The sequence below is a fragment of the Ctenocephalides felis genome, unplaced genomic scaffold (genome assembly GCF_003426905.1).
Source record: "Ctenocephalides felis isolate EL2017-DRISC unplaced genomic scaffold, ASM342690v1 CF-g0.4_SCAFFOLD_01604, whole genome shotgun sequence".
Lineage (NCBI taxonomy): Eukaryota > Metazoa > Arthropoda > Insecta > Siphonaptera > Pulicidae > Ctenocephalides > Ctenocephalides felis.
This window is the reverse complement of record NW_020537758.1, coordinates 24,446,590-24,686,555: the sequence shown is the minus strand read 5'-3', so window position 1 is coordinate 24,686,555 and position 239,966 is coordinate 24,446,590. Positions and strand designations below refer to the sequence as shown.

The 239,966-nt window shown below is 29.0% G+C and overlaps 5 protein-coding genes across 6 annotated transcripts; 3 read left to right on the top strand and 2 right to left on the bottom strand.

The window, feature by feature from the left end:
* Positions 1-9,616: 9,616 nt before the first annotated feature.
* On the bottom strand, positions 9,617-131,227 carry LOC113373546 (trissin receptor). The gene is made up of 7 exons (XM_026613837.1): positions 130,996-131,227; positions 43,564-43,708; positions 39,673-39,832; positions 24,491-24,688; positions 21,198-21,254; positions 12,668-12,962; positions 9,617-9,859 (listed from the first exon to the last, which is right to left on the bottom strand). Exons 1-7 carry the CDS (start codon positions 131,225-131,227, stop codon positions 9,648-9,650), a joined length of 1,299 nt encoding a protein of 432 aa, XP_026469622.1. The 3' UTR covers positions 9,617-9,647.
* A 20,735-nt stretch (positions 131,228-151,962) lies between these two features.
* Positions 151,963-155,226, top strand: LOC113372159 (transmembrane 9 superfamily member 2). Its single transcript, XM_026612489.1, is given in 10 exon segments — positions 151,963-152,287; positions 152,348-152,609; positions 152,878-153,161; positions 153,254-153,468; positions 153,544-153,670; positions 153,745-153,837; positions 153,923-154,128; positions 154,203-154,362; positions 154,431-154,524; positions 154,527-155,226. Coding segments are annotated over 10 exon segments (1,980 nt in total). The 5' UTR covers positions 151,963-152,155; the 3' UTR covers positions 154,934-155,226.
* A 542-nt stretch (positions 155,227-155,768) lies between these two features.
* Positions 155,769-160,825, top strand: LOC113372963 (importin subunit beta). Of its 2 annotated transcripts, XM_026613293.1 has the most exons (6): positions 155,769-155,928; positions 156,592-156,833; positions 157,118-157,298; positions 157,381-157,827; positions 158,575-160,306; positions 160,610-160,825. In XM_026613293.1, coding segments are annotated over exons 1-6 (2,643 nt in total). In that variant the 5' UTR covers positions 155,769-155,888; the 3' UTR covers positions 160,611-160,825. The 2 variants fall into 2 exon arrangements, with proteins under 2 accessions (XP_026469078.1, XP_026469077.1); XM_026613292.1 differs by lacking the exon at positions 160,610-160,825 and having other exon boundaries at positions 158,575-160,310.
* Positions 160,826-164,299: 3,474 nt separating this feature from the next.
* Positions 164,300-172,814, top strand: LOC113373545 (carcinine transporter). The gene is made up of 8 exons (XM_026613835.1): positions 164,300-164,443; positions 169,654-169,872; positions 170,959-171,129; positions 171,201-171,459; positions 171,525-172,142; positions 172,201-172,382; positions 172,459-172,637; positions 172,715-172,814. Exons 1-8 carry the CDS (start codon positions 164,387-164,389, stop codon positions 172,812-172,814), a joined length of 1,785 nt encoding a protein of 594 aa, XP_026469620.1. The 5' UTR covers positions 164,300-164,386.
* A 5,633-nt stretch (positions 172,815-178,447) lies between these two features.
* Positions 178,448-182,526, bottom strand: LOC113373544 (probable nuclear hormone receptor HR38). The gene is made up of 4 exons (XM_026613834.1): positions 182,517-182,526; positions 182,302-182,432; positions 178,822-180,262; positions 178,448-178,704 (listed from the first exon to the last, which is right to left on the bottom strand). Exons 1-4 carry the CDS (start codon positions 182,524-182,526, stop codon positions 178,448-178,450), a joined length of 1,839 nt encoding a protein of 612 aa, XP_026469619.1.
* Between the last annotated feature and the right edge of the window lie 57,440 nt (positions 182,527-239,966).

The following is a 239,966-nucleotide window of genomic DNA, read 5'->3' as shown; positions in this document are numbered from 1 at the left end:
CTTCTTTATACTTGATGCTATACTGTTCAAGATTTTTCTATTCATATATACATGTAGATATATATTTGATCTTTTTGCAATACTTTTTAAAGGTAAACATAAGTGAAATCAATTGAATTTCCAAATTGCCTAACTCTGGTAAGGAAATGTATTGATAAGAAATTTTTTTAAAAAAAGTATTCTAAATTAATTGATTTTCCAAATACACTAACTTTGGTTTCTATTTGATAATTAGATAGGATCCTGATTTTTGCCACCTGAATCACTGTATATTCGGCATAATTTGATTTAAAAAGTAAAATACAAATAAACTTTCAACAAATGCGCAATTACGTTTAAAATCCTAAAAGCGCACTCCATATTTTCCTTTAGAATTTATGATTCACGCAAATGCATCGCATGCCAACGTCATTATTATCATTTTATTCAGCAGCGCCTTTCATTTCATAAATTCTTATCCTTATGAAAACCTTAACTCAATTTTCGAAATAATCGCCCAGATGAAAATATTCGACTGCACTTGGCTGAGGTATTAGGAATCGTGATATTTCTGATATAAATTGCTCTTAACGAACTCCAAGAAAATCTTCGCAGTTTCGCAATCATGTCAACAATTGTCCTTGCAATGAGAATTCCTTTTATTGAGAACGAATATCCGACGTATTTGAAAAATATGAAAATAATTGACATATAGAAGTTTTCCATTACGTTAAATCTAAACGAATGTAATAAGGATAGCTTTCTTGTGGATGGTGATTAATAAAAAAAATGATTAGATATAGTAAATAAAGACTGTAATAACATGATACTTGAAGATGCATGGAAGTTACACATAGAATATGTAATTTATTTTCAACATATATGAATTATAATTGAGAATTCTCATCTTAGTACTTATTTTTAAGTTAAAATCAGATTAATAATTATACAGGTCTTTCACAGTATTTCAAAAAGACTAAATATATAATCCCCAGGCAGGCCCGTGAGCTGAGTTAAACCCCAACTCTATTCAGGAAAGAATAGTTTGAGAGATTTCCCGTAGCCATTTCACATATTTTTAATCTTTATTTTCAAGTGAAAAAGGACATAGCTGCTGCATGATGTAAGTTGTCATTCGCCCTCGATGAGATCATTACTATACGGGACGATTGTGATTAGTCGTCGTGTATGTGAATGGAGATCTGTCGTTGTATGCGTACCGGCATCAACATTGTATGCGTACTGATATCAACAAGGAAATCGGCCTAGATAAATAAACATTTTAATGTTACATCGTAGTACAAAATCTTGATTTCATAAAAAATGCCTAAATCATAAGAATATTTTATCCTGTTCCTTGAAAATAATAGAACAAATTAAACATTTGTACTAAACGTAAGTTTATTGATTAGAAATTATTTCTATATTATTCGTAGTTTCTATACATCTCTAAAGTTATTAAAATAGAAAATATTTCTTAGTAAGACAGATATTTCAGCTGTTCAAAGAAAGAATGACAGCTAAAAAGTAAACAAGATACAATCAGTCAATGAATGTATGTTAATTTTCATTACATGAAGTTTTTCAAACACAATTACATGATTAGTGAAGTTGCGAAAACAATATTATAGAATTTATTAATCAGCAATTACTTTATTTCTCTAATGAAGGTTCATTTCTAAATGCTATTTACAATGACAAACCGATCATGTCATATTTGAAGTATGACTTTAATTACACTATTGTTTTTAAATATTTTACATATTTTTAATACCATTATAAATATATAATTTATAATTTATTATTATATAAATGTGTACAATGGTTTACGCTAATAAATGTGTGCATCACGAATGTTACCATATTACTATTTTTTACTTAAATGCCATCTTGTAGCAAATAAGTTTTACTTCCAATCGCGTATGAACCTTATGCGCACTCTTTTTTTTGTATTTTAATTAAAGAGAGTTGAATATTGCAATAGCAATAACCAAAACAGTGATGTCACTGTGACTTGCAAACTTTTGTAATAATTACTTGGATATTTAATTTATTTTATGCATATAAAAAATTATACCATACAATAAGTTTTATCAATATCCTTGGAATAATATTCAGTCAATTTTACTTAATTTATTTGAGCATTTAGTTGAGAAATCCCCATCGTTCGTAAAACGCGAAATTGATCGAGAATCTCGAGTTTCTCGGCAAAACACTTCACGAAGCCGTCAAGACCTATGAAGCTTCTCTCATCTCTTATTACACTTTTTTAATATAATATGAACGCATTTCAATTATTAAACGATATAAAATAAATTGTAATATTTTCATCATCTCTAATAGAATTATGGACATGGCTGATTAGAAAATTGTGAAGTTGAGATACCAATATATTTAATTTTAATATCGATTCTTAAATTAAAAAATATAACATATATAACAATCTGACCTACGACATTTTTATAAAAACATTGAATGTTTATAATATAGAACAGTATTACTTATCGAAAATACAATGTAATAGCATGAGTACATAATTTATTACAATTGCGTAGTTTGTATTTTGACCATTGTATAGTAGTTTATAATATTACTTATAATTATTACAAATAGGTGGATACCCCTAACACAGTATTATTGATGATTAATATTTCACTTACAATTCGTGCAAAACTAATTCTTGTCTCCATTGTCAATTGTAAATATAGTAGAACCCCGTTAAAGCGATCATGCTTAATACGATTTCTTGCATGAAACATATGGTATTCGTCTTGAATAATGTATGTGATACCATCAATAATAAAGTTTATGTATGTAATACCACGGTTTGATGTTAAGTTTTGCAATATGTAACAAACTTAAAACCCTTAAATTGTTTTACTCTTATCGCATCACTTGCTTATGGCAAGAGACCCATAATTTTCGATACCCATTACCAGTAGTAATAGCCTTTCTGAGTATATATTCCTGCGAGTACCACCTTTTGTTTCGGGGGTCTATTGATGCGTTTTAATAATTGAATTAGAAATCTCGTCCATTGTTATAAGAGTTATTAATTGCAACGAAGAGGTTCTCATATAATGAAAGCAACGACATGCGATTGTCATTTTGTTAATTTAATTAAACAGTGCTCCGAGTGAATAGAATCAGCACACAAGCGTTTTGCAATGTACTTGTCTATTAATATGCGTCTGCGGTTGAAGCGACCATCGTGCAAAGGAATTAATATTAATAAGGTTTTGGAAATTGATTTCATTAGTAAAATAAATATGATACCAACTTTGGAAACTCTTATTCGGTTTATTTCTATGACGATGTCTACAGCAATTTCAACTAAATGAGTGTTTAACATACTTATGGTAGAGCAGGGCTTAAAATTCCGTGGGTAAAAAGGTCCACCACCGATATCTCAATAACAAGTTAGGAATTTTTTAATAATAATATTTGAAAGCAGAGATCCATAACAAAAGTATTTTTTCCGTTGTTAGTTTCTTTGGTTGTAAGCACTGTTTAGTTTACTAGACCTTGATATAACGTTATTTATTTGTTATAAGATGTATTATTTTTTAAAGTTACATTCAACAGTTTTTTTTATTTTAAAGTTACATTCAACAGTTTTTTAACTCCTATAAAAGCTTACATGTGGGTGGGCTATAAAGGGATCAACTGAATCTTTACCCTGGAAAAGATGTAAACAATAAATAAAAAAAATAGTGAATACAAAATTAAATCAAGTTAAAAAAAGCAATTTTACAAGAGTTATATTAAATAAATAGTTATTCCAACTCGGTTGGTGAATATTTCCAACGAAATACCACATCAAGTTTGTATACTGTGTTGTCTCTTTAAAAATATACCTATATTTTTGCAAATTTATATTTTTCATTGGCTGAATAATGTAGCTAGTATTGTATTGTATATAAACAAATGTATTGTATATATATATATATATATATATACATACATATATATATATATATATATATATATATATATATATGTAAATTATTTTATAAATATGAAAGTGCTTTTCGAGGAAACCGTCTAAATAAAATGTGTAGTCGAATTTGTTTTTGTAAGACATAATATGGCTAAAGAAAATCCAATTTGTTTCGACTTGTTTTGACAAATATAATCAGACGAATTCAAACATTCAATGTCACGTAGCGTATTTTTATCAAAGGCATGAAAACATTACTTAAAAGTTACACACGAAGAATTAGAAACAGACGAATAAAATTATGAATAATAAATAAATATATGATAATAAATAAATGTATTTTTTATAAAGGTATGTTTGCTGATTTGAATGTATTTTATATCAGTAATAACATGTTAAACAAGGTGTTAGTGTCATTTTTCCTCAAGGAAAATTTAATGAATAATAACTTAATCAATAAAAATCGAATTCATCATTTAGATAACATTTTCAATTGTTTATATCGAAAATAAAGTTTTCAAAGCTAATCAATGTGATTAGCAATTAATGTTTTCTTAGTAATATATACATATAGATCTTTAGATATATTAATTAAAACAAACTGTTACAACAATTATAGGGTAGTTATAGGGTAGCCCGTCGCTACCCTATAACTTTCTTTGAAATTATTCAAAAATATTCAAAATAGCAGTGAGAAATATAAAATATCCCTAAAAATATGAACCGACGTGTCATAGACATAAATATAATTAGAGTACTAATCAATAATTTATTCAGAAACACAAAAGCTCAACTTTCCCTAGACATTTAATATTTATAAACCCTAAGCGAAACATAATTGGCGAATGATACCCATAAAAAGTTTAATGTTTCATCATGGAATGATTAAAATTAAGAAAATTGTCTTAAAAAGAATATTAGACGTTTAATCCGTAATAACGTTAATGAATAATTATAAAAAAAGCCTTGCTCTCATAAAAAACACGCTCAAAATTATAATATAATATAATCTAATAAAAAATCGTACCTTTTACTTCAGATCCTGTGTTAAGCATGAAAGCATAGAATTTGTTGGACAAAAGTAAATCTGCAAAAAACATAATAAAAATTAAAAATTCAATAAAATCCTTTTTTTACATGATAATAAATCTTTATTTTATGGCCAAAATTCAACAATCTGTTATAATTAATGTGTATCCCAAACTTTTACTCATACGTTTATCATTATAAATACTAAATATAATATAAAATGAATATATAAATATGATAATTGAGTACCTTGTATAATTATTAGACTTATGATTAGAAATATATTTACTATGATTTGTTTTTTATTATTAGACGCAAAAATATGTTTATTTTCTCTTGATTGGTAAGTATATATGGAGTTTATCACATAAAGCTACTTTTAAATATTTACATCCATAGTTTTAACAATCTGTAAATCTTTTACTCAATAAAAAATTAGAAAAACTTTCATAAATTATTTCATACTACAACTACTCAATAATATTTAAGAAACCGTAAATATACTTTAACTCTACACTAATAAAATATTAATCTCCAATTCGACATAGAAATTATTAATTATCATTTTGTAATAAAAACAATAAATATGTATATACAGTTATGCAGATGATTTTGACATCGATTATTAGAAAATATTCAATTTTGGGTTTTTAGTGTTAAAAATAATTATTTGGAGATATTTGGAGTTTTAGGAATCTTTTAGATTAGTGGACAAAGAGAATCCCAATGGCAATACATTACAAGCTATTATATTCTGACATACATACATACATAAATATGTAGATATATTCATATTTATGTATAGATATATATGGTTATTGTATATATGACAATATATAAAATCATTAATAAAAAAATGTGATATTTATAGATGTTCCATATTCATCAACGTTGTAATCTTATATTTTATCTAAAACTTTAACCTAATTTGAAACAGTTTTACATGTATAATAATGCTGATAAATTGATAATAAAGAAAAAGCTCATCAAAGCTCAATAATATATATACAATTATTTACAATTAATTTATATTCACATTTGATAGCTATATATATGTAATATAATTATATAAGTATATAAATATATTTTGTTTTAAAATACCATTTAAAAAAAGTGTTTTAAACATACATGCGCCTATAATTTACTCTATAATATCGATAAATAAAATACATTTTTGAAATCGTCTATCACATATACTAGTTCAAATATATAATATTCAAATATTAGTCTGTGCGTCGTGATTATATTTGATAGAAATTATTCGAGCGGAAAATGATTGACACATCTTCTAAGTTTATATTTTCAATTTATTTCTCAGTACAAACGACGGAGTACGTGTCTGAATCTATAAAACACTTTTGCTGGATATGAAGTGCTCAAAAATGTGTTTACATAAATAAAATACAAATATATTGCAATATAAAGGTAATTTTATAACACACCCCCATAGGTGTATATGGAAAATGATCTTCAAAAATGGGAAAAATATCTGTGTTAATCAGTAAATTTAATAGATTCTAGTTGAATTTTCTTCAATTTAATTATTTAAATTTTCTTTAATTTAATATCAGAGTGGTAAAAGGTTAGATTAAATATCTATACCTAAAATTTCTATATTCAGTAGCTTTTCAAGGGTGTAAGATTTTTTTTTGATGAAATAGAGAGTACATATACATTTCATGTTGAAAATAGTTGGAATGGGATTAATATTATATATTAATTCCGAAAACAGAAAGAGATTATTATTTATTCAGGAAACAATTGTCTTACTTGGATTCATTAGTCCCTTTATTCAAACAATGAATATGTAAGTTTCTGTTAAATAAGATATGAAATTACAGAAGATATTGAAAACTATGATTTTTTGTAGGCGGCTATAATTCATTGACATAAAACTTATTGAAAAGTTTGTTTGCTCATTATTTTACTTTTATTTTTGTTTTGTGTGATGTAAATTCAATTATTTAGTCATTATGCTCATATTGATTTCTTTGTATTATGTAAATAATAATCTACTCGATTGAAATTAAATATGAAAGCAAATGTTAGAGATAAAAAGGTAAATCTAAAACTGCAACACAATATTATATACAATATTTAATCCAATCAAAAAATCTTTAGATATATCTTGAGAACAACATCTTGAGACAACATCCAGTGTGTCAACTTTTGCTTCAATATTCAATATCATTTTGAATAAAATTATTGAGAGTTCTAATTTATCATTGTATTATTAAGATCATCAGAAATGTAATTTTTAAATATATTTTTATTAATAAGTGGAATATCTTCAAATATATTGTGTAACAAATTCTTGGGTTCGTGCAGATGGTGTGGAATACACCATCGAAGCAAAAGAGTTTGTAAACTTGTGATTTTATTTATGATATCTATTATTATTTCGGCTGATTTAAACGCTTTTATTTTTTCAATTATTCCTACGCAAACTTTATTCTATATAAAAATATCGTAAGTTCTAAAAACAACTTGAGTAAGTCTCTATATAATCCACTTTCGCTTTATGGAAAATTTTCACAACGAGTTGTAACGAGTAATATCTTCGAAGGAAACGGAAAGTTCCAAAATATGCTGTTTTAGGTTAGAACTTTTGGGATCGTTGAAGATACTCATAGAATTCAAGAACTTGTCTTATGACAGTTTGAACGACTATTTTTGCGTGTAAAACAAGAGCCACAGCAAAGGGTAATAGAATTCAATTCCATTCGGTATCGAAACAAAATACTCCAGAAGGAAATAACTTCTTCTTCTTTGTGTATATCTTCTATAACTTCTTCTTCTTTGTGTATACAGATTATGAGGTATAAATAAATTCAATAGAACATGTGTAAGTTAGTAACAAAACAAAAAACTGTAATTATATATATCTGCAGCACATTTTTTTCAAGGGTACACATATTATACACAGTTCTAAGTATTTTCCAAGATTAGTATTCCGGTAATAGCAGCAGCTGAAAGGAATTTGCATTAGAGTAAATGCATTTACGTTTCCTTCGAACGTGCCTTTGCATAAATATAACCCGGAATAGAAAGTATTAAACAATATTTAATTTAAAGAGTTTTCCACGGTCGTGCGCAAATTTAGAATGTCAGAAACCAAAATTAAATACTAAACATGCCACGTGGAACAAGTACTTAAAAAACCTTTTTAATAAAAGGCTAAATCAAACACTCGCCTAGTTGCTATTTACGTTTGTGAAAATATATTGCAGTTACATAGGCACTAAAGTAGTCTTTAATTACCGATTTTTCACGCTAAATAAATATTCATGACAAAGTTTGGGGTAATGCCTACGTGTTTCATCTGATGCTCATTTTATTCAAATCCAGTCAAAACAAATAAAAGTTATTCGCCTTCAGAATATTTGATGGACTCAATGTCTCGAGTGGACTTGAAGAAAGTAAAAAGAGACGATCAAGAAAAAAACACTTTTTAAATACATAAAAAATATATAATGATCCAATATTCCATTACAGGTTGGCAAATTTTAGAGCCTATTATGTTACGATCGATATCTTTATTAGAATGCTATTTTACCCTATATTGATGATACGTACTAGATTATGAGGTATAAATAGATTTAATGGAATAAATAGAATAGAAAGAATACAACCAGACCATTCTATTATAAAAAAATATTTTTCATGGGTAATACATAATACTAAACTCATCGAATGTTCCATTAAAGGATTGAACTTATTGTACGCCGTAAAAACAAAGTAGTATTTTCGATAAATAAAAATATGATTTATCATTTATATAAAACGCAAGCAAGGGCATTTCGTTCCTCAGAATGAAAAATGCTTATAGATTCAGTTACGATATTTCTTAAAAAATTTCTATACAAATCAGGAATGTGTTTAATATTATTTTTAAAAAAAATTATAATAGCAATTTCTAATATAATTGTTCTCTTATGGAATACTAAATTGGTTTCCCATTATAACTAATTATTAGACACTCTCATGTAATTCAAGAATTATCCAGAAAACAGTTTCAAAGAAAATGCTATTTAAATTTTCGCATCAAAGAATGCAACTGGAAATAAAAATTATAACTATTCATACATACATGATTTTCATATAAAGTGGTACTAAAAACTTTTCAAATCCTATGTGGTTGTTGTGCAGTCAGGTTATTATAATAATAAGTTGCATTTTGTATGTAAAACGCGTGATCGCACAGCAAATACATGGCATTTAGTAACGTTTTGTATGAAAACTGGAACGTGACATAACCTTGCCATAACATTGGTCTATTTTACGGCGGAATTATCCCATGTCTTTGCTAAATAGTAAGTATAACTTTTGTATACATACATGAGATAAAATTAAAATTAAAGTCTTTGCTAAATACTAGTGGTTGCACAGTCAATAAGATCTTCAAATTAATTTGAACATGTCGCTTCGCCATTTTTTTACAATTTTCAATCCGTGCAAGCTCGCATCATGTTCTTATATTCAGCATTCGTTGATCATTTAAATAAAACGTTCCCTTGCAGGCCAAAACAAGGGATATTATAAATAAAATGATCAACTCACGCACATAAGAACATTAAGAAGTTCTTAAATCTAATATAAAACTCTGTAATATATAATAATTAAATAGAAAATCTTTTACATTTACGTACATTGTTGAGTATTGTCCTTAAACGCAACTTTCCTCAGGCGGGACCTCGTCTCAGCTGTCGCAGCCGTCGTCGATGTTTGTAAGGGAGGTGCAGTTCGGATGTTTGGTCGTGCAGGAGCGCAGGGCGAACGAGCTGGTCTGCGGGGTTGCCCGCCTGGACAGCGCGCGGTGCGCGTGCAGGAGACGCTGGGACGAGGTGCCACATCCGTTTTTGTTTCTGTTTCTAGATGTTCCACACGAACAGAATAACACTTCTCGCATACCTGAAAAAAATGTTAACAAATATAATCATAAAAGATTTCAATTTGAAATTATACAATTATGTTAGATATTGAAATATTTATTGATTGGTAATGAATATGATGCTATATTTTCAAATAAATTATATTTAATACCTTATTATTTTAAACTTTTGTTATACTTTGTTTCAAATTCAATCATATTGTTATATTGTTGTCACTGAATCGAAATAAAATAATAGTTGAGCACTTTTATAATCATTAATGCTACGTCATTAAATAAATATATTTGTGTGTAATATATGTATATTACACATACACACACACACACACATATATATATATATATATATACAGTGGCGTCGGAAGCAAATTTTTGATGGGTTTTCGTCGTTTTTTTGGTAGGCAGCCAGTGGGTTCGTTTTTTTTAGTTATTAGGCCCTATCATATTTTGATATTGAAGGGTGGACCCATCAAATTTCATGGGTGGGCTCAATCCCACACAGCCCACACGGTTCCGACGCCACTGTATATATATATATATATATATATATATATATATATGTATTTATTAGATTATTGCCTCGAAAATGTACGCATAAACTACTTTTTCCGTGTAAAATATATTATATTTCACAAATAATGCTCTGTTCAACAAAAACAAAAAAACAAGTTAGTGTATATATGATAGTGCAAAAATATGTGCCATACGTTAGTTACTGATTTAGGACCTTATTTATATCCACTGATGATGACATAAAATCCTATGTCGAAACGTTTGGAACAAATTAAAGATTAACTTCTAAATCTTTGCCTTTTGTTTGATGTATTGCCCTTGAAGAACTTACTCATATTTCTCAACATCAAAACTAACTTCTTTAACACACACACACACACACACACACACATATATATATATATATATATATATATATATATATATATATAATTAATTAATTAAATGACTACGCAGCAAAAATTCTAGACGCATATCAAAATCGTACTCATTTTATCTAAAGCAAAGTTATGGAAAGAAAATTATATAAAATGTATTCTGTAAGCTTATTGAATGATACTTCGATGCACTTCAAAAGACGAATGTTTTGATTTATTCAGGAGATGTTTTTGAATTACTACATTAAAATAAAATTTAGAAAATAGTTTGAAATCATTTAAAAATATAAAATGTTTTACTTAACTGTTTTAAAACGAATGGAAATAATGTGAGAATAGATAATGGTATCTTCAAAGAACTATATTTATTTTGATCGTAATACAAATAAAATAATACAAATAAAATACCCCGGTGTAATTTAGAGGTCACATTCTAAATTTTTCGATAATTTACCAAATAATATTTAATTTTGATATTTTATATAACAATTACAATATTTATGAGCTTTCGCTAGGCTTTTCAACCTGAAATAACATTTTCAAACACAGAATAGCAAACATTATAGACCGGTGTGACTTGAGAGTTACATAATTCATTAATACCGACAAAATTTCTTATTTGTATATACAGGCTGGGCTCGCCCGTAGGTAAGCGGTTAAGAGCGACGGGACTTGTTTCAGAGGTCCCGGGTTCGATACCCACTTTGAGCAGTCTGTTGTCAGGCAGCAGTGACAACGATTTGCACTTGGAAATATAGATAGCAATATGTTTCCAAGTGAAAATAGCCCTTGCCCGGCATTGCTGCACCAATAAAAAGTCAGCCATATTACATTAATTCTAATAACAAAAATCATCAAATATGGATGGATTAACCATTGGGTTACCATCTAAAAATAAGAAGTAAAGAGAAATTTCAGCCCAACAGCTCATAGGACGTAAGGTTTTGATTGCTGTTAAAAATATAATATAATAATAATAAAGTTATTATTTATATATTAATAAAACAGGCATTAATAACTGATTTTTTGTTCTCCTATTTTTCTATGTAAAACAAAAAGCCCACAGAACGTCAATTATAAACTTATCTACGAACTAATTTATTACACAAATATTTTAAATGATTCAATTTAATATTACGGTAGGTATTAAGGGGCACAACTAGTGTAACCGCCTAAAAAAAAGGTTATTTTTGGAAATTTATATTGAAAAAACTACTTCATCAATCATTTCAAAATTTTAGAAATATATTTATATATGTTTTAAAAATACATAGTAAAATTTTTGAAGAAAAAAATTAACTATTTTTCAAGTTATCGTCGATCTCCAACGGCGCGACAAAAAAGAGGCCCTTAATTGCTGCAGTAATTCTGGCCTTCTACGTGGATGAAATAAAAAAAAAAATTCTCGTTAAACTAGATAATATTATCTGTAAAATAAACTACGATAAAAAAATGAATCAAAAACTGACAAAATGGCGGCGTTTTTTTTTTAAAAAAGTCGAATCTTACCCAAAATTTTGGTCGTTTTTCGACTGCCAAATTTCGATTTTTGATCCGATCAAAAAATCGATAGTTCATTTTACTGAGAACTATATACAGAACATGTAAAAAAATGATAGTGATCGGATCATTCGTTTTTGAGTAATCACTGCAGCAAATTCGGAAAATGCTGTTTCGAGAAAAACGCGTTTAAAGATAAAATGATTGTTGTACTATATACTATATGTATACTTTTTAAATGGCTGTAACTGAAAAACTATTTGAGATATCGATTTGAAATTTTAATATGTTATTTTTAAAGGTGTAATCTAGCGAAATATAAAAAAAAACAAAATTCGATTTTTTCAAAATTTCACACTAGTTGTGCCCCTTAAAGCCTAAATTGAAAAACCAAATATATATATATATATATATATATATATATATATATATAACTACCTTTTCTAAAATTTCTCGACAGAAACGCGTACAACAATGGATTGACCCCGCTGTTGAAATACGACACCAAGAACGTGAGTGGCGTGAACAGAGTACTAAAATCGCTGTCTCCTTTATAATCTGCGGACCAATGCTGCCACATTTTGCGAGCATGCAGAGGAAGATTGCACAGGGCGAATGCTAAAACAACAGCAATCAGCATTCGGATGACACCTCGTCTGGCACGGAGAACATTTTGCGAAGAGGCGGACATCGTGTAGGCCGCGGCGGTCGGCTGAGTACCGTAGGCCGCTGGCTGCTGGTAGTGACGCGGTCCACGCCAACTCGCGCCGCGCAGGGGCCCGTGGCTGCTGGAGAGCATGGGGGTACTCGAACCGTCTAGGGGCTGAACAAAAATATTGTTATCAATGTCCTGATTAATTGTGATATCTTTGTTTTATATATATGTTAAGGTTTTGTTGAATATTTTACATTTATAATTTAATTTTTAGTATGTGAATATAAATTTTTGTTGTTTGATTTAACAAGTTCTAGAGAAGAGTACATTTCATGTACGCAAAATATAAAAATAATTATAAATGAAAAATTACATCATATAATTAAATTTTATGATGTATATACGAGGTGTGTTCAAAAAGTACCCGGAATTACTAATAATTAAATTTCGCGGGTCTGGAGTGTCTGATTGTCAAAATTTTTTTTTTATTGTGTTGGTATACATGCCCCTAAAGTATGATGAAATTTTCAGCTATATTCACTGTTTACTTTGTCTGTGGTAGTCGCTAAGGTTCGACGTGTTTTTCTGAGCTCGGCGATTTTTACAATGGAAGAATTGAAAAGTCAAAGAATTTGTATTAAATTTTGCGTAAAAAATGAAATAAAGTGTTGCAAAGTGCAAAAATTCACCAGATATGGCTCCGTGTGACTTTTTCCTATTCCCAAAGTTGAAGAGACCCATGAAAGGACGGCGGTTTTCCTCGATTGAAGAAAATCGCTGAGAGTGCTCAAGGACATATCAAAAAGTGAATATCAAGGGTGCTTCGAAAATTGGAAAAAACGCTGGCATAAGTGTATTATATCTGGAGGGGACTACTTTGAAGGGGACCACATTAATGTAGACGAATAAATAAATATTTTTTTGAAAAAACGAAAATTCCGGGTACTTTTTGAACAGACCTCGTATAATGCCGAGAATGATATACTGTAAAACTGTAATATACATGAATTTAGTGCTTTTGAACTAATCAGCCCATATGAATTTTTTACTCAAGAATATCAGTATACATATAAACATACTACATGACCCGACAGACGTTGTCCTGTACCCACGCATACAATTTTTTAATATAATGTACTAATATTTACCGCTTATCTAAAAACAGTAATTATTGTCTTGTAGACATGCAGATATTTCATATTTTTGAATTTGTTATACATATTCAAATATTGTCTAGGTTCATAAGTAAATTGAAATTTTTGGCAGATGATAGTATGCATTTATTTTCAATGCAAACAATGACATGTCGTTTTTTGCAATTTTTTTCCATTTATTTCTACAATATTGCACATACATCCCAGAACTTTATAATCACATACATCTTAGAAAATTTCCTTAACACACTTCAGAAAGATTTATCAAAATTTGAATAATCGTTTAGAAGGAGTATACAGTGAATGCTTGTAATTTAATATAAAAGTTATATAATAGCAATAAAGCTCAAATTGATTTTACGTTTTAGTTAGAAAACGATTGTATGAGAAAAAGTAAAGGGCTGTTTTTAGGGGTTTTCCGCAATTATTCGATTTTTTCTTGCCGTAAGAACCATCCTTGTACATCAACGAACATTTTAAAACAAGAATTGGCCAAATTGGTCCAGGCGTTGTTGAGTTATGCGCTTACCAACACATTTTGCGATTCATTTTTATATTATATATATTATATATATATATATATATATATATATATATATATATATATATATATTAGTGATGTGCCAAGTCGAATCAAGTGATTCGAATCATTCGAATCAAGCCTTTATCGACTTGATTCGAATCAGATTTTACTTGATTCGAATCAACTCGCATCAAGTCGCGAAATATTTACTGTGATAAAATATGTATTAACACAAATTTTTCATGAATATAAAATTTTTCATAAATATAAATATAAAAAAATGTTTTTATTTTATTCAATATTATAATAATATAAAAAATAAATATCATAAATATAAAAAATAAATAATGAATTAAATAATGCGAGCCACCCGACTTTAATATGCTTAAATGTATCAGCCAACTCCAATCGTCTTTGTGTGACTTTAACCGCATTCATCGACTAACTATATCATCCGACTTCATATGAGCCAACTCGAATCAAGCGGCGATATGAGTTATTCCGATTTCATGACTCAAACCGAATCAAACGGCGATATGAGTTGTTCCGACTTCATATGAGCCAACTCGAATCAAGCGGCGATATGAGTTATTCCGATTTCATGACTCAAACCGAATCAAACGGCGTTATGAGTTGTTCCGACTTCATGAGCCAAACCGAATCAAGCGGCGTTACGAGTTATTCCGACTTCAATTCTGATTCGAATCATCCCGACTTCAAGCCGTTCGAGCGATATGAGTTCAAGCGATATGAGTTAACCGTATGGGCGATACAATGCGTCGTCGTTCTTGCGTGTTTATTTATTTTACGGAGCGCTGAGAGCGATTTTATTCGTGAAATATCAATACCCAATTTTGATAATAATTAAGTGTTTTAGATTTTAAATGTTATCAGAATAAACCACTCGAAATTATGAAACGAGTTTCGGGAATCTTTCAATATAATTCTCTTTTGAAACAATTACTAAACACCAGAAAGTCAGTAAATAATATGTTAACTTCTGATTATGTAAGTAAAGGCAAATTCACATTAATGAAATTAACTTTCAGCTCTCAGTTTAGATGCGATCCTTTACTGATTACATAGTAAAATAAACAATCGACCCATGATTCCAAATATTATTTTATATGCTTTAGTGATGCACAATTGTTTGGTAATCTATTATTGTAAATTAATTTGAAGATATGTTTTAGCCGTCCTCAAAATTACATCATTTTTAATAATTTTCAGAATATACTTTTTGATAGTGATTTATGTTTACAATTTCTACTTTGTCGGTTATATTGGTTAAACTGACAATTTTGATTATAAATTTGGATCACTTTTACTAAATTAATACATCCATCATTTTTTTTGTCCATATATATACTTGATTCGAGTTGATTCGAATCATGATTCGAATCAGGTTTTTTTCTGATTCGAATCATTCGAATCGGGAATTTTTCGAGTCGGCACATCACTAATATATATATATATATATATATATATATATATATATAATATTATGAAACCATTAAATTAAGTGCATATTAATATTTTTTATAAAGAAATTAAGAACACGTGTTCGTTCTAACTCATTTTGTTCTAGCTTACTAAAAGCATCTATTTACATAATGTCCTAATTAAATATCCATAGCACAAAGGATACTTAAAATCATAATCATATCAAAAGTATTATTCATGCAAGAGGAAAGCACTTTAACCTTTTGACATTATGAAAAATATATTAATAGAAAATTAGGTATGTTAACATATTTATAAGAACGTAATGTTATCAAAAATATAGATAAAAGGTTAAATGCTGATAGAAAAGGAACATGTCTATATCAGGTGCAAGCATCTTAAAGTGATGGCATCAGGAATATGAATTTTGATAATGCATTCGCAGATATATTTGCGTAGATTTGCAAAAATAATAATTTTGCATTAGTTATGTACAATAATTATACTCTATAATTATTTTTTTCCAAAAATGCGTGAAGTATATCACATTTTTTACGTGTGTAAAATAAGTAGAAAAAGTAAATTAAATTATTCACTCTTTTATCATTTTGCTGATTCTATTTAAACTAATCCTCCTACGTGATTTGCTTTTTACATTCCATCTTGTTCCCGAGAAGACGAGATAGAAACTTTGTCTCCAAAACTTTTGATAAGTTTTTGTGCTAACCCAGACGTTACATGAAATATTCGTAAAATTTTTGCAGTATATATTATAAACGATAATGTTTAATATTATATATTTAATCTTTTTCTAATTAAAAAGTTTTTCTTGAAGAACCTTCATAAGCCGCTGAAATACTAAGAGAAAAAGATTGTTGGAAATTATTTTTATTTTACTAGAGTACTTAACAACACCTTGAGCTAACCAGCGCAGAGATTTTAATGAAAATTTTTATTTTGGACAAAACTAATTTTGTGGTTTGTAATAATAAAAAAATGAAATGTTTAATATATATAGATATTGTATCACAAATATAAAAATAACTGGACAAAGAATAAATGCATGTTTTTAAAATGTCGATTATTTTTTCGAGGTTGAAACATATTTAATATAATGATTATTATTAATAATTATTTTAATAATCATTCTTTATTTGACACTTTATATGTCATCATTCAGTAAATATAAATGACTAAAAATTGTTTTAAACAATGAATACAATCTCAACTAAATATTAAAAATAATTGAGTTAAAATAAACATACAAAAATAATTGTTTGCTGAATCAAAATTCAAAAACATAAAGCTAATTTTAAAAACAAACAAACATTTTTTTAATAAATCCGTGCAAACAATCCTTGATTTATGTACGCTTTATACGTTCATTATGCCAGTTTCCGTATCTAATCTTTCTGAAAATTTATGCCACATTTTGCAACAGAGTTTGAAATGAATTTCTCGGAGGCGACGAGACGCAATGCAGCAGCAGCAGCAGCAGCAAAACAACAGTTTCCTCCAGTATTAACTCCCCAGAGTGCCATATCATGAAACTAATAACGGTGTTATACTTGTCCGACGTTATTACTGTTTGTTTCCACTCTTACGATATATAATAAGGGATATACAATAAAACTGATAAAATGCTATATTTTTATTACGGAGTATCTGCACGAACCATGGCTCTAAGTAAGTAAAGTACACCAAAACTATTTTGAATGCTTGAAGATGTGCAGCTAGAGTTGAACCGAAAAGGTAATAAATGAAGAGTACTTAACAGATTCGAACAGAAAAAAACTCTACTGAGCGAAAGAAACCGAATCAGAGTTATATTAGGTAAAAAGAGCTTTCTGCTCGACAAAGTCAAAAATAGAGCTAATGTTAGTGGAAGGCTAATCGACTTTATGAGATGTGTAAATAATGTGAGGTAATCATTAAGAAATCAGAAATTGTCGTATAGCATTATAATGTGAAAATCTCTTGCAGGTTATCCAATAAATTCAATAAATTTTTCACAAATAAGTTATTTTCAAATAGTGGTTTGAATATTACACCTCATTTAATTGGTGGATATGAAAGAAAAACATAACTAAAATGATTCGATTAGAAAATTAATTCATTATTAAAATTAATTTCTTTTATAGCGTATATATATAGTAAAAATTTCAGTATTATATATTATTATATAATTATTTTTATTTAATTGAACGTTATAGTGGAAATATTATTTATAATATATAATATATAATTATTCTTCATACACAAAAAATATTTGGAATTTTACTATCTTGACATGATATGGGTTGAAATGCTCAACATGTCATATCAATTTGATAGGTTGGTATGCGATATATATTACTTTATATATATATATATATATATATATATATATATATATTCATGTGTGTGTAAGTATATAAATTCTGTTGTTAATGGTGAACCAACAATGTAAACATAATCACTTACATAACATCAACCGTCAAATAAGCAAGTTTTGTCACCGTTTCTATCATTCGCATTTAAATAGACTGACAACGTGCTCACTGGCTTGTAGAAGCTTTCTTAAAGTCAGATTATCCTATTATACCAGTCTGCTGAATACTTATGTATTTCAACTCGGATAATATTACGTCCTAGCAAAACACAAAGTTTTTGAGTGTCGTACAGCCGCTATTGTATATTCAGGGGTCGTTGGAAACCCACATTAACAAACAAACCGTTGGTTGCCCGATGATGCTATCCTATGCAAATAGAGTCTAAGACTATAAGAATTAGATACGCCAATCACTCAGATGAATAGCTCTAATTATTTAAACCAAGTTCGCAGGACGAAGGCGAACAGTCCAATGATATGTCAGGGATCGTCTGGAGTTAATAAAAGAATTATAGGAAAGGAGATGAACGAAATCATGCTAAATAAATCATAGTAAACAAAAAAGAAAATTAAGTTAAAATAGTAATTTTACAAGAAATATATTAAATTAATAGTTATTCCAACACTTCTCATGAATATTTTTGAAATACTAGATCTAGGTTATATACAGTGTTATCTCTGTAAAAAATGTACCCATGAAATTAATATTTTGCATTTCTTAAATAATGTAGCTATTATTTCGTTCAATTATTTTAAAATTAAATGTGAGATATTGGATCTGTTTGCCCCCAAGCCGTTCCATTTTACCAAGCCCATGGGGTAAATAAGACAAGGTGACAAATTTTTGAGAAAAAAACACGTTTTCACAATGATGAATTATCTGGGAGTTTTACTGAATACAGTCAGATCTTCAGATATATTTGGTTCGGTTTTCACAATATAATTGCTGAAAGCCAAATTGGACCTTTGTGCCACGCCCTATCCTATGTATATGTGCGTGTGCAAGTGTGTGTCGCCATTAAACAAGGTATGTACTTCTTCTATTCAAGTAATATAATATCTATACGTTTCGATACCTCATTTTACTTTTTTTCAGTGGACAAAACGCAGAAGTTATTTTGACTCATAACACTAAAGAACTAACAATAAAAACATAAAACAATAAAATAAACATTACAACAACAAATATGTTACTAAAAAATAATGAATATTCGATTCGAAAAAACTAAATGAAGATAATAATTTTGACCATTTTGCAACGAAAGGTTGATTGTGACAGTCCTATATATATTTAATATGTTGAATATATGTATATATATATATATATATATATATATATATACAGGGTCGGTTCTACCTTGCATGCAATGCATGCGAAAAATGCGGGTGCAAGCCTTAGGGGCGCCAAAATATGGTTCGGAAATAAAATTTATGATATATTATTTATTTTTTTCAATATAAAATCAAGAATACATACTAGATTATAATAGTCTATCTAACTAGTTGAAACGGAACTTATTAAAATAATAGATACAAATTAAATCAGAGAAAATGGAAAATGGGGAGTCAGTGCTTCGAAAATGGCTTATTTATTCTGAGAAATTGAATTGTAACTTTTGTTTTTATAGCAAAAGCTTCGCATCTGATAAACTTTAAATTTTGAAGTCATGGAAATGAAGAAAATATGAAAAATGGAAGCAAAATTTACATTGGAACAAAAATCTTTGAGCTTTTTTATACATAGTGGTGTTCATACTCTAAATTTGATTATTAACTATGCGAAAATAATACAGATACAAATATAATTAGTTTTTTTTTGTTTCGATATAGTTCAAGAAATATGTAATTTTTCGCATTTTTTACTAATCTTTGGACAATACCTTTGAAAAACGTTAAAAACTTAACTTCAAAACAACAATCTGATACTCTGAATTTAATGGCAAAGTAAACATGAATACAGTTGGGCCTTTACGATATCAATTATTTTAATTAAATTAAAATTTTAAAAATCCTACATGAAATACGAGTGTTATGTTCAAAAATGAAAGGCTAGTTTTTTTGCCCTCTTATCATGATTTGCTCAATAGGATATATGGCAAACTAAATAAGTAAAATGTTTCAAAACCCAAATATTAATATTACACTTACGATAGAAATAAATGAAAATCTAAAAATTTGATTATGATCAACCCGCAAATGAATTTTACACGGTTTTAGATTATATTTTTAGATTATTTTTTATGTACTAAATCCGGAATGATTATTTAAATTAAATACAAAAAAATACGTTAATATTTATACTATTTTAACAATAAACTATTAAAACAGTTAACATTATTAGGGGGTAGGGCGCTAGAAAAAAATTGCATGCGTTCGCTGAGGACCCCAGGACCGGCCCTGTATATATATATATATATATATATATATATTTTATTTATAATATAAATCTACTTATATTAAAGAAATATCATAAAAAATAATATTTATTACGATTATATTTATCACAAAACTGAATAATTATAAAATTTATAAAAAAAAAATTAAAATCTAAAATAAAATCATCTTTAACCGGCTCTGCCGTTATTTTAATTACCCATGTCAGACTTTTAACTTTTCAACACTTTAACACAGCACGAATCTACAAATTATCATAGTTATAATACCTAATTAAATTTATACTACATATAGAACAGCGTCGCTAATATAGTTAATCTCACCTGGGGCCCGTTGACCATTCTGGAGTCGTACCTCCCCGACCTCGTCCTGTAGAGGGCCGCGTGATAGGCGGCCCCGTTGTTGGTGGCCGCTTTGCTCGCAGCAGCCCGCTGCAGGCCGCGGGAGCTGCGCCAGAGACCGACCGCTATACGAGTGTAGAGCACCTGATAAGAACAAATCGATACCTGAGAGAGATACATTAACGCGGAAGTGTAATTACCACGTCGAAGGCTTAACGGATATCTTATTGGCAGTAGTTAATGGGTAAGTATTATGTTATGTATCGATATTGAAGATTTTATTTCACGTTTTTATTTACAGATAATATATTACTACATGTTGACATTTATGTTATTGAATAATAAATTGAAACTAGTGGGGTGGGTGGCATCGTGCCTTAAGGCAAATTGCTGGAACTTTCCGTACCGTAACGAAATGTTCGAGGAATACTGAATGTTTTCAAATAGGTTTTTATTAATATTGTAACATTGTCTAATATTTATAAGAATTATATAAACTGAATTGCAAAGTTAAAATTATTTGTTTAAAGTATATTAGAATTTTAGTCAGAATACAATACAGAGAAAAAACTAAAAAAAAAAGAAAAAAAATTATACAATTTTTTTTCCAAAATCAATTATTTTGTTAAAACAAGCTGAAAGTTTTTTGAATCATTTAAATTGGATGCTTAGTTCTGCACATTTAGCTCTGTATCTTGGAAATGGCCATTGCCAAAAACTAATAATCACTTCTCCCAATCATTACTAATTGAATGTTTTTTAGATCATTCAAATCGGATGCTCCGTTCACTCCAAAAGTCGATTTCTATTTTCTGCGCTCTTTGCTCTTTATCTCTGTAACTACTGGACCTGCCTTTGCCAAAAACTAATCAGCTCTTCTCCCTATCGATAGGAATCGAATGTTTTTTGAACCATTCAAATCGGTTGATCCGTGCGCCCGAAAACGTGACTGGAAATTTGTATCCATACATACATGCACACACACACACACACATCCATTTTTTCTGAGGTATACCAAAATGTTCAGAAACCTTGAAAACGTCGAGAAATGTAAAAATTTTCAATTCTGATTTTCGGTCCATTACAATTACCCTACGGGAAGTTAAAAAATGCAAATTGCAATTTATAGATGTTATAACACGAAAATAAATGTTATTTTTTTAAGCCAGGTTATATTCTACGTTACATATAAATTTATTCATATTTTATCAAACAATCCTAATAACTATAAAAACAGACAAATTTTACTTATTGTTTAAATTTTTTTCAAGTAAATAAACTATTATAAGTTAAATATAAGCAAATATCGGACAATTTTTTAAAAAAAAACTGTCGTATTAGTAATATATTAGTATATCTGTATGATTTTTCAACTATAAAGTTGCTAATTGTGGATATTTTATACATTCTAACTTATTTAACTAGAGTCTCCACTATAGACCATATTTTTATACCGTATCCTGGGGAGTAGGTTGACAATGAGTATTATATTTTATATTTTTTGATTTATAATTGATTTGCTTCTAATTTTCTGCATAATTAACTTTAATAAAAAGAATAGGTTTAAGGGTGTTTTAGGCAAAATTTATTCAGTATAATTTTTGCTAATTTTCGTGAATTTAAAAATGATAGTTCCAAATTACTCAAGAAGAGGCTTTAGCTTTTAAAATTTGGGTTAATTTAGTTGATTTATTCTGATGCGTTGATGTAATTTCATTAACAAGTAATAGAACAGATTTAATTCCTATCTAAACTTTTTAAAAATCCTGAAAATTTGGAACAAAAATTAGAATTTGGGACATATGTTTATAGAAAAATCCTGGACGCAAAAGGTAGAAATCCGAGACCGTTCCGGCCAATCCTGGGCCTTCCATTAGAATCAAGTTTGTAACATTCTTATTTTAAAATAAATACTTAATTCTTCTACGTTTTCATATTCACTTTTACAAAGCCGTACCCAGACAGACAATATTCATAAAGAAAAATCTTATTACGATCTTTCACTCTTAAATTCTATTTACGGCACTTTTTTATATTTGAGTTCTTTCTATAACTTTTATGAAATTACATCTATTTTATAATATGATAACAAAACACGCCAGCAATAACTCTTGCGATATAATAATATACAAAGTAGACGAATTATAATTTTATTATCATGTTTTATGGGATCAAGTTTATCTGTCTGATGAAACTGTGAATGTTCCATGACGTCGCGAAAAATCGAAAGCTTTATGAAGAAAGGTCATATAATTTAATATTGAATCGTATATAATATATATACATATATACCTACACACACACACACACACACACATATATATATATATATATATATATATATATATATATATATGTATATATATATATGTATTTATATAGAATGTATTTCATTTAAAAAAACTGTAGTGAATCGAATAAAGTTTAACAGGATTGTTAAATTTTATTTATGCGGGAAAATAGCAATTTCCAAAGTAATATAATATTGTTAAAAGTATTTTTATTCTAACCATAGTACATAAAATTGTTGAAACTTAGATAACTCGCTGATATTTTTATAGATTATTAAAATTGATTAAATATAAAGTTTTCAATGACTTTGTGAGAACTAAATCTTTGTGAAATCTTTTGTTTGCTTGTATGGAACTTTCCTTTCCCTTTCTATTTCGTATTTTGTCTCATTTTGATCGAAAAGGACAAGAAATACAGGTCACAACATATACATTTCACATAAAACAAAACAAATTGCTAGTAATTAACTACTAATGTTCAACTTATAGCAAATTAACGAACAAAGCGATCTATCTGTAAACAAGTAAGGGATCGTTCAAGCATTACGTAAGCAGATTTATTACAATTATTTACCCCCCATCCCCCTTGTCAGCAAAAGTAAGCAAAGCTCTTATCCCCTACCCCCATGCTTACGTAAACATTTTGCAATTAATGTAAAAATAAAAATACTACCTACGACGTAATCATCATCCAGACTCCCTTGCCCCCCATGTAAACCCAAAACAAGCAAATCAACAAACCCCCGCCCCCCTATGGTGCTTACGTAATACTTGAACGGTCCCTAACACTTATTAAAAGAAATCGTACAAAAAAAATTTTTTTTTGACTCTCTGTTAAATGAATCGTGTTATTGTAGGGTGCTGATTCAATGCAATAATGGAAACTTGTTCGAACGAACATACTTCTCTTTTTAGACTCTACCTCAAAATCAGTATATGTACTCGTAGTTTAGCTGTTATGACGACTGTCCTACCATACCATAATAAAACAAAATTGGGAAAAATATGACTCATTAAGTTTCGCAAACATAATCTTTTGATAGATCTCAAGATCTAACACACAAATGTAATTAGTCATCATCTACTCACCGTCATGACACACAAGGGGGTGACATAGAGCAGAGCAAAGTTGACAACATCGAACAACTCTGCGTTGTACCTTTTCCTGTGCTGAATGCATATCGTTTCGCTCCGTCCGTCGGGAAGGACATTAGTTATAGTCTGCACCCAGATGAACTTGGGGGAACTGTAGGCGGCCGACGTTATCCACACCGCGACGATCACCAGCTGAAAGCAAAAAATATGAGTCAGATCGCGGGTCAACGCGTTTCAATGCAGCCGGAAAAGACGGCAAGATTATAAAGGATGGCGTAGAACTTTATTTAGGGCGAAGAGTGAATAATGGAATCAGATGTGACATCGATACAATATGGTGACGCCACAATGAATATTTACATGTGTCGATAATAATATAGTCGCCAACTTGGGTTTAAAATATGTCAACCGAATTATTCCGTTCTAATCAAGACTACATGTCTCTTTCCTTCCAAAACTTTTGACCTAGGTTTCAGATATGAGGTCAGTTTGGGTCTAGTGCGTTTTCAGTTCGCTTCCAGTTTCCTTCCGAGTCAGTCGAGTTTAGCAGTTTTGCTGAGTTTCCATTTATTATTTGAAGTGAGGTCATTTTTTTAGTTTATTATTATCAGAGAAGAAGAACGTTTTAGTTTTCAAATACAGTCCATTATTCAAGAATAACCAGCGATTCCGGAGGTCATTCTTTTAATCAAGGCCACATAACAATAGCGTAATAAAAATAGTAAAATTAGTAGTATTGAGATATTGGTGTAGATGTGCACCTCGTATATATATTCACAGCTTTACAAATAGTCTTATTTCTAGAATACTTGAGGCAATTGGGTTATTAATTTTGACTGAAATTACAGAAATGTTAATTACGGTTACGGATCTAGTATTTAAATAAACAGAATTAATAAAAATTAAACACAGTAACAAACTCGCTAGGGGCCGTTCAAGTATTACGTAAGCACTATAGGGGGGCGGGGGGGTTGTTGATTTGCTTATTTTGGGTTGACATGGAGGCAGGGGAGTCTGGATGATGATTACGTCATAGGTAGTATTTTTATTTTTTTACATTAATTGCAAAATGTTTACGTAAGCATGGGGGTAGGGGATAAGAGCTTTGCTTACTTTTGCTGACAAGGGGGATGGGGGGGGGTAAATAATTGTAATAAATCTGCTTACGTAATGCTTGAACGATCCCCTACCAAAAGTTTACATTATTATCTATAATATTTATTAAATAATTTGTTGTAAACATTTTGAAACTAGATTTGTCTCCTCTTCAATGTGATGTACATTAATAAATTCATTAATTTCATAAAATATTTATTAAAAATGAAATTTTTTCAACAAATATATAGGCAACAATGACAATTACACAAAGACAAAGGAAAAAATAATTGTTGATTTTTTTTATATTTAGAGAAAAAAGATATTTATGCTATCTTTTTCTCCAAATTTAAAAAAAATCAACTATTATTTTTAGTACTAACAGACGACATTTTTATTATTATGTTGCTATTATTAATTTTAATAAAAAAATCTACAAATGTTTTAATATTCTAGACAATATAGTAAAAATACTAGATGTTACGCTCAATAACAAATTATCCAAGGTAATTTAATATAAAGTCCATGAATATTATGATTGTTTAATTAATGTAAAATACTTTATCATTACTTTTTAACTACTGGTAGATCTTTATCAAAAATCAGCATGATATCAACCAACATCTTTGGAATGGCTTTTAAATTTTCAAAATCGTCTGAATTTTTTTGGAAAACATCGAATATTTTTTGCGTTTTTCTGCTAATTCTAAAGACATGGTTTGGCCGATTGTGTAAAACCAATCAACACTTACTTTTTGAGTTTTATCAAATGGTTCTTTATTATTAAAATCGGTTCAGTCATTTTTGAGAAAAACACTACAAAGTAAAAAATTGGCTTATATATACACACTTTCATACACACATACCTATTTTTTCCAAATTTGAGGTCAAATACTTCAGAATCACTTGAAACGTTGAAATGATAATAAATTAGAAAATTGGATTCTCTGCCGAAAACATTTATTAAAATAATTGGAGTATCCGTGCAATTAAGCTGCTCCAGTTGTGAGAAATTTTGCACTGATTCTACAAATTTACTCTTACTCATAAAAAATGTTATAATGTACTTTACATTAAATTTCACTACCAGATATTAATTTTAAAATCTTGTATCCGTAGTCCACTGCGCAGAAATCGGATCAATTCCGTGGCACGTGGAAGTCCATAAACGAAATACTTGTGCAAATAACAGACGTCGCATATGAAAATCGCTCTGGCACGACTGCAATATATTTCCTAGTGAACTAAAGACAAGTAATAACTAAAGTTTATTGTCAACTAAAGTATATACGTATGCTAAACGAACGACTGGGAATCGCGCTTCTGCATATTGCGACTGAGAATGGGCTACTTGTTGAAGCCGAATCGCATGCACGGATTTCGTGCTGGCGATGGCAAAATAACTGTCATTTATTTAAATAGAAATTGATCCGTAGGGTTCCTTAAATATCGAGAATTGTAAAGTCAGTTATTAATAGTTTCGTAATGCAGAGCAAAGTAATTTACTAAAAATACAAAAAATCGTAAAAGACAATTCATATCTTTCCCTTTCAAATTTCCTGATTATTTTCGGGTACTTTAGAAATTGCACCCTAAAACCTAAACTTGGTTTAAATTGCTTACTTTCAGTTTATTATAGCAACTTTTATTCTTACGTTTCATACGGCATCCAATTCTGGGGTTTTTCATCCGAACTAATTAAAATATAATATTTAAGCTTCAGAAAAAAGCTATTCGAATAATTTTTTCCTTGCCCAGTAAAGCCTCCTGCAGACCCATATTTAAAAAACACAATATTCTAACTGCCCCATGCATTTTTCTGCTGGTAACATTACGTTTCATCAAAAACAATTCGAAACTTTTTGATATGGCTTCGTCCTCCTCAAACTACAACACTAGACACAAATTTATTAAGGCGCGCACATATAAATTAGCCAGCTCTTTCAATACGATCGACGGCCTAGGTATTCAGCTTATGAATAAACTTCCACTCAACATCCGAAACTTAGACAGCAAAAAATTTCATGCTTCCCTAGTCAAACTTTTTAAAGAATTAGCTTTTTATGACATTACTGAATTTTCTCAATTTGATATCAATAACTATTTTCTTGCATAATCCTTATCCTTTATCTATGTAGTCTGAGCATTTGATCGCCTGTACAACCATGTTTTTTTTTATTTTATTGCTATTTTATTAATTTAATTTTTTTACGGTTTTAAATGAGTATAACTTTTAACCTTGTGCAAGAATTTTGAGCTTGACTGGTGGTCAAATAGACTTTAATATGATGAACTTGATGATGAACATTGTATTTAATGTTCGAATGCTTTTTTTTCAGCTCTTTTTTCAGAAGCGAAATTTGTGCATCTACTATGATTATTATAAAATTACTATCCTTTTAATATTAATTATGAATAAGCTTGACAAGAGCCTGAAATATCTATTATTATTGATTGCGGCTCAGGAGCTCAGGTTATCTACACAAATGAGTATGCTTAATCGTTACGCTATGAAACACAGGTTTTTGGCACTAACATACATTCTACACAATGTTTTATAGATCGAATTTATGTATAATAATATTATTATTCATCACATAATATATATTTGTGTAAATATTTTTTTTATTTTTTATAATTCTGGCATCTGGGAATCTGAGCGTAAATATTTACATTATATGTTCACACAAATAACAATATTATTCTTATACAAAATAAATATTGTTGTATTTTATTATCGATTTTTAATAAAACATGCTTTTATTATTCTAAGAGCTGATTTCAAGTACCAGGTCTTTTGTAAATGTTAAACCAGTTTTTGATTGTAGGAAAACAAGTTGTTTTCCACGTTGTCAGAAAGCGGTGTTTTTGAATGCCATGTGTATATAGAAACAGGAAAATTGAATTCGCAAAAGATATAAATTGAATTTTTAGAATATTGTAATCAATAATTCCACAGTCGCCGAGAGCATCCTCGAAATTTGCAATATTGAACTAGTTCACACAACGAGCGATACAAAGTAAATATTTCGTGTTTTGTTTGAACAAATAATATATATGGTATATTGTGATCGTATCTGATGAAAATTTTACGCACTTTTTTTACGAATGTGATGCCTGGCAGAAATTTAGACGTGAAATATTTACTAGTTTATATTTATTTAAAAACCAGTTGCATATTATTTTACAGATGCAAAATGAATCTCTTGAAAAAGAGTACATACATATAAGTATTCGTAAAAATACAAAATAACAGAGAGTAAGTATTAAGACGGAACTATGTATTTCATATTTTGATGAATATTGTATGTTTATAATTATAGATTTTTCCATGGGCTATGAGTTTCCATGCGTAGTTTGACTCATATTTCATGTGTCTTCATTCAGTCGGAACGCTGAATAAAGTTTAAAATAAATATAAAAATATCACCCGAGACATGATATTATGTGGATGCTTATATATATATATATATATATATATATAAATATACGAATATATATATATATTTCATATGTCAAATTTCCAAAGAGTATTTCTACGCGATCTACTTTTCTATAAATCTCTGTAAACGAGCAGGATATAAGTACTTTTGAATCTATTTCCAAATGCATATGTAATATTGCAAACGAAAAATCGAAATTCGTAGAAGCAGAGGTATCTGTCGAATATCATAATATTACGGATACAGAACAGATTTTCTGTAAATGTTTACCATCTATGATTTGAAACGAATAAGTAATTTTATCGATTTATCAAGGATTCGTAAATAATGAAATGGAAAATTTTTCTGTCATGGAACTTTTTGCATACACTTGTACATGTCTTATATATATACATTTAATTCTAAAATGCAATTATTTTTAGTTTAGTTTTATTGTTATGTCTGTACATGGAAATATGTAAGGGAGAGAGTAGAAAAGTCCATTATCGGCATCTCAAAAACAAGTAAAGTTAAGAATTTTTCAATGAAAATATTTGAAAGTAGAGGGAGAAATATGTAAATAATAAACATCTTGATTCTTACGACATTGCTATCGGGAGATAAATGGCAATATTTTAAAATCTATAATAAAAGTATTTTATTTCATTGTTAGTTTTTTGAGTTGTAAGCACTGTTGTTTAGTTCACGAGACCTTAATATTGTTTTAGAAAGTTTGATTCAAGTTTTTTATATAAACTTCTATGTAAGCTTAAACGTTAATGGAAAAAAGAACCAACTGAACCTTTACTTTGGCAAAGGTGTAAACTACAAAAAATGGACAATAAAAATGTAAATTAAGTTAAGAAAAGCAAAGCAAGGGAGATAATGAATTTTTCTAGCAAAATACCAGATCAATTGCAGTGTTGTCCCTGTTGAATAAATTAGCTCATATTTCGTAAAAACATTTCAAAATTAAAAATGAGATATTGGATTTATTTGCCTTCTGGCTGTACCTTCTTACACTGCTTATAAGGCAAAAAGGAACCAGATGACAAACTTTAGAAAAATAGTACAAAGTATATTTCTCTAATTAGGAATTAACTAGGATTTCTATTGAACATAGCTCGATAGTTGTTTGTTTCATATGCGTCATGTGATGTAGTTCATTTGGTTTCGACAGTATAATTATTACTGTAAATCAAATTGGACCTTCGTGCCCCCCTCCACGTTACATTATGTGACTCTACACAATTCTAATAAAATATATGGGTGTTTTTATATGGATAATGGACCTTTGCAATATCGGACCTTTAAACCCCGCTCTATCCTAACATCTGCTGCGCACACTTTTAGATTTTATCCGACTGATATCTCGTGACGGAGACGCGGAGTCTTCGGAGTCACAGGAGGAGCACTGACTGCGCGGTTTTGTATTCAATTCATATATTATTGCATTCCCAAGGATTGCTCTCTCGTCCGTTTCATGTCTTACGTTGAATTCTGATATATGGTACCTTCTATTTTATTTGTCGTACGCTTTACATAAACTTTGTGCTTGCATGTCGTGAATAACCTTCAAGTCGGGACGGTTTTGCAATTTGTATAAATGTACATTGGGAAAATAATTTTCTCACTAAACCGTGTGCATATATAAGCATACAATGGTATGTCTATGAATATGTTTTGAATCACATAAGATTTAATACTTTATGTCTTAATAATAATATTACTTCTCTCAATGAAAATCTAATATAAATAAATTCCAAATTTGTGTAGTAGTAGGATGTGGGATCCTTACAACTTATAATTTGAACATGTAGCAGATTTCAAAAAATCGGGATTATTTATTATATTAATTATATAGAATAAAAAGTGCAGTCAAAACTTTTAATTTAGTTAATTTAGTGTCATATATTGAATATTATAAAATTATATCTAGTTTTGTGGTTAAATGTAAAATTAGCATTTAAATGTAAGAAACTCTGTATATGGCTAGTTTATAAATAAGAGGCCAAATAAAATAAAAAAAAATGAAAATCTAAATTCAATTTATCACAATCAAGAATAGATACACATATGTACGTACATAAATATATATATATATATATATATATATATATATATATATATATATACATATTGTTTAACTTTTCTGGATAACCTATTTTCTCAAAACACTATTTATTTAATTTTGCTTATATCTCATTTTATGGTATGTTAAAAATTCCTTTGAAATCTTTACATATTAATTTTATTTTGAATAACCTAAGTAAAGAATTATGTTTACTATTTCTTGACGCCTAAGGCTCTACCCTGGTCTAATGAAATTATATAAATATATTGTAATAATCTTCATACAGTATGGCAAAAATAAAACTTAATGCCTTCTATTTCACTATTTTATAGTATAAAATAATTCCTTATTTTGTAATACTTTCTGTCTATAAAGCGACCCTGAATCATTAATCAGTTCTAAGAAATTTAGATTCTATAAACTCCGTATCCCCGAGACCACCTACAGGTCAATACGAGTATATAATTGTTTACGAAATGTAATGGGAACTCGCTGAAACCCAAAATTGATCCAATCACATAACTTATATAAAATTATTTCAAAACATTTCAAACTTATAAATTAGTATACATGGAGTCGTGATACTAGACACAAATTAAAAAACTAGCGTCAATTAATTAAAATTTAATTTTTTTATGTAGATCTTTGTTAGCATTCAACCTTTATTTATAGATCTCATCAGTTTGTTTATTAATAGTAGTAAATGTAACGGGAGTGAACGACGAAGTCTTTAAGGTAATTATTTCCTTAACTTGGCAAAGTCACTAATTGCAAAATAAAATGAATCGAATTTTATTATTCACTAAATAAACGTACAACTAATGAATTATAAATTTTATTTGTTACTATGGCAAATAATTTTTTTTATTAAATCACAAATAGAGCTTTATATGCAATTAATTCTATATATGTTTGATGACGCAGCTTTTGGATTTTGCTAATTACAGACTGCATGCAAATTTACAGGCATGGTAAAAAATCACGAAATACAAAATAAAAATGATTCGAATGGCATTATTTTCTAAATAGTCGTTCAAAATGCTCGATGATTACGCGTAACAAAACGTTGATTGCAACCGGACCTTCCGTGATCGTGTTAATGGCAAATGCGCGTCGCCTGCGACCAAACGGGGGAAATGTATTGTGTAATGTAATTACTGCGACAGAGTATGGAACACGAAGGCTACAAATAGATAATGACTCAATTACACCCAAAATTTACGGACAAATGCCGGCACACATTTATCAATATTGGTCCAAAGTAGGTACAACAGACACTATGAATTTTACAACATCTAAATCATTTGTTTCAAATATTTTCGTCTAATTTACAACTTGTAGAATGTTCATAAAAATGAGCTGTATTTTTTTCTTGCTAAGTAGAAATATATATATTTCACTAAAAAAATATATATATATAATTTACTATATATTTTCTACTATAGCATTTCTAATACATTTTCTTAATTTTTCATAGTTATTTTCAAAAACCTTTTCAACAAGTTTTATGGCTTTGGTGCGACTTTTTCAAATAACTACCAAATATTCAGAAATAAAAACCGCAATAATTTTTTTTTGTCATATTATGTAAGATCAAAGGATCTCCTATAAATCTTAATATTTGAATTTTAACATAGAAACTACTTACAACTAATCATAGGTACAACAGATACCATACGGTTTTGATGCAACTTTTCTAAATATCCACCTTTATATATTTAAATATAAAATGATAATAAAAACTGAAATAAAATCGATAAATTCCTGTCAAAATATATAAAATCAATGACCCTTTTATAAATCTCAATATTAAAAATTTAACATAGAAATTAGTTACAATTAATCATAGATATCATAAATATCATCACAATTAAATCATCAGTAATTGTTATCTTTCAATTTATAATTATTCAAAATGTTCACAAAAATAAGCTGTATTAATTTTTCCTTTGCTATCATATACTTGTAAAAATTTAGCATTTCTATTACATTTTTAGAAACAAAAATAACTCTGAATATTTCATTGATTTTCTTAACTATAAAAGTAAAAATTTTGAAACAACTTTTGAACACGTTTAACGGCTTTGGTGCAACTTTTCTTGAATAACTACCCTCATATAATAAAAAATAAAATAATAATAAAAACTGCAATAAAATCGATTCATATTTGTCAAAATATATGAAATCAAAGGCTCTTTTATAAATCTCAATATTAGAACTTTAACATAAAAACTACTTACAACTAATCGTAGGTACAACAGATACCATAAATATAATCACTATTAAATCATCAGCAATTGTTATATTTCAATTTACAATTTTTCAAAATGTTCACAAAAATGAGCTGTAATTATTTTTTCCTTGCTATCATACACTTGTAAAAATTTAGCATTTCTATTACATTTTTGCAAACAAAAATAACTCTGAACATTTTATTGCATTTTCATAACTATAAAAGTAAAAATTTTCAAACACTTCAAACACAAGTCTCAGGGCAACTTTTCTAAAATAATTACCCTTATATATTCAAAAATAAAATAATAATAAAAACCAAAATAAAAACAATTTATTTCTGCCAAAATATGTGAAATCACACAATTTAAAACTTGCAAAACGTTCACAAAAACCAGCTGTAACACTTTTGTCCTTGCTATCAACCACTGGTGAAAATTTAGCGTTTATATTAATAGGTTATTAATAGCCATGAGCTTTAGTGCAACTTGTTTAAATAACTACCCTTATATATTCAAAAATAAAATAATAGTAAAAACCGCAATAGAATCGATTTTTTTTGTCCAAATATGTAAGATCTAAAGCTCTTCTATAAATCTCGATAGTCAAATTTTAACATAAAAAACTAGTACAAGTATGATGATGAGTTTAATATCGAAGAAAGCAGATTAATAAAAAACCACTGTATATTACAGCAGACATATGATTTTTCAAAAATCACATTCTTATCCCTTCAGAACTGTTTTTATTCTGTATCATCATTCATAACATTACCAAATGTTATAAATCTTATTATATTGCAATACGTTGCGTTTGAGATTTGCTATAAGAGACAATTGACGAAGAGATTTTCGGATGAAGAGAATTTAATTTTAGACGTAACCACATATTGATCGTTGTCTAATATATCTATTAGATATAGATATAATTTATCTACATTAATAGCGAGAGACGGATATTGAACTCACATAAGACCATAGGATTAACTAAATTATTATATACAGGGCGTCCCAGAACTTAATGTCAAGCCGAAACGTGGAGATAGTATCGACCTTAACATTTCTGATAAAAAATAGATAAAAATTATCTCACAATGCTTGGAATTTTAGAAAAAAATATATAAAAAAATATCTCAGAGCTTTAATTTGAACTTAGAGCTTTGATGAAATTATGACCATTTTTTAATGTAGTACACGCAAACTTTGAAACCATAGCCGTGAATAACACTAATTACTCCAAGTTTTCAAGCTTTAAGACTTTTTATTTAAAAATAATTTGGTATAATAATAATGTCTTTGGAGCACCAATGCAAAATAAATAGAATAAAATCTTATCATTTTAATTACTATGTAGTACGCAAAACTTTAACCTTTTAAAACCACGTAACATATTTTATAAAAGCTGAAGCAAGCATTTTGAAGTACCTGATCCAGTTTACTTCTAGGAATTTTAAATGTTATTGGCTGCTTATAAACATTAAACAGCCATGTTCCTCACAAAGGCACTTCGGAACACATTTACCACCAATTTGTGGCAGCTTTAACCACTTAACGGTCGGGTTTTTTTTCGTGAAAAGTGATCTAAAAGAGCAGGTTTTTTTATTGTGGATTTTCAAAGTTTAATTAATGTAATATGTGTTTCTGATAACATTTTCTTTTTATTTATTTTATTTTTGTTTAAAATTAACAATATATATTATAATACTGATGACCGCTTTGATGGTTTTTGGACTACCTTTATGTTCTATTTATAAACTATTGTGTTATAATATGATAAATAATACGAAATTTTTATTTAATAACTTTTAAATTTTAATAATATCTATTTCTCTGAAAATAATATAACAAATTTATAAACAAATAAGAAAATTCAAGTAAATCAGTCATTCAGGTGAAAAATTCATGTACAATCACTAATATATCTCAAGGACAAAAAGTATTACTTATTTAATTATTTATATTATAATAATAAAAAAAATATTGTCATATGATGGATTTCGAAATATTTTTCCACTGCCCGTTTTTTAGGCGGTTTTTACATGTTTATTTCTATTCTCAAAAGTCGTTAAAGATTGATTTATTATATATACAATTATTAATTGATCTGTACTTATCATATCTAAACTAAACATATCTCAACAACGGGCCATTGTAAGCCTTTTATCGCATAAAACATAAACATTAACTTTGGCGAGCAGCGCTCGGGTTAGCCCGCTAGGATACGACATCGAGGCGCGAGCAGCGTTCGTGCGTACCCGTTAAGTTAAGTTTCTGTTCACTAATATAATACACGGTTACGTTAACTTTAGATTGATAGTATAAATTTAAAAATGCAATTTGTGTGCATACTAAACATTCCACTCATATTATCTGCGTTTTACGAGTAGTAGAGTATAAAATTGTACGGTAATTAAGGCACAAAATAAATAAAGAGTAGTTGCTAAGAGGTATTAGATATTTAAATTAGAAAATGGTTTGTTTAACCAATTTCACAAAATTTATTCAAAAGTATTGTATACCCCCATAAACAATATATGGTAATTTTGCATACCCCTCTTTCAATATAAGGTAAAAAAATAAAATTATCGATACTTTTTTGCTATATCATAACAATTTCCAGGAGATTAAAAACACAAAATACAAAGCCTCATAAAATAATAAATTTATAGTTTTGAATTCTGCATTACCATCAGATCGAATTCATAGTTATAACGATAAATTAAATTTTATCATTTTGTTAGCAGAGACTAGTGTGACAATTCAGTATTCATCGATTCATCAATAATTTGTCCAGAGTGTCAAATACTGAATCTGAAAAGTTTGGTGAAATGCTTTATTTAATATCAACAATAGTTTCGAATATCGTGTCACGATCTGGTCGAAATATATAAATTTGAAACCGGCGAGAGGAAACAAATGAAGATAGATAGATTTATAAATAAAATATTCAGTTCGGAACGAAATGGCATGAAATGAAGAAACTTCCACTCAATATCCGAAACCTAGACAGCAAAAAATTTCATGCTTCCCTAGTTAAACTTTTTAAAGACTTAGCTTTTTATGACATTACTGAATTTTCTCAATTTGATTTCAATAACTATTTTCTTGCATAATCCTTATCCTTTATCTATGTAGTCTGACCATTTGATCGCCTGTACAACCATATATATTTTTCATATATTGCTATTTTATTAATTTAAATTTTTTACGGTTTTTAATGAGTATAACTTTCAAACTTGTGCAAGAATTTTGAGCTTGACTGGTGGTCAAATAGACTTCAATATGATGAACTTGATGATGAACGTTGTATTTAATGTTCGAATGCTTTTTTTTTTCAGCTCTTTTTTTTCAGAAGCGAAATTTGTGCAGCTACTATGATTATTATAAAATTACTATCCTTTTAATATTAACTATGAATAAGCTTGACAAGAGCCTGAAATAATATCTATTATTATTGATTACGGCTTGCTTATGAATAAATAAAATAAATAAATAAATAAATGCACATTCATCACATCTTTTGCACAAAATACCAGCTCGGTCTAATTGATTTTTGAAATATTCATATTTATCTATGTACATGAACGTATGAATTCAATATCTAAAGAGCACAATGTTATTACCAATTAAATTTTAATTTTTTGCACAAAAGCTGGACAAATATATTTACAATATATTTGATAATATTTACCTATATTTACTGTACAAACTACCCTATATTTTTCATTATATAATTTATAATATATTAATAAATACATAATGATCATAGTGAAGGCAAAGATAATATTTGCTAATAATTATTACATATTTATATGAGTTGTTATATATATATATATATATATATATATATATATATATATATATATATAATATATGATTTCATCAAAAGACAACACCCAAGAATTCTCATACAATTATTCCCTTCGCAACATTCGCTCGCCTTTTCTGATTATGAGAATATTATTAATACATAATAATTGAATGAATCCGATCACTAATACCCAATATAGGTAATGGTTTTCTCATCATAATGCAATTAAGATGGAAGACGTGGATTAAAACGTCCATTTGGCTCTCAGTTCTAAGACAAGGGTAAGATTCAAAATAAATTATTCACCGCAAATACCAGCCATCGATTTAATACCTCAGAACCATTATAAATAAATAATTGCAAGATCGAGAATATAGCCTAACGTTCATTATTTATTCGAAATGTCACAGTAATAATAGGATGCTCAAATATAACCATTAGAAATTTTGCTACTTTTAGAAATCGCGAATGAAAGTACAGATAATATTATTAATAAATAATTGAGATATGTGGGTGTGAAACACAACCAACTTGTATAAAACTTAGAATATAGTTCACAACCTTGACTCATTTTCGAAGTAAAATATTTGTAACCAATCCATCAATAAGTACCTCCAAATTTAACTAAAATTGCTTGGTTTTCAAATATTAACTTAACATTTTGAATAAAAAGTTTGTTTGGATGTACGGGATTGTTGTATTATTTTAATTTACTCTGGATTTATTATTCACTTTGGTCATTTATTTTGTTATATAGATTCAAGAGGCCAATAATTTTAGTTTTTTATAAATGTTATTAACCTAGCATAGAGTCCTGCCCTTGAACGTAAAGTAAAAAAACTAATACTATCAAAAATAGCTGTAAAATAGCTAAATATGAAACACATAATAAATAATTATTTTCCTTACTTTAGATTCTTACGACCCGCTGGAGTTACCTGGCAGGACTGACTTGCTGAATGATATTTTGAGGTCTGATTTGGACAAAAAAAAGAATAGTAATGATTCGAAAATACTTAAATTTTATTAAATACGTTTTTATTAAAATAAACATTCAATTTTAGAAAGTGAGAATAAATGTATAAAAAAAATAATGTTGGATCAAGAGGTAAAGTGTAGTGCTCCATTGCTATTCACGGATTACTCTTCGAGTAGAACTGTACTGGCAGATTATATATATATATATATATATATATAATTCAGACTTTTTTCAGTGAATTCAAAAAAATTCATTAAATTTTAACTACCCTTTCATAATCAACAAATGCATCTTTTTTAATCCAATAGAGACGTTAGTTAAGCTTCAGCCGTTCAGCTTTATTTTAATCCTATTATATCCGCCGGTTCGCAAATATGAGAAATTTTGCATTAGGTAAATTTTCTAGCACAGATCGTGTAACATACTGATTGGATTAAATTTATATTGGCTTAGCACTTTCTTAGCAAAGTTTTCGTATGAGTTGCAATCTTACTTCGTCGGAGTGCAGATGAAATATTCCCTGACAAGATCTATCAGTAAAGCGACATTAATTGGAGAAATCAAGAATTGGGTGGAAATATATGGATATTGGAGGAAAACTACCACAACATCTATAGGAAAAATCTGTTAAAGAATTGTAGTATAATATATATTTTCGTATATCAATCAGTGAAATTGCGACCTAAACCTCGATTGTCTTAATACTGCAACAAAAAGGTATACATAAGTATACAAAAATATTATATATGTATATATATATATATATGTATATATATATATATATTTATGTATATATAAAGTAGGGCGGGGCACAAAAGTCCAATTTGACTTTAATTAATCAAATAACACATTTTAATTTTGAAGAGATATTATTTTAACAGTTGTTATAATTCAGTAAACGTGACTTATAGAATTTGATAAATGTTTCAAGTATATTCTAAGTTGGACTCCTGCACTATTACCCCAATTTACTAGCATTTTATTCCAAAATCCGTTTTTCATAAACATTTTACTTTACCTCCATCTGATTTCAGCATATTGCAGCTTACATTTTATTTAAGACCGTCGCTGAGTTTGAAGTCTTTCTAAATAAATACTTGGATTTTGAATCTCATACAACGATGTACATATAAACCTTCATGATATTATCAAATGAGATGATCATTAGATTGTTTTCATGAGATTCTACGCTTGTTTGCTACATTTGTTTACAAAGCAAGAAATGTAATCATCAATGCGTTAAATATGCCAAAGCGGTGGATTGTATATTTCTTCAAAATTGAAGACGAAATTTTATTTGAAACGCATATTGTTTACCCTGAGTAATATCGAGAAAAATACATATTAAATGTTAGTGCGACGTTTCTTATTCTATATGAACTAGCATTTTGATTTAAGGCAAGGCAATATCAAACGGCAGAAATAACAAAAAAAGCATGAGTCACAGGAATTGTATTGATTAATTTTCAGATTAAAAATGTATATATTTATATAATTACTATTATATGTATCTTAATCAAACTAGATGTATATTACCCAAAAAACTAGATGAATTTTAACTTACCCTGAGTCTCGTCGGCGTCAGTATTTGCTTGCAAGTGATAGGATGTATGATGGCAAAATATCTTTCCGTACAAATTACGACCAGGATAAAAATCGAAGCCGTGTAACTCAGGGAATGCACGAACTGGTACATCTTGCACAGGAAATCTCCAAGCACCCAGCTGAAATAGAAAATGATATATTGATACAAAACTGTATTTTCAAATAATCCGCAAATAGTTAAAAACTAGTTTGATATTGCGCTAAATCTACCACAACAGAAATCCAAGAAACCTCAGCATCAAAGCGCATTTGTTAGCAAATTAATATCTTTGTTTGTTTATTTTTTTTTTGATAAATTATATCAAATGTCTGAATAAATTGGAGTTTTATTATATGAATACTTAATATACGTTTGAAAATAATTTGGCCGACGAGTAGTCGGCCTTTGGCACCTCGAATTTATATCGCTTCAGGTAACGGTATTGAAAGATTGTCACCTATTCAGGGATGCACTTTACACAGGGCTGTATTTGGTCGCCTTATATCTATAATATAAAAATGAATCTTCAATAAATTAGGACAATTCTTTCTTTGAAATGTTCGTTGAAGTCCAAAGATGGTTCTTACGGCGAGAAAAAATCGAATTATTGCCGGGAAATCCCTATAAACAGCCCTTTTCTAAATACAAACGTTTTCTAACTAAAACGTAGAATCAATTTGAGCTTTATTTCTATTATATAAAGTTCATATTAAATTACAAGTACTCACTGATTACAAGTACTCCTCCTGAACGATTATACGGATTTTGATAAATCTTTCTGAAGTTTGTTACGAAAATTTTCTAGTATGTATGTGATTATAAAGTACATACTGGGATGTATGTGCAATATTGTAGAATTAAATGAAAAAAACATGTTATTGTTTAAAGCAGTTTTACATTTAACATAGCTCATATTATAAACCTATATGCATTTTGGCGTAACAATAATTATTATTTTTAGGTAAACGGTGAATGTTAGTACTTTATATTAAAAAAATTGTAGACATGGGTACAGGAAATCGTCTGTCGGGTCATCTAGTATATATATATATATATATATATATATTCATGACACACGTTATAATAATTGACACAAAATTTTACACGATCCTTAAAATATAAATATAAAGCTTGCTTTACGGTTATCTATCAAATCGCATCTTTAACAATTTATTCATTTAATTTCAGAATTTTTTTATGCATGCATACCTATTGTATTATGTGTATTTTATATATAATATAATATTTTACTCATTTAAATTTTAAATCGAGTTGAAGAGTTCATAAAATTCGCAGCAATGGTATTAGCGAATATTTGAAACTGCATAACACGCTCTCGAGTTCTGAGCGGAACAAACAAATTAATGCACTTTTCAGCAAAAAATACACGAATTCTGTTTCTGAATTTTAAATTGCTTTCTGAAAAATATTTGTTGAAAAGCTTACACGTATATTCATATTCTCGGATTTAATAACGCGTTTGAAATGTAACTACATAAATGAATTGTTACACAAATGAATGTACAATCTACATGAATACGAGATTGCCAATAGCAGTAATAATTAGTATAGATCTATAGACTATAGGTAGTCTAATAATAAAATTATGTGGTTTGCAAAGTTTTGTCTTTTTTTTTAATTATAAATATCTTGTGACAATTTAATTGGGGTTGAGAGGCATCTTTGGGGGCGATGCTGCTACATGTCCAATTGTCGCCCGCTAAAGTACCTGTAATTACCTATGGGGGTTTGTAGCTACTATCTGAATTAAACCCAGATTACTTATTATCTTATATATTACTGATTATCTTCACAATATTCTACATTATAGTTGTGATAATAAACAGGAAAACTGTGCTATAATTTCAAAGATTTATGTGAAGAACTTTTCTTCATAATTGATTTTTATCTTGTTTAAATACATGCAATATTTAATAAATTGCATAACTTATTACGGATTCATAATGATTCGAGTAATATTCTAAATTATTTAAAAAATCTCTAGTCCAGCAGAGCGTGTAAAAGTCGGAGCTCGTTAAAAACTATTTACGTTCACTTTGCTGATAAGAAAGAACGTAATTTTGTGTTCTATTAATTAAGTACTAACTTGCAGATCTCGTAGAAACTATTTTCTATTTTAGCTTTAGCCAGCAGGAAGGATCCATTATCTTGCAATACATTATTTAAGTACCTACTCTAGAAAGCACATCTGTAACGATGAAAAGTTTTCTCATTTTGTATTTCAAATTAGTTTTTCTTACAATTACTGGTTTTGACCAATGGGGAGTGTTCACTTGAAAATATCAATACTAAAAATATTTTCTACTAATAAATATGTAGTATATATTAGCCAAGTTAGCGTCAGAAAGATGTGCTGTGTTTCAAAAAATATGTTGTGAAGTTGATAAATCTCATTTTGATTACTACGCTCTGTTATTCTTGTTTTCAATTTCTTTGCCACTTTTCTTACAATTTATCATACATCTAGCTGAAGAAATTAAAATAAAAGAGCGATATTTTGTAAATTAAAAGATTTCACTTAAAGTTGTTTTATAATTAAAATATTAAAATTGCTATATAAAAGAAATTTTAAAGTAACATTAGTGCAACAATAGTTTTGAACTGATATCAGCATCAAAACTCTAATCGCGGTAACCGCAAAATTCTATTTACGACGTCAGCAAATTTCTATTTACAGCAACAGCTTTTCAGTAATGGAAATTTCCATTTCATGAGAAATTTCTTTTTAGAGCCGGGGTAATTTTTTATTTAAAGCACCGGCAAATTTTTATTTAAGGCAACAGCAATTTTCTATTTACAGCAACGGCAACATTGTATAGTGATAAAACACAGATAAAGTTTTAAATATTTCATATTCTCTCTATATACAAATTGCCGAAAAGTAATAGGAATGCTGCATTTTAGTTAGCAATAAAAATATAATATTAACATAATGATTTCTTGCTAATATTAATATACTAAATCGATTAGTATCTAATATACATAGTTCATCAAATTACATCTGAAACATTAAGTAGCAATCACTGCATCGCAAATGAGCTCCATGAGCTGAAGTAATCCTAATTGTTACAAATTCGATATAATGGATAACCGTGATTTCAAATATGATTCTGTTTGACAACTATGCAATATCTAACATATAATATTTGCAATTTAGTACAGATATAATTATTCGAGTGAAGTTTCGGCTTGGCAAGTCAAGTCTAATAAATCGCTCTCTCTCGGTTCGGAATTGTCAAATATCTTTGAACCATGTATGTCACATGAGGCATTGTAAGGGGGTACCATGATATATTAGCACTTGACAAAGTTGCGAACTTTATATAAAATGCACAAAGTTCTCTCAACCGAAGGTTCGACTATAAATAGTACGCAATAGTTGTATTTTGAGAATTAATTCCATTCCCTTGATGTATAAATAGAGGCATGTCGATAGATCATAACGAAAATCAATAGGTTACAGCAAATTAAATATTAAATTACCTAATAGTGTTTGTTTTTTTTAGTATTATTTAATCTGCGATCAGAATTTAAGGGACCGGGAAACTGTTGTGATAATTTGGCTCAACTATCTACAACGATATTTATAGATGACAATATTAACAGTTGTCCTATCTGCATGTGAAAAGTTAATTATTAGAATTTTTGCAATACTGACGAAATTATGCAACAATTTTGTGAAAGGGTTATTTTCACTTGGTAACAAATTTCCACCTAAATTTCCAAGTGAAAACAGTTGTCACTACTGCTCCTTTTCCTGAAGCTTTCTTGCGATGATTGAACATATAAAATAATAGTTTTCCCATATTTTTTAGTCTGAATCTAACCTTAATTTATGCAATTATTTACCTTGGTATGAGATAAATAGATAGATTTTGCAGAACACAAAATATTCCAACGCACAAATCTGCCACTGCCAAATTTGCCAGGAAAAAATTCGTGATCGAACGTAAACGTCTTGATAGAGTAACCACCAAAATCACCATCAAGTTTCCTGAAATTAAAAGAAAATATTACTAGTACAAAAAGATTTACAATGTAAAAATACTTGAATTCGTATTTCACAGAATTTTTTTTTGGTAAACGCAATATAATTTTGTATTAAATTTATATTAGAAAAATATATTAGAAAATATTATAAAATAGAAAATATAGCTAGTAGTTTCGAACAGACATTAATTCAACATATTTAATTACAACGCTCAAAGTTACAGCAACATTAATAATAATTTCGTTTCCAATTTGTATATCCGCACGTTACTTTTCATTATTTTATTATAAAGCAATTTTCTCGTTTCAAACATATTGCATCAGGAACTGTTATTTTACTCTGACATGATTTGGCAAACAATTACGTTGATTTATAACTATATATATTTTGATGTTTTGTATTAGATTGAATTATGTTTGGTACAATTAGCAACCAATTCATCAACTTGCAAAAATTAACAATATTTTCATTACTTTAAAAAATATTGATACTTTATTCATGATTGTACATATGTAATATATATATATATATATATATATATATATATATATATGATTTAGTAGTTAATTTTGATGTTGAAATATATGAGTGAGTTCTTGAGGGCGATACATCAAACAAAGAAAAGCCAAAGATTTATAAAATAATCTTTATTTCCAAACGTTTCGACATTCAATTTAATGTCATCATCAGTGGATATTACGTTGGTTAGTTACATATAGAGAAATGTACACAGCACTAGAGATTTGGCACTAACATTTATACAACTAACTTGTCAGCACTATGCATTTTTTTATATAATTTTTTTGTATGATGTAAACAGAAAAATGATAGTTTTATTGAACAAAAATGTAAGTAGAATTATGTAATTTCTGCCACGACTTCTGTACTTTGCTAGTACCGAGGCATGTATCTTATTAAAAATTATATAAAAAAATGCATAGTGCTGACAAGTTAGTTGTATAAATGTTAGTGCCAAATCTCTAGTGCTGTGTACATTTCTCTATATGTAACTAACCAACGTAATATCCACTGATGATGACATTAAATTGAATGTCGAAACGTTTGGAAATAAAGATTATTTTATAAATCTTTGGCTTTTCTTTGTTTGATGTATCGCCCTCAAGAACTCACTCATATATATATATATATATATATATATATATATATATATATATATATATATATATATATATATATATATATATATATATCTAACTTGATAAAAACTTTAACAAACGACAACACATTGCCCATAAGCCTCTGGCTCAAACTTTGTTTATACTTATCGATTATTTACTCTTTGTTGTATCATACTAGAAATAATTATTACAAGAATTCTCAGTAAGTATCATTATTACACAAATAACAATGAGAGAACAACAGTCACAATAAAGCAACATCTTATAAAACAACCCTGTTATTAGTCTGCCAATTAAAATTCATTCATTCAGTCTATTGTAAAGGGCCAGACTTCTTTAGTACCGGAAAGTTTTCGAGTTTTATATTACTTCTTTATAATCTTAAAAAGTACTTATGTTAGCAAATTTCGTAATTTGTAGAACTCCAACAAAAGTTTATCATTTTAATGACCATTTGTTGAAGACGGAAGTGTAAATGTTAAATGGTTTATGATAAAAGAGCCTAATTAGAAAAGATTTTTCCATGCCTTTTGAAATGAAAAGAAATTTAATCTGAATCGTTGTATTGATGATGAATTCAAAAGTCTGGTAAACGGTATCATAATTAATTCAATAATAGGAAAGGATTTATAATTAATATTTGTAATAATATAAAGAAAAAGCAATCAGATAGTTAAATAAAATTTTTATTGGCAGGGGATCAATTTTAGAAACTACGATCATTCTGCCGCAGGCAAGCTGCTGATCTGAAAGTGCTATACTTTTCTCGCTTTTTTTATCAAAATGTCTGCTGCCTCAATTTGCACATCTACTATTAATACTATTAATACACTACTAATGAAATTAATTCTTGAATCAGTTTTCCCCATTTAGGATTTAGCTGGTAACTTCCTAATGTCAAAGTTGAATAAAATAGTACCATGAGATGCCAATTTGCCTTCACAACTTGCATAACAAGTTCACGTAAAAACTGATGGAAACAAGAAAGATTTAAGCGCATTCTAGTAAATCGATTTTTCTTAGCTTTAGATACATGTATAAATTGAGGAAAATAATTGGATAGCACAAGAATATTTTCTAGATAGAGGGAAAAGGAGAAAACTCATCATTGTTGACTTCTTGTAATGAGGTAGGACTCTACGTATTCTCGGCATTCAATTTAAGTTCGAACAGCGATTTAAAATAAGTTCCGACAGTGCAAAATCGATGAAAAATTCCAACTGTAAAAAAGTAATCTCATGATACTTGACAAATGTTCTTGAAGAAACTTCTGTGCACTCGGACAGAAGAAATTACTTTAATTATGCACATTGATTTTTGCAGAAATAACCTTGAACCAGATGAGTTGCAATAATAGATCAAATAATTAACGTTGAATATTGATTTCATATGCATATATATATATATATATATGCATTATATATATATATATATATATATGAGTGCGTACACTATTACCATCTTTTCATAAAATACAAAAAGCTTTATGCAATTTTGGTTCATACTTGTTGAAGTGCATAAGTGAAAAATATGCTAAATGAACTGGAAGAGATAATACAACTCTGTGAATGTTTGAACAAAAACATATTTCTGCATATATATATATATATATATATATATATATATATACATTTTAAATATGTGTATCTATATACATATGTTATATGATATTATTATTGATATTATTGAAAAGTGATATTTTTAGAAATAAGATAAAAAACTTCAATTACTAGATTACTACAAATTTCAATTAGACAACTTATTATCAAATCTCATTCTGAATAATAAATGGTTTCATAAATTTTCACAAATGCTGTGATAACCGAACTTTGAAACTGCTATCTCGTAAAACAAAAGAGTTACATATATTGTGTATATAGTATTGTATTTGATATGAACAGTTGAATATTTCTTGAATGTTGAGACATACCTTGTGTAGTAGAATAAACAATCAAATAAAGCTTTGAAATGGGGATATATATATATATATATATATATATATATATATATATAAAGTTCATGTATAAATAAATATCAGAAGATCTGTTTCTTCTTCAATCTGCGGATTTTCATAAGCTTTTTAGAGACTTCCAAAAGCATTCATGTTTAATTTATTCGAGAGAGTGAATCTAAGCCGTGTGTATATTCAGGGGCACGAGTGCGTAAAATAAGTTTAATAAAATAAGCGATTTTTCGATTCACGACGATGTCAATTTCTCTTATCATTGGATGATTTTAATATACGATTACATATTTTTGTGTGCTTGAATAATATAATTAGCAATCACATCTCAAAGAGCACATAGTTCTCATCTCTGCCAAAAAACTTGTTTCTAAGTAATTTTGATTGGAGAATGGAAACCTATTTTTAACTCCCGTAGGGTAAGTTATAGTAATCGCAAAAAAATCGAAAATTAAAATTTTTATATATCTTTACGTTTCAGAGGTTTCTGAATATTTTGGCATACCTTAGAAAAAATGGATGTATGTGTGTGTGTGTATGTGTGTGTGTGTGCGTGTGTGTAAGCGATTTGAATAATTCAAAAAACATTCGATTCGTATTGATAAGGAGACGTGCTGATTAGTTTTTGGCGAAGGCAGGTCTAGCCGTTCCGAAGATATGGGGCAAAAAGTGCCAAAAACGGTAACTCAGTTTTTAAGAGGACGGAGCGTCTGATTTGAATAATTCGAAAAACATTTTACTTGTATTAAGAAGATGAAGAACTGATCAAATTTTCATGAAGGCAGGTCAGGAAAAGTGAAAAAGATTGCCATCTGGCGCTCAAAAATGATCATTAGACATATGCAAATCAAATTATCAGATATTTTATAGAGATTTTAACAATAAGTATAAATTTTGTTTACATTCCTATGGGTTCCGCACGCAGTACGATTGCTTTGAAAAAAAGCTCAGAATTTCCAAAATATTTCAAAATACACTTTTTTTCAAAAAGTCTTTCTTTCAAAAAAACGTAATTTTTTTAAACATTTATAGTTTTTCAAAAATCTAATTTTTCAGAGTAAATTTTTTTCAAAAATGTTTTCTTTTAAAATAAAAATAATTTTTGGTACGGGAAATTCCAGCAATTTGCCTTAAGGCCCCACTAGTTCTGCTAATCAATTTAACATAGCAGGGAATAAAGTGGTAACAACATGAATGACGTTCGATTACAAGCTCAAAATTTATCTCATTGATAAGATTTTGCCTTAACAATATTACCAAAACCTTTAAGTCGAATGCGTGTAATACATATACATCGTCCTACAGATTGTACAGATATTTAATGTACGAAACCCAGGTTCCATTATGGGGTTTTAGCACAACAATGCGAATCAATCGCGATACTCGAAAGACAAATACGCCGACGTGGTGCCGATTGCGGCGAACGACCGCTGGTGAATTGCCCGATTCGCATAGGGCCATATTATACGGCCAAAGGGCAATGAATCCAGAAAAGCAGCGTAGGCTGCGACTGTAAAGAGGTGTCTTGTTTTTGTTGTGCAGGCTAGACCCACGCATTTTTACACCCCTATGTCTAGAAACTAATTGACTTTCACATTCATTGTTTTATGTATATTTCAATATTATACAAATCTTAATAACTCTTGTAAAATCTGTATAAAGTTGAAATCAAAATTTTTTAATGAAACCCAAATTTAATGGACCCAAAAGTAATCACAAAAATTATTTAAAATTATTTAAAATTTGCTAAACTTGCATAAATGGAGTCATGATGCTAGACACACATTGAAAAACTAGCGCGCAAGTGATGCTCAAATTATGTATTTTAATAAATAACCGTTATTTACAGATTTACAGATTTTCATTTATTAAAGGGTCGTAAATGTAACGTGAGACAACGACGAGGACTTAATTAAGGTAATTATTGCCTTAACATGACAAAGTCACTAAATGTAAAATAAAATGATTCGAATTGTATTATTTACTTAAGGGGCACAACTAGTGTGAAATTTTCAAAAAATCGAATTTTCAATTTTTCCATATTTCGATAGGTTATACCTTTAAAAATAACATACCAAAATTTTATACCGATATCTTAAATATTTTTGAGTTACAGCTATTTAAAGAGTATATAGTATATAGTATATAGTATAACCATCATTTTATCTATAAACGCGTTTTTCTCGAAACAACATTTTCCGAATTTACTGCAGCGATTACTCAAAAACAAATGACCCGATCACTATCAAATTTTTTTTACATGTTCTATATATAGTTCTCCAAAATGAACTATTGATTTCTTGATCGGACAACAAATCGAATTTTGGCAGTCCAAAAACGACCAAAATTTTGGGTAAAATTCGACTTTTTTTTAAAAAAAACGCTTTTTTTTTCAAAACTTTTACTATGTATTCTTAAAACTGTATAAATATATTCCAATAATTTTGAAATGATTGATGAAGTAGTTTTTTTAATATAAATTCCCAAAAATCACCTTTTTTAGGCGGTTACACTAGTGTGCCCCTTAAAATATGCATCACATTGAAATAGTTGAAGATAGTGATGTGCCAAGTCGAATCAAGTGATTCGAATCATTCGAATCAAGCCTTTAACGACTTGATTCGAATCAGATTTTACTTGATTCGAATCAACTCGCATCAAGTCGCGAAATATTTACTGTGATAAAATATGTATTAACACAAATTTTTCATGAATATAAAATTTTTCATAAATATAAATATAAAAAAATGTTTTTATTTTATTCAATATTATAATAATATAAAAAATAAATATCATAAATATAAAAAATAAATAATGAATTAAATAATGCGAGCCACCCGACTTTAATATGCTTAAATGTATCAGCCAACTCCAATCGTCTTTGTGTGACTTTAACCGCATTCATCGACTAACTATATCATCCGACTTCATATGAGCCAACTCGAATCAAGCGGCGATATGAGTTATTCCGATTTCATGACTCAAACCGAATCAAACTGCGATATGAGTTGTTCCGACTTCATATGAGCCAACTCGAATCAAGCGGCGATATGAGTTATTCCGATTTCATGACTCAAACCGAATCAAACGGCGTTATGAGTTGTTCCGACTTCATGAGCCAAACCGAATCAAGCGGCGTTACGAGTTATTCCGACTTCAATTCTGATTCGAATCATCCCGACTTCAAGCCGTTCGAGCGATATGAGTTCAAGCGATATGAGTTAACCGTATGGGCGATACAATGCGTCGTCGTTCTTGCGTGTTTATTTATTTTACGGAGCGCTGAGAGCGATTTTATTCGTGAAATATCAATACCCAATTTTGATAATAATTAAGTGTTTTAGATTTTAAATGTTATCAGAATAAACCACTCGAAATTATGAAACGAGTTTCGGGAATCTTTCAATATAATTCTCTTTTGAAACAATTACTAAACACCAGAAAGTCAGTAAATAATATGTTAACTTCTGATTATGTAAGTAAAGGCAAATTCACATTAATGAAATTAACTTTCAGCTCTCAGTTTAGATGCGATCCTTTACTGATTACATAGTAAAATAAACAATCGACCCATGATTCCAAATATTATTTTATATGCTTTAGTGATGCACAATTGTTTGGTAATCTATTATTGTAAATTAATTTGAAGATATGTTTTAGCCGTCCTCAAAATTACATCATTTTTAATAATTTTCAGAATATACTTTTTGATAGTGATTTATGTTTACAATTTCTACTTTGTCGGTTATATTGGTTAAACTGACAATTTTGATTATAAATTTGGATCACTTTTACTAAATTAATACATCCATCATTTTTTTTGTCCATATATATACTTGATTCGAGTTGATTCGAATCATGATTCGAATCAGGTTTTTTTCTGATTCGAATCATTCGAATCGGGAATTTTTCGAGTCGGCACATCACTAGTTGAAGATAACTGCATTTTAATATATAAAAGTGTGTAGTTAACGTAAAGTAAATGAATTTAATTTTTTTTTTAAATATGTAATACTTTTTTTTAAAATATGTAATACGTTTCAAATTTTGTTTTTCCTCGTTTCGTATGCATGACTTAATTTAATAAATTTCAGAGATAATATTTTAATATTTAAAAAAAATAGTTTTTATTGTTTAAAATAGTTTTTTGAAATTTAGATTAATATGTTTGTTATTATTTACACCTTTGCCAGTATAAAAATTTAGTTTAGACCTATTTACCCCAAATACATTTTTGGAAGATATATGAAGAAAACTGTTGAATTTAATTTGAAAATAATAATGATGTCATAAGATCAGCAGAGATCAAAACTCAAAAAATCTGCCTTACCAAAAAAAAAAAAAAAATTTTCACAATTATGATCTATGACTTTTTGTCTCCTGATAGCGCACAAATTAATGTGATGCGTAATTGCTTTTTACTTTAAAATTGTATTGTTTAAATGATGAAATCATATAAATTCATTCAAATTACACTCACTGATATTATTTCTTATAATATTTCTGAAGATTTTATTATATATTCCTGTATTTTTAATCATATATAATTGAGTATATAAAAATGTTATAGTAATAATTTTAATGAGTATAAAAAGTATTTAATCAAAATAAATAACAACAAATCTATATATTCAATCCATGTAGTGAAATTTTAAAATCTATACTATTTCATGAAATCAAGTTCACGATATAAAATAAAACATAGTGATATATGCAAAACTATAATCAATAAATTTACCTATATTTTGTTTAGCTAATTCAATAATGAAATCAATGTAGAAAATAAGAATGATATTAAAAATTTTAATGATAAAATTGGTTAAATATAGTTTTACAAGTAATCAATATCGTAAAATGCAGATTCTTTACAAAGTTTGACTAAGGTAGCGTGGAATTTCTTATTATATAAGTTTCGGATATTAATCGAAAGTTTAACAAAAGTTGAATACCAAAATCGTCAATTTTATAGGGAAACTATAAGTGTATATGTATATGAGTATTATATCTTGCTCAATTGAGCAAGATTAAAAAAAATAAATTGTTCTCTAAAAGATAACGCTTGTAACAAAGAATCATTTTTCTTTTCTATTCATATCATCAACTGCACCCTTTTCAATTACGCCCAGTTTTTTTTAAATTTAAGGTCAAGTTCGTTCAAAGCATCACAACACTAGGAAAGTGTTTAGATAATAAATTGATTTAATATATAATGTTGATTTTATTTATTTATCTTTATATAATATATATATATATATATATATATATATATATATAATTTATAATACAATCAACATTGATATATTAAATATAAACACAACTAATGGATTTGCAAATAGATAACATTACATTATGAATATTTCATATTACTCCAATTATAACCTTGACATTTTGCCTTTATACAAGTGTAAATTCAATTGCAATTATGTAAATTGAGTACTAATTAAATTAAACGCCAATCAGGGTATAAAGCTCTATTGATATCGTTATCTCAAAAAATAATGGATTCTTCGGTAGTTCTAATTAACGTTCCATTTCATAAAAAGTCATATATTTGTGCACAACGATATAAATAAAAATTATTAAAGCCTTTGCAGGATTAAACTAATTAATTTTCACAGAGTTTTACATTATAATCCGTCGAGAGCTTTAATTAAATTTATAGTTTTCAAACTTTACCAATCTCTAAAAAATCGATTGGCGCAGATGCAATTATAAATTTCTAGTGCATAATAATTAATAGTTTTTGATGTGATTTACAATATCGGGAAAAATACGTATTCAAGTTCAAGTATAAATATTTGGCGTCTTCATACACTAAATATATATGTACTTATTCCAATATAAAACGTTTTCAAAATATGTCCTAAGTAAATAATTGTTTCATAGCATTTTTTTGTATGTTTGTAAATTTATCAAAATTATACAGTTTACTAAACTTTCAGAGAACAAGACCTCCTAAAAATATTATATAAAGCTAATCCAAATATGTAAAACCCTCTGATCTTGACCTCGTAATTTATATAAAAAAGGTATCATTTTGCTGTTTTATTTCTATTTATAGCGAAAAAGATATGGTTTGGTTCCGACTTCTCGATGTCATGGGCAGTTCTGAAATGATTTGATTATTCTTCATAATTTGAATAATGAGAGACACGTGGATTATTTTCCTGATTGCTTGTAATTTAAATATATTATTCGTTTTGTAAAAGTGAAACGTGTAATACAAATATAAGTAGACATAAAATTATTTATCAAAATAGCTGATTTTGAATAATGTATTTTATTTAATGACCACAATTTGATAAATATTGTTATAGACGAAATCTATAATTTATCCCTACTAGGTTTGTATCGACGCATTTCTATATGTACAATATACGACTGATTTTCAAAAATGTAAAAATTCCACGTTGCACATAATGCTATAAGATGGTTTTCGGAGGCAAGCATGAGGATAATGCAAAGCCGATTTTTCATATAATATTCCTAAACCTGCTGCCGAAACTACTAGTAATATATCTTACATATTGGAAGCACGTCATATTATAAAAATAAGCTCTTTGTGTGTAATATACGAGATATTGAAAATTCATACATCAGTGATGCTATAAATAATTCGGATCTTTTCATATATTATTGTACATTGTACTTATAAGGTTTTCAAAGTTGTGAGTGTTTGGACTCAAATAATACAAATATTATAAGTATTTATAGATTTGTTAAAAATAACAAATTCTTGCTTACTCATAGGAAAAAATTAATTTTATACAATTTATCCAAACCCACTTTCTGATATCTCTGACAAAATACTATAAGTGCAAGGTTAAAAAGGTAGTACATACATTAATCCCAGTTAATCTCTATATAAATAGAAATATAAAATCAATACTGTTGATTAGATAAATCTGTCTTTTTAAAGTCTATTTTATATTTAAAGTCTTACTTGATATTCTTTCAGGATAGGTAAAAAATTGTAGTATAATAATAAAAAAAATATCAAGATATTGTAGGGTCATTTAATAATTGTTGAGTTTATACAGCCTTCGCACAATTTAGAGCACCATCAAAGTTTTCATGATGAATACAAAACAAGTAATTCGCTATAAGGAATCGTTCAAGTATTACGTAAGCAGATTTATTACAATTATGTACCCCCCCCCATCCCCTTTGTTAGCAAAAATAAGCAAAGCTCTTACCCCCTACCCCCATGCTTACGTAAACATTTTGCAATAAATGTATTATTTTTTTAAATATTGTAATTATTAGGTTATAATTATAATTTTAAAAATAAGAAAATAGGTTTAGGATGTAGAGATTTTACTGATATGGTATTCAACATAGAGTAACAAAATTATTATAATCTTATGAACATAACAAACTTATTTTAAATTTTTGATACTGGCAAAGACAATGTAAGGTTGACATTCGGTAAAAAAATAAAAATGCTATTTATGACGTAATCATCATCCAGACTCCTCTGCCCTTTATGTCAACCCAAAATAAGCAAATCAACAAACTCCCCTATAGTGCTTACGTAATACTTGAACGGCCCCTAAAATAGTACTCTTATCAAGGAGTTGTTTTCTTACCATAAGTGCGATTTCAATAGATGTTTTAAAAATCATCTATTTGCAGTTGCCGATTTGTTAAAATTTCTAATTTCTTTCTAATTATTTAACAAGAGCGCTAAATTTTCACTATCGAGAAATTCCGCGCGTCTTAGGCAGTATGTGGTTCGTAACCGCTCTCAACGGGGTAAATGAGGACAAGGGACTCTGTCGCACGTGCTGCGCCCCACCTGGGATTTCTGAAACATAATGCAATAATATTGCTACATATTGTCACATATGACGACCTTCGCCTAGATCGAAACGCACACGGCATCGACAAGAGAATATTCAGAAAGATACCAGAAGGGTAAAATAAAATGCGACTAATTATGCGACTACTCTGCTTCTTGATGAGCACAAATTCATAACCTTACTGACAAAAAAGCTGCAGCAAATTCGTTGGCCAAATTTTGTTCTCATAATTATTTACTCAAAGATGACAAAGGCTCTGGTCGTCCAGTAGAAGTTGATTGAAAGGGAATTGTCTACTTTGAGCTGTTATCAGCAATAACCAACCATCAATCAGCAAACCAACGATCAATTCTGATGTCAACATTAAACAACTAACAAAATTAAGCAATGCAGTTGAAAAAAGTGGCCTGAATTCGCAAATGGAGATGGTGATTTATTCGATCATTGTCATCACATTTCTTTGGCCACTTGGCAAAAATGATTTGCCGATGGTTTGAAAAGGGAGATTGGTTGACGTTGGTATGTTTTGCCACGTCCACTATATAGTCCTGAACTCAAACCATCTGATTACTTTTAGTTTCAAACTTTGCAAAACTTCTTAAATTTAAAAAAAATCAATAATAATAATGGTGTCAAATGAAAACCAGAAGTTTTATAAAAGATAATGATGCTGCTTTAAGAATTCCAAAAAGTCAGTGACCAAAATAGACTATGCATTTCACAATATAGTTATTTGGTTTCATAACAAAAATGTTTTAAAACCATGGTTGATATTTAGACTCGAAACACAGTCACACAAATGATTCTCTTATTTAATATTATTAATATCGAATTTTCATCATTTGCTCATACAACGGCTGATGTACTCGGTTTAATCAACGTGTAGCTTTGCACGAATGTTGCGCCCGTAATTCCATTTGATGTGGTGTCAATGCGACACCATGACTGACGAACTAGATGTTCTGTTAATAACATACATTGGCAAATAGTAGACTATAGTAATAATATATCAACAACACCAGACAAATACACGACACCTGGAGAGAAAAGATAATTTTATGTAAATATAAATATGTTTTCTGCTCGTGTTTGATTAAAGCTTAAAGTTTGTGCTGCGAGTAATCTGCCAGTTTTTGTATCTTTGGGAGGCATTGTAAAGACTCTATCAAAATAAAATAAAATATGAAAATTATAATTTTACGGTCCGATGACTTAAAAATAATACTTAATGACTTGCTGAGCATATAAATCTTATGAATAAAATTATTCCTCATACAGGCATTAAGCGTTTTTTTACAAACTTCTGCTTCCATGTTTCCTGATCCTACGCTTTGGCTTTCAGTTTCCTGTATTTTCTCTTCTCACGTAAATTATTAATCATCTACATTCTTCTTCTTTTCTAACTCTTTTGTCCTATTTTATCTTTTTGAAAGCACTCTTATTTCAGAATGGGTCCGATCCAGTTTCCTTTTTTTATAATCATGCTCAGTAAGTCCTTTCTTTACCGACTCTCAGAAGTTCTCCATACGTCTCCAGTATCACATTTCAAAATCGTCAAGATAAGAAAATAAAATCGTTAAAGGTTTGTCAGATATTTCACTGAGCTTGGTGCTCAGTATATTATATTTTATTTTACCTCCACATAAAAATTAGTATTCTAATTCTTGCAAAAATATAAGTTTTATTAGTATGATTCAGAATATCAAAAATCCTTTTACACACGGTTGAGATTTTATATGTAGGATATATTCTCGTCTGTATATCACATATTACCTATTTTGTTTAGAATCGTTACCTGTTGTGTAAAACCAGGATGCCAAAATTGTGATTTGTACGAAACGAGTATTTCCACGAGCCATTTCATATAATAGAGATACATTCGGGATAGAGTTACATATGAAATTGCCGCAAGTATATTGCTACATAAAAAGTGCGGGAAATAAAGCGCAGAAGCAAAAAACAGCAAATCTGTTACACCGAGCGTGTTATGAATTTTACACAAGTTATCTCATGAGTCACAAAAAATCTTATATGTGAAAACATTTAATCAAGAAATGATTTCAGTTTGTTTCTACATTATTTTCTCTACACATGAAACTAATAATGATAAAAAATATATTATATAATTTTCAATACTTTTCAATTTATGGAAATTATATAGAAGCATATCAATTTTATGAAATTATCAAATTAATTATATTAAATTTGCAAGGTACTGCTAAATTTATTTGCCTTAGAAAATTTCACTAAGAAATCCGCCAGACAGTATGCGGTTTTGTTACGGCTGTAAGCATATAGAATATTTAAACTTTATTCTGTGTATATTGTTCGAGCACAAGAAATTGAACCTGAATACAAGAGTCAAATGTTTCTTCAGCAAATAAGACATCGTAGTATCAACCGAATTACCAAACCGAAAGGAGACTAAACACGTCTCTTGTAATAGACCGAGGTTCTAGCAAAATATGGTAAAAAATAAGTTATTGACGATTTAAAAGATGAGAGATAGACTAATACGTTTACCATGAATACCGAAATAATACGTTCCACGGTATCAATTTTTTAAATAAAATTAGCCTTGGTAGAATGATTATTTAGGGATCATCATAATCGATTATTAACTCTGATTGAGAAATGCATTAAAAATCCGATAAATTATCGGAGCATAATGCATTATGCAAACATGTAACATTCTTGTAATAGACTGAGGTTCTAGCAAAATATGGTAAAAAAAAAATATTGACGATTTAAATGTTTTGGATAAAAAAGATGAGAGATAGACTAATACGTTTACAGTAAATACCGAAATAATACGTTCCACGGTAAATAAAATTAGCCTTGGTACAATAAATATTTAGGTATCATCATAATCGAGTTGTTTTATTAACTCTGATTGAGAATGATTTAAAAATCTGATAAATTATCGGAGCACAATGCATTACGTAAACATGAAGCATTCATAATAAAAAAAAAATTTATAACTCTATGTAACATTTCTGTAGCCTTGTAATATGCCTTCGTACTTTTCGTAACCAGGAGTTTCAGTTTCAAGTCTTCGTTTTGGACACTCTGATATAGAACAGTAGTTATATTAGTTTTCAAAAGATAACATGGTAAGCGGCTAGAGCGTTTAGACCAGTATCAGAGGTCTCAGAATAGATCTCGCTTCGAGGAGCCTGATGTCAAGCAGTAGTGACATTAGTCTATACTTGGAAATATAGATAGCAATATGTTCGCAAGTGAAAATAGACTGCATCAATAAATATATTCGCCCTAGTATAAAAAATGTTGATAATAAAAAGTATCACACAGAGATGAGACATTTGTCCGGATTGCCATCTGTATTAAGTCTAATTTGACTCGCTCAACAGCTTGTAAGGCCTGATTGTTAATTGAAAATTGTCAGGTATTATGCGTTCAGTATAGTGGCTTTCAAGTATATGGAATACTTCAGCTTTATTACACAGCGACCTTAGTTGCAAAGAAGTAAGTTCTCCCCGAATCCACCAGCTGTCGGTCTATTCCTCCTGTCTGGTGTAGTGTGCTACTTAGCAAATACTATTGTGCAGAAGAACATCGCCTCTAATTGCTGTCGTATATTAAACTGCGCCTGTGTACACCTTGACGGGAATTTACTACTATCACTCGTAGTATTAACCGGGATTAGGCCACAATGACGGCTACGTCTTCGAGACGTGCTCGGGGACGGACACGGGCGCGCCGATTGAAATATTAACACTAGACACACAAACGCTTCGTGTGTGGAGTATTTTGTGTAATTGGAGCAAGTGTAAACCTGGGAAAGTGGAAAATAATTCAATTCAGATAGAAAATTGTGTTGAAAGATACACGAAGATTATCACGAAGATCGATATTGTATATATTTTATTTATAAAGACCTCAACATATTTTTTCATACTTACACACATGTATATATATGTATATATATATATATATATATATATATATATATATAATTGAAAAGTATTTACAATTCTTGGCTTACTTAAGAAGCATAACATTTGAGTACTTCACACATTGAATGAAATTTATTTAGCACACAAAATGACCTCTGTGCGTCCAAAATGAAATGAGGAGTGAAACCTATGCTTTATAAAATACAAGTTATTTGTGGTTGTTAAGGGGGGCGATACATGTAATCGCCTTAATTTTTACCATTTTTTGAGGACTGGGAAGGAATGACTGAATCTTTTTGAACTTTTTTAGGGTTATTTATTATATATTAGAATACACAAAAAAAATTTTTTTTTATTTATTTTTTTTTAAATGGCTGCCGTAAAAATAAATCTGCCAAGACCCTCTCGGAAAACGCCATCAATTTGCGGGCGTTCTCACTTTTCGTATGGTGATCTGAATTTAAAAAAATTACTTTGTACGTGTTCATAAAACATATATCTTCTAGTTAAACCAAAAAAAAAAATTAAAAAAGTCACAAAATCGTAAATTGGCACACCTTAGAAAAAAAAGTTCGATTTTTCACCTTTTTTTCAATGGTTTTTTTTGGTAAAAGGGTTAATTTTTGAAAATTTTTTTGGAATGTTTGAGGTTTAACTAGAAGCTATTACTGTAAAGTAGATGTGTGCAAAATTTCATTGGAATCGGTTGAGAACTTTTTGAGTTATCGCGCCCGCAAATTTCAAAAATGTCGTTTTGAGAAAAACGCGTTTAAAGTTTTGACACAGAAACAGATAAGAGTACAATAGCACTTAAGCGTCGAGTTCAGGCGTGGCACTTAAATGAGTTTTTATTGTATAAATAATGATAATTTTGTTTTGAATATTTACAGGCATATTTTTGAGATGTTATTGTAACGATTTATGAAAAAAAAAATCGATTTTTTTTTTCTTGTTACATGTATCGCCTCCTTAAGGATTGGAAACCACATTAAAATCTTTAAGCTCAAAAAAGATCTTGCTCTCATATTCGTGGCAGATGGTAAAGTGGTACCTCGCACAACGTACGCCTCGCACAATGGACACTACGAACTTTACTTTACTCAACAAAGCGATTGACATTTGTATTCATAAATAAGCTGCCCAAGTATATGTTAAGGATTAATAACATACACACCCAAAAGATCTTAAACATTTTTTAGAACAGTATTATCAAAAACCGAGTTAGAGGAAACCAATCAGACGATTTCTAGTGCCTTCATAAGGATATTTTGATCGAATGAAAAAAAAAAGCAAGATGAATGTTCACTTTACAAACGTGACTGATTGTGAGGCTAAGAAGATCAGATATTTGGTAGGTTTTCGGTAAGGAAGAGAGTAAAACGAACAGTTTCTACATTCATGAGTTACAAGGAGCACTACACTTTTTTTTTGTTTTTTCTTTTATTGGCCTCAGATAACATTTAGCCACATACATAATATACAATATATAGGTAGCATATATATTATATTAATCACTTACATCTTAATTTTACGATCATTAACAAACCTAATTATGTAAGGATAACAACTCAAATTTTGTAATATTGATGTCAAATTGAAAGGTTTAATCAGTGTTTTCATAGAATGCAGTTTCTCTAACAATTTAGCTCTGCTTGCTTCAAATATACTACATTCTAGTATGATGTGTTCAGATGTTCCATTTTTGCTGCTCCACTAGGACATGATTCTGACACTATTATTCCCAGCCTTTTCAGATATGCTGGGATGTTGCCATGATTAAATATCAGTCTTGTTATTATTACGATAGTACCTCTGTTTTCATCTGCATATTTCCAAAACCACAGTTTCATCTTCAGTTTGGGGTTGACTACCTTGTAGTATCGTACCTTTATCTTCGACGATCTGTTCCATTCCTCTTGCCATTTGTCCAATATTTTTGTTTTAAATTAGTCATATAATCCTTCCTAGTGGCTAGGTTGATCATCGTTTCATATTCTGTAGTCCTTTTTGCTATTGAGTTCTTCTTCGTTTCCTCCAGAGTGCAATCTAGTCCATAATAGTTTAACTATATACCCGGATCACTACACTTATTCTGGATACAACTTATAATTAATTTATTTTGAATATTAGTAACATTTTTGTAAAATAGTTTAATTGAATGTATAATATAATGTATTTTCTATGGTTATAGTTCAAACTACAAAACGAATTAATTTTAGATGTACTTATATGAAAGACCATATATATATATATATATATATATATATATATATATTTATATGTATATGTATATTTTACCAAGCATTTATTTAAGTGTAACTGATACAAAAACAAAATATCCTTCGCAAAAAAAAATTCCAAGCATCGCCTATTCCAATAACCCTTTTCTTCGCAAGTCTCGTTTGTGAATTCGAGTGTTAACGCAGACGCCACTAGAGAGCTATGAACTGATAGGAAGATTCATTTGGACTCGTGCGTCGAGTGCCGACTGCGGAGGCCGTGACGATACGCAAACCCGATCCGAACCCCAACCCCAACCCCAACCCCGTGTCAACACGGAGTCTGTCATGAAAATTCCGCACGGACGACGCTAACGCGGGATTGAAAAATGTCTTATTGCGGATGAATTTTTCATGGTGCAGAAATAATAGGAAGAAAGCTGGGAGTGGAAAGTTTGAGTAAATTTACGGTTTGATTTTAATAAATGAAATATGTTATTTCCATGTAAAAATTAATATCACTACTGCATGAAATCCCGGTAGCCAGAGCGGGCGATATAAGTCACGACCCTGTCCACTCATGGCAATGCGGTTAACCGTCACTCCATGAACCACCGTATATAGGGTAAATTATGGTTCAATTTGACTTTCAGCGATTATATTGTGAAAACTAAATCAATTAAAACACAACAAATAATACATTTCAAACAAACAACTATCTGACTATGCTTACTATCTGACTATGTCCAGTAATACTCCCTATAAAGCTAATTCATCATTGTAGAATTGTGTTTTTTGCTGTTTTTTAAAAATTTGTTACCTGTCCCATTGGCGGAGAAAAATGGGATAGCCAGGAAGCTAACAGATCCAATGTCTTATTTTCATTTTTAAAGAAATTTTACGAAGTAATAGCCACAAATTATTTTATATTTAAATATTTAATCATTAAATTTTAAAGCTTGTAAATATAGCCTCATTCTTTTTTACAAAAATCTACTATAATTAGTATTTTATATCTATTATCAGTAATATCAATTCAAATATATAACTTACTAAGCAAAACATTTTAAACTAGCTCTTCGCTCATAAAATCTCGACTTTCTTACAAAGGATAGTAACTCTGGTGACTCCGGAAAGGACGCCTTGGGAAATATGCTTTTCTTTAAAATACGAAGTACAGTCTTCAGTTGATATCTTGTGCTCGTTATTCCATATATTATTCAGGATATTTTATGATACTGGTTTATTAATAAATCTTTCTTAAAAATATTCACTGTTAATAGGATAAAATCCAAGCGCTTAATAAATTATATATCTCTCAGCGCTATAATTTCATTCTACAAATTAATATTTTTATCAAAACAAGTTAATTTAAAAATACATTATCTCAAATGTGTGTTTCGCAAATAGACTTCTAAATGAGATGTGCATAATTGCTACTCAAAATTATCATGCAAAAGCTTTTTTAGTACGGCGCGTCATAATTAAAATATAAAAAGTAAGTATAATGCTACCTTTAATTACGTTATAAAAGTGAAGCCAGGAGACAAAAAAAGCAACAAATGAATATAATTGAATCATTTTTTAGATTTTTCACTTTGTTTTTAAGCTTAAATGTAGTAAAGAGAATATTTCATGAGATACGTTAAAAACTGGAATGCAATATTACCATATATATATATATATATAAATATATATATATATATATATATATATATAATTATGTATATATATATATATATATATTTCCATATCAATACGTTACAAATATCAATATATCGAATTACATTGATTGGATTTAAATTTTTCAAATCGGTTCAGCTGTTTTTGAGAAAACCATCAAAAGTCCAAAAATCGCCCGTATACAGACTTTTCCAAATTTGGTCTCATTTGAGAAATGACTTGAAACGTCGAGAAAACATAAATTTATCTACCAAATTGGATTTTTTCGCAAAACGTAACTTTCTTCTTTGGAAAGTTAAAAAACTGTTAAAGATGAATAAAAATAACAATACACCTTATAATAAAGTTAAATAACTTATAAACAAAAGAATAACGACAAAAAATAATTCTTTCGTTAATTTGAAAGTGCGGCCGTTTATCTCCAGAAAAAATTCTCTGATGTCACCGGATTTGAGGCGATGGTTGGTTTACACTTATACTTCAAATAGTACCTCTCGAAACTTCTGTACTTCACCTGTTTTAGAGATTAGAGCTCTGTTCTACCCAATATATGTTCGACTCAATACTGAAAGAAGTTGCTCAACAACATTTCTTCCCACATTTCTAGTCTACATTCTAAACACGATAACCTGGCACAATGTCAAGGTATAACTTTGCAAACGCATACAACAACGGGAAGAACATCGTGTAAGTAAAGAACGCTATCGTGGCGTTTTTGATGACAAAAAGATGTCATTGAGAATCTCGAAGACGCCATCCGAGGATGCTGTCGACAATCTAGAACATCTCCGCCTTTTTCGCGAAATAAACCGTGCGTTAAATGAGCCCTGAGCGATTTTTTATTACAAACGCTTTATACAAGAATTGCCGTGCTCACGCGCCGGGAAATAAAATACGACGCAACGCGGATTTTGGATGTAGTCACCTAATTTGGGGAAGAGCAAGATCCCAAGAAAATGGCATTGCTTAAATAATTTGAAATATGGTTACTTCTTATTTTATACAATGCTTTAAATAAAAACGTCTAAAACACGCAATCTTAGTTCGCAATCGTTTTACACGCTTGTTTAGGACATCAGGACAGAATTTTTTTTCAAAGAATTTTTATTGAAGCTTCCAAATACACACACTGCTTTTGACTCTTCTCAATAATTTGCTAAAATTTGCCAACTTATCAACCATGACTGATAACTGATAGTTTTAGTATTACACGATAGTACCAGCTACGCAAATTATATTTATCACTAATTTGCACAACAATTTGTTCATATCCACTGATGATGGAAAATGTCAATTTCCATATGAAATTATATGAAAACGTTTGAAGAAAAGAATCTCTGTTTTTTCTTTTCATTTCTTATTTGATGCTGATGCCTTTCAAAATTTTACACACACACACATATATATTATATATATATATATATACATATACACACACACACATATATATATATTATATATATATATACATATACACACACATATATATATATATATATATATATATATATATATATATAATTGTTTTTTCGGCATTGAAATATGTTTGATGTAAATAGCAACCAATTCGTCGAATTAAAAATTTGATTATTACCGTCGAATTTTTTTTTACAAAAAATACATGCATAAATTGTACAAGTTATTGACTAATAACTGAAGCAACAATTGATATTAATAATCTTTATGAATTCAACTTCGATTGAAATAAATATATTTCATACAAAGCTACAATATCCAGTGTCAGTAAACACGTAAACACGTGCGCACTTGAAGTTATTGAACTTTTTATTTTCCGTTTCTTCTCATAAAAAAATAAACAGGAAATGTAGAAAAAGTTTGTCACGTTATACAACAAAGGGCGCGATTTTCACCATTTAAATTTAATTATTTCAAAGCCTGGAAAATGAGCTTTCGTGATGTCAATATTTGAGATGGATAATATAATCCTTATACTGATATAAGAAAACAAGTGCTTAACGATGTTGTAATGAGTCATTCGTTGTGTAGTGCAATGCATTATAAAAATGGTAAAACGTAGGTGAAAGATCTCATGGAAAGATCATCCTATGATTAGTCAGATTGTTAGGTTATCAGTAACTGTAAACTGTATAAGACACTGAATTGTTGGTATGATTTATGTATTTATTGCAAGTTCTTAGTATAATTATTGAGTTGTCACTAAGTTATTGTTGATCGAAATTTGTATAAATTCACTCAAGTTACACATGGAAAAAAATCTCGATCCAAGCATGTGCTGCCCACATCCATCAGGGGTAACTACTTTCCAGTACAAAGCTCAATGCCATAAACATCAATTTCTTCATCAATAATATCTAAATAAGTCCGAACAAAAATTGATTCAATAAATTAATGCTGCTTAAATTAATTCTGCCAAATGATATGTGCAGGATATAAGTTATTTATATGAGAATTTAAAAGCATGGCACAAAACAAAAGATTCAAAGCAAGAAAATAGAAACAAAATGAGTCCATGAATTCATGAAAGAATGAAAGCTTTCTTTTTAAGTTTTAATAATGCAATAAAGCTTGCTCGGTCAAAAGTCCCTGATGTCTAGCAGTAGTAACATCGGTTTTAATTAAAAATATTAATAGCAAAATTTGTTGCCAATTGAAAATAACCGTTACGCATAGAAATGGGACAACTGTTTGGACTATCATCTATAAAAAATTGACGTAGCTTTGAAGAAAATTATTCGAAAAGCTCATATAACCCTTAAGTGCTTATCGTTTTTTACATAAAAAATACAATAACATTAAAATATATACCAGCTATTGAAATGAACCATTTCTATCCTTGGACATTTCAAAGATTTCAAAGACAAAGTACAAACAAAAGATTTCAAAGACAAAGTAGTTAAACATATTAAAGGAGTCAAATATTTAATAATAGAATTTCTTAAACCGGTTGTAATTTTTTTTTGGTTTATTTTTCAAAGTAGTTAAACATATTAAAGGAGTCAAATATTTAATAATAGAATTTCTTAAACCGGTTGTAATTTTTTTTTTGGTTTATTTTTCATAGCAAACTGTATATATATATATATATATATATATATATATATATACGAGGTGTGTTCAAAAAGTACCCGGAATTACTAATAATTAAATTTCGCGGGTCTGGAGTGTCTGATTGTCAAAATTTTTTTTTATTGTGTTGGTATACATGCCCCTAAAGTATGATGAAATTTTCAGCTATATTCACTGTTTACTTTGTCTGTGGTAGTCGCTAAGGTTCGACGTGTTTTTCTGAGCTCGGCGATTTTTACAATGGAAGAATTGAAAAGTCAAAGAATTTGTATTAAATTTTGCGTAAAAAATGAAATAAAGTGTTGCAAAGTGCAAAAATTCACCAGATATGGCTCCGTGTGACTTTTTCCTATTCCCAAAGTTGAAGAGACCCATGAAAGGACGGCGGTTTTCCTCGATTGAAGAAAATCGCTGAGAGTGCTCAAGGACATATCAAAAAGTGAATATCAAGGGTGCTTCGAAAATTGGAAAAAACGCTGGCATAAGTGTATTATATCTGGGGGGGACTACTTTGAAGGGGACCACATTAATGTAGACGAATAAATAAATATTTTTTTGAAAAAACGAAAATTCCGGGTACTTTTTGAACAGACCTCGTATATATATTATTTGACTGCGTGAGAAGGATCGCTATCCTGCGATAGCACCTTCTTAAATGTTATGTGATATTTTGTAGTAAATCATTGCCGATTTTTTGGTCACCTCACATAAACATCAATTTCTTCATTAATAATATCAAAATAAGTCCGCCGGTTGTAAATTTAATGTCAAATACATAAATTTTCTATTTAAGTGTGTTCAAACATCTAAGACTGGTCTTTTCTCATTCACAAAACGCTTTTGAAATTTCTCAATAAACGCAAGTCTGTAAACACTTTGTTATCGAACCGCTCCGGGCGCCATTATTAATAATTACCGAGCAATGTTAATTTATACCTTGTTAGCAGATTATTAGCCCGGCGGCGGAGTTCAAAGCGTCCAGAGGAGCCCCCGGAGTCCCGGAGTGTCGCGGGCGTGATACCGGCAGACATTCAATTTGCGAATTCGGAATTTAAGGTTCTATTAGATTGTAGGATACCCGAGAGAATTGAATGTAACCTTAAATTAATCGAAGGAAATCTTAAACCAAAGGAATTATTTTGAAGAATAGAGTAAAGGATTTATATATCCAAAAGGTAATCTGGTTGAATGTTAATATTGTTATTGGACAATAAATAAATGAAATTAAAATTGTGATTCTGATTCACAGACATGTCTTCAGGTAATAGAAAGAAAACTAATTGATGTCTAACAAAATTCTAATTTTTGGTAGATCGGAAATCTATCTCTATTTATCAAATATCTCTATCTCTATCTATCTATCAAATTTTCATGATCATTTTAATTTAATTATTTTTCTAATAATGAGTGATACAAATATTAACGGTATGGATAAAACTAACATATTATTTAGTATTAGTAGTAACTTGATTAATGAGATCACTTTTTAGAATACAAAATATTGAGCCGTCACAAGTAATTGCCGAAAATATAAACGTCGATATAGGCAACCAGTTCATTTTTCAAGTACTTTACCTGTCGCTTTTATAATCGCACATTAATAACACCACGTTTTTACTGTTTTCTCCATTTTAACGGTATCTTATTCGTCTTTTCGTCTGCAGGCCGTAACTAAAATCAAATTTCGAGCCATGAGACAAAGTGGTTTTCTCATCTATCTAAAAAATAATACATCGGTATCTTGTTCGAGGACGTATATATCACCCGTTCGTTCGAAACGATAAAAATACTTACAATATGTTGCTTGGAAAATAATGAAAATCCATTTATTTTCTTCTATATTAGATAGGAGAAATCTATACGTGAATTCTTAGACAGCGCTAGGCAAACGTAGAGATAAAAAATTGATAGAGCAGTTACAATATTTCTAATTCGCATTCAAGGAGTATAATATTATTTTTTAATAAGACTTATTTTGTTTTTTATTTTTTAGAATAATAATATAATAATTTCTTCATCGTTATTTCCTGATAGAATATTTTTTTTTTTTAAACATGTGCTTGTTCTCAATTCGGTTGCTAATAGTTCATGGTATTTGTTTAAACTTTGTATTTGTATTTATTTAATTATTTATTAATTTTACTATATGTTATTGAAAACAATGAGCATAGATTGTATTTTTGAATCAGAAATAAATTTATAGCTGAGGTTCAAATGCAAACTTTCATTCAATTCGATAATGAACTTATTTTTAATACTCTTACTTTACAATGTATTTATCAATCAAAACTAAAACAACTTCGAAAAAAAACAAAAATAATAAAAAAAATATTGAACATAAAAAACAACCACAATTTATACTTAAGATTATATCATTATCAATAAAATATTGTTAATATTATAACGTATGGGAAAACAACTATTGAGTTGTTTTTCCAACATGTCAATTCAGTATACAATGTCCCTTTACGGCTGACAATTAAAATTCCCTAAATTTATTAAATGTCCTTAACTGGACAGTTGTAAATGAAATAAAAATTAAAAAAAAAAGATATAGTGATATAGTGATTTTTAATAAAACAATAGAATTTATTATAATAATGGCCATCGAGGTATTTAATCTAGATTCCTTGCTTGTTTCAAAGAACCATCGACTTTGTTCTCATGTATCGATGTCTTGAATGAATAAAATATTATCAAAACTTTTAGAAACCCGACAAAATAATCGGTTGCCGGTTTTATCGTCGTCGAAAATAGATCAAGCCAATACCTGGGGATAATGCGTTAAGTGCCATTGGGGATTTCGTTGGCGCTTTACTTAAGATCTGCCGTCTCGCCGATGAGCATTGATAATGTCATCGTAAGTATGATAAAGTGTCCATATAAACACACACGGGCTCCTGGTCCAATCTAATCGACTGTATTTAGAACTAATTCTTGTGCATCTGAGTGGATTATCCAAGCATACAGAGACCAGTACCAGAGATCGAGGAGGTGGGAGCACGTCATTACCAAATGAGCCACAAGAATTGCCAGAATTTACGTTTTGCACACTTCGACGTGGGCGTATCACTTGACATGTTAGTTCAAGAGTAGTGAGGGATCATTGGTGCTCATTTTTTCATTGGTATTAAAAGAGCAATCATAAATTTATAAGCTTTCATGATTGTTTAAATATGGTTAAGGCAGGTCCATAGTCCAACATTCGTTGAGTTATCTTATTTGGTACATTGAGAACTGGTCTTAACTCATTTGGTTGGTCCTCAATTTTTGGAGGCTGCTTCTCTTCTTCTTCATCTTTTATTATTAACTATGTTTGAAGTCATTATGTATTGGCGTACCAAGGTGCGACTATAGAATTTCTTAAAATCTGATTGTATTCTCAATTACTTTATTGAGTGATTTTTTAATTAAAGCTAAGATAGATCCTAGACCAACATTTTTTTAAGCCTTGTTATCGACTGATACATTGAAAACCGGTCTTATTAACTCATTTGAATAATCATCATTTTTTATATATAAGTTTGAATCAAATTATTTCATTTGTATAAGGTATTCGAGTCCTTATGTTTTTGTAAAATTTTTCATTGTATTCTCTGTATATCAATAATATTGGACTTACTTGCGCTAGATGGCATCAAAATTTAGTTTTTTAAGATTCTGCAAACATTATTATTTTTTTTTATTTATTGCTTCTACAGCAATCCGAACTCTTACTTTTTTAATGTTCCATAAGCTGTTTTTGTGTATGACTTATCGCCTAAGGTATTGTTTATGAGAGGCAACCCATCGGTTCACCATTCTCCTATGTGTGAGGTTTTATATATAGATCTATAACCCCAAGTGGGAATTTGACATCAAAGTTGCCTGATGTCAGGCTTGGCGGTAGCGGGAATCGAACCAACGAACCTGGGTCTAGTTGGTGCTAGCCCACGCTCTAACCGATATCGCCACCGCTGGCACCTGCAAAAATTAAAACTTGATTTATATTATTGTAATAAAAATACTGTAAGCTGATTCTCACCAGCTCCTTGTTTACCTGTGCAACACTGTATGAAATATATGTAGACAAAAAAATTGAGGCGGAGTGAATACTTCTTATGCAAGGTTCTTATGTAAGATAGATTTAATTGATGTTCGATAGTTTTTGTGATTTTACGTAGCCTAATGTAGTAGTACTTATATTAATTCGAAACAAACTATTTGTGAGACAAGATATATGAAGAAACTAAATCACATTGAGTCGATCTCGTGCCGTGGAATAGTTTAATGTCTATTAATTATCTATTATCTTGCAATGCGTCAAAAAATCTATAAAGTTATAAGAAAAATCTCAAATTATTTTTTATAACATAGTATCATGATGCCAATCATATAAAATCTTAGTTTACGATCACTATGCTACCGGTATGGATCCATCGGGATTTCGTGATGCACGTAAGTTATCTATTTTATGTGGCAATTTCTCTAGTAAATCTCATGATGCCCTTGATATCGAGACAATGGATTTCCGATTTTATGTGCGCCGAAAGAGTATTTCATGAGTGAAAATATTACCGATATGTTATATGCGAGAAAAAGGTATAATGATAATAGGTATTTTTCAAGGGCGAGATTTGCACCGTACGCTGGCTTATCTCACTACGTTTCTCATATAAATTTTACATGTGAAAATAAATGCGTAGAAACATTTAAACAATCAAGTAACACTATTAGGTCTATCAGAAAATTTGTAGCCCTTTTCACATCGTTTTTCTCTAATGACGTCAAGCAGAAGGCAATATCTTTTGATTATAAGTCCTTTTCAAATCTCTTGAGACAGTAGAGTTCTTTCTTTCCCCGATCCATTACCTTGTCGGTTCCCACTTTGCCTTGTCAGTTTATTTTATCTTCTCTTAGCTCTGGTCTAATTTTCCCAGGTTCCATATCTCTCATCCGAACAGAACTCTCAATATATCACTTCATGAGTTTTTGTACGTTGTACGTGTCAACCAAATCGTGCAAAAATTGCGATATGATTTCTTATCCTAGACACCTAGTAAATAATAGATAAATATTTCGATCATTTTTTATTACCCAAGACGTAACTTCTGCCTACCTAAATTTCAAGAATCCATCTATGTACCTTCGCAAATTTCATATTGCTCTGACAAAAAGTCACCGGGTGTTATTTATTAAACACGTCGGTCTATATATTACTCAAGTCAGACACCAGACTTGACCATGCTCCAAGTTATATGTTACGCATCTCGCATATACAATTGTCCATAGAACCCCCTTCTCGTCGAAATAAATCAAACCTGCCCTCGGGACATTTTTATTCTCGCCGTAAGTTCTTGTTTGAGTTGGAGAAAATTCACGTCCATCTCCTCAAGAAAAAGGACCCACCATATGTCGACTTCGCCGAAAACAAGAGGCGATTTATGTCACTATCATCCTTATCGCTTTATAGTGTTGCACGGATTTGAGCCCATGGTGTTTTAAAACTTTGCAGACTTTGAAGGGAATGTAAATATTGACGAACCATTTTTGCATATCACATAGAAGATGATGAATTAATAGACATTTCAGTGATGCGTGAAAATATTCAGCGTAAATAGTTTTGTAAACATACATGGTGGGATTTTATGATAACAAGTTTGATAGTTGAAAGTTCTAAGACATGGGTGCTATTTTTTGTATATACCAATATGCCTTATAGAAATTCCTGAGAATTTTCAATTTGTTTATTTTTGTTCAAGTCTTAAACTTTAATAAAAGTTTATTTAAAATTCTTATCAGCTGTAGCACAACTAATTTAAAACCAAATGACTAACACATTATTTCAAGTAAAAAATAATTAATCAAAAATAATTACAGTGTCATGTTCAGCTAATATTCTGAAGCCAACACTATAAATCCATAGTTTAAATATAAGTAAAAAATTGTGCTGTAAAGTTACGAGAATAAATAAAAACAATTATAAATCCCGGCTATCCGTAGAAGAGCACGATTTATTCTGTAAAAATTCTATTTGTCATGATATTAATTTAAGAATTGCAATAATAGTTTAGAGGAAAGATAAAATGAAGGAATTGTTTTTTTTATTGATTAATACTCTATAATGACCTATCGAAAAGGCTATATAAATGTATGAAACATATAAATATATAGATAAAAAAACATTAAAAGCTCAACTTAATTAACAATAATTGACTGTTAGCTTGTACATTATTTAGATGGATCATAATCATGATATTGATGCTATTTTGATATTAATTTGAAAATTATAAGGGCAATTGAAACAAAGGATAAACATGTACAGAACTAATTTCTAAAGCATATCTCTCATGGCAATATTTTTTTATTGATTAATAATCAATATTGACTTATCAAAAACCTTTACTCATATATAAAATATTCAAACATGAAAAGTAATTTAAAAAAAAAGTAACAATTATTTAGATGGATCAAAATTTGCTTATGAATAAACTAGTAAATATCTACTGTGATTTTACAGGCAGATCATTCTCTCAGAATAAGATAAAAAATTATAAAGATGCCACAAAAAACTATCTTTTTTCTAGAAATGTCTTGAAATAAACAAAAACAGAATTCGCGCATCAACGATCCAAGCGCAGAGAGATCATTGAAATGCGTTCGAGCATTCCCAAGTGTTCCATAAAACACGAGACAAGGGACATCAAAGAATTTATGGCTGGTAATATTTGTGAATGAAACGATTGCTGGCAAAATACACTAAAGTGTTTCTGAATGTATTACATTTCGAAAATAGAAGACCATATGTCTGTCTGTCACCCGCAAATTCGAAATATAATATGCAAGGGAAGAAGTCATTCATTCACTTATATTGATGGAACAATTTGTAGACACTATTCAGAGTCAATAAATTTCTTCAAATTAAATTATTTTAGAATTTAATTAGGTCTATTTTAACCGATGAAACAGCAAAAAATCAAAAAGTACTACAAAGATTAAGAGCTAAAAGATTTGTATTGAATATGATTGTGAAAAAGAAAGGAAAATTGAGCCCATATGGGAGGCAAAAAGTTTTTTGCACAATGCCACCAAAAAACTTGATGATTAAAAAAAACGGCCGTTGATTGAAAATTTCTATGCGAGCAGAGAAAATACAGGTATTTTAAGGCCTGGACATTGAATCATAAAAGCAGAAATTTGAAAAGTTAGAAAACAAGGTGAAAGATGAATAAAATATGACGTGCTAACACTATTATATAATTTAAATATAGAACACACATGATATAATATAATGATAAAACCGCTTTATAACACATCAATTCCTCCTCATCCAAGGAATTTGCGTATATTCGCAAACCACGAGAGCGCCTAGTGGCATTAATATCGCTTATTAATTTCCGCACCAAAATAGTGATTTTGCTAAGCTTAATCCCGGATATTGTTATACGATAACTTGAGCATTACAATCCTTCAGAATTCGGTCGTATTATACAAATTGCAATATTACTACACCGGTTTGCCCATGGAACATATGCAAATTATCGCATTCAATAACATGATGGAGAAGGGAATTGTTGATTTTAGTTTTCGCTTTAAAGCTCAAGATAACGATATTTCATTACCACGACGTAATTCAGAGGAATATAAAGTAGTGTAGTAGATTCATATAAAGCAAATAGTTTATTACATCATAAAATTCTTTTTTTATATATTTAATGAAATTGGGAAAAAAAATTACTTATATATGCGTACATTGATATTTTGTGGAGTATTTATAATTGGCAACTGCACTTCCAACTTAACCATAATAGGTCCTGAGCTGACATCCGCAATTCGGATAACCCGATATCAAGCAGAAGTAGCAATCATTTTCAAAATATGGATCAAAATATATTTCCAAACAAAACATCATCACTATGAGAAAAAACGATCACAAGAATACCATCCAAAATCGCGACTTTGGATCATGACCTTCAGTTATGATGACTATTAAAAAAAAATCATGTGAAGAGTTGAAATTACTAATTTATCTCCTATAAAATTGCTTCTATAAATGTTTTAAACTAAATTTATTTTCCTGTTTACAGTTTTTGTTCACCAGGTTGAAAAATCAGTTAACCCTTTTTACCTCTCCCACCTCTAAGTTTTTATAGAAGTTATTTAAAAAAAAACTTTAAGAGGTTATATAAAAATAATACATTCTGTAGAATCATTTAAATAAAGTAGACTTAAAAATTATATTGAGATCTTGTAAACTAAACAACAGTGTTCACAAACAAAAAAAACTAACAAAGAAAGGAATTACTTTTTTTATGAATTTTCAAATTTTGGTAAGATGATGGTAGGTTATAAATCTTTTTCCCTCTTGTTTTTGGTTTTGTTCTTTTTCCCACTTTACTTTCTTGTCAGATATCGGTGATGGACCTTTTTATTTGCTGATCTTCAAGCCCCGATCTACCCTATTACAAGTTCTCATAAGTATTCTTTATATTTATTTATATGATACATTTTGCTACAAACATTTATTGGTTTTCTTTACCAAATATTTGATTTTCATACACGTTTCGACATGTGTTACTAAGCATGAATAAAAATCATGTGTTTCTGACCGAACTTTCATATATCAAAATGATATCAAAACTAAAGCAAAACTCGGACGAGTCTAATACAAATAAAAGTTTTGCAATCAACTAAATCTAAAAGTTCAGGATTTTTTCTGCGACTGGTTTTGATATCTAATTAATCGGTTAAACAGGCAAAAGCTAGAAATAACGATGATATTAATGAATCTACGTATATATAAATACGTACTCACAATAATGTTGAAATACATTTTAAATTACAATCAATTAGCTTTTGAATATATATTGTATGTGTATCAAATAGAATATGAAACATTAATCTAAATATTTGAAGAAATAATGAAGTATCTTAAATTTGTATCTTGGTGAAGCATAGTTTTTTATATTAATAATGAGGTTTTTATGATCAAATTTTTGAATTTTGATACGCACGTACATATGCACACACTTAGATGTATGTGTATATATATATCATATATATACAGGGTGGCTGATATGTATTGCAACAAAGTAAAGCGCTATAACTTTGTCATTTTCATTTTAAATTTCATTGTTCAAAAGCAAAAACGTCAGAAATAACATCAAATTTTAGAATTAGTTCATATTTGTTCCAATTGGCCACTTTTGGCACGAATTATGGCCTTCAAACGGCAGAAAAACCATAACACGCTGCACGAAAGTGGCTCTGGGGTATTTTGGCCCATTCCCGGCGAGGCGCCTTCTTGGGATGATCGACACTTTGGTATTTTTTAGTGCGAACCTTACTCTTCAAAATGTCCAAGACACAAAAGTCCAGCAAATTTAGATCCAGAGATTTTGGTGGCTATTATGCGATGGAAATGAAGCGAAAAACCTCTTTTATAGGCCATTTTTGGTAGACGCGTGCTGAGTTTGATTGTGCTGAGTCCTGTTGGAATGACCATGGTCTGCGATCAAAATTTTTGTCTACCCAGGACTTCAATACTGCCTTTAAGACATTTTCCCGATAATTTCGGCAGTTATTTTGATCCCACGGTCGATGAATAAGAGTGGAATGTCACTATCGGCCGTTACGGTGGTTCACACCATTACCGTCGGCGGCGCTCGAGTTCTGGTGGCCAATCGAAGGTGTAAATTTTTAGCTGACCTTTTTGGCAAGTAAACCCTATCATTTTGTTTGTTCACAAACTGCTCGATTTGGAAGGACTTCCCATCTGAGAAAACCAAATTCGGTAACTAGCCACTTTCGTGCAAGCGAAGCAACCCCTTCGCTTCTTTCCGTCTAACTTTTTTTTGTGCATCAATGAGCTCTTGCACTTTTTGGATCTTCAATGGTTTTAGTTCAAGCTCATTTTTCAATATGTGTTGCATCCGTTTTTGCGATATGTTCAGCTCACGGGCCATTTTTTACCACTGCGACACGAATTTCGATTGATTTTTGCCTATACTTTTTGGATCATTTCTGGGGTTGTTAGTGTTTTTTTTCGTCCACTTTTTGGACGCGGTGCAACACTGAGTGTATCACGGTTACGAGATATGGTACGAAAAACAAACTATTTGTTCGCATTTAAATACTAGAGGGCTCGAAATATAGCCACCTAAGGTTTTTCAGCCAAGTATGAAGCAATCGTACTACCACGCTTGACTTCCATCACGAATAACTTTTTTTCTGAATGCAATAGATCAAAATGCTTTTGTACGCTTGTAAACAATTAAATAAACAATCACTGCAATAAATCTGTCATCTGTTTGATAAGCGGTTTAGAAATGATAGCGGTCTGAAATTGGTTGCAATACATATCAGCCACCCTGTATATATATTCATATATATCATTATATATATATATATATCAAATATATATATATATATATATATTTATATATATATATATATATATATATATATATATATATACGTATATATATATATATATAAAATGACTTTATTTTTTACGATTGTAATACCCACCTGTGAATATTTCACAATGAATTATATTTAAAAATGATTTTACCTAATTTCCCAAAATAGAAAAACTTTTCCATAATACTAGCCAAGTGAAACACACTATGCGTGCTTAGGGAAGATATTCGTCGTGCGAGATCAAGTTTATTGTGACACAGAGGTAAATAAATGAGCCACTGTATTACTATTTATATATAAACAGTGAAAGACCTACCTAATAAAATTTGTGTTAATGCCCCATCACGACCTATTCTGATTTCCACACACTATGTTTATGGTACATGGAAATTTAATAATACAATTCACCAAACATGGGGAAAAAACTAAGTCAGTCGCAGCAAAGTTTTAACAAAATTTTCTAGGGAATAATTTTATATCTGAGATAATGCAAATCAATCAAAACTCATAACTAAAATTGATCAACTAAACTAACGAACAACTAAAGATGATCCATAACTAAAACCATGCAAAGCATTAAAATTACTGAAGGCGTCATGTATAAATAATAGATGTATATATAATATGTAATATGTATTCAAATAAGCCAAAAGAAAGAAAAAGAAATATCACTGATGCCAATAGTCAAACCTTCACCATGACGAGTTTATTCCTCAATCATAGTTATCGCGTTATTCAAAACAATAAAAATACTGAAGACTATGGGTGATAGTATAAAACGTAACTGTATTAATAAATGTATTAATGTATACATATATATATATATATATATATATATATATATATATATATACAAGGTGAAAATTAACAAAATTAATAAAGATTATCCACGTCTACTTAAAAATGGTCACAACTAAACTCTAGGTTACTTCAAAAGCTCATAATTTCCAAAAAACGTGAACCTTTTTTTCAGGATAGTTACGGTTTATACTATCATCCCGTTTAAAGTTGAGTTCTGGGACACCATGTATGTATATACATATTTATACTATCATCCCGTTTAAAGTTGAGTTCTGGGACACCATGTATATATATATATATATATATATGTATATATATATATATGTATATATATATATATATATATATATATATATATATATGTACTATGTGTATACTTATACATACATTACCTCTAACAATAAGTTCAACCCGTATATTTGTACAAGATTTCGGTACCATCCATCCATCGCGGGAGCTTTGAGCTTTGCGATAACACGAAGTCAGGCTCAGCCCGAGCCAAGCTTTTCGATTGTAGGCTTAATCCAATAATTCTGATCAATGTATACAAACAAGAGCTTCCCTGCTATTCATCAATATATATTCGCTGGATAGATGAATGCATTATGAACAGATTATCCAGTGGAAATTCAGAGATAATATCAGTTAATTAAAACTAAAATATCGCTTTAGGATAATATATACGTATACTATATCCCATTATATCATTATATAATGATAGCATTAATTATAAGTTAATTATAAAACTCATAGAACTCATTTATTTTTAATATTTTTTAAATTAGATTGATAACAGTATAATAGAAAGTATTTAGTACATATTATTTATTTTTATTAATAATAAAGTTTTATTATTATTTTGAAGTGTATATATATATGGGGTAGAACAGAGCACAAAGGTCCAATTTGACTTTGAGCAATTAGATTGTGAAAATAAACTCATATATTACAACAAATAACACATATCAAGCAAACAACTATCTGACTATGTTTAGTGAAACTCCCATGTAATTTATTTTTGCAGAAAATAATTTGTAACCTAGTCTTGTATACCCCATAGGCGGGATAAATTGGGTCGGTCGATGGGATCTATTTGCCTCCAAATATCTTACCTCAATTTTACAGAACAAATGCAAAATATAAGTTTCATGAATGCATTTTTCACAGATATAACCTTGATCTGGTATTTTGTCAAAAAATTTATTAGCAGAGTTAGAATAACTATTTATTTAATTTATTCCTTTTTTAACCTAATTCACTTTTTTATTTCCTATTTTTTATTGTTCACACGATTGCCAGGATGAAGGTTTAGTTAGTCTTTTTCACACCACCCACATGTGAGATTTCATAGAGGTTTTAATTAAAATACTGTTGAATCTAACTCAAAATTAACAATATATCCTTAGCGTATTTAAATAACGTACACTCAAAAAATACATTTAGTTTTCGTAATCTAAATAACAGTGCTCGCAACCAAAAAAACTAACAAGGAAAAAAATACGTTTGTTATGGATTTTCAATCAATGTCGTATTTTTCCCGATATCAATAGCGTAAAAATCAAGGTAATGGCTGGTTATACATTTTTCTTTTACTTTCATATATTGTTGTTAGAAAACTCTCATCTTTACATATTTTGGAGATATTGGTGGTGTACCTTCGAGTCTCGCCCTATCCTAAAGTAATTGATTTTATAGTTAAATTTTTTGGTCTAATTGTACAGAAATGTAGTAATTCTTTTTAATCACCCATATCTACCGTAATGTTTGTCGTGCCGGTAGATCGAATGCTGGTTTGGGTTGTAAAATGCCGATTAACGTTAATTGGTGAGATGTTGCATTAGAGGTACTTGACCCAGTTGAACGCGCTTCGCCGCGACGGCGGCGGGAAGATAATTCTCCGGGCGCGGCACATGCGACACATATTCACAGCGATATAATTTTTATGTACTAATATTCTTGTAAACAAATCGGTGATAAAATATTACTCTAACTCTCCTTAAACCGGTAAATGACAAAAAATCTAAAATTTATAGACTCAAATAATTATTATGAATTTTGTAAATTCATATGATGAATATTTAACTTCCCGTAGGGCAAGTTATAATAATAGCAAAAAAAAATAAAATATGAAAAGTTGTATATATTTTATACCGATCAACCGATTTGAATAATTCATAAAACATTCGATTCGTATTGATAAGGAAACGTGCTGATTAGTTTTTAGCGAAGGCAGGTCTAGCCATTCCGAAGATACGGGACAAAAAGTGCCAAAAACCCTTACTCAGTTCTTAAGAGAACCGAGCGACCAATTTTAATAATTCAAAGAATTTTACTTGTATTGACAAAATGAAGAACTGATTAAATTTTTGGGAAGGCAGGTCCAGCGGTTATGGACTCAATAAAAATAAGTTAAAAAAATGTCATTTGGCGTCAAAAATGTTTATCGGACATCAAATTATCAGATATTTTATAGAGATTTTAATAATGTGTACACATTTGGGGTACTTTTTTTTGAGTTCCGTACAAAAATTTCTAATTACGGTACGGGAAGTTCCAGCAATTTTCCTTAAGACACGATGCCATGCACCCCACTAGCTATAAGTTCAGATTTTATCCATGGCATGCTGATGTACTACAGTGTAATATTGGTGCTGTGTTATTAATACAAATACAACAAACAGCAGAAATCGAGAAAAAATATATTTCAAATTCAAATCGATTCAGTGAAGAATAGTGTCAAAAATTTCCCATTCTCATTTTACACTGTAGTGCCCGAAATGGGCTATTTTCACGTTTTTGATCTATATTTTCAAGTGAAAATGGACATCACCGCTGCCCGATATCAGGCTGTACTAAATTGGATTTTACTTCATCTGTTTTGATACTGAGTCTATAAAATACACATTTCAAAGGTAAATATCTGCATATAGTCGTTCCACAAAATTTATATATCATCCCCTCGAAAGTGGAACAAATTTGACGGGTAGACAAAGCAGAAGACTGCCATGGCAAAATAATAGCCAGCCAAAGTATTCAGCATGCCAATGTGACATGTCATTTTATTTTTGGAATGAAGGTATTGAAATGTCTAGCCTTTTCAGCAGTATCTACTTCACCGTTTTCAGACATTTAAAAAATATAAATTACATCGCATGTCAGAGGAGTTAACGTTCATGCTTCGTGATGCAGAATGTTCTTAATTGGGAGGCATAAAAGAGATACGTGTATACTTTGAAAAATGGCCTTTCATGTAAATAATCATAATATCATATTTATTATTTACAAAATGTGAAGGATTGAAATAATTGGATCTGCGAATGCATAAATGCACTGATGTTGCACGAATTAATTTGATTTCTAATTAATGAAAAATTCCATTATGCATATTTATTATGAAAAAAAGGTAGAGACAAATTAGGTGTTAAGTGACATGAAATCACCACCTTTATTACAAAAAACACATTACTTTGCATAATATTTTTGTGACCCAGCCGACTGTAGTAATGATAATGATTAGTATTTAGCGACAAGATTAAATTTTTAGAATAAGCCTCTTAGGTGTCGCCTATAGACGTCATTCAGTGTGTCGACTTTTGCTTTTTTTAACAGCCAGAGTTAAATTATTGAGAGTTCTAATTTGTTATTGCAATTTTTAGCTGTTTGAAATGTAAGTTGTTAGAAATGTAAGTTTTAATTTTTAAATACATTTCTGTCGATTAATATTAGAAAACTTTAAAATATTTTGTGTAACGACTTCATAGGCGGCTTGTTGGCTCCTAAATAAGAAATAAATTGTCTTTTTTATAGCTCCTTTTCAAATAAATGCAGCATTGTTATCCACGAGCCCACTGAATGAAGATTCAGAAAATGCGAAAGATTAGTTTTTTATTTATGATCATTGACACAACTTATTATTAGTCTAGCCGAGTCAGGAAATAAATAAAAGAACTGTGAAAAACATGTTAACCATTTACTAACTTTGAGAAGTCTATTAACCATCAACCTTTTTTGAAACAATGTGGCCAACAAATTTAGTTAAATATTTAGAATAAATACGCTAACTGTGTAATTAAAAAAAAATTTTTTTGGATGTAAATATATAAATATTGTCTGAGAATTCAACTAGTTCAAATTCAGTTCATAACTCCAATTGAGCTTCAATGTAAACTTATACATGCATTATAAATTTCATCTGCACTCCCTGTAACAATGCATTCTAAAAAACTATCACCGCCCACAAAAATATTCGATCACATATTTCTACCAAAAAAAATGTCATCAACGCTCCAATATGAGATTCATTCCAAATCTGGAAAACTCATCACGTTAACCGAACGACCATATTTCAACACTTTGCTGGAGAATTCTCTCTCCTGGAGCAGATTATAAACTCAATTATGGTCGCAAATCAGCCCCAGGATCCAGGATCACGTAATTAATCCGCGTTTTATAGTTAATTACTAAATCATTGAGGATTCGAATCTTGTCTGGAATATTAATTCGTAACCAGCCTATAGACTGAGGTAAAGGTTTCATGGTAATAATTGCGTAGGCAAATGACGATTTTTACGTGCACGGAATAATTGATAGTTTATTAAAGAAACTCCAAATATTCTGAATTTAATAAAAATGTTAGATAAGTAGCAACCGCTAACACCAGTTTAGTTTCTCAAGTTTCTGTTATCATAGTTGTTCAAGTTTTGTGTTTTCAGTAAGAAATTCAATGAACTTCCCTGATAATTCAAATAGTTAAAATAGAAAATGCACAAAGCGTTTTGTTTTGCGCATCTAATTAATTCTGTTTGTCTTAGTAACTCATTGTACATACTTTGCAAAAGTTCCATTTAAATTTTCTTAGTTGGCTCGGCGTTTTCCGTTTTCTTTGAGCGACATGATTAAATTCCTAGGTATGTGTTCATTTCACTTCAGCTCCTTTAATCTAGTTTGCTTTGAAATAAAATTCAGATTTCAAGCTTCTGGAGAGCATGTCGAGAAACTGTGTCTGAATACGAGAAAAAAGAGATTTGTAAATATATATTAACTGCAGTATGTTTATAAAACTTACGACTCACGACACCGTGGAATTGTCATGATAGTAATTTTATCATAATATTTTCCTTCGAAACATACGAATCGGAGACATCTACTTTAAGAAAGGGTGTTAATAGTTTCGAGTTGTGGCGTTGGAGAAAGTAAATTGACTTTCTAGGTGACAAATGAAGAGGTACTTGGAAGAGTTGCGGGCAAAAGAACTGTTCTGGTACGATTGTGAAAAGAAATGAAAACTGGATCCAACCCATACTATGAAAAATGTGCTTTTTGCACGATTTTGCCATTTGCAACGATACCTTTTACAGATAAAAGAATGTAACTATAGGTCAAACGGCACCCAAATCATGTAAGCAGAAGTTTCATATACCATAAATATTTTTAGGTATAGCGAATCGTGATCGTTAGTAAAAATAACACATTTTTTATGAATTTTATCTACTATTTATACCTACTATAATCCGATGTTTTATAGTATTAGTGCGAATCAGAACTTTATGGTCACAATTTTGTTGTGAAGACTTCCTAGAAGGCAACTCCTCGGTTGATCTAACTTTTATTATTAGAATAACCCAAACAGTGATAATTTTTTATTGAAAACAACTACACCTTTAAGGGCTATTTTCACTTGGAAATATATTGCTAATTCAAATAAAAACTGATGTCACGACTGCTTTACTACAGGCTGTCTTAGGCGCATATCGCATTGGACTATATAAGTAAAAACCCTTAGATCTATTTTGCATTGATCTAGGGAGAAGCCCAAATCTTTTATAATGATTTCAAATATCTATACTATGAGTATTTCTCAAAGTCAACCAGTGCATACAAAATTGTACATTGTTAGAACGCAAACTTTCATTCTGACACATATCCTCAGTTGCTAGACGATATGTTTTAGCAACTTATTGTCAAACAAAGTTTAAACTTTCAAGACTCATACTTCTCACATGAATAGAGCAAATCTGGCAGGCAATATAATTTATGGATTTAGAAACTGTGCTACTTGTTAGTAGACGTAGCCACGAGTATAATATATAATCCTATATACTCGGAAGTATCCTATATACCCCTCTGAGATAAGACGAAATTGTAAGTGTTTAACGCTCTTATAATATATATGAAAATTTAAAGTAAACATAATTACTTATTAACTTTGGACTAAATGTACTTTAAAGGATTTGAAACTTGGAACGGGATGGGAAAGAACAATGTTGTAATAAAGGGTAGATTAATTATTATCTCACTTTTATTATGCTGTATTCAACATAAATTGAGTTGCTAAAATAAGTACCAAATTGTTTTGTATACACTTGAAAGTAAGGGTAAGTTATAGTAATTGCAAGAAAATCTAAAATGAAAATTTTTATATATCTTTACGTTTCAAAGGTTTCTGAACATTTTGGCATACCTTAGAACAAATGGATGTATGTGTGCGTGTGCGGATACAAATTTTCGTCGACGATTTCGGGAACACCGATTAACTGATTTAAATAATTCAAAAAACATTCGATTTGTATTGATAAGGAGACGTGCTGATTGGTTTTTGGCGCAGATTGGTTAGACGGCGACGTCTAACGATATTTCGTCTCTATGCAGTTAAAGCAGTACGATTGCTTTGATAAAAGTTCAGAACTTCCAAAATATTTCATAATGAAGAAAACATTTTTATTTCAAAACGTTTTTTTTTCAAAAATATTTTTTTTCAAAAATTTATAATTTCTCAAAAATCCAGTTTTGTTAAAGTAATTTTTTTTTCAAAAATGTTAATCTTTTTTAAAAAAATATTTTTTGATACGTGAAGTTCCAGCAATTTTCCTTAAGGCACGATGCCATGCGCCCCACTAGTTTATATGAAATAATTATGTATATTTACTATTTATGTACTGTATTACATATTGTACTATTGTTGGGATGTTTATTGAAATCAATCGCAGGCAACATTCATGTTAATTGGAGCTTAACTTTATTTATACTCTCTCAAGTATGTTTTTTCATAAATAGATTAAACTGTTTATTTCGTATTTCCTAGAATAAATATTTCACTAATGTTTGTTGCAAACATATAAATGTGCACCGAGCATTTCCTCGGAGTCTGACAGGGATGCGGGTGTTCCTATCTCTTTTGAGGCAAACAGAGCGTAGCTCACGGGACAGGTGGAAAACTGCTCTTTATCTCAAAATAGATTTATTACACAACAGACTCGGATTCTCTTAATCCTCGAACCGACCGCGTTTTCATTGCAGTATAAATTATAATAGGACCTATATTACTTGGTTACTAATATTGAAATAGACCGACACGGTAGCAAATGAAATAGTCCTGCAAATAGTTGGGTAAAAATATGCTAAAAATGACTAGGAAAGAAAAGCAAGCAGGTTCAGGCTTGAATCAGGAAAAAAATATTTTTTGTTTAATGTCGTAGAAGAAGTGGTAAGAGAATTGAAAAGCCAATAGAATAGAAATAAATTACAACTTTCACGAGAAGAAAATTGTTAGCTTAGACACAGGAGAATGAAAGCAGACGTCTGAAAAGTATGCAGTTAATTATTAATGAAATAGGAAATGGGTATGATGAAATTTTTGAGAAGAGCTGCAGTACTAATAATCAAAGGTTATTGTGAAAATAAAGTTATATATGATAATACAAGTGATCATAAGTTAGTTAATGTGGGGCCAGCCGTAGCAACCTCGACCAAGCTCGATATCAAGCAGTATGATATAAAATTTTCACGTGAGTTCATGGATCTAGAATATAATTTTAAGTGAAAATCGCCTTCTTCGGCCCTTGCTGTATCGCAAACAAGTCAATACTACTAGATATACATTTTAAATTCATTGTACATATATTAAACACTGGATTGCCTTCTTGTACGAAATAACAGATTAGGAATGAAAGTTAGCAATTAAAGGTCAAACAATATACAGTTCTGATCGCTCTAAAAAAATAAGTTATGTAATACGTTTATAAAAATACAGTACTTTATCCTGCGTGAAATTGTCCTATTTGAAGCTTGTGTACAAAATGTAGAGTAAACCAAAACAAAATATTTATTTTCTGCCTTTGAGCATGTCACATCCTACTCGATGTTTGAAGAATTCACGATACGATATATTTGTATATTAACAACAACATCAAAATATTGTAAAGAGCACGAAGATGATAAAAATAAAGATTTATTTCCACTCAACGCGTGATCTTATCCATTTTTAGATTCAACACGTATTTTAATAAAAGTATACGTAATATAAAATAGCAAAAATTTAAAATAGTAGTATGTGATATACACACACAATAAAATTTCAAAAATTTATGTACGCGAGATTATATAAAAAAACTCGATATTCAAGATCACATAATACATGCACATTATACCTTATACCAACTACCTTGTGTACGTAGTAGTATAAATATACTGTGTAGTTTATTTTGTGCCTAAAAGTTCTAGAAATTTATTATGTTGGCTAAGTTATTGAAATTTGGTTAAATTTAATAATTTGTCGAATTACAATTACACGCTTCATAAAAAAAATATGACAAAATATAGAGCATCTAGAATCAATTTATTATACTTATTGTTAGCGTGTATTTTGTGTTTAACGAAGGAAATGTTCATCAAATCGAATTATTTCTATCTTTTAAATCTGCAATGCAATGAGTACAATTTCTGTAATCCTTAGAAGTTTACTCGAATGCGTTTTCTCGTAGTATCTGTTTGAGTTGATGTCATTGGATTCATTCCTTTGACTGCAACTTAGATGACTGCCGTTTCATTTTGCTTGTTGCATGTTGAAAATACTAAAGAAGAAGTCATTTATCTAGGTAATCCAAATTATACTAATGCTTTTCTACACGTACATCTATTACAGATGCTAGGTTAATTAGATCAAATCTCTAGATGCATTTTCTGGTAAATTTGTGACATGGAATGTTACCTAATCTGATGTTAAAAATTCTAGTTTTATTTTTTAACTTTTAAATACTATCAACGTAATAATAATGAAAAAAATTGTAAAATTATCAATGAAAAATGAAACAAATTCTTGGGCGGATTGCTGGTTCGTACAGCAGTGTTACTATTGGGGAAAACTGCCGCAACGAAAGGGTTGAGAATTATGATCCATTTCAAAAAAAAAGATTTTTAACTGAAATAATGCATTCACTTCACAATAAAAAACTGAAAAACATACATTTCACTTTAAATATAGAATTTTTCAAAACAGCTTTTTCAGCAGTACTTGTTCTGTCATATTGACCAAAAAGCGTGTACTAGAATTCCAACAATGTTTAGTATTATTTACAAAACAATCAAATAATTGTTTTCAATTATTTGCCGCTTGCAATCAAAAGAACATAAACAATCATGAAATTAATTTCATTTAGCAAAATGCAATTGTATGATGTTGATTAATTTTATATAAATTGGGGAAAGAATATAAAATAAATATACAACAAATTGTTATTCATATCGCAAAAATTGCCTAATAGTAATCGGACGTAGAAATATATATATATATATATATATATATATATATATATATATATATATATCGTGCTCGACGTTCATAAATTATTTATTTTTCACTAATACTACTGAGATATTTTTTGCTGTAAAAGTATTATATTTTTATTTCTGGCACAATAAGTTCATGAAAACGACGATCATATTTTTCATAAAAGAATATGCGGGGTTTCCTATATATCCGTAATATGTAACGAAAATTATATATCCGTAATATATAATTTCAAATCTATTTATTCGACTGTTTACATAAGTTATGTAAAAAAATGAATAAATTTAATCTGCAGTCTTTTTTTTTCGAGCCAATATTATATCTAAAAAGTTAATGATCCTAAAATTTGGTATGGTAATAAAAGTATGTAAGAAAATTAATTATCGTACCTGTTATTAGTAATTTAATTTTTGATAAATTAATTTATAATTATTTGGTTTTTAGGAATTGAGATAACCTCGAGATTAATGCAGTGGGTTTTAATTAGTTGGAATCTGAAAGTTTTTTTTTAACTTATTATATTATATTGTTTTTATATTCACTGTAATTATGTTTTCAAATTGAATGGAATCTCTATATAAAACCCTTCTAAGTAATTACTCGCACAAAATCCGAGTAGATGTTTTTATTTTGAAAAATCTTTCTCTTCTTGTTTTGAATACAGAATTATTTATCAAAATTATAAACCGCGTCTGGTTTTAATTTTCTTAAAAGGTTGCTGCTTAAGAAATGAAAATTATAAAATGTTGAACATAGTTCCTTTTATATTCATTGCTTGAAAAAATTAAATCACGCTATATTACAATCTGTCAACTTTAGAAATCTCTGGCAAAAGTCAGAGAAGTTTGTATTTCTAAAGTCGTTTCTTTAATATCACGGGCCATTTTCGAACAGATGCAAAAATTTCTATATAATAAAAAAATAGTGCTATTCGATAACTGTTTGAACCCAGAAATTTAGATAGTATTTCTGAATATGCATTTTACATTTTCAAACTGTAGTTTACTAAAAAACTTTACGTCTTCACATCGTTCTAGAATTTTTTAAAGTAGACCTCCGTCAACAGCATAGATCATTCTGGATTTTACGCAGCGCTCTTTTTTAGAATAAAAGTCTCCATCATCTTAATTATTACAACACATCTGAGTAATTATTTAATATTTCAACTTAAATTATCACTTAAAAATATCTCTACCACATGTAGTATTTCTATGTTTGTTTAATATCGTGCTCGTTTCTGAACAAGGATCCAAAAACTTGTCATCTATTCTGATGTAGGATACATTATCTTTAGTCCACTTAATATTTTACAGGTCTAAGCAAACGTAAATCTCTATCTTAGTCTCTTATTTTATCTTTGCTCTTAGTTTCGTACCTGTATAACATGTTATATTTGGTCATTCGAAGTTTATCCACAAACAGCCCGAACTAATTAATTTCACATGGTATCACCAACCAACTGCCAACATTGAATTGAATTTATATGGCCTTTGCGTTTAGCGAAATTATTCAACGAAAGTGGTTATAGGGTTTCCTCTGGTACCCTTAACTGATTAAATAATAATAGTTTTAAACATTATTTGATTATTTTTAGCAACTGGACTATTCTAGCTAGTAACTATTCAACTTGGCCGAAAATGTTTTCGATACATTTATTCTCGCATTTTATTAGATTTTCACCAAATGCTATTGAAAACTATCTAACACCCCATAGGGTTGGTTAGATTAATCGCAAAAAATCGAAAATGGATTTTTTTGCATATCTTAACGTTTTAAAGCCCTCTGAACATTTTGGTTTACCTTAGAAACAATTTATGTATGTGTGTGTGGTATGTATGTTTGGATACGATTTTTTGTTCACGATTTTGAGAGCACTGATCAACTATTTTGAATGATTCAAAGAACATAAGATGCCTATTGATGAGAAGACGTTGCTTCTGAGTTTTTGGCAAAGGCAGGTTCAGCCGATTCTGAGATAAAAAGCCGGGGCATTAATGGCAACAAATGGCAATTTACTTTTTCAGAAAACCGAGCGGATTTTATCTCTAATACAGACACATCGCGATCGCTTTGTGTGTAAGAAATTCAAAATTTTCAAGAAATTTAAAAATTTTACGGTACGAGAAGTTTTAGCAATTTGCTTTCACTATGACATGTTCGATTAGTTGACTCAAATTTGCTACGAAATTTAAGCGAATTAGTTGATTGAATTTACTGAAATTTTATACGAAAAAATAAACGTTATATTCATCTATAAAATTTATTTAACTATTTCCCGTAACGTAACAAAATGTTCAAGGAATACTGAATATTTTCAAATAGATTATTATAAATATTGTAACATTGTCTAATATTTATAAAAATTATATAAACTGAATTGCAAAGTTGAAATTATTTGTTTAAAGTATATTAGAAGTATAGTCAGAATTAAAAATAAAATCTGCATTATTTTCGATACACAAATAAAATTTTTTGAAAAAAAAAAGTTGAAACAAAAATTTTTTTTCCAAAATCAGTTATTTTGTTAAGACAAGTAGAAAGTTCTTTGAATCATTTAAATCGGACACTTAGTTCTCTCAAAAAAAAATTCAATTTTGATTTTCGGCCCATTACAATAACTTACCCTACGGGAAGTTAATTAACAAATATTGTTTTTCTAAAAAATAAAAACATATTTAAGAATATTATTACAACTTTGAATTTATTCGACAAATTTAATTATTTTTTTCATATGAAAGGAAGTAAAAACTCAAATAATTTGTGTATTTATAAAAAATAGAAGTAAATTATGTGTTCATGAACTAAAAATATAAACTATATTTTCATTTTTCTTAAAATTTAATTAAACTAGAAACTAATTGTAAGTGCTTAATTTACACAGGAAGATTAAGACTATACGATTGAGAAAAGATCCTAGTACTTCTAGACTATCTGCTAATAGCTGATTATTAACTCTTGTTGGAGAAGGAATTATGTCACAATCAAAGTTACTAACGACTGGTGAAGTTATCTCCAACGAGTATTTAATTACACAGTGCATGCAGCAGCGCGTTTCCGTATTTGCCAGAAAACCAGGAACTCCGACTGAATCGCAGAGTGCGGTCTCCGGCGCGATCGCTTATGGCGCATCGGCGGCAATTCTAGCGTGCTATGCGGTTGCGGTCGAAAGTTACGAACTCGCCCAGAGATTGGATCCGTATAATGGACGGAAAAATTGATAACGGATTAGATCTATTGGAATTAGCCGTTGAAGATCGCTTTATGAGAATGCTAGTAGTCGATTTCAATATTCATAATAGAACAAATTTGATGTACCTATTTTAAAACAAAACACACACACATACACACACATATATATATATATATATATATATATATATATATATATATCAAATGTTAAATATGAACAATACAACAAAATCAAATACTATTACATTATTTAATATTTTATTTCAATTATATTTAATTTCTTGAAAAACAATGACAACTTAACCAACCAACTTAACCAAACAACTTATTTAGTACTGTTTTAGTAGTGTTTAGTACTTAGTGTTTACTTCACTTAATTTACCGTAGTGTTTTAGTAGTGTTAGTATTTAGTAATGTTTAGTACTGTGTCAAGCATTGAAATAGATAGTTTTTTTTTGTTTTTTTTTGGTATTGGTATTTCGCCTTGAGGCAACTTACATGAACTTCCCGATATGTGTAAATAATCGACTTAATCAATAAAAAATAAATTAATTTATGAGTGATTAAAAGTATTCCGAGTGGATGTATTACACATAATTGAAAACGAACGAACACGTTAACTCGAGTATTTTCTAAAAGCAAATTTTCAATAATCAATCATTTTTTTTCAATTGTTTCCGTAAGACTTTAAGGCTTTAGTATGTACATTAAAACCAAGTACTCTATCGTTATACCAAGCAAATCATCTAATTTTAATTTTATAAAAACTACTCATTTGCTCAAACTTTTTTAAAATCAAACTACTTGTTGTAAGGCCGTAATATTTTAGTAAGTTCTATAAAACCATGATATATATCGCCAAAAAAGTCATAAAAATCGTCTGATTATTTATTTTTAAGTGTTAATTACAAGAAAACGTTTCGGTAAATAATTCTTTTTAAGTAAATACTAAACACTTTTATATATATATCAACCGTACTCCCTGACCTCGCAATTTTAAAATGAATTCCACGTGTGATGAAAAACCGATTCTAAATAAACCCAGTTTCGTGCACAATAATCTGTTGGAGATAGTGCAGTATTTTCTCTATAGCATCGGAGAATCCGAAGGCGCTTCTTTGTGAGTCTCTAAGTGAATCCAGAAGGGATGATGGCGAAGACGGAACAGATCATTGCGACTTAAGAAAATATTTTTAAAACTTGTATTGATTTAAGGTTAATAGGAGGTTTTTTCTAGGATTGGACTGAAACATAGAAAATTAAAATTTACCAGGGCAAATCGAAGATCATCGTATTCTCGCCGAGGAAAAAAAACCTATCCGCTAACTTATACTTAACGATGACAATTCCTCAAAACTTTCAAATACCTTAATATTTGAGCTTTTTTGAGGTCAAAATACAATAGTTTAAACTTAAAACTCGAGAAATCAATTGGCTCCCGGGTATAAAGTTGAAGCCTTTACTGGACAACAAGGTTCTGTTGATTAGCTAGAATGTTGCTAGTATTTTATATAAGAAGTATATTAATTCTGTAATTATGAACGCACTGCACTCTGTTTGTATAATTTCATTAAATTATTTTAAAAATAATATATCTTAAGTTTAAGGCTTTTTATTCAAGGCCGTATAATTTTAGATTCAATTTATTCTGAAACCAATATAGGTTTTAGCCGCACAAAGTATTCTTATATTATTTTCTAGACGCCTTAATATCAGTTTTGAAGTTTAGGAACATACATTTAATACCTACATCGTTCTTTGAAGTAACTTGTTGCAAGTTTTTGTATCGTGAATATAAAAAATTACATTCAATATTTTTGTTTTGATAATGCTGTACAACATGGGGGATAAAACTTAAAAAATATTTGAGGAATATAAATAAAAATAAAGATTTTTTATTCATTAGGGCTTGAAATAACAAATATACCAAATTAATTTTTTTATAATAATTTTACAGTCACAACAGCAAAGTATAATATAATGATCGTAACTTAATATATGTTATCAACCCAAATGATTCTAATTTACTGTGAAATATAATAAGGATGTAATAAATCTTAAAAGACGCCGGAGTTGCAAAAACGTAGTCGATGTTGGAAAATAACGACGCAAATTGAGAAAACAAGATTAAAACCAAAACGAGTTTCTTTTGATTAGTGCTTAATGTATTTTTTATTTGATTTAATAAAAATCTCAAAAATTGTTATTAAAAGACATTTTGTAACATGCAATTCATGTTGAATGAAAATAATTATCTAAATAGTTAAATATATTTGTAAATTTATTTGTTTGAGGGTGCTTTATTTTTATGCGTATTATTTTCAGCGTTCTACCAATAAGTTATTAATTGGTAAATACAAATTTGTATATTTATATAAATTAACAAATTAAATTATATCAGTTACTATTATAATAGTAATTGTAATAATAATAGTAACAAGCAACCACAGAAGGAATTAAAATCATTTAACATCAATTAGTATATTAAAAACTAAATAATCTACCAAAACACAATTTCAAAATTGATATTTTCTCTGACTGAAAATGATTAGCTTCCATTAGGTAAAATTATTTCAATACCATTGGTAACTGTGATTACGTTGTATTGATAATGTGCAACCAATTTGCAATTGAACATATAAATGTGCTCAATGAATAGGGGATTATGCTGAATAAACTGTAATTAGGTCCTTGATACTACATATAACTGAATGTAACAGAATCTAATCAGGTCAATACAAATCAAAATAAACATTTGTTATATATGCAACTAGAGAAATCCATTGCGACTTCGAATAGGAAACCGAAGTCTATCAGACCAATTTCGAAATAGATATATAAAATGTATATATTGTTATAATCAATTTTACTTTACTAGCTTGCTATGAAAAAAGAGCAAAAATAAATAAATCTATTTTTATAATGCATCTATCTAAAGATTTTTAAATAGGAGAAATTAAGAATGTTAGGTATTACAAACTTTTAAAGGCTTTAGGTTTAAAGGGTTGCATTCGATTTTTAACATGAATAGTGAATTTAAGTTTTTCAGAAATAATTATTGATTTTATAAACAAATTTACTGTGATTGACAAGTATACTCGTTAAAAAAATGAAAAAAACTGTTTTGCTAAATATACTCTTCAAGCTTAAGAATCAGTGACCCTTGGCTCTTTTTGTTATTTTTATGGGTTATTTTCTTTCCCTTCTATAAGTTATTTTGATCTACATGAAATAAATATATTTATAGATAGTAGCTATCCTAGTGAGTAATTACTATTAAATTCAATTTATTGGATCAAGTTAATAGACCATATTTGTTTAAATCTCGTAAGGAGCAGCAGTGCAGCGAGTGAATTGTGGTGATTTTTTAATTTAAGATAATGAATAATGAATGTTGTTTGTATAAAGTCTTGGTAACATACCAAGGGTGCTCCTGTATTTATTCTAAGTAGTTTTGATTATGTGCTATTAGATTTGCTTGAGCCAGCCCCAAAGCTCTATTCCGTATGACCAGATTAAAATTATAATCATTTCATAAACCAATATTTTATTATCGAATGTTGATTTTGTCTGATAAGCAAATAAAGTTACCTAATTCTGGATTTGATCATTTTGATTTTTGTTGTGATGTGATCTAGATACCTAGGTATTTAAGATAATCAGCACTTGGTATTACCAAGCCAGAAAATACACTCTTGGATTTGCTATTTCAATTGCATTTAAAGAAAATACATACTCAAATTTTCAAGATGATTAGATTATATACCGGAATAAAACAAATAAATAAAAAATATTCCTAGTTTGAGATATAATGCATCCTGGTTGCACTGGTTGAAAAACTTTCTTAGTTCGCATAAGACTTGATTTATGTACCATGACAACTTTTTTAGATGCTAACCAGAAAGCATGAAACTGCAAAAACTCAATTGGCAAAGTACCATTGTATATAATACTCTGCTACGTTGAACATCACTTGATAGAAAGAGTAATACTTTTAGATGAATAATTTTCAATTGAATTTTTTGCGTTTTTAGTATAGTATAGAGCAAAAAAGTAAATACTGGAATTAAAATTTTCAATTTTATAAAATAAATACATCTTCCGCATTCAATATCTTAACTGCGCAACTTATTCTGTTATTGATGAATTTACTAGATCGTATATAGTATTATAGATCTTCCGTAATCGAATAATTGTGATTATTTTTCTTTTCTACAGTTTTTTGCAATGACTGTGTATAGTAATATAATAATTATGGTTTTATTTATAACATTAGAATAATATACAATTTTTACTATTTTGTTGTATAATGAAGCTATGACTTCAATCTAAGCTTATGTACATCTAAAAAAAAAATTAGAAACGGTCCGAAGGTTCATATTGACTTCAAGTAATTATACTGTATAAACCAAATGGACTACATCTCAACACATAATACGTATCAAACAAAAAAACTGTCGATGTATTTATAGAAAGATGTGCTTTTACCATTTTTCTAAAATTTGTCGTCCGTTACCTCAAACCGCAAGGGCAGGTTAATTAAGACAATTTATTCTATCAATTTATTACTTGCTAATTTAATCACCATATATCATTACTTAAGTTAATGAATCTTCTTTTACCTTAGAAAACTTATCACCTGAAAAAGAGATAGACTAGAAAGGCGCAAAATAAAAACGGCACGACGAGACACTCTCACGACCATCGGAATCGCATGAATAAACCCCTAGAGCTCCTTTTGGGAGTCGGGGAGCCCCTTCGGTTTAATATAATTGTGTCTGCTACCAGATTAATGGCATTTCTTTGCATCACCAGCGAAAATGGTTAATTACAACATAATATCCACATATGGCTATTATAAATTGGATACATGTGTCGCATATAACAAAAGCTTTCAATAAATTAGCATCAAATGAAATATCGTTTCAATTAATTTAAAACAATAAAAATATGCAAAATCTTTTTACAACAATTTATGTTTACAGCAACCTCACGAATTTAATAACTTTCGGCCAGTGCACATAGTATCAAGACCGTCGTATCGTATCAAGACCACAAATAATACACGAATTTACATGTATATTGTTTTGCAAATAGAAACGACGAAAATTTATTTGCCACATCGCAGTGCGGTCGCAATTTACATGAAATTATATGAAATTACATGGGAGCACACGATTCCAGACGATTTACCAATTACACCCATGTTGCGGCAAAAGAAATTATGGTTACTTAATATTAGAACTAAATTAAAAACTTTTTATAGTACTATAATGTATTAGGTAGAATAGGATTATGATTTTTAAAAAAGGTCTTCAAAATAATTCGTAGAAGTTGACTAAAACATCAGACCCCGTCCAATTTTTATGGTAATGCGTCGAAGCCCCTTGTTAACTTTAACATTTCTAAAATACAATTGATTTCAAGTGAATTGAAACCAAATTCCAAAAAATGTGGTATCATTTAGATACTACATTTTCCTACAAATTTTGCATCAAATATTTATTCTACTTAATTTATTTATTTCTCCATTTCTCTATTGAATTTTCAATAGGTGTCTTTAATATCAATCCTCTCTAAAAACTTTCCCAGAGTCTTTTACCATCAATGATTTTCTGATGTGTATTTAATTACATACAAATCTTGTTACAAACTGTTCAATTGTATACCATCAATAAATCTTTTACATTGTTTCCATCATTCAGAATCAAAATACATTGGATGCAGATAATTAATTTTGATAGTCTGGAATCTGTGTATATGTTTCTATCTGTGCATTCGTTTAATTCAATCAATAAAACAAATTACTAAAATATCTCTTGTGAAATAAAACATAGCATGTGAAATGCATAAATGGAATTAATGGATATACAAACAGAGGCACATAATATTCAGTAGAAAGGAAAAAGACACAGGAAATTAACTACGTAATGGAATTTTTTTTATTACACATTATGGTAATAGATTTTTCTTGTTTTAGATATAAAATCGACGCAATATTATACTATATGTATATATATATATATAACTTCATCGTAATTTGTTTTACTCATTCACACGGCAAAACCTTGATTTTTTTTAAATAAAATCTTTACATTGAACCTATCTACTTCTAGAGATTACTGCATCCAGCGATCTTAATTTTAAAGGGATATATTTTTTTATTCAATATAACTTCTGGCAATTTTAGAGATAAAATCTATTTACAAATGCTAATGTTCATATTCAATATAATATTGAAATAATCTATTTTATTTCATTCTTTCAAGAAATTAAAGATTATTTTATAAATCTTTGTTTTTTTCGTTGTTTGATGTATGGCCCTTAAAGAACTCATGTATCTCAACATCAAAATTAATTACTAAATCATATATATACACACACACACACACATATATATATATATATATATATTCAAATTCTCAATGCCAATGTTTTTTCACCATCAATGATTCCTCGCATTTGGTAATTCAGTATACATCTTATTATTTATCTGGTAGCATAAACCACGATATGTACCTATGTTTTATGCAAAAGGTTCTCAGCAAAAAGCGTGTAAAAAAGACCGAAGGGGGCAAAACAAGCACCTGAAACTCAAAGTTCGACTTTCGGGCTTTGCAGACGAATAACGATAGAATTCAAGACGAGGGAAATCAGAGACACTCATCTAGACCATTTATAAGCAGACACATTCTAGAATTTCAATATTCTCGAATTTTCGATTTCTTTCTTCGGATATAAAAACATTTATCGGGAAATTTACGCTGGAGGTGCATTCAAGTGGTTACAAGTTTTATTTTTTACATAATTTATAATTTTCAGTTCAGCCTAACAGCATAGAATTAGATGAAGTTGTAAATCACTTAGAAGAACCTTAATTTTTGGACCCCCCTTCCCCTTGGTGATACATGGTGATATTTAAAATTACTCACCCTTCCCCTCCAAACATCACGTGCATTTTTAGTTATGTGAAAAAATTGTAAAATTTGATTTTTTTGCAAATAGTTTTTAAAAAAATCAGTTAAAAAATAAATACACGTGATATCTAGTGTTTTAAAAAAATCAGTTAAAAAATAAATACACGTGATATCTTACTTTACCTCTCCCTCCCCCACATGATATTTCGAGATTTGTTGTCTAACCCCCCCTCGATTTTTTAATCTAGAATTTATTTTATTTATTTACCTCTATTTCTATATTAAGTTTCCAATACGTGCCTTTCCATAGAGTCGCAGTACGACACCCGCAAACGGTTCGGTAAGCATTATTGCAGAAATAGTAATATCCTACGAACACAAACTACAATTGACAATTCTCACGTTTTGTGGAAGTATTTTCGAGAATCTTTCAGAAATATATATATTTGCCGTTCGTCGTTTGTCGCAAGTTTCTGAGGCACTCGGGGAGATAACAATGCGATCGTAGAGAAACTTCTATAATAGTCATTCGTGGTATTGATAGCGCGCTAAATGATTGTGCCAGCAAAACGCAATTGAAAAATCGAAATTCCATACATCTGGGGGTGTCATTAGAACTTTAAACATTAGACCTTATATATAGTAGGTACAGACGATAGGAGAGAATTATGAACTTCAAGGAAATCAATAAGTTCCAACCAACCAATATGTAATAACTGTTTTGCCATTTTATTAAATCTCGATTGAAAATGGCAGTTGTGTTTAATTATCTAGTCGACATACTGGGAGGTATAAGATGTGGTGATCAGTTTTATATATATAGCCAGGTAGACTGGTAAGTCGTCACCAGTCAACCTGGCTTTCAATCGACCTGCCTTCATATTTACTTTTCTGCTTTTCTACTTGCCTATCTTTCTATCTGTCTATCTGTCTATCTTCCTACTTGTCTAACTGCCACCAAATCACCAATTCAGTCTGTCTGCCAGTTCACCTGTCGACCTGTCACCTAGATATCAATAATTTTAAATTATATAAAACTGATCACCACATCTCACCATGAATAGGAATTGAATACTTTTTGAATGATTGAAAATGGATGATCCGTGCTCTCGAAATCGTGGACGAAAAATTGAATCCATACAAACCACACACACATACGAGTATACATCGTATACATCTATTTTTTCTTTCAAATTATTATTGCTGTTTTTAAAAAATTTAATAAATTTATTTGATATGCTTGTCCAATACTTGCTTATATGCTGAAAAAGATTATTTTTGCATAAATATTGAAATGTTTCATGGTCTTCAAATTTTTTAAGTATCTATTTTAATTTATAATATACAAAATTATGTCATCGTTATATAGAATAATTTATTTCGATATATTCGATCAAGGCTTCGGTAAAAATAGAAAAACCAAGCGTATATTCTCCTAAATTCCCAAACAAGTAATACAAAAATCCTCAGCCAATTCCCTACAACTTAATATTCCTATATTGTTCTCCACCGAGCATTTTGAGGTAATACAACCCATTACTAAAGTATTAAGTTCATGTGGTCATGTAATCCTCTCTCTCGACAATTGAGTGGAAATATTCGGCGATCTCTAAGGATAATGTTTCCTGGGAAAAGGAAGAAGAGAATGCCTCCGATGTCCTTTGTTCCTGAATTGCCGAAATGGGACAATAAAATTCAACCAATTCGACGAGATTTACTAAAACCCTCTAGGGATAATGCCGTGGTACAATTTATGAAAATGTGCGGGAACTCGGATTCGTTCAGCAAGAATTCGGTTAAATGTTTTACGGAAATCCTATTTGATTTCATATATAGAATTTGGAATTCGACGTTTCAAAGAACAAATAGACAAAATCGTTAAATTTAGTTGTGTAAGTTTGCAAAGTAAATATATTTTCGTTATTTTTGCAGAAGTATTTCTTCATACTATTTTTATCATTGATATTGATTATATTTTTACAATTAATAACTTATAAAGTAAAAATCTCTTTGGGTTATTCAAGTCTCAAACAAGCAAGAATTTTACTCGTAATTAATAATATTCGTGAAATTGCAACACCTACTCAACTTTTAAAATTATAATAAATTGCAAATTGCGAACAATTTATTTAAATTTAATTTTTTAGATGCAGGGATACGAGTCTTGACGAAATATTTCCTGTGTTGGGCTTGAAGTACTAGATGAATAAATTAATAAATTATGTAAATTTCAAATAAAAACTAATCTCATTATTATAAATGAGTCCCCACTTATAACTTATTGAATAATACGCAATTTCAGATATTTAAAATATTATTTTACAATACATGCATGAACGTAATTACTGCAGATTTTCGAATTTAATTTATCTTAAAACATGATTAGAGTAATAATAAGCTGTCATAATCATTTACAGCTATTTTATGTAGTTTTAAATTACACTTATGTATTTTGAACACGATTTTCAATTTGCATGACAAAAGCAAAATATAATATTTCTTCATTGACGCAATTTTCAATCCCAATCAGGTCTCGTTTGAACTAGTTTGTAATTATTATTACATAATTATTAATCATGCATACATTAAATTTTCTTCCTGATAGAGAATTTCATTGTATATTTTAGAATTATCGAACTCACGTGTTTTGAAAATTTCTCAATTTATGTGAGAAAGTCTAAAGCATTCAAGGCAAAGGCTTTCAATTCTAATCATATAGCTAAAATTATGTGCAATTAAGAAGCAAATTAACAATATGGGAAAATGTATTTCTAGTATACAAGTATGGCCTGATTTAGTGATGAAATACTTAATATTCATCAACAATTCAAGTTAATTTAATTAACTCAGTAAAGTAAAATTCCGTACAGAAAGCAAATACTCCGGTATAGTACGTATAAACAATCAAATCGAATTGAATTTCACATTTCTCAAGTTTATAATATATAATTCACCCAGCAGCTATTCGAAAATCAAAGCCACAGCTCTTCATAAATTGTTTTTTGTATAGAGTTTTTGTTGAATAAACCAAATAAGTCTACAAACTTCTAAAGAATTGTAAATGTGCTTCAGACCATATCAAATTTGAAAACAAAAAGGTTCTTTTATTGATAAATTTGAATACTTGAATGCGAAGGCAAACCGTCGAAAGGGCTGAAAAGAACTTTATTCTGTAATTTATTTTTCATGATAAAAGTACAAGTGAGCCCGCAAATGTAAACGGCGTAATAAGTGCTTCTGTATTATTCAAAATGGGGCTATATATAAAAAAATCATAAATATATTTAAAAAAATACACAACATACTTATAAGTGTTTTATGACCATGTGCAATATGGGCCAAATACAAGTCGAAGTTCTCAAATTGTTTGCAAAATTAACAAAATTTAATGAAATAATGAAATAATGTTCATGTTATCATATTATCAGTGTATTGCTAATATTATTAATGATTTTATTTGATCTTTTTCTTTCAATTTTTTGTTCATTTTTAAATGTTTTCTACATTTCGGGGATATTGGAAACGGGTCTCCTACTACAAAAACTTTTTAAAACAAGCAAAAAATTATTCATACGTAAATACATTTTTAATTAAGGTTTACTGAGAAATTTGTCGTGATTCTCTTTGATGTAATTAATTTAAAAACATTTTTAATTTCATTACTTATTTCAGATTTACTTCAGAAACTAACGTATTCAAAAACTGGAACTGACGTAAATTAGCTTTTAAGTCAATACTACCCTTTCATCTAAATCTTATTCCGATTATCACAAGTAATTTAGTACATTTAAATTTTGTTAATGGAAGTCTGCGGTCTCCGAAATCTCTAGGTGTTTGTTCGGTGACACCAAAGCAAACGATCACGTCGTCTGCACATTTACTTCTCTATTTTCAAAAGGATCCGATAAATCGATTCGTGATTTCCGTGACCTTACTCTAAATTAATTGTTAAAACCATAATAATTGTTACTCTTCTGATCTAATACTAAAAACAAATAAAAATAATTGAAAAACTATAAAAATCGTTTAGGTATAAGGAGAATGGACGAAGTAATTAAAGGTTCTTTCTAAGGTATAAATATAAGTACTAACAGATATAACTGACAGATAAATAAATTCATAAAATTTTCCACCTACTATATGTATTACTACAGGTATGTCCAAACAAAAAAAATACTTGGCACAATCGTATCCACAAAATTTGTCACCACCGTACTCAACGCACACTTTTAAGAACAAATCATCATTGTAACTAAGCTAAATTATCTAAGCAGAAATTAACTGCTGCTAAATAACTACTAATATTCAACCTACAGCAAAATAATAAACAAAGTGATCCATCTGTATACAATTGACAGTTATTATCAAAAGAATTCGAACATAAACATGACTCTTGAACTTTTCAAGATCATTTCAGGCACTGACTGAAAACATGAATGAGAACTTGTTCGAACAATCATACTGCATGCTTCTCCTTTGGACCCTATCTCAAAATCAATCTGTTTAGCTGTTAGTGTATAATGACTAGTAGGTATATAATAATAATTAATTAGGATCCATGAATTTATCCTAAATATCCTAAAAACAAGTAGATTTTTAACAATTCATGAAGGAAAAAGTAGAGAAAAAAAAATGTAACCTACCTTGAATCAAGCAAAAAATAAATTAAATTGATGTGAAATAAATTAAATAAATAGTTATATCAATTCCGCTATTGAATATTTCTGTTACAATATCAGATCAAATAAATAATTAAACAGATATTATTTCTAAAAATCTCATTGCAAAGTAAAAGTACCCAACTCAATTTTTTCAATAAAATGCTGAAAATACTTTTTATCTGAAATATCGTACCTGCGGGAGTTCTATAAATCTAGATTTATGAATTAAACATGAAGACATGAGACATGTGCGGGCGCAGGATCAATGTCCGTAGAAAAAAGGATATAGGGTTCTATAGATTAAACCAACGTAGAAGATACATTTTTGTAAATGCAAAATATTGTAACTTGGTGTAGAAGATACCACAAAGTATTAGCATATAAGAATGTATCCAAAAAAAAAGAATTACGAGTATGCACGTGAAAGATGATTGCTTTAATAAATTACACAATTTCATAGGTTGCAAATTATCAAAGTTAATCTGTAATTATCTGAGCTTAAAAACACCACGTGCGCTTCGACCTACATTTTCAGAAGCGCCGAGTTCTTCTATATTAAGACTTTGCTACTCTAATCTACTATTTAGTATTAAATAACTTTCTTATCTCTGAACTATATTTAACTTTATAGGCAAAAATTAACGTGTAATTTTTATTTTAAAATTTTTCCTGTACGGCGCGGAAAATCCGAACTTGTGTACTGTCTTTAAGTTTATTAGTGTTTCTCGAACGCTTGTTAAGTTGATTATATCTTTAGTCTATATGTAAGTCCTAAATTTAAAACTTATTGAAGACCGTCACGAACTAGCTAATAATTTTTTATGTCGATTATTTTTCCGAATTAAAAAATAGTAATATAAATTGAATAGAAAATTATATACTACTAAATAAATTTGCCCAAAAATAAGATAAACGATACCAAAATGTGTGTATTGATTTTAGGTGAAAGTCCCATGCATATGCGTTATGATGAAAATGAAAAAATGAAAAAAAAAATTAATTATTATTGAGAAGACTGCTGATGAGCCATAGTTTGATTATATTATCATTAAACTTTCCACTAAAATCTCTTTATGTAACTGGACCATCCTCATGTTGTCCAAGAATCCACATATCTTCCTTCAAGTGGATCACGTGTCCTTTTAGAAATGATATCAAAGGAAGTCCACCAGTCTGCCTTTGCCATTGAATTCCAATGTTCTGTGAAGCCTCAGAAGTAACATAAGATGTGTCCTTAGTTATTCACATCCACCTTCTATTACTTTGCGCATTTTTTATCTGCGTTTTCATATTAAACTTGTATGGAATATTAAAATTCCATTTCGGTGAAATATTCGTTTGAGTCGTGACTCGGGACATATCGCGCCTGGTTTCCGAAACTGTCAGAAAAATATTTCGATTTTCGGATACGTGGATGAAAATATGTGATGTAAAGAACTCACATGTTGTCTTGATTTTATAGGCATCCGGCTTTGCAACCCTTATAATATTATATATATATATATATATATATATATATAAGATAGGCCAAGGCACACAAGTCCAATTAGAATTTTAATATTATACTGTGAAAACCAAACCAACTATATCAAAACATAAAACAAATATTAAACAAACAACTATCGAACTATGTTCTGTACAATTTTCAACTAATTCATTATTGTAATTTTTTTTTTCTAATTTTTCAAAATTCATTATCTAGCCTTCTTTACTTCATGGATGGGGTAAATAAGAACAACCAGGCGGCCAAAAGATCTACCATTTTAATATTAATTTTCAACAGGTTTTGCGGAACAATAGCTATAATATTTAATGTTCAGTTGCTTATATTATTATTTAAATTATTTGACTATGTATATATAGTTCTTGAACTTGCAAAATATTTGCGTAATTTTTCATATTAATTTGAATAAAATTATTTCCGACAGATAAAAACAAATACGAATTTCTTTATTCATTTTATCAACGAATATCCTGCAGTATAAAAAACTCAAAGAGAACATATTCCCAAAACGCGTTCAATTTGTATGAAATGGAAAATTTAAATTGGAGGCAAAACGGTAAGAGTTAATTTACTTGGCGCTTTTGAAGTTTTAGGAACAAGATAACTTTATTAGAAATGTTCCACAAATGAAATTAACATTTTAAATCTTTTTGGAATTTATTTAAAACTGTTTTAATCTTATTAAGATCCGAAAAACTTGAATCAAATTATAGAGGTATATACTGAGAAACTGGTGTTGAATATTATGTGTGGAAATTGAATTTGCAAATACATTCACAAAAAATATAGTAATAATTACAAATGGATAATATTTTTTTATTATATCTACCTTATTTTGAAAATTTCTAAATATTTTTTGTTCATTACTATTTTGAACAGCAATCAGAACTTAAAAGTCTCGTGAAAGCTGTTGCCCTAATTTGACTAAATTTAATATTAGTTCGTTCTATAGATAGCAATCAAAAACAATTGTTCAATCTCTATACCATGAGTTATTTTCACAATTTATGTAATAGAGCAAATATTTATTGCGGGATCAGGGCTATTTTCACTTGGAAACATATTTCTGTATATATTTCGAATAAAACAATCATTTCATGGTAGTCACATTTAGTTCATCAAATGCGTAGAATGATATTGGAGAATGAATATATATATATATGTATATATATATATATATATATATATAATAATATATATATATGAATATATATATATATATATATATATATATATATATATATATATTCATTCTCCAATATCATTCTACATATTTGATGAACTAAATGTGACTACCATGAAATGATTGTTTTATTGGAAATATATTAGGCTATTAAAATTATTCTAAAAGCTTGAAAGTAAAATATTCAGAGAGACAATGCGATTTTTACATGCGTCGTAATTATCCATTACATAAGTAGGAATTCTCTGGCTTGAACGATTTTTATCAATCAATTCCCGCTCTCATTATTAATGGGTTCTTAATAATTTTTTACTCATCTTTTTACTTTTCCATATTTCCATCACAATGGATTTTTTCTACACCGAGCAACTGGGGTTTTGTTCTACTTATTTCTTTCGGCCGCCGCAATAAAGCAAACGTTAGTTATTTGTTCTGCGAAGCGTATTTGCAGACATGATATTTCTGCAAACTCGAATTTAATCGCCCGAGTTCTAGTAATTTGTTGAATGAGAACAAATTCTATGTGTATTTACTTTGCGTAATTTCCTTTTTATTTCCACACACGAGAAAAAGAGAGAAAGACGACAAGAAATTGGATTAATTTACTAACACGTGTCAGATTAAATAATTCAGGGCTTGATTATATTGCATACAGTACTCAAAAGCATTCGATATCATAGTTACATGATATTATTGTTATTATTGTATCAATACGATCCAATATTCAGAACAAGTGCCCTGCAATTCTGATTTTGACACAACAATGGCTTCAACTTAGAGATAGGTAAATCTGTAGAACAGAACATGACAGGATGTCGCTTTGTTTAACTTTCACATTAAAATACAAATATAAATACAAATATATATATATATATATATATATATATATATATATATATATAAGGGCGGGTCGATCTGTATGAGTAAAAAACAGTGACATAGGCACATATGATTTTCGGATACTAGGGATTAAAATGAAATACTTTGCCGAAGAAACCACATCTCTAAAATGAATTATGATGTTTCGTGCATTGATCCAAAGATTGGGTCAAATTTTGAAAAATCCTGTTTTGGCTCATTTAGAGCGATCATATAGAGTCTGAATGTATGACCGATCCCCACTAACCTTGGAAGACCGATCTACCCTCCCTCAGCGATTTTTCAAAATTTAACCCTTATCTTTGGGTCAAAATGCACGGGACATCAAAATTCATTTTAGAGGTATGGTTTCTTCAGCAAAGTATCTGAATTTGATCTCTAGAATCAGAACATCGTATGTGCTTAAGTGACCTTAAATTAAAACTTGAAATTAAAACTAGTCCCAGGTAGGAGGAATAGTTAAAAAACTGCTGTTCTTTTAAACAAAATTAAAATGAGAAATAAACCAAATGTGGTACTTATACCCCAAGGACCAGCCTTCGAACAAAGCAATGCAATAATGATAATAATAATAAAAATGCATGTAATACTGTACAAATATTTTTATAAACACATCTACGTGAATATTGTATTATATAATTAATAAAAAAAGTCCAAATTTTATTAATCCCTTCTTCTTTGATTGTTTATACTGCGAACGGACAACCTTTCACATCAAATATTAACTCCGCTAACGAGAGCTTTCAGCTCAAGAACAAACTTTCAAATATCAAGATAGCGGACAAGGGAAATAATAAATTTAAGGCAACGCTATTGTACGATAATCTATGTATCTTCCTTGTATTTACCAAGTAAAATAGGGCACCTCTTAATAAACTATTCAGTAGCAATAGGAAATCTCGATTGCAATTGTACATTTGATCCGGCTGCACGTGAATGCAATGATATTGCACGGTCTTGGGGTAGTTTATTATAGTAATAAACCCGAGGAGACTTGGGTTTTCATTCAAACTGAAATAAGGAAGAATTGGTATAGAATTATACTGTGCTTTTGTTCAAAAATGTTAATACGTCTTGGAATAATAAATAGTTCAAAGGGCGATGACTCTTGGAAGCTACATCGATTAATTGGATTAGGCTTTGAGACTTTCTAAGAACATGTGCTGCATGTTACGAAATTATATAAAACAAATTTTAAGGGTTAATTTAGTTTGTGATAATTAGATAACTACAAAATTAATAAACTTCTATTAAACTCGCATAAAAAGCCATGCCAACTTTATCAAAATTATAATTCAGTGATTTTAAAACTCTGATTGCAATAAAAGTCAATATTTAACATTTCAGAACAATTATTTATTATATACAGATGAGGTATTTGTTCATGTAAAATATTGGATATGTAAAACGTTCTATTGGAATATTATTTAAATTAAATTAGGAATGTAGATTTTTTTTAAATTGAGCTTGCTAAAATTGCCTAATTTTTTTTCTAGTTTTATACTTTTGAGTAATAATAAATTACATACACTCATTAGAAGCAAACTACTACTATTTATGCCCACTTTCGATTTATAGAAGGAATGTCTCTGTGCGGATTATTTATACACTAGAGTAGATCGTGGTACAAAGGACCAATTTGACTTTAAGCAATTATGCTATCTAAACTAAATAAACTACATCATAATGCAACACACATCAAGCAAATAATAATCGATTTATATTCTGTTATATGTTTTTTACTAATTTTCTAAAATTTGACTCTTTTTTACTACAAAGAGAGGGTTATGAGGAATAGCCAGAGGGGCAACAGATCCATTGCTTTATATTTAATTTTAAAAATAATTTTATGAAATAAGAGCTGCATTATTCAACAAATCCGAAACACGAATTCCATGGGTACATTTTTTATAAAAATCCCACTGTGTATAACCTCAATCTGGTATTTAGAAATATTTATCGGCAGAGTTGGAATAACTCATAATGTAATATAACTCATGGAAAAGAGATTTTTTAACTCACTTTAATTTTTTACTTACTATTTTCTTATTGTTGGCACCTTTGTTAGTGTAAAGATATAGTTAAACCATTTTATTCCACCTACATGAAAGCTCTAATAGAGGTTATTTAAAGAACTGTTAAATATAACTTAAAAATAATAAAGCATTCTATGAAATAATTGAATAACGTATACTTAGAAACTATATTCAAATATCATAAATTTGGAAAAAAAACTTTCGTTATGAATATTGATACATGGTTCATATCTCCTAAAAGTGACTTCGTAAACATTAAGGTTACGTATCTCTTGCTTTCTAGTATACAGTAGTATAATTGAAAAAATCTACACTATTATCTGCATTACACTTAATGGTTTTATCCGCAGAGCTTTAAGCTCCATTCTCGCTCATGATATCTATCATAAATTCCTGAACAAGAAATTTGAATTGTACCCTGGGTAGATAATTGAATTTATTCATACCCATATTTTGACAGTAATTTTCAATTCAACCGAATGTATTTCAGATCCAGTTCCCACAATGAAAAGTCTAATCGCGAACAAGAAAATTCTAATGCTGAACATGTAGAATCGCTTGTCTTAAAGTTTTAGCATATGATTAATACCGCCCCAACCGCCACATCAAATTTACTCATACATGTTGGAAATGTTGACGAACTGCCGTATCCCCGATTCGACAAGGCAATAAAGCATGTCGCCCGCCAGCGCCCGCCGCCTCCAGTCGCCCGGATTAGGCGGTAAGACACGGCGGTTTATCTTTACGAACGCGCGAAAATCTTTGACACGAGTTTATGTTACGACGAACGAGGTTTATGTTCGTTTTGATTATTGTCTGAATACATGAAATAAGGTGTTTTGCCAAGACTTTGGGGGTGGTTATATTTTCTTTGATAAAATTAAATTTAATTATTTTCTTGGCGTTACAAGTCAAAACTGCATGATATTTGGTCCACGTTTTCACAAAATATTCCAAACCGATTTGAAAAGCTGGTAATTGTTCATTGGCAAAAATCGAATGGGCCGTTTCTTTGTAAGGGGCCGTTCAAGTATTACATAAGCACTAAAGGGGGGCGGGGGGTTGTTGATTTGCTTATTTTGGCTTGAGGGGAGTCTGGATCATGCTAACGTAATAGGTAGTATTTTTATTTTTTTATATTAATTGCAAAATGTTTACGTAAGCATGGGGGTAGGGTGTAAGAGCTTTGCTTACTTTTGCTGACAAGGGGGATGGGGGGGTAAATAATTGTAATAAATCTGCTCACGTAATACTTGAACGATCCCTAATTAATAGATGAACAGAATTTGTTTTTTGATGATAATATTCCTAACGAAGCACATATATTGTTATGGCTTTACGACAAGAAGTTTAATTATAAAAATTGATCGAAGTTTAGAAAAATCGGTTGCATCAAAATTTCTTTGATATACGATACCTATATGTAATTTTTAGGTATAAATTAATTATTTGTTTTGTAATTTATATTGTTATTTTTAAGTTAAATTCAACAGTTTCATTTATATAACCTCTATAAATGTTATATGGTGATAATATTCCTAACGAAGTACATATGTTATGGCTTTACGACAAGAAGTTTAATTATAAAAATTGATCGAAGTTTAGAAAAATCGGTTGCATCAAAATTTCTTTGATATACGATACCTATATGTAATTTTTTGGTATAAATTAATTATTTGTTTTGTAATTTATATTGTTATTTTTAAGTTAAATTCAACAGTTTCATTTATATAACCTCTATAAATGTTATATGGTGATAATATTCCTAACGAAGTACATATGTTATGGCTTTACGACAAGAAGTTTAATTATAAAAATTGATCGAAGTTTAGAAAAATCCGTTGCATCAAAATTTCTTTGATATACGATACCTATATGTAATTTTTAGGTATAAATTAATTATTTGTTTTGTAATTTATAGGTTAAATTCAACAGTTTCATTTATATAACCTTTATAAATGTTATATGGTGATAATATTCCTAACGAAGTGCATATGTTATGGCTTTACGACAAGAAGTTTAATTATAAAAATTGATCGAAGTTTAGAAAAATCGGTTGCATCAAAATTTCTTTGATATACGATACCTATATGTAATTTTTAGGTATAAATTAATTATTTGTTTTGTAAATTATATTGTTATTTTTAAGCTAAATTCAACAGTTTCATTTATATAACCTCTATAAATGTTATATGGTGATAATATTCCTAACGAAGTACATATGTTATGGCTTTACGACAAGAAGTTTAATTATAAAAATTCGTTGAAGTTTAGAAAAATGGGTTTCATCAAAATTTCTTTGATATATGATACCTCAATGTAATTTTTAGGTATAAATTAATTAATTCTTTTGTAAGTTATATTGTTATTTTTAAGTTAAATTCAACAGTTTTATTTATATAACCTCTATAAAAGCTTGCTGTGGTTGGAGTAAAAAGGACCACCTAAACCTTCACATGGGCAAAGGTGTAAACAATAGAAAGTAGCAAATAATGAAGCAAATTAAGTTAAAAAAACTCTTAAAAAATAAAGAGATAAATTAAATTAAAAGTTATTTCAACCCTGCTGATGAATATTTCTGACAAAATACTAGATCAAGGTTATTTAAAGTGCATTCTACGCAAAAAATGTATCCATGATATTTATATTTTGCATTTGCAAAATAATGTAGCTATTATATTGTTATATTATATTGTGTATTATATTGTGAATGTAGCTATTATAATGTAGCTATTATAATGTAGCTATTATATTGTGAAATATCTTTAAAATTTAAAACAGTAGACTTGTTTGCTCCCTGGCCGTTATGTTTCAGCTCCTATGGGGTAAAGAGAACCAGGTGACAATTGTTTGAAAAACAGCAGAAACATTTCACAATAATGAATTATCGGTAAATTTCACTGAATATAGTCAAATTGTTGTTTGGTGTTATTTATTGTGACATAATTGGTTTGGTTTTCACAATATAATTGCTCGTTGTGCCCCGCCCTATCCTTTTCATGAAAAATCACGTATTTCTATAGTATCTAAGTTTTAAAGTAGTTTTTACTTATAAATACAGTCTAAAACTCAAATTTCAATCAATTTCAATATATCTTCAATATCATCAGAACTCTAGGTTTAAAAGCTACTACCACTACGTAGTAGTACAAACTATTAACACATCTTGCTCAACTTTAATTAGATAAACATGAATTAAATTAAATAAAAGTAGAGCAGCGCTAGAGGATTCATTAAAAAGCAGAATAAAATACGAGCATGATAGAAAGTTGTAACACCATCTTAACTAGTAACAAACTTAAGTTAACATTTGAAAATTTACCTCTTATAATAGTTAACAACTTCTTTTGCAAATTGTCCTTATGCATTAGGATAAAACTTTTGAAGGCGAGCTCGAAAGAGCAACAGAATAAATTTAAATGTTTAATTTATAAAAGTTGTTCAATTCAGTCATAATATATTCAATAAAATGACATTTTAATGATAATATTCGTCAAAATCTAATAATATAGTGATTTTTTATAATTTATTAAAACTGTTCTCTAATAGCTTTGATAGTTATTTAAGCACTACTATTAAATTGGTTAAACTTTTACTAAATTACATATTATATTTACATATTGTTAATTATTTCAGATTAACTTTGAAAAATTAAATGCATATTTTAATGATTTTACAATCTACTCTAAATTATTGTTGATTTCTTGTTTATTTAGTTCATTGGAAAATAAATAGATACAATCGTATCAATGCTTGTTACAATTAAACCAAATGAATATTAAAAAATATGCATTTAGAATTGTAGTTTACATAGTTACGAACTTGAATTCATATACAATTTGTAATTTGTAATATTATTCAAGCATCAATAAAATACCGACTTTATGTTTTATAACCAAGTTATCTATAAAAAACTAAATTTACTGCTCTATGTATCACAATTCTGCCGTGTAATTAGTGATTTATCAACCGCAAATATATTGTCCTTTAAATATGTGTGTGGAATAGGCACTGTGATTGATTTAAAAAAAAATATAATAATAAAAATAATTTAAGGTTTCAGATATGCTTTGATTATCTATCTCAATAAATTAAAAATTCACTAGCGCAATTATAGATCATTCTGAATGTAATCAATCTTATTCATCCAGATAAAGAACAACAGAAAATATAGTAGATTAAAATCGAGTAAGCGAAGATGAAATTATAAAATTAAAGTATAATACAAAAACACGCAATAATTCTAATAAAACATTAATAAAAATATTGATATACTCAAAACGTACGAACATTTCGATCCGCAACGACATCATTCTGCATTCAGATAACTATACTACCAAAATTATGCCTTTTGAAAATACCGATGAAAGTTTTAAAAATTCTATTCTTAATGTTAAAAAAAAATACAACATATGTTTGTGTATGAGTGTGTAAGGGTATGTTAACTTAGTATTTGACTTTCGTCCACGCTTTTTCAAAAACGGATGTACTAATTTTAACAATTTGAAAGGAAAATTTGAAACCTGAAAGGTGATCGGCCGAAGTGTTTTCAAAAGGTAACAAAAAAATCTCAAAAATTATATCACCACAGTTTTACCACCAGGGGTCCATGGCAACTTTCAAGGGGTCCACGGCAGAAAAAACTAAATTTGGGGGTTAACGAAATAAAAATGGGGGTCCACGGCATATTTAGAAATGATTTAAATTGTAAATGTTAGTATTGAGCGCGGAGCCAGCTACCCAACAACCCCATATATCTCAGAATCTGTTGAATGTTCCAACTTTAAATTTTTGTCAAATATTAAGTAAAGTGTAGTAAGAATGTATGTTAAGTTTCATCAAAATCAAATTATGCATTTTTGAAAACGTACAATCTGTTTCAATACCAGTATTGAGAGCGGAGCCAGTCACCAATCAACTCGCATATCTTAAAAACTATTGAATGATTCAACTTTAAAATTTTGTCAAATATTCATTAAAGTGTAGTAACAATGTATGTCATGTTTCATCGAAATCGAATTATGCATTTTTGAAAACGTACAATCTGTTTCAACACTAGTATTGAGAGCGGAGCCAGCAACCCATCAACCTCGTATATCTTAAAAACTATTGAATGATTCAACTTCAAATTTTTGTCAAATATTTAGTAAAGTGTAGTTACAATGTATGTCATGTTTTATCAAAATCGAATTATGCATTTTTGAAAACGTACAATCTGTTTCAATACCAGTATTGAGAGTGGAGCCAGCCACCCATTAACCTCGCATATCTAAAAAACTATTGAATGATTCAACTTTAAATTTTTGTCAAATATTTAGTAAAGTGTAGTAACAATGTATGTCATGTTTCATCAAAATCGAATTATGCATTTTTGAAAACGTACAATCTGTTTTAATACCAGTATTGAAAGCGGAGGCAGCCACCCATCAACCTCGCATATCTTAAAAACTATTGAACGATTCAACTTTAAATTTTTGTCAAATATTTAGTAAAGTGTAGTAACAATGTATGTCATGTTTCATCAAAATCGAATTATGCATTTTTGTAAACGTACAATCTGTTTCAATACCAGTATTGAGAGTGGAGCCAGCCACCCATCAACCTCGCATATCTTAAAAACTATTGAATGACCTACTTTAAATTTTGGTCACAACAATTGAAAAGAAGAAAAATATGAATTGGGCTCCGAATTGCTTCCCCTTTTACCATATTCTCTAGTTTGTCTGTTTCCCAGCGACCATATACCGGTCTCAGATCTCAAAAGGATGCTTGCTGTGAAGAAACTTTTACCAAATGATGAGACGATGGCTGAATTTTGTGGCAAAGTACAAATCGTACTAAAAAAATGGTTTAGAAAAGTTTGAAATTCGCTATAATTTTTATATAGTCTTCGAAGAAACTATATTGCATAAAAAAAAGAAATTAGAAATTTAAAAAAGAAAAAAAAATGGTTTTTCTTAGTTATCCTACGGATTTATTGAGTAATGTGAAATATATCGTTTCCAGATATGTGATGAGTAGTTGTAATTTTAGTATCATTAAACCTATACTTTTTGAGAACGCGGCACAATCCGGGCCAAAAATTGATTTTATAAAAACCCGGATCACTAGATGGAAATCCGTGACTTTCAAAGGTTTTTTGAACATTTTGGCATACCTTACAAAGAAAAATGAATGCATGTGTGTGTGTGTATGCGGATACAAATTTTTGTCGACGATTTCGGGAACACCGGCAAAATTTCATTTAAACCAAGATGAATTATATATTGCCGTTATTATTTTCCAAATAAACGCGATTCAGTGATTGATTAAATCCTGTTATTTTAGATTATTACCGGAAATCCTCCAGCCTGCCATTTAATAGAGTCTTCCCTTTGAAAGTAATACGTTCGGAGCGATCGGATGTGTTTGAGAAGGCGGCAAGCGTGCGAGGCGGGAGCCGCGGGAGTAGTGCGTGACGGGACTTACCGAATACGACGCATAATTCGCTTGAATTTGCCGCCTAAATATTTACATGAAGCAAATAATATGCCATCGAGTGCGAGGAATACATACGAGGGTGATATTTAAGAGGCATATGTGAAATAAATCGATAAATCATAATTAAAATGCAAAATTGGGGCACCCTCGTAGTATAGTACATAGTTACAGCTATAGACTTCGAGTAAGATTGCAAGTTCAATGCTCGCTTCGGGCAGCCTAGTATCAAGCAACAGTAACATATGATTGAACAAAAAAAGCTTATTATTGCATCAATAAGAATACATGCATCAAGATTATAGAAACTGTAATGTTAAAATTTGTCACGTCCATCACTAGTTAAAAAGCTATGTAGATTAAAAAATCCAGGCAACAACTCATAGAACTTATAAATACATATTGAATTCTTGACAACATACACTGAATTCTTAAAAACAAACATATATGGACCAAAATTGTAACTAATCTTAATAACAAGATAATGTGAATAGCCACATCGATTAAGAACAACTCATAGAACTTATAAAGACATGTAAAATTGAACTATTGTAAAATAAAATAAAATTCTCCGCAGTAATAACTTTTATAAGAAAGTTCTTCAAAACAACTAAATTCTTAAAAACTAATATATACAAACCATATTTTTAAATGTTCCTAAATGCGTAATTCATTCATTTCAACTGATTTTTAAAGATCTCACCACAAATGAGAATTATAACATTTTATAAGTAAATATTATATATGAAGAATATTATATACAGTGGATTTACACTAGCTAATATGTAACGATATTTGCAGAAAAATTTTTATAGAAAAGTCTTAAACAAAGAAAAATAAATATATACGAGTAAATATAATAATATTATTTGGATTTAATTAATAATGTCGAGTAATTGTATATTCAGAAAACAAGAACAAATACGTTGAACAAAATACCCAGGCGTCAATGGTCTAACACTGAATATATTGAACGAAAATTTAGTGAAAAATACTAATTCAAAGGAAAATGTAGTTAGATTCTTAGGAAACCAAAAAATATACGTTGAATAAAATATCTAGTAGTAACCTATCTGACACCAAGTATTTTGAAGGAAAATTTGGACAAAAAAAAACTAAAACAAAAAAAAATTGATAGGTATCGATACTTAGAAATACTTGAAATGATGAGATCTTAATGATTTATTACTCAACCTAAACATTACTTTAATGAAGGATTACAGATGAGACGTATTGAAATCTAACAATCTCTAAAAAAATATTATTTTTTACAGATGTTGCGCACAATTATCAACTTTTAATACTTTATCAATATATATTATGCATCACATTCATGAAGCCATGTAATATCGAACAGTTATCATGATTCTCAGCTTGCGAAACCAAGGAAGCCCTAGGTTTTCCGTGACCCGTTGCAAGGAGCCTTAGAAAATTCTACCCTCGCACAATGTAACAATCAACGTCTAGTTTTTATCTGTCCAAGTAATTGGACAACGAAATCAAACTATTTGCAGATCGTGCTCACCCAGAATAAAACAACGTGACTTTTCCTCATACATCTCCCAATGGATCAACGAAATTTTCCGAAATGACCTGATTTCCTTGCTTTTATATATTGATAGTATTAAACTATGTACATTTATAAAAGCGTCTCTCAATAACTTAGTAGGGTTTAATAATATTAGCGTGGCGAGTATTTGCATAAAAAGTGAATGTCTACGATGTGATAGGAATTGACCTATATAAACGTCATTATTTATTTGGGTCTTAGAAACTTAGGGCGTGCGTGAAATGGAGATAAGCAATTTTTGCTGACATTTGAATAAATTATAGAAGTTTACTACTGGTCTTGTACTTCAAGACGCATGAGAAATAGTAGGAACATCAATTCTCGTTTGGAAAAAAATGTAGAATGTTATTGGATCGAACACGTATGGAACAAGAAGGGTCAAATTTATATAAATTGAAACAAGCTCGAAGATATATTGCATGTACTTCGATATCAATATATATATATATATGTCTATATATATATGTATATATATATATGTATATATATATATATATATATATATATATATATATATATATCACTACTGTACCCTGGCGCATCTGTACCCATAGTATCTCCTACCAGTATATTATTATTTCCTACCTTCATTTCAAAAATATACGTACAGAAAAAAGCTCTATTTTCCATTTATTTAGAAGACCAAACATTTGAAATTGTTGTAGAAAATATTATTATTTCCTAACTTCATTTTAAAAATATTCGTACAGAAAAAAAGCTCTATTTTCCATTCATTTAGAAGACCAAACATTTAAAATTGTTGTAGAAGATCATAAAACCGTATGTTTCAAACGTATATTTTCTATATTAAAAATAACATTCATTTTACCAATTCTCAACAACGACTGCTATGCCTCAAAAAGCACACACACATTCTCTGGCCCAAAATCACAAAACAAAGCGGTCGTTTTTTTAAAATTCTTGTTTCGCGTTTACAAATTTATTGAATCGCGTTCTATCTGAATAAAAATCTTTTATCCAGAATAAAATATTATTTGCCGGGGCATGTACCTACAGATAATACGCTGATGAATGATGCGGACTTTAGGCAAATATGTTAAATTTAAAATTACCAGCAATACTGCTCTTTTTTCATACCTCTATGAAACATTTATAAAAGCTCCCACGTGGGTGAGGTAAAATGACTAACTGAACCTTAACCCTAGTAGCAAAGGTGTAAATAAAAAAATAAATTAGATTAAAAAATTTCACAAGAAATAAATTAAATAAACAATTATTCTTAATCTGCTGATGAATATTCCTGACAAAATACCAAATCAAGTCTTTATACAGTGTTATCTTTGTAAAGAATGCGCCTATAAAATTTATATTTTATTAAGTTGAATAACTTAAAAAAAGAATTTAATAGTATTAATAAATAGTAAAAATACCCAGCTTTTAGGGTGAAAAGAATCAGGTGACAATTTTTTGGAAAACGGTAAAGAAGCACATTTCTACAATGATGAATTAGCTGGAAAATTTACTGAACATAGTCCAATTACTATTTGTTTGATATGTGTTATTTGCGATATAATTGTTTTGGTTTTCAAACAAGTCAAATCGGAGCTTTGTGCCCCGCCCTACCCTATATGCTTGTGAATCCAATTGCAGCCTAATTCAAAATATTTATAATATGTGCTATTATTGTTGTGGATTTTAAAACAATTACTAACTCTCGAATTATTTCGCGGTTTGTTACCACGAGAAATGTGTCGAATTTATTTATTTGTTTTGTCCGAAGGCGGTTTTCCGCGTTCGTTCCATCTGATTGCCCGTACGTGCCTGAAATTATTTCGAAAACGCTAAAATAAAAGCAAAATCTATATTGGATCCGTCTATATAAAAACAGAAATTTTATCGTAAATAGAATAAAAATCTGACTAAACTTTATATATGTTTGTGGATATAACAAGTATAACAACACACGTTATTTATGCCCTGATCAGGTTTCTATAAATATTAGCCGAAGGTAATGATATCAAAGCTGATTCGTAGAAGTTTGAGACAAAGTTAGAGAAATAATTCGGATATAAATGTGATACGACATCAGTAATAGAATAACAAATAGTTCAGAAAAACAACTAAGAAGTTAGTTATAGATGTTTTATGATATACTATACAGCATTTTTTGGAATCAAAGAAACCAATAATGTGTGAATGTCCATGTAGTAACATTATTCTTTGGTTCGCTATCAAAGAACCAGAAAATTTTAAACTTATTAAATGTATTTATTAAAAATGTAAATTTATTTATTTTAATAAATTAATTAGTTATTGTTTATATTTATTGCATATTCACAAAATATTTGGAACTACAAACTTAATTTGCTAGTTTGCATATAACTAATTTACTTCTTTCAATATTCATAATACTTTTACTCTCGACAATCTTGATTAAAATTAGTTTCAAAATCACTCATCAGCACTCGACAATGGACAAATTTTTCAAACCAACAAAAATCCTCAGAGAAAAAAAGCTCTTAAAAGTTTAAAAACTGCCTCCAAGAGCTTTTTTATAAATCTACGTTGACGGTAAAAGCACTTTCATATAGAATACCCTGAATTATCCGGAGTATCTACTTTATTCGTTATATCGCTACCAGAGGCTTTTTGCTATTTTTATATTTATATATTTCATTCCGAATCTGCTTTTAGTCTAAATTCGTCGAAATGCGTATAAAAAGTTGCGTGGGCTGACAAAAAATATTGGCACCATCGCAAATACATTTATAATTCATAAACAATCGAATCCTTATATATCATTTTCAAACAAAATACTTCATCGTCCATGTACAAATTTCAAGCTCAACTTGATACACAACTCTCTGCGTTTAACTTTCAAATTTATCGCTTTCGGAAGTCTAACAAAAGCAATAAAAGTTTTAAACCCAAACAAATTTATTCAGGCTATGAATATTAAAATTAAATATTACATGATGCTGAGACAGACTGGGAAAAGTCTTTATGTACATTTTTTGTATAATAAAACTTTTTGAGAAGGAAGTCATAACCTACAAATAATATTAAAGGTACTCCCAGGAGTTTGGTACCTGATGAAATGTGTAATTTTCCATGGTAATAAAAAATAACTTGGTATATGTACCTATCATGATATATTTGTATTATTTTATGATAGTCAATATGTGTTTGAATAACTTAATTAAAAAATTTGAAGCAAATATTAGCTCCAATAAAATACTGTGAGTAAATATTTAAGAAAATTGTTAATAATGTACACAAAATAATACATAATATTTATCGTGTCATATTAAATTAAGTTTTTCTATATTCTTTATATATATATATATATATATATATATATAAATATATTAGGGTGGTCCTTAATATGGACATTTTCGAATTTCCTTGCTCCCAAGGGCTCAAATGGCTTTGACAAAATATTGTCTTTTAGATAGAGCGCAATTCAATCAAACTTTTGTATGGAAATAGCATGAAAAATTTTTTGGTCATGAATCATTCTTCTTCTACTTTGTCTTTTTAGACTTTCAATGACTTCGTGTAGCAAGAATTCTTTTTGCAATATGAATCCAAACCAGTTTCCGTTTCTTTTCATGATCGTGGTCAGTAGAGATTTTTCTTTTACCAATCTTTTCAGCCCTTCTTCATTTGTAAACTTCAGAACTATATTGCAAAACTTATTATATTTATATTTATTATTATTTATATTATTAGTTATTATTATATTATTAGCTCTAGAACCAGTATCGATGATAAATAGAATGAGTTTAATAAAGTTTGTCTATAAGTTTTGGACTACGGATATTTTTATTTTTTTGTGAAACTACGTAACCATTATGTTGTACAAAATTTAATATATGCATTCACCTACTTCTGTACTAAAATCGGTCTAGATTTTCCTGGTTTTGATAACCGATATTACACGGCATCAATCTTGCTTGCTCGACGTATCCGTAACCGTAATTCTGGTCTGAAGCGAATTCTCAGCCGCAATCATATGCACGAAATCAATAAGCAAACTGTGTTTAATTCTAATTGGAGCCATTAAATCATTTCATGGACTGTTCAGTTTAGTTCAAGATGCCATAGACTTTTACTACTGGACTGAGTACCTCATTGTCTAAAATGAGCTGAATTCTCAAATGCCCTTACAAAGATGTACAGGAACTAAAATAATGGACAAATGGTACAAAATTGCGACTACTATTTCCTTAAAGTTCCAAAAATTTTCTGAAATATAGTTTAATAAATTGTTTTTATAAGTTCTCTCTATACCCAATTTAATTAAGTACCTAATGTAACTTATTATGACTCCTGATTCCTCTAATATTTATGTGCTTATCTAAGATGAGATAATTTGCATGTATTTAAAAAAAATATAATTCCTCCACGAAAGGGATTATGTCTTGTCTGCTTTTGATGTCAAAAAGGTATTTGATACTCTTGGGATATATTAGACTACTCTATATAATGAATCTCAAATTTCCTATATTTATGGTAAATACGAGGTCTGTTCAAAAAGTACCCGGAATTTTCGTTTTTTCAAAAAAATATTTATTTATTCGTCTACATTAATGTGGTCCCCTTCAAAGTAGTCCCCCCCAGATATAATACACTTATGCCAGCGTTTTTTCCAATTTTCGAAGCACCCTTGATATTCACTTTTTGATATGTCCTTGAGCACTCTCAGCGATTTTCTTCAATCGAGGAAAACCGCCGTCCTTTCATGGGTCTCTTCAACTTTGGGAATAGGAAAAAGTCACACGGAGCCATATCTGGTGAATTTTTGCACTTTGCAACACTTTATTTCATTTTTTACGCAAAATTTAATACAAATTCTTTGACTTTTCAATTCTTCCATTGTAAAAATCGCCGAGCTCAGAAAAACACGTCGAACCTTAGCGACTACCACAGACAAAGTAAACAGTGAATATAGCTGAAAATTTCATCATACTTTAGGGGCATGTATACCAACACAATAAAAGAAAAATTTTGACAATCAGACACTCCAGACCCGCGAAATTTAATTATTAGAAATTCCGGGTACTTTTTGAACACACCTCGTATTATTAAAAATTACCTATGACACAGATCTCTACGGTTTTTGTTTATAATCATATCTCAACAAGGAAAATAAGTTCAGTTAGGGTTCCTCAATGCATGTATTGATATTATTTTCAATATTTCTTTTTAATAAACCAATTTCTTTTACGACGACACACAACATTGATGCAGGTGGTAATTAATTGAAAATTTATTTAATTTGTCAAAATTAGGAATATTATTTTTCACCTGAAGAAGGAAAAAAACTTGTACTCACTTCAAATATTTAAATTATCTAAAAAACTAAATGAAATATTTTATAACAATTATGTATCAACCCTAAATGAGGTGAATTTTATTAACAAAACAAATACTGTAATAAAATCAGTAATTTGTACATGTTTAATACAAAAAATATTAAAAAAATTTAGAGTACAAAACAAATCTTTAAGATAATATTAGGAATTATTCGGAGCACAGTTACACTAAACTATATATAAAATAAATATAAAAATTAGAAAATATAATTAATCACTAAAATAATGAAAAAATCATCAATTAAAGTAGAGATATCGAAAATATGTACAACTATATATTGACATGCTCTAGTACATCATATATAAACTACCATCGTTTATTCTGAACTATGAAAATAATGATAATTATATAGAACTTCTGCCAGTAAATGATCCTTCAGTATATTTTTTATTGACGTTCATTTGTGATAATTGGGCATAATGAATATGTACTAAATTATTTTAAAATTGTTTTGTTTAATTTTGTAATTATATTATTACTGGATTAAGTTAGATAGACCATAAACATAATAAGTAAAATAAAATGCTTGAAAACTAAAAGAGATTACTACTCAGTTAAAAGTATTCAGTATTCTCTAATACGAATATAATATATTACTATAATATTAAATTGTTTTGAGAAATTAACCATTAAAATTAATAATTGAAATTTAAATATCCAACAAAATCATATCTACTTTTTCAAACTATTATTGATTTTGTAAAATCTAACAAACTATAAGATAGAGAAAAAATATTCTGGCCTGGAATATTTAAAAATAACAAAGATTAGGCAACAATTTTGTTCTATGAGAAAAAATATTTATTAAAATATTTAAAATATTTTGTTAAACAATAGACACATCACTTGACAAAATATAGATTATCTTTCGTAAATATTCAAAAAAAAAATTAAAATATATATATAGAGGTCTGACTTGCAAGTTCAGACTGTGTTGCATAGAAATAGTTGTGTAAATAACGTTTCAAAATATTTATATATAAATATATATATAGTGTTTGGTGTAAATTATTACATGAAAATCTCAGTCTAGGTGTTGTCGATCTATGCTACAATTAATAAAAGCACTTTCAAAGTTTCGTCGTTCGTAGACATCCCCGGAGGCATCTCACCTAGTTGTTATTATGATGGACTGCGGTGTTGTTTCCAACTGTTTTGCCATAATTTACTTTCAGTTCGCACTTTCAAGTTATTAAAGTTACAGGAAAGCTGAAGGAAATTGGAGGAAATACTGTTAAATCAACCTATAAAACATTGTACGATAAACATCGCTATTCTTTGGCGCTACGCCCCTAATGTAAACTTATATGTAAAAAAATGTAGTAAATCTTAAAGCAACTACTATAGTTATTAATAGTATAATGAAAAATTAATTTAATTTAAAAGCATACAAAAAATCCCTCAAAGCCACTATGGAGAGCAATTGAATCCATTCCAAATTGCTCTCCGCTGCAACTCGAGTAAAATTTAATAATTAATAATAAAGCAAGTCTGGAGTATACCTCTCGGCGTACTACAATGCAAAATAGAACTATTACCAGACCAAAGGATCCTTTAGAAAGTTGGAACAAAGCTTTTGTTCGAGATTCTCATTATTGAGACCATGAATAGATAAAAACTATCCTATTACACTCTTTGTCATTGATAGGAATAGACAACGCGTAAACCAACTTTTTCATAAAAAAAACTGACAAACTTTCCTCTCGACTCGTCTGGAATTGCGTCTGATGTGATTCAAAGTCAGCCAGAAGAAGAAGTGTATGATAAATGGAAATTTTTCTTGGAATTAATTTCATATTTGAGAGTGTTCATGAAAAACCGCTTGATCAAAATTAAATTCATATCGCACTGTTGAAAAGATGAAAATATACGACATATAAGTATGAATTGGAACCATTCTTTGAATGAGATATTTTTTGACATTTTCGAGTGTTGGTAAATGTATTTTTGTATAGAATTTAATTAAATTTTGTTTAAAAATACATGTTTAAAAATAACCAAAAAACTGTAAAGAACTATATGCATATTGGCTACTATAGTGAAATATGTTGTAATGTTGCTATTACAAAAAAATAATACTATCATTATATATAAATCCCCATTTGTAATCTATTCTATATAATAAAAACAAGAAGTTCAGAAAAAAATATATTTTTCAAATTTAAATCTAAATAAAAATCAAAAACAAATAGAGTGGTAAGTATTTTAAAGCATGATAAGTATTTTAAATTTAATTAGAAATTGAATTAAAAAAATCTTTTAAAACAGTAATAAAATAATAAATAATAATAAATTAAATTCGACATGATTTGAAAGTTATGTCTTTGTTTTCATATAATAAAATTTTAAAAGATTGTAAACTATCATCAAAAATAATACTACCATTATATATAAATTGCCATTGGTAATCTAATCAATATAATGAAAACGAGAAGTTCAGAAAAAAATATATTTTTCAAATTTAAATTTGAAATTTATGAAATTTTGCAAAAACAAATACAGTGACGAGCAGAATGCCGTTCAGAAAAATTGAAATTGCGAATTGAAAGCAATTACGTTTATCAAAACAGATTCAAAAATATACCCTAAAATTGCAAAAAATGTCATTATATTGATTACAAAATGCGAATACTACTAGAATTAATTGAAAAACTTAAGAAAATTATCATTTATTTTTATACAAAAAATTCTAACGATAAAATAAAAAAAGTGTAAATATCTTGTTAAATAAGACAAATTATTATAAATAATTTGTTACAAATACTCTTCATCTCTTTAATTATATAAATGGTTTTAAAAACTTTTTTTTTATAAAAACAATTATAAAAGCAGTTAAATTAAAAATGAGGAGGTACTAAAAGTTGCAAATACGAGCAACTTTCATCTAGAAATACCTAACCATATTCTATAACAAGCTTTTACCATATATGTTTAAAATTAGACACAATTTCATATGAATTAAGGGGAAAGGATTTCACAAAACAATTATAAGGGTGCCTGGTTTTGATACGTTTAGGAAAATTTTAATCCTCATATAATATGTTTGAATTCCTAGTACAAAGACTATATAAATGCGATGATATATGCGCACATGTTTATTAGAACGATGGAAATATTCCAAACGAATGAGAAAATTGGATTTTATCAAGTTAATTAAACACATATCAAGGATGAGGTGGCGAATGTTTCTGTGCAAATATTTAAGTAGGAAATATAGCATATATAACATTAGATTTTTGTTCCATAGATATATTTATAAAAATACTTGAAAGATGCTAATTTAACATTTGCACGATTTCTATAATGATATTTGAGATGCCATTAGGGCAAAGGTTCTGAAATTTATGATGTGGAAATTTTACGATAAATGAAATATAATATGAAATATAACCAGAAATTTTAAATTAAAATGTTTACTGGGCACAAATGACTGTAACAATTTTTTATAATAACGTAATAATTTATAATTAATAAAATAATAATTTTTACTCTAATAATTTTTAAGATCTGGTATGTATTAATTTTAAATTACAAGTACTTTTTCAGAAAAACGCTTCACCTGTAATATACTTTGACCATTACAAAAACAGTTCTCTTGTCACAATTGTCAAATAAATATACACAAAAAACGTGACGCGATTTTTTATTGTCTTTCATAAATATTTAAAACGGTCATTGTAACTTCAAACATGAAATGGGACTTTTAATAGCCCTTTTAGTTAGAGAAAATTTAAGCGGATTACTTAGGAAATCCGATGTTATGTTTTTCTTAAATGGAAAGTGAAGGAGACAATCGTGTTGAAAATATGTAAATCCGTGTTAATTTCTTTGAAAATTACAGACTCTGCTTTATGATGTGCAGGATAAATGCTATAAACACAGGAATAAAATAGGAATATTCACATTTGCTTATGTTTATACACATTTCAGAGAACATGTCACGTAACATAATTACTGTAATAATGGATTTATGACATTGGTCATATTATCTGGCATATGTCGTTATATCTATATCAATATTAGATGGTTATTCTACGCTATTAAGAAAATGTTTTGATTAATTTAATTTTGCAAAATGCACAAAAATAAGCACACAATTTTTGTATCATGGAGTAAATGGAAGAAAATAACTGCATTGGTATATTTAAATCCTTTGAGCGTTTGAATGCAGAATTTACAACTTATGTTAATTTTTAGAAAACATACGGATGAATCAATCAATTTTAATTTTTTTTTATATTTCACATAATAGCTGATTTACCAGGCATTTTCACATTATTTACCTCAGTTTTACCATAGTGCTACAGGTCTGTTTTTAATTAAGCAAGTAGGCATGTTAACTCTAATCTCTCGAGACGTTATTTTGCATAACTGACTCAAATTTAAATTTATGTTTTAGCTTTGAAAATTATACAACTTTATACACATATTACGCACGTTTATGAATTACTTATTAGGGTACATTTGTATTAAGTTTAGAAAGTGTTTACGTCGTACGAGAAAAATTCAATTTTGTGTATGAATTTAAACTAAATGTATCAGTTGCTTAGAATTAGCTTGGATATTACATTAAAAAATTATATACTGGATAATTAAAATAGATACATTTTTGTTCCATATGTTATGATAAATTTTTTTAGTGTGCCAGTATATGATGTTTACTAGTCTTGCTTGATTAACTAAATAACTATCTAAACAACAGTAAAAACACTGAATTATTATTAATTCTGAATCATTAATACTGTAGATCTGTCCTTTATGAAAGATGTTAGTTGTGAGATTATGACAAATATTAATATTCTATAAAAACTATCATAAATTCTGAAGTGACAAACGGAACACAAAGATTTACTATATCACGACCACGACAATGCTCGAATATAAAGCAACTTCCTGCGTTTTTCCTGCAAAACTGTTTATAGAAATGTCAAAATAAGCTCCGTAATAAATGAATGTGACTATTGTTATTCGTTTCAGTCATCTTATAAAATTTTTTGCTATATAAGAAAATCCTATTCAAGCTATGCAAAAACTAAATATTAAAATCTAATTGGTAAACATACAAATTTTTCACCAAATATTAAAAAAAAATCCAGAATATTACTTACATATCAAAAATTTTAGCTACTAATGGTACATTAAAAGAGTTATAATTTTGAACAGGCCATAATCTTTTTTGTTCCTATGGGATGGAACTACATACCCTAGGCAACATTTTCTGGAAGTGCAAACTGTATCAAATCAAGAATGATGTTTGCCATAAAAAGTGTGTTCTCCATTTAAAAAAACATTGCTCCAAATTATATAGAAAATTTTCAAAATATTAGTGAAAAAATATAGGATAAATGCATATACATGAAATCAATTAGATCATGATCCATGAAGTTTAGTTATGCAAAACTAAAGTACTTATTCTAAAATATATTATAACTTTGTAAAACATATTTATTAACTTTGTAACAAGGAATTAAATGACCTCCAGGTTAAAAGCCATAAATAAATAAAAAAAATTGAAATTTTCATATAATTTTATAATTTATTTGATGAACTATTAGATATGGTTGATTAATTATTATGGTTTAATAATTTGTAACTGTGTTTATATTGAATTTTGTTTCTTCTGCCACCACATCAATATCAAATTGTGTACTTCTAGGGCAGAAACCTTCATAGATTTATTAACTCTAAGTCTTTATTCGTATCCTTTTCAAATTACTAGATTGTGAGAATAGTTACAATTATATCTTCTTCCGCGATTTAGGTAAGTTTTCAAATCTTCAATTTAAAATATTACAACTGGCAATAAATATTGGAGTTCCAACAATTTTATAATTTCACTGCTTCATAAATTCCGTTACAAAACTCCGCATAAATTTAAAATTATACGACATTAGATTTAATAAATCTCCTATAAATCAGATATACTAGAAAATAAATAGTATTATATATAAAATTAAGTACCTACATCCGTATGTATAATTCCCAAGTATTCCGCATCATAAATCAAACAAACGACTCCATGTACGTAAAATACAGATCACATGTAATAACATATTGCAAGAGAAGATTCTTTTTCACTTGTGCAGACGTGTGTGGAACGAGAGCATTTTCCCAAAAAAGAAAAAGGAAAAAGAAAAAATAAAATACTGGAGCAAGAATTGTAGAAGAAGCGAAATCACGACTCGTTGAGATCAGCTGGAGCATGTCTCGGTAAATTGTAGGAGAGCTGGAGGAAAATCAGTTAAAAATTTATCCATAAAGACAACTTATCAAGTATGGTAAAGAAGAAAAATCAGTTAAAAATTTATCCATAAAGACAACTTATCAAGTATGGTAAAGTTGGATTAAATGAGAAATATTAGTCAAAACTATTTTTTCTAAAATAGTTAATTATTGGACTTCCAATTTTTCAGATCTAAAGGATATATTTCAATATATAAAATGTATAGTACATAATGGTGGTTTGATACATAAATCTACCCTTGGGCATTCTTCTACTTCTTTATTGAAGATTTTTTCTCAGTACATTTATGTGTAATATAGAGATAGAAAACAGTGTATTGTATTTTAGCACAAAAAAATAATTTTGACCATTCTTTAAAAAAAATTACATTACAGTAATTAATGAAAATAATTACAGTAATTAATGAAATAAAAAAGGTTCTAATTACATTTATATTGGATCAGTATATAGTTTGGCATGGCGTGTTTGCCATACCAAATTATTTTGATTGTATATTGGCCAAAGGCCTGGAAAATTTTTGAACTAGGTTTTTGAAGATATTATTGAACTTTAAGCGTAGTGGAGCGAATGGTTTTACTATGTTTTGGTATTAGTATATAGTAGATACTTGAGTTTTTAAATGTTGAAACTTACTCGTCATTTTTTACCATAATTTGTCAAAATTAAATGAAATAAAGAACTTTCACAAGATATTTAAACCAACACAATATATTTCAGATTATTATATATTTTCAAGAAAATTTTAGGTATATATACGTTGGTATATTTGACTTTTTTTTAGATTTTGATACGTATTTGTCAAATCCTCATAACATACATGTTTGCCAGAAAATACCAAAACCAAGGAAATATATTTCCGATGATGAACTGTAGCTACTACTTATTCAATGATTTTTAATATTAAAAAAAATATAATTTTCTATATTAAAACATGAACGAACTTATCAAAAGATATACAAACGAAGATAAAGTTATTAAAAGGAAAGAAAATAGTACTACAATTATTTTTGAAGCAAAAGTCAACCTATTTTGTTTTAAAATATATATGTCGATTATTAGTTAATAGTTTTATCTGAGTGCATAGAACTATAAAACAAATACTTATATTTTCCCTATTTTTATTTATCAGCTGTTACATTACGGTGAACTGCGCACCTATGAGGAAAACCTGGAAACGCCTAGACCACATGCTGGAATTTTGAAAAAGCATTTTCCTTGATATCCGAAATCATCTTATATTTGAGATTCTCGCATCGTATTCTATTTACTGTATATAGAAAGGAAAAGCATATGTTCTTATATGTTTACGTCCTTCTAGTTCCACGAGAAGAATTGATAAACATATGGAAAATATCATCCTCATATTTACGACAGCCCTTAAATTTCACCTAAAGTCAATGTAAAATATATTTTTTTCAATTTACTTTTTGGATATATGTGAAAAAATAGTTATTAAATAATATATAGAGATATATTACATAAATAGTTATTTCAACTTTGCTGATGAATATTTCTAGATATGATCAAGATACTAGATCAAGGTTATATCCAGTGTTATCTCTTTAAAAAATGAAATTTATATTTTGTATTGGTTGAATAGTATAGCTATTGCACGTTTTTATTTTTGTTCATTTAAAAATATTTATTACACTTTTCCATAATTGTTTCACGTGTATAACCTTACATTATATGATAATGTAACATGCATGATGATTAATGGTTATGTACTCGCAAGTATACGAAGTGTAATTTTTTACATCAGTTGACACAAAACGCATTAAGTATTGATATCGAACAACATATAGAAAAAAAATTGATATTGTTACACATAATAGTTTACAAACTAACCTATCCCATAAATTAATGGTCGACCTTCGTTTCGTTATGTGTTGTTTATTGATTATAATTTTAATTGTGAGAAGATATATTGCGCTGTACGTTAATGTTATCTTCTCTTGTTGGATAATTTATATACAAAGCTAGTTTGTAAGAGCATCTTTCAAAGCAGTTTTTTACATAATGAGTAACATTAATTAAAAAACAAAGCCATGACTGATAAATTGTAGCTCAAGTGAGCGATTTGCAGAAAATTTCATGTCAAACCAAATACTCTTTGAGTTAATAAATATAAAGAATAATGAATATAATGTTTTCAATCATATCTCTTCGAATCTCATTAAAGATTTATTTTATAATTGCAAACTGATATTTTAGCAATCATAATTACTAGTGCAAAAAATCTTTAAACATGATTTTATTTGAAAAAGCAGAAATTCATCCTTCCTCTTACAATCAAACCAACGTAATGATCTTAACGAACGCCAGTAATTATCATCAAGACTAACAAGCTTGTGAAGTTACGAAACATTAAATAAGCTTTTAATCCGACTAATTAATATTGTTTAATCAAATAACATTAAATTATTAAGGCAGAGTAAGCAATATATTTCAAACACAAGGACAATTAAGCAATAGCCTGCAACAAACCTATTAAAATCATGGAAGCTCATATATGTTTCAAATTGCAGATTAGACAGAAAGATAGTAATAAAAATCGTTATTTTAGGGCGTTGCATTTTGGAATAAATTCGTATTCTGATTGTGATATAAGAATCGATACATATTGTATATATACATATCGCTTGTGCGACGTATTACTTTTGTACAGGTTATACATATGCACGTGAAAATAAATAAACGCATGTGAATGCTTCTGAGTCCTGTGATTTTCTATTTCACGTATTTTTTTCTCATAAGCTGTCCATCATCTACATTCTGTAACATTTTCAGTGCTATTTTTTCCCCTACGACATGAGAAGGCACTCTTTTTCCAATATGTGGCAAAAAGTAGTTTTTTTTCAGAGAGCAGCTTCCATTTAAAATTGCACGATTTCGTAAAATTCTTCATGATACCTTATTTACCCTCTCCATTCTTTTCCAATACTACATTTTCAAATTTTAAAGGTATTCTTAGAATCTATGCCTCTAATCTATAGTAAACCATTATCCAAATATAGTAATTTATCAATTTTTTAGGCAAGAGGAGACGTTGATTATTTGTCAGTACCATCCACTTTTTATAAAGGATTCACGAATAAAGGATTCACAAATAAATTTACAGTTCTCTATCCACATAAACATATATGGTCATATGTAATATTCCAAAATTAATACCAAATAACTACTAATACACAAAAATATAATTTTCTCAAATTATATACATTACAAATATAATATTTTATTATAAAGTTTTTAATATCATTTAAAATATTTTGAGAGAAACAAACTATGAAGAATCTATTTTAATCTTTTTGCCTCAGTTTTTGTCTAACCAAGAAATTGTGCAGTTTCAGTCGATAATGAACTTGAGTCTATAATATTTAGTGAATCGTAACACGCGATTAAACTTGCTGGAAATTAGTGAGAAATAATGCATTTTGATATCGTCAATCGAATCGGCCAAGTTTAGACCTGATGGCCTTGTGCAAAATACCTAATGTTTTCAAATTATATACAGCCGCGCTTATGAATTAGAAAAAAATCACGTTAAATTTTCGTTTCGTTTTTGTTAAAGTATTTTTAAAGCATGGTAATATATTCCTAGATAATAATGAGATTTCTAGTGCAACCTTTATTTCAATTAATAGAAATTAGTAAATCAAATAAAATAAGTAGCAAATACATAAAACCCAACGTGTTAAATTATGGTCCGTTTCCAAGTGGATTTATAACTATTACAGATAATTACATGTAATAATTGGAGGGTCTTGAGAAATTACACAAATTGACCACATTAATCAAGAGATACCAGCGGCGTAAAACCATGACCCATACACAGATTTGATTTAAGACTCGGCGGCTAGACGTACTTGATGATTCTATCAAATTACATAATGAAACAATTATATTTGAATGCGTAGAGATTTTGGTTCGTTATAAATTGAATTGGCGATTTCATTATAACTATTTATATATTATAATTCGAGCAAAAATATGCAGATTTATACAGAAATTTACGATAAAGATGAGATGAGGCGCACAAAATGTACAAATTTATGCAAATTTCCAAAAGTAAGCTTCACATTTAAAATAGAAACATTCATAAATTATATATCTTGTATTATAGTACCCACACTGCTTTTTTGTTATTTTTTTAATTTTGAACAGCAATCAGAATTTAATAGTATTATAAGCTGATTTGACTTAAAACTAGTGTGTTCCACATATGGCAACCCACATCTCTGTATGATATATTATTAATACAATTTCTGTAGTAGAGGAAGTATTTTTAGTGATGTTTCAATACCGGGTAAGAGCTATTTTCACTTGGAAACATATTGTTCCATATGTTTTCAAGTGAAAATTGTTGTCACTACCGCTTGACAACAGGCTGCTTGCAGTGGAATCGAACCCGGGATCTCTGATTCAAGTCCAGTCGTATGAGAAAAATATATTCTTGTGTATTACTAGTCATGAACTAATTGTATAGAATTGTAAATTTATTCGTGAATCTTTTATAAAAAAGTGGATGGTACTGACAATTTATCGAAGTCTCCACTTGCGTAAAAAATATAAATTATTATATTTGGAGAATAATTTTCTAAAGATTGGAGGCGTGGATTCTTAAAATACCTTTAGAAAATAAAAAAAGGGTTTATTTAAGGAATACAAAGGTCTAAATTTATTAAAATTATAACTACAAAAATATATTTTTCTTATCATAAGCATGCTTAAATAAAATGTTCCACTCACCGAAAAAGCAGCAGCAGAATACCAGCATGTACAAAGTAATGAAAATCACCCTAACATCTGTTCTGTCAAATATATAGGGTTCATCTTCATAATCTTCATCGCCAAACCGAGGTCCTTCGCCGAATTTGGTTCCATTGTAACCAAAATCATCAGTTACGTTCCACATCCACCAAGGGTAGGATGTGTTCAGGATATCGTAGTCATATTGAGAAAGGACATGAGAGCGATTCATCGCGGAACACAGTTTTACAACTCATAAATGTTCGAGTAAGTTGAAGAAAAATTTATAAAAAAAAGCTCAACTATTAAGGAAAATAACTGATTCACTTTGAAAAATGTATATTAGAATATTCACAACACACAAAAACAGCAATCTGAAACAAGAGAAAATCATTATGAGAATGATTGCATACGTTATTATCATATGAAAGTTATTAAATGCAATATATATATATATATAATATATATATATATATATATATATATATATATAGACACAATATACACATACATTACTCAGAACAGTATTCATAATCTCTTAAAACAGATCATTTTAATTATTCATTAATTTTCCTGCTTCATTTTGTTAATAGTAAGACGTCTTAAAAAAAATTGGCCAACAGATTCAATTTAGTTTGTATTTATTTGTTTTATTTGCAAATCTTTCCATCAAATCAACTAAATCATTGTAAAGCTATATGTTAATTAAAGCGAGTAAATATTTATTTATTTATTTATTTATTTTACAAGCCGTCGGTGTAATAATATTATAATAAGGCTTAAGTCAATATTTTATAGGTTTAATATAATTTGATTAATTCTTATTTTATTACTTAATTATTTATTATTTAATTTATTTACTATAAACTTATTAATATTTACTTAATGTTAATTATTTTTAAATATAACTAGTTTGTTTGTTGCAAGTATTTTTTAAAAATTTAATAAGTATTTTAATAAGCTTTACAATACTTTTACGATATAATAATTTTATTTAACATATTTTAGGTTATTTTATGATATTTTAACAAATTTAAGTGTCTTATGTTATTGTTATTATTATAATTACCACTAATAATATTATCATTATCATTAATATTATTATTGTTAGGTATTTTTACAATATAAGTTTTTTTTTCTTTTACAAATTTTTAGGTATTTTGATGAAGGAAATATTTTGTTTCACAATTTTTCAAGTGTTTTTAAAATATAAGTTGTTGGTTAACTAATTATTAAGTATTTTAACAATAACAGTCATTTAAAAAAAAAAAAAAAAAATATGTATATGGGTAAGAGCTTTTTTGTATGTATTATGTGTTCTTCACAATCTGCCAAATAGCTCATGAAAATTGTATTATTTTCAATCTCTGTTGACCAAGTTTAATAAATTTAAATGTTTAAACTTTAAATTATTATATAAGATTTTGTTTTAGATTATTCATAGATAATTAGCTATTATGGCATTTTCCAACTACAGTTTATAGCATTCTAACGATATTTAATTTAATTTTTAATAAATAATTTCGTCCAAACATTTTTATTGAAATACATCTATATTTGCGTATAAAATACCATCAAATAAAATATTCTCTAAATTTCAGAAACCCAAAGAGTTTTTCGGTTATTTATCGACAGAGTTTTGTGTTAAGTCTTCACAATTTATTGTCAGGTTTTCGAACGCTACCTAAATTGAATTTACGAAAAGTTCTAATTTATGCTTACTGAATCGAACAATAAGCATTTTTAATAGAAGTAAAAAGAATTTTAAAATATAAATTTAATTAGTTGAAAATTGTAAAGTAATAGACTAATATTGAGAATATGATATACAAAATTTACTAATAGCTTGCTATCCATAATATTAACTTTGCACGTTTAACTTGAATATTATTTGCACGTTTAAAACTATAATTAATTATCAAACACCACATAAATATATAATCCATCATGGGTTTATGAATGTATAAATAAAAAATCATTATCCCTTATCTTTTAATGTAATTATAAGGTGAAAAAATAATTATTTCATAAACCAAACATTTTTTTCCTCTGTTCGCATTGGAAAGAATATTTAATAAAACCTCGGATAACACGCAAAATATCTTATTAAAATCAGTTACAATGAGATTTTTTCAAGATGTTCTAATTACGTGCAAAATTGCTTTCATCCAATATACAATTATAATTTAATATTTAATAATATCGTCGATGAAAATATGGCACGCATAGACAATTATCAACGTTGAATTTAGAACGATATCGAATTGAAAAATTAATTTATATTGAAGGAAAAAAAGTAAAATGCTAAATGTCAGAGCGACACAATAACTTTTTTATTCGCACAGATGCAAGGATAATAAGATATTTGAATAATTTTAATTAAAACTTTGCTGTTTTTTATGAAGTTGCATATTTCTGAATTTCAATATAAGAAGATGCCATCTAAAATTAGAGAAGAGCTCGCACTAAAAGTTAAATACAAATTCTCTAGAATTAATCTTTAAGAATAGTAAAATAAAAATCGAATTATAAATTTTATAGTTAAATTAAATAATTTATTAGCACAAATATTCTAATAATTGAGAGTCAATACTTTTTAGCATTAAATCATTGTAAAAAAAATCATTAAACATCTAATATACATTTATTAAAAAAAAAACTTTTCTGTATTTTCTTCTATGTAATTTTCATAAATAAGGCTATTGTTTTAATAACATTTTGCAGGTCAAATAAATTATTCATTATTTATGGACGTGCAAAAAGCAATTTCATAAAGAATTCAATATTATTCTAACTATAACAACAATGCGTAAAATGAATTAAAACTGATAAAAAGCACTGCAGAGATTGAAAAATTAAATTATATGAAAGCTTTGTTGAAATATAATGGAAATAATTTTAAATTTATAGCTACAATGTTACAAAATATTGTTGACAATTTTTTTAAATAGAAAAATATTGAAATATTTGCATAATGATATATGTATCGGTGTTATCAAATCAACAACGATATTTGGATACTTTGATAATAGATATCTTATTAAAGTTAGTAAGATTAGTTTGAATATTTGTGCAGTTTTAAATTGTGGTTAGCCCAAGAAGTATCAATCCTATTAAATGTACTTAGAATATGGAAATTCTAGATCAAAAGTTAAGATATAATAATAATAACGCGAGTTAACTGTGCATTGCTATTCCCTCATTGCGGAACACTTGTTTTCATTTGAAACAAAACAATAATTTTAACATATTTCCTAGCTGCGTATTACACTTTTTCAATAAAATTACACTTTCAGAATTTCAGAATTTTAATTTCAAACAAGAATATTTTTCCGTGTGAATGCGAATAACGAGCGATGGAATAAATGATGTATGAATAAATGCATGAGTCCCGCAATAATGTGCATAGCTCGGTAATAAAACCAGTGTTGATTTTGCATTTGCATCTACTAGAAGATAGTTTGTATATTTCCAGAATTGTTTCAAACTGAATGTAATACATTCTTTGAAAGGATAATGATAGTCAAGGATGTTGACGGAATCTGCGAGTCTGAACTTGAAACGTATTTTTATTGAATCAAGCAAACTATTATTCTAAGAAGATTTTGTTTTTGAAGTGATATTTAATCTTATAAAGACTTAAATATATAGCATTGAAAAAAAAGTTTATAATAAGAAAAAAATAGTTCTAATGCTGGGTATCAAGTAGGCAAAATGACGGGTTATCGATCTACATTTGTTTTCAGCAAGTGAGATTTTAATATCAAAACGTGCGCTATTTTTATAGATGGATCATAAACCTATGAATAAAGCCCGAATCACACGACATTTATTTTGTGGGCTGGCTACTTGCATAAAAACATATTTATATATAATTCATTTAAGTATATAAGCAATAATTCTAAAGTCTTCCATATACTTCTCTATTTTGCCAATAATATATATACCCACAACGTATAAATTTCACCCGGTTGGAGGAAAGTTAATTTTACCCAGCATTCACTGTAAAAATACTGCTTTCTGATTCGACTGCACTCTGAATAAATAAACCGCGATAAAAGTGATCGAATGGAATTAAATGATTTATTCATGATTATTACTTCATGATAAAGCTTCATTTCATAAATCAAGATCTATTTCGGTACGTTAACAGATGAAATCAATCTATTGTTAACAAACTGCGGCATTTAGTAGTTTCATTCATACCCGAACATTAAATATTCATAATGGCACGCACGTTACTTGGACATCGAACGAATTGATACATCATTGGAAATGAAGCATTCACGTGGCAATCAGAAATATTAAATTCTAATTTTGGATATGTCAAAGCATGAAAAATATATAATTAAAAATTGCTGCAGATTGATATAATCAAATGAAATGTAATTATTGGCGCAATCATGTTTATAGTTAATATTTTCAGTTTGGGTAGTTGAATATGAATATCGTGTGAAAATTGGTAAGATGATAGAAAAAATATGGATCATAAACCTATGATCCGGTGATTAAAAAAATATTATTATTGGGTCTAGCATATTTATTCAGCCTTTGTTTCTACTAGAGATTTCAATTATCTGCGTTTAGTCTTATTGACCGCCTCACTCATTATGGGTAAGCCCACCATCTACTTTTCGTAGCCCTTTTAGCATTTTTATTTTTCCTTTGGTGACATTGTGCAAAACGCACTATTTTCTTTTCTATTCTCAAGAATTACAATTCAAAACTCTATATGTAGACCCTCATTAAAACCAAGGCCTCAAATACGTACAAAACAATTCTCCAAACCTAGTACATTTTTCCGAGTTTTTTTACTGCACTTCAGCAACTTTCTATTTATAAAGCCATTAAGTTTGAATTAATCAATCAAAATTTACTTTAGTAGTTATCAAATGCTTATGTCGGCACTAAGTGAGCAAAACTAAGATGAAATAGTAATTAGAAAATAAAAAGAAATATAAGTATGAAAATATTATACAAAAATATCTCAGTTTTACACAAAGATACCACATTATGACGTGGACTTAAAATGAAGTTCAAGTTCGAGTTTGTTCTTGAAGACTGATAGAAGATAACAACGTTAAGCCTCTTAATTTAATTGTAACAGCTTTTAGCTTTTATGAGTATATGTTTAAGTATATGACAGCGCCTTGTCTGAGCCCCGATTTTCTTTCACTTCTAAAAACAATGCAAAGAATTTTTCAAAATTTACTCAAATTAATTGTGAAACTGATACATCAATACATATCAGTATCAGTATCAGCATCAGTAAGAAATCATTCAATAAATATAGTTAGGCGCGACTTCACCAAAAGCTCAGCCTGATTTTCAACCAATATCTTTCAAACAATTTTTCAATTAAAATTGGTTAAACAAGTATAAGAATAATAATAGAATTATGTTTAAGCGGCATTTTTCCAATTTTGATCAAACGATTCAGAACCACTTGAAACATCGAGAAAACATAAAATTAGCATATCATATTTTCTGGCGAAAAGAAACCCATTCTTTCTTTTTCTGGCCGAAGTTTTTGCCTCTGCTCACAAGTAGCAAGTCTGTTTCTGGGGGCGCACTTTCTGCATACCCTTGGAGCACTTTGCTCAAATGAAATTTCACACAACTTCTGTTGACAAACAACTTTGTTAGTAATTGGTTAACATGCAAATTCGCTCACATGCAATCGCACGAAATATATATTGCACCAGCTCGTGTAATAAGTGAAATAATTACTAATATTTTAGAAAGAAACCTTGGAAAGCATATTGATTCGATATACCATGTTTTAAATAAATTTATTAACTTTCAAAAGGTGATGTTTCTTTTTGCTGCAAAATCCGACTTGCTAATACTATGTTTTTCCTACATTTCAAGACATTCTGGATCATTTGACACCAAGATTGAAAAAAGTAAATACTTGTGCATATGTGTATGAGAACCAAAAAAAATTATCACAAAATGGGTGCACCCATTTGGACTCAATTTATTACTATAAAAGTTTCACAATCATTTTAACTAAATTACAGAAAATACATTCAATTATTTTTTGTAGTAATAATATACTAATTAAATAAATTTAATCGTCTTAAGAATAAAATTACTTCAAACATTTCTGGCATGATTAACTCATCATGTGACAGCTGGTAAATATAAATCAAATGACGTACGTCTATCTATTTCACAAGTTCCCATCTTCATCCATAATTAATGACTTTTATACTTCGTCCCAATGTCACGATCGAAGACCAATTGAACTCTGTCAAAAATAGTACCATTCTATCGATTCTTTGAAAAGCTTTATTTCCAGATTATTTTCACGGTTGATCAAATTTAATTATAGCCCGATTGATATAGTGCAAGCTCTGAATGTTTTAGTCTGCAAAGTGTAATTTAATTCACTCTACAATACCACAACTCGCTCGGTGAATAATAGATCGTCCTTTGAAACACGAAAAGAGAAATCCATCCAATCATTCCATTAAGATCAGGTGGAAAATTCGCAAATACGGTTTTAGTTGGTAATTGAATTGAGACTAATGATGATCAGTAGGTTGTCATCATAATGCAACATGATATGGTAAAAAATTAATGTTTGGAAAATTATTAGATACTTGATACTTATGTCTCGAACTTAAAATACACCGCCAAACGGTGATATTTTAATGAAGTAGCTTTAAAAAATTACCCTACCATGACGAAATTATTTTGTTTGATCTTTACGTATCAAAGTTCGAATAGAGCCAAAAAAATGAACTTATGTCTGTGTGAAATTACTTTATTTGGTGTGATATAATTTAGAGAATATTATGCATTTTTGTACGTATGTTTAAGATGAAAATTTTTTTGGCTTTGAGCTCTTTTTTTCAGTCGATGACACGTGAATCTATAATTTTTGGTATAGATTGTTTAAATGTTTTCTGATATGTTAGATTCAATAGTATGTTTAAAATTGTTTCTGATATATTAAATTCAATATTATTTTTAAAAAGGCTTGCATGTGAGTGGGGTAAAAACAACCTGTACACTGGCCCAAAGAAATTAACTAGCAAAGTTGTAAAATAAGAAAATTGTAAATGGAAAAAAACTGTACTTGAAAAAGCTATTCTACAAGAGATAAGTCATATTAATAGTTCCTCAAATTCTGCTAATAATTGTTTCTGGCATAATATCAGATCAAGGTCTTTTGTAATAACAGATGACAAATTTTAGAAAAACAGTAGAAAAATATATTTCTATAAATAAGAAATAACTGCGAATTTTAATGAACATAGTTCGATAGTTCTTTGTTTGATTATCGCATTTTATTATATTGAACTGGATTTGGTATTGGAGAAACTTGCAAATCTATAATAGGTACTTTTGATAGAATAACATTAAATTTTGTTATATAAATATACAAGTGAACCACAACAATTTTTTTACCATCTTATATTTCATAAATTCAAATTTCCATCTAACTTGCATTTTCTTGTTTCCATTTCACTGCGAGCATCACGAATAAAACCCAAATAATCTCTGTCTACACATACCAAACGTACGTCCACATCCATGAGTAAATAAAATCTAAATGTTTTAGTCCTTTAATTTGTCTAATGCATCCATCACAATGTTTATATATTTCGTTTTAGTCTTGGAATACATTGGTCTGGGATGGTTGCCGCTTTTATGAATATTTACTAAAAGAATCACATAAATCGCTCACTACATTTGTTGAATTGATTGTAATTGAAATCAGTTTCATGTTTAATAAATTTTTATTTTTTCTACTGAATATAAATAAAATTCTTTTATTTAATTTTTTTTATTTTCATATATATTTGCACCTATTACATAGTAAAATATCAGCAAATTTTTTGATAGTTCTTTGTAGATTCAAATGAAATACAATTATGCTGAAAAAAAACTATAAGGATTATCAGAATAATTTCATGAAATGAATAAAATGCGGTAAGAACTTTTAACAGTAATATTAATATCTATTACTAGACGATCTGACGGACGTTATCCTGTACCCATGTCTACAATTTTTTAATATAATATACTAATATTTACCGTTTATCTAAAAATAATAATTATTGTACACTTCACGCCAAAATGCATATACATTTATGATATGAGTTATGTTAAATGTAAAACTGCTTTAAATAAAATGATGAGTCTCAATTTTCACACTATATTGGAAATTGAAGTCTTTTAAACGGTATAACATAACTATAACCATATCATAACACTGGTACTTCATGTTGGATTAAGTTAAATTAATTTTTTAATATTTAAGATATCCAAAATTGCATCTTAAACTTCTAATCGATACCGCGAGGGCCCAATTGTATGTATTCATCTTTACTTTCCCATTTGTTGTTATAAAGTGAAATTTTTAGGAATTTTAAAAATATTGAAATAAAAAACTATATTGAAAATTTAATATCCGAATCTTGAGTTGGCGCCCCCTGCGTGCGCTCGTATTATATACTTAATTTCATATTTTAAGTGAATTTATTTACCATATCCTATATGTGTATATCCCATATGTGTAGCATTCAATCTGCCATACTTATACTGTATTTTATATTAAATTAATTTCGGGCACATCTCAGCTGCTTTTTGGCAATAATAATGTGGACATTTTATTTTTCTTATTCATAATCATAAATTTATTATACATATTCTAATATTGTCTAGGTTCATGAGTAACTTGAAATTTTTGGCAGATGATAGTTTTTATTTGTTTTCAATGCAAACAATGATATGTCGTTTTTTACATTTTTTTCCATTTATTTCTACAATATTGCACATTCATCCCAGTATTTTAAAATCACAAACATCCTAGAATATTTCCTTATCAAACTTAAGAAAGATTTATCAAAATCCGAATAATCGTTTAGAAGGATTATACAGTGAGTGCTTGTAATTTAATATGAACTTTATATAATAGCAATAAAGCTCAAATTGATTCTACGTTTTAGTTAGAAAACGTTTGTATGAGAAAAAAGGGCTGCTTTTGGGTTTTCCTGGTAATTATTCGATTTTTTCTCGCCGTAAGAACCATCCTTGGGCATCAACAAACATTTTAAAAAAATAATTGGTCAAATTGGCCCAGGCGTTGTTGAGTTATGCGCTTACCAACACATTTTGCAATTCATTTTTATATATAAGATTATTAATATAAATAGTTAACGGTCGTTACAATACACAATATATATATCTTCATCTTCATTACCGATGTAAATTTAACTCGTGTTAAAATTGCTCTCTATTTCGGTAACGGAATGCAATTTTCGGAGAACCAATAGTCCTGGTTTACAAGTTCCAACGACCTCAAAAGGCATTAATTCGATTCTCGGCGCAGTGACGAAGCCGAAACCTGCGCCCACCCGTTCGTCAGACGCACTAATAGCCAAATAAAGCCCGGTGATAAAGTTTGCAACTACGCAAAACTCTTACTATCCGCCTCCGACTGCTCCCCTCTGCTGCTCCGGCAGCGCACTTAGAGCTTTCGCAATGAATAATGCGCTTAACAGCCTTCGGATAATGGAAGGCGAAAATCTTACTAACTTTATCGAGCTCTAAAGGCTATCTGTCTTATGATAAAACATACTGTTCACAAACAATGTCGAACTCGTTGAATATTTAAAATTAGATGCATTTAATACCACAGCAGAAAAGCCGAACCGAATTTAAACTATGCATGGTAAAATTGTTCGCTGGAGAAAATACGAAACGAATAAAAATATTACAATTTCTAAGAATTGAAAACGTATATTTGAGGAGGAATGTGATATTGCTTTCATTTTATGCATAGAGACATGCTTTTCTTTTTATATATATATATATATATATATATATATATATACAGTGGTGTTGCGGAACGTCGTTCCGCCATATCATTTTTGGGCCGAAACGTGTTCCGGCAAAAAAAAATTTAAAAAATCGTTACATACAGAAAATGATTTGATAAGTGAATTTCAAAGATTGGCTAGCAGATATTGAAATTGACTATGAAGAAAACAAAATCCAGTTATATGCATCAGATTTCATTTAATATCATCGATGCGATCTCTCAACGCGTTCAGGGATTATATTGATACTGGAGGCAAAGTAATTCCTAAAGATATAAAAATCTTAATTCGATAGATAAATTTTGTACCTTGCAGTTCGGCAGAGAACTGAGAATAAATAGAACATTAATTGAAAATCGAGCAAATTTTAAATTTATAGATTTATACTTCTATAAATAAATTTATAGAAGTAAATGGCCCACTACAAAAATTATTTAATCCAGAGAATTATGTAAAATCATGGTTAAGATCTCATCATTTAGCGGATCAACTACAAGATCCAATACATAATCCTATTTGGCATATTTTATAAAAACCATTAATGTTTTTATGTTAAAACTGTTAAAACTATTTATGCAGTGTTGTTTGATACACTATTTGCATTTTATAATTTAACTATTTTTTATTAAACGTACCTATTAGATAGAATAGAAATAAATAAAATCAATAGTTATTCTAATTCTGCAGATAAATATTTCTGACAAAATACTAGATCGAGATTATATACAGTGTTGACTTTGACAAAAATGTGTCCATTACATTTATTTTAATATAGTTTGAGTATTGTAGCTATTATTTAGTAAAATCCCATTTTGCCTTGCCTATGGAGTAAAAAGGATAGATGACAAATTATAGAAAAATAGTGAAAAAGCACATTTCTATAATTAGGAATTAAGACTTTTACTGAACATAGTCCGATATTGGTGTGGTTGATACGTGCTATATGCTATGATGTAGTTTACTTGGTTCAGACAAAGTCAAATAGCGACTTTGAGCCTAGTTAAAAAATAATCTGATAAACAAATATACGTCTTGCACATGCATTAGTTGCATATATTCCAGATTTTAGACTTACGCTTCTGTAGTAATAATTACTTTGTAATGGTTATAAAGAAATAACTAACTTGCAATGTTGAAATTTATACACATTATCAAATATTTCCATTAAAATAACATTCAATATAAGATCATTGTAACCCTTCCAAATATCTGAATCACAAAAAATTGATCCTTATCCAAAAACAAACAAAGGCTCTATTTGTTGAACCTGATCTGAGTACTTAAACTTATTGATCAGTCTTCAAAGTTTTCTTCTGCTAAAACAAGAAAGAACTAATTAAAGAAAAGTTAACAAAGGTACTTCTCCTGCATGGTAAAAGGATTAATCAAAATTGCGGGCTCAGCATGATTAAAATTTTATTCGTTTCACAACAAATTTGATTGTCGATTTAGAATAGTTTGCCGATTTGCATTATTTACATTTATTACATAAAAAATATAAAATATATTATCTAGAGAACCCTTTTTATATTCGGCTTGGTTAAAGACACTGGCAAACAATTTGAGTCACGATCCGGAAAAGAATTCAGTAAATTCAATGCTTGAAAAATTGATGAAATTTATGAATTTATAAAGAAATTTATTAAAAACTAAACAAGATTGTTAAGTTAAATGAAAAAGTTTTGCAAACAGGCTGATAAATGTAATGCTATCAGAAAGCCCAAATTTTGATTTCGATTTTAGTCCATTATTAGAAAATAAACGGAGGCGTGCTTTATCAATGGCGTGAATGAGAATAACGATGATAATTATGTTTTGGTTTTGTATAATTTAGCATCAGAATTTATTTTAAGTTTCAATAAAGTGCGCAAGCTGCTGAAAATAGAAACGGCATTTCAGTCACCTTCAGGAATTAATGCAAACGACTCGAAAATAATACCGAAACGTGAGACCGTTTTCACCGTGTTATTTTCATATTAATGAGATGTTTTTGTCAGAATTTTCGTACGAATTTACATATATACAATCTCAAATCTTATATCTACACAATGATCAAGATTATAAACCTATATAAACATGGCAACTATATAATTAAATGTTAATTTGTTTTTACTATAGAATTAAATATTAATTTGAAGTTCTTGTAGCGTGAATTAATGTTATTTCAGTGTTTATATTATGTCAAATTCAAATAATGATATTTCTAAGGGTGAGTGAAGGGTGAATAATCGTGCAAATTAATAATATGATCCTACTGTTTTTCGAGTTTTTCATATTATTTATATATATATATATATATATATATAGATATATATAGTGTATCGATTATTTATTTATGAATTCTACTCAATGCTTTTATCCAGCTTTCCCTATATTCATTAAATATTATTAAAACTTGTTTCAAATTAATCTGAGCTTTTACCGAATATAAACCTGCAATTAATTACCTTCATATATAGCAAAATTTCCTAATTTATAAATGGTTTATGGTAGAAGAATTATTTATCTATACTCATGGAATTATATCAACAAATTATGTCTTTTAATGCAGTTACAACATTTTGTGATATATCTGGTTTTATTCTGGTTTGCAATATTTTTCTATAATGCAATCTGAATTACAAAATGTGTAAATGCTAAAAATTCATAATAAATGTTTTACAAATTTTTAATGACATTTTTTTCTATTGGAAAATGAAATATTGGCGTTTATGTAAAATCGTTTTCGCAATGTTGAATGCAACTTATTATGAATAAAATGCAGTTCGTCGAATTCCATATGGATTTTAAAACATATTGAATGTGTACATTGCCCGGGTTTATTAAATACAATTTCATTTACGAGCAATATTGTTATTGAAATCAATTCGAATTTCATATTTGACAAGTTATGCAGCAAATTAATGCAGAGAGCTTTGAATCAAAATACAATTCACCACAAATTACATAGCATTTGTCAAGATATAACCTACAGTTTGTGGAAATATTGGTTATAATACATACATATATATATATATATATATATATATATTTGTTGGATTTGTATAGATCTACTCATGAACTATAACACAGAAGCCAACTTCCTCCAGACATATTTAGCCCACAAGCACCCTTATCTAGTGAATCATTAGAACAACTATAGTAAACAAACAATGATAAGAATAGGTACTAAATCCAATTTCAGATTAAAATCAGTGCCAGAGAAACATCGGTACAATGAATTTTGCAATTAATTGAAATACCTTTACAGGTTGCCATTGTACTAAAAGGCAGGAGGAAACAAGTAGGCAGAGGAAAGGCAACAGGCATCGATGATTGATTTCCGTGGGCCGGAAGGAAATAAAGAAAACTGTAAAGAATAAATTGGATTCAAAATTGAAAGCGCTGAAAGCTAATAAAAGTGTGTGGGGCGAAAATGTCACATTTGGGAATGATATATTTAGATCCAATGATACACAGTATTAACTTTTGGATGTCTAATTATTATCGGTGTCAAATTATCTCAATCTCAACTTAGTACTATATATGCAAAAATAAGTATTATATTATTGGATATCTAATTATCGATGAATCTAAAAAATACCATGAGAACTCATCATCCATATTTTGTACTATGCATGGTAAAACAAGTGTTTTGTGCCATATTAGACATAACCATAAAAACGAACAAAGGCTAAGATTTTTGAGATAGCTATAAAAATAAGTTCTTCTAAGGCTGTACATCAAATAAAAACACAAAGTTTCATGAAGCTATCTTAATTTTCCAAATGTTTTGATTTAATACTTCATGACATCTTCAGTGGAAATCGAACATTGGAGTCAAGTCAATATATGTGCACAACGCATAATTTACTAATACACTATCTTTATTAACATTATTTAACAATTTAATTAAATGCTGATTGGCACTGTAACAAAAATAATAAAATAAACTAAATGCAGAATATTTTAAATAAATAAATATTCATTATTGGAAATGGTAGTGTTTGGAAACCTCATCATTTAACGACTTTTTGCAACACATAAATAAATTAAATATATAATATATTTTAATTTCAATTTTAAGTTTCAAATTCATTCTGTTTGTAACAAAAATTGCAAGAAATATGTAAAAAAATGTATATAAGCCAAAATTGGATGTTTTGTCGACGTTCGCTCAATAACTGCTGCGCCGATTTTACAAATTTAAATGATTTTTAAATTCAAAACCACCAGTCATTAGTTTTTGCAAAAATCGGCCACACCGTTTTTTCATAGTTAGCAAATAAGTGCAAAATGGTTTGTGCCAAAAATCCAAATCGGTTGATTAATTTTTGGTAAAGATCGCCCAAGCCATTTCTTAGTAACTGCTATATTTACTTTTATTATTTTTCAATAAGCCTTGTCTTAACAAGCATCCTGAATAATAATATGCCTTCGAATAAAATAATATGTTCATATATTTAAGTTATTTCATTATATAAATTATAATAAGTTTTTAATATCGCAACCTTTTTCCAACAATCTGAATTTGTAATCAGAAGCCGTATAATTATGATATATTCCTTATGAAATAACGTAACAAGGTACATAGTTAAATTAAATAAAAACTTTTACATAGTTTGAACATTTTATGCAAGTATCTCAAGAAATCTTTCCGAAGTTTTTTAATCGTATTATAATAGAATTCCCAGTTGTGCTATAAATCTTAAAATATAGCGGCAAAAATTGATGTTTTTCCATGTTATTAAATAATATGTGTATTAAACGAAATCTTAACCAACGATATTTATAATTGTTTTTGTGTATAAAAAAATCCATGCGACAAATCACATAAGATGAGCATAATGAGAAATTTCACTTAAATTTTCTGTTGGCGCTTAATCCAAATTTAAAGAGCAATTACACAATTTTTTGTACATTTTTTACTGTATTAATAGTGAATTGAAACAATAGATAATAATGTGCTAATTTCAAGTTTGAGATGTTTCATTTATATCTGATTCCTCGTTTGAGATTAACTTAAAAAAATCTGCTACCAGACAATTAATATAGATATACATTGATTAGTTGATTCAATTATAGAATTTATTGGAATAACTGAATAAACAAGGTTTTATTTGTTTTTTTTTTTGTTGCTTTAAGTATTTGTTATTTTTTTCTGTATTTTGTATAGATGTTTTAAATCCTCTGATATCTGCATTCTGCTTTGATTTAATTGATAATTTTTGATAAAATATTTCTCAATCTATTGGAACGTAAATTTATTCAACGAGCTCACGGATTATAGCAAATACTAAACTTATTATCATATCATTCATATTATATTATATCACATACAAAATCGTTATAATCAATTCTGATTATAAAAATATAGTTATTCTTACTGATATTTTAGACACTTACACCGGATTTTGATTTTATTGATATTCCAGTGCATGACGATATATATTGCAGAATATATATATATATATATATATATATATATATATATATATATATCTGTTTACATGCAACATGAGTTATTGAAATGCAGATTTGAGCATTTATTCAATTTTCATTTAAATACGAAAACGGATATGAATACGTTATATTCACGATTGATACGCCGGAGTTTCCATTTTCATTTTCATTTTATTTTATTTTATTCTATTTATTTGGAAATAGAAATATTATATTCTGAAAGGACGAGTCGAGTTCGTGGAATCGGAGCGAATAAAATTGACAAGGTAACGGATATGGTAAATCGAGAAATGAACTAAATCAAAAATGTACTTAATAAATGAATGTTAATGCTTGATATTCAATATAATAAAACAGAAACAAACAAAAAAATAATGGAAAAGGCCAATCCACTGAGTGCTCGAACAAATCTCTTTATTTCCATTAAAATTTACATTACAAAATCTAAACTCTAATGGAAGAAATAACTACCAGTAAAAACTCATTTTTTATTTATATAGTCAGAATTTTCTATATATAATATTTAACTAATGTATTAAATTTCTTGAATGTAAATTTGTTTCATAAATTATTTATAAGTGCAAATTTGATAAGATAGTTTTCTAATAGTAAAACTTCATTCTGTAATAGATAATACTATTAGGGGCACACCGGTGGCCGGTCCGTTAGATCAGGGTTTGCTGGTTCGATTTCCACAACGGCCAAAACCCGACATCAGGCAGCTTTGATGTCAAATATCTACTAGAAATTATAGATCTCAAACATGATCTTAATCGAAAATCTCCACTCGCGGGCATAGCTGCATATAAAGACTAAAATATCAAGAAATACTTCGAGTATAGTTAATTAGTCAAAACTCAATTGGACAACTAATGGGTTGCCATCCATTCAAAAGCCATATAATATCGTCAAAACAATTACTGAAAAAAATTCAGATTCAAATTTTTCAATGATAGGAACTTTTCCGATAATTATTTTCATGGAACTGAATTTAGGCAGATGGGATAAGCCTATATGGTGGCTCTTTCAAAAGCGTTTTAAGTTACTAAAATTAGGTGACATCCACACATCGTGGAGTAATATTTTATAAATATAAATAATAGTGTAATAAATATAAATTCAAAAAAATAATATTAAATAATACTTACGATAAATATCATAAAATGGCTATGGAATAACATCTTGCATAGTTAATTATACATTGTCTGATATTGCAATATATCATATATAAGTATGTATGATAATGTTAATTTAATATATAAGTATGATTAAGTAATATATTTAATATATAAAATACAATGATACCAAAAAGTTGCAAAAAGTAGATTTTATATATTTATTTTACATAGATGACTGTGGTGGTAAATGTTTAAAAATTTAATGGTTAAGAACGTGGTCTCTAACAAACTGGTCCTGAGTTTGATCCTAAGCTGCTTGATATGAAGTAGTATGTTATTAAATTTGCATTTGGGGTTTTAAATCCTAAATTCAAACTCTAGTGAATATCGCCTTTCACAGGCATTGTTCCAATATATATTAGCCAACACTATTAGATATTCATTTAGAGATTCTATTTTAAATAGTCTGAACATAAATAAAAAAGAAGAATTATTGACTGCTGGACAAATTCGGCTCATAAAATAAGTAATTCTGATCGACGTTAAAATAAATAAATAAATTAAAATAAAATAATAAAAATAAATTTTATATACATTTATTTACAGAAGGGTATATCAAGTACATTTTACTGTCAGATCAAATAAAATATCCAATTAAAACAAAAATATATTACATTCTGCCCTAGTTAAAAAGATCGCTCCAGTTCCATCGTGTACGTCAAAACAATCGCGTGAAACACAACGAATTAAACAGTTTCGCACAAAAGAATGTTTGTACGTTTTGTTGATCCTTTGTGTGTAAATAGTACGTTTGTTATTTGTTTTGAAAATAAAAACCTTTATATTTTATCTTCTCTTATTTAGACACTTGTTGTATATCATTATATGCAGTTGAGTTGGAACATGAAACATCACCTGCGATGCGGACGCAAAGGTGTTTTTTATTGTTAAAACAATGGATTGAATAAGGTGCGGTGGTGAAAGGGAATTTTATTGAAATGCAGATACTGCCACTAAAATATTTATTTTATGATTATTTAATTTGGCTTTTTATGTAAGATTTTAATTCAATTGTTCATAAATTAAGAAAAATACTAATAATAAAATAATATAATTTTAATAACTTTAACAAGATTTAAACTTAATATTTTTTAATAACAACGCCTCCATTATGGAACATCAGCAAATTTGAAAGAACTTAAATTATCTAAATCAAATGCCAGTCCAGTGATTAAACTACCAATCCAGGCATGATTAAACTAAATTAAAATTAATATTAAAGAAAAATAGTTGTAGGAAATTTTTGCCAGGCCTATCAAAATATGGAGAGTTTTCAACCAAGATAAGTAATACATTTTATTAGGTAAAAAATATAATAATACAAACTCATTTCACATGAACATTACAAACATTATTTATTTATTTATTTATTTATTTATTTATTTTACAAGCCGTCGGTATAATAATATTATAATAAGGCTAAGTAACTATTAACTATTTTATTTCTTATTTAATTTATTTACTATAAACTTATTTATATTTAGTTAATTTTAATTATTTTTTAAATATAATTATTTTGTTTGTTGCAAGTATTTTTTAAAAAAATTAATAAGTATTTAATTAGTAATAAGCTTTACAACACTTTTACATTATAATTATTTTATTCAAAAATTTTTAGGTTATTTTATGATATTTTAACAAGTTTAAGTGTCTTATTATTATTATAATTATTATCATTATCATTTCTATTATTATTATTAAGTATTTTTACAATATAAGTTTACTTTTATACATTTTTAGGTATTTTGATGAAAGAATAATATTTTGTTTCACAATTTTTAAATGTTTTTAAATTAAAAGTTTTTAGTTAAGTAATTAAGTATTTTAACAATAACAATCATATAAAAACAATAATTATAAATTATATTTTGTAATAATTGATATTTTGTCAAGTGTGTACATTTTAACATGAGCATATTAATGGCTTAAATAAATAAATATAAATGAATGAATAAATACATAAACTAGAGTAAAGTATCAGAATAAACAAAAGTAGTTCTAAATCTGTAGCATAGTTTATATTTATCATTTTATGATTAAGCAAAAATTTGGTAAACAAAATAATTATGTTGTAAAAATATTGAAAAGTTTTTTAAAATACTCATTTAATTCTTAAAAAAAAATACTTGCAATATAATATAAACACAAATCATCATAAAACAAACTATTTATATTTAAAAATAATATAAATTAACTAAATATAAATAAATAAATAAATATAAATAAAAAAGTTTATAGTAAATAAATTAAAAAATAAATAAATAAGTAATAAAATAGTTATTTAAATTATTATAATATCATTATACTGACGGTTTGTATAATCAATAAATAAATAAATAATACCATATTGGATATAATAAATATATAAATATTATGTTTGTTATATAATAATATGAATAGAAAAATTAATTTATTCCAAAGTAGTCTCATCATCACTATAGGCATTTTCAACAAACAATTTCTTTTTATCTTATAGTTTTATCAGAGGAAAAAAACATATTTTTATATAAGGTCTTTCACTAATTTGAACTAATAATTACATAACAGTATAAAATTAAAATACAAAAAGAGATCTAGATAAAATGGCAAGATTTCTTTGTTATAATATTGTGTGAGAGTAAAATGCAACTTACTTGTAATCACTTTATAAAAATTAATCACACGTACACACAAAAACCATGTCTACAATTTTGAAAAATTAAATCTATGTTCCTATTCTATCCACTTTTGTGTAATCTATTAATATAATTAAAATTACAACTTTTTATGTTTGATTATATCTATTTTTATTAAAAATTAAGCACAACACACCACGATGCACGACCAGGGAAAGCACGCGTATCACTGAAAGCATTTTCACTGAAACGCACGTGGTTCAAGTAGACCCCCAGAGGCAGGTTGCAGCGCTTGCGCCCAAGGACATTATTTCATGATCCATGAGATAATAAATATCGATAAATTTTCAGTAAATTTATTGTTATTTTTATCTAAAGTGAAACCTGCTTTATTAGTAATTTTACTGTTGCTAGTGTATGAGAATGATAAAACTTGGACAGAAATCTAATTAATTTGTAAAACAATACAAATAAAAATTTTTTTACTCATCATAAAATTTAATTTTTATTGAATTTTTAAGCCTATTTTGGTATGAACACGTTTTTGTTTCTAACTAATTTCTAATTTTGATGTCTATAATGTACCCATCTACATATCAGCATATGTTATTAGTCTTTTGACTATTTTCCAATCATATATGTAATATGTATTCTTTTGTTATTATTATTGTAAATATGGTTTTCAGTGATTATTTTTATCATGATTAAAAATTTATTTATAAGTTAATTTAATTGTTATTAGTTAGTATTAAATATAAGTTTATATATTTATATCTTAGGATAGTTATACATGATTATATAAATTGTATAGAAATATGTATGTATAATCTAATATAAATGAAATAAATAAATCTTTAAAAACAAAAAACCTATCTACAATGTCAATGTTAGAAACAAAAACGTGTTTATATCAAAATAGGCTTAAAAATTTAATCAAAATTAAATTATATAATGAGTATAATATTTTTTATTTGTATTTTTTTACAAATTAATTAAATTCCTATCTAAGTATATATAGTATATATTATCCTAATTTTTTTATTTTTGTCAATCTGAACCAGTCTTATGATACAAAATAAATAGATGAAAACAAAAAAGAATTTAAACAAAAGCATAATTAATTAGCATGATATTAATTAATCGAATGACAAATGTAAATAGAACGCGATAGAATATTAATTTTATCCAAAAACAATCCTACTAGCTTAATTAAATTAGCAAGTTATAAAAATATCCGTTTCCAAAAAATAAACTAGATTCACTATGCAAAAATTTATTAATATCGCTAGAAACATATTTTTCAACAAATTAAGTATAAAGAAACAGCTTGACCGATCTTTATCAAAACCTAATCAGCACCTTAAGTGATAACTTTCAAACAATGTTTAATGTTTTTAAATGGATTCAGAATTTTTGGAAAAAAGCGCTTATGTGCTAATTATAAAGATACACCTTGGCTGATCGTCGCCCAATTTTATTGAAAATTCTTGAAATTGATACAGCCGTTTTTTTTAAAAAAAGGTCGAAGGTAGATCAAATTTAGACTCAAATGCATACTGCACACACATGCATTTTTGCTAAATATATCAAACATTCATGTTAAAATTAACTTTGGTCAAGTTAATATAACAATATGGTTGCTTCTCAACAACTAGTCGTGTGTTAGAAATTACCCTAATAATGTTTTTCCCAGAAAGTTATTCCATCTATGTTATGTATGCGCCATAGAGGCGAACCAAAAGATGCGTATCAGTAATTTTAGTTCAACTAGTCACGTACAGAAAGCGCTTTTTCAATTTTATTCAAAAAACAAAATTGCGCGCTCTATCACATGGTTTGGAGGTTGGTATTAGTTTTTCTGACTCTCGATTTTAAGGCTTGTCAAATCGGCTGAGTGACCATCTAAAGTATCTTTTATCTAGGTTATCAAGATAATTTTAACATTGCATTAAAATGATGACGTTTATCGCATGGAAGCCTATTTATAAAATACAATAATTTGCGTTCGTGTTCAATTTTTTCATATAATGCGAGCGACGCAAGCAGTCTTTTATCTTGTGTTGTAATTTTATGATTCATTACTGCAATCATGCTTCAAATATTGGTAAAATTTAGTATTCTACAAGTATTATTTACTTTTGCAATTGTTCAATCATTTTATCTACCCGGCTTAGCGCCAGTAAATTACTGCATACCTGGGGAGCAATCAGATACTTGTAAAGTATGTAAAAAAAATAATTGATGTTTTCATATATGCAATTTACACAATGTTTTTTTTTAGTCTCAAGTTAAATTATATGTGAACCGCTTAAATACAGAGGAATCAATAATACCTTATGAATATCATCATTTTGACTTTTGTGTAAGTGATGAAAGTAATTCACCAGTTGAAAATCTTGGACAAGTTGTTTTTGGAGAGAGAATTCGACCTAGTGCTTACACAATTGAATTTTTAAGTAACAAAAAATGTAATGTTGCTTGCACTAAGGAATATAAAGGTGGTGATGTTGAAAGTGAGAGAAAGCTGACAGATCTGAAAAAAGGTTAATATTTTTTTTATGTAATTTTTATTTTACCATAATATTGCTTCATTGAACATTGTTTATGAAGTAAAGAATGTAATACATAAAGTATTTCAATGTTAATGTACTATTCAGATTTATAATAGATATTCAGTTGGTTGTAACATCTAAATGTTACTTATTTAAATCAATATCAATTATTTGTTATATCTCATAAACGTAGCTTCATTTGGAGAAAATTACTAATGATTGACTATATGCTAAAATATTGATACGCTTAAATTTATAGGAATGAGTCTGAACTATCAGCACCATTGGATTGTTGATAATATGCCTGTGACTTGGTGCTATCCTTTAGAAAATAATAGGCAATATTGTTCTACTGGATTTCCAATGGGCTGTTATGTTAAGCCAGGACAATTGGATAGTTGTGCTGTAAACCCGGCTTATCGCAAACCTGATACATATTATTTATTTAATCACGTAGATTTGACTATTACATACCATAGTGCTGATAAAGAAGATTGGGGTAGCTCTGTCTCTGAGAATAGTGGACGTATTATATCCGTTAAGGTATTATATAAATATAATAAATAGAAATTTTCAAAGTAATAACTATATCTACATAATATAATAGAAACGATTTAACTCATTAAATTTTTTAGGTGATGCCATCAAGTATACATTATGCTGATATTAAAAACCCTGACTGCTCTAAACAAGATACTCCATTAGAAATTTCTTCAAAACCATTAGCTAGCAATGAGGAGTTAAAAATTGCATACACATATTCCATAACTTTTCAAAAAAATAATACTATTAAATGGTCTTCAAGATGGGACTACATTCTAGAATCTATGCCTCAGACCAATATTCAGTGGTACATAATTATATAAAACATCATATAAAATAATTGTGTTTGAAAGTATCTTGAAAATTATTCCGTATTTTTTAGGTTTAGTATCTTGAATTCGTTAGTAATTGTATTATTTTTAAGTGGCATGGTTGCCATGATTTTACTAAGGACTTTACATAAAGACATTGCCAGATATAACCAAATGGAATGTGGTGAAGATGCTCAGGTATAAAATAATATATGTATTAAGCATTACAGTTTTTAGGAAATTTATTGTAATGACTCAATGAAATATTACAGGAAGAATTCGGTTGGAAACTTGTTCATGGAGATGTATTTCGACCACCACGTAAGGGGATGCTTTTATCAGTCTTATTGGGTTCAGGAATTCAGGTGAATATTTTTTTTTTATTTTTATCATGAACATATAACTTAATGCATCATTACAAATGCTAATAATATTAAATATTTGCATTAGGTATTCTGTATGACTTTAGTTACTTTGGCATTTGCTTGCCTTGGATTTCTAAGTCCTGCTAATAGAGGTGCTCTGATGACTTGTGCTATGGTATTATATGTTTTATTGGGAACTCCAGCAGGATATGTATCATCTCGTATTTATAAAAGTTTTGGAGGCGAAAAATGGAAATCAAATGTTATCTTAACCAGTATGCTCAGTCCAGGGTTAGAATGTTTGATTAATATTGATTTATATAAGCATATTTTGAATATGTGATATATTATAATTTATGTTTTAGGATTGTTTTTTGTCTATTTTTCCTGTTGAACTTAATTTTATGGGGCAAGGGCAGTTCAGCGGCTGTTCCATTCAGTACTTTAATTGCTCTGCTTGCTTTATGGTTTGGTGTATCAGTTCCACTCACTTTCATAGGATCATATTTCGGATTCAGGAAAAGGGTAATGTGAATATGGAGATAAATAACTGAATAGATTTTAAGATGAAATAATTAAACCAAATATTTTAGGCACTGGAGCATCCTGTTCGTACAAACCAAATTCCAAGACAAATACCAGACCAGTCAATATATACACAGCCTATCCCTGGAATTATAATGGGCGGAGTTTGCCATTTGGATGCATTTTCATTCAATTATTTTTTATCTTAAATTCTTTGTGGTCAAGCCAAATGTATTATATGTTTGGTTTCCTATTTCTAGTTTTCTTAATTCTTGTGATAACTTGCTCGGAAACAACTGTCCTTTTGTGCTATTTCCATTTATGTGCTGAAGATTATCATTGGTGGTGGAGATCCTTCCTAACATCAGGATTCACGGCCGTTTATCTGTTTATATATTGTTGTCATTATTTCGCCACAAAGTTATCCATAGAAGACACTGCATCGATTATTCTTTATTTTGGTTACACCCTTATTATTGTATTTTTATTCTTTTTATTAACAGGCTCAATTGGATTTTTTGCTTGCTTTTGGTTCATTAGAAAAATTTATAGTGTTGTCAAGGTTGATTAAATGCACATTAAATTTTAAACAAATTTATTTTTAAGAAAAAGATGGTATGTGAATTTATAAATTTTGTACTACTTCATGTATTAAGCATTTTGTATGAATATTATGTAGTCGATGTGTCTCTAATATATTACTGTTGAGCAACATATTTTTATAGATAAGAGTAGATGTAATAATTCATTTTAAGAATTGAGTTACTAGAATTATTCTATTATGCTGTATTATATGTTAATATAACTATATTAAAAGAAAAATTAATAATATTAATGCATCTTTTAATAAACTGAAAAGAACAGAGAACCTAAGCTTTTTCTTTATTTATGCATTCATATTTATTTTTCGTGTTTAATAATAAATTATGTACATATAATCTACGTTTGAAAAAAACGTTTTTATTTTATTAATATTAATGGATAGTATTCAGGAAAATATGCTTTAGTATGCGTTCATTAGTTTTCTTAAAACTACTGAAATTATATGAAAGGAATGTCTGAATAAAATAAAAAAATGTTTAATAACGACCGGCTAGAATTTTTCTAGACCGCCATGAGTTTTTCTTTCGATCATTTAATGAACCAACAATTTTTTTGTTGGTTATGTTCTTTTGCATATCGATATGAAAAATAATTTATTAATTTTCATCGTTGTCAATGAATTTTGCAGAACTAGCAAATAGTATAAATTCATGAATAATGAAAATTCTCATGAAAAATTGTTTTTGATTTGATTTGCATCAACAAAAATAAATTATCTCGATAATTTTATCGTTTCAATTCATTATCAATATATGTCATTGTTTTGCGCATCAGTTCAGACTGGCGGCCAATCGCCTCGCCTTACCGGCAGTAGACAAGCAGAGCATTTTGAAGCAAATTAAAATCGTGCACGTTTTTACTATTTATCAGTTGATGTGGTGATATAAGAAGGATTTTACTGTTTCTTAATACTATTGGTAAAAATGGAGCTTATACAAGTTCTCGAAAAGACTGTATCCTCAGGTGAGTTTCTTCTTTTATTCACTTGAAAGCAAGGTTATTGTTCATGAAAGTTCGTTACAAATACCCTATGGCGGCATATCATTATTCTTAGTATTCTTCAGTCTTTTACCTCATTTTATAATTTGTAGATACGATTAATTGTGCGAGCACTATTTCTATTGATTTTTATTTGCCAAAATATAAATTTAGTTTTAGCCTCTAACCTATAAATTTGCAATTGTGCAAAATGCAACTCGAGTGCAATCATAGGAGTTACAATAACTATAGATATTATTTCTCACAAATATTTAATCCTCGCATTGAAATAAATATCGTTTTGTTAATTCTTTGATTGCGGTATGGCTGAAATTTAGATTATTTTTCAATTTGTATTTTTTTTTAATCTTATATGCAGCAATCACTTTTAAACTTTTGAACTTAATAATCATTTCTGCTATTAAATTAAAGAATAATAATAATAATATCCAACAAATATTTGAAGATTATTGCCATCAATAATTATTAGGTTAAAATATTTTTAATAGTATTATATACATAAATATGCATATATTGAAGTCTTGTCATGTAAAATTTTAAAATGTTTAAATAATTGAACTCAATAAAAATATCTGGATAAAAATAATAGAAAATAGATCTGAATTATTTTAAAAACTTTATTTTCAGATAAAAATGAGTTGGAAGCAGCACAAACTTTTCTGGAGCAAGCTGCTGCCAGCAACTTGTCAGAATTTCTCAAAATGCTCTCTGATATCTTGGTACACGGTGGTAATAGTCCTGTTACTCGAATGGCAGCTGGTTTGCAATTAAAAAATCAGCTAACTAGTAAAGATGAAACCATCAAACAACAATTTCAACAACGCTGGTTAAGTTTTCCTGAAGATGTTCGGAATTACATAAAGAAAAATGTAATATACTTTATATATATATATATATATATATATATATATATATATATATTGATTTCATACTTGTTATATCTATTTAGCATCTGATGTATGAAAATATTTATGAACTTGAAAATAATTTAATAATTCTAAAAATTTAAATTGATGAACAATAAATTAATCTTTGTTCTTTTCTTGATTTTTTTTAATGAGCATTCCATATCTTACTTGCGAGATTATTGTAATATTTTGACAAAAATAAATTTGTTGTTAATGGTTTATATTATATTTATTGCTTTTTGTAGATCCTTCAAGCTCTGGGTACAGAAAATTCTAGACCTAGTTCTGCAGCGCAGTGTGTTGCTTATATGGCTGTTGCTGAACTACCGGTAGGACAGTGGCCAGATTTAATTAAATGTCTTGTTGATAGTGTTGTTGTACCCAGTTCTACAGAGATGCAAAAAGTCGCTTCTTTAGAAGCTATTGGTATGTATTTATTTTCTGAATCACATTCAATTTTTATTATGTTTTATTCAAAAATTACTAAATATGATGTTTATTTATACAGGTTACATTTGTCAGGATATAGAGTCTGATGTTTTAACTGCTCAATCTAATCAAATTCTCACTGCTATTATTCATGGCATGCGTTCTGCTGAACCAAGCAATCATGTTCGACATGCTGCTTGCACAGCTTTATTCAACTCTCTTGAATTTACAAAGTCTAATTTTGAGAGAGAAACTGAAAGAAATTTTATTATGGAAGTTGTTTGTCATGCAACTCAATCAGAAGATACATCGATCAGCGTTGTTGCTCTACAATGTTTAGTCAGAATTTTGTCTTTATATTATCAATACATGGAACCTTATATGGCTCAGGCTCTTTTCCCTATAACTTTGGAAGCCATGAAATCAGAGAATGATGAAGTTGCATTGCAGGGTATTGAATTTTGGTCTAATGTTAGTGATGAAGAGGTTGATTTATCAATTGAAGAATCTGAAGCCAGAGAAGCAGGTAATTTTCACTTAATAATACCTTTATTATTTACAAATGGCTTATATTTGAAACTGCACTGTTGATATAAAATACATGTACTAATTCTAATGTACTAATTTCTAATGAAAACTGCACTGTTAATATAAAATTACATAAATTTGGACGTCAAATGTGAAACTTACATAGATTCTATATGAACAACAATTATTTTTAAAAACTTTAAAATTTTGGATAATATTTGTTAGACTATAAATATTTTTTTATATAAGGCAGAACAAAATTATTATTATTTCACAAGGTGTCATTGTTTTATATTAAAATTTCATAATGTGATAAAATATTCTATAAACATAATGTTTTATTTCAAAAATAAAGAAGATTAAGGATATAAGTGTATATACTTGCAACAATCTTTTCATTAATGTAGGCAATTAAAAAAAGTTAAATTAATTTATCTTTTGCTGATTCATTCATTGGGGCACTATGCAAAATATTGTTCAAAATATATTTTGAACATATTTTTGGAATAAAAATGTGTAAATGATATTCAATTTTTCTTGAAGTAATAAAAATGTAGAATATTTTGTAGACTGATATTATTTCTTATTCTTTATATTTTTTTTTGAAGATGGATTTTTTTTTTTTGTTTGGATTTTTCTTCAGTGAAAGTTTTTTAAGATTATAAAATTAACTACAGTTGTATATGAGTGATGCAATAATCTACTAGAGAATAAAAATAATTGATTAAAGAAGTTCTTCTTTTAGGCCGTCCTCCAACGAGAACATCTAGACATTATGCTCGAGGAGCTTTGAAATATCTAGTACCAATTCTTATGCAAAAATTAACAAAACAAGAAGAAATTGATGATGAAGATGACTGGAATCCATCTAAAGCCGCTGGTGTGTGCTTAATGTTGCTGGCAACATGCTGTGAAGATGAAATAGTTCCACATGTTCTACCATTTATTGAAGAAAATATAAAATCGGAAAATTGGAGGTACAGAGATGCTGCTTTGATGGCCTTTGGTTCAATTCTTGGTGGATTAGAGACAAATACTTTAAAACCATTAGTAGAACGAGCAATGCCTACAATGATTGAATTGATGTATGATTCAAGTGTAATCGTGCGAGATACTGCTGCCTGGACATTTGGTAGAATCTGTGAAATAATTCCTGAAGCCGCAATAAACGAGACTTATCTAAAGCCTTTGCTGGAGAGTCTTGTAAATGGTCTGAAAGCAGAACCAAGAGTAGCTGCTAATGTTTGTTGGGCATTTACAGGCTTGGCAGAAGCCAGTTATGAAGCAGTTGAAGGTGCTGATGAAAACTCTCAGCCTGAGACATATTGTTTATCACAGTACTTTGAATTCATTGTACAAAAACTTTTGGAAACAACTGATCGACCAGATGGGGCTCAGGCTAATCTTAGATCAGCTGCTTATGAAGCACTGATGGAAATGGTGAAAAATTCACCAAAAGATTGTTATGAAACTGTACAAAAAACTACAATCGTTATCTTGGAAAGATTGCAACAAGTCATGATGATGGAAAGCCATATTGCAACCCATAGTGATAGGTCGCAGTTTAATGATCTACAATCACTATTATGTGCAACTTTGCAATCAGTTTTGAGAAAAGTTAATCCAGAGGATGCTCCAAAAATTTCTGATGCAATAATGAGCGCATTACTTTCTATGTTCAGTTCAAATTCCTGCAAAGCAGGTGGTGTACAAGAGGATGCTTTGATGGCCGTTTCAACTTTGGTTGAAGTTTTAGGAGAAGGCTTTTTAAAATATATGGAAGCCTTCAAACCATATCTTTGCATTGGTTTAAAAAATCACCAAGAATATCAAGTTTGTGGGGCTGCAGTGGGTTTAACTGGCGACATATGGCGAGCTCTCAAAATTAAAGTGCTTCCATATTGCGACGAAATTATGACATTGTTATTGGAAAATCTGGGTGACAGCACCATACATCGTTCAGTTAAGCCACAAATTTTTTCAGTGTTTGGTGATATAGCATTGAGCATAGGTCCTGAATTTAAAAAATATCTTGAGGTCGTACTGCAAATGTTAGCTCAAGCATCACAAGCAGATGTTGACAGAAGTGATTTTGATATGATTGATTACTTAAATGAATTACGAGAAGGTGTGCTTGAGGCATATACTGGTATAGTCCAGGGTTTGAAAGGCGATGGACCTACTCCAAATCCTGATGTTATGTTGATGCAGTCGCATGTTCAATTTATTGTCCAATTTATAACTGTAGTTTCCCAGGATCAAGACGTTTCTGACACTAACATTGCATTGGCTTCTGGTCTTGTAGGTGATTTATGTACTTCATTTGGTGCTGCAATGTTACCTTTACTTGATATGGAACCTATTACTGAGTTACTCACAGCTGGTAGAAGATCTCGTGTTAGCCGAACGAAAACTTTGGCGACATGGGCCACAAAAGAAATTCGGAAACTTAAGTCTACTGCTGCTGCCGCCAGTTGGTAAGCATACTATAACCTTTTTATTGGTTTCATAAATTTTTATAGCAAATTCTTTTTGTTTCCTTTTTATAAAAAATGGGAGTAAAACCTCTATACTATTTTGTTTCGATAAGAAATTATATTGAATCTTTTATTAATGTTGAGGATTATATGCAAAATCCTTCGACACAATATCAATCTTTTCTATGTTATTTGCCTTTTATATAATCTGCTAAAAGTTTTTGTGTTCACAATATTCATGTAGTTCCATTATGTTTAATATGCAATTATTTCTGAGTGGGTTATATGTGATTCATTTTTCAGATTTACTTCCAATCAAAATAAATTCTATGAAATTGTGGTCGCACTTCACTAAAAGATCAAGTCTAACAGTCATAAGGATTAGGATTTAGATAAAATATTGGCCTATGTTAATTTTATTTTTAACTATTTGTAATTTGAACGTAACATTCAGATTTAAATTCAAGCGACAGTGGTTTGATATTTCAACAATTTGAATTGGTTATTATGAAATGAAGCAAGAACAATAAATTTGAGTATAAATTATTCTATAAAAATTATTGCTTACATCATCTACAATTGTCCTGTTTATTTTTGTTTGGCATTACTTTGTATGAAATACAATCAGATGTATGAATTTGTTTGAGGAAGAATGTCTTTCTTGATTATATGAATGTGTTTTGTATTATCAGTGCTCTTCTGACTTTTTGATTTAAGGTTGTATGTAATATTTGAAATTTGTGATTATGTTGGATGCCTCTATATTCTATTGCAAGTTGGACTCATGAATAAAATTTGTGTGTTTTTGGTATTTGTTAATGCATGTACAAACTAGAATTCGATCCAGTTTTAGGAATTGCTAAAATGCTCTAAAAATTATTTGAGTAAAATTTCATAATACAAATTGTTAAGAGCTCATGACATATCCTATATACATATACATGTAATGTACATGCATATATGCAAATGTATATATGCATGTATAAACACATGCATATCATGATATATTCTTGTTTATGTGTGTATATGTATATGTAGGTATATGTATATATGTGTTTATATGTATACATATAAGCATATATCACATTCCAATATTCACTAATTTTATAAATTATTTGAATACATTCAATTATGGACAAAATTATGTGTAACAAAGTTTAATTTATGAAAATTTGAAACTAAACTTTATAATGTCTGAATAGTTTTAATGTGTGCCAATGTAAATGTTGTACTAATTTGATTTATCGAATGAATCTTTAATGAGACTACTTGACATAATCATAATAAACACTGCTGTGATTTGAGAGAGCTCGCAAAGTTTTTAATTTTTTATATACTTATATAAATATATCTTTCAATTGCATAATGCATAAACTAAAAACTGAACTGTTCAAAATATGAAATAAATTTGCGTTAGCTCTCTCAATATTTAACTATTAATTTTCAATCATTAGTGTGATAATTGTTAAATGAAATTAATCTTAAGAGAATATTGTTATTGTACGTTTAGTATGAATCTATTTATGAAAGATACTTTAATGAGGTGTTATTGTTTGAGTGACTATAGTTGGCGAATGAAATAGCAGCATTACCTTTCATGAGGCATAGTTAAAATTTAATGCAACTCGGTTTTTGCTTAATGATACTGCTAATCGTAACAGTACTGTTAATTTGAATCATGAATATCAAAATATTTTTTTCAAATCGGGTCAATTCATTCGATGGTTATTAAAATAAGTTTTCACTTACTGAAATTTCATTAATTTACTACTTTTTTTTTTGTAAATTTAGTGTATATTTACATTATTGGCAAAATACTTTGAGAATTTTTTTTTCAACATCCGTAAATCAAATATATTATGATTCAAGCGTTATTTTTTTGCCATTTTGTTTTAGAAGTTGTAAATTAATTAATTATTTTGTTTGGAAATATTTTAAAAAAAGAAGAACGTGCGTGTGGCGTGTTTACTTACAAGTTTATGTTGATTTTAAACTGGAGCATGAATTCACTGCTGCTTAATTTTTCTTTCTTTTCTTTTTTTTTTTAATAAATATAAGTGTGCTGCAGCAGATAGTCATTTTGGGTGCTTGTAGTATGCATTGTTCTTTGATAGTGTAAATATTTTATTGAATGTTTTTATGTGATGGGAGTGGATTCGTTAAATTTAAGTTAGTGTGCCATTAATGAATAATAGACAGAACACTACGAGTTTGAAAACGTTTCTTGATGTAATTTATAAAATACTTGTTTGCTCAAATTTTTCAATGAAATTTATTTAATAGTCGAATTGAAATAAATTCCATATGTTTCACATGTACAGCAATATCATTAATAAATTTTTTTTAAATTTAAAGTGTTTTCTTATTTTTCTAAGTTTTACTTTTTTATATATCTTAAAGGTGTGATTGATACACAAAATATTTAATTCAAATATGCTTTTGAATAAGGATTATATTTGAGTTTAATATTGGTAATCTACCAAAAAAATAATAGACGTATTCATAATTCTTTTCAGGATTATCTAATTATTACTATGGTGTTTAAGTTACAGATTTTATAGCAATTTTGGACTTAATTGGCTTCTGCTATCCAAAAGTCGTACAATTAGATTATTACCTTTAAATTGGGCTCATTTTTGACAATTCTTACTTGTTTCGATTATTGGATGGATTGGTAAGTTTCAAATATTATATTTTTTTTGAGAATTTTTAAAAATTTGCTTAGATATTTTATGTACTATTAAATTTGATGTCTCCAAATGTATTCCATGCAAATGCGTGTCTGAAGGACGTGCGCCACTGCCACTTTTGTTCATTGGCTAAAACGACCTCGGTTTAAATTAATATAAAAAACGTTATTTTGTGCATGTAGAATATTAAGTTAGATTAGATTTTTTAATAGCCACATAATACTTTATTTTAATTATTACTAGTATTATAACTATCCAGAGTATTGTATTAATTAAAGATTATCAGTTGTTAAAGAACAATAATCATCCAACATTGACATAAAAAATAGGTTTTGAAAGATATTTTATTTATTTGGACCTAAAATATTGAAATGAAATTTCAATATTTTTTATATTCATATTTTGATTTTAATTATTTTGACCTAATGAAAACTTGAAATGAAAATTCTCAGTTAATACGATAAGTTGCAAGCGCATAGGTTCTCATAAAATTGCGCTTTCACTATTATGAAATTGTACACATTCACTATAACTGTCTAAAAACAAGTCGATTTATTGCCTAATCAAAATTTAAAATTATTAGGTTTAATGATAAATTTTGTTTGCTAAAAAGTTCTAGTAGAATTTATTACGGTTATTTGCATCTGTCTTCAAGAGCACAGGCTATTATCAGGGTGTTAAAATTCATATTATTTTTAAAAAGTTTACTATGTTCTTTGTGTAGATCTTTTTGAATTTTTTTTTAAATACAGATAAATTTTATTTATCGTCTTTTTATATGCTCCTGGGAAGATATAAAAACTGTATCTATAGTATTATAATACCTCGACAAGAAATATTCTATAGTATTGAGAAATTCGGTTATTATATTTTTATAGTTACATATTTATAAATTTTAACAAAATACCCTGGATATAAAATCATTTTCGCAATAGTTTGTCGAGAAAAATGCGAAATCAAATCACATATAAATTTCTAAAAAATTTAGTATTTAATTTAAAAAAAATCGTAACTGCCGTGCTCTATATTTCAGATTCTATAGAGGTCTTAACGGATTTTGATTTGAATTGCATGTTGATTATTGTACAGATTTACTTAAATAAGATTAGAATATACTGTGGCGAGTCTTTTGGTCGATGATGCTAGTTTACTATAAAATTAATTTTATACAAATATTTCTTTTAATGCAGAAAATGCTGCTCTGTGCACAATGCATATTTATCGGCTGAATGTTTGATTTGTCCGATCTTTAGCGCCGATGCAAGACCTAGGTGGGCGATAATTTTCTTTGGTAGTTCGCCGTCGACAGTTCTGCTATTAACTGCTATTTTCTGTTATTAAGCGACACATTAAAAAATATTAAAGCAAGTTCGGCAAAAGAGATTTTTTTATGAATATGGATGCAAATGCTACTGCTGACCCGGGTCCAAAGAAAATCGATGAATGTGTGAGTTATGATTTTTTTCATTACATTTTTTATAAATTTTAAATATGAACTTATTTAAACATTACTTCTTTAGAAAGTTTAACAATAATAATTTGATTTAAATTCAGTTAAATTTCAAAATTTTAATTGATTTAACGACAAAATTTTACATGGTTTTCTTATTAATAAATAGTCAGTTTTACACAAATAAATATTTCAATTTTTAAATATTTCAATTTCGTTTGTTTTAATCACATTTATAATTCTTATTAGTAACATTGTGTTTGATCGTTTTAAATTTTAATATTTGTAAATTTGTTAAACATTCCAGGAAAATAATATTTTATTAATAAAATTTCAACAGAAATCTTTTTGAAATTTATGTTGAAAAAGGAAGGAATTGAATATAGTTAACAAAAACTGGACAATAAATATTAAATCACGATCAGAGCACAACTAATATTAAGCTCATTCGAGCTTTACAACCGTTAATGATATATTTTATTTTATTTTATTAACTAACAAGTGTTAATACATATAATTATATAAATTATATAATAATTCTAATTTGATTTAAATACATTGACTTTAATTCAATTGCAGCAATAACTCTATATTATTATATAATAGTATAGGAGCCAGCAACGTTTTCAAAACAAGCATTTTAGTCAGGCTGGTTTTTTGGTATGTGGTCCTTGATGCTCTCTCGGTTAGGGTACGGGCCGTCTGGCAGCTGGAAGTGGTTGCGTTAATTAGTGCGCAGCCAATTTGTACAGCGCGATTTCAAAATTTTGAAAGCATTTTAGTCAGACCAATTTTCGTTTTTTTGACTTCGAATAGGTTCACCAGACTCAAATTTTTTGTTGCCAGACATTTTGGGCGCTGCTAAATATGTGCCAGACGCCAATTTATTTATTAATTTTTTTAAAAATTCAAATCATTTTAGTCCGTCTGAAATTTTAGTATTATGTTCGTTAATGGTAAAAACACGTAAAATTAATTTGCCAGACGTTTCTGCGGTTGTTAACCATGTCTGGCAAGCAAAAATGTCTGGCAATATGATACTAGTTTATAGCATTTTAGTCAGTCCAATTTCCATTTTTTGACTTGATATTTGATATGATAACTTGAATAAGTTATCCAGATTCACATTTTTGTTGCCAGACATTTTGGGCGCTGCCAAATATGTGCCAGACGCCAATTTATTCATTAATTTTTTTTTAATTTCAAATCATTTTAGTCCGTCTGTAATTTTAATATTATGTTCATTAAGGGTCAAGAAACATAAAATTAATTTGCCAGACGTTTCTGTGGTTGTTAAGCATGTCTGGCAACGAAAAAAGTTTGGCAATATGATACTAGTAGACAGAGTGAGACAATCGCCAAATACATTGGCACGAATGAAACAAAAAACTATTATACTCGTAAGAGCGCTATACGTTTACTAGGCAGAAAACTATAAGAAAAATCAAGTAACTATATTAGACAGATGTGTTTGTTATAAACTTCTCTGCAAAATTGTGTTTATACCATTTTTCTTTAGAATCACCGTTTCTTACAAATTGCCATCTGGAAAGTTAAAAAATTCATATTTCTCATATTATGCAGCCTTTATAAATACATCATCGAAGGTGAATTATGAGTGAAAAATAAAAATCCATTGATTTGTGTTGGATAGATGAGTTTAATGAGTCTTTTGATATATCACATTGTAGTATTATTGTCCCAGTGTGGGAGGGTCGCATACCTGATTGTTTTGAAGGAATTAATCGAAATAATTATGTATAAATGAATGCGAGGCGTGTTATAACATCCAAAGTGCTTAAACTGTTATCATATTGAATAAATGTGCCAGTTTCTAGTACCAACACATGATAAGGAAGATAAACTGTAGCTACATTACTGTATTATTGTATCATTAAGCCATAAGACGAATAAATCTGTATAATAGACGTTTTTATTCGTCGTTAAAAAAACGATATTCCCAATTATAATCTTGATTTAAGAGACCTAGGTCGAATGACTATCATTATAAATAGTGATACATATTGATCTAAAATGATCTCATTTGAATTTTTGAATTATTAAATACACTTCGATTTTTAAAAAACATTGCTCAATTTACAGCTAAAAGCTGAAAGAAAAAAGAGCGGAGGATGTTTGCTGTACAATATATATTGTATATATACTAGAATTTTAAGATTCTATTCTAGGGGTAGCTTGAACTAGTAAGGTAGCAAAACTAGTATTACCAGTATTAAGTATAGTTATGTGTTACAAATAGTTGCTGCTAAAGCTAAGTACCATGTAAAATGAAGTCATTTGACTCAGTTAACTTTGCGATAAAAAAAAAATTGCGTACTACAAAAATAATGATTATTGTCAGTTCTCATTGCAAAACTTAAAATATATGATATTCTTAGGAAATTGACGATGTTACTTAACCACTGTCGAGTCAAATTTTTGAAAATATTAACAGCAATATTTTAGAATCATTAACATATTTTTTAGAGCTAGAAAAATTAAAAAAATGACTAATATGATGCAATTTTTGTCTTTTCTAATTAGGTCTTTATTTAACTTTATTTTATTTGTTTTATGAAAATGTTATTGAAATTGCACTAACTTTGAATAGTATACGTATTGCGCTCTTAAGAGTTTAATAGTTTTTTGTTTCATTCGTGCCAATGTATTTGGCGATTGTCTCACTCTGTCTACTAGTATCATATTGCCAAACTTTTTTCGTTGCCAGACATGCTTAACAACCACAGAAACGTCTGGCAAATTAATTTTATGTTTCTTGACCCTTAATGAACATAATATTAAAATTACAGACGGACTAAAATGATTTGAAATTAAAAAAAAATTAATGAATAAATTGGCGTCTGGCACATATTTGGCAGCGCCCAAAATGTCTGGCAACAAAAATGTGAATCTGGATAACTTATTCAAGTTATCATATCAAATATCAAGTCAAAAAATGGAAATTGGACTGACTAAAATGCTATAAACTAGTATCATATTGCCAGACATTTTTGCTTGCCAGACATGGTTAACAACCGCAGAAACGTCTGGCAAATTAATTTTACGTGTTTTTACCATTAACGAACATAATACTAAAATTTCAGACGGACTAAAATGATTTGAATTTTTAAAAAAATTAATAAATAAATTGGCGTCTGGCACATATTTGGCAGCGCCCAAAATGTCTGGCAACAAAAATGTGAATCTGGATAACTTATTCAAGTTATCATATCAAATATCAAGTCAAAAAATGGAAATTGGACTGACTAAAATGCTATAAACTAGTATCATATTGCCAGACATTTTTGCTTGCCAGACATGGTTAACAACCGCAGAAACGTCTGGCAAATTAATTTTACGTGTTTTTACCATTAACGAACATAATACTAAAATTTCAGACGGACTAAAATGATTTGAATTTTTAAAAAAATTAATAAATAAATTGGCGTCTGGCACATATTTAGCAGCGCCCAAAATGTCTGGCAACAAAAAATTTGAGTCTGCTGAACCTATTCGAAGTCAAAAAAACGAAAATTGGGCTGACTAAAATGCTTTCAAAATTTTGAAATCGAGCTGTACAAATTGGCTGCGCACTAATTAACGCAACCACTTCCAGCTGCCAGACGGCCCGTACCCTAACCGAGAGAGCACCAAGGACCATATACCAAAAAACCAGCCTGACTAAAATGCTTGCTCGAAAACGTTGCTGGCTCCCGTACTATAAGGTCTATTTTTTTCTCGAATCAACAATTAATAATAATTCACGAATTAAAAATTGTTATTTTTTATCCGAGTATGTTTATTTTTGGGTCAAATTAGTAAATTTTTCTATTATTGAGTAAAAATAAGCGTGCTATGTATAATATATGAAATGAAGATCGTAGATGACCAATTATAAATATTAATTCTGGAAGTTGTTTACAGTAGTAAAGTTTTACTTAAAAAAGTTGTCTTTTATAGAGATTTTGAACGAGAAGTATTTTTGGGTTAAACGTTAAAAATTATAAATTTTGCATTCAGTTTTGACTTGTTTGATTTAATTAATGATAAATAACACATTTTCTTTGTTATTTACATATTACGAAGCTATTAAATAGTAGCACGTGGTAGTGATTTTTTATAGTTACGCACACGCACTTTGTTTATATCGATGCGTTAGTTTATTCGCCATGTGGCATTTATTTATTAATGCATTTTAACTGCATATTTAATTTACCGGAAATTAAACAAGTTCTTAATAATTGTTATTATAACTCTCTTGATATCGTTATGGAAAATAAACTCATTGATTACTGGAATCGATTTACTTTTTATAAACATTTTCATCTAAAGTACGTTCTATTTATTTGTGACATCATTACAACTTAAGTTTGCTACGTCTGTATGATTAATCATAAAATATTGTATTGAAATAAAAACTGGCGAGAAGACTTATTTGACACTCCGTTCTTGTTTTAATTAAATTTGTCTGTACGCAAAATTTATACTCTACTTTTTTCGAATGCATTGTAAACAAAGATTATGTTTAATTAATTTGAAATAATGAAGTTATACAGCACAATAAATTAATCCAAACATTTGATAACGTCTTGTTTGGAGCAATCGTAAATCAAACTAAAATTAAGCATTAAAACTAATTCAATTAATTAATAAAGATTGCGGTGATAAAGGTAATCGAATATGTTTATCCTATACACTTCTTTATAATATTACTCAGCACCATTTCGCGAAATTAATTGATTTAACTATCGATAAAAATTAGGCTAAGATTTTCATGTGAGAGAACACCACTAAAATATATTTATAAATAATTGCATTGCTCAAATAAAAATACACAAGCGTATGTATATGTAATGTATACACACACACACACATATATATATATCTATATATATATATTGTTATTACTATAAAAATAATTTAAACTCTGCCACGAAGTAGTAATTAAATATATCCTTGAGAAATCATAATGTTCACTATCAGTAGTAGAAACAATACTTTACACATTGGAATATATATCGTCGGGAATTGCCCGAAATAATGAAAAGCACACATAATATGATGTTAAGGATACATAAATGATTTTATGTATCTTTAACGTGCATCATAGTATACACTTAATATCATGCACAATCGATAATTTTTATCAAATCAAATTGAGTTTTAATATGTCTAATCTCGTTATTTTATTTCTAATTTGTGTATAGGACTCTTTGGACCTCGATGAATTATTGCCACAGATAGGAGAATTTGGAAAATATCAGAAGCTATTATTATTCTTAATATGCTTGCCCGCCTGTGTACCGTGTGGTTTTTGTGCTTTCAACCAACTGTTTATGGCGGCTACCCCACAACATTGGTGTTATGTACCAGAATTAATGAACTTGGATCAGGAATTAAGACGGAAATTGATTGCTCCGATCGATGTAAGTTTGAAGAGTATTGCAAAAGTTATAAATTATATCCTAATCCTTTCGCTACCAGCGTCGTCTATAGGCGACATCCGCTTGAGAACCGTCTATGGGCCTCTGTGTACGAGTGTCGTCTATGGGCGACATCCAATGTGTCGACTCACTCTGAGTTAAATTATTGAACAGTATAATTTCTTATTGTAATATATAATTTCTTAGAATAGTAAATTTTATTTTTTTATATATTTCATTGATAATGTTTGGAAAATATTTAGGCATATTTTGTACTTGGGAGAATCGCATAAAAGAGTTACTCCTGCGGAAAATAATTTTTTAGCGAAAGGGTTAATCTTGTAAACTTTTTTTATGGAAAACTAAGTTTTTCATACATTGTTTAATGATAATCGATTATTAAACAACTAAAAACTAGAATAATTAAATAATTATATTTTTTTCATACTAATCTCTATTACCAAAATGCCAAAGTTAATTTGACCGTTAATATTGTTTTCATTTTTATCACTACATAGCTGAATGTTGTTTAAGTTCAGTTTGAGTGCGTTAGACTGATGTTATTTACAAAACTTTAATTGTTTTCATTTTTAATTTATTATGGAAACAAATTGCTTTTGCTATTCAGTGTAATAATAACGTTCATACCATTGTGTAATGAGTCACTTTCATGACATGTATAATTTTAAGTATAGATAATAAGTAATTAACTGTGATTATTATTTAATTTGTAAATTGACAAATCTTTTAATTTTTTTTAAATGCTATTTTTTACTTCTACATTACAGATACATTTATATTACATTTATTAACTAAACTTACCGACCTCAAATACTATTATGTGCTCTCAATATTTTTTTTATTCTTAAATATGATAGTTGAAAATGCGAGTTAAATTTAAATTTTGTAATTATATTTATTAGCTTTATTAACTCTCTTGTTTTTAATTATTATTATATAATTTATTAGAAATAAGACATTATTCTTTTTGCGTTGATTCTAAAAAATTGCGTGTCATTGTTTCTTCACGCTATTTAAAGATAATTATATACCGAGAGACAAATTTTAATTTTTATTATTAAACTATAGAATGCACATGGATCACTCAGCAAATGCAAACGTTATGATGTTAATTATACTGAAATTCTGACGAGCAAAGAATTTAGTGATATAAATCCGAATTCCAGTTGGCCAGTGATTAATTGTGACAAAGGCTGGGAGTATGATACAACTCAAGTTGAATCGTCTGTCGTAATAGATGTAAGTTTTGTTCGTATAATTTTTAATTCATATCTGTAAACGATACATATACTTCTAATATTCTTCCTCAGTTTGATTTGGTATGTGATCGTGCCATATACCCAACATTGGGTCTAGTTGCGTTAAATGCTGGTGGACTGGTAGGTGTTTACGCTTTTGGATGGTTAAGTGATCGTTTTGGGAGACGATCAACATATTTTACTTGTTTGGCCACACTTCTTGTTGGTAGTGTATTAACATCTGTTTCTCGAGATTTTAGAACTTGGGCCGCCAGCAGGGCTATCGTTGGACTTACTATTCCCGCTGTTTATCAGATTCCTTTTATTATAGGTATAATTTATTATTTTAGTAATTGATGTATTATCATGTATTTCATGTTTTTAACAATATTTCAGCTTTGGAACTGGTCGGTCCTAAATATCGTGCTTTTGTAACTGTTCTAACGTGCACTTTTTACACTTTCGGAGTTATGATTCTGGCCGGCGTAACTTACTATATACGAGATTGGACAACCATGAGTTTAGCTACATCAGTGCCGTTTATATCATTTTTCTTATATGCATTTTTTCTACCAGAATCTCCTAGATGGTTATTAGCGAATGGAAAGCTCAATGAAGCTTTAACAATTTTACAAACGTTAGCAAGTGTAAATAAACGAACCATCCCAGAAAGTTTTTTAAACCGTTTGCAAAATTTGAATAAACTTCAGGTAAAACAAAAAGAAAAACAGCCAGGAGCTCTTTCTTTGTGCAAAACGCCAAATATGAGATTGAAGACGATACTAATTACTTTAAATTGGTTTGCAAATGAAACTGTATACATTGGATTAAGTTATTATGGACCGCAATTGGGTAGCGATCCTTACGTGAGTTTTCTTCTTGCATCATTAGTTGAAATACCAAGTTACGTGGTTTGCTGGTTTCTTATGGACAAATGGGGAAGAAGATGGCCTTTGTGCCTAGGCATGATTTTGGCAGGAATTTTGTCTTCGATTACAGTTCTACTTCCAGCAGGTTAACTTTTAGTATGTATAATATTAACGATTAAAAACTGAAAGTTATTTGATTTCAGATGCGGTTATTACAACCTTGGTTTTGTACCTTCTTGCAAAATCCGCTATATCTGCATCATTTTTGATTATTTACCCTTTTGCTGGGGAATTGTATCCTACTCAAGTTCGAGGAGTCGGTATAGGAACATCTTCTTACATCGGAGGACTTGGCTTAATAGCAATACCATTCATAACTTACTTAGTAATATTTTTTTAAAAAACATATATTTATATAATGCATAACAGAATTTTACTTGAATTGAATTTGGAAATTTTAGGGTGTGGAAAACCTTATTTTACCTTTGGTAATAATGGGTGCGGTATCTATTTTTGGTGGAATTGCTGGTTTACGTCTTCCTGAAACTTTACATCAAAAATTACCTCAAACTTTAGAAGAAGGAGAAGCATTTGGTTCTGATTGGTCTGTTGCACAATGCACGGAATGCATTCCCAAGCGGTACTCGTATGCCTTCTGTTTTAATTTTCTGAATGATTTTAGTGATTACTCAGTAATAAATTCGTTGATTTTTTTAGGATTAAACCCGTTGAATCTATCAATGACAGTTTGTTTGGCAGCAGAGCAACAGTATCAACTATAGCTGAAGAATATCATAAGCAAATTTCGCATTTATAGCTAAATTTAAGATTGCTTCAATATAGATTAGGTTTTGTTATTATTTAACAGAAACCCTTTAATTAGCTTTAACTATTATACTATTGTTTAATATATTTATGAACTATTGTTATGATATGGCTATTTATGAATACCAATATGAAATATTTTCCTATTGTATATATTGTTGGTGTACTACCTGAAGCAGGTTTATGATAAGCGAGCTCTGCATTTTCTTCAGTTTCCTTCTTTAATTATTAGATTAGAGTTTAATACACACACACACATATATATATACATTATACATATATATATATATATATATATATTTAAGTATATATATATTCACTTGATAATTACTTGTTCACTTTTTTTACACATATGTAGGACTATCTAAATGAAGAATCACATCTTATACTATCATGCACAACTTAGTAGAAGGTTCCATCATGCACTAATATCATATAGGCGAACATAGTTTATGGATTAGGTAACTATAACTACATTATTATTTCTATTTCATTTACACTTCGATTTATATATGCGATCAAATATTTTAAGTATTTTTGGATTGAATTGTCACAAATGTTTTATGTCAGCATCAAGATGCTACAAATACAGATTGTTGAGAATTTTGTTTAGGAATACTACTTTCATATGATATAAAAACAACAAAACATGCGTATGATATTTCTATATCTATATCTATTTTCCCTGTTATTGTGTTTAATATTGTCTTTGTTCAAACTATTACTAATACTTATCTAAAGTTAAACAACAAATCTATTAGTTGCTTTATTATATTGATATCAATTCAGTTAAAACAGCCGGAAAAAATATTTACGTGACCTTTAATTCTTTATTTACGTAAGTAAAGTGAGCTTTACTTCGTGACGAAAAAGTTTATTTAAACAGAAAATCTGATTTGCTACTTTTATATTTAATTAATTTTCAAGCCTCAGGTCATTTGGCGTCGAGGTTTATTGAAAATTTATATTTTAACTATTAACTTTGATGGCAATACTATGTCTGAATTTTTACCTTGCTAATGCTTACTTACTCATTACCTGTTTGGTTTGCCAATTGCTTAGGCATATTTAAATGATGGAATTTGTTTAGTTTTCAAACTTCGAAGAGCAACTTAAGTCATACTAGTGCAAAAATCTTCTGTGTTTTGAGTAGTTTTTCATAGGAAGGAAGGAATTAATAATTAATTACAATATTCCAAAGTTTTTCACATTGCAAAATACCAAAAACTACTGTATTGATTATTATTATCTAGGCTTAATATATGTTATATGTTATAACCACATTCGATACTTTATGAGATCATCATTTTATTTTTTTGAATATTTTACTAATTATGTATTGCGTGGTAACTAATAATCAAAAACATTCGATTAATATTATTTACAAACAGATGTTAATCTCAGACAATTTTATATATTTGTTCACTAGTTGGTACAACAATGGATGGTACGACTAAGGCGACTTTAATCGTACATTTTTGAAAACGTAAAAATACGTATTTGATTGAAAAAATAAAAATTAGTTATTGTTAATCATTAGACAACAAAATAAAATTTCAGTAAATGCCAAAGATTTTGTTATATTTTAATTGCACTAAATATTACAGAATTATTTTGTTAGGTATAGAACTTTAGCAACGGCACCTGATATATTCATAAGCAAAAAGAGCAATTGGTGAAAAGTGAAAAGTAAATAGATTGATTGTGCTAATATTATAAACAAACAAATATTACATCTATTATTAATTGCATGAACAAATAATGATCTCTCAAAACACACTTCTAGTTTTAAAAATTTTAAACGCAATGGTTTGATCTCTTGTCCATTATCTCGTTGGTATGGATATCTTAAAGTTTATCTTTTAATTTATTTAATTAAAAAATAATGAATAAGCTCTTACCTTTGAAATTAAATTCACGCTAATATTTCTAACTATAATTTCTACATTTTTTATTACTCACTTATTCTTTCATGTTTGTTCTCTACTAATTTTGTTCAACTTTTTGTAGCCATTAATTTTTTTATATAAACCAAAAATTGTTTTATGTTATTTATATGAATTTTGCCTGCCTAAATTGACATTTTGTTCGATCTTTTCAGTTAACATGATGTACCTCTTACACCGCTATTTGGGTTCAGCATTTCGAAGGAGAAATTTTGGGTGTATACAATTTGTCGATGAGTTAATTAACAGTTCACCTTCTTCATTAATCATAATGATGAACTTTCATTTGCCAATTTATGGATGTTGGATTGCCTTTGAGGTATGTTGGCCAAAGTTGTTTGATTTTTTAAAATATAGATTTAAGTCTACATGGGTAAAGTAACATCCAACCGTTATGCTAATACATTTATATTCATGCTCACTTAATGGCATTGCATAACAAGGAAGAATGCTGATATTAAAAATGAGAAAATGGGTGGTATTCGACCTGAATGAAACATTGAAAACAAATTCAAAATCACTTTATAAATTTAAATAACGAATTTTGATTTCAAAATATTTTACTTTTTATATTAATAGGCTCTTAAAAATAAACTGATAAACTAAATTAATTATAAAATATCAACAAAAAAGTTTTAAATGAAACACTAATTTTAATATATTATTTGTGTGCATTTAATTATGTTATAATATATTATTCTGTATCACTAGTAATATAATATGCAATCTGTAATATATTATTAAATTTAATAACAACTACATTAATTATATATAAGTATACAACACCAAAATTACAATTAATTAAAGTTTTGTCATGATCTAATATAATAATAATAAAACATACATTTACAGAATTAAATAATCTAAGATATGTATGTATGCATTGTTTTAAACTCAGGCAAGGTAATAATGTCGACATATAATATTTCTTACTCACTAAATACACTCTTCATAATTAATGGTACATTTATTAAAATATATTGGTATAATTGGTAACTCATGGTAATCGAATGGCGAACGATTAAAGCACGTATAAAATTCTTTTGAAAGTACAAACGATTTTATAGATTCATCACTATTTCAAACCTTAGTCATACTATTTCAATCCTAAGTACTCATTAGTTAACTAATATAAATTGACCGTCACATCGCATTGGATTATATGATAAATATAATGTCTTCATATATTTAGCGATTTTCATGAAATACAATCAAATATTTATCACAAGGATTCTACTAAACAAATAAAATCAATTTTAATTACGTATTAAGGGTTCAAATTTAGTGCATTGAATGATAGGAGTTATGAAAATTATGAAATTCTTTCTTCATCCGCATTCACTCGTATATTTTATTTTATACAAGCAAATTTTGAGTTTTACATGATAAGGCCTCGAATGTGAAATTATCAATCTTAAAGCATTATATATAGGCTGGACACAATTTAAGGCGTGTGTATTTAAGATACTGAGAATAAGAGGATTCTTAGATTGATTCATGGTTTATTATATGTTTTAGAATGAAAACATCTATTTATGACATTGGGAGCATAGCGTTTTGAAAACATTTGGGATATAGAAATTTTAGTACATAAACAATATAATTATAAATAAATATTTGAGATCGAAACATATTTTTCTTAAACTTTTAGATAAACAAAATATACATTCACAAATCGCAGCATACGCTCCCATTTTTGTACCCATTCCTAAACAATTTTGTTTAAATTTGGTCTTTAAAACTACCTTATTCGTAAAAAATATTCTGTGGGCAATTGCATATCCATTTTCCAATATTTGTAAATTATATTTGTTCTGATGCTACACAGATTGGACGTCTGAATTAGAGTAAAATTCTTAACTATGATTTACATGGCACGTCATTTAAGTTTATAATCATCATGTGGTTTATGGCATTTTTTTTGACGAATTGTTATTGGAAGTTGCGTCAGGCAAGTTTGAAAATAATAATATCGACGCTCAAGTTTTGGTTACGCTACCACAGAATGTAAAAACCGAAAGTAAATTTTAATTTTTGTAAAAATAATCCAATTCAAATTTGACAAACCAGTCTTACTATCTTATTTCTTACAATCTACATATGTAAATAATCTTATTAAATATCTTTCTTTCATTCTATTACTCCTCCTCAGTCTATTCAGTTCTCATTTCTCAGCTCCACGATAGGTTACTTAAAGGCGACGTTAATGTATTTAGAAATTTGAATTATAAAATATATAAATTATTTTGTTGAAATATTTTTTCAAATCCATATTATTTATTTATGTATATTATATTAATTCATAGGCATGCCTTCCTGCATTACAATATTTTTCTGGCATGTTTTTCTCTGTCGATAGTAAATTATCTATATTTTGAGTTAATACTGGAACGGAAATCACAAGAAATTACATGGGTATAAAAAAATAAGTAAAACTATTCAAGAAAGATGCATTTTGTAACCATATCGAAAAAAAGAACTTTTATTTTATATTTACTTAAACAAAATTTAATTTTGAAGAATTTTATCATTAACTATCTATAAAATAATTTTTTAAATATAATTTGCACCGATTTTTCAATCACAATTTACAATAAGATTTTAATTAATTTCAAATCAATAAAATAATATTATTGCTGGTAACTGGAGATTTATGAACTAACAATAAGTGTTAAACAATATTTTATACAATTTAAACTGTCTAAATTCATAAAAATATTTTTAATTCTTTATTATTTTATATAATCGAAAATAAAAATAGAATTTCTAATTCTGGTAATTCTAGCACTCTGACTAGTGTTTTTATCGCATGTGTTTCATAATTTTATAGTAAAAGTATAGTGATATTTTTATAATATGATCTAACAGATTCAATAAAATGGTAACTTATTGCAAGAAAATTTAATTCATGCTTAAATATACAATGGTAAAATATATTGCTTATTTATCCGTGTGTCTAATATCTGTTACCATTGCATATTAATGCACGCGTGTATGTATATAGATAAAAGATGTTAATCTGTATGATTTCGAAGCCATTTTATATCTCTATATTGGTTTATTTATTCTAAAAATATATATTAAGTTCGCAATCAATAGATCATTTCTATCAAATTTTGTACTTTGTCAAGTCTACTGTAGACTTTATATCAATGTATATATATACATATATATATATATATATATATATATATATATATATATATATTTTTATTATTAAATTCTAAGCTTATAAACGTTAAAATAATTTTTTAGTTTCTCTTTTTGTGCTATGAATATTATATTAAAAAAATAACATTTAACAATCATGATTTGAAAAACAAAGCTATTACAACATACCTTTAAATTATGACACGCACTGAATATAAAATATATGTTTCTAATTACTACTAGGTTTATATGTTGATGATGATATTTCACGTTTTCTATAACATAGTATTATCATTGAGAAGCACAACACCATACAAATAAATTACAATTATAAACAAATGCAATATTTGAAATCAATAAGTACAGCAAAAATAATTGCATTTGATATATAACATAGTGCGCACATTGAGTTTATACATTTAACTACACTTAAAACAATCATAATAAACTGTCTTCCATCGAGGTTGCATTCGTATGCAGAATTACAATTAGAGAGATCGAAATTTTAATGAATTTGATTAATCATGGGCTAAAATGGTAAACTGGCAACGAACATGTTTTCAATGAGAGGCGGTGCTGGAACTAAGTCTTCGAGTTTTAGGTAAAATATTCGCTGAAGACCTTGCACGCTCAGCGACCTCAGCTCGGGAAGTTTGCCTAGTAAGCGGCTGAAGTAATGGGCCTTGCGTTGGGCTTCCGCGTTGTATGTCACGTGGTCACGCAGAGAGCTTATGATTTTCATTTGCAACTGTTCGACTTTTCGCGGCTCTTTCAGACCGTGCCTTTCTGTAAGCAAAACGAATCGATTTTAAAAGTTTGTTTTTTATATATAAACATGATTAAAATTTCATAAATAATTAATGCATCGCTAATGTACGTATATGTTCAAAATGTATAATTTACCTGTAACCAGTGTGAGGGCACATAAGCAGGCGAAAGCTGAGATATCAATTTCCATGGAGTGCAAACTGTCACTGAAGTCTAAAATAGCGTGTAACCAGTCACCGAATGAACGCTGACACTGCTGCTTATCCAGAACCACACCATTGCAAAATATCATTTTAGTATCATGCGCTCGCGTTCGGTACGATAATCGCAATACGAATAATTCTAGTGATGCACTTTGAAACAAAAGCTCTTGATCCTCTGTATTGAGATCTGTAAATCCTGGTAATTTATCGGCAAAATGACGTATGACATCTACAGATGTTGTTAATAAAGCGTAGAACTGTTGTACTTTATCAGCTTCACAAATTGTGGGTTCCACAGGTGCAGGTTCACGATATAAGGAATAATCTAGGCTTGCTAAGTCAGGTGTTGTGTCCACATGTGCTCTTACCAACGCTGTGATCATGGAAACAGGCGGCGATGGAGGCGATTCTTGCGGAGATTTGGGTTTAGATGGTAATCGACCACGTCTTCCTTTTAAAGAATCTGTGCGAACTACTTCTTTGACCATACCTACGGCTAAACATTTTTGGAATCGGCAAAATTGACACCTATTTCGACGCCTTTTATCTACCGGGCAAGCTTTGTCTGCCAGACAAACGTATTTCGAACCTTTTTGGACTGTTCTTTTAAAGAAACCTTTACAACCTTCGCATGTTCGAACACCGTAATGCTGGCAAGCGGCCGTGTCTCCGCATACAGCGCACAGTTGTGATGGACTCTGTGGCGGGCATCCCGGCGAAGAAGATGCGGATGACGATGCGCTCAGGGCTGGTGGTGGTCGCGGTGCAGGACTCTCACTGCTGCTGGTGGACTCAGACCTTTGGAGCGGCAGTGACGCTCGTCTCTGCCTCGCTGTTAAAGCCGTTCCTGCGGGGACTATGGAAATTGGCGGAACAGCACCGGTAGGGAATGTAGGTAATGAATATGAGTTTTGGGGATTAATAGCGTGCGTTTCATATCCCGAATGGGGCGACTGATAATATCCGGGAGTATATTGATGTGCGTGCGGACTCGAATATTCGTAAACTGGCGTTTGCATATGGTGGTGGTGATGGTGATGATGATGATGATATCCAGCTGTCTGTACGTTAAAACAGTCTTCGTCCATCTTAATGTTCAACTGATCTGCAGTCGGCGAATACCTAACAGAATAAGTTTCTTGAAAACTAGGTAATGTTTGAGGTGACGTCGAACCGCTTTGTTGCTGTTGGTCTTGCTGTTGTGGTGGTGCTGTAGCTTGTTGAGGCGGTGGTTGCTGTGGCGGGGGCAGTTGTTGTTGTGTCTGAAAAACCACTTCAGGAAACGATTCTAAATCTTCGTTGAGAACGCTGGATGAAATGTCGCCATACGGTGTTGAAATAAGATCAGCAAAGTTGCTGGTGCCGAAATTTGTCTAAAAAATAATAACAACATTATTAGAAAATGACAAATGAACAAAAGAACAAAATCAAAATTATCGTGGAAATTATTTATTTCATAATAGAGTAAGGAACTAATGAAATTACAAATCAATCATATCAGCGCCATTGAAAGTTATTTCTAAGCAAAATCAATCAATCTTATACACATTTAACGATAAGATAGGAATATTTGAGTCATCACACGCAAGACCACTTTCGAAATAAATTTTAGACAGTTCATCTCATTCAATCGTTTTCACAATCACGATTTCAACTTAAGTGTTAACATGCACAACGATTCACATATATATAAGTTTTGTCATTTTTCTTATCGGTTCGATATATTACAAATTAGTCTATGCGGTTCATGCCGTTGTAGAAGTCGTCTCTGATGGATTTCTACGTGTCTGGTTTGTGTAACAGTTGTACTGTATGCGCTATATTTTCCGCGCATAGTTCAATCGTGGGCGTGTTTCATATTGTAAGTGGAATAGGCGGGAACGTCCATGAGGTTCGTTTCTTGAACACATTTCATGCTTTGCGTGATTCTTGTGTTTTTCAAGCTAATTCCTATTTCATGTACTCGACCAGCATATACGATTTCTTGAACGAAGAATCTGCCGCATGTTACAAGTGCTTTGAATTTTACAGCTGCCGCGAATATATTGCTGATATATATATATATATATATATATATATATTAGGGTGGTCCTTAAAATGGTCATGCGCTCTATCTAAACGTTAATATTAAGAGCTAAAACTTTCAGAGAATTGTTTTTTATCTATTTGGAACCATTTGAGCCCCTGGGAGCAAGGAAATTCGAAAATGACCATTTTAAGGACCACCCTAATATATATATATATATATATATATATATATATATATTTCTGAACCCTATTTTTGCTCGGCTTCAGTCTCTACATATAAATGATCAAAATCATTTATACAGGAGAGATAACATCTTCTAAAGATTAGATATCTATAAATTACCCTTCTGTTTGATAAACATGGTTAACGGTATATACAGGACACCCAGTTTGAATAGTCTTTTGAAGTTGTTTCTATAATTAAATTCAAGACACTTTGAAATATGATGATTTTAATAATGACAAAAAAATCCAATCATTTGCAAAATTTACGAAAATAATCTAATAAAAAATAATCTTTTATAATATTTTAAATAATAAAGCAAAGATTGGTTAACCCGTTTTACCTTATAACATTTTGAAAAAAACAGCCTAACATGCAATATATAATTTGATTTCATTTAATTCAATCGTAAAAGGTGAACCTTACAGAATTTTCGCTAATGGTCGCCTATCAGAGTTTACCATGATTTGTAATTTGCGTAAAAATGCGCACCTAGTGTAATAACCGTTCGTTTGACCATTGATTTTACAATTTTGAGTCATAATTATTGTCCATTGAGAAGCTAATAATATATTCAAACGCTATTCAGGTAATAAAACTTGCACTGCATTGATCTATTATTGCCACACACTGTATTCAGGTAGACCTAAGAGCGTTAAAAGTTGTGTAATCACAAAAGTAGAAAATTATAGTGCTGAGACGCGATTCCATTACAATGGTTCGGAATATTCAGGTGGTTCTTTTTTATCTCGGTGCTAGTTGAGTATTTTTTGCAATCAGGCTGGGTTCAGTCGTGCTTTACTTTGGTATACTACTATTGTTCATTTGTCGTATAGTTTTTGAGAATTGGGGTTAAAACTTTTAATTTTAAACCTATATCTATAAACTATCGTCTTGACAAAACAATACGAGTTAATCAAAGAACAAATTTGGAATATATATTTTTAAAACAAGGATATATAATAACAACCAAGTTACAAAAATTTGAAAATTTATAAGTACTATGTAAAGGGTAGCATATGTGAATGTTTTGAATGTGCAGCGGGCATGATCAAAATTGTCAATTGATGACACAAACACACACACACACACACACACATATATATATATGTATATATAATTATATAATTTGTTCAACTATAAATTAAAATAACCTCTCACCTGTGTTTGCAAAAGTAGCATGCTTGTATTGACCGTTGGGTTGACGTTTTGCGATTCGTTCGAATCCTGCACCACCGGAGGACCCACTGGGACTGGACAGGCACGGGTGCCCGGGCACACCTGATAGGAACCTGCAATCGAAGTAATATATAAAACACAAATTTCAATTTAATTTTTATCATTCGGTTTGTCATTCTACACTTGGAAAATTGTACCATTTTGCATCATGGGATCATATCAGGTATACTAGTATCCACCAAACTAAAACTTTTGATTAAACATAAATTAAGCACTTAACACAACTTACTAAATTTAGATACTAAATTTTATGAAATTTATTTTTAAAATGATTTTTGCAATTTGATTGTATTCTTCGATGCTTTCGTGTCAAAATGAAGACTTCTACAGAAGGAGCTCAGCTTTATATGAGTTGCTAGTTCATACTAAGGTTTTATGATATTAAATATTACAGTAAGGATAACAATAGCTCAGTATGAGCAAAATCCAGTGCCGTGGTTATCTACGATACCATCAAAATCATTTAAAACTTTGCTAGTACTGGGGGTTGAATTCGGCTAGCGCGTGTTAACGGGGCGCAAAAGTGGTTGAACCTACCCTTTGTTGATAATAACACATCAGTGAGATAAATGATAATAAATGAATATGAAAATTCAGTTATTGAATCAGATGTTGTATCATGCTTTCGTACTTCTTTATAAGTTGAAATTCATGTATCCGTTTATATTTAAAATTATAAAATTGTCTTGTTATAAGAATATTAAATTTTTTATTGTTTACATTTTTTAAATATCTTTTTGTTTTAGTTGATCTGCATAGGTTACATATGCATCATTAAATATTTTAGCTTTGCGATTCTTACAAATTTTGCAATGTTTCAGCTGCATTTTAGAAATTTTCGCCGCTACTGGTATATAAATATGCTCATATGTATATAAACCAAGTTATAATAGATAATATTGGAAAATCGAAGACTTTGGAGTTTAAACATCAATATCTTTCAATATGAAATTAAATATCGCATTAAAAAAATCTATTCATAATTTGATTTTGTTGTAACATTATTTTAATATAAATGATTTGTGCGTTATAAATTCACAACTTCTTATATTATAAAAAAAACATTATTTCTCATTTATGCACAACATTATTCAGTTTTTATGGTAATAACTTATCAGAATTACCAGTCGAATAACGGTACTCTATCGACACTAGACGTCCTTGCTTGCTATGGATTTTTTTCATTGAAGGCCGACGATATATAGTAATTTAATTGACTTAATGAAAATTTAATAAATGTTTTATATGCTGTCCTGATCTTCAAAACAGAGACCCGTCGCAAACTGGCTGACCCAAAATTTTTTAGGCTCTGGATACTTATAAGGCGTTTTCATAAAACTCATTGTAAGGAGTTTTCATAAATATATATATATATATATACATATATATATATGTATATATAAATAGGTTTGAGTTTCTCAGCCATAAAAAATTATACATACAGCGCTAAATGATTTACCACTTTACCAATAAAAAACGTAATGTATTCTATAAATGGCTACTTATTGCGTATGCACAAAGCTTGCAACTTTGTCAGCATTTTATTTAAATCTTCCACAGTTTTGTTCAAATTACCATGTCTGCCAGATGACGTGTTTTCAACATTTCACTTGCTTTATTTGTTTTTACTTTATATAATAATGGTTATAAGTGTGATCTGTAATAAAAACTATCGAATGTGGTTGAAACATATGCTCGAGGGCTTCATACTTATGTACAAAAACCGTTTAGTATAAATATTAATAGGTAGTAATATCGTAGGGCAGGTCCGTGAGCTGAGCTAAACTCAATTCAATTCAGAAAAGAATAGTGTGAGAGATTTCCCATTACCATTTCATATCGCGATTGGAAACAAATTTTTGATCTATATTTTCAAGTAAAAATGGACATCTCTGCTGCACGATATCAAGTTGTTCAGAGCGGTGGCTCAAACTTGCGACCCTCAAATACACACGCGCCATGGAATACCTATTATTGAACAATATTGATTATTTTTTAACACCGATTTATAAATATTTTCTGTTCAATAAATGATATAGAGAATCATTAATTATTGAATACGGTAGTTAGAGCTGAACTTTTTTTTAATAATATTTCATAATAATAATCCAACAACAATTAATTATCCTAATCAAATTAGATACACCGCTATCTCATCTCAAAGATCGTACAGCTGATACATCCCATGTATCAATATTTATTTACGCGTTGTCAGAATGAATTATTCAACAAAATCGCGCATATCATTGCTCATAATTACATATTCAGACACAACGGATACTATTATAAATATTCGACCGTTTAGCGATTATATGCAAGTTGTGTCAAAAGAATACAAACAGCTAGAAAAAAAATTAAGTATAGAAACCATATTGTGCAAATGAGCAACATGGCGTAATAGTCTAGAAGATTTCGTGAAAGCAGTTATAAAAAACTAAGTAGGTCCATCACCGGTTATTCATCTCGACATATGATGCGATAATAGCAAACAAAATTGCGATTTTACTTTCGTTTCGATAATTATGCGTTGTGCAATAAATAATACTATGAAAGTTTTTTTTATATTTATGTTTTTATTATATGTTTACATTTGCAAATTTCGCCAACGCGACAACCCGATTTGTAAATATTTATGACATACTATTTCTGTATCCATATAGCACCTCGTTATAGAAAATAAAAAATGGATTGATTTTATTCAACATATATATATATATATATATATATATATATATATTCATCGGGCATAAAATCAGTAAAAAGTATAAATTTCTTTAAAAATTTATCCACAAATCCATAAGTTTTGCCACCATTTCTAGCCTTTATGTTTATTCTAATATTCAAAATAGAGACAGCAATTATACATGCTATGAGGATATGGAGATGTAATGAAAAGATGTGCAAAACGATAAGCATTTTGGCACATAGTAATAAATTTTTAATTACAATCCAAAAAACAGATATTTGTGTCACACATCGTACCTAGCTCATTTCGTTTGTTTATTACTCTTTCATTACAAACTATTTATTCTTCTCTCGTTATTCATCAATAATATTGATTCATTATCATAGATATGGTCTATGTTCATTTTCATATTAAAATGTAGTATTTGTTTTAGTTTCAAAGCGCTGTAAACAAATCATGAGGTGATTAAATTTTCCGATGATGTAGCTGAAAATGCTTACGAGCCGAAACGGCACTAGATTGCTTCCTTTCTTTAATAAATCGTGTTTTTATGAAAGAAATTATCACTATAGTATGATAATAAAACTATTATGCTTTTATATTACTATTTGATAGTAAAGCTAATTTTGATATAATTTATTGAATTTTATCCTAATTCTCAAAATTTTAAAATGAATGTATCGTATATATTGGTTACACTCATATAGAATGTCTCATATAGAAATTATTAAATATTATCGAATTTCTTCATTTTCAGTAATTTTACTTCTATTTTGCAAACGACTTATGCAGATTTTGCACCCAGATAGCCCTTGTAAGATTTTCTTCTCTCGCACGTTCATTGCAGTAATGCTATCGACGAACGTTTCGTAACATTACATATAACACATTTACATAAATCGCATTTGGTAGGCCTCCTCGTGTTCATGTGAATGTATATAAACTTAATGCGATAATTATCTCATTTAATGCATTCCCATGCATAATGTCTACATAATTTTAGGTGCGTTTTTTCAGCAGAAATATTTATCTGCGTGGTCTATCGCAATTCATCGCAAACTGAATAGCAACCGTGAATTACAGGTCATTTGACTTCAAATTATCATATTTAATAATTTATGATTGACTTATCGGTGGATCACAATATTATTATAAATATATATATATATATATATATATATATATATAATAACAATGCTGGAATACTATTTCTAATTAGTATTTCATTAGTATCTTCCGAATGTTTCCATGCAAGCACACGCAAATGCATATTTTGCCTTTTTCCAAGAACGCAAACAAAACACGAAATGTATTATTAATATAATAATGTTAATAATATATTATTGTAATGTTACAAGAGTTATTTCATAAATGGAATGAATATATTTTCACAGAAAATGCAAATTCGTTTCAATGATGCAAAACCATAAACACTATTATATAAACATACACACATACACACATATATATATATATATATATAGATATATATATATATATATATATATATATATATTCATTAATTTTATAGATTTTCCCCTTGATCATATCAGCACAATATGATTCAAATTAACCGAGTCTATTAAATAGATTTATTCGTTGCGCAGATGTTGAAGCAAATTCTTCGTATCGCCCTTTTATATAACTGATTATTATCCGTGAAAATCTTGATAATTAAGGGGTTATCATCCCCATATCTAACGAGGATATTTGAGAAGTTAATATGGAGTTATTTTTTAGGCAAATGCAAGTTTGTCAGCTATGATGCATTTACGATTAATTATAAAAGATAATTGACAGTAAACAATTATAATTACTAAACGGTTGATATCTGACATAAGCTATGTATTGAATGCATAATTATGTAGAGTCATTTTATCGGATATATATATATATATATATATATATATATATATATCCATCACTACACTTGCTTTGTAACCTTGATCAGTGTCCATAATGCATCGCTATTAATAACATAAAATATATGAGGGCAATATGTGCTCCTTCAATTTCTCGTTGTTAATATAATAGTATATTATTATTTTACACAAATTTAGTGTTCAATCAATTTTACATCATAATTAAATTTTTCTGTTGTTTTTCCTGGTTTGATTACTGAATGATGACACACATCAAGTGTCGAAACGTTTAATGGAATAAATAATTTTGTTATTTAATCTTTTTTCAATTCGACGATTGGGCTGCAAAAATATTACAAATATATATATATATATATATATATATATATATATATATATTAAATTCGGAAGGATTACATCAAAAAAGATAATTAATAATTGTGCGGGACGACTTACATGATACGAAAACTATACTATTGCTTAAAATCACTTCATAGTTGAAGAAGTATCATTTTGTTTGTTGATACTGTTTTGGTACATTCAAATACAATTTTTGTTGTAATGTCCTGAATATTTTGCTTAACATATCTTAACATTACCTATAAAATATATAATAAAAAAAACTTTATAAAACTGTATTTATATGTATTGGGTCAGTTAGGTCGGTTATCATTTGAAACTGGGCTGTTGGTGCAGATACGCGCATTGGCAGGCGTCTCTCGCAACGCCCCAGGTTGCGTTACCAGCTTGACCCCTTGCGGGCGGTCAAACGCGTACGGTGACTTCGAACAGCTTTTACTCCCAACAGTTCTATAAATTCCAAGAAGTTTTTCATAAAATTCAATGGACTTCTTTATTCTACTTGATAGAAAATGGTATTGATATGAAAATAATCATTGCACATAAAAATTCATGGCAAGCAACGTAGGAATTTGATATCTATATTCAATTTGCAATCAAAATTATACTGAAAATAAACTTGCTTTATTAACGCACCAATTTCAATTTTTTATAAGTTCATTATATTGTTCGATTTAATTAATTATCGCCGAAATTGATTTATGTTGTGATCGAATCCAATGTCAACGCGCCGCGCCGGAGTTTATATCGTCGGTGATGGAATAAGGGAAAGCTTTAGGAGAGGAAGAGAAACCGTGAGATAGTAAAGACTAATCAGAAACGTACACTCATACATGCGAAATCTCGACGTGCAGATAAGCAAATATATGACAACGGATTTATTAGGATATTGATAAGTGAAAATTTTAGCAAATCGACTCGATTTTCGTAACGATCGACTGGTTTCAATTTTACGATCATGAGCAGCTATATTTGATACAATGATGCTATATAAGTGTTACGCCAAGTGTTTTTAGAAAACTTCATATCAAAACTTAAAGCAGGCACTTTTTCATTATTATACAATTATTATCACATGCAAAAGTATAAAAAGTAAAATTAAAAAACGACTTTAAAATCTGGAGCTTCTGACCAACTTGGTCTTGGCAGTGTTCCGGCGGAACTTTCTGGCATGTGAATTTGGGCGAAACCAGCAATTTATAATTTTTTTGTCATTTTACTTTGATTATATAAGCAATCGATTATTTTGCTATTTGGGTAATATAATTTTTCAAGTGCAATGTTCTATGTATTTGTGCGAAATATTACTTTAGGATGTTTAGACATTCAAATATTATTAATAACAAATATATAATAATAGATCATCAGTTTAAGCTCATCTTTTTTAGCTTACATTAAAATTTTGAATTTGTACAATATTGTAAAGATTTGACGAGGGCTTCCTGTATTTAATCCTAATTTGCAATTTAAAGATCAACACATACTGCAAAAGAAATAGTTCTTTCTATTTACTCATTTATGGTGCGGATTGCTGGGATTAATTAATTATTTAGAGGACTGTAAGTGGGAATTATCTGGTCAGCATAAAAAAGTGAATATGAGCAACTATTTTTATGCTATATACTATGATCTTTAATTCACAAGCTCAAACTATAATTCCTTTGGCTAGACTGTTATACATATAATAAAGTACAGGTGTTTATATGAATACTTCCTACTTCGAAGGATCTCAGGTTAAATACAAAAGCTCTGCTCAAACTTTGACCACAATACAGATTCCAATTTATTTGCAGCCAATTTATTATTTTGTAATTTTTATAATTGCCAACAGAATTACTTCGTTCAATGAGATGAAATAAACAAAATAATACAGACATTGTTTGAAACTTATTATTAGTACTGCCGAATAAGTTCAATTTCTACTTAATTGAACTATTTCGTAACTATGCAACAAACTATGTATCTATTAAAAATTTAATAAAATATAGTCATTTGTATATAAGTTCTTATCCTAAACTATATAAGAGTGAAATTTTATCGTGATAAATTGCTAAAAGCTGAAGTGATATATATCTATGACTCTTCATTGTTCAGCAGTTTCTCAAACGTTCGACCGCTAATATTTTTCATCAATATCTAAAAGCAATTACTCAAATTTCTCTTTGGCGTGAATGTATTGCACTGCACGAATATATTATAGTTTGAGTTACCTAATCGCAACTTTATTGCGTGGTGTTGCATGAAAGCTCTATATGGAAGAATAGCCATATATTGCATGGGGTCACGGTACGCGTTCCTCTTACATTTTTACAAAACAGGCACATAGTCGAATGCAAAACAGCTATTGCAAATTTATATCGCCTTCTCAAGTAAAACTCATTTATAAGTAATCCATAAATTTTGTTATGTCAATGACGTATCCGAGATTTAGCGATGTGTGTGCTTGAATATACACTTATTGTTAGTGTTGGATTGAGAGATTTCAAATTCAATTTCAACGAAAATAAGATTGAAGGTTATAGCTTAAGTTTTTTATAGTTCATGTTACATAAATATTATTTCTTGACAGATACAAATGTATTATGTGGTCTGTATACCTTTGGGGAAGCAGTCATCACAATTCACAACTTGTTCTTATAGTGAAAGTGATGTCGGTAAAGCACGCGCACGGAAGTTGGAATTTTATAATTGATTAAAATTATAGTACTTGGACCAAATAGTGCTTTAAAAAACCTTTACTGAATATTATTTTTTTCAATAGTAACATGATTTATGAGAATATTGTTTCTCATACCTCTTAATTCGTCTCTTCTATAGAGTAGATTTATAGTTAACAACTTTAGAGTATGGTCAATAGTCATAAAGGTTAATATTTATTGATATAATTCTGCTTTCATGAGCTATAAATATAAAAGCTAAGAAACAAATCAACGTGAACCATAGTGAAATTGCTAGTTATTTTTTTATTTTTGCAATTAGTATCTTCACATATGATTATGAAACTTGAATAAAGTAAAAAATCATGTCAACACAGTTGCTTAATATTAGGTTCAGTGTATCTTCCTTGATAATAAACCCATCAATCTACAGCTCTAACACGTTGTTTTCGTTGTGATTAATTTGGTCAATTTTTTTTTATTCGCCATCGTATAAATCGCATGTGTGCAAGTCGATCCGGTGGGTACGGTTTCTGACCTCGGGCGATATATCGTAATCATATATGGTGAATTATGTAAAAAGGCCCAAGAAACTTGTTTTTGTTTCGTAAGAGATGCGGCGGTCCAACGAGTTCGAACATTGAAATTGAAGTTTAAATCTCTCAATATGTCTCTAACAATAAGCTTATTTTTTTGAGCTCGGGTATCGTAAAATTTTAAGTAGTGTAATGGAGCGAGTTACGGATTAATTATAAATGGATCTTTCTTCAGAAGGCTATATGGAAAGCAATATGCGTTTTGCATTTGACAGTCTTTTATTTGATTTATAAATGTATTGGAAATCCGTACTGTGACCTATGGCTACTCTTTCACAATTTTACTTGAGTATTATTTTATACAACAATAATAATCATGTTTTCACAGGTAAAGATTTTGTTTTATTATTTTTTTAAATTTGTGCCTACTCTTTTTTGTAAATGCTTAATTACGACGTTTCGGATTTAGATACCTTCCATAATCAGGTTTTACAGCAATATTGATCTATAAATCCTCATTTTTTGTCAAAACAAATCTATAAATCTCTAAATCCCCATTTTTTGTAAACAAATTATTTAGGATAATTTGAAAATATTGACTTTACTTCACTTGGTGAACAGTTGTAAACATTACAAACTCAACCAATAGCTGTACCATCTTTTAGATAAATGGTACAAAAAATAGTCATTATTCAACGGTTTGTGGAGTATTCAAAGAAGTCGAGGGATACATGAAATGATTGAGTGCGGGGTCATCAGATCTTAACTCTTGTGATATTGTGCGATTTCACTATCATTAATAATCCCAGTTGTTATATACAGATGAAAGTCTCTGATGAAATTTCTCCTTAAACCGTAATCGGTACTTATTAATTGAGCTATTATTACAGTGTTCTATTAAAGTTACTAATATGTAAAGAAATAATAATATTTATGACTGTCTTAGAAGAGTTTTAAATGAAAATAAAAAATGCCTATGAATTTTAACCTATAAAAATGTCCTAAACTTTGTTTATAGTTAAATCTTCTTTACCTATTCTTTAATAATATAAATCGCCTTAGAATGGGAATAAAACTATACTCTAAATTAGGTGTAATTTAACTATATATATATATATATATATATTCTTATATATATATATATATATATATTCTTATATATATATATACATATGTATTTGAGTATATAATAAAAATAGATATCAGATATTACTTCTAACGAGCGCTCTGCTTATGAAGAACATGAATGATTTTCTTATTGTTGTATTGCTAAACGATAATTGATGACATCGATTATTATGATTACTTCCATTTATTATTGGTGCGTACAATTGCTTTTACTTCTATTGTGAATTATCCAAAGTCAATTCAGAAATTGGTACTTGAACTATCAGAATGAGATATATCAGGTCACATATATATTTGAGAAGAAATTCTATGTATATTTTATATTATTTTACTTCAGATATATTTTTATAGAGATTATACAATATATGAATTCATTAAATTGAAGTGATTCTACATTAATCACTCGTAAATATTATTGCATATCTTTTGGGTTTCAGGATATCAAGGTTTATGGTAGTGATCATGTGGAACTCATCCTAGACTCATCTATCAGGTAAGTTTTTTTTTATTAATTATTTAACTTGATTATAAGGACAATAAACTCTATAAAAAATAATAATATTTTTGTAAAATATAAGACGAGATCAATAATTTATTTCACAATTTGATTCGTGCATTTAAGCATGAATAAATATTGATATTAATGATATAATTTGCTATTCGTTAAAATTAAATTGTTGCATATATTCATTATGCGTTTACATTATTATATACACTCATGTAGATAATTTGGTTTTATTAGGACTTCACGCAATTTAAAATTTCGTAACATTATAATTCACCAAACGTTAAGTGTTTTAATAATTACAATAATGAAGTAATTGGTAGATTGGAAGCCATTATAGGTTTATATAACATTTTAAAATAATTAGGTAAAAAATGATAAACCTTTATAATTTATATATTATTATAGTTTCACTTTGTTCTTAGACGAGAGATATTGTAATAATATTTGCATTATCTACAAAGTGTTTATTAGGAAGGAAGGAAAGGTTTGAATTCTCACCAAATTTCATATTGACAGTATTAAAAACTTATATCTATGAAGTCATAAAATAATTAACATGGAATATTACTACATGCAGGAGCGCGTCCAGGATATTTTGAAATATTGTCATGTCCGGGTGCATTTAGAGCATGTCTTTTGACGTATTAATTAATTTTAGTATCCGTTTCTCGAACTTTTGTATCAGTAATTTAGAGCATGTATGATTTTTTATCAATAGTTTTAGTTTAATATATTTTTTATTAATTTCCATAACTTGTTGAGACCATTTACATACAACTAAATTGTACATAATGACAAGGTAATAAGATCTAAAGAACAAAATGAAATAATAAAAAAAGTTAAATTGCATTAATTTAGTACTTAATTTAGGTATTGTAATTGTGAATATAATAGGAGAGTAAATTTAAATTTAGGAAGAATTAAATTTATTTGAAGTCATTTGCAACAGGTATGAAATGTTTGTAAAGGTATGTCCTTTGAAAGAATAATGATATTGTTTTAACTAATGTCTATCTCCATTGAGATCTATTTACATTTACAAATGATATGACTGAAAGTAGAAATTTCTAAATTAATTCCACCACTCTTTGCATCGTGTGGGCAATGCAGTATGTAAATTGTTTTACCTGTTTGCAATTTCGTTATATGAATTCGTAATATAGAATGCGAAATGGGTTTACAATCATGATCATACTGAATTAATGCAAGTTTGCAAATATTACCAGTATTATTATATGATGTCATTACACGTCCAAGGTGGTTTTAGATAATCTGCATTAAATACGCCAAAGGCTTGTTTGAGAGTTGCTCATAATTAATTAGCGCCGTCGTAGAAATATTGAGAAATTGAATTAATTTGTGCAACAATGCTGAAATGTAGAATTCTTTTCGATTTTGATGCTCATTAGTCGCTGTAGATCAATGTAGTATTACAAATTATAGATTATTTATTTTTATATAAATAATCCGAAAAAGCTTTGTCAGATTCTGTAGCGCGTCTTGATTCATGATATGATTCATTTGTAAACTAGTGGGGCGCATGGCATCGTGCCTTAAGGCAAATTGCTGGAACTTTCCGTACCAAAAACTGTTTTTTTTTAAAAAAAGATACTCTGAAAATATTAGATTTTTAAAAAACTATAAATTTTTGACAAAAATTTACTTTTTTTTGAAAAAAAAAAAAAAGAATTTTTGAAGAAAAATTTATTTTGAAATATCTTGGAAATTCAGAACATTTTTTGAAAGCAATCGTACTGCTTTAACTGCATAGAGACGAAATATAGAAGCGCGGATAGGAATGTAAACAAAATTTATATTTATTGTTAAAATCCGCCAAATGGCATTTTTTTTACTTTTTTTTCTAGATCTCCGAAACCGCTAGACCTGCCTTCATAAAATTTATATCAGTTCTTCACCTTGTTAATACAATAAAATATTTTTTGATTTATTCAAATCGGATTCTCCGTTCTCTTAAAAACTGAGTTACCGTTTTTGGCATTTTTTGCCCCATATCTTCGGAACGGCTAGACCTGCCTTTGCCAAAAACTAATCAGCACGTCTCCTTATCAATACGAATCGAATGCTTTTTGAATTATTCAAATCGCTTCATGCGTGTTCCCGAAATCGTCGACGAAAATTTGTATCCAAAAACACACACATACACGCACACACACACATACACATGCATCCATTTTTTCTAAAGTATGCCAAAATGTTCAGAAGATTTTGAAACGTAAAGATATATAAATTTTCATTTTCGATTTTTTTTCAATTACTAGAACTTTACCCTATAGGAAGAACGAATGGTGCTAATTAGGAGGAAAGTATAATTAAGAAAGAAATTCATAGTATTCTAGATTCTCCTCCCATGAAGTAATACCGGTTTCCGTGGGAACAAAAGGCAATAGGTAAGCAGAGGTATTATACTTGATTTATATATCCTGCATAAAAATATATAAATAAATCAACCATCAACCTCAACCATGCGGCAAGTATTTTTCATTTAAGTTTTTCTACCGTAAATCCCAATATGTATTTTCGAAAAATTATGTACAATATCTAACTCCGAGATATAGGTATTCATGTTTTCGTTATTAAATCATGATTATCCCAGACATTAGTTAGTAAGTTATTCTATCGATAACAACGTTTGCGTGTCGTCCTGGCATAAAAGTGCCTTTATATCGGCCAATGCATCCATCAGCCCGCGGGCGCCTGAAGTTGTAGTTGACGAGCGAAGACTTTGACGCAAGTGCCTCGGTGTCTTCTTCTCTTCTCGGTGATGTATGCCACGGACGACCGGATGACCACTATCGGTCATAATCATTATATAAAATCTCGAATAAAGCGCATGGATAAACGAAAGTAGAAAAATTAAGACGAACATATAAACGACGGTTCCGTACTAATAAACAGTTGGTGGACTAATTGAACTTTCGGTAAAATGCAGTTGATTTAAAAATTAATTTTAATGTAAACACATTTTAATTTAATAAGATATATATTTACATGTAATTAATAAAGCTGATAAATGTAGATCATCATTAAGTACTAAAAAGAGGTGTAGAAATTTGGTACAAGCCGAATGAGCGAAACATAATTTGAAGTAATTGTGAGCAATATGCGTTATATTTAGTTTTTTTATTTGTTCTAGTGTGAAATTAATTCTAGTAAGTTTTAGTATTGAGCCATTTTGCAAAGCTTATTAAATGCGCGAACTCTTGGATTTTGCCAAGTCATTTTAGAACGTTTTTATAAAGGAGAGTCGATCAGATTTGATCAAAATTTTAATTACATTGTTTAAAAAATAATCCTAATTCTAAAAAACTCGAGGCAATTGTGTGTGTCATTATTTTTTTGGGCTCTCCCGTAGGTAAGCGGTTAAGAGCGACAGGACTTGTGTCAGAGGTCCCGGGTTCGATACTTTGAGCATCCTGTTGTCAGGCAGCAGTGACAACGATTTTCACTTGGAAATATAGATAGCAATATGTTTCCAAGTGAAAATAGCCCTTGCCCGACATTGCTGCACCAATAAAAATGTCAGCCCTATTAGATTAATTCTAATAACAAAAAATCATCAAATATGTATGGATTAATCATTGGGTTACCATCTAAAAAATACGAAGTAAGGAGAAATTTCAGCCCAACAGCTCATAGGACGTAAGGTTCTGATTGCTGTTCAAAAATAATATATATAAAAAAATAATATATATATATATAAAAATTATTTTTTATTGTGGTCTCAGATATGCTATTTACGGTTACGGTTTTAAAGTTCCAATGAATATTGTATGAATGAAGATTGAAGAATAAATAAAAATTAACCATTATTTTTTGTTAAGCCAAGGCTTCAAGATATATTTAAAAGTTCATTTTTTCAAAGTGCATGGATTAAATTGAATTTTGTTCTGTTTTTTCCATAAGAATTACAATCAATGCTGCCACCATGTTTTGGCTAGACGTTGAGATTTAAAACACCCTGTGTTTTATATGCATGGTGCCTCAAAACTGCATTTGTATATATATATATGTATATATATATATATATCGTATATATATATATATATAAATTCAGTTATATTTTTATTTGTAAAAATTTAATAATATTTTTTCATACCTAAAAATTTAGGTTATTATGTGGGAATTTATTTAACAGTTAAAATGTAAAAGGGTGGCACACTCACACACACATACACACACAAACATATATATATATATATATATATATATATATATTGTTGTTATATCATACCTTCCTGCTATTATTTCAATTTACGCATATTATCGTTGACTGAATTAGTCTGGTTTTGTATGAGGCGTGGTTTTTCGCAAATAATACTATCTCTTCGAACCAATAGCGCGTTTGTGCGAATTACTAGCTGAATTATGAATTTCGTTATATATCATAGAAAATATCATTCATGTATTTGATGTATGAGATACTATTTATATAAACTATGTCTTGATTTATAAAATTTCTTGGCTATTATGTGTAAGAAGCATTTCACTAATGCCCATGTTAACGATGGCGATTGATATAACGACCGATAATTATATGAAAGACAGCGTTTAATAACAGTTTAATAATCATGATAGACGTTTGTTTTCAACTAATTTCACGTTTTCCTAGTTGTTCTGATATACTTATCGATAATCAAATTGCAATTTATTGATATACTAATTAATAATTAAATACGGTATACAAGATTTCTATGCAAATCTTCAGGATATAATCTCTAGAAATCTCACTAGTATAAATATACTTACAACTTACTATAATGTTTTACATCATACCAACTACCAAATTTTTATTAAGCAGATGTATCATTTATCCATGCACATGTCGTCTGAACAATAGTCATTTAATCATCAAAAATAATATACGCCAATATGCAAGTACATAACGCAAATTATGAATGTGAAATTGCAAACATCGAGCGGTGCAAAGGTGTTAATAATTATTAAAATGACCCCGTCACATAACACACGTCAGCGCGAGAGAAAATATAATAGCAAACCGCAAACAGATGAAAGACGAAAGAGTTGCACAAAAAATAAAAATGAGAAGAAACTCAAAACAACAAAACGCTAATTAAAATTACATGTCGGCCGAGGCAGGTAGAAAGAGAGGACTGGTAATTAACTTATGCAATAACGCATTAAGAACTTTATTGTCATATATACAAATATAAGGTTTAATATTTTAACTAGCTAACTGTGATTGACGTATATACTCGTCATGCAGAAGTTCCAGAATTTTGTGTATTGACGAGAATTTTGGTCATGCATTGAAACTAAAAAAAATATTCTGAAGTGCCTGAAGTTTGAGACTAAGACTTGGAAGAATATGTAGTTGCAAATGGAATTTTATTTTAAGGAAAGTTGCAGAAATTTTTCTAAATATGGAAAAATTATACTTAATCAAAAACAATCAAGATTTAGCTAATTAAATCACATTTAAAATGCTTAATTCAAAATATTTATTTTATTTTTACCATTTTTTTTATTTTTCGCTATTCTTTGCGTTTTTCAATTGATATTTTACAATAAAACTTGAAGGAGCAGAAGTGCAGAAAATAGAATTTAAGTTTTTGAGAAGACAGAGCTACCGATTTGATTGATTAAAAAACATTGATTGATTATAATGACGGCGAGACGTTTTAATTAGTTTTTGTCAAAGATATGTTCACCCGTTTCGGAGATACGGAGCTGAAATTGCTAATAATGGCAGTTTTTCAGAGAACGGAGCATCTGATTAGTTTTTGGGTAAGGCATTGTTTTATTTAAAAATTCAAAAAAAAAAATTCCAATATATGTTTTTTTTAAATGTCGAAGGTTATTTGGATTTTAGTTTTAAACCTAGATGAAATTTAAAAGCTCAATTAAATACTTGGAATAAATAATTTTAAATTTGCAATTCAGTTTATATGATATTAAGAAATATGAGCTAAGGTATTAATTCTAATTGTTTTTTTAAGTTGTGTTTATTTATTTTTTATGTAGACATATATTTAACGTCTTCGTATAATTTTTGAGTTCTTGAATTTTGTCTGTTAAATACGAATAATGAAAGACACAGTATTCATATTTGAACACATTTAAATCCAGCAAATTATTTTAAGTTATGATGCCACGAATATCTAGTTTCAGTCTTAAATTTAATATGGTCGAAACTAAAGTGTTAATTTCAATTTTTAAAATAAACTTTTAATTTGGTGATGTTCGTGTATTATCATAACAAGTTTTCATGCTAATGTTTTTTTCCGATCCGCCGCACGTGGTACGCTATTGTATTTAAATGATTTGTTTAGGAAAGCAGAACAGTATGTGAACGTAGAGGTACAATCCAAGATACAGAATTCACTATTTGTTTACTATTGTATTCGTTTGTCTTTCGAGGATTTGTTCAGCAAATTGATCTGTTAGAACGGTAATTGCTCTTGCACGATTGTTACAATTTACTGTCTCTATGTCTGTTTATTGCATCGTCTGTAGTTCGATATAAATCGTTCAATATCAAACTCACTATTATATTAATATCTCTCTGGTATCTTACATCACGTACTTAATATAATTACCAATTGTACTTCATCTGTAGATTAGTTGCCACTAGTTTATTGTTATTAAGTCATCGATCACACGGTCGGCTAACATAAACGAAACATTTATTAGCTTTTCAAAATGTTATATAATGGAATAATCTTCGACGCTATATCGCTCACGGTGCAATGTTTGCAGACACTTAATTTAATTTTGAAAGTCTATGACAACATGTAACGGTTCATAAACGAACTCGAGTCTTGTAACACTTGGGAAAATGAATAATTGTTCTTTTGGGCAGTTTCTATCTGTGAATTACTTGCCGTGAGGAAAATGCATTAAGTTATCAATCAATAACATAGATTGAAAACGCTGGCGCAATAAATTATTACACTATTAAATTTTCGTCAATGGCATTTCATAAATATTACAACGTTCTTTACAGAAATAATCAGTATAGTATAATATAACTGTGGTTGCAAATCAGAACAAGAATTAGATTAAAGTTTTGACTGTTACAATAATAATAAAGAATGAGTGTGTTGTGCACATTTAGCTCTGTATCTCCGAAACGTCTGGATCTGCCTTTGCCAAAAACTAATTATCACATCTCCCTATCAATAGACATCGATTGCGTTTTGATTTTTTCAAATCGTTTCCTCCATATGCCCGAAATCGTCGACGAAAAATTATCTCCACACATACACACACGCACACATCTATTTTTTCTGAGGTATGTCAAAATGTTCAGAAACCTCTGAAACGTGAAGATCAAAAATTTTCATTTTCGATCTTTGGTCCATTACTATAACTTATACTACGGGAAGTTAAAAATATACTTCAAATATATTAAAAATATATTTATGAAGCTCATACAGAATTTACCATATATTTTAGATTAGAATATCTGAGACTCAGATAGTGGTTGAATTGGGGCTAATGGATATTGTGATTGAACTGAGACTAGTCGATATATTGGTTGAATTGAAACTAATCGTTACCGTGGTTGAACTGAGACTAATAGATATTGTGGCCCTTGCTCCCATGTGGCAAGTACTGTGTTGCCAATCGGATACCTCACTGTTACAAAATCCTTTGATGTCACCACATGTTGGTCTACAATATTGGATGAGATAGCATGACACATCCCCATTTAACAAAATTTTAGTTCGCATTGTACTACTTGCAACCAATTTATGTTGTGCGGATAATTTTAGTATGAATAAGGATACTTTAAAACGTACGAGTCTTTTGAACATATATTTATGAGATTTAGGCAGAATTTACAATAAAGTTGAGACATAAATCAGAATAACTAAGACTTACAATTAGAGAGTGCTTGAATTAAGATTAATCGATACCGTGATTGAACTGGGACTGGTCGTGCCAATGGTGGTACTGCAGTGTTGCCAATCCTTTGGTGTTACCTCATCCGCATAACAAATTAAAGACCGGTTTTCGAAATTAAATCTGACGAATACTTTTATAAAAATAGTAATTATCATTACTATTATTTTTATCACTACATATTGTGATTTTCAAATATCTCATAGGAGGAGCATAGAATTTTACTTATCGTTTTTTTCCTATATTTAAAAAAATAACTAATTTAATGTTATTAAACTTCTGATAACAATAATGTGAGGGAACACTGAACATTTTCAGCTTGCAGCTGTGATTAACTATAATGAAACATTTCGCACTTGCAGAAAATCATTAGTGCCATGATTGCACCTGTGCACATGTGTTACGTCACTTGTCTACGTCATTATTATCGCTGCGTAATTTAGCCGTAGCACTCTAGTAGAGACGTACAATCACGATGCGCCATGCGCGCTCATCAATGACGTATTGCAACATCATATCAATTATATATATATATATATATATATATATATATATATATATTCAATAGATAAGTCCTGTTTTTTTTCAATATATTGATTGTTTCTTTTCCGAACAGTGAATCCAATAATAAAAAACAATTTGTTTTTTGAAGATGTTTAATAACGACGTTTCGGAACTAGGTACGTTCCATCATCAGGTTTATTCTGTCAAAGACAACGTTTTTTTAAAACTATTGGCTAACATTAATTAATGATGGTTATTACAGATTATTTAGAAAAATTATAAAGGAATGGATTATGTACCAGTGTAAAGAGTAACGAAAATTAACTAAAAAAAGTTTTATATAAAATTGAGAAGCAAAAATTATTCACCTGTAATAATTTATCTATCCATATCACTAATATTTTCTGTTAAAAACACTCGTTTTTTTCCTTTTCGAGAATATTTGTAAATATTTTTGACCAGACAAGACTTTGTAACACACTCTAATAAGGTCGGCCAGATGTAAGGAATGTATACGGACTTAGGCAAAAATAATTTAAACTGCTTTCAGAATTTATATATATTTTTATATATATATATATATATATATATATATGTACTATATTTTTAAAAATGTGAACTAAAAGCCTGTTTTTTCTGTTTTGAATTTTAATTATTTAAACACTTCAAATATAGAATTAGAAAAAATAGCAATGTATAGGCATTGTAATAACAACGGCGAACACGTGGAAAATTGAAGTTATATTGTACTGTGATTGTATTAATATTTAATTATAATTAGAAATGAATACACTACGAAATTACGGAAAAGGTAATCGTCATACGGAAATTTTACTTGCATATTTAAGCATTCTGAAGATAAATGTATTTATAAACTTAATTATTTAAATTGAGAATGATGTAATTCATGAATGAGTTGATTAGTCATGATAAAATTACGGTACATTGTAAAATGCAAGCTTTGTTCATTGATATGGTTACTTAGTAAAATTTAGTTAAAATTTACAAATTAATAGAATTAATAATAATCTTTTGGTATTATAATAACTTGATACGCATAAAATAAAGAATACGCAGAAGATATGATACTTTATAAGTAATGATCTCTACATGTTTTCGTGATACAAAGTTAAAAATATTATATTTGTTGTGTAATATTGCATGATGCATATTTTTGTGATACAAAGTACAAAATATTTATTATGTTGTATGATAGAGTATTACATTACTAAATGTCTATTATTATAGGGATGAAATTAGTATTTTTTGTAAATTTTTAGTTTAATTATAGAAACTATCATGTTGCCTTCTGATATTTGATATATTTTTATTAAAATTTATTTAATACTGATGATATATTTTTAAATTTATGCCGGTAAAAACTATTTCCAGTTGGTAATATATTTTATTCTATATTCCTCAAAAAGAAATGGATATCATATTAGTATGAAGAAATGGATATCATAACAGGTAGTAAGGCGGGCTTTCTGGTGGTAAGAGCGAGTTTGTTACGACTTGCGACACACACTTAGATTAAAGATGTTTAATTTTTTTTGTTATTATCTCTTTTATTTACAACTGTCCAGTAAAAGACATTCAATAAATTTGATGAATTTACAATAGTCGGTCGAAAAGGGACAGTGTATACTACAAGGGCATGTTGGAAAAAACAACTTAGTAGTTGTTTTTCCATTCGATATAAAATTCACAATATTCTATTGATAATTAGATAATGTTAACTTTACTTATTTACTTATTAAATAATATCTTATAAATGATGATTAAGTTATTTCCATTGTTATAAGGAGAGTTGATGGCTTAAATCCAGTGGCGCTTTTCTTTTAAATCTTCTTGGATCTGTTATCAAGGTTTGCTAATGAATTTGGGTGACTGAGTAGCTTGTTTCTATACTTGTGTGCTAATTTTGTTATTACTTTATTTATGGTAGGTGTATTAAAATTTTGCTCACAAAAAGAAACTTTTGGTTTTGGATTTAGATGAATCTTGGTGTGATATTTGATGCTAAAACTGATTATCGTGATATATCAGAAACCTATGAAAAGTGGTTCAATTATAAAAATTAATTAAAGTTTGTATTTTAACAGTGCGCAGTATACCATGCTTGAAATGGCGTTTTGTACCGTTATTTGGTTAGATTATGCAATATTTTTGCTGATTTTAATTTCTGTATCAATCCGTTAAATTATGAATAAACTTAAATCCATATAATAAATAAAATACGCTATCCATTTAAGCTTCTATGAATGATTTCCAATGTTACATTTCTGGTTTTGTTTCCATTAAGTCGCGTGCGAAAGGAACCAATCCAGGCGGCCTCCCGGCCTAAGCATAAGCATTTAACGCGTCGCGTTTTCGGCCTCTCGTGAGCGATTACAATTAAAAGTAACCACGAATTATAAGGAACAATATCTAGATGAACGGGAATCAGTGTTGGCTCACAGAGCTCATTTGTATAAATTACTTATTTCGTAAAATGATATGTATATATAAGCCATTTGTTTTTTATCAGACTTTAGTTCAGTGATTTATTCTAATTATATTCAGACTGTATGAATATTAGTCGTTGTGACATATTTTAATGTATTAAAACGTTTTGATTTTGGGGTACTGTAGAACTGTTTCACTATTTTAGTAATGATTTTGTTTGCTTACAATTTAATGAATTCTCTGTGAATAATAGAATATGATGATTTACATAATTCCATTAAATTTATCGAAATTCTTCAAATTTTTCAACAAATTTATATCAGAATTATTGTAATTCATTTTACTCAATGTTTTTAATTAAATCGAAAATCAATACAATTTGAATATATAAAATTATAATATCTATTATGCAACAGCAGATAATAATTAATTATTAAATTTATTTTACAACAACGGTTTATTTTCAATCAATGCTATTGTAATAACGAAGTCCGCATTATTTTGAGGTGACAGCCTGTCATCCGGAATCGAGTTCTCAGCAAGCCTATATAATAAATTACAAAAATAGTTTTGGAAGGACGTCCAGTACGTAAACTTCATATACACTGCGAAGATATGGACAAATTCCATTTCAAATAAAAGTGAAACCTGTCCGGATGTAATATATACAAATATGTATGCAAATTTCTTATACACGCATATACATGCGATCACACACGTATACATGAATATTATACATAAAATTTGGGTTTTGGATATCGGTTAACTACATATCGTAAAATAAATCATTTGTAAACAAGTATTTGATAGTATAGAACATTATTTTCAATTGACTGCATTGAAACATTTGTGTCATAAACAACGTATTTGTGAATTTATTTATTATTTTAATATCGCTTTATAGGAATTATATAATTCTTATATATTTCTAACTGTTTTGAATTAGTCTCACTGAATTATAATTTTCTTATATTAAATATTTAGATAAACAATCAATATCTTAATTCAGTTTTAACAATCACTAATTAAACACACACATACACACACATATACATGTATATATATATATATATATATATATATATATATATGTGTGTGTGTGTGTATAAGTATAAATAAATTATTAATTAGATAAACACACTACATTTTTATAAAAACATAGCGGATATGTGTGAATTAGTTTTCACATATATATGTGCTGATTATGCCTAAAAACTTGTTCATGACTGGCGTTATTTTACATCCAGCCTTGATATAGCTGTACGAGTAACATATTGAAAAAACTACTAAAGAATGAGGTAACAGATCAACGAATTGAAGAACTGCGTTTTTTTATTGGCATTGTTAATTAATAAACTTTCATTGATCAATTTGAGTAAAAAACTATAGCGCTTTATTTATTTTACTGAACCCTATGTAAATTTTTCTGATTTTATTTGGTTTCGGCGGCATTAAATTAAATTATCTCATACATCACAGTCACAAAAATAATTTCATGATATGTTGCGTGATACAATTTTTCATATCAATGCGCGATATTCGTCTCTTTAATTTGAATTTTCTTTGTAGACTTATAAGATCGTATCGCATTCGAGCACGCAGATCGAAAGCTTAAACAATTAAAGATAATAAGAAATATTTAGAACTTATTAGTATAGTCGAGTGATTTATGTTTAGAAAAATAACGTAATTTTTGTTCTATTTCTGCATTTTAATAAGGAGGAATGTATCATTTATATGACATTATATGCACATCATTGTATATATTGTAAAAATGTTGTGCATAGTTCAGGCACTTGTATTGGAAACTATTTTATTTTATATCATATCATCTATAAATGGAATAAAATTTCATGTTTTTGACAATTTTCGGTGTTTATCAAATTTTATACGCTTACACTGATGCGTCAATGAACGCTTATTCTGGTCAACCTATAGTAGTGACGCAAAAGCTCTAATTTAAGATAAAGATATGGATGGGGTATAGGAAAAATTGTTAACAAAAAATAGCACGGTAGTATTTAAATAATATTTTATTATTAGAATAAATCACAGAAAAAGACACTTATTCTGAGCAATCTATAGTAGTGACGTAAAAGCTCTAATTGTAAGTTAAATATATGTGATATAAGTATAACTTAAAACAACAGTGCAGCGATAATAGAATAGTTATTTTACGAAATATCTCATCATTATAACAATTCACAAAAATAGATATATTACTTAACCGCTTCATTTATCGACCCTTTGCGTCGTCAACAGCTGAAAGCTTCGTTTGACGACGACGAGAACTCGTGGCGTCGGCCGGGCTTTCGAAAGCTCACATGTCGGAACGAAATCCTGCGACGGGTATATGCGATAGAAAGGGATCGCTGCTCGATGACGTCACAATGCGGAGGAATCGACGCTCTAACAGGTGTACCAGTCAATAACAATCACAAGGGGATTAAAAAGCTCACCTGGGAACTGATAATTGTTCGACATTTGTAATAGTAGATTTAATTGCTAATAGTTATGAAAATTACTGAATTTAATCGTAGGCATGATTTTAAATTATTTTACAGACTCAGTGACTTAGTATTTGCACTCTTGACTGATAATCAAAAATGACTGGTTGATGTTGCCTCATTTGTAAAAAATGATAAAATTATTAACAGTTATGAAAATAACAAAAGTTGTGGAATAAATTTACACAAATATCTCTCCTTCTATGCAGATATTATGCAAGAAATGAATAATTATTGTTGCAATTTTTTGTATATTCTTCAAGTATGATGTCACACATTAGTATTAATTATAAATATATATTTCTCAGTTTGTTTAGAAATTTGTGTTTGCGTAGAGCAATTGGGACAGAATTTTATTTAAGAGTGGGCATTATAAAATTCTAGAGTCTCCCCCCATGAAGTGATTTATAATGGAGGTTTTCGTGGGGACAAGAGGCACGAGATAACCGGAGGTTACAGTTAGTGTTATCTATAGGGTATCCAACACACCCAGACAAAAGACCCAGTCTGATATGCATAAATGAATTTCTTTCGCTGTACAGATACGCACACACACACACACACACATATATATATATATATATATATATATATATATATATATAAAGGTGATCCTTAATATGGACATTTTCGAATTTCCTTGCTCCCAAGGGCTTAAATGGTTCCAAATTGATAAAAAACAATTCTCTGAAAGTTTTAGCTCTTAATATTAACTTTCAGATAGTGCGCAATTCAATCAAACTTCGTATGGAAATAGCATGGAAAAAATTTTGAAAATTTTAAAAAATTTTTAGTTATAACTTAGCGACAAATGAATTAAAAGTAAAAATTCGTATCATTTTTTATTGAAAATTCGACCCTTTGCAAAATTTTTGAAAAAAATTTCATGCTATTTCCATACAAAACTTTGATGAATTGCGCTCTATCTAAAAGATAATATTAAGAGCTAAAACTTTCAGAGAATTGTCTTTTATCAATTTGGAACCATTTGAGCCATTGGGAGCAAGGACATTCGAAAATGTCCATATTAAGGACCACCCTAATATATATATATATATATATATATATATATGTGTGTGTCATTAATGTATATATTTATTTTTATCTTTAAAGTGATTTATATAATGAATCTATAATTAATATTTCATTTGTACATAAAAAAGCAAAGTTTGATATTTTTAAACCCCTTGTAGCGGTATATATTCAGTCCAAATAGACGTCATTATTTCTCTATCAAAAGGTTGTTAGAGAATTACAGAGATTGATTTCTCGCGTCAATGTATGTGGATTGCGTAAAAATAACTCACAGACACATTCTTGTAATATGTGCGTGCTACGTGCAGGTGGTGGCTGCGAGGAGGTTCAGGTAATGATGCTACATATCACATAAATATTTTATCGACTTGTTATAGTACAACAATGACTAGCTCGGTAGCTATATGAGATGTCAGTTACCTGTTTATTTATTCTTACTTTGTGGACGTGAGATTGACTTGGTGCTTTCGTGATACTTGAAACATCACAAAATATGTGTTACGTATATTCAGAAGAATAATATCGTAGGGGATACATTATCGATGGTTTTTTCTCTAGAAAGTTTAATCAGTAATTTTGATTATTTATTTGTTTTCTTTAATGAACATTTGAAATTCACAGACATATGTGTAGTATGCACTATATTAAATATTGCCAAATATATTATTATAGACCTACGATTTTTTTAAAAGACATAGGGTTTAGTCTCAAGAGTTAATAATTGATATAAACAAATGCATTCTAAATTCACTGTTTATTCAATATACTCATAATAGATGCATATGTGTACCTAATGGTTTTTAAAGCAATTATAAAAATAAAACTAGTGGGGTGTATGGCATCGTGCCTTAAGGCAAATTGCTGGAACTTCCCATACCCATGTAACATTGTCTAATATTTATAAGAATTATATACACTCAATTGCAAAGTTGAAATTATTTGTTCAAAGTATATTAGAACTATAGTCAGAATTAAAAATAAAATCGACATACAAAAAAAAATTTTTTTGAAAAAAAAAGTTGAAACAAAATTTTTTTTCCAAAATTAATTATTTTGTTAAGACAAGCAGAAAGTTCTTTGAATCATTTAAATCGGATGCTTAGTTCTCTCAAAAACTGCCGATTTTTACATATTTAGCTCCGTATCTTCAAAATGGCTAGGCCTGCCTTTGCCAAAAACTAATAAACACTTCTCCCAATCATTACAAATTGAATGTTTTTTCGATCAATCAAATCGGATACTGTTTTCTCAAAAACTCGATTTCTATTTTCTGCACTCTTTGCTCCGTATCTCCAAAACCGCTGGACCTGCCTTTGCCAAAAACTAATCAAATCTTCTCCCTATCAATAGAAATCGAATGTTTTTTGAACCATTCAAATCGGTTGTTCCGTGCGCCCGAAAACGTGACTGGAAATTTGTATCCATGCATACATACACACACAGACGTCCATTTTTTCTGAGGTATGCCAAAATGTAATGATTGTTTATTCAATATACTCGTAATAGATGTATATATGTGCGAAGCAATCATAAAAATAAAATATTATTTGATTTTTCTTGATAATTCTATAACTGATTTTGATTATTAATAGTAAACATATATAAAAGTTGTCACACAAATATAAGCAATAATGTTTGATCTATATTTTTTTTAGTATTTATAATAATTATTTAAAAATATTTACAACAATTGTTAATAATTGATTATTTTCATACCCCTAATATTAATTATAGTACGGAAAGTTTCAGCAATTTGCTTTAACCACCAGTTTCTTTTATAGCAAAAAATATTGACATGTCATATTTTCAGAAAATGAAATAAAATAAATAAGTTTTTAATCATTTGTAAAATTGCATATTTGACAAAAAATACACATACGTTTTGAAGTTCACAACTAGCGTGTGTGTAAAAGCTCCACTGCGGTGTTTTCTCTTTCTAATCGATGCTACACTATGACGTCATAGAAGGTCGTAGGCGATATGACGTCGCATGCGGGCGATGTTGTGGGGGTTGATGGAAAATACGTTGGGGCAGGGAAAATAACGACGTCATATATTATAGAAGGTGGAAAAGCTCGGTTGCTTCAGGGACCATGAATGAATACACAATTACGCACAGAATAATATGCGCAAACACAAATTGATCAGTGCGTAATGTTACGTTATTGTTTATGCATTACATTTTATTACATGGAATATTTGTATTTGATAGTAAATGAAAAATTCTTATGCCTATTATTGTGTGCAGTTATTATATGAAGTACATTTAATTCTACACTACTTGTTTGCTGAAACAATCATGCATTTTAAAATAAATATTTATGAATAAAATATGAAAATTAAAAACTCAAGTGTCCGTTGAGTAAGTTATAGTAACCGTAAATGAATTTTTTATATATCTTTACGTTTCAGGACCCTCTGAACATTTTGGCATTACTTAGAAAAATTGATGTTCATGTGTTTTTGTGTTTGTGGGTGTATGTAGTAGAGATGGGCTTATCATATCCGAAGCCGGATCGGTTAGGATTTCACTCCGCTTCAGAGAGGAGTTATATCCACTTAACAACTCAACAACTCCGACAACTTTAAAACATAATACTTGACACAAATGTGTTCTTTAGCGTGTTGTTAACATATTTAAGGATTTATTAAGACTTTGGAAATACTTTGCAAATAGTTCAAACATTTTTGTTCATTTTATTATAATAATTACTATTTTATGCATTTCAATATGCATACAAATCTCAAATTGACAAAAATCTTGGGAATCAAAATCAATTTTGTAATTATTTTTGAAGGACAAATATAGAATTCTTTGAATATGAAAATAATGCAGTGAACCTTATACGTATATGAAATATAAGAACAAATCGTTGTGTATAATATTTTTCACAAAATAATAATACCATACATTCGTTTATTATTTACCTTTCGAGAATTGATTATAGGTACATTAGGTAGTTTGATTAGCATACTATTATTTTTACATAATTATAAAATCATAATTGTGTAAAAGTTATAATGTAATACTAAATATTTTTTAGCTGGTTGTATACTATTGAAAGAGCTCATTTACGGACAAACATTATCGTATACACAATATAGAAAACAAAATAGCATTATTTTGAGACATTATATACCTGTAAAGTCCTAAAACTGCCTGTGAGACGAGAAAAAAAAACACTTTTTTCGACCCAAATTTTTGTATTAGTAAAAAATCTTAAGCAAATATCTGCACATGTTAACAGATTTAGTACCAGTTTAGGGAAGTCGGATATAACAAATCCTGTGAGACAACTCCACTCGGATTCAATTTGAGGAAGGAGTTGTATCGGAGTGATAACTCCGGAGTGAGTTACCCATCTCTAGTATGTAGTATATGTGTGTGTATGTTTGGATACAATATTTTGACCACGATTCAAAAATATTCAATTGGTATTGATGAGATTCAATTTTGGCAAAAACAGATCTAGCCGTTTTAAAGATAAGGGTTAAAAAGTTCCAAGAAGGTGTCCGATTTGTATGATTCAAAAAAACATTTTATTCATATTGACAAAATAAAGATTTAGTTGAATTGTTTGAGAGATGAGATAGGTATAGCGCTTTTGGTGATCCATTAAAAAAAGTTGAGGCTCGATGCCATGCACCACTAGTTTAACTATCTGACTTTCAATGCCTGGGGATAATTATCTTTATATAGATAACTTAGCCCGTCTTTTACGTTGATATTTATTGAGGCACATCATGCAATATATCCGTAGAAGCGACTCGAATATAGTATCCTTGAGTCTTTCATTTATCGCTACGGCGCGGAGTGACGGAGAGAGCTTTCGCGCTACGAGCGGGACGTCGCTACTAGTGGCGTCACTGATATAGATCGTAAGACGGGTTGCCATGTGCTGGCCAAGGTCATTCGTTTGTGGGAGCTTTCGTAGCATGAGCTTTCTGAGGGGCAAAATACCGTATCAGCTGATAGCCAACATGGCTTGCAAAATGTCAGATTGCTTTGCGGAATCTTGCTTTCACTAATTTTGGGAAGGGGAATTGATTTATTTATACATCATTATATTATCGGAATGTTTTTATTTCTATGGTAATGCAGGTTGATACCTAATTTTTATAAATAGGATCATACAAATGTGTAAAATATAAAAACTATATATTTTTATGCCATCTATTTTAGATGATAAATATTAGTCAAATAGCTTAATAATAGATAGAAATTAACGAATATTAAGTTATTTTTATAAAATCGATAGTTAAATCTAGTTTAAACTAGTAGATATATGGATTGTAACGTATGGATATATTAGACTAATAGTATATATGTGTCGAAATTTATTTATCCAACTGCTATATATATATATTTGTCCACACATACATACATCCACAAACACACATGGAAAGAAGAAAATTAAATGGCATTAATTAGGAGGAAAGTATAATTCAGGGAAAGAATCATAGCATTTTAGATTCTCCCCTAACTTAGATTACCGTGGTGACCAGAAGCAGGAAATAAGCGGTGGTTTTAGTCGGTATTACAACCAGGCGGTAATGAGCCCGACATACTCAGACAAAAGAACTTTAGGCCTGGGAAACCTAAATGCTTCCTTCGCTTTACAAAACAACAAAAACAAACGTATATATATATATATATATATATATGCATGATAGTGACTGCGACTTAAGATTGAAACAAAAACTATTCACACAAACTTTTTTTATTATCTAATCCAGTGCATGGAGAAGCATTAAATAGGTCCCAGTCCGAACAGTTGTGGTTTTAGTACGCATCGTAGTTATTTCTGTGCACACATTCCCATACCGTTCCAATTTGTCGTGTGATCGTAAGTCTGCATATGTTACACTTAATTTTTTTGTGTTCAGTGACGGATATGGTATCTTATTAGTTTTTATCAAAACTTTGAGACAAATTCAAGAAAATTAACCGCTTATTAATCATATTTATGCATTACTTCTTTGTATTTATACCGACTCAACTAATACCTAAGTGATTTATTATAATGATACTCTAAATAATATGCACAATCATAATATGGTTCTCTAGATCAGAGATGAATCAGTGTTTAGAAAATGACCTCTTAGCAGTCAATTAGAAACGAGGTGAACTGGCCTACGTAGAACTTTGATTAATTTATGATGTATAACTGAATGGTTGAAGACAATTAACTGCATACAATGTATTTAATTTATTACTATATATTAGTACGCATTGTATTTAGAGCTAATTAGTCACAAGCGTTAAGTTGCAGGGATTTGATAGTGTTAGATACTTTATATTTTTTTGAAGTTACGCAAACACGAAAAATTTTGTAACACGTGCTGTCTATTTTCTCATTTAAATTAGAATTTGATACATTAGTTTGGTTCATCCGCACAAATATGAATTCTGTATTATCAATGTAAGTAATTAATATCTCAATTTTCAAAGTACAGAACGTCTAGCTCTCTTCAGACGTCCTGATTGATCGCACAGATGTGGACACAAATAATCCCGGAAGAGTTCTCGTATTGTGGCGCCGACACGTACCTTTTCTTGCTCGAATTTTGTATTCGACAATTCTAGAACACTTGCATACTTGAAATTTTCAGAATATTTTTGTGACTACAATGTGGATACGCAATAATATAAAATTTGTGCACGATAAACAAAACGTTTTTCGAAGATATGTATGTAATTTTAAATAGACTAAAAGATCATTAATCAACGTAAATTTTATTTGCAATATATTATTAAATTAAATAGCAAACTACCTCGCTAATAAATCAGTTTCGCGGTTATGCTAGGCTTTTGGAAAATTTATTTTAATATACTTGAAAATGCGTTCAATTTCAAATCATTATATTGACAGATATTGAACGAATGAATATAATATTATTGCATTAAATGCAAAATTGAATATTGTTACGTGTTTATATGCTCCTATAACATAAATAATTCGATATTATACTATTTCTCGATTCAATTTGAGCGGACTAATAAATACATTGCATATAGATTTATATATTGCTGAGTTGCCGGTGTTAAGATATTCTATCAAATGAATTAACAGATAGTTTAAGTACGTGTAAATTCTAATTATTTCTATACACATACAACCACTGCTGCCTATAAATCATTGTAATTTCATTCTCACAATTAATATTGATTTAATGCCTCCGCCAATTTATTAATAACTTCAGATATATGATTATTCGATGCTTAGAAAACTGATGATTGTTTATTGTATAAAATATTAAAACGAAAATGCCCAGAGGCTGTGATATATTATTGGCCGGTGTTTGCTTAACTTTATTTACGGTGTTTCTTATAATCTGATGCAATGTCCATTTTGTATCTGTCTTCTGTTGTGGTTATGTAAAAGTAATAAATTCGATATGTAATCGCGGTTTTACAATAATTCTCACGACTAATAAGTGTGCGATACTCGCACTAGAGTCCGGTTTTAATACTTCGTGCATATTGCTAACAATAAGTGCCTTCGGTTGCAAAACATTTTTCTGAACCTATCACACCTAAAGAAATTAGCGACGCAGGAATGCGTTTTATCGGAAACTCAAGTGTGTAATTTTATTTACTTTATGCCATTAGCATGCATCCAATCGACTAATAAATATACAAAAACTGACAATGTTTTAACATGGGTTGCAAATTACCTAATTTAACTCTTTTCGCACAGTCTTTTATTGTTTTATGGTGTATATGAACGCAATTGGTACATTTTGCTAAATAAGCGAATGTTATACCCCATACGACCTTTTGAAATGTTTGCCCTAACAATGAAATAAAATTTCCGCTGATTTCGTTCCGGTGCATTGACTGAGATAACGATAACTGCAATCGGCCATAGGAGTGTAGGTATACTTGAAGCCTAATATCATATAGAGATTCACATCAAAATGATAAAATTATTAGAATGCAGATAGTATTAAAATGATGTGCTTCAATCAACAAATTCATGCAAGATAAATGCGATCTAAAATTGGTTCAGCATTATACTTAGTAGATCATTTTATATTTAATTAGGTACTTATTTTTTATTTGATATCTTATTTCAATATGGTTATTCGCCTAATAGAACAATTTCGACCGCAGTAATAAGCAACCGAATTATGCTGTCGTTACGACGGTTTGTCCAAAGTTATAAAAACTGACGAACCTGAACTAAATGAGGTTATAACTATACTTTATATGCTTTTCCGACCTTCTACTACTATGAAAAGCTAGGATGTTGGAAATAACCGCGTATGAGAAAATTTTATGGGTGTACAAGAACATGAACCATTTAAATTTTGTGTGCTTAGATCATTGATAACTTCGTTAAAATCTATAATAACTATGTATATTATCAATATATTTTATATTTGAAAGTTAGAGTTCAATATAGAGTATTGTTTATAAACGTTTATGCACTTCTCATGAACAAAGATCATAGTATAAATCTATCCCAATGTACTAAATTATCTTAAAAGACATAGAAATTTTATTCATATATTTACTACTAAGATTTGAATTTGCATTTACAGCAAAAAAATTCAAATGGATTCGACGAATCACTTTCGATTTCTTCTATATCTGGTTGTTTCACGTTTCAAATCTTATAGTTAAATTTGTGTTTCGGTAGCTTATTTTGTTTCAATGCAAACAACTAAACTTAACTTGAATGTAGTGACAGCATTTAATACATTTGTAATGTTAGCGCAATTTTAATATGATGTATTGCAATTAATGTAGTTTAATTTTAGTAATGTTATTGCAAGCAAAAATTTAGTAGTTTTGTTCTATAATTTTGCACGCCGCCACCAATAATTATAAATCGTGGGAAATACATCAGATAACGCACAACATTGCATATTTGTGAATGATACTGATAATATAGAAAATTGAAATTGATCTCAACTGGAATCCTAACTTCTGTTGCGAGATAATGAATTTAATATTTGATCAGTTTTATTATACAAGTTACTTAGATTTAAAACAATTGTAGTAGATAATTGGTCAGTATAAATATGCAGTATTGTTCGTTATTATCTGTCAATATTTCAAATTGTTACTTTTCCCATTTCCATCTCCCATATTTGTTAGTATTTTGTCGTACGTACTCTTTGCAGGCCAGTGTGCCGCGTGGTGATTATTCTGATGTGTGTGGTGAGGGTAGCGCGACTCTACTGCGTTTCTTGTGTTATTATTACTGTCTATATCAGCAACCGGCGCGTTTGTAATAATGTAGTTATTGTGACGATTATGATTTGGTACTTCTTCGTCTGTCTGGCGGTTATGTGCTTGTAGAATCGCTCTTTGTCGATTCACGATCAACATCAATTCTTCGTCGGCGTCATCGGCGGTTGCGGTTGAATCCAGAACCGCGTCTGCCGGCTCCTGTTTCACGGGGATCAGAGGTGATAATTTCGTTCGCATCGCGACCGAAACCGTGACATAAACGTCATCGCGTCAACATTACGATGGATGTCCTTTGATTTTTAAAAGTTTTTTTTACACAAACGTTTGTAGATTAAGCACATATAATGGAATGATGTACACGTGGGGTGATATGGAAACACATATACAACAAAAAGCTATAGAAGGTAGAATGATAACGTCTAATACACAGAACAATAATAAGTGTTGTGTGTGGACGAAAAGTACCTGCCGACGAAGGGATAAAACTACTATCCCCTTCGGTATCCCGGCCGTTATCCCGGTGCTCAGCCAGTTGGGTTGGTTTTTGATGCTGAAGCAGCACCTTCATATAACAATAAAAGTTCTTATCATTCACAAAACTAGTATGAAAACATATAACAATCTTTTTTCCACTTAACAAACAGTATAAAATCCGCGCGCTTAACTTTTAAACACTGTACAAATCACTCGAATTTCAGAAACAATCTTCATAGCACAATTGACAGTCGTTTTTGTAATTTATTGTATGTTCTGTCGAACTCAAGAGTTATCAATTTGTAATTGTATATAAGTGTTGATGACTAAACAAGCTTTCACTGACGCGACTTAAGCCGTGTATGCGGTGCGAGTGCTTGGACGCCACTAACGGTATCCGGAGTCTACGCGGATACTATATCCGAAGCGCGGCGCGGATACGCGCTCGCAATACGTCACTGGCGCATTCGACGTCATACCGGTGCGAGGGAATACGAACGATACTGTTATTGCTCCGGGTGACGTCACTATGCTCTACCCGGAGCGACTTGTCGCTCGTCTACCTTCGCCGCTACGCTCGTCCTCGCGGATGTACTGTAAAAAGCGTGGGCAGCTTTTTAATCACTGCCGGCGCTTGTTCGCGACAAGTTCCTCGCGATTGATATGGATACCCCGTGTTCATCGTATTTTTAAAGCACATGAGCCTAATAAAAAACAAAAACTAGTGGGGTGGGTGGCATCGTGCCTTAAGCAAATTGCTGGAACTTCCCGAAATCTTCGAGGAATATTGAATGTTTTCAAATAGATTATTATTAATATTGTAACATTGTCTAATATTTATAAGAATTATATAAACTGAATTGCAAAGTTAAAATTATTTGTTTGAAGTATATTAGAACTTTAGTCAGAATTAAAAATAACATCTGAATTATTTTCGATATACAAAAAATTAAAAAAAACTAGTGGGGTGGGTGGCATCGTGCCTTAAGGCAAATTGCTGGAACTTCCCGTACCGTAACGAAATGTTCGAGGATTACTGAATGTTTTCAAATAGATTATTATAAATATTGTAACATTGTCTAATATTTATAAATATTATATAAACTGAATTGCAGAGTTCAAATTATTTGTAAAGTATATTAGAACTATAGTCAGAATTAAAAATAAATATTTTCGATATACAAAAAACTAAAAAAAAAAAAAAAAATGGGACAATTTTTTTTTCCAAAATCGATTATTTTGTTGAGACAAGCAGAAAGTTCTTTGAATCATTTAAATCGGACGCTTAGTTCTCTCAAAAACTGTCATTTTTTACATATTTAGCTCCGTATCTTCAAAATGGCTAGGCCTGCCTTTGCCAAAAACTAATAAACACTTCTCCCAATCATTACTAATTGAATGTTTTTTAGATCATTCAAATCGGATACTCCGTTCTCTCAAAAAATCAAATTCTATTTTCTGCACTCTTTACTCCGTATTCTCGAAACGGCTAGACCTGACTTCGCCAAAAACTAATGAGCTCTTTTCCCTATCGATAGGAATCGAATGCTTTTGGAACCATTCAAATCGGTTGATCCGTGCGCCCGGAAACGTGACTGGAAATTTGTATCCATACATACATACACACACACACATCCATTTTTTCTGAGGTATGCCAAAATGTTCAGAAACCTTCAAAACGTCGAGAAATGTAAAAATTTTCAATTCCGATTTTCAGCCCATTACAATAACTTACCCTACGGGAAGTTAATTCTAAACCAACAACTATAGTACAGTAAAATTTACTATTCTGTTTTTTCGTTATTTTTAAAAATATCCCACATGGTCTTTTTCACTCCAAAGGCTGTCCAACCGCCACGGAACAAAGAGGTTTACCATTTAATTTTTAATTTTAAAAAGGTTTCATGGGATAATTATTTATCAATTAATTATTATTAATTATTATTAATTATCAACAATTGTTACGTTATTTAATCAATACGTATTAGGTTGAATAAAAATTACAAACCATAATCGAAATTAGTATTTTTATAATGAACATATTGAAAAAAAAGAACTACTTACTTTGACAGATATTCTTGTTTAATTTATCATAAACAGACTCATTCTATATTGAAATACAATTTTTACATAATATATTAATTTTTGTGCTAGAGATTTTAGGGGAACTGTTTGTGTAAAAATCTGTAATCGAATGTAAAATATTCATTCATTTTAAGTAATTTTAAACATTTTACTATATAATAAATCTTTTTTCTATCATTTTATTTACCATTAGTAAACAAAAATGTACTAGTGCAAACGTATCAAAAATCTATTTAAATCTATTTATCAGCAATTTTATTTAATTTTAGACCGAGCAAACAATTATAAATCTAAAATTAGCACCGATTTTGCAGTGGTTTTTCACAACTTTCTCCCATCCCTCTCAAATAGTAAAATCGCTCGTTATTAACCGTGTAAATTTATTTCTGTACTTTTCTACCGTTTTCATGCTTCCCGTTCAGATATCATGACGTAATTGTTATGACGTCGCACATTCCGTCTAAAAGCCGAATCGCAGCGAGAAGTGAGGGGTGGTTTTCATCGATCGGCGCTTTACCCGGCACACGAATCACCTTGCCGCATAGGGTTGGTCTAGGTCTGGAATATACGGATTGTACAAAATGAAACAAGTAAAATTTTGAAAATTATTTATATAAAAGTATACTAGAAAATAACGTATAAACTATACATTATTGCCATATGTTATTGTGGATTGTTCTCCATAGTTTTCTAACATTATTTTCTGACGTAAATATTAACATTTTTAAGAAACTGCGCACGTACCCTTACTTTTAATGCGTAAATATATGTTTCCAGTTTAATGCCTGACTTATATCATATTGACATTTATTGCGGCACGATTATTTTTATAATAAAATATTTTTCTATTTCTCTATACATTATGGTTAATATTTTTTTTTTAATTTATTTCTGCACAAAAGGTATTAACCTGTTTATCAGAGGCTTTATTTGAAAGCTCTTCTAAAGAATCAATAGAATTATAAATATAAATTGCTGTAACATTATAAATTATAGATAGTATACATACATTGCAGTGACACATTTTACTCTAAAATTAGTTGCAGCTTTTTTTAGATAACTTTAATGATCCCTAATAATATGAAAGAATATTAAATATACAGATATTAAATTTAAGTTAGATTCAACAGTTATTTTATTTATTTTTTATAAATATATGTCTTACATATAGGTAAGATAAAAAGCCGACTTGACCTTTACATTGGCATAGGTGTAAACATTTTGAAAATAGTTTATAAAGATGTTAAGTTATAAAGTTAAGAAAAGCAGTTTTACAAGAGATGAAATTAATAGTTATTTTAACTCTGATGAATATTTTTGATAAAATATCAGATCAAGGCTACATTCGATGTAAAATATCTTTGTAAACATAGCTTTGTAAAAAAAATGTGCCTATGATATTTTTATTTTGCATTAAAATATTTTATATACTATTTCCTTTAAAATGAAATATTGTAACTGCTTGCCCGATGGTTGTCACTTTTTACGCAGCCTATGAGATAATTAGACAGATGATTAGAAAAATAGCTGACAATCATATTTATATAATTAGGAGTTGACTGGAAATTTTACTGAACATAGATCGATTGTTATTTATTTGATACTTGATGTGTGTTGTTAAATAGATCATTTGGATTGCACAGTATAATTATCAAAAGTTAATTGGACCTTTGTGCTCCGCTCTATCCTATACCATATGAATCTTACCTTAATTAACTCTATTGGTGTCATATTGTTAATTTGAACTAAGAGGTTGCAAAGAAGTTATTTTTCTGTTTTGTGATTTATTTTCTGTGCAGTATTTTTTGATGGTTCTTGTTTATAGTTTAGTCAATAACTATATGAAATTCGATAGGATTTTCTGATCCACGTTTTCCACGGTACAGGATAATATTTACAATACAAAATTTTATTAAATTATAGGTTTTTGCAAAATAATCTTTATAGATAGTTTATGACATGTATCGACAGAAATTTCTTGTTTTTTATTTTTTTTGTGTATCCGTAATTTGAATATGATAATTATTTTCAAATTTATAATATTGTTAGTAATAAATAACATAGTTATTTATTTAATACATGTTATGCGCTGTTAAGTAGATCATTAGGTTTACACAGTATAATTATCAAAAGTTAATTGGACCTTTGTGCTCCGCTCTATCCTACACCATATGAATCTTACTTTAATTAACTCTATTGGGGTCATATTGTTAATTTGAACTAAGGGGTTGTAAAGAAGTTATTTTTCTGTTTTGTGATTTATTTTCTATGAAGTACTTTTTGATGGTTCTTGTTTATAGTTTAGTCAATAACTATATGAATTTCGATAGGATTTTCTGATCCACGTTTTCCACGGTACAGGATAATATTTACAATACAAAATTTTATTAAATTATAGATTTTTGCAAAATAATCTTTATAGATAGTTTATGACATGTATCCATCATTAACATGCACATATTTTTCATTTCGACAGAAATTTCTTGAATTTTTATTTTTTTATATTGAGTATGATAATTTTTTTCAAATTTATAATATTGTATGTATTTTACCTGTTTCTCTTACCTTCATCTAATCATTACGGCTTCATCAATACATAAGTAATGTTTTACCCTTGTGAACTGCCTACGCACAAATCATTATTAATTTTTTTCAATTGAAGTTATTGTTTATGCGTTCTTATCCTTCCTTTCCCTACTACGAAACAACCCCTCGGTTGTTCACCTGGTCTGCGTGGGCGCGCCTCTACGCGTAGGACTCGGTAACGTATCATCTGTCAGGATCCATCTCGTTACGTCATGGGGACAGGTGTAGCGAAGTTAGCAACGAAATATTAATAGAATCATAAAAGTTTTATTTTTTTTCGATAAATACATATACATCAACATATATCTTGATTGTTTTTTGGTTGTTAAAATATATTCGATATAACTACCAACTAAATCGTAGAATTAAAAATGGAAAATTAATTTTCACTTCGGTATTTTTACATCTCGACACTTGATTTATATCCTCATTTAGTGAATCAAATCAGGAAAAGCCTAAAAACAAATTTTGAACAATATTATTTTGAAAAAATAAAAAATGAATTATGAATAAATACTGATTAATTAAAATTTTCTTTTTTTTAATATAAATACTGTTCCAATTTTATGTTGGTTTACTATACTGAATAGAGACAAAAATAATGTATTGAAAAATATAATTAGAGAGGTTATCATTTTTAATTCGACGTATTAGATACTAATTATATGAAATAAATACACACACACATATATATATACATATATATATATATACCTATATATATATATATATATACACCTTGATCAGTGACCACAATGTCATGCTATCAATAACATCAAATATAGGAGGGCAATATGTGCTCCTTCTATTTCTCGTTAGTTAATATAATAGTATTTTATTATTTTACACAAATTTAGTGTTCAATCAATTTTTACATTTTAATTAATTTTTTCTGTTGTTTTTCCTGGTTTGGTATGTATAATTTCCTCCTTTTATATATTATATTTATAATTGGGCTGCAAAAATATTACAAATTTTTATCAACGTCGACAAAACTATCATATATATATATATATATATATATATATATATATTCAACGATTTTTATTAATCAGTTTTAATGACAAGTTTTTTTTAAATGCATCCATTTTGGCTGCAGTCTTAGCTTTTGCTCAATGGAAAATTAAATTTGCTATACATTATATTATAAATAGATGCATAATTGAAGGCTAGTAGTATATCAGTGCATAAAATTAACTTTTTGTAAAAATATGATGTCTATTGATGCCACGACCAATTAATAGACTTTTTCAAAACGTATTCCAATATCAAATTCAAGTCTATATACCTCAGAAACATAGGTTATATTTTATTTATTTAAATTTAGTTCATATATTTTTTCTTTGTTTCTCAATTACATATATATTTTTAGATCCTGTGATGTATTGTTAATGTTAGTTATATGAAGTGAATTTTTTGTATCTTTGCCTAAGTCTCTAAAAATGATAATATTTTATCATTAGTTAGCCACTACTAATTAAATCCAATTCTAAACACTTTTGAATTATCTGAAAGAAGATTTTGTATTATTAAAGATATTTTTTCCTACAGTTTTATTTGTACTCCATTTCAGGATAGGTGTAAAGATTACAGTTAATAACTACAACTAAACACTTTTTATTAATTAATTACCCAAATGAGAAGTTTATGTTTTTAAAATGAATTGATATAAGTGGAATGCATTATAAATATTATTTTATTTTTCTCTTTGAATACAAATTCTTTGTAATATAAATATTTTTCTACCGTATCAAATATCAATATCAATTTATTTCAAATAAGTTGCGTAATATATTGCAAGATTTCCAAACTCTGTAACAAACAACTCAAAATCATCTGCATGTTCAATCGTGGGCGATGCTGTATGTTTTCATAAATATGACTACATTAATGAATGAAAAAGTCCCAAATAAACCAATTAGATAGGATTTTGTTTTTCAATAATAATCGCAAATTAATATAGAATTGAAATTAGATATATAATGAAATAACAAACTTTAAATATAGAAACCCCGCAGTATTTTATAATGTTATATTGAAAAGTATGGGGTGTACAAAAATACTTTGCTTTTGCTTCATTCATTAAGTCGATATACACATATATAAGAGTTTTTACAACTTGCCTTAAGGCAAAACACTAATTACACCTACTTAATTTTATATTCATCTTCGTAAATTATTTGAATAGCAGATAATTGATTATCTCTAAATATAAGATTATTTAATTTATCAAATCAATATCGATTAAACTGTCAAATGATCAGTTGTTACGAAACAGGAAATTATAGTTTGCAAAGAATAAGTTTACAAAGCAACAAGAATGCTTGGGAATGAAGTTACACTGTTGCAAAATGTTCAGATAAGAGTTCGTGATAATTCTTCGGATAGTGACTCCCACAGATAATTCATAAAGATAATACTAGTTTTCTTACTCTAAGGTAGATAAAATCGACATAATTTTAATTGGTTTCGATATCATTGCGAACGATTGTTCGCTAGATTAGTACCATGGCTAATAACAGGCAAGTAGATTTTTGGAATCAGTTTTTAAGTATTTAGAATATATGTAATCTGTATAAATAATGAAATATCAAGAAGTAAATTTGTTATATTGAATAATCGTTTTAACAAGTACAAGGCATATTTATACTCTGTGTTATACTTTACAATTGCTAATGATGATCATTAAACATAATCGCAGTTAATTAATAGTAATTGTTCATTGGTTCTCTAATTCATCTCGGTACTCAAGTGCTCAAATGTTCTTATACAACGGCAGATGGAAAATTAATTACCTTCCACTTTTTATCGGCGGCATTATAACTTACACAGTAATTAAACTTAAAGCTTTGAACCGATTGAAGAACTATAATACATCACGATTGCAATATTCTCATTGTTCATATATTATTTTCTTGCAATAATTACTAAAGGATTTCCATAAGTCCATAGATCATGTCGCGAGCAATTACGCGTGATTTTCAATTAGCAGTTTGCAAGTGAAAATATTCAAGAAAGCTATTAATAGTTTCTTGTACTTCGGTTCAAACGCATATATAGGAAATCAGGTACAACAAATAGCTTGACGGTAGTTTATTGATGACCATTATCATTGGTGAACAAATTATTTTCTTTAAAATAAGTTATATACTGTGCATAAGGAAGCAATTAATTTGTATTAGCTTGCTGTATTATAAATCCACGACTTACTTTTGCGAATGAATAATTAGTTATATCAATTGTAACTTTTATAACGTGTTTAATTGATTTGATTTTATAATATTTTTCTTCATTTTAATATTCTGTATCGAAAAAGTATTCTTAAAACTGGCAATTGAATAACAGTTCTCTGTTCTTCCGAATCAATTCCATCTTAACTTCAATAACATTCTGGAACAATAATGGGCGCCAAAGAAACTTTGTGTACTCATTATGTTTAGTAATGAAAATATCAGAGTATATTATATATATATATATATATATATATATATATATACAAAAATATTATATATTTTACCACCCTAAGTGTCCTAGGCCAGAAATCGATGTTCGATCGAATATCCAAACTCTAATAAAATCTGTTATCTGAGAGTTTCAACATAGTTTATAATTGATTTTTTTACGTTACTCAGATATAATTTACAAGTGCTCATACTTTATGCTCATTGAATTTCAAGGGTTATTTATGTTTGAATAAACCACAAATCCGGAAATTATTAGACAGACGACAAGTCATGAAACTAATTCAATTTTTCCCATGAGTAAATATTTTGCGTTTGTATGACGATTTGTAAATTAGAAAAATATGAACATGAATGACTATAAAAAATTATCCCATCTCGGTTTTACAAACATTTAATTGCAATTATTATTCATACTAGATATTAATAGTTACCTTCTAGGAAAAGTGATACAGGTAAAGTGAAAAAACCCATGAATATATATATATATATATATATATATATATATATATATATATATATAAATTCAGAATCAACAATATATATATAACTATGTATAAATAAATAAAATAAATTATTACAACTCAAGCAATTAAAATTTAAAACGTATTTGACAAATAGATCAAGAGGCTATGTTTATCGATAGTTAATTATTACATATATACTTCAAATTTTAACTTAATTTTAATTAAGAAAAGCCAAAATGAGTATAATGAAGTTTAACGCCAAAAGAAGTAGAAATTAAAAAATTTAGAATCAACGTCATTTTCTCATAATCATGAATTTAAACCCGAAACGCATTACTTTTTGTCGATTATTGGCATTTGCCTAGCATCGCCATTATGTCAACCTGAAACGAGGGGTAGATCGAGGTTGGTACAGCGTAGGCGTAAAAATTGGGCTAATGAATATGCACTACATATAAACTTGAACCAAAATTTTCAGTTCGTGACAAGATATTCCTAATTAATTAATAATTGCAGTGCGTAAAGCTTTTTTACATTACACATTGTCATTACATCATGCAGTTATTAGACAGGTTTACGATCCGTCTGATTAATTTAAAATGCGATTTTTCTCCCCAAATGTTCATCTTGCGTTGCGTTTTGTGCAAATTGTACCATCATTTAAGCTCTCACTGGCAGAGTAATAATCATTATTATAAACCAATATTATAATTTAATTGATATCTTTCACGGCACGAATGGTCGATTAAATACTAAAGAACAAGTTGCACGGTGTAAACTTTCATTTTTAATAGACGGGTATCGTCTTGAGGAAAAAATAATCGGATTCAATTTCTTCTTAGCGATACATGTTTAAATCATTAAATGGTTAAAGTAAATTAAAATAGTAGATTATATATATATATATATATATATATATATATTTGTTATTAAGCTGCTAGTCGAATTTCAATAAAACATTCTAGAGTTTGTCAATGCATATACAACAATGGTTCACAACTGAATAGATATAGTAATATTTCATTCGTTATTAAAAAAACTTTTTTCATTTATAATTAATTTAGAAGATTATTCGGGGATGTTAAGTGTAATTCCTTTATTAATAAAACTAGAATTATACAATTTGACTTTGAACAATTATATTGCGAAAACCGACTACTATCTGACTATGCTCAGTAAAACTTCCGGATAATGCATCATTGTAGAAATATATTTAGTTTGCTATTTTTCACAAATTTGTCACCTGGTGCTTTTTGATTCATGAGCGGTATAAAAAGGGTATGCCAGGGGGAAAAGCACAATTTTATTTTAATTTTAAATATGAATTTTATAGAATAATAGCTACATTTACCAATCAATGCGATGCAGGTTATTAGGTAGAACAACGAAATGAAAAATTATAAACTTTTTTGTGTATTTTCAAACAAAATAAACAAACAGATATAGACTCTTACTACTATAAATCTTGCTTTGGTAGTTATTTCTGTTTAATTTATTATAATCAGATTTAATGTTTCTTACAATTAGAATACAAGCATTATAAATGAGATAAAGACAACTTCTGTTTTATTTTATTTTATGAATAATTAAAAAATCGTTTGAAAATACAAAAATGTTCTAAAATTCTTTTTTACTATATCATTATTCTACTAATATATGTATATGTTGGATGATGTCTGAGAGAGGCATTCATCATTAGAAATGTTCTCGACTTATTTGACGTTGTTTCTCGATTGACCACTATGATTTGGAATTTTTATATCTTTCTTATTACGCAATAACGGAATAAAAATAAGAGTGATCACTGAGTTTCGTTCAACCGTTAGCGGTGCCTCGATGCGGGCGTCCTTCGCAACAAAGCTGATCAAGTGAATTCTAGTGAATTAATACGGACACATACACATACACATACACCCACAAATATATATATATATAATATATATATATAATTATTTTAATTATGTCAGGTCAAATTTTGTTGCAAGCTGCGCTTGCACAAACTGTTTGCCCAATAATTTGATTTTGTTTTTCTGTAAGATGATTTTCAGCAACATTATTGAAAAATCATTTTAGTTAAATAGTTTTGGTAGCACACTACACGTTTTTCCGAGAAACATTATCGATCTATTGTCTAATAAGCTTAAGAGTTATTGAAAGCACTTCTATATTGAGGTATCAAAATATCGTGCATGCAAAAGTATGCAAAATCTGTTTGATGTTTTTAAAATTTTGTTTATACTTGAACATCATATGCCACATTTTTATTACATCTATTTCGGTTTCAACCTGTTATTCTCTTCAATTTTTCCTTTTTTTGTATTTTAAATACTTTATTTAATTACTCTCTCATTTAAATGTTTGTAAAGTGTTCAAATTATTACTACTCACTATTACTACTGCAAAATGCTTTTTGCATTTGCACTTAATTTAGATTTGTTGCTGAATACATACTCATATTGATCTGTATTGGTTATCTATATTAAATGGGAAAAAATGATAAAAATATGTAGGAAATAATATACATATATATATTCATATATATATATATATATATATATATATATATATATGTGAATTATTATTTCCCCTTATCCCGGAGTGAAACCGACCGGAAATTCCGACGTAGAGGAATCTTTTGCAACGTAACGACAATTATTTGATTATAATACGAGGAGGAGCCAAATCTCTCGATATTTTATTGGAGTTATACATTTATGAGAGTTTTATTCTTATATGAACACGATGAGTTAATTTTTAAGGAGCGGCCAAATTCTCATAAAGTAAATGCAATGTTACAACTTACAACTATTTAGTTCTTCGAATCGCGTTGCCGAATAAAATAATTTAATTGTAATATTATTGGGCTTGTCCGATTCTCGTGTACCAACAACATTGTTTTCATTGCGAAACTATTGTAAGAAAATATTATTATTGCGATATTAAAAATATCTGCTATCACTTTTGTTGTAAACAAATTAAAATTAAATTTTTCATAACATTTCATCATAGTAGAAGTTTTGTTGAAAGCAAAAAACATGATTTGCGAATTATATATCGTACAAAACATTTAACTGTTTAGCATTGCTATTCATTTTGTATTAATTATACTGCTTAAATGGATACAGCAGTGGACATATAAAATAACAAATAAAGAAGTGCTGAACTGAATACAATAATGAAAAGTAAAGAAAATTGGATCTGACCCATTTTGCAATAAGAGTGTCCGCATCACGAAGGTAAAATGGAAGGATTGAAAGGAATGGGGAAGAGAAGAATGTAAATGATTGATTATTTATGCGAGAAGAGAAAATGCTGAGAACTAAAAGCCAAAGCACAGGACCGAGATGTGTGGAAGTAAAAGTTGTGAATAATAAACAGGTAAAGGACTCGTGATGCTCGGACACCATGAACCTGCCTTCGAGCAGACTAAAAATTCTTGTTATTATTATCAACAGCAATTCGAATTTAAAGATTCCTATGAGTTGTCCTAAAAAAGCTGACTTGTTTAACAACTTGGTTTTATAGCAATCCAAACGGTTGTTCTCTCTTTGTGATGAATTTATCATTACAATTTCTGCATTACTGATGAATTTTTCTTTGATTCAGAAATGCCATAAAACGACTATTTGCACAGGGAAACATAGTTCTTCAGGCTCTCCGAGATTGGTATCAAGCATAGAACAACCTTAAAACCCGTAGCTGTAACCATTATGTCACGGAAAAGTCAAATCTCTTAATTGTTTCATATTTAATAGTATATGGTAATATGCACTCAGTGTTGGATTACCCCATAGGCCCGTGAGGCCTGGGCCTAGGGCGGCACAATTTGGGGGGCGGCAAATTTTTCCGATTTTTTTTTTGTCACGGTAATTTATTTTAAGGATTGATCTTGATCTAGATAATTCTCTATGAAATAGAATGTTATTCGTTTTCTAATCAAACTTATTCAAGAGCGCCTCATTAATATTTTTAGTGATGCATCATGTTTAAAATAAAAATTATCAAATTAATAAGCTTTTTGTGAGAAATAAAATAAAATAAAAGTAGTGGGGTGTATGGCATTGTGCCTTAAGGCCAATTGCTGGAACTTCTCGTACCGTAACGAAATGCTCGAAGAATATTAAATGTTTTCAAATAGATTATTACAAATAAATACTGTAACATTGTCTAATATTTATAAAAATTATATAAACTGAATTGCAAAGTTGAAACTATTTTATAAAGTATATAAGTGAGCTCTAAAACTTTAGTCAGAATCAAAAATAAAATCTGAATTATTTTCGATATACAAAAAAAAAAATGTTTTGAAAAAAAAATTGAGACAGATTTTTTTTTCCAAAATCAATTATTTTGTTAAAAGAAGCAGAAAGTTTTTTTGAATCATTTTTAAACAGAACTAGATGCAAATATTAGCAGTAATAACTTCGACCATCTCGCCACGAAGGTTGAAATATGACTGATTGTGAGGTACAAAAATCTTTTCGTATTGCACCCTCTATGGTTCCGAACCCGAAACTATTCAATTAGATAACAATTTTTGAATTTTAGTATCATCTGGTAACAATTCATAGTTTTGTCCTTTTCTGACCCCAATAAAAGAGGTTCGTAATAACAACTAAAATCATTTTGTATTTGGACCTCTCGGTCGACACAACAGTCAGTGGTAAGTCTTTTAAAAAATATTTATGTATTATGTAATCATTTCGTGCATTCAGTTTCAAATACGTGTCATGGAACGTGTGTTTTGGTTGATTTGATTTGACTTGATTTTCTGTTGAATTATAATTATAAGAATGTAAATAAATTGAAGTAAAAATTCTTCTCTTTAATATTAAACGATTTGCGTTGCATTTTCTAATCCAATATATTTGTGCTGAAGTGTCGCCTTAGTGTTTATTGTTGTGAAAATATTTAATTTTAGCCTTTGAGTTAACATAAATAATTTAATGCAATCTTTAGATTATTAAATTTAAATATAATTAAATAATATTAAATTTTAATATAAATCTTGTTTCAAATATTTACGATTGACTACATTTGTTTTGTTTCAGATTTCATACAGTGTTTTGCGCAGTGGCGGATTGCTTTAGGGATTTATTGTGCATGAATTTTTTTTTATTCAATCACATTGACAATTTTTAATTATTTTTTATAATTTTGTTAAATTATAATTTTGAGTTATTTGCGTCCACATTTTAATTTTTTTTTTGTTCGTGCGAGGACTTGTTCGTAATTTTAATATCGTTTTAAACGATTTCCGCGTTTAAATTTGTTCCTGTCGCCTACCCCCCACGGCAGGTTCTAGTAATTCGCGTTTCGTTAATAAATTTTTTTTTCTTTCGGTGTATGGGTCCTTGCGATGTTTTTCCCAGAAGCAACGCAACCCCATACACTTTAATTTATAATTAGTATTATTTGTACAATGTTTAATTTTTTCGAATTATTTTATTAGTAGCATGGATGTAAATAACTCGTCTAAAAATCTAAAAACTTTGTTAAATAAATTACTTGTTTTTATTTTGACTGATTTTTCTGCTGCAATGCAATGAATATGTTTTAATTAAATCATTTAAATTTATTGTGATTGCACAATAAGACTCCTAAACGGAGAAATGTTGAAGACGTAATGTTTGAAGTTAAAAAAAAAAGGTAAGATGATACAAAACCCTAAATTATGTAAAAAAATAACAAAATTGACATTTATTTTAGTGTAAATGGGCCTCAACTAAAGATACCAGAGGGTTGAGTACTATAATGAAGAGGAGAACATGTGTACCTATAAGAGCACTGGCAGCAGGTAAATACGAGCAGGCTACCACATAGTATTTATAAATCATTGTCTATTTCGTTTCTTTCAAGTCACTTTTTATTTCAGGATTGCAGAATTAATTTCTCACCGCGACGGCAAGCACCAGGACTGCTAGAAGATTGTGGTGGATTAAAAAGGTTGAAGGTACCCTTTTTGGGATGCAATGACTGCTACTTGGTACATCTTAGCATTGCATTTACCAATATACAGGGTTTACCTTGGCGCCCCAATCTGACTTTTAATAAAAACCGGTAATTATCTGTAGAGTGCGTAACTAACTACACGAATGAAACAGAATCTATACTTATTAACTTATTGAATGTTACCTCGTTGTGTTCGTCGTAGGTGCCAAGATATGACTGTATTTTTGTAGTCATGTCTTAAGTCTAAATTCTGATATACTATTGTTTTGGTTGATCAAAAAGCTTGAAATTATAGATGTGTATGATACGGCGTGATGACAAAGGGATCGCATACAATCGGAGAACCCTTACTTTTTCTGGATTGTGTGTTCTTCGTCCATGAAACAACACACGCACCACTATACACTAACTGCCTCGAGGGCTTGTGTACTTCCGACTCGATTGAACACCTTAGAGGACTGATACTTAAAAAGTGATTGCGTCTTTGTAACGACAGCATGCAATGTTTCCAAAGGGTTGCACAACCTTTAGTGCAAACTACATCCGCCGCCCGCCTATATGGTTCCTGTCGTATGTGGTCCAGAATCGCGATAAAGACTACATACATCATTTCCAAGGAGTTTCTAAACTCCTAAACTAAATCCCCACCTGCCTATAAGGCTCCTATCGTATGAGGTCCGGAGTCGCGATCGTTTTTTAGTATCAGTCCTCTCAGGTGGTCAATCCAATACGGAGGACACAAATTAGTGCATTAGTGATGGTTGTGATGTTGTGCCAGGGAAAAAGAACACGATCTAGAAAAATCCGATCGAGTTTTCCGATTTGAAGCTTTCATCTGCGTAATTACGCCGTTCTATACATTTTTAATCATTTCTAGCTTTATCATTACCCCATCGTTAGTACATTCGAATTTAGGCTTAATGCATCACTATACATAAGTGCGGTCAAGCTCTCGGATCTGTAAACATAACTCGGTAACAATCAATAAGTTGGTAAGTAGATTCCGTTTTAATTGTGTAGTTAGTTAAAATCTCCACTGGTAACTGTAGGTTTTGTTGAGTCGAATTAGGGCGCTAAGGTAAACCCTTCATATTGGGGAGTGAGATGCTAAACATACCAAATAGCAATCTTTACACTCTAAAAAGAGTGCCCTTAACCCATTCAGTTCCCCTCAATATGGATACCTACAGGTTTTCTCGTATTCATAAGTTAATATTAAGTAATTAGACGTTGGTTAGATATAAGTATATAATATTTTTATTTTTGTTACCGGGGCCCCGTTTGTATGTTTGCCCCTATTTTTAGGGGCACTTGTGTTTTTTTTATCTCATTTCAGGTGTCTTTCCAAGAAAATTGCTTACCAAGTGAGTACCAAGAACTATTTCCACAACCCATTGGAGAAAATTGGTCAGACTAATTGATGTACCGAGATACTAAAATTATTGGCATACTGCTAAGTAATATGTATAAATCTTTTTTCTTTTTATTTCAGGGTTACAGAGTTGATTGCTTTTTGCACCACAAAGCACAAGGACTTCCAAATAACTGCTAGAAGGATATGCATGTTTAAAGGTTTTTATCCTATTATTGTTAATTTGATCTTATTATTAGTTATGACCATATATTTTTTTATTAATATAACCGGGGCCCCGTTTATTTGTTTGTCCCTATTTTTAGGGGCATTTGTGTTTTTTTTTTTCATTTCAGATGTCTTTCAAAGAAGACATTGTATTGTATGTCTATATGTTTTACCAAGATATACACGAACCACCAAGAGACCACTACCGAATTAAAGGATATGTACAAGTGGGTACCAACAACTACTTCTGCAACCCATGCGAATAAATGTTATGAAATTCTTGTTTACCTCTTTTTAGGTCTTGCACGAGATTTGGCAGAAAATATCGACTCAAAACCAAGTAGCACCACTACTACCTGAACTACCGCCTACAACTGAATTGGGTGATATGACATAAGCGAAAGGAAAATTAACTGTGAGATAAGACATTCTATTATTATAGTAGTATTTAGTTAATATCAGGTTAGGGGGCGTTTTGACATTAAAATCTTCGGCCGTACCTTTTTTGGGGTTGTTCGCGTACTTTTATTCAGAGCTCAAAAGGGTAGCGTCATGAAGGAATCTTTCTTATATTTTTCGCGCTTTTCTTTAAATTAATTAATTAATAATTACAAGATTTTATTTGTCTCTAAGCTTCATAGGCTGGGAACCTATGAAGTTTTTTCCAAGTGTTTACATGGTGGATCTGGGGGGTACATCATGTAAATGCTCTTTTTTATAAATTTACAACCACCGCTAAAATACTAAAGTACACATTTTATATTAATTTTTTTCGTTACCACGAGAGGTTCTTTCATTTTTAAAAACCGAAATTTTTGGGTACATTAGGTCATTTTGCGGGGATTCTTCTTTTCGCGATATATTCGGGTCAGTTAGGTATAATTAGTATGTAAGTTAGTTTAAGTGGATTAGGGCTGCACAAATCGATACTTAGTAATATTTACACTATATCCATTTCCATCTGAAATGTTAGAAACGTAAATATGAATAGAAGTATCTATTTCTGTGGCGACACCACATTAAAAAAAACGCGCCTGGCAACTTTACCCCATGGGTGGTGAGGAAAAGAGTTGCATCCTAATTAAGTACATATAATTATCAAAATTAAAATATTTAAATAATTATGTTAATTAATAAACATAAATGTGTCAATATATGTCACTGATAATTAACTAATATCAAAATATCTTAAAATAAAATTTTTAAAAATAATCTTTGCTTTTTAATATGTGGTTAATGTTATTTTTATATTTTTTTTCAGAACTTCATGAAGAATTATTTGATGCTTTCAGAAAGAATATTGTCAATAATTATTAATTTTGAATTAGTTGAAAAAATACTATAAATACTACAATGCGAAGAGTTATATGGTTTCTGATAAATTATATTTTCTCTTTGCATTGTAGCATTTTTTCAACCTCTAATTCAAAATCAATAACTATTATTCTTTTTAAAAACTTCTAATAATTCTTTAGTATATATGTGATATTTAAAACTTTAGTCCGAATCTAAAATAAAATTTGAATTATTTTCGATATACACAAAAAAAAATTTGAAAAAAAAAATTATTGAAACAAATTTTTTTTTCAAAATTACTTATTTTGTTAAAACAAGTAGAAAGTTCTTTGAATCATTTAAATCGGACGCTTAGTTCTCTCAGAAACAGCCATTTTTGCACATTTAGCAGGCTATCTCCGAAACGGCTGGACCTATCTTTGCCAAAATCTAATTACCACTTCTCCCCATTATTACAAATTGAATGTTTTTTAGATCAAATTGGATGCTCCGTTCTCTCCAAAACTCGATTTCTATTTTCTGCACTCTCTTTGCTCCGTAACTCCGACATTACTATTTAAAATTACTTTAACTTACCCAACGCAAAGTTAAAAATTATATCTAAATAATTTAGAATAAATTGTTTAATTAAAAAAGTAAAACTTTGTTTATTGAAAAGGGTGCCTGAACGGATAGGGCCTAGGGCCTAGGGCGCAGAAAGTTTAATCCGCCACTGTATGCACCGCCTACAAAGAATGTTTCCTTCATTAAGTGAATTTAATATTACAATCATATACGCATTACAAACGATTTAGAAATATTGGAATCATTTTAAACCAGTTCTTTCTTTCTCTCTCCGGTTTATATAAAAGTATCCACACAACTATTCTATGACACATGCGATTGATATCGAAATAGAATGAATCTCATAATATTTCTTATGAAGTTGACACGTTTTGCAAATATATAAGCTAATGATTTACAATCAACGCGATATTGAGGAGTTTTTATGCAAATCGAAAATTATATTGCGTATGCAAATTTCTACATGACTAGCACATGGCGTTTTAATATCAGAGCCAAGGCGACGACGACCGTCCACATTTTAAAGAAGATGTGGTAGGTACTTATATCTGGGAAATAAAGATTTATTTAATGAATAAATAATTTATTGATGCTAATACGTTTCATTTGTATATATAAAATAAAATTTGCAATATATTTATTGCCTAAGCATTTTTTTATGGTATTTTAACAAATAAGGTAGGGCGGGGCACAAAGGTTCAATTTGGCTTTGATATTGTGAAAACCAAACCAATTATATCACAACAAACAAAACATATCAACTATCTGACTATGTTTGGTAAAACTCATGTAACTTGTTATTGCAGAAATGTATTTTTGCTGTTTTTCTTCAATTTGTCACGTGGTTCTTTTAACCCCATATGATCGGACAAGCAGATGCCATGTTTTATTCCAAAGGGATTTCAGGAAATAATAGCTACAATCCACCAGTGCATAATATAAAATGTACGGATACATTTTTGCAGAGATAACACTGTATACAACCTTGATCTAGTATTACAACAGAAATAATTATCAACATAGTTAGAATGAGTATTTATTTAACTTATCTCTTGTAAACTTGCTTTTGTTAACTTGATTTACTGTTACTGTTTTTTATTGTTTAGACTTTTGCCAGGGTAAATGTTCTATTGGTCTTTTTACCTTATCTACATGTGAGCTAGAAATAACAATAAATCTTGTTAAAGAATTAAATAATGCATACCTAAAGATTATATCAAGGCCTTGTAAACTAAACAATAGTGCTCCCGAGGGGCCGTTCAAGTATTACATTAGCACTATAGGGGGGGGGGTTATTGATTTGCTTATTTTGCTTATTTTGGGTAAGAACTTTTGCTTATTTTTGCTGACAATGGGGAGGGGAGGGGTAAATAATTGTAATGAATCTGCTTACGTAATACTTGAACGATCCCAAACCAAAAAACTAACAACGGATGAATATACTTATTTAATGGATTTTCAAGCATTTAAAAAAATCTTGACTTTACTTGTTTTTCAGATATTGGTGATGGAACTTCTCACCGACGGACCTTTAAGCTTTGATCTACCCTATTATAATTTGTGTTTACTTCCTATCCCGATTTCATTGTTTTTAGATCTGGTCAGGGTTTAGTTTCAGCTATTTCAAACCACAACCACAATCGTGTAACTAGTTTCTTTTTCGATTGAAATTGTTACGATTTGAAATAGTATAAATTTCTCTTGATAAATTCCTTCTAGTTATTAATAGGCCATGAATGTTGCACAAATATAATGGTCCTGCGCAAGTGGTATCGGCTTGTACCTCGTCGGTTCACACGATCCGCGTGCTCGCGCTCTCGTGGGCAGAAGTAGATGTAACGCTGACCCACATGCGTCTCGCGCTCGCTAGAACTTCTTCCTTCTAGCATCTAACCTAACAGAAGATTCTCAATCTTTAGTGGCCCTCGGTCATAGGTAATACAACTGCTTGATACGCCTTCATTTTATAGAATTTAGTAGATCCTTAGATCCATATTTCAGAACTAATATATACTTTAAACTAAACATGACAGCTATAAGTTAACTAAATTTCGATGTCATCTGCAAAGACGCATACTTTCATGTATTCGAATATAGTTTTATTTCATCTATTAATATAGTAAATCATATTCATTAAGATATAAGTGCAGTGTCAAAATAAACATATATTTTTAACAGTTATTGCTCTTTATTTATTATTATAATATAATGTTTACACCTATCCTAATAAGAAAATAAGTGCAATCCTCTGACCAATGTCAGTGATTCCAAAATCAACATAATTTAATATAAAATAAACTTTTTTTTATTTAGCTCTTATAGTGGCAAAGTTCTCTGGCAATCGCTTACTTCGTTGATGTCATTGTGTTTATGGATTAAGGGGCACAACTAGTATAACCGCCTAAAAAAGGTGATTTTTGGGAATATTTAAAATTAAATTCATTAAAATTTTAAAAAAATTAAATATTTTGTAAGTTATCGTCGATCTCCAACGGTGCGACAAAAAAGGATCACGATCAAAAATTGACAAAATGACGGCGTTTTTTTCAAAAAAGTCGAATTTTAACCAAAATTTTGGTTGTTTTTGGACTGCCAAAATTTGATTTTTGATCTGATCAAAAAATCGATAGCTCATTTTAAGGAAAACTATATATAGAACACGTGAAAAAAATTTGATAGTGATCGGATTCATTTGTTTTTAAGTAATCGCTGCAGTAAATTCGAAAAATGCTGTTTTGAGAAAAACGCGTTTAAAGCTTAAATGATCGTTATACTATATATATACTCTTTAAATGGCTGTTATTTTCAAAGGTATAACCTATCAGAAATACGGAAAAATTTAAAATTCGATTTTTCGATAATTTCACACTAGTTGTGCCCCTTAACCAATTTGGTACATAGTTTTTTAGATTTGTATAATAAGAAATTCCGCTTAATATTACTAAAGCAATACACAGTTAATGCGAGATATTTTTATTAAAATAATATTCAAATGTGTAATTATTAATATATGCAACATACACGTGTGCATGCATTATACTACATTTTTTAATCTATGCAGCAATCAGATTATAAAAACCCTGTGAGCTTTTATGATGCTACTTAACTACGTGAGTTTATATCTAATGGTTGATCTATTTTTAATTTATTCCATATTGAAATGCATTTTCATTATTATTATTTTTTTAACTATTGATTTTTGATTTGATGCAGCAATGCCGGGATAAATCTATTTTACATGCAACCATATTTATCTATACCTTCTATTCATCTAGTAAAAACCGTTTTTTTCTACTTCTTGACATCAGGCCGTACAAGGTGAGTATCAAACCAGAATCCTTCTTAGTAGAAATCTCTGAGCATACTCAGAATGATTATAAAGCTATGTTAAACATACTCAGAGCTTTCTTATGAGAATTGTTAGCACTTAGAATACTTTCAAAAAACAAAAATATTAAATACAAAAGTTGCCAACAATTATATTTTGAGGACTTTTTGTAAATCGTATTATTTTGTAATAATTTTTAAAACGCTTTTTGAATTTGTCGAATATATTTTAAGAAAATTCATTAAGTTTTTCAACAGTGTCTTAGAACCGTGGCAACATTATGGCTGTATTTTAATTTTATATACATACTTTATAACCGGTCGAACGGGTGCTCATCGTTTGAAAATTTGTGCTCAGAGGTGAAGAAGCTATCAGTATTTTTTTGTTTATTGGATTTCAATAATAGTTTTGTTAAACCTAGAAACTGTGTACTATTAGCCATAGGAAATTTAAGTTATGACTTATCCTTCAATAAAGGCATAAGTCGAAGCGCGTGTCGGTCTCCTCGGATTCGACTTCAAGTTATGTTTTCCGTGCGTGATCAATAGTCCGCACAATCTTTATGGCTTATTTTGAAATCCCACTGTTTTGTGTTCGACAAATAGTTTTGATGTAATATATTAATATGGTGGATAATTTTATTGCATGGATATGAATCTTATCAAAATCGATTGCCAATGGTCGAAATGATTGCAACCGCCGAGCCTTGAACGCTCAGGAGATGTTTTTATCGTCAAGCATGTAATCAAGCGAGATTTAATCTTTTGATGCCTTATAAAATGTTTTAACGATAGTATTCTTTTATGAATGTTTATATAGTAATTTAAAAAAAAATATTTTTACAAATTTATTGGGGATGTATTTTTACTTACATAATGCTTTACAGAATCATACAATATCTGTGAACGATGAGTATTACCAGCATGTTTTAGCTTTTTAGTTTTATGTATATATATACATATATATATATATATATATATATACATATATATACGACGATTTATACAAGGACATTAAAATTCATTCCATATAATGTTTCTCATTTAATAATTTTGTTTTTTTCATTAAATATTTTTGTATTACTATAGATAACTCATTGTAATTTTCTGGCATTGTTTGCGATGTCCCTAAATAAAATAAACTGTCATTTCACTTTCACTTATGTTACGACCCAAATAAAAAAAAGCCAATCAGCAATCAGCTTTGATAAAAATTATATGCGATTATATACAAGTCCTTCTGATAGGATATATTTAATTAATTATTAGGGATGATTGTATAGAAACCAGATCTATTAGTAGTCCAGTCATTTTAGCTTAAATTAGGTAAAAATTTTGGAATTCGAGACACCCAGCTATAAGTCTGTAAATACTTGTATGTTGACACCCTAAAGTTGTCTCAAAACCTACATATGGTATTGACACCCTACCTATATGTAGGTTTTTAGACAACTTTAAGGTGTCAAGTCAATATACAAGTATTTACAGGCTTACAGCTGGGTATCTCGAATTTCGAGGTGAATTTACTATAATGATTGGACTATAGGTTCAATGTACTGTGCTTCAAGCTGCTTAATTCTGGGTTTTCAAGACGCATTTAGTAGGCAATCCATTGATTACCTGATTCTGACTGATAATGAGATATAGTTTTATTATTTCTGAACAATGTTAGTAAGTTGTCTTGTTACTAACTGTGATATTAAAGTTATGCCCATGAAAGCCGATTTTCACTTAAGATCACTTTTGAGATCTATAACCTCAAATGGAAATTTGACATCATGCTGTCTGATATCGGACTTGCCTGAATCAGTATTCTACTATACCAACTATATCGAATCCTAAGTTGTCAACATGGAAACCACAAAATATATGAAAATATATAAACATATTTTTTTGTGATTATGAATGTTGTATAGGTAGTTGTTTAGGAATCTTGGGTACTATGGTGAATCAGAGTTGGTTGAATAAAAAGGTTGAGTTAAACATTTAAATGCATCAATTTTATCTTAACGTTTCGGACGCACGGTGTCTATGGATATTAACAGAGCCGAAATGTTTTTTTCTTTAAATAACTTCCAAGTTTAAAACACCAAATAGCCTTCCGTTCATCGTCTGCTCAGCAGTCGTTTGGGAGTCGTGTACACTATGGCAACGCGGAGTTCGCGAAAGTCGCGTTCGCATACTTTCACTTCAAAGCACACAGAAGGCGCGAGGAGCAAAGTGGCTCAGCGGCGTCGTGCATTTTGTTTTTTTTTCCTATAATTTTTCTCTCAGACTCTCAATGTTGATCATCATCATGAATAATAAAAATACATTGGTGGACAAATTTACTAACAATAAGAAATTTAAATAAAAAAAAATCCTTTCTCCTCACATTTTTTATTCAAAAAAATCTCTCGGTAAGGTAATAATTACAGCTTGAAGATTTATGTATATTCAATTTTCTTTTATTTCTTTGTAGTTTTGATGTAAATTTGTAGTTAGCGTTATGCCCTCCCAACCAGAAGGTTGCTGGATTTTAACCCGTCTCGGACAGCCAGATATCAAGCAGCAGCTTTGTCCGTTTCCACATGAAAACATTGATAGCAATATGTTTCCTATGGTTTACCTTTTATTTAAATATTTATGTTTTTTAAATATTTTTAACAGCAATCAGAACTTTACGTCCTATGAGCTGTTGGGCTGAAACTTCTCCTTACTTCGTATTTTTTTTAGATGGTAACCCAATAGTTAATCCATCCATATTTGATGATGTTTGTTATTAGAATTAATAAATAGGGTTGACTTTTTATTGGTGCAGCAATGCCGGGCAAGGACTATTTTCACTTTGGAACATATTGCTATCTATATTTCCAAGTGAAATTCGTTTTCACTGCTGCCTGACAACAGGCTGCTCGAATTGGGTATCGAACCCGAGACCTCTGAAACAAGTCCCGTCGCTCTTAACCGCTTACCTACGGGCGAGCCCTAAATATTTATGTAACGAACAATATTTATTTTCGACTTTAGGGTCTTGCGTGTACCTGCGTACGAAGTGGGCAGATAATTTTATGCGTGTGTAATTCAATTTTTATTTTATTACAAACCGGTGCTCACAACAACTGCGATTACGCAATTTTTGATTGTGGGCGTTTAGCGATTTTAATAACAGTTAATCGAATGATGTTCAGATGCAGAGAATGCTTATTTAAAACAATCGACCGATATTTCTTGCGTCAATTTTAAGATCATTATAATACTTGGTAGAAAGATCTTGATTACGATTCAAAGGAGGTGGAGCAAATTAGCTCCAATGAAAACTAAGTATGACTTTTTGTATAATACAACAAAGTGTAACTACAAAATTGATATCTAATAAAATCATTATAGAAACCAAATTAAAGTAAAAATATTAATGAAAGCATATAAAGCATAAATTGACTTCAACCACTTTAAACCATTCTTTAGCAACTATAATACCAAATTATTGCTACCA

Excerpts from the sequence above, each read along its gene's own strand:
- LOC113373546 (XM_026613837.1), bottom strand. The coding sequence starts at position 131,227 with ATGAATCGCTCTCATGTCCTTTCTCAATATGACTACGATATCCTGAAC. Across the intron at positions 43,709-130,995 it reads ATTCTGCTGCTGCTTTTTCG|GAAACTTGATGGTGATTTTG; the intron begins GTGAGTGGAACA and ends TTTTAATTTCAG. Across the intron at positions 9,860-12,667 it reads GTCGAGAAATTTTAGAAAAG|GTATGCGAGAAGTGTTATTC; the intron begins GTAGTTATATAT and ends CATTTTTTTCAG.
- LOC113372963 (XM_026613292.1), top strand. The coding sequence starts at position 155,889 with ATGGAGCTTATACAAGTTCTCGAAAAGACTGTATCCTCAG. Across the intron at positions 155,929-156,591 it reads CGAAAAGACTGTATCCTCAG|ATAAAAATGAGTTGGAAGCA; the intron begins GTGAGTTTCTTC and ends CTTTATTTTCAG. Across the intron at positions 157,828-158,574 it reads ATCTGAAGCCAGAGAAGCAG|GCCGTCCTCCAACGAGAACA; the intron begins GTAATTTTCACT and ends TTCTTCTTTTAG.
- LOC113373545 (XM_026613835.1), top strand. The coding sequence starts at position 164,387 with ATGAATATGGATGCAAATGCTACTGCTGACCCGGGTCCAAAGAAAATC. Across the intron at positions 172,143-172,200 it reads TACAGTTCTACTTCCAGCAG|ATGCGGTTATTACAACCTTG; the intron begins GTTAACTTTTAG and ends ATTTGATTTCAG. Across the intron at positions 172,638-172,714 it reads ACGGAATGCATTCCCAAGCG|GATTAAACCCGTTGAATCTA; the intron begins GTACTCGTATGC and ends TGATTTTTTTAG.
- LOC113373544 (XM_026613834.1), bottom strand. Across the intron at positions 180,263-182,301 it reads TGCTACTTTTGCAAACACAG|ACAAATTTCGGCACCAGCAA; the intron begins GTGAGAGGTTAT and ends ATTATTTTTTAG. Across the intron at positions 178,705-178,821 it reads TGCCCTCACACTGGTTACAG|AAAGGCACGGTCTGAAAGAG; the intron begins GTAAATTATACA and ends TTTTGCTTACAG.